At 46.1% G+C, this 227,579-nt stretch overlaps 4 protein-coding genes across 6 annotated transcripts; 1 reads left to right on the plus strand and 3 right to left on the minus strand.

The window, feature by feature from the left end:
* Positions 1-69,286: 69,286 nt before the first annotated feature.
* PTEN (phosphatase and tensin homolog) lies at positions 69,287-121,610 on the minus strand. Its single transcript, XM_068416668.1, has 9 exons — positions 121,451-121,610; positions 105,202-105,286; positions 99,802-99,846; positions 94,235-94,278; positions 90,663-90,901; positions 84,612-84,753; positions 82,163-82,329; positions 73,867-74,091; positions 69,287-72,884 (listed from the first exon to the last, which is right to left on the minus strand). Exons 1-9 carry the CDS (start codon positions 121,527-121,529, stop codon positions 72,699-72,701), a joined length of 1,212 nt encoding a protein of 403 aa, XP_068272769.1. The 5' UTR covers positions 121,530-121,610; the 3' UTR covers positions 69,287-72,698.
* A 6,137-nt stretch (positions 121,611-127,747) lies between these two features.
* ATAD1 (ATPase family AAA domain containing 1) lies at positions 127,748-147,412 on the plus strand. 3 transcript variants are annotated; one of them, XM_068416701.1, is made up of 11 exons: positions 127,748-127,832; positions 129,881-130,105; positions 130,226-130,401; positions 132,100-132,198; positions 132,479-132,599; positions 134,215-134,415; positions 136,176-136,282; positions 139,985-140,074; positions 141,734-141,784; positions 145,189-145,325; positions 146,153-147,412. In XM_068416701.1, the coding sequence occupies exons 3-11, from the start codon at positions 130,240-130,242 to the stop codon at positions 146,271-146,273; spliced, it is 1,089 nt and encodes a 362-aa protein (XP_068272802.1). In that variant the 5' UTR covers positions 127,748-127,832; positions 129,881-130,105; positions 130,226-130,239; the 3' UTR covers positions 146,274-147,412. The 3 variants fall into 3 exon arrangements, with proteins under 3 accessions (XP_068272802.1, XP_068272803.1, XP_068272804.1); XM_068416702.1 differs by having other exon boundaries at positions 129,947-130,105; XM_068416703.1 differs by lacking the exon at positions 129,881-130,105 and having other exon boundaries at positions 127,754-127,832.
* Positions 147,413-152,151: 4,739 nt separating this feature from the next.
* On the minus strand, positions 152,152-184,112 carry PAPSS2 (3'-phosphoadenosine 5'-phosphosulfate synthase 2). The gene is made up of 13 exons (XM_068416500.1): positions 184,092-184,112; positions 166,861-166,966; positions 164,196-164,431; positions 163,326-163,464; positions 162,956-163,074; positions 162,745-162,858; positions 161,212-161,323; positions 159,184-159,204; positions 157,590-157,795; positions 156,185-156,320; positions 154,649-154,917; positions 153,409-153,638; positions 152,152-152,408 (listed from the first exon to the last, which is right to left on the minus strand). The coding sequence occupies exons 1-13, from the start codon at positions 184,110-184,112 to the stop codon at positions 152,267-152,269; spliced, it is 1,851 nt and encodes a 616-aa protein (XP_068272601.1). The 3' UTR covers positions 152,152-152,266.
* An 18,688-nt stretch (positions 184,113-202,800) lies between these two features.
* MINPP1 (multiple inositol-polyphosphate phosphatase 1) lies at positions 202,801-227,030 on the minus strand. The gene is made up of 5 exons (XM_068416673.1): positions 226,451-227,030; positions 225,998-226,186; positions 224,963-225,060; positions 224,303-224,436; positions 202,801-205,043 (listed from the first exon to the last, which is right to left on the minus strand). Exons 1-5 carry the CDS (start codon positions 227,028-227,030, stop codon positions 204,644-204,646), a joined length of 1,401 nt encoding a protein of 466 aa, XP_068272774.1. The 3' UTR covers positions 202,801-204,643.
* Between the last annotated feature and the right edge of the window lie 549 nt (positions 227,031-227,579).

Raw genomic sequence — 227,579 nt, forward strand, 5'->3', positions numbered from 1 at the left:
TTTTAACTCACAGTTGTGTTAACTTCCACCCAGTGAACACCACTTTGCAGGACTAGCCCATGGCATCTAGTGCAGTCACTGCTTATACAATGTATTCAGCTGCATGAGATGCATTTTTGCTGATCTCCGAGCATGTAACTGCACCTTTAGGTCTCTAACAGCAATCCTTTCTTGTTAGTTACTGTCCCACCATCAGCTGCGTGTTTCACCAGGAAAAAATTATCTATTATTGGCCAAATAGCAGACTAGGTGTTGGCAGGAAGGCTTAGTAGACACAACGACACCTTGACATCTCCTGCTAACAGAAGCATCGTGAGAGCTGTGGCTCAGCCAGGTGTGATCCACCCAACATTTGCCTTGTTGGCACCATGCAAGGCAGCTTTCACAACACAACTGTCACGTGGCCCTCAATCAAATGCATTTGAGAAAGCCAAGCGTGCTGTACTGAGCTGTCAGACCCCATACTCTGTCACCCCTTCCCCTCACAGACCGCCCTTGGTGATCTTCACAGCCCTTTCTTCCTTCTTCTAAGACGTGCCTACTCTGAGCACCATGTGCATCCACGTGCTGCTCTTGCAGAGGTGTTTTTGGAGGCAGTACCAACTGATATCTTGGACATGGGCAAGGAGGTGTGTGGTGCTTTCCCGCCCAGCAGGCAGGACGTGCGGCACAGTGTCCGTGTCATTGCCACCATGTCATGGGTACTAAGGTGGATTCATCATATCCCATGCCATGACAAATTTTGGAGGAAGCCCTGGCAGAGATGGACTTGAAGTCATGGCATACCCCCTCCTTCTGACGGGTGTCCCTCTGGCATGGGGTTAGGGCCCTGTGGGCGAGGATCTGACCCTGCTGGCTCTCTACCCACTCCTGGCATCTGACCCTGCTTGCAGATCCCTGAGATGGAGTAGAAGTGCTGTGAAGTGGATAAAAGCCTTTTAGAAACCAAGTGTCACAGGAAGCCACAGGGCTCTGCTGGGACCCCATCAGAGCCACAAAGCCTGACTCCAAAAACGTGCTATCAATGACATGCTCGAAGAGCTCTCATTACCCCCCGTTTTACATCTGCAGCCCCAAAAAGGACAGATCTGCTTGTTCTGTGTCCCAGGGGCTTCAGAGACCTCTCGCTTCCCAAGGCAAGGAAGGTGTTGGGAGTAGACGCTCATCACATGAGTGGCGGTCCCTTGGGGGAATACGTTCAGCTCTAGGCTAAACTAGCCCTCAGTGAGCTCCGGGGTGAGAAGCTGTGGCTGTATATGGTAGCCTAAGACCATATGCACCTTCCCAGCTGAAGGGCAGGACTCTTCTGTGTCCGGTGGGCATGTCCCCATGTCATGCTGGCTGCGGGGGGGCAAGCCCTTCCCAATCCCTCCATCCACACCAGGGCTGCATCTGCCCCAGTGCCTGCACGGAACATGCTGTGGCTGTTAGTTGGAATAACTGTCCCACATCTATAAAATCATCTGCACACCTCTTGGTGCAGTTAGTGAAGTTTGTAGGAAATTAGCCCATTTCTAAACAGAGCTAGGAAGAGAAGACAGGCACCCAACTCCTCGGCTCACATCAATTCACAAACCGCATGTCTCCAAGGATATGGGCAAACATATGAAAATAAATTAAGAGGTTATTTTAGGTTTGGGTGGGTTTTTTTTTAATTTTTAAAAGGCAGCTGCAGATGGGAGGTGCTGCCCAGCTGAAAACACATGGTGGGTTTCCATAGCACTGAGCTGTAAAACATCCCTGCAGCCAAAGCCACTGGAGCAAGACTCGGTCTCCCTGAGGCCAGGATTTGCCAGATATCTTGCTGCCATTGGGTTGTGCCAGCATGGTCATGTTTGGGTCTTCTAGAAGGCAAGTGTGGCTGAGAAGAAAGGTGTGGAGGTCTCTGCTCCCAGCAGGACCGACACCACAGCTACAGCAGGTTGCTCAGGGCCGTTTCTGGGCAAGTTGGGGCATCCACATCCTCCACCATGACCGCGCTTCTCGATGGAGAGGCAACGTTGTGCTGGTGCTGCATCAGCTTAAAAGCAGACGTCGCTGAGCAGCGGCACCAACGTGGCGTGCAACACCAACAGATGAGTTTGTCTTTGAAATAATGCAAAGAAGAGGAACCTGACCTCCGCGCCGCCCAAATCGTGCAGTCGTGTCTGGGTCACGGCTCCCAACCTCAGCTGCAGACAGAGCCCTGGCACCGAAGGGCTTTGCGAGTGCCTGGGCAAACGCAGCATTTGCTCGGCTGCTCCGTGCTGCAAAATCCAACATAACAAACTCCAAAAGGCTGGTGACGTGCCATTAGGAGGCTGGTGCTGGGATCAGGAGCCCAAGCGCCCTCGGGGGGGGAACGAGGGCACCCTGTGAGCGCCTTGAGCCGCTGTGCAGAGATTTCCCTGGGGCCAGAGACAGTTTTGCCTCTAATCCAGCCTCTGGCTCGGATGTGCTGTCCGTAAGCCGCTTTGCACGGCAGAGCTGATGCCCTGAAATCCTGGAGCCTTCTGCTGCCGCTCCGCCTGCCTCACCGCACCGCCTCACTATTAGCCTCCTTAGGGTTTTTGCTTAATTCTCACATTCAGGTGGCACCTTCGAGATCAGCCGGTGGTGTCACCGCCGCGGTGCTGCGAAGCACGGCCAGCGCTTGCAGCTGCTGTAGAAGCAGCAGCCCCGCAGATCAGTGAAACAGCGCTTGCTAAGGAAGAGTGAGAGTGACTGGCTTTCTTTTCGGGAAGAACAGAGCAAAGTTTCTCCTCTGGAGGTAAATGAATGGAAACAGGTGAGAAATAACCCTGGGAGAGCTATTGCTGAACTGCAAGTGGAGAGATTTAGTGCTGAGCAAAAGAGGGTGCAGGGCAGATTACTGTCATCTTGGAGGTCACAGAATCACAGAATCCCAGAATCAATCAGGTTGGAAGAGACCTCTGGGATCACTGAGTCCAACCATTGCCCTGACACCACCATGTCAACTAGACCATGGCACTAAATGCCATGTCATGGTGCTGAAACCCATGGAGATCCTTGAAAAGCCTCGTGATCCTTGTCATTCCCCAAGTTTCATCCCATAACAGCTGAGCATCTGTATAACCTGGTGCTTTGGGCATCATCCCAGTGGGGGAAAAAAAAGCAGGTCCTTGTGCACCACACTGTGCATTGCTGTCACCCTAGTTGTGGATGCCCCCTCTCTGGCAGTGTTCAAGGCCAGGTTGGATGGGGCTTGTAGCAACCTGGTCTAGTGGAAGGTGTCCCTGCCTGTGACAGGGGGGTTGGAACTAGATGAGCTTTAAGGTTCCTTCCAACCCAAACCATTCTGTGGTTCTATGATTCTCCCCAATTGCTCAAAAAATCTGGGGAAGGGGTTTTAATGCAAGGGGGCTTAATGCAAGAGGGTTTAATGCAAGCCGTGGCCACATGGGTGAGCAGAAAGCCACTGCTTTGCCCCAGCCAAGCCCTGACACGCCTGCACGGGCCCCGGCTGTGGGAAAAAGAGCCCGTTCCCCGCCGCCCCTGCCGCCTGACCGCTCAGCCGGTCACGAGGATGCTGCGGTAAACCACAGCTCAGCTTGAAATTATCTTTTCGGCACAGGGTTCCTGTCGAGCCGAATGGCACCTCCTCCCTCACCTGTGCCGGTGCCGAAACATCCTTCCTTTCTCAGCACTATCAGCTGCTCAGATCTCTCCTCCAGGATGATCACACACATCAAGATCTTTAAAGCGAAGCACACCCTGCTGCAAGGACCGAGGACTCGTTCCAGGGCATGGAAGCCATGCACCATGCACAGATTTGGCCTTTTTCAGCCTAGACTGGGGGGGGCGGGTGGAAAGTGGCCAGTAAGGCACCACTCAGCGCTGGAATATAGGTCAGCCTCTGTCCCAGCAGCTGCTTTCCTTGCCCAGAGCAGAGGGAAAGGGGCTGAGCTGGCAGGGGAGGAGGGGCTCAGCCACCTCTTCAGCGCACAGAAAATCCCAGCTCAGCACCTCAGAGCTTAGTGAAACGCAGCCGGCGCTTCGCTCGCAGCCGCCGAGCGGTGAGCGTGCATGTGGCCGTCCCCCATCGCAGGAGAGATGGAGCCTCGGAAACGCTCTGACACAAAGAGATTCTTGTTCTCAAGCTGCTCACAAACGCGTTATAGCGATAGCCATCAGCTGTGCCTGATTATTGCACTCTATAGGGAGATGCTGGAGCAATTCTGGTCCAAAACCCGGACTTATCAGCACCCTGCACCCTGGTCATTTTGGATCTGCTGCCCCCCTTAGCACACCTGCACAGCACAAATCCCACTCTCCTTTTATTTAAAAGGCAGTTTTGGAGACCGGCTTGGGAACGTGAGCCACAAACACAGCGGGATTGGAGCAAGTATAAATAAAACCCTTAACATGTCACAGTCCAGCATTTAAGCCAGTCCCCTGACCCTTGCCAAAGGATTTCTGAGCAGGACGCAACAGCTCTGTGTTAGGGAGAAAACTGGGTTTTCCACCCAAAACGTGGCTGGAGATGGTTTCTGGCTGCTTTGCCAGATAAAAGAGCTTGTTACATTTGCACGCCCAGGACCGTGTGCTGGGAACGGGAAGCGAAACAGCAAGCGAAAGAGACCCATCTGCTCCTCTGCTGCTCTGCAAGGGGGAGATGACCCCCTTTGCGTGGCAGATGCTTGTGAGGAGGCTACAAGGGATTGTTTACAGGTCAGCTCCCACCCCTGAGGACCATGTGCTCTGATTCCTGATGTGTCCCCACTAAGGCAATGGACACAGGTGACATCCACTTACACCCTCCCTGAGTATCCACCACGCTGATTTGAAGCAGACCAACCTGACACCATCCTGGCAGAGACACACCAATGCAACCATCATCCCAGGTCTTTTCTGGCATCAGTGAGAGCACTTCAAGAGGGTTATCCCCCCTTCTCCCTCCAAACCACCCAGAGCCACACCAGGACCAGGAATGCTCCCTCCCAGGGACAGGGGAGCAAGGCAGCTCCCCACAGCGAAGGAAATGCACCCCTAAGAGGACCCAGTTCTGCATTTGCATAGCTGTGGGATCATTTTCCCACCACTGGTTGCAACTGGCACATCCAATGTGCCCTGGAGGACTCTGATGGGCTGGGCAGGCTCAGAGTCCACGGGCTGATCTTCTCCCGTGGAGAGGCTACGCAGCTCTCACTGGAGCAAAGGCTTTTCCCCTGCTGCCCTTGAGGAAGAGATCCGTGGACTTTCATGGCCTGCTGATGCAAGAAAAAGGAGCAGGCAAGCTTCCCAGATGTGGTGAAAGGCAGCAAGTTTCAATATGTGCAGGACATTTGGTGAGCGGAGCCATTCCAAAGAAAGATGCAGTTTCAGGCCACAGCAATGAGAAAGAAGGAAGCTGCAGAGAAGACCCTGACACTTCATCTTCTCTGCTCATGGGTAGCAGGAAGGGTTGTGCACGAGGTGTTGCTGGACCCAGCAGCAGCGCTTACCTTGCAGACCTTCTCAGTGAGAGCTGGCTGGCATCACTGCACGCGGGGAGCACCACGGAGCTCGGAAAGGGGCCATGGAAAAGGCACACTGCTCCGTGCATGTGTTTCAGATGTGTCGGCTTCCTCCAACACCCCTCCAGTACTGTTGAAATACCACCTTGGAGACCAAGAGCCCGTGGCACAAGCCCTCAGACCACTCTGATGAGAAGATTAGAGGTCAGTCTGCTCCAAACTCAGTGCTGCTGGGTAGGCAGAGGCTGCTAACCGCTAGCTAGCTCAAAGCAAGGCTGCATTGGTTTCAATCTGCTCACCAAGGGTGGCCTGTTCCTTGCCAGCCAGGCTCCTCTTGCAAACAAGGATGTGGCATACCAGCGACTTGCAGAAACTGTTGGAAAATGTGGCAAAGAACTGTGAGCACGAACAAGAAGCTGGACTGATGCCTCCTGTGGCTAGTTGGCAAGGAGAGGGTCTAGAAGTTCATTGTGTCTGAGATCATTTCAGGATGGGAATGGGAAACAAGGATGAGATGAGTTTAGAGGTGGTGTATGGTGGAATCTTCCAGGGCCCCAGGATGGTGTGTGGGGGCCAGGGCGTATGAAGAGAGGCTGGGGGAGCTGGGCTTGCTCAGCTGGAGACAAGGAGCTGAAGGGGGATCCAACAGCATCTCCCCCTGCCCAAAGGGGTCCTGAAGGTGCCAGGGCCAGACCCTGCTCAGAGGGGCACAGCGAGAGCCCCAGAGGCACTGGCACAAGCTGCAGCACAGGAAACCCCGTCCGGCCCCAAGGGAACAGCCTGTCCCCATGCAAGCGGGGCATCCCTGGGACTGCCTTGCTCACAGTTTCTTGGCCACCTGAGTTGACTTCACCCAGAGAAGAAGATATTTGGCAGGGTGGGGGGGTTAACTCTCTCCCCATAGAGGTCACTGCATGGAGCGCATTTGTGAGAACAAAGGAAAACCCTAGTAGTTGATGTACTCCCTTGTCCTGTTCACTGAGAAATCTGGACCAGGCAGCAGATTTCCACCAAACCCCTTCACACCTGTGCATCTTTGCAGACCCATGGGATAAAAGCTACAGCTGGTCTTTAACAAACCCCCATTATTCTGATCTGGGATGGGTGTTTCTTTAGGTGTGAAATGCTCCTGAGTTTTTCCATCGGTGCTAAACTTGCAGGTGGGACTCATGCTGAGTGAGTTGCTTAGCTCCAGAGAGAGGAATTTGGTCAGGCAGGGAGAATTGCAGGAATAATTCATGCACCAGCGAAGTGGCCAAGCGATGCGTGGTCGTGTACAGGAGGGGACGTGATTTGCCCTTGCTGTTGCTGACATTGCATTACCACGGCTGGAGAGCAAGGTGAAAGTAGATGGGGCTCGTCCTGCAAAGCCTATGGAGATGGGTGCATGCCCCAGGGAAACACCAGGAGCTGAACCTCCCTCTTCCCAGTCACCGGCTGTTGCTGGAGCATGGCTGCAGGAAAAACAGAGACACAGGCTTCGTTATGGCAAATACTACAAATTACAAGGGTCAGGGTCAGCTTTTGGGCAGAATCTGGTCATGCTGAATTAGAGGGAACTACACCAGGCTAAGATCAACATTGCAGTGAGAGATTGCATTCATCTCTTCCTCTGAACAAATTCTGTTTGCATGGGCAAAGATCCACCAGTTAAAGTGGTTTAGCTGGCAGTTGTAGGAATGCACTTTTGTTTGGTCAAATCTACCTAAAACTACCTAGGTGAAGTTTTCTTGTGGGATTTGTCTTCTCCTTTTGCCCTTCTTGCGTGCAAGTATTATCTTTTAATTTGGTCAGTAAGAAAATGGTCTATTTCTGTATGGATAATTTAAAAAAAAAAATAGATGATCTGTTGCTTTTGATTGTCCCTGGAGGTCATAACTGTAGATGAAAAATGCTGAGCCATATTCACTGATGCAATGGTACACACAGAGGACTTCATGTGGGGGTGCTCCACCTGGCCTTAGTCCAACTAGTCATTTTTGAAGGAATATGATATTCAACTCTTAAACTAGTGAGAAAAACAGAGACAGGACACTGTATGGCAGATTTTCTGCATGCATCTGTGAGCACAGGCGTTTAACTCAAGGGTGTTAAAGAAATCCCTGCTTCCAGGGAGCAACCAGAGGGTTAATTTTGGCTCTCTCTCACTCACTTAGTTTATTCTTTGAATAATGAAATTAGTTGTTCCATAGTCTTTTGAAGGGCTGAGCTTAGCCTTCTTGCAGAACAATACACGCTGTGCTCTCGATGTGAGTGCACTTATGGTGAACTTTGAGCTACACATCTGCTGTAAAGAACTAACCCTTATTCCCAGTTGACTGTTGCTAGCAAAAGATTCAGGCTCCATCTACGCCTCAGCATAGCTTTGTTTGCTGCATGTAAGCCTGAAATGCAGAGTAGATGGGTAGAAACTACTTGCAAACCTCGTTAAAACGCACTGGCACGCTTAGCGCTTTCACTGGGTGAATGAGAGCTGGAGATGAGCCCTGGCGAAAGTGAGCATGTGACTAATCTGCAGCCCACTACCAGCAAAGCCCCTGAAATCTGTACGTTAACTTCCCAGCGGTGCTGGGAGGCTGCGTGAGGAATTTCCTCGGGATGCTTTTGGTTGGTGTTTCCGAACCGAGACACGTGCTCTGGGCTGATTGTAGGTGATTTATGGCAAAGCTGGTCCTGCAGGCTTCCCTTGGGATGCCAGACCTGCATGTCTTCTTAACACTCTGCACTGCTGGGGATGAAGGATGCCCAGGATGGGGTGGAGGAGGCGGGGGAGGGTATTTTCACCTCCCCACAGTAACGTCTCCAAACGGCAACAGAAGAGTGAGCACACAGAATCACAGAATCACAGAATCAACTAGGTTGGAAGACACCTCTGGGATCATCGAGTCCAACCTTTGACCTAACACCACTGTGTCAACTAGACCATGGCACTAAGTGCCACATCTAGCCTAGGAAAGCCTGTAGGAATTTCATTGTGTTGCAAAGAGCTGCAGAAGGGAAATTTGGGGTCTAATCCCACTGCATGTGATTTTTTCCTAATCTCACTCTTAGATCGAGGATCACAGCACGAAACCCTTTGCAGAGAGCAGTGTGATGAAAAGAACCTCCCTAACACTCTCTCTAAGGATGCCATTATTGTAAAATTTAACCCACCCTTACACACTGCTGAGGTGCTGGACCGCTAATTACATCAATCGCTTTGTCTCCCCTGTGCTCAGGCTGCGGTTTGGAGGGCTGCTCAGAGCACCCCAACCCACGGCACGGGTCCTGCCCCACTGGGTGCTGGTGGGGTGGGTGCTGGAGTCCCTGCAGACTCTCACAACCCACAGCCGTGTGTGGGATGGCCTGCCCAGACCCAGAGGTGATGGAGGAGAGGAGGCTCTCCCCTTTAATTTCTTTTATTACAGCCGTTCGCCTAATCCCTACCCGGTAGCAGTCACGTTGACAGATGGCTGCTGAAGTAAAACCATGGGAGCAGTGTCACCTTTCGGGCACAGCTGAGGCTTCAGATGCTGCATTTCTTCCCTTCATTGGTGGTTAAACAAAAAGGAAAAGACATTGACAGCAGGGAAAGGCACAACATGGTATTCGGATGCGTTAGCCAACGCGTAAGGTGGGCAGCGTGGCTGCAGGGGTAGTCCCCCATGCAGTAAGGGCACCCTGCGGGATGGGAGCCGGTCTCCTAAGCAGTGGAAAGGAGCTGTGTTTGGGGGGGAAAGTTGTATTTCCAGTAGTTTCTCTGTGCCCAAAGTCTCTTATATCTTTATAAACCAGAAAAGGTAGGACAAAGGTGTAGGAAGGAGATTGAAACAGCAAAAGCAGAAGGTGATTTGCGTGGCGGCATCTCACTGGAGACCCTAGTTCCCAAACAGACATGTCATTTGTTAATTATTGTAGGCAGCATTGGTGGCATCGTTTAAAACCACCACCGGACTTGTACACCTGGTGGCAAAGCCAGAGGAGTGGCACATTGTGGGTGTCACAGTGCCATAGGAGGGTATGCACAGCACAGCCCGTGCAACTTGTCCTCACACCAATTGGTGTAGCGGTTTTTGGCTTGTACATACATTCAGGATCTCACTTGTGCTCCTTCTGGAGAAATAAAATACCACCCAGTCTGGCAGTCTAGGGTAAGAAGACCATCTGAAAATACACCAGAAAAGTAATTGTCATCAAGCAAGCAGATCTCAAGTGGATGCTTCTGCTGGGCGATTCATGTAGACAGCGCATGTAGGCATGGACAGAAGCGTGTACAGCAAAAAATCCTTTAACATAGTGATATCACACATGCCAGTTTAAAAAAAAAATCTTTATTCCAGACATCTTGGCTGGCGGTGTGTGCGGAGCGGAGCTTTCCTTTTGGAAGCTGGATGCATTATACTCTTCATGTTGTTCATCAGTGGATGAAACTGAACCCCCCTGCTCCAGCCCAGAGGTCTCTCAGGAGGTGTATGTGCAACAACCACAAAGCTGCCATTAATAAATGCAGTGTGCTATTATTGTTACTATTATAATTATCATTACTACTACTACTAGTAATAATAGTAGTGGAGTAATTGCTATTAATAATAGCATCATGGCCAGTGGGTCAGTGTGGTTGACTCTACAGATGGATGTCCCACAGACAGCAAACAGCTAACATTGGTGTGTGCTCTGATGGGTTTTCAGTTTATGTGCACACCTTTAGCATCACCAGGGAGATGTGTTTGTTTGGGATGATTCATCTCACCTGGAGTAGCCCAGCTCATAGCCCAGTAGGCTTCTACCCTATGAAGCTTCACAAGAAGATGTGCCTGGTGCTGCCCTGGGGCAGGGCAGCCCAGTCCATGGTCAGAGCAGGCACTGGAAAGGCCCCAAGGTGATGGTGGAGCCACATCCTGGGCTGTGTGAGAGGGTGGTGGGGACCCTGCCAAGGCCCTATAGAGGCTGCCTGCAGCACCCAACCCAGGAAGGACCTGAGGTGAAGTGAACCCCTCCTTGATGACTTTGCTTATCTAAACCCACCCCAGAGAAACAAGAAGGGTTGAAACCTTCCGTGCCCTGCTGAACAAGGCTCCTGCTGGCCCATACACCTGTCAGGTTACTTGTGTTGCACAGGTCCTTCCTTTGGAGCAGCATGGTTGCGCTTGTGTGGGATCTATCTGCAGGCTTAACCAAAATCTTTTCCACTGACGATGCACTGCCAAGTAAAATGTTTACAACCACAAAGAAGGGAGCATCTTCAATAGCTGGGGTAATAGAAAGCCTTCCAGTGACCTCAGTAGTCTGGAGTTAGTTCTTCAAAAAGAGCCAGTTCTGAGTAGCACTCAGAAGTGTCACCCATGTCCTCCAGCCACTAGAAGATCTGTGGCTTTTGCTTTGGTTTTAGACAAGGTCAGATGTTTATTTCTGTAAACTCCTTGGAAGACAATTTTATTTGCTATCTTCTCCCTCTTGACTTGCAGTTCCCAACATACTGCTCTGAGCTGATGGCCAAACACTGCTCTACCTATGAAACATGTCACTTTGCTGCTCTCTGACCTCAAATCCACCAGCTGATGTGCATACAGCAGATGCATAGCCACAGTGACTTGGCCACCTGGGGTGGTCCAACTCTCAGAGTTTACCTAAATGTGAATTTTGCCTTGAATGGTACTTCTCTGACCCAAGCCAGTTACTGTCAGCATAACAAGTGCTGTATAAATTAGCTGTCAGGGGAGTGTGTTGAAAATACAGAGTTAGCATGCTAAGATAAGCTAAGATGTTTCAAATCAAGCAGGACTATTAGATCATATGATTTCTCACACCATCTCATGAAGTTTAACATGAAAACAGACAAATTCTGCTTCTTTTTCCTCCTCTTTTGCTTTTAAGGTGCTGTTGGCTGTGGATCAGGCAGGCATTTTGTCCAACATAGAGATTATCTCATCAGTAATGGTTTTCTCCTCACAAGCGTCATTTTTGACCTTTGTCCTCTCAGTTGCTCTTCTTGATGCTGGTGGCACCTCCATCCACATCAACATCCATCAACATCTGCGGTGGGAAGTGTGCACAAAATGAGGTCTTCTTTCCAAAACCCATCCGTGACCACGTACTTCTTATCCAAGGACCTAAATCTGACTTTGTTGAGTGGAAGTCCCAGTGAAGAGAGCAGAAACATAGGGTTTGCAGCATGCTGCCAGAAGGAACTATCAGTTCACTCCTCTGAAATCATGGACCATTATATTTCCCCCAGATATTGCAAGATGAGCAGCTTGTGTTCATCCCAGAGAGGCTACCAGGCTTGACCCGAGGATGTCAAGAAATGGAAGAACTAGGACTTCATTCAGTTGTCTGCTTCAGTGCTTGATTCACTCCTGTGTCTTTTTCTGATGTGGCTGTCTGCAGCTTGAACCACCAGGACCTGACAGGCCTTTTTGCACTGCCCTCAAGAGCCCACTGGTATGCAATAATTCCCTCTTCAATGCACGGCAAGGAAAACCACTCCATAATCTTCTTTTGAGAAGCAAAATAGGCCAACTGTCTTGATCCTTTCCTTTTCAGCCTGGATCATTACAGAGGTGCTGGACACGGTAGCAGGGTCCTGTAATCACCTGGGCATGCATGAGAGTGTGCACCCTCTGCTCTGAAGAACTCGGCTCCATGCACAACATCAGGAGCTGCGGTACGTGTCCACAAGGGGAAAGACCTGAATGTGAAGGTCAGGATCTGAAGGGGGTCCAGGATCCGAGCTGCTCCAGTTTAAGCAAAGCGACTGAGCGGATCTTTTTCTCTAGTGGAAAAACCACTGGAGATTGCTGCCATGGAAAAGCGGAATTATCGCCAAACACGGAAATGTTTCCTGATCTGTTTACTAATATTTGGTGCTCCTTTCTGGACGGTGTTCAAACTGAAATCCAACCACACGCGTCAGCAGCTTCCTGCCCTCCTCCCCACCCTCTGCTCCTGCACCCGGGGGAAAATCAGGGATGGGAAGAGCTGGTGAGAGGCAAAGAGGGAATAGGGTTGCTATTTCCATCTTGCAGAAGGGGTCCTAGAGATGCCGGGGCCGGACTCTGCTCGGAGGGGCACAGCAAGAGCACCAGAGGCATTTCTCCATGTGCAGCAGTCCCTGGTGCTCTCATGGGTGCAAGGGCAAGCAGCGGCTGGGTCATGGCAGAAGGGCATGGAAGGGCTTTCCTTGCCCAGCCCCTCGGGCCACCTAAGCCTGTGCTGGGCTGGTTCTTAATGGAAAAGAAATAGGATATTACAATTGTCTCATTATTACGGGGATGTTTACAGCTGTCCAGCCTGTGGGGGAGGGATGGGAGAGCCAGCCAGTTTGCAGCTACCAAAAGGTCAGCACGGCGCACGCGGCTACCGTAACCCTTCGACTATATCAGACATTGAATTGTCTACTTAATTCATCATCCCCAGTTCAGGTTTAAGAACATTAAACTGAGACGTGCATATTATTCTTTGCTAATAGCAGTTATTATACTAAAAACAGGGCTTTTTTGCGCAGTCTTCAAAGACATTTATTTTTGTTGCAGGTTCTTTGGTGTTTGAGGTTTCTTTGGACTAGTTGTGAATTATTAACGTTACACTATCTGGTTATAAAGCAATGGGATCCAGGGTTTTACTTCCCTGCTCTGCATGAAATCAGAGAACTGTGTTTTAAGGAGAGAAGAGTTGGGTGGGAGTGGGAGGAGAAAAGTTCCCAACACGGAGAGGGAGAAAGCCCAAAGAAAGAGGTAACGCTATCCAAACAGGCTAAAAGCCAATTAAAACCCACCCAAGGCGTTTCCTGAAACGCCAGGCAAACCTCAGCCACAGATCGCTGAGTTTTGCCACTGCCCTTCCCGGTTTTGAGTCATGGTGAAGGCTGCTCCTCTTGGTTTGAGCAGCTCTCCTTCTGGGAGGTGCCCAAGGCAGAGGCACCACAGGTTATACCCATTCAATGCTGAAAATGAAAGGTATTAATAACTACAAGCAGCTGTGGTCTTCCACCATGACAAACCTTGGCTTTCCTCATTTTTTCCTCTACAGAGGCATGACTGCACTTCTTCTCCTGATCTTCCTTCAAATGCCCCTCCATGAGTCTGGGAATGCCTGGGACATGCCAGACTCACCCAAACCAGACGGCAGGTGGGTTTTGGGGAAGATGCGTGCTCTCAGGAAGCATTTATTTATCTAGCAGCACCCTCAAACTTGTGGATCACCCAACTCTTTGCTAAGGGCTTTCGGAAATGCCGGCAAACTCTTGAGCACACATTTAAAGATGGGTTTGGAGAGAAGAGCCTGGCTCAGGGGTGTCACAGCCAACACCCATGTCGCCTGAATTTCAAGCCTCCTTGTACAGCCTTAGGGGGATAGATTAGACACCCCTGGAGAGCTCTACCCAGCCATGAAAAGATCTCTCTCACTCTCCTGCCAGTGAATATAGTGGGGCAAATTTTCCATGGAAGACCTACCTAGCAGAGCCCAGGCTCATTGTTTTTGCACAGATCTGGAGATATTTCACTTTATCAACTATTTTACAGTAGCCTGTAGGAATGGAAGAGAAGATTTTAGCTACTGGTTAAGCACAGGGGACAAATAAAAAATCTCAGGAGCTTGACAAGAAAGGTTAGAATGATGGTAAACAAAGCAGGACAAGTAGGTGTCCCGAGATTTATTCCTGAGAAACCTCTGCATCAAAATGCAAAACAACCAGAAGCACCGACTGCTGCTCTTCATCCAGTGTGGCTGTATTTGATTGCACCATCCAGAAGAAAACACATCTCCAACAAAACCATCAAGGTGAGATGAATTCTGCCCAGTCTCAGCTCAGGCATGATTAAATACCCACCACCAGCACCTCAAAACACACAGCCGGGCTTGTTGGCTCTGACCATGGGGAGGCTGAGGGGGGAGTCTAAGAGCAGCCCCCAGCCACAGCATGGGCAGGGATGGAGGAGAAGCACCCCAATGAAGAGCATCCACCCCACAGCCACCTGGGCACACTGCTTGAGCCTGGTGCTTGGACTAGAGACCCACCCAGGTCCCCTCCACCAAGAGAGAAATAGATGATTGTCAGATAATCTGAGTTTGCACATGGGCTTTCTCTAAAAATAAACCAATTTGAAAAAAAAAGTATTTGTCTTTCCCCATGAGCAAGATGGGGAAGTTAATAGCAGAGCCAAATAGGACGCCAGTCTCCAGTTACATAAAACTTGTGACTTTCTGAACACACTCTTGGCCTAAATTAGGCAGAAAAGACAAAACTGCTGATTTGCTTTGCTTGGTTTAATTCTTTAATTTTTCTTTTTCTTTTTTAGAGTAGAAATCCTGTGATATTTCCTTTCTGAAACCCCAAGGCACGGTGTGAAATATGCACCGCAGGATCCCTCGAGGCATTTGCCTGCAGCGGTGGGTACCTTGACTGCCCACCCTGGCAAAGTCAAGACCTCGTTTCCCAGCCGCTGTCCTAGCTCGTTCCATGGCCTCTCTGATCATTGATTCCCCCATTTTTGCTCCAAAACTGGGGAGCAGAATCCCTCTTACCCGCTGGGATCCAAGGGGGTGGAGGGGATTTGGGGGTGTCTAGTGGAAACCCGCGTGCCAGGCTGTCTGGGAAACCACCCGTCGCTCCAGCACAAGATCCGTAGAGATGTTTTCTCTGAAAATTATTTCAAGTTCATCTGATTGCAATTTTTTTTTTTTTTTTTCATTGAAAAAGCTTCCACTGGAAAATTTCTGATCAGTCCTAAATAACACCCTGAAACCAAACTGTAGTAACACTGTGTCTGCTTGACCCGAAGGGAGAAAAGCAACCAGGGCATCCAGCCCCTGCCCTGTGACTTGCATCCCATGCTGTGAACTGCCTCTGGAAGTGATCTTGTTGAGTCATTTTTGGGGGTATCTTTATGTTGCTTCTGCTTTGTTGTTTGGGGTTTTCCTTTCTCAGTACCAATGATACTTCAGCAAATGCTTCCAGCTTAAACCAGGGCTTGTGTTGGACCAAAATGCTGTTTTGCATGTCAGAAATAGGTTCTTGCAGCCTGTAAAGGCAGCTGAAAAGAAAATTGTGGAATAAACTCAAGGGGGCATCAACTCAGGAAGAGGTGCACGTGCAGCTGGGCAACGAACCAGCCTCAACAGTGACTCTATAAAGCTAATATTGATTACTCATCTCAAAAAGAAAAAGAGCAGGGAGGGCTTGCTCTTCTGATGCTGTGAGTGGAAATTAACAGCTTTGACTCAACCAAAACAAGGGCTTTTTTTCAGACAGCTCACAGAGATCACAGGGCATCTCTGACCATATTTGGGACACAGTCTTTGAGTGCCACAGCCCAGGCAGGTGGTGTATCAGATGCAAGAGCATCCCTCATTTCAACCAAGGGAGAGGTGGATCCCACTGGAGGTGACCATCAGGAGAAGCCTGCACCATTGTACACTGAAGATCTCCCTACCAGGAGATCTGTGTGAAGCCACTTGGATGAGGTGCTTTTGGAGAGGCTACTCTGTGGTCGGTGCAAGGACCCAGCTTGCTTCTTGTTCATTGCACTTCAATTTGTTACCAATATACCTCCTTTTAGGACCATAGAATCATAGAATGGGTTGGAAGGGACCTTAAAGGCCATCTAGTTCCAACCCCCCCGCCACGGACAGGGACACCTTCCACTAGACCAGGTTGCTCCAAGCCCCATCCAGCCTGGCCTTGAGCAGTGCCAGGGAGGGGCAGCCACAGCTTCTCTGGGCAACCTGGGCCAGGGTCTCACCACCCTCACAGCAAAGAATTTCTTCCTCATATCTCATCGCAATCTCCCGTCTGTCAGTTTAAAACTGCTCCCCCTCGTCCTATCACTCCACACCCTTGTAAAAAGTCTCTCTCCAGCTTTCCTGTAGCCCCATCAGGTACTGGAAGGTGCTAGAAGGTCTCCCCGGAGCCTTATTTTCTCCAGGCTGAACAGCCCCAACTCTCTCAGCCTGTCTCCATAGCAGAGGGGCTCCAGCCCTCTGAGCATCTTTGTGGCCTTCTCTGGGCTCGCTCCAACAGTTCCATGTGTTTCTTCTGTTGGGGGCCCAAGAGCTGAACGCAGCACTGCAGGGGGGGTCTCAGGAGAGCGGAGCAGAGGGGCAGAATCCCCTCCCTCATCCTGCTGGCCACGCTGCTGGGGATGCAGCCCAGGACACGGTTGGCTTTCTGGGCTGTGAGCGCACATTGCCGGCTCATGGTGAGCTTCTCATCACCCCCAAGTCCTTCTCCTCAAGGCTGCTCTCAATCCATTCTCTGCCCAGCCTGTGTTTGTGCTTGGGATTGCCCCGACCCACGTACAGGACCTTGCACTTGGCCTTGAACCTGTTAGTCTAGAGGATGAGGATTCATAGGGACTGGGCTCTCCATGGATGGTGTTGGCAGACAAGTTCTGAGCTTCCAAACTCCACCTTCAGCAAATCTTTTTTCTCATTCCAGCATTAAACGGGGATGTTTATTGTAGGAAAACTGTGAAGTATTGCAAACATTGCTGTCTTGGGATGGCAGAAAATTAAACAAGTCCCACGGCACAGATTCAAACTGTAAACTGGGAAGTGCCGCCTGAGATCAAAAGTGGACCACCACAACTGGCCGACACAAGGATGGTGGCTTGCTCAGTGTTTTAACAAGCGCTTTGAACTTACCTGCTGAAGGACCTGAACTTAGAGCTGGAGTTTCTTCAGCACAACCTCGAGAGACAGCTCTCTCCCCTGTAAGACTTCCCATTAAAACTGAAAGCTGGCTTTGCAGAGGGCACTGTCTTTGTCTTGTAGGTATAGTTACCACTCTTGTGTAGACACCAGTAATTTGGGCTTTCATCTTGCAAATGTACAGACATGTGCAGTTTAGGTAAGTTTTTGAATTATAGCAGACATGCAAGTCTCAAGAATCCAGACCTCGGGGTTTTCTGTTTTATTTTTTAAAATTTAAATTTAAAATATTTACTTGATTAAGTCAAGAGTTAACCTTCAGTCATGCCAAGTGCTTTCTAGTTTGGAAGGATACTTTACATGTATAAGCACACTGTGATTTGCCCCTCCTAACAAGGCATTCATAGACTCACTGTGATCTGGCAAGACATCCTTCTGTAAGACTTGGCTTGTTGCACAGATCTGCATTATAATCATCGTTCAGCTACTATGACCAAAACACTGAGCTGGGGTTGGTGGGAGGGTTTGGTGAGTTGCATAAATGCACAGCAAACACAGCCAGTTCAAGTGGGAGGCCAAGGACCCGCTCCGAGATCCCAGTTGAGCCCCTCCATGAAATTGAAATGGCATAAGAGGCACCAAAACAGGGATCCTCCAGAATGGAGCTGTTTTGAAAGCTCTACAGTTAGAGAGGCATTAGCTTTGGTCATTAGCTAGGATGTGTCCTCAGTGCATCTACCAGTGCTACCTTGCCCTAAGAGTTTGTGGGTGACAAACATGCCTCAGAAACATGAAAAGCTGCGGGGGGCTGGCCAAGTTTTCAGATTAAGATACCCAACTACGTAAGTACCTGCAAGGTACCTTCACAGACTTCCCAGAAACTTCACTACACACTTACACTCCTAAAAGGAGCTGCTGGCTCCAGGGCTCATCTGAAAACCTGACCTGAAGGGCAGTCAGGAGGGTAGACGCCTGTCTCAAACTCACTTTAGCTCAAGTCTATACCACTGGGCAGATCCATGCTAATCAAACCCATCTCTGCCTGCAAGATGAGCAAAGAGCAGCATTTTGCAAGGGTGAATCATTGCTCCACTGGCATCAGCACTTTTAGTGCAGCTGCCAGTTTTGGTGGCTTTAGGTCTCTGGTTTTATAACTTAAAGCTCGCTGTGTGCATCTCGTGTTCTTGTTTATTCCTGGCTGAAATCAGCATTGAGTCGCTACACAAATTGTTTACTTCGCTGTTGTCAATAGAAACTAAAGGTCAAATAATCAGCTTTGAGCCTGTGGATATAACTCAGTATCTGTTTATATTTTTGCTGATGAGTATTAATAACAATATTTGTTTGGCCAAGGAGGCTCCATGGAGCAAACAAAGGTGGTCATGTAGTTGAAAAGTGGAGAAAAATAAGCCAAGCCTCCCCCCAGTAGCAAACACAGGGACTAGGAAGCTGTCACCAGTGGTCCTACATGGGACAAAGCCAGGACTCTTGGAGACTCCCATGATTCCTTGCAAGAGGCACTCTTCCTTCTCACTGCCCACCAAGAGATGGCTCCAATGCTGAGAGGAGCAACCTGTAGTGAAGATGAGCCTCACACTGCCTTGGAGAGTTCTGTCCGAATCTGACCAGGAGGCACCATCCATGAAGATGCTCTGAAGAGCAGCTGTGATGTCCATGCTGTGACCTAGAAGCTGTGCCCCATGGTAGCCCAGAGATGGCAGGTGCGGGGGGTGGGGGCAGCAGATTTGTTCCACCCACCCTTAAGCCTCACATTCATTGCTGGTGAAGCACAAGTCAATTGGAGGAAACCTGGACGTGCCTGCTTTGCTGTCACCACAATTCCCTACTTCAGGAGAGAAGCACCAGTCTGGTGCACTCATGCAATACACCTTGAGGCTCAGCCTGCACCCCTGGAAGCAGAATTTGGCTTGGCAGGGAAGCCTCGAGCGGCTTCATAGTCACAGTCACCTTGTAATCCATCTACACTGACCCAGATGCCGCTGTGTATTTTCTACTACAGCTCCCAACCCTGCAAGGCCGAGGCATCTATTGCAACAGGATCCCCACTATAGTCTCTCCTGTGAACGCCTCCAGCTTCTGCTGAAGCATTTCGTGGGCAAAGTTTTACATCTTTAGAAAAATGTCTATGCACAACAAATGTGCATTGAGCTTGTGTTGGAAACGGAAGATCACACAAAACTAGCACTAATTAGAATGGTTCTAGGTATCTCAAGATTGTAAAAGTCATAGCTTTTACATAGGTACATAGGGAAAAGACAAACTAAAAACACACTGAGGAAAAAATTTCTGTGCAATTAGAGGAATTTAAACTCAGTGGTTTTCCACTATTTCACCCCACTGGAACTGTACCTCATCAGTGAGGTTGCAATGCTGAACTTTGGCTGCTCAGGCACAGTGGAGAGCTGGATCTCAGCTCTCTGTTTCAAGGTTTCCTAGCCTTGCAGAGCTGAACAGACATCTCTGTGTATGCTCTGAGTGTAAGATCTCTTAGAGAGGTGTTTCTAATACCTCTGCAGCAAGGCAGTGAGAAGTTTCTAGCTGCAAGCATTCACACCATTGGGGCAACAGCAGTCCACTGCCTCCAGGACAGGACTATCGCTTTTTCCCACCTCCCACCAACAAATACATGTCCTTCTCATTCACTACCCCTCTTCCTTGGGGAAGAAGTCAAGGTAGGGGAGGAAAAGGTATCTACAGAGTTGAAAGAGGATTGCACTTGTTAGAAGTTTGAGCCTTGTCACTCTATCTTGCCCCATCTCTGCCAGACCATGCCCCATGCCCTAAAGATTCTGCACCAAAGCCTCTTCCTTCCTTGTATGAGTTGGATTAGAAAAGAGAGGCTCTGGTATTATGGAAAAGTCTTTGTGATGCTTGGGTAATGACTAAGAGCTCTGTATCATCAATAATTAAAGCCCACTTTACAGTGAAGCACTGAGATTTTGTTGAGTCTTCATTAGTATCAGCCATGAGCAAACCAGTATGTCTAAAACAAGGACTCGCATAAAACTGGAATGAAACTTGTATCAAGTTGGGGAAAAAAAAAAGAGTGGCAAAGTCTCATTTTTAAGTATCTGTTCAGTACCTCTTGTGGGTTCAAAGGGGGCAAAGCTGCAAGACACTTCAATAGCGTTACATGACTTCCGATTCGTTAGCATGGAGCTGTGAGCAATTCTGAAACCCTCACCTCTGAAGTGGTGCCAAATGGCAACAAGTGAATCACCCAGAAGACTGAGACCCTTTTCTGCTGGCAAAATAAGCTGCGAAGACATTGCGAATTGCACACATTTCTTTGCTTATTCAGCATTTTGGTGCAAGCAGCTTTTATCTTCTTAACATCGCTTACCAACTCAGTTCATGAATGATTGGATTGTGAGATATCCTGTAGTTCCTTTACTCAGAAACCTAATAGCACAAGTTTTCTGAAACAGAATTCGTTTTTACACTTTCACACAAGTTTTGGGTTTTTTTTTTCCATCCTTCAATCTCTGAACTCTGGGCTTCATCATTAAATGTTTAGTTTGAATCAGGATGTAAAGCAGAAATCACTCATGCATGATGCCTTGCTCATTACATCCGCCTTCACAAGGGAACGTCTCTTTGATTTCCTGTGTCAGAAGAACATGAAAATGCCTGTATTGGCGCAAATCCGCTAAGCCCAGGATCCTGTCTTGAACTCTGGCCAAAAACCTGGGGAAGGGTGTAAGAATAAGAAAAACATGCAGGGAAATTTCACCTGGGTGCTCTCACAGCTTCTGGTACTTTGCTTGCTCAGGGATTTTATGAAATAGGTCATTTTGGAAGCGATCAGTGCACTTGAATGAATTCCTTATTCATGAACTTGTTCATCTTCCTTTTAAACTCACAAAACCTCCTCACATCCCCAAAACCATGCACCAGGGGACCCTGCAGGGGAAGCGTATCCTGAGGGCAACATCCTTCTCTTGTCCAACCTGAACCTACCTCCAGCTGAAGTCAGTGCCATCTGACACACTCTGATTTTTTATAGAAGAAGTCATGTACAACCAGAGAGACCTGGCTTATACAGTCCCTCCTACAGAAGCCATTCCAGATCTTTCATTCTCCCTGAAGTTTTCTCAGCTCTGCTGTATCCCTTCTGAGATGGGAAGACTAAAACTGCACCTAGCATCCAAGACACAGGAGCATGGTGGATTTGTGCTGCAGCATTGTGAAGCTCTCTTTTCCTTTCCTGGTAACTCGCTATGGCCTTTTGGCTTTTTTGATGCTCCTGAGAAATGGACTGGTGCTTTCATGGGACTATCCATCAAAACGTTGGGATCTCATTCTGGAGTGCTCATCATCAGCCAGAGCTGATCATCTCATATGTGGCATTTGGGTTATTTTCCCTCTGTGCATTACTTTTTGCACCCAGTTAGTGAATCTTCATCGCTGTCCCTCAGCTTTACCATTCTGCAAAACGGAGCATTATCAGCAAAATTCCTATTTTCCAGGTTCCTAATGAATGTGTGAAAAGCCTGGATTTTAGTAATGGGATGTTTCCCATACTACAGCTTATGCTGGTGCCTCTGGGGCTCTCGCTGTGCCCCTCTGAGCAGGGTCTGGCCCCAAATACCAAATCTCTCTAGAAATACCTACATCTTCACTGAGCTACATCCTCACTGACACCAGGGCCTCCTGGTGTCCCCAGGCACGGCATGTTCTTTCCACACCCTGGGGGTGGAAATGGGGATGGGGGGCACCTCCAGCTGTCTTTCGAACATTGCCTAAGTCCTGAGGAATGAGCCTGGAGCTCCAAAAATCTGCAACGACAAGGAAATAATTTGGTTTGCCTTTTCACAGAGGCAGCGAGCCAGGATTTTACCCTAGTTAATGAGCTAAAATGCAAATAAGGTAAATATCCTTATTTGTGTGGGATTCCTTCTATTTTACATCAGGGGCAGTTTGGTTTCCATCCCTCAGACAGCTATAAACCTGTTAAGACTAAAATAACTGAGGCAGCATCAAACCAGGGAGATTAAGCCAGTATTTTATAGCTAGTGTGCTGAAGAGGATATGTCCTCGTATCCAATATTGGACAGTGAGACATTTGTGGTAGCGTCTCTGGGTTTAACCACTCTATTATTGTGCTTTTCTGGAAGCACGCCTGGGAAGATGCTGAAGTTCAGCAAATGGGAACTGAAATCCTAGTACTTTTTAATTTATTAGCTGCTGCTCCATGCTCAAGAAAAGGCATTTTTGCAGAAAGCCTTTTTGAAAACCCAAGAAAAAGCAAATGCAACACAGGAAAAACCTGTTCAGCATGAGCTCTGCTCAAAATTTTTGAGGTCCCAGGAGGTCCTGACATCTCCAGTGGCTTCATCATGGATTCACCTGCCTCCTCTGGCAGAACAGCCGTCAGCTGTGTGCGCCAGCCTGGGATGCCCTCTTCCCTTTGGTGGGTCTCCCATCCATTTTGTGACATCCTCTTTCCCCAGCCATAAAGTCTTGCCTTCAGTCCCAGCTGCCCTGCTGCAGGGGATTGGACAGCTGGAGGAAGAGGAAGGATTCAGCACGGCTGCCCCTACTTCAAAGGGCTGTTACAGGGATTTCTTGATTAACCTTACACCCCACTTAAAAAAATGTAAAACAATGTGAAAGTGCCAAGGCTGTTCCCTGTTGAGGGACAGCTGGTTTGCATAAGATGTTGTTTCTTTTTCATGTATGGACATACGGGTTGCGTTAACATTTTGGCACGTGGCAAGAAGTGGATGAACACTTCTTTCTACTGCCAACGTTGAGGATCGTTTCTGTGGATCTGCTGGCTTGGATGGGGACTAGTCATAGGTTTAATAGGGCAACCTTGGAGGCCTTGGGCCGCTGCGCTTCATGGATGTGAATTTTGCACTGCCTTGATGCTATGGGAGCACCCACCCAGGGACCACTGGCTTGCCTGGGAATTTAGCTATGGGGATGTGCTAGGAGGGAAGCCCCAGGAGGGAGGGAGGGATGCGTTTGGAAATGGGCACAAGGCTGCAGCAGGACCTGACTGTTCTTCAGCCTGCAGATTGGACCTCCTCATCAGGACAGTTTAATTACTTTTTTTCCAAATAATGTCACTTACCCTGATGCTTATGTTATTTATAAGTGAGCTCTAATTCAATGTTTCAATGATTCCTACAGTGGACACCACTCTATGAAATGATTTAGGGAGGAGAGAGCATGCTCTGAAACATCGGCCTAAATAAATCTGCAAAGTTACATACATATATATATATATAGGTTTTTTTTTAGTCGCAGAAGCTATTTTATCTGTCCAGAAATTCTGATCTTGTGGTAGTGTCACAACCATACCACAGCTCAAGGTATAGAAGCTTCATGCAGGGACCAATACTAGGTAAAATAAATTTAGAAAATGCATACAAGAATACTCTTTTTAAATTTAAAAATGTAATTAAATTCACATTTAGAAAAGAAAAAAGAAGGATGTCTTCTTATTTGCCTCTGGACTTTCGAGGCTCTGTGGTTTGACCTGGTCCAAGTCTTTTGCAGCCAGCAGGAACAGATATTCCTTAAGCAGGATCCTAAAGGCTTTTATGTTTTACCAATTTTGTCACCTTATCAAACAACAAAGCGTTTGTAAGTTGCAATTTACAAGGAAGATGTTTCCAAGATGTCTGAAGGTGGGAAGGATCAAGGGGAGTTTAGTGTTCCTGTATCTCCCAACACTTGTTAATGCTCTTGTCTTCTGCTGTTTCAAATACTGTTATTTTGAAAAAAAAAAAATACCAAAACACACACACACAAAGAAAGCCCTCCAAAACCAAAACCTTTCCCTGTCTCTATGATCCAACACCCCAGCTGTTGCCATGCCATTGTCCTTAAGGACTACACTATCGCACAGCCTGGCCGTGTGCATGGGTGGGTGGATGCTGCTGCCCAGGAGGTAGGAGCTGACCCCTACCCACATGGAGCTCACCTTGCCTGCCTACCTGAAAAAAAAACAAAACCCAGTGCTGTGCCTAAGGGTGAAGGAAGAACAATATAGGAGTTGGAAAACTCTTCCCCTGTGCTGGAGCAACTCTGTCCTATGCCATCTTTCACTTGGGCTGGTTTCCACCCAGGTCTCCATGGATAGAAGCTGCAGCAAAAGTCCTCACTGCAATACACCTTCTGTGAGCAGTAAGAATTTAGTCTGTAGCCCCAACCTGCATGTCCTTCTATTTATCTCTTGAGAAAAGTTTCTAGAAGAATTGCAAAGGAGTGTAAATAAAGTGAAAGTTATCTTTGAAGAAATGTTCAGAAGAAGGAATAGTCGTCTTCTTCAGCCTGCTCACTGAAACATTTCATGGGGAGTACAACAGAAGATGTGAATTTCACAAAGTAGAGAACAGAATTTGCTGAAGAACAAACTGATTGAGGAACAGAAAGGACCAAAACTGATATTAGCTTACCTAAGACTAAACAGAAAACCTCCCTTTGTGTCAGTAATGCATCTCCCAAAGCTTGTATAGAAGCCATATCGTAATAAAAAAAAACTGTTAAGCCAGTAACTTAAGAAGATTTCTGTGTCAATCTACACCTAGGAAGTTTATAACTATGCATCTCATATTTCCACTCCATCTCACCGTGTCATAGGAATGGATGCATTCATACCTGCATGATGTTTTCACACAAGCACTACAGGTTTTGGGGAACTCACCCAGGAAATTTCTCACCATATTGCCTTATATCAAGTGAGTTTTAATGGGAGCAGCAGGATTTGAGGACCTCTGAGAAACTCGTGTCTACAGGATTTTTCTGAGGACAAGAGAAGTTGGCCTCAATTATAAGACATCAACACCATTATCTTTCAGACCAAGAGTCATCCTTTCATGGGAATTGGTGATTGCTCCCGTGACCTCTGTCAGTCTCACAGGAATGAGATGAAGAAGACAGTGCGCATTGCCCAGTTGCCCAGAACCCCTCAGGCTTGCGTGGTCCTGCCACTCACCAGCCATCAAGGTAAGAAAGTGGCAAGATCTTGTATCCAAGATAGTTACAGCCTATTGCCATCATCTCCAGGACACCCATGAGACTGCAGGCAAGCCAGATGGGAACATGAACAGTCAGCTGGTCAAGAGCCAGCGATGACACTGATGATGGGCATATCTGGTGCCCAGGTGGAAATCAGTCCCGCAGACTCAGGAGCACAAAACAGTCTCTCATGCACAAGCTGCACCCCAAGGACCACAGGGACAAGAAGAACTTGCAAATATTGAGTATGACCTGCAGCGCTACCACTGTGAAAAGGAGGCAAGACATCTTTCGCAAAGAGCCGTAGAGGCAAACGAAGAAGAAAGGGTTAGAGACATTGCTTCCCTCTGTGGCGTTACAGGAGATGCTGATTTTACGCACCCTGTCCTGAATGCCCCTTGAAGAACAGAGGATTTTGTCCACCCATGATCCAAACAAACATGGATGATGCCGCTTTTGCAGTAAGCAGATATCTGCATCTCCTTGGGAAGTCAAACCACATCTATAGGAACTGACAAAGGTGGGCAGCCCTCAGGAATGAGGGCAAAATCCTTGCCACCAAAGCCAGGCACCAAAACCAGGTGAAAAAAACCATAAAGGCAGTAACATACTTCACTCCCAGACTTTGGTGCCCCACCAAGTAGCCTCACCAGTGTCAGAAGCAGAGGTGGGGAAGGTGAATGTCCTATTCCAACCCACCAATAAAAATCAGGAGGGCAGTGCTGAGATAGTGCTGGAGAAGCTTGCCAAAGCTAACTCCACCATAACCCAGTGCTCACACAGAAACCCTAGGCCAACAGGTGCAGAAGCTGCCATCTCCCAGAACTTTGCCACAGGTTTGGACAGACAGACAGGCACCAGAGAGGACGTCTTTGTAGTTAAAAAAAACAGCCTGTGGTGAGACTCTATGAGAGGTCCTGGACATACTGACTTTACAGCACCCTTCAAAGACAAATGTACCAATGCTCCAAGGTACAGCCACACCAGAAGTTTCCTGAAGGGCTCCGAGGCCACATGGTCACAACCTGCTCCAGGGTAGGAGGAGACCTTCACCAGCTGCTTGAGCAAGGAAATCCAAAGCTCGGGTCTCACACTTCATCCAAAATTTGGAGAAGAGGTAGCAGCAGGATCTCTCAAGTCCTCTGCAAGGCAGTAGCCAAGACTGGGTCAGAAGTAGATACATCATGCATGAGAAGAGCATAAAGTCTTTGGGGAGGGCAGAAGAGGGAGCTCAGCGGAGAAAGGCACTACTCAGCATGGAGGACCATGTGGCAGAGCATCCTGACTCAACAAGGGAGGAGAAGACATGCAACCATGGAGATGGCTTTGTTGTCTTCACTACACCCAGTAAGCAGGAGGAGAGGAGCTGACTGCAGCCATTACAAATGGAGCAAAGGAAAAGATCCCAGCCTTGCCTGGCTGTGTGCAAGGACGCCCTGGTGAGATCACCCACGAGGCTTCTCTTTGGCAAGACTTCCTTGCTCTTTAAGTGTGATGGACGGGGGCTGCTGTGAACTTTTGTAATACAAAGCCTGAACAACATTTCAATCTTTATGCTATTTAGCATGGCCCTTATTGCATAATAAACTAGAGATGGGCATAAATGCATGACCAATGCATGTCAATGAGGCAGGGGGATACAGAAAAGTTTCTGGTGCAGATGCTCAGCTGCTATGCATTGATGTAAAAACATTGACTCCCGTTGCGCCCTGAAGATTCGCACAGAGCGGTGCTTAGGCCTCCTACACGCAACCGCTTGTTTTTTATTCTTTCAGCAAGATTTTTTTTGCACAAAATGAAAACAGAATTGGACCCACAACATTTAAATATCAATGACAGGAGTTCAGACGTTACCTCCATGCAAAGAAACATTCCTTAAGGCTTGTTTTAATGTCAATGATCCCCCTGGCAGGTAGATGTTCCCTCCACTGCAGCCCAGAGGAAGGCACTCATTTAGAAATTAATAGTTTTGCTTCTATTGTGCCACTATCCCACCATTATATTCTTGCATTTCATCGGCTGAGGGCTCTGCGTCACACCTCGGGTTGCCTGCAGTGCTTTGCAGGTTGTGGTTTGTTCTGTTCCTGCACTAATGGGGCTGAAAAGAGCAGAACCACCCCATAGCTGCCTCTTTCTCTCTGTGAAAACTATTTCTTTAATCAGAGTGATTATCAAAATTGAGGTCATGACACAGGTATGTTTGAGAAACTATTTTGTGTGATCGGAGGTGGGGAAAAGACAAATCAGGGCTTGCTAGATCAGCAAGCTGTGACCTTGCCTCCAAGGTGAGCGGGCCGCAGAAGGAAACTAGGTCTATCGCACAACGTTAAGCAGAAGACTGCTCCATTTAGGCAAGAGAAATGACTATGTAAAACTAAAATAATGAGTAATGGAAACTAAACTTAAGGTTTTTGGGTTCCCACGCTTCATAAAATACATAAGCGGGGGTAACAGTTTGCGAGAATGAAGAAACGCTTTCCATCACCTCCTACTTATCGTGGAGGATTTTTAATATCAATTATTAACACACACCTTGAAGTCAGCAGGCTCAGGTCCAGTTTCTCCAGAAGCCTGCAGAGACTGGTGGAGGTCTCCACCCGGCTGACAGCTGCCTCCCAACTGCCCCGCTGGCGCTGCAGAAGCTGATGCCATTTTGCAGCCTGACACCATCAGTGGTGGGTTTTTTTTATAATTTAGAGATGGCTCTTACAGATTGGACCTCTCACCGGTTTACTCTGCAGTCCATACATCTGATGTCAGTACCTGTTTTCTTCCCCTGTGTTTTCTTGAGCTGATGATAAACAGGGCTCTGCCTCATTAAAACAAGAACCCCCTTTGCTTATGGCCACGTAGTCTTCCTGACAGGGATTATTGGCCTCCCTATATTCCCTTTAGATGTGGTATCTGTGCTTCAAGACATGCAAAGGATCAGGACAGGCACTGTTGTGTTGGTGAGACAGGGCCCACATACAGTTTCTATTAGAACATTTCTAAAGAAAAAAATTCCTTTTGGATGTTTCCAGAGTAGAAACCAGACCTATCTCTACCGAAAACAGGATAATATTCAACACATCACCAACTCAGCTAAGCAATGTGAAAAAAAATTAATGGATATTTTGAAATGGACCATTGAAATGGGCAAATGGACCACTTCCAACACTGAAGGGAATAGGATAGTCTCTGTAGACAAACCCAGACCATCCACCTTTACACCAAACAGCAGAAGAAATGCAACATGGGTAAAAGAGCAGTGACATCTCGCTGTTAGTGTATGCATCAAGAAGAGGGCAAAAATGACAGAGAAGATGGGAACTGGTCATGGGTCTTGCTGGTTGGGCTGATGCACCTTGCTCTGCAACGATGGAGGAGTATAAAACAGGAGGCTGATCATCTCACAGCATAATGTATCTGTATCCATAGTGATCACACCAAAGTCACACAGATACCTTGGACCTGACCCGTAAGTAGATTTGCTGAGAGATGGTGAAGGTTGGCAGCCCCCCAGTCACAGGATTAAGACAACCCTGATTTGTGCCATAAATCTCTTTCCCTGAGTGCAGCTGGGCCTTTCCTTTGGAAAACAAAAATGCCCTCCTTTTAGCTGATGGCAATGGCATCTCCAGTTGTAGCTTAAATCCAGTTTTGCAGGCAAAGTCTCAGTGCTTCCAGCAAGACAAATTACTTAGGCATGTACCTCCAGGATCTTCTCCCACCCTGAGCTGGAAGAGAGAGTTAATACAGATCCACCAACAAGGGTCATCCTTTCCTCCCTGTGCTTTTGCTTCTCTCCTGTCACCAAAATGACACGTTTTCCTGTGATTTCTAGAGCAGGAGAAATGTGAGATGACATATATGGACCTGAACACGCGTCCACATGCCTGATGCAGTGAGCTTCACTCCAGCCAGCAGAGCTGATGTTAACGTTGACGACACACTTCCAGCTGTTGGTCTGTTTTTATTCTTCTATCAGTCACTTCTAATAAAAAGCTGAGCCTTTTTCCTCTCTTACAGAATCTGTGAATGCCTCATATGGTCAAGAAACTGAGATTCTTCATAACCATAAACACTATGTATAATTTTTGCTTCTTATAACTCTGTCCAGATGCTGGTATGCATGGACTCTGTGTGCCCGTGGAAATTAGGCACCGTCCTCTTTCCAGCCTCTCCAAGAACCTCAGCACTTCGACTCACAATGAATAAAAAAATGGAAAGAATGTAAAGCAATTGCATACAGCTCATAGTATTTTATTTGTCCTGGATCTAGAGAAAGGGAAACAGAGCTTTGATAATGAAAACAATAGAGGTCTAATAATGATGCTGAAGTGTTATTTTTCCTTGAAAAACATGGAGATCTTTCTGGTCCTCCTTCTCCTTTCTCCAAGCGTTTGGTCCAAGCAACAGTTGTCTCATGTGGGAGGAGCCCCAAAAGCCAAAGAAGTGGAGGTAGAAATAAAAGCCAAAGATAAAGTCTTCTTTGGAAACAAAATAAGTCTTTCTCTAGATTTCAGCTCTCAATATTTTGCAAGAGCTAAAACCACAAGAGGCAGGTTGGTTTCAGCAAGGGTGTGTCCACAAATAGCCCAAATGCACACATCTCTGAAAGTATAGATATTCCCATCGGCACCTCTCCATTGCTGTCACGAAGCAGTGAGCCCACCCTGCACACACAGAAAGGGTCTCAAAGTTTAGCCCTAGCAGACAGCTTGTGCTCTCTTGGCACAACTCTGGCATCCAACCCTTTCCTGCAAGCTAGGGCTACCTTCAAAACTGACATCACACCTACAGTGAGGAAGAGCTCCAGATGCAAACCCTCATCCCCGAGGGTTTCAGCACATACAGCTGAACTCCAAGGGGATTGCCTGATTTATTGTGATTACCCAACCCATATGATAAGTATCCATTGGATGAAGGACAGACAGGAGGGTCTATCTGGTCTTCCCCCGAGTTCAGGCACGATTGCCTATGGTGATATTGAGTCAAACTTACAGCCATGCTCTGAGGAACCTTTAGGAAGGTAGAAAGCATCAGTTTTCATGCACTGAAGTCGAAGCACACAAGTAGAGGAGGAGGAGGAGGAATCCTTATTGGGGAAAGATGGCTGGAGGAAGGCAAGGAGATGTTTTTTCCCGAACAAAAAGAATCTTCTTGTGTCTCTATCAAGTTCTTCCCACTACCCCTCCACCAAACCTTTCTACAAACTGGATGTTCAGCAGGATAAACAAGTAGCAAATGCAGTTAATGGGGAAGAAGACTGAGATTGATACTCAGAGAACCAAAACCCAGCTGGTTCACTTCTGCCAGGGAAAGCAAGCAGAGGTTGCTGTGTTTGGGATGTGAATTTTTCAGTAGTTGAGTTCTTTAGCTTTTGCCTTTTTCAGAGCACCATGTGAAATGCTTCCACCATGCTCTCTTGACACAACTCTGGCATCCAACCCTTTCCTGCAACCTAGGGCTACCTTCAGAACTGACATCACAACTGATTTAAGATCCAGTACTCATGATGGTACTGGCAATTTTTCCTCCCAGCCTAGAGCACTTTGTGTCAGAATCCCACACCGTGCTCACTTTGACTCAAGGCCACCTCCAATCCTTTCTCCTGTACCTCAGCATTTGCTACCCAGAAATCTGGAGATACTAGTGTGAAGGCCCCAGGAACATGAGAGCATATGGAAATGTCTCACAGGCATCCAAATGACTTGGACATCTGCCGGGAAGTGAAAAAGCAAGTTACAATAGTAGTCCTCAAACTGACAGTCTCTTCCTCTCTTTAATACCATCTCAGGCTTACTTACACAGAGTAAACACTGACCAAGGAGCTCTCTGGGACTAAATCTGTAGTCAAATGAAAGGAACTAGCCTGCCTGAACTGATAACATAGGACACCATGCTGCCAAAGAAACAGAAGTCAATGGCCACTCGGCTGAAGCACAGGTCAGCATCTTCTCTGTTCTTCAAAAGAGGGAAAAGAAATTTTGAGACCTCAATGTAAGCTACAAACCACACACTGGGCATGGCATGGGGACAGAAATGGGGGCCTGAAAAATTGTATCAGCCTCACTGCCTTGGATAGATCCTTGAATGTCAAGCTGTGGTTCCCAAGTTTGATGAGGGCCTGGGAGAGCTCATACTCAACTGTTGCTTCTGTTTGGGGTGTTTTGGTTTTATTTTTAACCTCTTGGTCAGGAAGGAGGCAGTATCTGGAGTCCAGCCAAGCGTATGTACACGACTCCTTCAAACCAGCTTAGAACTTGAGAAGGAAAACAGGTGAACACCAGTTCTCCATTCAGGGAGCCCCAAAGAAAGGAGAGGGGCCAGGGCTGGTCAGAGGTAAGTGAAGCACGTGTAAGGATATGCTTCTGCAGGATACGCTTTAAACGGAAAAAAAGAAAAGCAGACAAGTCCAGCAGCAATCATCAACTGCAACTCATGAAGCACAGCAGCTAACGTTGTGTCTGTTAGGCAGAGCAAAGGGAGCGATCAAAAGGGGTTTCCGAGAACCACAAATCAGAAGACAAGCACGACTTAGCCAGTTTCAAAACACAGTGTCTTTCTTCATAACACGATTGGCTGAAACACCACCTAGACAGGCAGAAACCGCAATTATCTGGAAGTGCTTGAAATCTTACTTGTGATAAACGGTAAATTTGAGAGACAACACAGAGTTTCTGTGCAGCTAACCACATTTAGCGTGGCTGGCAAACACCAAAGCTCAGGCATGCACAAATGAGATGCCAACCTGCGAGCTCATCACAGCTGGTGCATGGGGCATTGCTGAAACGGCATAGAGAGATTTGCATGACTATAACCAGAAGCCTACCCTGCCCACAGGATGAAAAAGATTTCACCTCCTGAGCTGCAGGCAGCACGTGGGCTCCACTGCAGGAAGGGGAAATTCTCCTTTCCTTCCAAGAAAAAAAGCAAGCAAGCAAATGCACGTACATCTCATGGATGTCTTCTTGCTGGTAGGCCTGGAGCTAGTAAGTGGTGACATAATGAAATGTGTATCTTGATTAGTCCTGTATTGATTCTGTGGAGCAGAAACGGAGGTGGCAGAAAGATTGCTGAAGATAATCTTCTACCAAACTGCCAAGGGCTTGGAGAACCTGACACAAAAGTTGATGAGAGGGAGCTGGGATTGTTGGGTATGGCCACAGGGAGTCTGGGGAGGTCTGAGGATAGTGCCCAACCACGGCATAGGCAGGAACAGAGAAGAGGCACCCAGAGAGGGGAGCAGGTCCTCAGGGAGGTGGCGGGGGGGATCCTCATTCCCCTTGTATGAACTTTGCTGCATGCACTGACAAGCTAAAAAAGCTAAACTGAATTTTGATTTTTGTTTCACAGCCCAATGCTTTGAAACAAAGCAGGAGTAATGTCCTTATGTTTCACGAGAGTAGTACTGTTGAGCTGAAAAAACTCTCTGATAAGCTTTTCTCAACAGCAGAGGGTATTTTCCCACATTCAGCTTTTCCACAGTTTCTATGGTCTTTTATACTCACAACATTCATATCAAGATTCTGCCCTGTTTTTCTCGAGTCTTCTGTATGTTCATTCTCGAGCATGCTTACAATGAGAAACCTGACATTAAAAGTGAACTTGAAGAACTCTACCTCTGCGTGCTCTCACTGGTTGGATATTCAGCACCCACTGTAAAACACAGCCTCCTCTCTTGGTCCTATGTACCTGGAAGGACTGTCCACACTGGTGTGCTAAGGGACCAACATGGGACCTAGCATAAGTACATACATTTTGTGTCTTAACATAACGGTATCTAGACTAACTTCTTCCCAGCTACTCAAAAATTACATGCACAGGTATTCAGAAAACGTAAGCAAAACATGACATGATTTGCAACCACCACTGTTGTCTCCTTCTGCCAGGTAGGGACCCAGATTCTCTAACTACGGTGCCCTTTTGCTTCATGCAAAGATCATGATGGACTGCAAGTCACATCTGTTGTATCACTAGGTTGTCACCTGTGAGTCTAGACTAGAACTAGTCTTAATGCCAAACACAACCTCAATGGAAAAACATGTACTAGAAAAGGGGGATGCCAGGTTGGGAAAAAGGAAGAATCATAGAATCGTTTTGGTTGGAAAGGACCTTTAAGAGCATCGAGTCCAACCGTTAATCCAGCACTGCCAAGCCCACCACTAACCCATGTCCCTCAGCACCACATCTACACGGCTTTTAAATCCCTCCAGGGATGGGGACTCCACCACTGCCCTGGGCAGCCTGTTCCAATGTTTGACAACCCTTTCAGTGAAGAAATTTTTCCTGATATCCAATCTAAACCTCCCTTGGCACAACTTGAGGCCATTTTCTCTTGTTCTATCTTTTGTTACCTGGGAGAAGAGACCAACACCCACCTCGCTACACCCTCCTTTCAGGTAGTTGTAAAGAGCAATAAGGTGTCCCCTCTGAAGCGCATATGATCCTCACCAACAGGTAAGTGTGCTTTTCCTCTACTAGTACTGCCTGAGGTCAAAACAAGGGTGGGCTTTGCTCTCTTGCAGAGAGTGACTCCCTTGGGAAAAAACAGATGTTGTGTGGTCTTTATTCCAGACATCCCAAACCACGAGCTGCTGATCCTTTGTTACAGGTGTAACTCATATTGGCATAAATCCCTAGTGTAGGTATGCTACTAATTCATCAGCTCCAGCAATCTTCCCAAGCATTAGCACGCTGCTGATAGGAAATTTTGGATCAAAAAGTCCAAATCTAGAACTTAAATGAAGGTTGAAAAAAAAAAAGTCTCTGTGGATACAATACAAGCTAGTGCACAAGGGGAGTTTGGCACTGCCACGGAGTTACTCAGCTCTTAACATTTGCGTTCATTCATCAAGCTGTGTCTGCTAATGAAAACTTCTGGCTCCATCCCTTACTTTCAGGCACCAAACTTCCAAATATTTGATAACACAGACATCTGAAAGGCAGTACTTGTGGTCTGCTTTTCCCTCCCATTCCTTTTCTTTTTTTTTTTAAACAAGAATTCTCTAAATAAATAAGCTGCGTTTATCTTTGAGGAACCCCATCCACTACCAAAAGGGCAAAAAAAAGGTTGATGGTCAGGAAAGCACCCAGTGCTTTTTCTCTGTGACCTCCATCTAAGACCTGAAGACAAGCCCCTCCTGCTCTTCGGTATTCTCACCTCTGGTCACAAGATCAGCTTGCAGAGTCACTGCCCATGTCTCTGAAGCAAATTCGGACAGCTGAAAGATCTGTGCAGCAAGACTGTGGTAACAGAGACTTCCCAGTAAAGTCAACATGCATTTTTCTTGCCGATTTCAGCCAATTTGGGATGTCTCCCAAAACCTTTCCTCTGAGCATGCTAATTTAAGGGGCACCTCTTGCTCGGTTTAGGAAGCAAGTGTTGTGATGGAGCACTGGGTCCATTTTGCAAAAGAAAAATGTTGTCCCTGGCACATTTATGTTTTTGCCACTGATAGTAGATGCCATTGCAGAAAAGAAACACAAGGTATGGGGTGACCAAGAAGAAGGAACCTGGCTCTGGTATCCAAAGAGAAAGTGATTCCCCAGAGAGAGGGAATCCAGAAAGGCTGGTTGTGCATTTTGCACTCTGGCATTTTTGGGGGGAAAAGCACAAAAGGCTGTAGGTTTAACCAACACAGGACCACAACAGGACAGGCAATGAAGCCGACTCGAGGATGCCTACAGACACAAGGGCCATGCTGTTCTCTACTGAGTCAGGAGTCCAGGAGGAACAAATCATTTTCACATCCACTAAGTCAGAGTTTGACTTCCAAGGAGATCCAAGGGGAGAGATCTTGAAGGAAGTTCTTCAAAGCAGCTCTCCTCCCAGCCCTGCCAAGTGTGAGATCTGGGCATGGGGGATCAATCCTCTATCCTGTTTTTCCTGCACACTATCCCAGCCTCCACCTCCAACAGCTCCTCTGAGTTTTCTCCACATCTGGGCATATTTCTATTCATCTGCCACCCTTCTCACTGAAGAAGGGCTTCCCAGGAAGATGCAGAAGAACAAAACAATCACTGCAGCTCAAACTTGTATCCTTATCATGCCTGCAACAGCAGTCACTAACAGGTACTTATTACTGAAGAACAGTGCCAGCACGTAGCTATGCATCCCCAGAAAGCTCTACCAGGCTCCAGCAGTTTGGAGCTCAGGTCCTTCACTGAATTAGAGGTGGTATCAATATAATTAGTGGTTTTCCATGCAGACTGTTCTTCCATGAATGTTTTCGCAGCAGATCTGACTTCTGTGGTTGCATCCTTTCTCTTTTTGAGCCCGTGGGAACCATCAGCACCTTTGGCATCTTCTGGGGGAGAGCTCCACGGATTTACTGCAAGCACCACCTCTGTGGGTGATGCCCAAGGTTGGACACAGTATCCAGACATGACCTGTCTGGCACTTAATAGAGGAGATAACAACATCCTTTGATCTCCTGCCCCTGCTGAACCTAAGGTAGCCCAGGATGTGGTTTGCCTGCTTTGCTGTAAGAGCACACCTTGGGTCATACTCAACACCGCATCTGCTGTAACCCCTAGGTCCTTTCCAGGAGAGCCGCTCAGCCAGCTGGTTTCCAGCCTGGATCTATGCAATGGGGTTTTCCCACCCCCAATGCAGGACTTTGCACGTCTCGCTGCTGAGCTTCAGGAAGTTTCTGTTGGCCGAATCCCCAAGCTTCTCAAGGTCCCTCTGGACCAACGCTCTGCTCTTCAGCACGTCAGCCACTCCCCCTAGTTCTGCATTGTCCGCAAAGCTGCTGAGGGTGCACTCTGTCCAAGGGCATGCGTGGGAGGTAGGGGAAAAAGGCACAGGGAATGAGGAAGGGCCAGGGAATGTTCAACAGAAATCTTTTACAGTAGAAAAATGAGAAGTCTGGGTAATGTTCCCCAATGCATCTGAAAGGGAAGGAAGCAGCATCAGGCATTGCAAACTGAGCAGATGAAAGCAGAGGGGATGCACAGACAGGTCCAGAGCACCATGAAGGCTTGTAACGAGGGCTTAGTGGTCCCACTGGGCACCCCCCCATCACCGGTACATCCAAGCAAATCTACCAACTCTGCAATGCACCAACACACTCACCCCAGAGCATGAGGCTGTGCATCTGAATCATCCCTCCTGCCATTTCTTAAGGGATTCAAGGGGGGAAACTTTCACACTGGTCTTTGAGTCTCAGTAGTTTACACGTGTGGTTCTGCCAGGTGGCATGCAACGGTGCTATACTGGAGTGGTGTCTGCGGTACGCTGTGTACAAGGCTGTCAGCAGCCATAATCAGACACAGTGTACTCAAGAAAAGCTTCTGAACATCAGCCAAGCAGGATTTATTCCAAGCTCCTCATGCACCGCTTGTAACCCTTCAATATACGTTGCTGCTAGGAAAAGTAGCGCGCTCTCTCTCTCTGAACCAAAAATAGAAAGGATTAACACATATTTTTATCCCCCAAAGGAAACACAAGACCATTTTACCTTTGGAAAATGGGCTGTAGTCACTGGCTGCTTCCTAGGGGATTACACGGCATGCCTTGCCCAGTTTCAAGAAGTCCTTACAAGTTTGGGTTTTTTTAGGGATCCCCACGTTAGCAGCAGCAGTTGTAATGGGAATCCAAGCACTCTGTGAGTTTCCTAAACCTGCAGAGCCAGCATAACAATCCTACCCCCAGTGCTTTCAGGAGGTAACTCTTTTTCAGAAAAGGTAATGCTTGGGATGCTTCCCATTTGGCTCAGGCACTCCAGGGCTCCTGAAATATGGGCTACTAGCAATGCAGTAGTGCAATGACTGGAGATCATGGCCAAGACCCTAGTGATGCAGCTGGCACAACGCATCAGACCCTGATGGGGCAGTGTGGCCCCTGCTCCCAAGGTGGTTTCCAGGGCTCATTTCCTTGCGTCTTCACCCATGCTTTTTACGCCACTCCAGGATGGCAGCTCCCAAGGTTAGGGTGAGGTTGGGAGCCTGATCAAAGTTTGATGGCAGAAGTGACCTTTGCCACCAGGAGTGAGGTTGCGAGTCCAACAGCAAAACCAAACTGCTCAGGAGACTTTTCAGCACATATCGGGCCAAATTAACCACATGTGGAGAGACTTAAGGATTGTGAATGTGGGCACCATTCGGGCAGAGAAACTCGGGCTTGCCAAATCTCTCTGGAAAGCATTGTGGCCATACACAAGTATCTGCACCAAGCAAGCTTGCACCCACATTTTACGTCTCACGTCCACAGTTGTACCAACAGAAGATACAACTTGTAATTCCCAGAAGCAGAAAATACTCAAAAAAAGAAGCTCTAACCAGTAGTCCTCAGAGGTCCCAATGGCTTGGATGTCCTTTAAATATGAAGAAGAGAGGGTCTGGGGTCTTTGCTTTGGGTTGGGTTTAGGTTTTGTGGGTTTTTTTTTTGCTGTTTTTATGCTTGCCTGTAGATCTTGCATAATCAAAAATAGAACTGTAAATTCATCAGCTGCTTTGGTCTGTGCAAGTAGTTCACTCGGCTCTGTTCACAGCTCAACCTCATCCTGCAGTGAAACTCACATGCTTTGGTTTGTTACGCCAGCATAGTCTAATTCCAGAGATCACAAAAATAATATTCCAAGTTTAATCCCAAAGAAAGGATTACTGGGGATCAAATCCATTATTTCACATTAAATCCCTTCTATGTCTTTTTTTTTTTTCCCATCAGTGATCAAAGCAATTGGATTTCAGCTCTAAAACGCTGCTGCTATACAGCAGAAGAGATCCTTGCTCAAGGCACAGGGCTCAACGTTTACTTTCATTTTTTGCACAGTATCAAAGGAGATTTATTTTTTCCCCCTTGCCAAAAATAAAGTCTGGTCTAGATTCTCAGCTGCAGCTGAGAACACTGGGAGAGAAAGTAGCTGCGGTTCATTTTTGCAGCTTCCTAATCTTGTAGGATAGTTTCTAGTGCTCTCAGTTGTCTGCATCCCGCCACGACTGTTTCTTCATTTGAGAATCTGAACCGAAGAGCCAAGCTCTGGCTTCAGCAAGGGAAGATTCAGAGGCCACCAAAGGGTTGTTTTTTTTTTTAACTCTAAATACAAGGCCAGACTCAGCTCACCAATTCCAGCTTTTTTCTTCATTCATATTTCCACAGTTTGCTGTATGAAGCTAAGCAGATATGAGAGCCTTTAGCATTGCACTGTCCAGGGATGGGACATTGCAGCTCTAATCCCTCGCATGTATGGTTTTTCCATACAACATGGATAGAGTCACCAACCACGGAGTCCTAGACCTGCTGGCCTTGTTGGAGGGAACAACGATGCTAACATGGACAGAGGCAGCCACCTGCTCCCCCCCTGTATCACATCTTATGGAAGACACAAACAGAAACAAAACTGGTATCAGCCTTGACAGCATGCTACGTATAAATAGTACGAACCAGACTGGGCAAAACAGATTGTGCATCATCATTACTGTGAAGTCAGGCTCTTTATGGTTCCTCTGTTAACCAGACCATATTTTTAGTCTTAATCTCAATCTGCTTGAATTAGCTTTGCTAAAGCGAACAGAATGATACAGGTCAGATCAATTATTATGAAAAATTCAATTACGATAGTGCCATATGTGGCACTATAAAAAGAACTCAGCTGTACATATGGCTGATGAAAGCAACAGCAGTTAATGGCACAAATGTCCACGACATTGTGATGTCCTTTAGTCCTTCAGTGCTTTCTACATGGGCCACGTTGAGAGGAGGGAAAGTGCCTACATTTGTCCTTTTTGAAAAACTGCACCAGCTTTCAGATGTCCATCTCCACCACCCTCCAAAAAAACAAGGATCATCTCCTCATGGAAGCTGCATGGAGCATTGAGAGTTTCTTTCAGGAGGTGGCATTGATCTTGAGTGTGTCATGAAAATTTCCACCAAAACTTTAAAAATCAGATTTGCCCATCATTTCTTAAAACAAAAGAGCTGCCTTGTTTGCCTACAGATGCTTGTGACTATGAGGCTCTAAATCCTTATGCCTGAGCAGTCCTTTAATCATGAGCGACAGAGCACCTTGCATGGGCTAAGGCCAATGTGCAGGTTAAGTCAAATACGCATCATCAAGTGCAGGGCTGGGACTTGAACATCTGAGCACACAACCTAAGAGGAATGTTGCATGCGCTGGAGATTCATCCCTTTTCCCAGGAATGGGGACAAATTTCTGCTCATCTCAGGAGCAGCATTGAAGCAAAGCCTGCTGAGTAATGCACAAATCCTGAAAAATCCAACAAAATTAAAATCTTCCCACTCCATGCTTTGGTGTCACAGGAACCAGGCCTCTCAAGAAAACTAGGAAGAGGAGGAAGACTCTACAGTGCCCTGGTAAAGAGGAGAGCTGGCCAAGCTTGTGCCACCAGCCTCCTGGCTCCCCTTGTACTTTCATCACTTAGAGCAGTGATTTCCAAAGTGGGATGCGCAAGATGATCCATTGGGTTCCAGGAATAAATATTAGAATTTCAGTAGCACATTTATATAATTTATAAATAACTATATACACATGCATTGGAGGTGTGTGCTCAAAAATTTTTTGCAGATAGGGGTGCACGATCAAAAAAGTTTGGAGACCACTGACCCAGAGGAATCCCCACTCCCAGCAGCAGTTTTAGCCCAAAAAAAATCTGGAAAAGCCGCTGCTACAGCAGGGCCCACCCCCACCCCACAAAGCTGAGGGAAAGGAAGGTGAGGGAGAGACTGTCCAACACCCCCAGCATGGGAGTGGAAGCACAACTGGCACTCATCACAACAGTAAAACCAGCTATGCAAAGTGCTGTCCTGGTTACAGAGGAAACCAGCCAGGGAAACAACACCAAAATAAAACCCCAAACCCAAGAGAAAAATGCATTTTCTTCACCCTCCATTCTCCATGGAGATGGTTTTGGTGCTAGTCATGGCAGGAGGATGTAAGCTGCTCCTAGGGAGAAATACCGTGTCCTGGCATTCCCTTTCAGCCTGTAATGAAATAGGAAGGAAGTGACCAGGACTAGAACATGAAGCAAAAGCCTCTGAGAAGTTGCCACCAACTCAATATAAAAAAAAAAAAGCCTTCAGTGGATTGATCAGTGTTCAAAAATACATGCAAAGGATGCTCTTCCACGTCAAACTGCACTGGCACGCTCCTTCTGCACAGGTTTCCAGATGGTCGGTCTTTTTAGCCCTTCCTTTCTTTTAAGCAGACAGCCTGAGGCACAGCAGGACCATATCATCGCTTTATTTTAGAGAAGAGAAAATAAAAGTTCTTCTAGCAAAAAGAAATTATTTTTCTAAAAATAAACCCCCCCAAATTTCTCAGATTTCCTTTTCTTCTTCTTATTCTTCCTCGCACAAACAGATACTTTTCAGAGAGCAGAGCTCAGCAGAGATTTAAAGGAGCCTCATGATGGTTGATAGGCCCTGTATTGCAGTCACTGATTCACAGATTAATTGTTTTTTCAAGTCTAAATCATGCACTCCATGCCGGACAACATCAAGTGCAACAGAACAGAGCCTATACATTATAAATCTATTTCTTAAACAGTTTTCAAGATTTTCAAAAAGGAACCCGTTAAAATGATTTCACACTCTCTTTCACTAAAAAAAATACTAGTTTGTTGAGGTCTGCTATGGAACTAATTGACTTCAGGAGGCAAACCTTAAATCTTGGTAATTATGTACTGCTTAAGTGTGATACTAGAGCAGGTCTTATTACCAAGGGAAAAACCTGGCCTTGCATGTCCAGGGGTTTCAGGGTTGTGAATTGAACAAGTTGCTTTTCCTGACACCATATTCTGAAAACGGAGGGGAAAATAATCAAGAAGATCATGCACATTCAGTAGGAATCAAAATGCTTTTTACCATTTATCTTTTCCTCTTTCAAAAAGTTGCTTGACAGGACATCTGCAGAAGGGAGGGAAGGATCTCCCAAAGATGCCACGCTCCAGATCCTGGCCACGACCATGGTGTGGCTCTCTCGTGTGTTCCAAGGCACATCTCCCACCAAAAAATACATGGCTTAAGCAAATACTCAGCAAGTTCTTATGCTCACACGATTAAAGAAGCTGTTGGTTTAGGAACCCAGCAGCAGGCATGTTCACATCTGATCGTCCCTTGTGCTTGGCCCTTCATTGAGAGCTCACCCCTGGAAGATGCTAAAGGGAGCAATCTGAGTCAATCAGAAACACAAAGCCACTCAGTCTCAAAAAAAAACACTTGGATTTGAGTCAATAGAAGTTTGGAAAATTATTTTAGGCTAAATTCTTCCTCAGGACATGATCTCCAAGGGTGAAAGCTTGGCCCCACCGAGGCCAAGAGCAGAACTCCTGCAGACCTCAGCAGGACCTGGCTCCCACCCAAAGCAAACTGTTCAAGTCTCAGTCAAGCTCTTCAGCTGCAGACGTTCATTTCTATTATTTTTGTAGCCTTTTGTCTCACCAAAGGGATCCTTCCGCAGTGGCTATCCAAGAGCTGTTGACAAGAGGGAAGAAATTTAATTTGCAATTGAAAAAGAAGTCTGTAATTTTTTTTTTCAATTGAAAACAGTATGTCTGTGACATGGTCTCCAAGCGTGTCAGTGTCTATCTGGCCAGTGGAGGAGCCCCACATAGCTCAAACCCTTCGGGGACTGCGATTATGCTTTGTTCTATTTCTGCATAGCACCTAACCCTACAGGACCCTGCATCTGCAACGGGAGCCTTCCAGGGACCATGGTAAAAGCAATTATAAATACAAGCATTTTGATTTTAGCCTTGTTGACTTCCCTTTTGCCAGCATTGTTTGTCATTCCCAGCGGACCAAAGGCATTTTTTCCTCTTGAGGAAGAGCGCTGTGACAATGATGTTGAAGCACTCTCCAGTTTTACATTTGGAACAACAATAACAAGTAAAACATGAACTGTCAGTTTTACAACAAGTTTTGTAACTTCTGATGATTTGTTTTAAAGCCTCTGCTCCTGAAAACCAGTAGTTACACCAATCTCAATTCTTGCTGTCAGAAGGAAACTTCTAGTCCACATGGCCACAGGGTACGGCTCAAAAACACGACCCTGAGTGTGTCAAAAAGCTGGAAAACTAAGAACAGCCTACGCTGGACTAGTTTTGTTCTTTGAGACCTCCATGAGCCAGCCAGGCCATCACGTGGCTGACAGTGATGAACACCCATTGCATACCAGCTCCATGGCACCCAACCACAAGAGCAGAAGTGACCACAGTGCCTGTCAGAAGAAAGGTTGGGACAAATTCACTCAAGAAACCAGTGACACCAATAACCATAACCAACGTCTATTCCCTTTGCTCCTTGTGTTAACATGTCAAGAAATTTTGCCCCAAGAAGATTTTCCTCCCTGAATGCCACAGGTTCAGACCTCAACTCTCTACCGATACCCAGAAATTTTCACCATATGCTTGCAATTATGAAATCTTTCTCAGCAACAAGAAACACAATACACTTCGAAGGAAAGAAAATAAACTAGGTCTTCCTTCTACCTTCATCTACTCTCCACACGCTCTGACATTTTTATGCAACTGGAACAGGGACGCGCCCTTCTCTTTTCTATATGCCAAGTTGGTTGGCTGCCATGTTATTAGAGCCCACAAATCTCTGGCTTCATCCAAGGAAGGAAGTCAGGCTCCAGCAAAGGCAAGCTGCATTGAACTTGCTCGAACATGCATATTTCAAGCGCTGTCTTCTCTCACAGCCCAAAGAACGTTGCAACACCATCCAGATAGAGCCTTAGTGTAACATGCCAAAGCTGTTGCTTACATTAAGGTTAGGTCCAAGCCACTAAAGGCAGATGTGAATTTTAGACCTCAAGAAATGCAGGGCTACTTGAACGTCTGGCATCTCCAAAGCTTTTGCCCCAGGACACAGGGAAAACTTGAGCTTTTGTGTAATTTTCTTTGCTCACGTTTTTCAAATGGACACATGGGATTGCCCATCAACAGCTTAGTATTGCTGACATCAAGTTAAAGTAATTCCACCAGTGTCATCTTAAGCCTTTGTCTCGGCTGTTGTAGCACCCATGTGATTACAACCACACTTATATGTCTGGGCTGGTGACAAGTAGTAAGGGCTGAAAATTGTGTTTGATACCAAATGTGCATCATGTTGGCATTTCTTGAATCAATCCACCCTTTCCAATTGCACCAGAGGATGAGGATGGGCAAGCTGCACTTCTGAAACAAGATGGAAATCATACTAACTACTACGGGAAACACAGCCAGCTCTTCTGGAGCTCTTCTGGTCCTTCAAAAGAGATATGGACAACAGAGGACAGGGCAAGCTTGAAGGTAGGGCTCCCATAAACCTAAATAAGTTCCTGCAGAAGCAGCTGTAGGATGGCCTGGATGCACAAGCTTACTTCTAGTTTTGGAGGAGTTTTCACAGCAGTTTGGCACATTAAATAAAGTCTTTGGCTGCATTCAAACACACATCAGGAAATGTCCTGTTTGCTGGACTTGGCTTTCACAAGTTGAGAAGAACTCCTGAGAATATTTTGCTGTAAGGCTAAGCTTTGCCAGAGGGAGAACTTTACAGGCAAATGACTTCTACATCACCCTCGAAGAACCAGTCCACAAAGTCATGTATGATTTCTCCTTCCTCTCTCTCTTCACCTCAGATCAACCCCTTGTAAGAAGTCTTAAGTATTGCAGTCATTTGTGAGTCATTCGTGGCACCTACACCACGCATGTAGCCACCTGAAGCAAGCACCACCGGAGCCAAGCGTTATGCCGCAGGAGGGACACAGTGTTCCCTCAGCTGCACGTCTCGCTCCCTCGGCAGCTGCCGTAAAGGCTGCTCTTTCTGCTACGGACACCAGAGGAAGTTGAAAAAAAACTTCTATCAAACAAAAAGAGAAGGATGGGGGGGGAAAAGTTAAAAATTAATAAATGCATCAAATAAATATGAAGGTTCTGTAGTGCTGATTAGCTCAAAACTGATTTCCCCTGGGACCAAAGCCCAGCTTCTAACACCACCCAAACACATCCAGACCAAATTCTTAAAATCCCTGTTCTTCACCCAAAAGGAAAATGGGCAGCTCCCCCTGATTTCTAAGTAGCATGCTTTCCTTTCTAGCTAGTTAGGTCCTTTGCATTTTAAACATCTTCTTCAAGTTAGTGGCAGTTCTGAAGCAGGTGATGTCTGTGGTGTACCAAACCCAGATGCCCTAATGCACGCTTGCACAGGACCACAAAATGAGCTGGGGAAATGATGACAACGTCAAAATGCTAGATAGCATCAGCAAGAGTTGGGATTTCTTTGGAGGGAGCAGTCTTTTTCTCCCCCCCCTCAAAAAAATGCTGAAAGTACAAGAACTAGGAGAACACATAGGTTATTTATGAATCCCATGGTGAGAAGGACAAGGCCAGTTCATAAATCTCCACACTAGCCAGGAGACCAGCCTACTTGCAGGAATAAGGGCCCAGAAGACCTGTGTGATTACAGCATGGCCACAGGCTAACAAACTCTCACACCAAAGAGCTCACTGAATTCTTGTAAGAAGTCCCACCACGCTGGAAACAATACTTGCCTCTTCTTAGCAAGCCTACAATTTCAGGTTCTTTTGAGGATTTTTCAGAACAAAATGTTGTTCCTGGAAAAATTTAGATTTATTAAAACTGAAGCTTTTCATAGAAGGAATGTAAGAATAAGCAGCAGCCTGGTGCTTAGAAGCCTTCTGGGAGGACACAAGGACTTAAATTCCTGCTATAATTCAGCTCATGGACTGGAACCTAGATTTTTCCACCTTCGGTTTACTATCTGATCTGGCATATAACTCTGTCCTCTGCTTCCCAGCCTGAGATTTCCCCCTTCTTGAGGCTTGTGGTTACATCTAAGTTACTGAGCTTGGCAAGGTAACATGACCTGGTGGTTGAGACATTCCCTTTGGGGGATTTGCACGTAGTGAGGGCTCTGACCACCATCACCAACCACAGAGCAGAAGTTCCCAAACTCTTTTCACTGGTGGTCCTACTTCCAGTTTCACTTCCAAGCTTGTGACCCTGCTTCCGCAATCCCTTAGGCTCTGCTGTCATATGCAAAGCACCATTGACCCCACCAGGCTCTGAATCTTCTGCTTGGGAAACCATTTACACCAAATTGTTTTCTCACTGGTCGTCTTTCTGTTTTGGGGCACGTTTGTCCCTGGTGATGGAGAAGCTTTACCCACCACTAGTAATTCATTCTCACCCAAACCAGGTTATAAATTCTGTTTCTGATTCCACCGCTGAACCTTTGTGTTGTTTCTCATTGTGGCATTTACTCATCGTGCACCAAACACAGCATTGCACCCTGAACGTCCTAAGTGAAGGTCTGACAAGCTCTTATTTCCACATTTTTGGCCAGGGCTTAAGTTTTGTTTCAGAGCTGTTCTGTTTTGTGGTTTCAGATGAGGTCTTCAGCTTTCTACATATGCAGGCAACACTCGCGCTTTTCTCTAAGCAAAGTACGGATACTGGACCATGTATGATGTATTATTGCAAATTTAGGACCACAATTTGTCACAATTCAGTGTTTAGGGGTCATTCCAGAACATCACACGGTTTTCTAAAGATGAGGCAATGACAGTGACCGTATGGTAGATACAAACCTGCTTGCAGCATTGCAGGATTTTGTTATAGCAGCTTTGCTTGTTAAAAAGGAGGACTCTCACAAGTCATTGCTTCTCTTTGAGGAAAGCTATATCTGCACAACTGTTAAGCACAGAAGCCAGTAAAGTCCGTGTAACTCTCTCATCACTGCACACGTTTCAACACCTTGCTAGATCACAATCTTAACCCATCTCACCTCATATCTTTATATGCATCTATTCCTTTGAGATTGCAATGAATTGCGTGCTCTAAATAACACTTCAGATATGTATGTTTGAGCTGGAAATAATTTTGCTCTTACAGTGTGCAAGAACTGTAACTGTCTCAGGATGAGTTAGGTCCGCAGTGGAGCATCTGCTCTGCTCCCTGGATTAGAGAGGATTCAGTAGGAAACGACACTGTCAGCCTTGTACCAGATGGCGACAGCATCATTCAAATAGCCTGCCCCTCTCTCTCTCCATACACTGCTCAGGACAATGCAACATCAGGTCTCCATAAGAAGAACAATTGATGCTCCCCATGCTAACTCTGGAGCAGAGGTTGTCCTGCCTGGTGGTCCCCTGCAGCTCCCACAGTGTGTTCATACTGGCCTAGACAACAGTGCATTTCTTCTTTCCCTAAACCCATAGGCAAATAATATCTTCCCCTAAAATTTGCTAATCCCACTTGGACAGGCAACAGCAAATTCCAGCCTGGGAGCCCCGAGATGGACTTGGGCAACCTCCCCACCAGCAGGAGTGTGCTCCTGCCAAAGGACCAGGGCAGCCATGGCATTTTCTAGCCAAGCAGCGAAGGGGGACAAAGATCCCCCTTGGTCTCTGGTTGACCTATGAAGACTGGCTGAGAGAGTTGGGGCTGTTCAGCCTGGAGAAGAGAAGGCTCCAGGGAGACCTTCTAGCAGCCTTCCAGTGCCTGAAGGGGCTACAGGAAAGCTGGAGAGGGACTTTTTACAAGGGCATGGAGTGATGGGGCGAGGGGGAACAGTTTTAAACTGAAAGAGGGGAGATTGAGATGAGATATGAGGAAGAAATTCTTTGCTGTGCGGGTGGTGAGACACTGGCCCAGGTTGCCCAGAGAAGCTGTGGCTGCCCCCTCCCTGGCAGTGTTCAAGGCCAGGTTGGATGGGGCTTGGAGCAACCTGGTCTAGTGGAAGGTGTCCCTGCCTGTGGCAGGGGCGTTGGAACTAGATGGTCTTTAAGGTCCCTTCCAACCCAAACCCTTCTGTGATTCTGTGACCTGTGCCAGGACTCTGAGGTCTGCATCCACCTTTTCCCCTTCTCCATGGACAGCTCGAGGTCTCCAGGTGAGCACCTGCTCAACCGGGTACTGTGGTTCTGTGGTTGTTCTCCCTCTTCACCAAGAGGTGAAAGCAGAGCCCCCTTACCCTCCAGCATACGGGGCTTGCTCTAAAAAAACCCACATATATTAGCTCAAAATCAGGGTCTCCCCACTTATACGCAATTACAAGTAATGTTTGCCTCAAGTCAAAATGTTCAGACAAGACTCTTCATGTCCTGATGTCTGCATAGGCAATGCTGAGGGTTTTCCCTTAGTGCTGGGGTACCTGATACTCCAACAAATCAAAAAATAAGCAGTTCAGCACCATTGGTTCAGTCATCATCTCCCAAGACCCAGGAGCTCGGCTGGTTGCATGGGGGAGATCACTTGTGCAAGTGCATAACTCAGCCCTGTTACAGAACCCTTCTTTACTTGCACCCACCAAATAATGAAACCCTCATACTGAAATTATGAGGTAGAGGGCAGGATTATTCTTTCTAATATGGCATGCAATAAGTGGTCCTGAAATGAGCACTTGGCTCCCACAGGTATTTCTCTGTGGTATTTAGACAATGCTGATCACCCAGATGAAACAAGTGAATTTAAGAATCAAAACCAGAGCAGACCTGGCTCTTATCTGTGCAGCTTGGCTTCTTGTCGTCGCTTCACATTTTCACTCAAAGTGCTTTGTTTGCCCACCACTCCCCCAGAAAACAGCCAATTCCCACGCTACACAGAGCTGTTTTTTCAGTGCTTTTATCACCTGTCGAAGGAAGAGAGTGGGTCTGTTTTACTCAGCCTAGGAATTAAGAGCACGCTATTGCTATAGATCTGCACGCACGGCGGAGGTTGCAAAGCACAATTTAAAAAAAAAAACAACAAAAAAAAACCCTAGAAGCCGAAGTTACCACTGAACATTCAAGTTGCAAAAGTTTCAGTTATGCAAGCACACATTTCCTGGGTGTGAACATCTGACACGCAGTAAATTAGGTGGAGAAGGAAGTTAATAAATGAGCACAACCAGCACATTTGGAAAGTAGGTGGATTTGAAACTTTCTAAATAAAATCAGTCATTCAAACCTCCATGCTTTGAGTCAGCCTGTGCGCAGCATCTCGACTTTGCAGCTGGGTGCAAATGCTTGCAATCACCTCTGGAAGACGTACCCCCGCAAAAAAAAAAGCATGTACAGGTTCCCTGGATTTTGTGGAAGAGAAATATGTATTGCAGGGAGGATTTCCTTACACCTATTTCAACACACTGTGCCTGTTACCTTAAAAAGGAAAAAAAAAAACCAACCATTTACTCTTCTCTTGAAAGAAAACCCTGGGCTACTTTCCCCACCTCAGCCTCCACAGGGCCCTACACCAGATGTGCTCCAGTTTGCATATGTCTCTCCTGTACTGGGGATACCAAACTGTTCCCAGTATCCAGATGCAGATCCCCAGCGCCAAGAGAGAATTATGCCTTCCCCAGACCAGCTGCATGCTGCTTTCAGTGCTGCTTCTGAACCAGCCCACCACCCCTTGGGACCCCAGGTCCCCTCCAGCATCGCTCTCCTTCCACCAGCTCCCTATCCCTTTTTTCCATGCAATACCTCCCATACAGATCCCATGCCTCAAATTTGTTGTATCAGCATATTCCACCCTTGCTGTCTCTCCTCTGCGCTATCCAGATCATCACAGTGTGTCTTTATGAAGTGGCATCAGTTTTTCCTCTAAAGACAAACTCTTTTTGGAAGCATCTCATTTGGTTTTAGACCTGCAAGCCTCCTGGAGAGCAAGACCAGTCTGCATCCTCAGTATCAAAATCAGACGAGAGGGCTGAGTTGCTCTAGATTTTAGCAAGAAAGGAAATAATTCTGCAGCCAGTCTGTGATTTAGTACAAATTTTCTGCATATTTTGTTTTTTTTCTGTATGCTTGCTGCTTTTCATTGCTTTTCATCCCCTATCACAACTACATTTGAAAGGCAAACCCTTACCTTCCTCCAAATTCCCTCTGTGAGAAAATTCTTCAGAAGTCTATTGAATCAAGTAGCAAACCACACTGATGTTTTGAGTGTCTCAATTTGGTCCCTGTTGTCAAATCCAGAAAAAAACCCCCACAGATCTCCACGGCCAAACTCACTCGAGAAAAACTGAAAACAAACCAAGTAATAGGAAGTCCACATCCAAAAATAACCACATGTCCATCATTAGTGGTTTGGTTGCTCTTAGGGAATCACAGTTCAACAAGGTCATACACTGTCAGTCTATGAGCAAGATTTAATTTTTCAAAGGGAAACCAAATTCAAGCAAGACTTCAGACTCCTCATGGAATATAAAACACAAATTTAAGCGTTGACAGTTGTGCTTCTTGGTCTATTACCTGGGCGCATTAAGCACTGCATAGGAAATAGTGACCTTCCTTGTGTGAGTCTTCCCTAGGACAGGTCCCCAGGTGGTAGAGGATCTCCATCCTCAGAGATGCCCTGACTCACCTGGACACGGCCCCCAGCAACCTGCTGTAGCTGCAGTGTTGGCCCTAGGGACCTCCAAGGGTGCCTCCCTACTCAAGATTTTCCATCATTAAACTTTATCCAGGCTGATGTCATGGCAGATCCTGCTTTTTTTTTTTCTCAGAACAGTCATCAAAGTCTTGGTCTACCCAAAAATGTCTGTTCAGTGTCCATTTAAAGTTGATGTGTGAGTGGGACTTTGGCCTAAACAACCACCGTTTGGAAGTTCAGCTGAGGCCATCCATCCCACGATAGGGGCTTTTATTCTTTTAATTCCCCATCATCAGTGCTGACTTACAGTCCCAGAAGCAATGACCCAGCACACTGCTGCTGTCTACAACACCCCTCCCTCCATAGGTGGCGGAGGCGGCTGGTCACCAGGGTTTGCCATGTGAGATGTTTCTCAAGGGGTTTTCAGCAGCCGAGGTGGTACCTGTAGGCAACAGAGAGCTGAAACCCCTGCTTTAGTCCCCGCCGTGCTACAACCTCAGCCCGCGACGCCGAGGCCACTAGCAGATGTTGGATCTTGTCATGCCTGCTTTTTTTTTTTCTTTTTACTTTAAGAATAGCATCTGGTTGGCTTGATCCCAAGGCTGTTATTCAGCTCTGAAGCCGGCCTCAGCCATGGCAGCAGACAAACCAAGCAGCTTCGGCAGGATTTACCCAAATTCTGTGTTACTTGGCTTTTCCGAGCACTATCTTAATTTTATTCCCGTGCAACCTCTTATTTACACGACCACTTTTTTTTATTATTGGTCCTTCCAAATAACCCTTTGCCAGAGCAAGGTAAAAAAGAAGCAGCAACAACAACTACTGCTGTGAGGACACGGGAATAAGTTGTGCATCGGGACGGGGAGCCTGAGCAGCAGCCGAGGACCCACGGCTGTTGTGCAATGCAGAGCTGGATGCGGCCTGGCCAACCCCGGTGCCGTGACCAAATGGCACTTCTGCCACAGGACTGGGGCCAGCACTGGAAAAAGCTCATCAGCACGAAAGTTCATAAAAACATGAAAACGACGCTGGCAAGGCTTCTCCCCTGCAGAGCAGCACAGAAGTGTAACACAAAATCCACCAAAACTCTTCGTTCTTTTTTTTTAATAAAAAAATACCACATGGCCAAGAATCAGCCCAGGCTAGGCCCTCGCTGTGGGAATCACACCTTCCAATTATTTTCAATTAGAAGGATGTCCAGACTCACCAGCAAGTTTTAATCCCATTAATGTGTTCCATGTACATGTTTAGATGTCTCCCATTCAGTCTGTCTTGCAGGACAGACATAATGCCTTTATGGGAGCCAAAGGTATCTCATCTGTGTGAGATTCAATGTTCAAAACTTGTCATTCATGAGCAGAAAAGGCTGGACTAGGCATTTCCCATGATTGACCACCAAGTGATTTTAATTACGTTATTCCCCCCTCTCTGCTGCCAGTGCTTAGGTCATCCTGCATCTTATCAATGGCTTGAGTTGTCTTCCTGCAGCCTCTCTGCCCATCTCAATAGTGGGTTTGGGTAGGTCTCAGCAGCTCTCAGAGCTCCTCAGGCTTCTTCAAAGCCATCAGGAGCTACTTATCCAAAAGCCAAAGGTGTTATCATGGCTGTTTTTCATTCAAATAGTGACATGGGAGGGCATTAGTGTTCGCCTGCTATGCCTCTCCCCCACTAGCACAGGGTCCCGAGGGAGATTTTTTTTTCTGACTTTAAGAACCTCTAACACCTTCCTGGTCAATTTATCCCAATGTAATTTATCTTCTAAGGTCTAACCCCAACCATTTCACCTCATCCACCATGAACCAACTCTACGCACCTGAAGGCTCAGGTCTCCTGATGGCGACGTTGGCAGCAGGAAGAGGAGACGGTGCCATTTATCTTTTCCTTTTAATCCCACTGGCCCAAAATTTCTTCTCATCTGCTTTTACCTCCTTACCAGTTTTGAATAAGTCCTAACATCTTGTTGACATCCATGGCTCTCTGTTTGCTCCTTCCATCTCTTGCAGACTGTTTCAAGGCTTAGTTTGGTTTCCATTTTGAATGGAAGTCAAGCTTGTCTTGACTTCCCCTCTAGGCCAATCAACGTGGCTTTTTCACCAGCGCAGCCTTCCTCACCAGGTTAAGGGCTTTGGAGCATCTGGTCAAACATCCTTGAGCAAGTCCCCATAAACTGGGACCAAATAGCAGCTAATTCCTACACCGATGGCCAGTTTCATTTTGTGTTGAGCTGATGTTTAATAGATTTCATTTGCACCGGGAGACTTTCCGAGGTGGAATTACTGTCTATAACATTTAGCAATTCCAAGAATATTTTATAATTCTGACAGCCTGCATTACCCTCAAGCCTGCCATGGTAAACACGCTCTTCCCTTTCCCTCAATTGCAGATGGCGATTTAGGCAGTCAAGGTTTTGTGTTTGTTCTCTAGTGTGAGCCAAACGCTATTATTCCCCCCCCTTTTTTTTTTCCTGGAAGGACATTGACCTGCAGGCATTCAAGAAGATTTTTCCCCTCCCTCTCCACACTTTCGGCAGCGTGGTGACAGACATTTGCAAAACGAAGGATCCTGGAGGCCAAGTGCCTTTCTGAGCAGGTCTTAAAAATCAGCTGTCTGACATCCTAGGAAAGAAAATCCACCTGATTTCAGTAATGCCATTTGCAAGCAGAAGCTAGCAGCATTGGTACCAAGTAACTTCACAGCTGGCATGGCATTGGGTAAAGGTTGGACTAGAGACACACAGATGGCTCTTCTGACATAAATTATTCTCTGATCCTAAGCCACATCCTCTCTCCCCCACTAGACACTTCACCAGATTATTCCTTCATGTTCTCAGGTGCTTTGGTTTGCCTCCATGTCATGATGCTGTGCTACACGGAGGCATGGCTTCCTCTTGGTCTCCTATTTCGGAAATAGTCTAATGCAGCCATGTTCTGCATTAAACCAACCAAACATGTCCATTCAACAGGAGAGGAGCCGATGTCCCACAAACCCAGGCTCTCCCAGATACATCACTTCCCACAGGAGTGGTTCCCTTCTCTCATGGGCTCCATCTTCCTCATGGGACAGTGCATCCTCACCTACACATTCATCTTGTAGCAATGGACAACGTGCCGACATCTTGGTAGTGTTGGCACTCGAGGACGGGGAACTACAAGATGCTGATGGAGGAGCTGCTGCATCACTCCCACCCCATCAGTCTCACACAGGGCTGAGGTGCAGATGACGAGAAGAGCGTTGCTGCTTTAAGGAGAGACAGGAGTTGACAGCCCCGAGCAGGAGAGAGGTAAACCTCAGCCAGGGCTGCTCGTGGGCAATGTCCATGGAGCCGCACCCCTCCAGCCCTCGCAGGGAGCGAGCCAAGGCTCCTTGCTAATTTGAAAGACATTTGAATACAACTGGTTTTCTAGAGATTTAAAGGGTCACAGATCTGGGACACTGGGTGAAAAAATATTTTTAAGAGATCATTTATGTTAAAAAAACCCACAGTTACACTTTAACATCTCTTTCTTTCCAGAAAGACAAGTGAGTGTTTCACAAACTGTAACAGACGTTAGTTTTCCATGGCAGGAGAAACCAGTGAAGATTCCTACAAAATACAAATAGCACAACAAATAGAATTAATAATTAATAGTAATAAATAGCAAGTTCAAAGATTGCAGAAGCAGCAGGGATGACTTTTACCAGGTGATCAGCTACAAGGTATTTCATCTTCTTGCTCTTTCCCCCCCCCATACCCTGGAGTGTGTTGGCTGGAGCCCATCCAGCTGGAGTCATCCGTAGCAGGCTCCATTGACTCTTGCAAGAAAAGCATTGGTTTTCACCCTGAAAAGAAGCATCTGTTCCAAGAGTAGCCCTCTGTCAGACAGCGCAGAAAGATATCACATTCCTCCCAAAAAACCTTGCCTAATCATCCATTTGGTTATTGCATCTACCCAAATAGACAGCTCACAAGCACTTCATTTCCAAAATGCAATTAACACCAGCCCCACACCCTGTTTTCAGCATGCTTTAAATTAGGTGCAAGTACTTACGGCTTCAGGAGTAACTGCGGTCTGCATCCAGCAATCAGATGGGGAGATCTTCCAGGGGGCTTTGCCCACCAATGAGATAGTTCCAGGGAAGCGAAAGTCACTGCTAAGTGACTTTTAGTGCTACGGCTGCTGAAGGAAAATAGGGTGAAAGTAAGGAGAGAATGGGGTTTAGGAACCAGAGATGGAGGGGCATTAAGTAAGTTACAGTCAAATGGGAAGCAGTTGAAAGGCAACTCCAACTTGAGAGTGAGCAGAAGAGTTTCCAAGGTGCCTAACGGCAACGAGTCCGTGCTATTTACATGCCCATGCACGCCCACGCCGATGCTTCGAGACGACAATCCCATTCAGTGTGAGCTTTCAGGCTGGGGAAGGAAATTGCTGTTAACCAAAGGTGCGGGCTGGAGGCCAGGAGAGGAGAGTCACTAATGGGCAAAGCAGATGTTGCTCGAGTCATCGCAGAAGGCAGGCGGGCCCAGGGCCAAGGGTTAGTAGAAGTGATGCTGATCCAAGCACAGAAAGCAGAGATGCTCGGGAGGTGCAACGGGGCTTCGGCGGGGCTCATCCTCCAGCTTTGCCATGGGATGCACCTCCAGAAGAAACACGCCGACGCTGCTCGTCCTCCCCAGGGATGAACGCATGCTTCAGTCCTGTGCATTGCTAATTCTGCAAAGCCAGATCCTCCCGCTGCTGTTAATTGGACTAACTTCAGCAGAGCCCCGCAGCTTCGCAGCCTCCGCTGACCTGCCCCTACATTAGCAGCTCAGCACTGGCTGGACATTTTCCTAAAAGCTCACACAAAGCCAAAAGAGGAGGAGCAAAGAGGAATGAAAAAGCCCAGATATCTCCCCCCCTCCCATGATTAAGCTAGTCCTTGCTTTCAGTCCTACTGTGTGACCAGTATATGTGTTTCCCCCCATTTTAGGTACACATACGTTAAGCTAAAAGAGGTAGGTTGCAGGCATGCAAGCTGGAAAACCCCCCTCCTTTTTCTTAGTTTTATTTATTTTACTCCCCACAGTCACCAAAATAATGTTTACAGACGTTGACCTTGCTTAAGATCAACCCAACGTGGGCAGAATACGACTGAGGGAACCATGGGTAAAAGCAGTGCTGGAGCTTCACTTGGGCTGGAGCCGCTCTGCAAGTCTGAACTCCCAGACCAGGGCACGATGCTACCTCTGAGCAATCGCTCTTCTAGGAAAAGGTGCAGCCCTTTCCATTAAGTTTATGACAAAGACTGTCACGCTGCCCAGAAGGATGCAGTCATAGCGAGAAGACGTCTTGTAGGGCAGAAGGGCTGACCCGGGACTTTTCATCTAAGGTGGCTTCTCCATCCTTAATGCTGCATTATCATTTCACCTTAAAACCATGGGAGGGGAAGAAGAACAATGGAGAGGTGATAGGAGGATTTGCACATGCACATCAAATACTATACGTGGTTCCTCTACTGGATGCCCCCTCCCTGGCAGTGTTCAAGGCCAGGTTAGATGGGGCTTGGAGCAACCTGGTCTAGTGGAAGGTGTCCCTTCCCATGGCAGAGGGGCTGGAACTAGATGGTCTTTAAGGTCCCTTCCAACCCAAACCATTCTATGGTTCTATGATTCTTCCTTCTCCTGTGACATTGAGATGGGCTTCAAGGAATAAGACAAAGAGTAGGACTTGATGTGTAGCGTGCAACTCCGAAGCATCACTCATTCAATCAAAATTATAATAAACATAACAAAAATCAAGGCATAAGATTAGTTTAAAGATCAGTCAAAAGACAAGAAAGAAGGATAAAAGTTACAGCTGCAGCAGGGAAAAACTTCAAAGAGTCAATTTTTTTCCATGACAAAGCACATTGCCCAAATCCAACCACTCATCATCATGGTAAAAGATTTCAGTTCATGTTTGCCAGCAAGTACGAGGGTTTTCCTCCAAGAGAGTGGACCAAAAGGGTCAAATGCTTTGCTTTTTGGGCTATGTAGAGGTTCTTCACCAAGAAGACACAGCTCAAACTTCTTCACTGCAATGATTTCATTTTAAAATATCCAGGGAAGTCATTTAAATGCAAACAAGCCATGGAAAATGTTAGCCTGCTGGAGAACTTGGGAGAAAGACAACTGAAAACAGAAGTGAGAAACAGGGAAATTTTAGACTGTGGCTACAACACCACAGCAGCGAGGGTTTTTTTTTAAATTATTATTATTACTTAAAAAAAAATACAAAAAGCAGCAGTCCAATGAGGTTTGGCCATTTTGTTTTCCCAAGTCCCTGCGCAAGCGAGTTTGAGCTCTTAGGAAAGAACACAACTGGCCGCAGCCGTGACACGCAGAGGCATTTTGGTAGGGGCAAGGCAGACTCTCAGGAGCACGCACTAAACCACGCTAGCCCTTACTGTTTGAGCTGCCTCCGAAGCAGCTGTTAAAACACGCTGTAAGATATCAAAGCGGCTCTAATTAACTTCCTGCTTTAGTACTACTTCAAAGTCTTTCGGAGAGATCTCAAACCAGAGTTTTTGCAGGGCAGTTTCTAAAGGAAAGCAGTTTGGGGCTCATTCATCGCCCACTCCAAACACATTTGAGATTCTCTTGTTGCTGGTTTTGTTTAAAAAGGAGGTAAAAAAGGCTACATCCATAAAACGCTCCTAACACACGGCATCACCTATCACAGGAGAAGGAACCAGAAAAAAAGTGAAGTCAATCAAATCCTTCTCTAAGCCGTCACCTAGAAGCGGACGAGCCAGTCCAGTCCTTCCTAGCAACGTTACCTTTGGTGTCTAACTCCGTTTTACCTGAAAAGGTTAAAGCTGTGTAAGCGCACACACAATTTGGGGTTTGCAATGTGAATGGGCTTGTTGAGTCTGGCCATGGGGACGCGGGCAGCATCTGCAAGCAGCTTCCAACGGCGGCATGGGCAGCAATGGAGGGGATGGATGGGGCCAAACCCTTCCTGGAAGCAACAGGTGATATGAGGGGCTGCAGCCCCAGATCACCATCCACAGGTTTAGGTTGGACATGAGGAAATGCTTCTTCACCCAGAGAACATCACACACGGAGCTGCGCACAACCAACCTTTTAATCCATCACTCACAATAAGAACAAACTGTTGACCATCTGGAAGCACACAACACCCCTCTGCTACTTCAGAGCGGGTCACCCCTCCTGGTGAAACCCCACAGGCTGACTGAGAGGGCATGAGGAGCCCCACCACCAGCCAACAACACCACCAGGAACTGCACTGATGGCTGGAGCCTTGAGCTGCCACCCCAAAATGGCTTCTTTCCATATTAGCCCCATTGCTGACCCTTTGCTCATCCAGGGCTTCCTCAAGCTCCTGAATGATGCTGGGTTTTGATCCACCATGTATCTCGGGGGTTTTTTTCAGTCTTGAGACTCTATGTTTATTTACACATTTGTTTTGATCTTTTTCTGGTCAGAGAGACATTTTCCCACATATCCAAGTCTGCGTCCACTCCAACACGCCGGGGTCTCCACAATCATCCACTTAACGACACATTTTCTTAGCTTTAAATCGCAAGTAGAACATTAATAGCTTCCTCATGTATCTGCCTAAAACTTCTTTGCAAAGCCTCGCTCCATCCCCATTACACACTATTAAGACCTACACACACACGAACCCCTGCCATGCTTTGTTTAAAACGGTTTTTTGGGGGTTTTTTGGGGTTTTTTTTGGTTTTGTTTTTTTTTTCCCAGGAAAAAAAAAAAGTTATTACGGCCAAAAATAGAACATTTTTCCGCTCTGAAGAACAAGCAGCATTCCTGGGAATTCAGACAAATAGCATTGGTCAGAAGACATCTAACAGACACCCGCACAGTCTGCGACATCCCAAAGCTGCTCCGACCTCCTCTGTTGCGGGAAAGCGTTCCATATTCCTCTTCCACCCACTACACAGAATAAAATCCGAAGCGACGAGCCTGTTTCTGCATCTTGCTCCATGAGAAAGTGTTGCTGCTCTCCAGAGGGACTTTTAATTTTTTTTTTTTTTTTTTTTTTGAAAGAGGAAATGTCTCCTCAATAAAATCTGATGCCGTTTAGGGCACAAGCCTTATCCTACCATCACTATGCACAATAATCAACACTGATATTTTTAGCAAAGTCTACAGTTTTGATTTCCTATTAGAAAATATGCAGTATTTCACATGACTGTAGGCATAAAAGTTACATATAGTAGTGACTATATACATAATAGTAAACAAAATTATATATAATCGTGAAACCATGTTCGACTGAAGAAAAGTTTGCGTAGAGGAGAAATTCAGGGAGATGTTCAGGGAGCCCGATACCTAATTTGATCATTGTAGGTCCCTCCAACTGAAAATATTCTATTCTAATTAGTCACAAATCACCAAATTTTAATTTCACCAGGAGATGATCTCATTTTAATTGAATCTGTTTAGCAACATGGGTTTTGGTTACACCAAGGCAAATGAGGAGCTCCATTTTCAGAGACATCTGGAGTATTTTGGGAGCCTTCAGGCTCTTCTGAGAGTGACAGGAAGGATGAATCCCGAGTTTCATTGACCTTCAGCTATGCTTAAATCCCTGATCGCCTTGAAGCAGACTTGGATGCTCTGAAATTTTACTGGTGACTTCATTAATCAAATACAGGTCAGAAAACCCGCTCCAGCAGCACATAGCACGCTGACAATTAAATGATTTGCATCTGAAGCGAAAACACTCAGGTCCCTCAACAGAGCATCGTGAACAAATAGTGCAAATAACGTGTCTTTGAGAAAGCAAAAGCTTTCTTGACAGTTGGGTGGGCAAATGAACACAACTCTCTAACCTAGGCCAGGCAAGGCATATTTGAGGGGTCCCTGATGCCCACTTTCAATCGCTGCCACGTCCCCAGAGAGCGAGCAGATATGGCAAACCAGCACCCTTTAACGTGAGACCTCGATGCCGGTTAAGCAGAGGTGCATGGATAAGCCCCTGTGATTTCAAGCAGCATCAGCTCCCTCCTTGCTGCTCTGTTCAATTTGATTCCTGGATCAGAGAGCAGCCCTGAGGAGAAGGACTTGGGGGTGATGGTCGACAAGAAGCTCACCATGAGCCGGCAATGTGCGCTTGCAGCCCAGAAAGCCACCCGTGTCCTGGGCTGCATCCCCAGCAGCGTGGCCAGCAGGGCGAGGGAGGGGATTCTGCCCCTCTGCTCCGCTCTCGTGAGACCCCCCCCGCAGTGCTGCGTCCAGCTCTGGGGCCCCAACATAAGAAGGACATGGAGCTGTTGGAGTGAGTCCAGAGGAGGCCACGAAGATGCTCAGAGGGCTGGAGCACCTCTGCTGTGGAGACAGGCTGAGAGAGTTGGGGCTGTTCAGCCTGAAGAGAAGGCTCCGCGGAGACCTTCTAGCACCTTCCAGTGCCTGAAGGGCTACAGGAAAGTGTGAGAGGGACTTTTTACAAGGGCATGGAGTGACAGGATGAGGGGGAACAGTTTTAAACTGACAGAGGGGAGATTGAGATGAGATATGAGGAAGAAATTCTTTGCTGTGCGGGTGGTGAGACACTGGCCCAGGTTGCCCAGAGAAGCTGTGGCTGCCCCCTCCCTGGCAGTGTTCAAGGCCAGGTTGGATGGGGCTTGGAGCAACCTGGTCTAGTGGAAGGTGTCCCTGCCCGTGGCAGGGGGATTGGAACTAGATGGTCTTTAAGGTCCCTTCCGACCCAAACCATTCTGTGATTCTATGATCATCTCATACCAAATCACCTTCCAGCTCTTTGGCCATGGAGATGCTGCTCTGCCTGCCTGTACATCCTGGCCCCTCCCTCATGTGAACAATATTTCAAACAAAAAGGTGAAAATACCCTTTTGATCCATTTACAGGGGGGAAAAAAATTCCTATTCTATTAAACGGACTTGTGGGCAGATTTGACAGCACAGCCTGGAAGTTCATTGCTATTAAATTGAACAGGTGAGAAACCTTTCCAGCCCACGATGGTTTTTTTGGTGGAAAAAAAAAATCCCCACCTTGGCAACACCTTTTCATGGGAAAACATCCATCGGAATGGGTGATTCGCCGTGCAAGCAGTGGGGCCCACAACAGCGAGTCGTGGGGAGAGGAGGGCAGGAGTAGAGGAAGAGCTCTGCAGCAGTCAGAGCAGTGCACCAGGCTACAGAGGAAAAACATCAGGTTTCACTCTTGATTACACCCAACCCAAGACCAAGAGGTTGAACCCAAGGCACCAGCATCCCCACATCGTTGCACACAGGATGCTCCATCCATAGCATCCACGAGAGGATGCCAAAACTTCTCATGTTTTCTTTGATTGTCCCAATATAGAAAAAGGCTGGGAATTTTTAACCCTCTAATTTTTCATGGGAGTGGAAACCCATCAGCATCTCAGCCCTACGAGCACCTCTGACAGCCTGGAGGAGGAAGATACCACCTAGATAAGGTGGTAACCATCTCATGCTGTTTTGACCCATAGCCAACCCCTGACGGAGCTGCAAGAAAGGTATTTCCATCTGTGGGGCATACAAGGGTTAGCTTATTCCACATTTAATTCAAAAAGCCAAAAGATCCCTGTGCAACAACGGGCAAAGCCCAAACACGCACCACGTCCAGTGCAAAGCTGATGGGTTCTAGACTTTGCCATTCCCTGCACTTCTGGTCAGTGCCAGGGATGTGCTGGCAAAGACACTTGCCTGTCAGATGGAAAAAAAAATCAGTTCAGGCCCCTTATTTAGGATCTAACTCAATAAAATAATAATAATTATGCGTTACCAGGAATCCAGCTGTATCGGAAAAGAAGGAAGAGTTGCAAGAAGGAAGACAAGAAAGTCAAGACAAAACCACCCCTTTGGGAACATGCACCCTGTGACGGGAGATCAGCACCAAGAAGGCCAAACCCTGTGCTGAACAGCCACATCCACGGAGGAGAGCGCCAGGCTGTTGGCATTTACTATGGCTTTACGCTTCGCTAAGCATCAGCATGGGGTTTACCCTGGTTGAGGTCCACAGGTGCTGGGTACGGCCTCAAGCTTTGGAAGAGGCTCCCGCGATAAAAGCCAGATGTCTGCCACCTCCAGGCTGAAATGGTCCAATATCAGCACATTTTGCACTGGAAAAAATTCTTTAAAAAGATACTATAGCTCAACCTGAGGATATGGCTCCAAGGGAGGGAGCCTGAGGAGGTCAGATCACAGGATTACGGTTTTTTCCAACCCTAAAGAGAGAAGTATCAACGTAAGGAAAGCAAGAGCAGCAGCTACTGCATATATGGCCCAAAGCTGCTCTACTTTTATTTATTTCTGCAATGAAGGAGGGAGAAAAGCTAAAAGAAAACAGACTTTCTGAGATTGCAGCTGTTCTGCAGCAGCCCTGCAACCCGCGCCGAGCACCGTGGGTCCGACGCACTGCGCAGCGCAACAGAAATCAGAGCGGGGACCACATCAGCTCGCGGTGAAAGACCACAGATGAGATAAAAAAAAAAAAATCAACTTTCGGCAGCAAATGGAACAAAAAAACCAAGCTGCAGCCCTGGCGGGACCGAAGAAAAAAGGAAAAAAGAGAAAATAGGTGAGGACTGACTCTCACGTGAGATAAAAAAAGCATTATTAGGCATAAGCACTGCTGAACCTGCTCATTAATTCAAAATGCTTATTCAAGAGCAACCATCTCCCAATTAAACTACTTAATGGGCTTCAATTAAAAAAAAAAAAGAAACACGTGCTTGAGAAACTGCTGACTTCAATCTTAGGATTTTAAATTCAACATGCAGACCAGCTAGAAAAAAGGATTTTAGCACCAATACCGCATCGCCTGCGTTGATAGGCACATGCAACGGCCCGTGGATCTATGGCAACTGCACACGCAGGACTTCTGCCATGTAGACCCCCCAGGGAAAAGAATCTGTGCCCGTCTCCCCACCAAACTGTCACTACTCCACCACTAATTACATCCCCCCCCAAGTCACAAAGAGGATGACCCAAAACTGCATAGTCTCCTGGGAAATGCAAACTCTGCACAGGTCCAGTAGTCACAGCTGCACGTTAAGTGACAAGGTGAAATACAGTCGCTGTGCAAATCACTCCTAAAAGGATGCTTTTGCCATGGCATAAAACTTTGGAGAGGTCTTTCTTCCTGGAAGTAAGTGAAGTTCGGGCTAGAAGTCTTCAGCCTGGAGAAGAGATGTCTTTGCCAGAGATCTACAAAATGCAAGTGGCACAGAAAGAAGGAGGAAGGACTGGCCTTCCACTGTCTCTTCCAACACAATGGCTAGGACTGATCAACTGAAGTTAAGGAGATGTTTCCTCACTTCACCCATAGGACCTGTGAAACCCCTTGCTCAAAGATGCAGTGGATGCAAAGAGTTTATACATCAGTTTGAGGGGAAGCTGGACCTGTGCTTTGAAGATGAATGTATCGAAGGTTGCTAAACAGACAAACCACTTTAGGCTCAGGAAGTCCCTGGCCACCAACTGTTTTTGGTTATGGGCCAGTCTCATATGTGCATACCCTGTTCTTACTCATCCCTGAACAGTCACCTCCAGCCACAGAGGCAGGACACCCATTTCAATAAGCCAGAAACGCAAACGGTTGTATGGTTACACAGATGTACATTCAAAACTGTCATTCTTATATTTTAAGGCTTTACAGGAAGATGTGAGCTAAAAAAAAAAAACCAAAACCCCAACCATCCAAAGCAAGTAGTTGGCAATGGGCTTTTCAATTCTTGTATTTCAGGTTTTCCTTCAGATACTCAAGATATGTGGACATTCAGCATCCTTTATCTCCCTTCCACCTCCTTGTCCAGACATCTCACCTTGCCTCTCCCTCTCCTCTTGCCTTCCCATTCTCCCTGCAGTTAAGCCAAGCTTGCTTTGTCTGAAGGACTTCAACTTTTTGGAACAGAAAAGTCAGAAGGCATTAATCAAACACGCTATTGTGCAACTATTTCCACCATCGAGTTGCATCTGGTCCCTAAGGTCTCTTAATTCTTCATTAAGAAAGTGCTCCATGTGGAAAGAGGCGAGACACGAATGGGACAGCACTTCACAAGCTTCGCTGCACATGAATATGCATGATTTGAAAGAAATCACTCCAGCCCGACAAACAGATGTGCAAACGAGCCGAACACCAATGGTTTTGTCAAAAGGAAGCGACAAGTAGCAGCGGGCCCACTTCTGCCATGAGTCATCTTACCAGCAGCGTTATGGAGAGAAATCACACAAAGCTGCAGGTATCAAGTGAGAACGGAGCATCAAATTGAAAGCACTGGAGAAGGAGCCGACCCGTTGACTACCGACTTCTGGGTCTGAAACCGTGCAAGACCAAACCAGCTCCTACGCAACTGCTGCAGGAAGTGGGTTGATTTATAAAAAGTGGGCTGACTTATAAAAGTATTCAGCTCTAGACACGCACCAGATGAAGTCGGTATACCGTTTCATCCAAAAAAAAGGTCATGAACTTCGTTAGAAAAATGCACTCTTCAAAAGGCAGACGAGCATTGAAGCGAGAACACAAGGTTGCTGCCACTGACACATCATAACCACACCTTCAACATCTTAACACTAAGAGGTGATTCAATTTTTGGAAAATACTTCTTGACCAACTCATGCTGCAGCATCTAGATGAAGGTGCAGTTACTGGTACAGGGTCCCAAACTGCTCTCAGAAGACTGTCTTATGCTTAATAGATCCCAAACTAATTTCATTTCCGAGCCATGTTGCTTTACACAGCCCCTCTCTGGCCAACAAAAGTGGCTCCAGGGCACATCCACCTCCTTGCACCACATCTTCCCACCTCCTCAGCAAGACCCAGCTGTGAGCACCAAATGAAATGACCACCGCAGGCAGTGTGTACGCACAACACTGCATCTACCCATCCATCTGCTGGTGTTGTGAAACCTGTCAAATCCTCAACAAATGAGTCCTACCTCCCCAGAGGAGCCTGAAGTCATGCTCTTGCCCTGCTCTGAGCTAAAGTAATCAAAATTTCCTACTCCGAAGTTTTTGATTTTGCCAAGAGGACAGGGATGAAGAGGGATGAGGGTGAGCGGGGAGGGAAAATCTCTGCAAAACACAACCTGAGCAAGCAGTCCCAGCTACGCTCATGATCACAGGTTGGGACCTTCACCAAAGATAAATTAATGCACAGGTCCTGACTTCTCGCTGTGCTGCAATCTTGCCGCCATGCACAGGAACAGCAGAGGAGCTGGGCAAATTAGCTGCAGAGAAGTTGATCATGTTGACAGTGGCAGGCATCCCCAATTTCAGTCCTTCAGAGCAAAGCAGTGAAGATCCGCTTGTCCCTGCTTCGTTAATGCAGCAACTGGGCACCACGGAGCAACGTTAACAGGCTGGCATAAAGTAATCCATACTTCCACCACCAGCATCAAATCACCTTCCAGATATCGGTCAAGAGATGCTCTGCCAAAGCTAAGATTTTTATCAAACAGTTGGGGGTTTATCCTATGTGAACATAAAAGTTTTCTCAGATCTTATCTTATTCCCCTACAATAAGATCTCCAGATCTTACTCTTGTGGAAGTTAAGTTTGCCAGATGGAGCTGCAGAGATGAAGAAGGCAAAGCTTGTTCCTTGCAGCATCTTCCTTCTTTGCTTCAGGTTGCTTCAGGGGAAGTAAGGGCATTCATTCCCTTGAGGGCTGCAGCACAGAGCCAACCAGAAAAGGACACATGGACTTCCCCCTGGGGTGCCATCTCTTCATCTGCTTCAAGGGAGGATGAGTCAAGAAGCTAGCAACCAGTTAACGGCCTCTGATGAGCAGAGAGACCTCATACGGACACAAAGTGGGAGACTATTCACTGAATTTAGGAAGAAAGCAGGAGTCAGAAGAACAGTTCACAGCACCTTCTCTCCTAGTCCCAAAGCTTGGTACCTCCAGCACAAAAAGCAGAAGTGAAGGAGAAGCACCCCAGAATAACGGCCACCCAAGGGTGCGGAGGAGCCTCCAAGTCCTGAAGAGATGTCGGGGTGCACTGGAAAGAGGATAAAACTCCCAATAAGGAGCACACAGTTCAAAAGGAGGCCTTTGAAGAAGAAATCAAAAGCCAAATGGTGAGAGGAAGCTAGCAGCACGTCACGGAATAACCAAGCAGCAAAATACTTTCCACTCGAGGAAACCAACCTGTATGGCACCAGGTGTCATCCCTCTCTGCTCATCAGGAAGAGGTGAGGACATCATCCTGGAGACACACTGCAAGAAACAGCTTTCCAGGTTCATAAAGCAAGGCACAAATATACAAGCTGTGAGCTTGGGTTCTTGTACAAAGCTTTTCCTCCCTTTCTACACAAAAGAGCGAAGTTGAGAGCCAAGAGGATGGACAACCCTCTGGGGTTAAAATAATCCCAACCTGGCAGAAGCACCTCCTTTCTCTCCTGCTTTTTATTATTACTCTATTTCTCAGTTCAGTGGTTCCCATCTGCTTCCAGCCCTTTTCTCTTCCAATGGGGCTGCAGTTTATCCAGGATGCCATCAGGCCCTCAGCCCTCTCCAACATGTCTCAGCTGCAAGTTGGTTTGCCCCAGCAGCCTGCCTGTAAGTCAGATCTGAGCAATACTGAACCTTCAGATGGTCAAAGAGTCATGAACCATAGCTACTTTACTGTATATCGGATTTCCAGAAGCCTTATGAAAAAGCCTTGTCCTTCCCAAGTGCTAATACTCAGAGGAGGGAAGTAACTCTCGTTTTCACTTGCGAGTGGATGTTATCAGTCTGCTTTCACTGCTGCGTGATCTTTGCACAGGCTCTTCACCATCCTCCCACTCAAATGCCAACATTTTCGTAAGCTGGTTGCAGTCTATAGCTCTCAGCCATCCTGTTTCCATAGTTTCAAACACCTTTAAAGCAAACGATCCCCAAGTCAACCTCTCAAATTCATCTCCCGCCTAAACTCAGCCCTCCAGATGCCTCTCAGACAGCTCTCATCAGCTGTTTTATACCATCTCCCTAGAACTTCAGCAGATCTGTCTAAACATGTGCCATCACCCCTTTTCTCACAAGTTCCATGCCTCCACCCACACGCTTTCTCTCTCCCATTACCAAATCCTGCTCTACATCAAAGACTTTGCCTTCTTATCCTCAAAACTCATTAATTTCCACTTAAAATGTTCATTCATGCACATATTTCCATTACAGAATCCTTCTCATTTTCTTCTGCCGTTTTCCTTCTATTGCACAAATGTTATGGAGGACAGGGCACCCCGATATCTGTCCAGCCTGCTCAAATTTCCTAATCCAGCACTTCCCACCTGCTTTCAGCCCCTTCATCTTCCAAACGCCACATAATCCCAATACTATTGCTAGTTTGTTGAAGACCAAAAAAAAAATAGAGCCTTAAGCAGCCTGAGTTATACAAAAGGTATTTTAAAGTACAAACTTCAGCCTCTAAAATATCATCTCTGATCCACTTAAAACTCTTACATGACCAGGCTCTGATGCAGGAAAATGATGCCCCATGAAGGCAAAGTGTCACCTGTTCTCACCACCTGGAGTTAGCTATAGGACACAAGGTAAGTAATGAAGCACAAGAGTCCTCAAAAAATAAAAATAAACCCCACTAAAACCATTTTCTACTTTGCCATAGTCAGTACAATCCATAAAGAAACATTTGCAGCTGGAAAACATAGCCCAGTGGTTAATTAACAAGGTTTTTTTTTTGCACAAGTTGCTCATCACAAGTCAAATGCAAGTGCTCATCGTTCCCATTAGGCTGAATAAACGCGTGCAGGTTCGTACAGCACACGAGCAACCCACCGAGGCAATCGCATTTGCTGAACTTGCACAACCCTGACATTTTCCAGAGCTATTCTTTTTAAGAAAAGCAACCTAAAAGCGTTTCTCCTTCAGACTAAAGCTTTGTATACAAAAAAGATGAAATAAGAAACGGGCAGAAAGAATTACCTGTCCTATATTGCAACAAAGATCCCAGTGGCTACAAAGTTCGAAGGCACAGAAGAAAAGCAGAAAATGTGAAGAAACGCACAGAAAATAATGAAACCGCATAAAAAAGCCCAACCAGAAAAAGTCTCAAAGCACAGGGAGCACAAGATACCAAAAAGGCAAAAAAAACGAAGGATGAGTTTTTATTCCAATAGATCCATCAGTTTAAAAGAAATGGATTTTCTCGTCTGCTTAGCACAAGATGCTTTCAATTGTATGAAAAAAAGGATGACAATTACCAAGAAGATGTAGAAAAAGGGAGGTTTGAGAAGATACCAGAGAACAAGGCTGAGAAGATACCAGAGAACAAGGCTGAGAAGAAACCAAAGCAGCTGAAGTAGCAATTTGTATTGCGTCTTTGAGAAGACGCCTTCCAAAAATCGAGCCACCTCGTTATTTGCCTTGCCCTCCCTTCGTATCAATAGTCTCAACCCGTAGGCCTGGTTTGTTGGGCTTTTTTTTTGGTCCACCCCTCGCGGGGGTCCGACTGCTCCCTGAACGCAGACACTGTCACCTCCCCATGGCAACGGGCCGGGGATCACAGCAGCGCGTCACCTTAGGGAATCTGGTTAGACTAATATAGAAACACGGTCACTAGCGGGTGTCATCACTCATTCCACAAACAAAATGCCAACCAACCGAAAAAAAAAAAAACAAAACAATCAAAAAAAGTGTTTTAAAAGAGTCTGCTACCAACATAATTCCTTTTTAAAAGAGCGTAATTTATAATTCTGGCTGTGGTTTTAAAAAAAGATGCAATTAATTCACAGAATCAACCAGGTTGGAAAAGACCTCTGGGATCATCAAGTCCAACCATTGCCCTGACACCACCATGCCAACTAGACCATGGCACTAAGTGCCATGTCCAGTCTTTTCTTAAACACCTCCAGAGATGGTGACTCCACCACCTCCCTGGGCAGCCCCTGCCAATGGCTAATGACCCTTGCTGAGAAGAAATGCTTCCTACCGTCCAACCTGAACCTCCCCTGGCGAAGCTTGAGGCTGTGTCCTCTTGTCCTAGCGCTAGTTGCCTGGGAGAAGAGGCCGACTCCCACTTCACTACAACCTCCCTTCAGGTAGTTGTAGACTGCAATAAGGTCACCTCTGAGCCTCCTCTTCTCCAGGCTAAACAACCCCAGCTCCCTCAGCCGTTCCTTGTAGGTCAGAGACTCACTCCATGGCTGTCTTAAAATCAATCACAATCACTCCATGGCTGTCTTAAAAAGAGACCCACATAAACCGAGTTGCTGTTTGCTGCCGATGTCCGAAGTAGCAAAAGCTCATCAGGGCACCAGTGCCAAAGCTTTCAGCAGGAGAGGACACGGAAACCACAGGTGCAGGGATGGAGCACACAGGAGCATCCCCCGTACAGGCACCCAGCACCATCCTGGGAAGTGCAACCATGACGTCGGTCACCAGAGCGCTCATATGCGCAACCATAAATGGAAAAAAATGAACATCTTTTATAGAAGCGGCTTGTAGCTGCTAAGGACTGGAGCACGGGACTTTTAGTCAACAGGACAGGAGTACAAGTCAAATACAATACTCTATCCACATTGCAGCAGAACTCTTCACCTGTCTTCAGACTAGAATCCCTTCGTATATATAGATCTATATATTTATAGAAGCTACTCAACAGATTGAACACTGTCCAGACTACTTTCCTTAAAGCTTCCCATCCTTGCTTTCTACACCTTCCCACTCCACTTTCATTTTCTGGATGAAAAAATAAGCTTACCCAAAAAAAGGAACATGTATTAACAGATCGGGTAGTACCTCCTGCTGTGTTATTAAAATGGCATAAAGCCCTTAACCATGTCATTCACCCGAAAGGGCCAGACACAGCTGGCAAACAGTCCACCCCCATAAAGCACCAGAACTATGTTCCAGTTCTCTTACCACTGAAGAGCAGAACAGGCCATACCCCCAAGCCTCTACTTGATATATACATTTTTTGGAAATGCTCAGCCAGATGTGATACAGCGCTGACGTTAACACCAGCGGGAAGGAAGGAGGAGTAACAGAAGTTACCTTAAGTAACCTGATTCAGCGTCCCCGAGACTCACGGGGTGCAGAACAGCACCCTGGGTCCTCAATATCACTAGAAACGCAGATGCTATCCACTGAGCTATTGGTCTCTCTTTCCTCAAAGGGTAAATAACACAAAATATTAGATATTAGGAAGAAATTCTTTCCTGTGAGGGTAGTGAGACCCTGGCCCAGGTTGCCCAGAGAAGCTGTGGCTGCCCCCTCCCTGGCAGTGTTCAAGGCCAGGTTGGATGGGGCTTGGAGCAACCTGGTCTAGTGGAAGGTGTTCCTGCCTGTGGCAGGGGGGTTGGAAGTAGATGGTCTTAAGGTCACTTCCAACCCAAACCATTCTGTGGTTCTATGATTCTGTGAAAAGGACAACACCACGTATGTTTTACGTAAAGTGCCGGTTTAAAGTCTAGTTTGAAAACAGATGAGCAGAAAGACTAGAAGAGACCACAAACTACGCACTCGACATAAGCGTTGAGCATATTTTTTTCCACTGGGGAAAAACACACCTCATTGCCAATTCAAAGCTACTTTAGGAAAAGACTTCTCAGGTTTGACTCGCATCTCATCTTGCTGGAGACACACCGGTCGACATTAAAAATAAGGTAATGCGTATTTTTGAAAGACTTCTCTTACTTCCAAGACTAAAAATGGTTTAGCTCCCCAGGAAAGCGTTCCTGCATCTCACCGTGACAGCATCATGGTAAAGGGTTTGATCTCCCTGCAAACAACCTGCACTTCCCATGCCTACAACTTGTTTAAAGCTTCTAACATAAAAGGTTTTTAAGCTGCAGTTCCCTTAAAATCCCTTGACGCACACGGAACATCCTTTGCGCTAATGATCAGGCTCAAAATTTCATGGCTTACAAGCAAAATATGTTAGCTGACCGCTTCCATACTCAAAATACTTCAATAAAACACCCACACAGTGACAAGAATGAGACTTTAATCAGTTTTAAGTGGAGTTTTAACACTAAGAGATAAAGGGTTGTTAAACACAATAACAAACGGACATCTGATTTGTATGAGGCATTATCCTGTACATGTCATACTTGGTTTTTGTGTATTCTCAGTGCATAGCATTACACACAGAGCCACTGTTGCACAGCACAATAGTATTTGAAGAGGCTGAATCAGAGTAAGGCTGCTTAACAGACTGATTTTTTTTCCTTTTAGTATCTATATATATATATGCTATATGAAAACAGACTGAAAATTTGAACCGGCAGAGAAAGGCAGCTCTGCCAAACGCTGCAGTTGGAGCCCCTTTTAGTGCACAGTTCCACCCCATCCATCTGCATGCATGACACTTTCTAACAGTATTTAAAAGGTAAACGAGGCACTTCGTGGCAACCACAGGCATCGTTAACATATTGCACACATTTGCTATGACTAAACATGGAACTTGCACACTAGCATCCTATTTTTTTTTTAATTTTTTTTTTTCTTTTTTTTTTTGGAAAGCTGAAACATTTGATGCTGCATGTAAACTCCACTTCAGTTTACAATGTGTGCCACAGAACGAATCCGGATGCTATTTATACAACTGCCCTTTTAACAGCTGTGGCCAATATTTTGAGTGGGGCTACCAATGACTAGGGGATGCTTCAAGGGCCTAACAGTAAGCTCTTACCAAAGTGATGCCTTCAAGTAGTTTCAGACATGTAAGCTGTTGCACATCCAAAAAGGTTGAAGCGTACAGTCCAGAAACTCAAGGAGAGATTACCTACAGAATGCAGTTCAAGCTAATTATGAATACTGTCATAAATAAAGTTTTAATAAGGACTCAAAAAACCTTTCAGTCATAGTAATTCTTGTCAACTTCTATGGGGGTGGTAACTGAAATAAAGTATAGGAGAGTATGTATAATATATATTTATATATATAATATATATATATAATGCCATTTTTCCATTTCCAATGACTACACCATAAAATGTAAGCAAGGCTTCTCAAAGACATCGAAACATTCAAAAAAAAAAAAATCAAAACCCTCATTCCAACCTTCACATTCCAAAGGAAAAATAACAGTGCAAAAGCCCATTGCGTCATGATTTCCAATCCGACCCTCAACGTTACATACCGGAACTGCACCGATCCAATTTTTATTATCCAAAGTGGGACATGCAGCAGTGTCGATCTCCGAGTACTTTTAAGAGCATGAACGTTTTTGTTTATTAGCCAACACAACTTTCAACTGTTAAAAAATGGACAAGGTGAAACATGGTTCGAAGGGTAAGAGTTAAACGTCACGTCCCCAGGTAACCACCTCCTGCTCGTCAACAACAGTGGGAATAATGAGCGCTGGAACCAGCAATCTTGATCCATTAAGCTATTAAAATCTAATTAAACCTCTAAGCCAGAAAATATTTATCAGCTTTGTTATAAGTTAGAAACATGAACCTGATGAGCAAAATTGACCAACAAATACAACAAAAAAAAAAAGCACTTTATACCTTCGTTTACCAATAATAATTACTGGAAGTCCTGCCTTGTCTCGTTCAAATTCTTACCATTAATGCTGTTGTACAGGGCCCTCACAGATTCCATACGCAGTTGTTATCTAGGTGAGAACACAGCTAATGAATTTCAATGTCAGCACCAATAACTTAATTAAAAGGCGGGGGGGGTGTGTATTACATCCTAAAAAAAGCTGTGGGGACAGGTATTCATGGCATACTTTAGAGAGAACAATTTTGTCAGCTACTTCACATTTGTATGCAACAGTAGTTGTACTCTTAAGTCATCTGCAGTCTGGGCCTGTTATATACCAGAAGTGAATCTCAAGCCCTACTCCTGGCTACATCCCTACGAACAAATAACACAACACTGCCAGTTTTGAAATCTAATTTGTTGGGTGGTTTGGTTGGTGGTGGGTTGGTTTTTTTTTTAATAGCAAACAATATACTTGGGACAAGCTCTGCTTTTTGAAAATACCCATCTTCATATACACAGTGTTGGGAATTTACTGCAACACTGGTTTCCTCTAGATCATGTGTAACGTCTGTTTTCAAAACATCGTAGGTACTGAGTATTCAAGTAAAATTCCCTAACAGTTAATGATATTTTTTTTTAAAAAAGTGTGCAAAACTGCAAAACTCATTGTAATAGAATGTGTAAGGTCAAAGGGGTGGAACAGCTGACAGAGGTTTGATTGAATAAATGCATCATGAATCTTCAAAACAAACACTAACCTGGAGAATCTCCAACTGAAATTTCCTGTGCACCATTACAAAGTATTTTTCTATTAATGAGAAACAAGCTTGCAAGGCAGCACATGAAGTATTCACAGCAGGAATATGATTGAAAAACTAATAACATAAATGTAAGATGTTGACTGATGTATGCACTAATAGCATCTGACTTTTAGCACTGGCCTTGATTACACAGGAGATGGAGCAGCCATTACAATTCAGAAAAAACACAATCAACCATTGTCAAATTTTGTAACAATTTGTTTCAAGCCCATATTTTAGTTGATAGCCTCCACATTTGTATGGTTAAGTCATTGTTGCTGTGTTTCCTTTCTGTGACCCCAATAATTTTTCTCCCTTCATTTGTGGGTCTTTAGGATGTTGCAAAGGTTCATTCCTGTACCCCTATACAGAATCACTCTCTCTAGCTGCCTTTTCTAGCACCATTACACTTAAAAAAAAAATAAAATGCACAAACAACAAGCAGTGACAGCGGCGACTCTTCAATTGTCCAGGATGAATTACGGTAGCATGCTAAAGAAAGGTGCATGTAAATAGCCGGATATGGTACACAGGCCAAGCTCCAGCGGACTATATTCCTTTCTGAGCATTACTTTCCATCCCCCATCCAAAATACATGCAATTAGAATGTAGTAAAACCTTCTAGAAACATCTCTTAGCCAACTGCAGACTTTTCTGTTGCCACACAAGTGCAAAAAAAGGGGCAGGATGTGAACCTGTATATTTTTCGAAACTTCGTTTGGTGACAGAACACAAAAGGAAAAATTCCTACGTATACACATTAGGTCTGTCTCCACTTTTATAAAACTGGAATAAAATGGGAAAGTGCCATGTTTATAGTTCCTAATTGAAGTTTTAATGTCCTTTTGACACAAAAAGGTATATACATATCAGAATTACGTAACCTTTTTTTTTTTCCCCAACTGGACAAGTGTCAAACCCTGTAGATTTATAGGGCAAAACGAGATTGGTCAGGAAAGAATTGTTCCTATAATTGGTAATCTGACACTATGTCCTTTTGCCATTTAAAAAGGTCCTTTTTTCAGTTTATTCAAGTTTGTCACTCTTCGTGGTTGGTTTTTTTTTTTCTGTGGTTTTTTTTTTTTATCTCCGATAAAAAAAATATTCAGACTTTTGTAATCTGTGTATGCTGATCTTCATCAAAAGGTTCATTCTCTGGATCAGAGTCAGTGGTGTCAGAGTATCTATAATGATCAGGTTCATTGTCACTAACATCTGGTGTTACAGAAGTTGAACTGCTAGCCTCTGGATTTGATGGCTCTTCTACTGTTTTTGTGAAAAATAGCTTCACCTGGGAAAGGAAAAAACAACATTTAAAAAGGGAACCTGGACTTTAACCGAGCACAGGTAACAAGGCAATTTTTAACAGCGTGGCTACAACCGAATCACACGAGTGCTCCTCTCTCTGCTCTGGAAAGAAGGAAATAAAGAGCGAGCTCTTCTGAGGTTAGCCAGCCTCTCACTGCCACCCCTGACAAAATAAAGAACTGGCCAAAAAGCAGGTCTTTCAAGCCCAGCTGAAGGAGTTCTGCATATCTGCACCAACCACTGGTACTCCCGAGTTACAGCAGCAGGACACACCACTGCGGCAGGCCATGCCACACTAAGCTTTTCGACCGTTCTACCTTCTAGACCTCTGCAAGCACAAAAAAACATTGTAATTAAGAGTGTGGAGGAATGAACAAAACACTCTAACTGTTGACCTGTTTGTCTGTGTGTGCGCGTGTGTTAAAAGTTTGATCCAAGCAACATTCCAACAAGCAACTATGACCATTACCTTCAAACGAGCACTGCTGGGGTCTAACTGATATTTTATGAGCAAGTTAGAAAATGCTTTAAAATGCCTTTTTCATTTTTAAAAACAGTGCTGGCAATGGCTCATATTCCTCAAAGCTAAACTCACAGGTTAAGGTATTCCCATGAAGCACACACCTCTGCAAATCAACTCGGGAATTACCGTGTAAAGCTCAGAGCTCATGGCAATGCAGCTGGTACGGGAAAGATGCTACCTGGGTCTCCTACTACTCGTCTCTAATGGCTTTGATAAATACCTGAAACAACCCAAAGCCTTTATTCCCAGTCTCCCAACATCTACCGACTTCCCAAAAAGCACATGAACTTACAAAGCTGGAAGCTTTGCGGAGTGGTGGCAATACCAACACATTAATTCAATTTCTACAGCAGTTTCAAACGGTTCCTCCATGAGGCAAGACAGACAAATCAGACAACGTCATGCAGCTTTTCAGCTTTGTTTACACATAATATATACTGACCTTGAAGTTTGGAGAGAAATATCTGTTGGCTTTGTCTTTATTTGCTTTGTCTAGATCATTTTTTGTTAAGGTAAGGATTAAATATTCCTTATCATTATCTGAGCGCTCTGTACTGAAAATACCATCAAGTTCCTGATCTGCAACTAGACTTCCATTTTCTACTTTGTCTGAATTTTCATCCAGTCCTATGAAGAATGTATTTACCCAAAAGTGAAACATTTTGTCCTGGGGGAGGAAGAACACAAAGAACAAGCTTGCTTTAGTATTCACTAGTGGCACATTAATTAGACTGTAATATCAGACAAAACTTGTTTGGACAGCAGTACGTCATCGGTTACGTTGCATGCAAAGCCATTTTCACCAATTCTTCTAGACAATACGCAAAACTCTGCAGTAATCAAACTCAATTTTAACCAATTAAGCTTTCAGAAGTCACTCCTTATCAAAAGTTGTGTTTTAAAACAAGCTATCACACCTACAAAACAAAGCAGATGACCACAAACCAAACAAGTGTTAAACTTGTAATCACAAGGCATAAAGAGATTTTTTTTTTTTGCTCATACCTTGGCCAAGCAGTAGCCAAACCCCACAGACAACCTGTGCAAACCAGCTTAGGCCAGTAATATTTATCAATAGAGAACATTCTCCCCCATAGGATGTTCTCCCCTCCCCCGTAACAGAACGCTTTGCTTTATTTTTACACAGAAATAGCTGCAATTGAGCAAAACCACCCTACAAACACAGGACTGTGTCAAAGTGGATTCATTACTGCTTTACAGAGATGGTTTCTACCAGACAGATGTTTGCTGACCAGTACTATGAGGAAATCAGGCTCAAAGTGTCTGCTCTCCTTCTACTCAACAGGAAGATTTTAATGAGAAGATGAGCCATTGACAGTTTAAGTACATTCAACTTAAGCAGAACTTGACAGATGACCATCAACAGCTGGAAAGGTACAAGTTAGATTATCCACTATAACCTGTACGAGGAGGCAAAATATAAATGTATCAGTGATTTAAAAAGGTCGCTGGAGAACTAGCTGATACAAGCCAGTACATTACATGCTCATCATTACAACTAGCAGGGTCATGACGAGTGTCTATCTCCAGATGTGCTACTGAATAAGCAGCAATGTTTTGCTCTTGCCTAGACAATCTCTGAAGATGACACGCCCAGGAATTTCACCTTTAAGCTCTCGGCGAAATAGCTCCGTAGGATGCACTGAATGCTCTTGTGTTGGTCCTCCATCACTTGCCATACTTTTATCAGTCAAGGGTTGACGTTTCCAAGATCAACTACCAGTAGTAGGTCGGTCCTGACCAGCACATTAAGCACCTCTCATCTGAAACTCTGAGCTACATTTACTTCCTCTTTACAAATGAAACCTTCTGTTTTACTCTGATTTGGAGTTTTTAGACAAAAGATCCAAAATGCAAACGGCTAATCTTCCCACAATAGTATTTCTGTTAAAGCTGCAGGGATGACAAAGCTAGCACATACCAGAATCTAACATGCCTTGGTATTACACAGGACCAGAACACAAACCAACTCCTTCTGAGCTGATTTACATATTTTGGTTTACCAGAGAGATCTAATTCCAATTTCTTATTGGAAAACCCAGGTCCTGCCCCATCTTCCTAGCTATTTACCTCTGTTGGTAGGTGAGGGAGTGGAATCAGAGGTGGAACAGAAGTGGTTCTAGTGTGTATCATCTGAGCATGCCTCCCTGCTGAGGGCAATATGGCACCAGCAAAATATCACAACATTTTCCTGGGCCATCAAGAAGGGGGCAGGGAAGAGGTGGACTACTGCTTAACTTATATTCTTCTTCCTCACAAATGAATGAAAACATGTAAGCACACAAATAGTGGGAATTCATAAGCGTCTGATGAAACAACTTCTACCTGCCTTCTCTACCAAAGCTCAGTAGACCCAGTTTCAGTATTTGAGGTAAAGCATACAAAACCACTTCCAGCTTCTGTGCGTTTCTCTCAGCACCTGAGAGACCCCCAACCTGTAAGGAAGTGCAAGGGCAAAGTTAAATAATTCAGTCAGAAATACTTCTGGTAGTTAAGCAGTTAGTCACTTCAATGCATGCCTCTCCAGTACCTTTGGGAATCAAGTTAATCTTCCAGATTAACATGCTGTAAATTATAGTTGTCTTGGGAGACTAACAGATGTTTGCCACTGCCACCAAGTGCCTTCAAGCCATCACATCTATGAAAAAGCCTTGTTGGAGTCCATCCATGCAAGGCAGCAGTTGGTAGGTTCTTGCCAGGCCCAGCCTGCTCATACACTTAGCACCCTCTTCTTCTTCTTTACTAACACCACCTCAGAAAGAGTCTTAAAAATGCCCACCCCAGGGTCTGAAAGTAGAGGATGAACATCCTTGGCAAGAGCATTTGTTCTTCTGTAATGCTCCAACGGGTCATCAGCCTGCCAGCTGATGTCTCATGAAGAAAGTGGCAGTAGGGAAAATCCCCATGAAGACGTCTTCAGGATAACCTGGCCCAGGCTCCTCCTATGCCCAGATGATGAGTCCCTCAAAAGATAGGTAGTCCTCCAAGTAGATGAGATGGCTACTCCTGCTCAAACTAAGAGACTAATTCAGGTCAAAACAGAAACAACCAATGGCATCACCTTTCCAGCTACAGAACAGGAGGGATTTGGAGTCCAGGTGCCATCTGCAATAAACAGCGGGAAAAGACAAGCCTGAGCTGAGGTTTCCAGCACCCCACAGCTCTGCAAGCAGATGGATATACCACCTGCAGTCTCACCACTGGTGAAGAGGCCATCCTTCCAGAAAGGATTTAGAGAAGAAAGTGCATTTCTACACCGTGACCACAGTTGAGGGAGATCCCACCTCTTGTAGTTGGGGTGATGGTACTACTGTGTTTTATCCTTCCTCAGGACCACAATGCAGAAGTAGCAATGCACTTTGGTGCTGGTCCTCAGTGCCACCCATGACACCTCCAGTGAGGTCAGCAGAGGAGAGGACAAAGCTGATGAACACGCTGCAGCAGATGGATGGAAAATGGCTTATACCAATAGTGCTGAAGCAGCTTTGGAGGAAAGCAGTGCCAAAGCAAACAAGGCCGCTGGATGTAAACCAATGCCAGCAGAAGGCATGGTCTTGTCATGCCTCACCTTAAACTTCATCAGGTGGAGCAGAACCAGGAAGGATTTACTTGGCACTTAAGGGCCTGCCTGAACAAGCAGCTGCAGGGACTCGGCTTTACTGATACAGTCTGGAGAAGACAAGACAGATGACAAACTTCTCACTAGACATCTTTTAATCTCTTTTCCTTGGGATAAATTTGCAGAGGTCTTCAGGGACTCTAACTAAACAATACAACTTGGCTGAGCTGGTCATTTATCCTTTTATCTCCCTCCAGCTTTTTAAAGCATCAAGTTATTTTCCTTCCTTTCCCACTACACTAACTTAATTAGCTTAATAAACTAAGTTCACGGGTACTGGGACATGGCACGGCCACTCAAATTGAGGGAAGACTTGGTCACGTTTTTTGGAATTAGTTCTTAAGGCTGATAACTGTGCCACTGCTTTCACTGAAAAACAAAACTCATTATTCAAAGGGAGGATTCAGCCAGCTTCAGCTAAAGCGCCAAGCTCCAAGATACTGCATGGGAGACAACAAAGAAAGTTGATGTAATATGGGCCAAAGACGGGAATTCTAAAAATCAAGGCATGAACTGAACTTGGGCTTTATATAGCAGATCAGAATACCAGATCAAGTGCTCACAGGAACACAATTTAATGAATAGGCTTCTAAAAATGAGTATTAGCTAGAGGCTTTTTTTTGAATGTGTTTTGCTTCACTTCCAGTTACATCACAGGCATCTGCCTTAAAAAAAAAAATAAATTGCAGATGTATTTCTTCCCGTAACCAAACCTGTATCATAAAATCTACAGCGCAGTATCAGACACTTGAGACAGAAGCTGATTTAATCACACTATTTTGACATACAATACTTATCCCTACCTTGTGCAGTTTTTCAGTTCTCAGACTGACAGAAAAATATACCTCACTCTAGAGTCATTATCTGCCTCTGACTGCAGTCTGAGATCCAAATCCAAGATCATTTAAGCCATCAGCTAGGAGTTCTCGTATCCTCCTGAGAGTTTAATTTTGCCGAGAGATCTACAGGCACCTATAATCTCTTTGCAGCACCACCTAAGGGTTTTGGAGATGGTATCTAGCAATCAGAAGATGAAGATCATGTTTCAGCCTGTTCACGCTGGCCTCACAACCTTCCCGTAGTCATGGCTGATGGAACTTCTTGTACCATTTTCAGATCAACAGCTAAAGTCTTCTGACATTTTCAGAGTTCATTCTTCAGTGTTTGCTCAATAGCCATGACCCAAAGTCCTCTTGAACTGTGTAGCAGAACTTCTCATCTATACAGACTCAAGAGATGAAACAGCATACCCAACAGCTCAAACAATGCTGTTAGCCCTGCCTACGCTAGAGTCTGGGTACAAAACAGAAGTGACTCTTACAAAAAAAACCCCGCACCAACGTTTCCCTCTCATCTATACTGGAAGGACTCCTGAAAAAGGTCTCCTTTACCCCCAGGCTCTGCAGGCAGGAAGATTACAAGATCTTCTGTATTATTTTTAAACAGACTCTCATTGAACCAAGTGATATAAGGATACTCTGAAATACTTTAAAATTATCATGTCAACATTAATAACTGGAAGAAAAAGGTTTCACACAGATACATGGAAGCAAACATAGACAGACTATCAGCAGCAGTCTGAGATGGAACAATAGCCAAGCTACAACTCAGAGAAACAAAAAAAAAAAACCAAATTACTAACTTCTATCCTTCAGAAATTCATACATAATAACTGCACTCAAGCCTCAAGCCATTTTGTTCTCACATGGGCATGCATTTCAATCTTGAAAGGAAGTAGCTACATCATACTGAAGAAATGGTCCAAGAATGAAGTAAACAGCTTTATTAGACAAGAAAAGACCAAAAGTTGTGGACTTACTAACTGATGCCAGGTGGCACAAATTATGGAAGAGTTGAAGCAGGGTAACTTTTTCAAAGCGGTCACCCTCTTACCAACATCTTCTCACCAGCACCAATAATCCTTTGGCTGAGGTCAGCTCTCGCTAGCCACTGAATTTGCTTAAATTAAGTTTTGCCATTAAAAAAAAACAGGAGACTTGACTGCTTTAAATTTCACAGAGACACTGCAACGCTAGATGCTTAAAGTCACTTGGTCATTCAAGTTTGTTTTGTTTCATTCACAGTAATTTTATCCAAGAAGAGCTTGATCAAAGTTGAGGAGGAGCGTCCATACTAGAGAGCTCTGCAGATAATGCTATTGTTCTTCAGAGGATTAAGAAATTTGAAAGCAAATACAGGTGAGTGAACCTGGAGCACTTCAGCTGAGATCAGTGGTATCAAACACCAAACCAGACCCAGCAGGAGGACACAGAAATTTCCTTTATCTCCGGAGATGAGACACAGCCTTTCTCCAGCCTGAGGCCCAGAATGGATCGAGAATTACACTTTTAATTAATGTTATTAGTTTTTTGATTAGGTTTCTTATGGAAAGTTAAAATGCAGACTGGTAGATATGTGATGCCTTTAAGTGTGTGCAAGAAAACTTGTTTAGCAGCTACCTATGAATCTGCTAATAGAAAACCTTAGAAAAGAGCAAGAACTGGTGATGGGCAACAGACCTGTAAAATTCCAGCTTTCATAAACACGCGTGAATAAACCAGAAAGATAAGACCCTGTTACTCCTAATTATGCTGTTCCTCATTAATTAGGTGATCACGGCATAGAGGTGATCCTCTCCAAAATGTGACAAGTCTCCACAGTGCAAGGCCCTCTCTTTTGAGGTTTGGAATAAAAACAGTGCAGTCAGTTTATCTAGAAATGGAACAGCCACAGATGTGAAACACTTGTACAGAGAAATGTGTTCAACTCCGTGCCAAGGTATGTTTTCTGCCACAAATATTCACCTTTGCCCTATTCCCATCTTAGTCACTTCATGTAACAAGCTGTCAAAAGGACCATGTGGAAAGATCTCCTCTAGTGCCAAAGCACACGTCAGAGGTGGAATATTTCACTAATTCTCAACATGAAGACCTCAGCAATGGTTTCATAAAACAGACTAACACGCTTACATCAAAGAGGATCCACAGAGCCTGTCCCAAATGCCCTGAATTTGTGTCTGCGTTCGCAGTAGAGCTAACAGAGGTGGCCTTATCACAACTGTGTAACGCCATATACCTGATTTCTTTTGGCCTTCATTCTTACACAAGGTTGAGGGAAATTAGATGCTAGATTCAACAGATCTTTGAGGCAGATTATCAAGGTGGTTTCTTTACAAAAAGACTTCTGTCTGGTGAAGGGACAGTTTCTATCTCTCAGAAAAGCTTGCAGGCATGGAAAGAAGAGCTTTCACATCTCAGCATTTCTTGGCCCCAGCAGTCCAAAAACAGTGAGAAAAGGAGCACCTCTGCACTATCTGTAATCCACAGGATCTGAATAATTAGGGTATTTGATAAGGATAGACAAAAAGGAAAAAAAAAAACATCAACCAGCTACTCAGAAACTACAAAGAGATTCTTAAGAAATGAAACCATGGCTGATATGACACTCTGAAATGAAACCACAGCATAGTAACACACTCGCTGCGTTTCTGCAGACAATTCTACATACTCCTGAAGACCCAATTTATACTACAGAAATTGTATGTGATTACAAGGAGGCTCTAGTTCATGCTGTCACTGGACCTCAGTGCTCTATATAGAGATAAAACAAACACAGGAGTTCATTCCTGGTGCTACAGAGCCAAGATCCAGCACCTGAGCTCAGGCAGGGAAAGCACAGCACAACGCTTCCTACAAAGTCCATGCGCAATCCATGTGTTACTGAGGACAGTAAAGAAACCACAAAAACAAAAGTTAAGATAGGAGAGAGACCGGATAAAACAGGACCTTGCCTCAGATGTTTGGGTTTTGTTTCATCTCCTCCCTCATGCCTAGCCCACAGTACTTATCTGGGTGCTCCTTTAAAAGTCCTTTCTCAAAACCAGCTCCCGTGCATTGCAGTCTTAAATCTCAATAATTTTAATGTTGACTTAAAGTAGAATTTCTACTTTTTAAATGCTTTGTTTTACAGTTCTCTGTATTGCACATAGCCGCACTGACCAACTAAAACATCTCACTGAACAGGCAGAAGAAAATATTCCCATTAAGAAAGTGTTTAAAAACCTTTGCAGACATCAGCACGTAGCAAACAGAACACGACATTTCCAGTTAGTGACATTACACCATTAGTTAACAATACCTTGTAACTGAACAAGCCCACAAAATAGTGTGCATCTGTATTTACACACACATCTAGCACATACAACCTGCATCCACAGTTATAAGAGACTGTGTTATCTCATCACTTATGTTTGTCTCCCAATCCACTCTAATATTTTCTTATTTTTATGCTTTGTATGTACACAGGATTCACTCAATGAACACTCTTAAGTTTTATAACATCCATTAAATAGTGAACAACTATTCCTAAAGAATTTTAAGTAGTAAATACAAAGGTAGCCTTTAATCACCATTTTCTCATCCTAACCTTTCACTTTGGTAGACACAAACTAGCTTCACAAGCACCAGAATTAATGAAACCCAGCGATGAGGCATTCATCTTTAAGAACTCGCTGACTTTGGTGTCAAAATAAGTTCTAGATTAATTTTTTCCACTATTGAGACACTGATAAAATTCTCAGTTCTGAGTGAATTCTCTAATGTCAAGGCATTGCAGCTGGGAACCGAGAGATGGCTGAATAGATTGCAGAGATACTTTTACAAAGTGCGTAGGAACTCAATTACCTCAGAAATTCAAGTGAATTTGACAGATGGATAGAAATCAGCCAACAGCACACAGACAGTATCTTCTGTGCCTGCTTAAACCTTAGGAAAATTTAGTGAAGAAAACAGCTGGCGTTAACTTGCTCAGTATGCAAGTCTATTTTTAGAATGAGAATGTTTCTTCCTCAATTAGATTACTCACTCCTACTCAAACGACTGCAATACATATCCAGTATAATTTTTATCCAACCTTTGTACTTCATCTCACTAACTCTCAAAATACCCAGCTTTCATTTTGTGGTAGATTCTCTCCTTGGGAAAAACTGAACATCAAAGAATTCAATACTGTGATTACACATCACTGAAGAATAACCAACATCCCAGCCCTGCACCAGGATTGGCTCGACAACATTTTCTGGAAAAGCAAGAAAACCAACCTTTTTCAACATCTTGTTCTGTTTGTGGAAAAATTCCACTTTGATATCACCGCATACCGGCAAAGGTTGAGGGAATTCAAAGTACATATACTTGTCTTCACGTCTTGAGGGTCCTGAAGGGGAGGTGAATATCTTTACCTTTAGCTGGTACACCACAAACTGAGGATCTGCGTGGCAAAACAGAGCGTCACTTCGTGAGAAATGCCTTAAAGTGTCAAAAAGCACAATATTAGTATCAGAATCACAATCACGAGCTACAATATTTTGAAAGTTAAATAAACAGATATTAAAAGTTAAGCACTGCAGGGCATCAAACTTCACTAGATGTTACTGGAAACAACCGAAGATTTCTGTCCTTTGTAGCAATACTCTCAGGCAACGAGACGATTCCTAGAAAGATGCTGTTTCTTTTTAATATAGTAAGAAATGACTATGTGAAGTGACAACTTCTTGACTTTTCCTTGCATGTTGCCTCTCATCTCTGTATTATATGGGTGTAACTGAGGGGTTTTATTCTCTCTCATCTCTTCTTCGCATTGCAGAGTGGGCGGTCATGTCAGCACAAATCGATTTCTACTCTTACACAAATAACTGTTACACAAACAAAAACAAGGACAAAAAATTTAACATTAATACACAAAACCAACCAGCACCGACAGACTATACAGACACAGATTGTAAGTCTGTCCTGTAAATCACTATCACCAAAAAAGTGCCAGCCACAGCATAACTTTCCAAATTACATCTGCAGCAGTAACAGCTGAAGCTATGATGGGTTTTTTTTGGTGCAGCCTAAGCAGATTTTCTTTGGAAATTGCCAGGCACCAGCATGAAAGCCAGAAAATATTAAATGAAACTTATTGCAAGAAGTCTTTCTGCATTTGCTCCCAACTTCTCTGTTAGTATCAGATGCAGACTGCTCTCCAGTCAACACAGATTGAACCATACCCTGTCAGAGTGCGTAGCCACCCTGAAACCACCCCTGCAGAGCTGTGGAAGTCCCTACAGAGCATACCCACACTATCTTGCCTAGCTGTAAGACTGCTACTTATCTCCCTTAAATCCTCAGAGCTGTGAAACCCTGTCATCCCTTCGTTTTGCCTGAGAGGCAGGACTCCGCTCGGTCAGTGACTTTAAAACAGAAGGAAGATAACAAGGAAGTCAGATTTAAAGTTATCATATGTTGGTAAAATTACTACCATTGCAGCAGATAAAGACTAAAGCAATAACACAGACCATTGGTTTCACATTCTGAAAAATCACTGAACTCCACAGAAATGTAAAATATTGGGGCACACAAAGATGCTGACAGTTGATAGTCGCTGTCTTCTCAGGTGCTTAGCAAATCTTTTCTTTATCCCAACATCCTACTGTGAAAATTTCATGCTAACAGCCTGGTAGGGACAAACAAGTTAATGCTCACGCGAGCCATTCATACTTGCCGCTTGATTTCGCAACTATAGCACAGTTTATCCAAAAACATTAAATAAGTGGTAATTGCAGAAACCTGTAACCTCCACACCTCTACCCTAGAGGCAGAGGTTTTTTGGCAGAGGCTCCTCCCTTCCTCCTCCTCCTCCTTTGTAAATACAGCTAGCCTGACAAGTTGCTTGATTGTTTCCTATGTACGTTACATGCTCAGGTACTGTCTTACAACAATATTAATAGTGCAATTTTAATCAAAGCCACAGGAGGCACTGGAACTAATTACACATGGCAGTAATCCCCATAGCGAAGCCACTAGGAAAGACTTTTTCCACTAACAAAAAATGAACACACAACACTAGGCAGTTACTGCCCTGTAACACAGCCCACAGAAGGACAGAAGTGAATTCCTATTTATACTTCAAAGTTTCAAGGAATCTGCTGTTCCTTACCAACACACTATGTATCAGCAAACCAGATTAATCATTTACAGGTGTATTAATACTTCATAAGCCTCCATATAAAGGAAAGATTATTCTAGAATTAATTAGGTATTTACCCAGTTGAACTGATTTTTTTTTTTGAAAACATCATGGGAAGAATGATGTTGCTGCATTTGAAGCCAACACACCATTAAGCAAACGTCTCAGCAATTCATGTTTCCCAAGAGTTGCTATATTAAAAAAAAAAAGGCTTTTTATAGAAGGAGCAAATATCCAAATATATATATACGGCATCACTTATCTTTAAACCATTAAATACTTCCCAGTTTAAAACTGTAGTGAAACAATCATATGAGTCCTTCACAGAGCTCAACTTCCTACACCTAGGAGGATGCTAGCAGACAGACCACACTAACCCAGCAGATTCTGGAACGTGAAGTGTTTAAGTATGATCTTCTCCATCAAGATGCTCTTCACGTCACGTAACAGAACGGCAACCGTCACGTAACCAAAACAAGCTCAAAGGCCGGCGCGTTTCCTCACGAGGGCTAACGGAGGTTAACGGGGTGCTGGGTACTTACTGCAAGTTCCGCCGCTGAACATGGGAATTGTTTCAAACATCATCTTGTGAAACAGCAGTGCCACTGGTCTGTAATCCAGGTGATTCTTTAACAGGTAGCTATAGTAGTACACGTAGCGTCTCTGACTGGGAATTGTCACTCCCTAAACAGAGGGAAAACCAACGTTAAAAAACATAGAATCACAGAATCACAGAATCAACCAGGTTGGAAGAGCCCTCTGGGATCATCGAGTCCAACCATTGCCCTGACACCACCATGGCAACTAGACCCTGGCACTAAGTGCCACGTCCAGTCTTTTCTTAAACCCCTCCAGAGATGGTGACTCCACCACCTCCCTGGGCAGCCCCTTCCAAGGGCTAATGACACTTTCTGAAAAGAAATTCTTCCTAATGTCCAACCTGAACCTCCCCTGGCAAAGCTTGAGGCTGTGTCCTCTTGTCCTATCACTAGTTGCCTGGGAGAAGAGGCCGACTCCCACTCCACTACAACCTCCCTCAGGTAGTTGTAGACTGCAATAAGGTCACCTCTGAGCCTCCTCTTCTCCAGGCTAAACACCCCCAGCTCCCAAGACCATTTATTAGCATCACTAACAGAGCTCCTGCCCACCACCTCAGAATATAACTAAAGGTAAATAAACCACAAATGAAAAGGTGGTTTCATACCACGAATGATAAGCTAAAGCATCTGGAATAAACCATCGTGATTTATGCTGAGCGTACCTCTGCAGCAGCTACGCCGGAGACCGGCACACAGAGTAAAGCATCCAAGCTGGCTGTACCTCGATAGCTACACTGCACAGACACCCAACCACGTGGGGTTTTAGTACAGTAAGTCGTGACGACCCTCAGCAATTTCTGCATCGTGGATCATCCTGGGCACGTTAAGGACTGGCAAAGACATCACCCACCCGCAAACCATTCCCACCGACAGCCTCTGTACACGTTCCCCTTTTCCCTAGACACGTGTCCACGTCTCTGTACTCGTCCTGCAGAGCGGTTAAGAGGAAGCTGTTTGCACACATTATCTAACACCAGGCGATTAATTACCGCCCAGTCCCCAGCACAGAACAAGCAGGACGCTGCTCTTCCAGATACTTTAGTACTTATCTCCCAACATCCACCTCAAGCAAGGAGGCAAAGAGTGCAGATTTCTCCGTATCTTAAATACAAACACTTCGGTGACCCTGAGGGTGTAAACGATGATTTCATGCTGCTGCTTTTTTTTTGGGGTGGGGAGCGTCAGACATTAAGCCTTGAACACATGAATTTTAAGCACCAATACAGGAATTACATTTTGACAGCAGTTTAAGTCAGAAGATTCTGATTTTGTTTGCTAATATCACTGTACTCAAGACTGACACTACCTTCTCTTACAAAATGCCCTTCTGAAATGTTTTCACAAAAATCAAAAGTGGAAGGTTTCATTAATATACGCCCAATAGCCCAAACTGTTAAATGAAGGACTCCCCAGTTGAATTACAACTCTGAAGTAAACACTTGCTTTGAGAACATTCACCCAAAGAACATTTTTATTACTAATTTTAAAACAACTTCAAATAAGGGAATAGTTTTAAAGCTCTTATAGCTAATATTTTCAAGCAAAAGCAATAAAGATGAAAAATAATTTAATTCCCTAGAAAATGCATTACATGGTTTATAACAACCCATACTATATACTTACAACAGCATCAGTAAGTAAACTTTCATATTAAAACTAAATGTGAAATTGCAATAAACTGGAGATAACAAAAGGTTTTCATATACAATTCTATGAGCATTTTGGTCAGAAAACCTAGAACACAGTATTTCTATAAACTGTTACTTCTAATACCTGCTTCACCTTACAACAGCCATAAGCTAAGAGTGGCTAGAGTACTTTTAATTTAGTAAGCATCTATTCTGCACACAGGAAAATATTCACTTCCTGCCATTATTTAAAAAAAAAAACGTTCATAATTATGTCTCCTTACAACTTCAGCTGTTTCTAAATCACACAAAAGACTTTTCCCTTGTACAATGAGCTTCTTGAGTAGCTTTCTACACTGACCATGTTCTTGGTCCAGATGGCATCTCAGGAGTTATCAGACCCACTTCTTAAGGGAGCTTTAAAGTTTGCTTCCCTCACGACTGAGAAAACCCCAGCCTCGGAGCAAACCATCAGTAATTTGCCCATGCTGCCAACCAGAAGCAAGCCATGCAGGTAAGGAAAATGCATCCTTCTCTGCTCATAGCTTCTCCATGCCGTAAAGGATGTGCCCCACGGAGAAACCCCAGGACAACCAGGGCTGGGACCAGAACGAAGGGAACACAGCCACTTTCACGGCTATATAAAGCAATAGTTGATCTCAAAGCAAAACCAGTTCTCAGCCAAGAGGGCAGCTTCATCCCTCAAGCCAGATTTGTACTCCCCAGAGACACAGCCTTTATCCTGAGATCCTAAGAACCAGTCACACTGAAGCAGAACAGAAAGTTCTCCATTTTCCAAAAGTCTGATTTCAAAGCAGAACACTTCCATAACAAGCTAATATCCCAAGAGATGCAATCAATCCCTGCTTTCACCCAAGAAGAATAAAGAACAGGGAAGGAGATCAAGTATTTTCTCCTCAAGAAGCCTACATTTCCCGTCTATCACCATCATCATTTTTTAAATGGACATTAGATAAGCTTCTCCAGTCCCTATGCCACAATTTCACAGGGCACTGCCGAGCGGTGTAGACATCACAAGAATTGTCAGGTGCTGCTCCTGGTTCTCCTCTCAATGTAGCACGGGGAGTATTATGAACAACAAACATTTTTGGAAGTAATATTAGAATCATAGAATAGAATCATAGAACCGTTTTGGTTGGAAAGGACCTTTAAGATCATCGAGTCCAACCATTAACCTAAAACTACCAAGTCCACCACTAAAACATATCCCTAAGCACCATGACCATATCCCTAAGCACCACATATTCCCGCATTCACTTTAACACGTGCCCTACTGTGAGAGTAAAGCTAAAGCTGCAGCCTCAGACTAGGCTTACGGCATTGGGTTTAGCAGAGGTTGTCACCTGAGTACATCAAACAAACAGGCATCACAACTGGTCAGCTCTGACACATCAGACACTGGTTATCCACCGTGCTCAAAGAGTCATTCTGAGACTTCCTCGCACAAAATAATTGGTTTCCATTTCCTGTTCAGTTACACCACTATTAGGAGCCATTCCTAAAAATACAACAGTATCACGGTCAAAGAATGCTCCTGAATGGATCATCTCCAGCTCAAGCACTTGAATAGTTGTTCCCAACTGATACCTATCCGTTGAGTAGACTATGCTTCCTTCCAAGTCTAATCCTCACCCTAAAACCCTTCAAGGAAGAAGCAAGAATAAATAAAGACCTTCTCCAGCTGTAGGAAGGTAAGTTGTCAGTCTTCATCACAGTAGTATTTCAGTGTCTATCTTAAGGAAAAAACAGGTGATAAGCTAACCATTTCAAACAGTGGAAGCAGCAGCTTTTTTAGAAGACTTTTTTGGGGGTTTACTTCTCCCTCAGCTCTGAAAACAGGATGGACAATTACAGTTCTTTATCCAATTTTAGAAAATAGTTTGCTTCCCTTGGTCAGCACTGTTCTACCACACTGGTGGTGACTGATAGACACAACCATTTAGCCAGCACTTTCTAATAATCTTCATCATTCCCTTCTTCTGAAAAAGGATCCTCCCACTATGATGAGCTACAGAAGTCAAAAGAGGCAGCTTCTAGAAAAACAAACAAACAAAAAAACCCCACAGTTTTTGGTCAGAGACAGACTTTGAGACTCAGTTCTGCAACGTCTTACTCCCCACTACCTTTCCCAGGATGACAGTACATTAACAGACTACGTAGGAACTGTCACAGCCTCACCTACAACAACTCTCATTTGATGTCGCAAAGGCCTCTGTGAAGCTTCTCCCAGCAGGCACTTGGGAAAAGCTTGCTACAGAAGTACTCGAGGTTGTTCTCTTGACCAATTACTCATACTTCCCTTTGCAATTAGACTCACACTTCCTGCTGGCACGGACTAAACCCCCTCGAGAATCATTCTGCCATGCGCATGAATGGCAACAGCGATTTTAGCGATACTATTCTGAGTAGCTTTATACAAACTGCATACCTCGTGCTTGCTTTAAACAAAGAAAATTTGGTACCTAATTAAAGCCAGTTTTCCTTCATCATGCATATGCTGGTCCAGCAACAAATAATAAAAAAGAAAAATGCATTTGCTTGTCCCTAGGTGCAAAGAGCTCTTTTGATGTCTCATTTACTTTGAGTTCAGGAAGTCAGTTACATAAAGGTGTGGTGAAGTGTCAAATCAGAGAGCAGCACTTGACATATAACACTGAAATATGGGCCGCAAGGGAAGAAAAAGCTCCCAGGACCTGCACTGGAATACCTGTTTATAAACACTACTTCAAGGATTATGGGAATCACAGGCTGCCCACTGTCCACATAGATAACCACGCTCAAGTGGAGCTAGGGGAAAAAAGAAAAATCAGCTCTTCCCAGCAGAGACATCGAAACCAAAACAAAGTTGCTGGTTACAGACAATATTTACAGTGAAGCTAAACAAGGCTCTCACTATTCCTGTTTACTAAGTTCTCTGTTACCTCAAACATGACAGAGGTCCAGTGGGGTACTGAGGAACACCTGACTGACCTTACCCTTACACAGAAATACTACCCTTTGCTTTACAAAAGTAAGGTACAACATGCTTCACTGTGTATTTGTTAGGTTTTGTAGTTTTCATGGTATTTTACCTGGCTCTTTAGATAATCTTTATCAGCATGACTAATCTACACTGTTTATTCATCACACAGCTCATTCCTATGCACTATCATGCACCCTTACCAAAAGCCACAATGTTTTGAGGGGAAACCTTGACGCTGTCGCCACTCTACTATTACACCACAACTATCTTCTCAGCAGTACATGGAGTAACAGCTCCGTCTTGTAAAGAGAGCGAAATAAGTTATTTGCTCCTTCCAATGAATTAACAGACAAATTCTAAAATTCCTTCTGTGACACTTCTGCTCTCAAGAGCCTTCAAACATGAAGCTCTGCTTATTAGAGGTCTACACACTGTGAAATTAATACTTTATGCAAATATTAGAGGAACACAGAGAGCTCTGTACTTGAGTAGGCTGAAACTGGCCTGCTGGGATGATCCCCCTGGGCTGCTCTACCAACATACACAAGGAAATGATGGAAGATGAGCAGGGAAGCTTGCTGAAGTGACCTTGCAAGGCACACCTTATTATATTTGGAGAAGATTTCAAACATGGAGGTTAAATTCCCATTAACGAGGCATAACCATGCCAACATACAGTTACTGCTAAGTCTGTCTGTACCACAGACAAGGTCTTAACAGAAAGCTCTTGTAGCTGTGAACATCATTTCTCTGAAATGACATCCTCCCATTTCTCCTCAGGAGAAGTACAAGAAACTAAATGGAGGCACCTCATAAGCAGGCTCTGAGGCAGCCAATGTCTGGTCTTAACTACCCTTTTATTGAAAAGGGGCATCCAACAACAGACTCTTCGAGTATACTCTTCCAGTAGGGATATTCAACTGTAACACACACTGTAATGACTACACATCTCCAAACACCACCACAAAGTTAAGAGAACCTGAGGAGATGAACAACTCATCCATTCAGGCAAAACGAGCTAGAATAATCCTCTTATTTGGGCTGAAAATGCTGAACGAGAAAGTTCACTCATCAACCGCCCATTTGATGCAACACACAGCAGAATGCTATTTAAAAGGCTATTTAAAATAAACTGTCCAGATCTTCTTGAACAGGAGATGGAAAAAACAGACTGTTTTAGTGTTGTGACTAATTGCTATTGCTGCTTAGCAAAGCTTTTTCATTTAGAACTGCACTGATCCAATAATGTTACAGCTAAATCAAACCAGATATATCACAACTGATGGAAAGTATTTCCCAAAGGGCTGGACTATTCAAATTGACCTCAAGCAGGAGAAGCATAAAGATATAGGTAGGAGAACAGAAGAATAGAAAATAGCTCACCTTCTTGTCTCTGGTCCTTACTTCTCCATAGAAATCTAGGGCTTCTTGAGCCTTTAAAAACTTGCCTCGATGCAACAAATATGCACATATCATTACACCAGTTCGTCCCTTTCCAGCTTTACAGTGGATTGCTGCAACATGATTGTCATCTTCACTTAGCCATTGGTCAAGATCTTCACAAAAAGGTTTGATAAGCTCTAGCTGTGGTGGGTTATGGTCTTCAAAAGGGTACTGTGCAACTGCAATGAGAAGTAATAATTTATCAAAATCTCAAAAGGAAATTACAGCAAGACAGGTCACCTTTGTGACAAGCGTGCAAAAAATTAACTTTCTAAATAAAATCCCCTGTCTTACTTATAGATATGTATATTTTATTCCAATATTATTCAGCAATGTACTGCATATTATATGCACTGCAGACACTTCTCTAGTAATACACAAGCAAGCATCCTGCTACATGAAGAGACTATTTCACACCGCTACTGCAATGAGTGGCACAGACTCTTACATCACGAATTTTGTGCATTGGCACAAAGAATAACCTTGTGAAAACCCATAACTCTAGCAATAATTAGACTACCTGCTGGGAGAAAACAGGGCCAGACCTCAGTCACTGATCAGACAATAGGAATTTTGCTGAAAAATTCTGAGCACAGTTGGGTCTATGTTGGGAACACACTCTCAGAATTTGCTCAAAGAGGTTTTGAAACAAAAAACTGCAATTTCCATATTAAAAAAATGGTAATTGAAAAAGAAATCTCACATAAGGCACTTGCAATACTTATGGGTTTTAAAGTCAACCCACTGAACAAAGACCTTCTTCTTCTTATATGGATATATACACACACACAAACACTTTTTCTCATCTAGAGATGGAAAGAATTTCAAGCGAGCATGCAGGAAATGAAAGAAAACTCGAGAGCAAAAAATAAGCAATAGTAGAGACAAGTACTGAAACATCTAAGACCTCAGGTAAGATGGACAGGCAATGCCATGCTGACAGGCAGAATTACACAGGGCTGTACTAGTTTCGTCAGAAGAACAGCACTTTATATAAAGTCCACCCCAATTCCTGATCAACAGACTTGGAATCTTATAAATACAACTCTGGTTCACTTAAAAATTCTCAGCTAGAAACACCATTTCCTTTTCTGGTCTAAAAATGAATACATTTCATTTTTTGGCAAGTGTTTGTATTCATTTTGTAAGTACTACTCTCTTGTCACACATGCAAGGCTCCTTTTGATGAATCCCCAAGGACTTAAAGAGCAGAACTGAGGGATGAAGTTATGGAACTGCTGAATTACTGCAGCACAAATCTGAAGCATTTCGGAGGGATCCGCAAGGACATTTTATTCACTTGCAGTACAGTCCACTCACTTCATCTTCCAGAAGACCAAAGAGAGGGAAGCCCCATAAAGTGAATAATCTTTGCTAAAGAAGCAGCAAAGGTTGGCAAACGTGAACACACAGTAATAAATTCTTCCACATGGATGATCCAAAGACTCCCCAAATGATCATTTTATGTGAACTTACAGAGACGTCACTTTTTGAAGCAGATGTAAATGAAAGGAGGATTTTATTTAGAAACGCCTAAGAAGCGAAGCTGTTAGGAGGTGCTGCGAATTTGTCCGTACAACTTTGAGCCTATCTTAACTACATCCAATAATGTTCCCGTGAAAAGGAGAGACAAAGTTGTCCTGAAAGATCCCAAGTAATAACAGCATGCTGAAGATGGTCTCCAAGATTTGGGATCAAAGGCAAACCTTGCGGTATTTTCTTCAAAGATGGAATGAGAAACAGATGAAATGGGTGCCCTGTGATGGTGCAGAGGGATTAAGAATCAGAAAGCAACCTTAGGAAACATTAAGCTGCACAATCTTGAGCAGGTCCTTGAGAAGGTGCAGGTCCTCCATGGATTTTGGTTCCTAACATTGGAGCACACAGCATGGACAATGGTTCTGACTACTCTCTCCAAGCTCCTAGATGTTCCAAGAAAAATCTCATAGCACATAAAGGAGCGGAAAAAAAAAAAAAAGGAAAGCCTGTGGCAAAGCAGAAGGCAATTTCCAGCATGGAAGTGCTTCAGAAAGTGCAAAAACCCTAGACAGAAATCTAGCGTCCAAAGAAGAGGAAGAACTTTCAACACTTGATTTTGAATTTGACGCAAGAGCATCCACGTTGAATAATGAACTACTTATGGTGTTTCATGCTAAGTGTTTCATGTAAGTTCCCTTTTAAATTAATTCACTTCCTCTGCTAAGGGAAGTCCTGAGTCACCAATCTGGCTATCTAAGGTAACCAATTTGGGGATGAAAAGAAAAAAATGCAACATGTAGCTCCCTACAACAGTGCTGCCTTACACAGAGGACCTGTGAAAGGTGCTGTCACAAACAACATTTCGGGCTGGGATTGATAGTGAAGGAATCTGAGCACTCTCATAATAAAGAGGAATAAATTAAAGCAAGTGTATGTTCTGGACACATTAGAAGCACATCCTTTTCGTTTATGCCTTTTCTCCTCTTACCCAAAGTATCGCTCAAGCAGATCTTAAAATACCTTTTTTCTGGCCTGTATGTATTGAGCGAGGTTTCAGGACACTGTCATTCAACAATGTAAGAGCAAATCAGAAGCAAAGATGACTTAAGCATGACAATTTCAGTCCTTCTATATGCAGACACTAAAGCAGCCAATTACATTTTGGTCAGGTTCTAAACACGCTCTTTGCAACTAGGAAGATGGTTTAAAGTAATAATAATAAATAAAAGAGAAGTTGAGCCCTTGCTGTGATGGAGTATTAGCCACTAAGGCCCAAATTTATTCATCTCCTACAATTACATACACACAAGTACTCCTTATCTACCCAGCCACTCTGAAGCATTGCATGAAGAGGAACTACAAGCTCTACTACTGTGAGCAGAGGAACATCTCTGTGCAAAGAATAAAGGTAAATCTGTATTTATTTACTACCTGGGGCATTAACACTGACAAAACAGGTACATCACTTTCTCTCACCAAGGGTCTGATCAAAGTAGCCACTAAAAGTTTCCCCACTGGTTCTGGTAGCTCTGCAAAGTGTCTAAGAGCCAACTCATCTCAAAGAGGCATCCCATGGAATTGAAACTTTTTTTTTTTAAAGCAACTGAAGGTTTGTTCCAGATCTTCAAAAAGTTCTTTTATATGAATAGTGACAGTGGCTTAAAAGTTCTCCATTTTTATTCTAAGTGATGCTTCTGCATAAGAACCACACTTCTCTAAGCTTCACATCTAAATTTTACAGTAAGTTTGCACACTGAATGGAACAGAAACTTCTATATAACCCATTCTGCAAAAATTTTTGCAACAGTAGCCTTTTGATTGCCTTACTAGATCTTGATCGGGTTTACTGTTGGAAACATACTTTTTTGAAAGCATCAAGAATATAGCAAGTTTCTCCAATGACTCAAAGCAATCTGACATCATTCCTCGTGCCCAAATCTCCTCCATTACTATTCATCAGCTCCTCCTTTAGACCTTCATTCAGAAACACTGAAGTTTAAAGAGAAGGACACATGCTAACAACACAAACGTACCTCTGCAGTTAAATTTGGCGGTGTCATAATGTCTTTCAGCACATCTAAAAAAGAAAAATAGACAAAGAGTTCAAGGCAAGTCTCTGAGGTACTCCCAACATCTATCACACCTTGGAACATACAGATCAACATATGGGAAAATCATGTACACCCATCACCTTTATGATTTAAAACTACAGCTAGAGGTTACACACAGAAAAAAACATTTTGTTGCAGATGTATAAAGTTGCTCACTAAAATATCAGTTATTTTACCAAAAAACAATTACTTACCCTATGGTAACTGAACTCCATCAGTACGTTTTAGTCAGTGTGACTCTCAGTGGAGACATTCACACGAGTAACGCAATACGCTATTACTTTTTAACACGGCAGTATTAACAGCCCCAGCTGCTCAAGCAGCTTTATGCTCCCACACAAACACATAAAGAGTAGACAGCTATGACCTTCGCCCAACTGACTCTGAACTCAAAACACATGTCAAGATGCCTCAACGACAACGTGGGTGCTAGGGGTGATGGGGATCACAAGGACATTTCAAGGACCCTCAGCTAGCACAACCTAAGCAAGCATTCTTCCTCCAACTACAAGACCACCACAGGCAATTGAAAGCACCACTGAATATGATAATGGAGATCACTTGTATCAAGCAAGACTGTGATACTGCTTCTCCAACTTGGCATTTGTTCTTGAAATTAGGTGAACTCCAAAAAAAGGAGTCAGCCAGTTTTCCCCTCACAGACCCTGGGAAATGGCATGTTTCTGAAGACTCTGGAGTTGCATCAATGTCTATCTCACCACTCTAAGAGATACACTCTAGCTAGCCAGTAGCGCAGTAAACCACACTTGCAAGATGACTTGCCTAGGGACAAACATCAGTAACCAGATACAGTCCAATCAGTAGGGCTCTAACACAGCCAAAATGTCATGCTGGAAGGGAACAAGCTAGATCAGATGTTGGGGGTAAGGGGAAAGGCGGCAAGAAGTGGATGTTCTCTGTAATTTTACTTGGACTTGGCTCTCTGCAGGCAAAATGACACGCCCCTACGCTATGCAAATGAAAATGCAGTTCAGAAAGGAAAATGAGAACAATCCTGCCTCAAAACAACAGGACTCCAGGTTGAAATACAATGATTAGGAGTCACTTCAGTAGACAAAACACATGTAGATCTTTGGTTCTCATTATAACCTGTGCTCTTCACAGAGTTCAAGTACCCACACCAGTTTCAGGACTGATATGAACTTCTCTTTCCTGAATAGGTATGTTATGACTGCAGCCTTTGGAGCCATATGGAGCTTACTTGACACTTTCAGACACGCAAACTTTTAGGCTCCTACTTGTATGACCGTTGCATGTATCTGGAGTCTCACATGTGCTGCATTGAGCTTTGTCCGTGAGACTTGCACACCAGGGACAGAGGCAGGTCTGCTGGGGTTGCACATGCACTCAGTGCTTCCCTTTCTCTGAATTCCAGAGCCTTCTCGACTCTAGCCTCTGCTGGGGAAAAGTCTGGCAGTTTTTACAGCTCTGATCACATTGCTGAACACGTTCTCTGGGTCAGAAGTGATACAGTGCAGGTTAAGCTGGCAGATGGGACCCAAAAAAACATTATCCGCACTCAAGCCTTTGAGAAGAAAGGTTAGACACAGTATGTACAACCATGATGGAATCATCATGCCTGGAGCAGCCACCAGCCACACTGGGCAAAGCCTGTTACAAGCTAGTCAGCATCTGGGCTTTGGAATTTGAGCCTACTGGGAAGCAAAGTAGTTAACACTTTGGCATCTTATCCAAGAAAGTTTCCTTCTTCCTTTTAGAGAAGCACCCAGTTCAAAGGGGTAGTAAGAGATGAAAGTCTTCAAAACATAAAAAAAAATCCAGATATGGGCAAAAAAGCCTTCAAATTTTGAAGTTTGAGAAAGTATCAAGTAGAATACCACAAGGGATAAAAAATAGTTGTGTTGATACCAAGGATAGAAACTGAGCAGAGAACATAGCCATGTCACTCTTTATGCCCTCTTATGGGAGCTGTACACAACAAATGCAGAGCTCCAGACATGGCTGCACAAAATACACTCCCGTTTCATTACATGAAACACGTGTATCTGCAGCAGAGATCCCATCGACACACACTTTGGGGGCTGCTTCCATTGCTTAGCATTTCAAATCATAGAATCATTTTGGTTGGAAAGGGCCTTTAAGATCATCAAGTCCAACCCCACCACTAACCCATGTCCCTCAGCACCACATCTACATGGCTTTTAAATCCCTCCAGGGATGGGGACTCCACCACTGCCCTGGGCAGCCTGTTCCAGTGCTTGACAACCCTTTCCGTGAAGAAATTGTCCCTGATCTCCAACCTAAACCTCCCCTGGCACAACTTGAGGCCGTTTCCTCTCGTCCTATCGCTTGTTACCTGGGAGAAGAGACCGACCCCACCTCGCTACACCCTCCTTTCAGGCAGTTGTAGAGAGCGATAAGGTCTCCCCTCAGCCTCCTTTTATCCAGGCTAAACACCCCCAGGTCCCTCAGCCGCTCCTCATCACACTTGTGCTCCAGACCCTTCACCAGCTCTGTTGCCCTTCTCTGGACTCGCTCCAGCACCTCAAGGTCTTGCTTGTAGTGAGGGGCCCAGAACTGAACACAGGATTCGAGGTGCGGCCTCACCAGTGCCGAGTACAGGGGGACAATCCCTGCCCTGGTCCTGCTGGCCACACTAGTGCTGGTAAAAGCCAGGATGCTGGTGGCCTTCTTGGCCACCTGGGCACACTGCTGGCTCATATTCAGTCGGCCATCGACCAACACCCCCAGTTCCTTTTCCACAAATGTACACAGAGGTACAGAAAGTGTGCACATAAAATCTACACTGTTCATTACAGCTCCTTCCTTTAACTACCTTGAAGTTAAAAGAAATATACTGGAGAAGATGGAGATTATTACAACAGGGGAGGTAACAATTCAGCAGTATGTGAAGTCACGAGATGAAAGGGGAAGAACACATTAAAATACAGAAGAATACTGAAAAAAACAGCAAAGGGTTAAAGGAACACGAGAAAACCAACCCAAACAAGAAACAAAATGAAACTGATTGCTCAGACATTCACTGGGAAGTTAGAATACAAGATGTGAGGATGAGGCATAACTGACATCATTTAAGCATCAGTTCAGAAAAATCTCTCTAAATGCTTTTAAAAAAAACTGCTCAGTACACACCTTATCATCAACTTCATATATCAGCTACCTTAAGGGAACTCAAACCCCATGACAGCGCTTGAAATAATTCCGAATATAATCACACAACTCCTCTGAACTCCCACCTCCTCCTTTTAAACACAGATAATAGGTTGATTATTTACAGAGGATCAGCTTAACCTAAAGAGAGGCTGTTCTCCGAAATACCCGAAGGCTGCAATTTCTTCCCATCTCATGATCAAACAACGCAACGATTCACCTAATGGCATTTATGCACTTAACATGTGCATAAATTTTGCCCGCATAAAGACATAACCTGGCCTCTCTAGCCAGAGATACCCAGTTTAAAAGCTGTGCAGGAATCACTTCAATCTTCATTTGCAGCTGACCCATGTTTTGGGGAGGAAGAAAACCTTTAAAAGGACGTTTTCTCCTGCAAAAGTTTTCACCTGAGGGCGAATGTAGTCATTTTAGGAAGTTTCACTTGCGATTGTTTTGAAGTGAGCAACAAGGAAAATCGATGGGGGGTTCTTGCACCGAAAACTGCAAAGTTAAAATTTGTCTATGAAGAACTTGAAGACAAAAACCTTTGGCACACCTGGACAAGTTCTTTCCACAGCTGAAAACACACGTATCAGCAACGTAAATGTCAAAAGCGTTTGTCTCATCACAGCTCTTCTCACTTAAAAACTTTAAAGTTGTTCCTGTGCAGGTTGGGGGATTGTTTTTTGCTTTTTTTTTCTGAAGTAAAAGGAGGTTGCTAGCGTAAAGTGGAAACTTTCCAAGCACCACCTTCCTGAGGAGTTACTTGCTAAGATGCACAGAAGTCTTACTAAACTCTCACTTTCTGACCAAGCCTAGAAGTTTACATACAGCAGCTTGTTGTTTTTACCTGTCGCCTCTCAAGCCAATTCAAAACAACCAGCTCAGTACCAGGCAGCTCAGCAAACCCTGATCTCGTAAGTGATACCAGAGCCACACTCACACAAGCTGACAGCTGAACTCAGCCCAAAGAAGCGGGAGGAAATTAAGTTCGATCTGTCCTCTTCTGTTTTGCTCCTCAAACCAAGCAGAAGCTATCAGGAGGCTTCTGGGGGGTCTAATAAAGCCACAGTAGTTAGATTTTTACACGATACAGATCTCTAGTGCTGAGCTCCAGAAGACTTCAAAGGAAGTTATCTAGAAAGTTACCTCTTTAGAGAGCTGCACCTACATGCAGAAGGAGCTATCAGCTATTCTAGGAAGCACTGTCCTTTCCACCCACAAGTGCCACCAAGACAGCATTTATTAAAAGGCCAACATTCTGGACAGCTTCTACGCTGGAGAAAATAATTTTCTTACTAAACTGTATGATAGGTGTCAAATTAGTTTATTTTAATGCATATTTTGTTTACGTATCTTTGTCTCTCCCATCCTACCCCAGGCTTTACAGACACCTTCAATAACCAATTTCTCAGCTTCTAGTATCACTGCAGTCCAACATCAGGAAACAGAGTGGCTTGATGCATAATCCTTTAACTAATTTAGAGGCATATTTAAATACTTATTTTTAATGACTGGCAGATTACAACGTAATGCATTGCCTGGATTTCCATACTACAGTCATTCTTTCATTAATTGCAAATATTTAAAACACACTCATTTAAAAAAAATAAAGCCTTAACAGCTCAGAGAATCAATAACTCTTCAACTTAGATTTCTGGGAAAAAATGAGGAATAGGAAAACCATGACCTACTTTTCAACATCAAGTGACATCACCAAATCATTTCTATAAATGAAATTAGCCTAAGCTAACATATAAAGATGATCAAGGATCAACAACAAAAAATCCCTTCTGTTACAAGAACAGCTTTCTGCATAACTACATTTTCAGAGGAAAACATTACACTTACAAAAGTGAGAAGCCAATTGTTGCGATAACTTTTTTAAGTAATAAACAGGGACAGTCAAGAAGAGTGAGTAAGCAAACAGAGCCTGGGTACCAATACAGTTCAATCAAAAAAAATTTAAAAAAAATAGGAAAAACCCAGGAAAATATTCGTTTGGCAATTTCTTCACTGCAGACATTAATACATTAACAGAAAGCCTGCTGTGAATTACTTTTCACTTTTTAATCACATGGTACAAGCTCCAGATGGGCTAGATGCCAAGTCATTTAAAAGCGTTCAAGTAATATGAATACACACCAGCATTTCATTTAACCTCACTCAGCTCCACTAAACGAAGTAACAGTGCTCTCAATCAGGCTTAATTGTTTTAAGAAATGTGCAAAACATCTCCAGCTCTGCTTCAGTACAGCAACAAGCCACTTTCACTCCTAAGCTATTTTTAGAACTCATTACTTTGGAAAATACATCTATAAGAGCATACTTACAGATTGTATATCTTGTAATGGTTTTTATGCTTTGAATCCAAAAACCTTAAGCAGGAAAGAAAAAAACAAAGAGGCATGTATTAATATACATTGCAATAATGTTGACCTTAATTTGCAGCATCATTAAAGCCCCATCCAGCCTGTGCAGTTCTGCATTCCAAGTCCCAGCTGGCCCCGCAGTGCCTCAAATCGAGGAGGCAGCATGTCGCAAACCTCACTCCTACAAACAATCCAGTAGGATGAATAAGAGCACTTACGCAACCGAGGAGACCGAGATCTGGCCTGCAGCTGAAATATTTATTGTACGGACCAATTTGTGCTGATTTCTAAGATACCTGCGCATCAATACATTAAGCTGAGGGAGGGTTGTTTATTTTTAAAGCAGAAAGCATTGATTATACAAGGTATCCGAAAACACTTATTTCCAATTTAATCATCTAGGCAAAATATTTGCCACGGTGGTATTTCCAATGGAAAAAAAAGCAGTTAAAATAACTTCTGCGTTCCAGTTACAACAGCTAGAATAATTTATTTTAATACCAGCTTTTTCAAATGGCCATTATTTGCCACTGAAGCCTGAGGACAGTGCCCCATGATATTCTGGGTTCAGAAAGGATGAGGAAGACCACTATATTTTTTCACACTCATTTTCATTCTGGCTTTGTTAACAAAAACTTCCCATACGAGCCTCGGAGAGCCAAACTGCAAACATGATTCATCAAAATTGCCGTGATTATATATGATGTGTCACCTGGCAATGTTCAAGAAGAAATAACATACAAATGTTTACACTTAACATCATCAACAGTGTGTATCTGCACATCAGCCAGAAGGAATTTAATTAGCCATGACAGAACATGCTGTTCAAATTGAAAAGAAACACTAGCTGCTAAAATCCTGGAAAGCTCAAGCAAAAACAAGCTCTGGTTATCAGTCATAATATTCCCGAAGAACCTAGAAGAACTCTGTGGTTAAACCGATGCGTTAAAATAAGAACAGATGTGAACGCTCCTCGTGCGGCGTTGAGTACGAGATTCCAATTTCATCGGCAAAAATATTTCGTTGACTCCCACGGGTGCCCCCGTTGGCAGACTTGGAGAGATGAAGGAAGATGGTGGACATGGCGATTTGTTTCGGGAGATGTTCCCGCTTGTTTAAAACACACCGGAGAGCAAGGAGAGCTGACTCCGCTTCTGCCAGTAATGTCCACAAAGCTGGGTTTAAGCTTTCACGCAAGTATTTTTCTAAGGATAAAATTCCATCCAAAACCTCTCAAAGCTTCAGTCACAGGAGACAGCCAGCAGTCCAGGTCGTCCTTCTCATACAGTATTAGCATTAAATTTGTCAGGATAAAGACCAGAAAAAGCCCACTGGTGTATCCTGGCTCAATACCAAGTGCTTCGGAGCACAAACACATGGAATTTCTGCATAAAAAGCTCTTGGAAAAAAAATTCACAGTAAAAAGACGACAGGAACAGACGAGGACCTGCTGACTGCAACATGCAGAACGCTGCACGATCACGTTTTATGCATTATTCTCCTTTAAAAATAGGGTGCAACAAACATAACACTGCTTTAGCATCCAGTGTCCTACAGCCACTTAATTTACATCTCTCCGTATCTTAATCTGGCTGATTACACTTTTCGGTGGTCACTGCTCCTGTTGATCAAAGTGTTTATGGACAACTTAGTAATTCACAGAATCAGTCAGGTTGGAAGAGCCCTCTGGGATCATCGAGTCCAACCATTGCCCTGACACCACCATGGCAACTAGACCATGGCACTAAGTGCCATGTCCAGGCTTTTCTTAAACCCCTCCAGAGACGGGGACTCCACCACCTCCCTGGGCAGCCCCTTCCAATGGCTAATAACCCTTGCTCAGAAGAAATGCTTCCTAATGTCCAACCTGAACCTCCCCTGGCAAAGCTTGAGGCTGTGTCCTCTTGTCCTATCGCTGGTTGCCTAGGAGAAGAGGCCAACTCCCACTTCACTACAACCCCCCTTCAGGTAGTTGTAGACTGCACTAAGGTCACCTTGGAGCCTCTTCTCCAGGCTAAACACCCCCAGCTCCCTCAGCCGTTCCTCGGAGGTCAGACCCTCCAGACCCTTCACCAGCTTGGTCGCCCTCCTCTGCACTCGCTCCAACACCTCAACATCTCTCTTGAAGTGTGGGGCCCAGAACTGGACACAGGATTCAAGGTGCGGCCTCACCAGTGCCGAGTACAGAGTAATTATATAGTCATTCCCTTTCAAAAGTCTAATTTACACATATCTACATGCTTAACCAATAAAATACATTTTCCTTCCTACAGAAGCAACTGAAACCGATGCTGTGAATGGAACAGGGCCTTCAAAGACTACTGCCTGTTAATATTTATTTGGATTATTCCCATGGCATTTATTCCAAGTCCAACCATTGCCCCTATCCTACAATTTCCAAAGGTGGAGTCCATCAGGGACCACGTATTTCCCACAGCAGATGCGATGCCCACATTAACTTAATAAAAAGGTGGCTCTGACTGCAGGCAAATAAAGATGGGTAGATAGTTTGCGTTTGTGGGACACCCCTTAACTGTCCCAAAAAGACAGCAAAAGCTTTTTCTGGTGTGCAACGATATGATTAGAAAACACAACTTCACACCTCTGTTAATAATTCTAGCAGAGACAGACACTCTGCAAGAGTATTTACAGATTGCTATGCTGAACCTCACTGATGGGACCAGCTCTGGAAAAATGACTTCTCCTCGCTACAAGGTCGCTTCTGCAAGCCTGGTCCAATCCAGTGTAGCCAGCCGGTCTAGGGAAGTGATCGTCCCTCTGTACTCGGCACTGGTGAGGCCGCACCTTGAATCCTGTGTCCAGTTCTGGGCCCCGCACTTCAAGAAAGATGTTGAGGTGTTGGAGCGAGTCCAGAGGAGGGCGACCAAGCTGGTGGAGGGTCTGACCTCCGAGGAACAGTTGAGGGAGCTGGGGTTGTTTAGCCTGGAGAAGAGGAGGCTCAGAGGTGACCTTAGTGCAGTCTACAACTACCTGAAGGGAGGTTGTAGTGAAGTGGGAGTCGGCCTCTTCTCCCAGACAACTAGTGATAGGACAAGAGGACACAGCCTCAAGCTTTGCCAGGGGAGGTTCAGGTTGGACATTAGGAAGCATTTCTTCTCAGCAAGGGTCATTAGCCATTGGAAGGGGCTGCCCAGGGAGGTGGTGGAGTCACCATCTCTGGAGGTCTTTAAGAAAAGACTGGACATGGCACTTAGTGCCATGGTCTAGTTGACAGGGTGGTGTCAGGGCAACAGTTGGACTCGATGATCCCAGAGGGCTCTTCCAACCTGGTTGATTCTGTGATTCTGTAATCCAGCCTCTGACATTTGCAGTACTATTCGTGGATAGCGAGCTTTGTCACAACGGTTAAACATGCAAAAACGAAACCCCCTCGAACTCATCTGAAGCTAGACTGCAGCTGTGCAGGGAAGTCGCTGACTCCAGACAAGTGATTCTCAGTTGAGGGTTTACAATTCCTCCCAGTGTGGGAACCGAGGAGCTGTCTCGACTCATTTCTGTACAAACCTGGCTGCAAACGATTACCGGTGAAATTCAAGCGGCGCTAATTCTGCCTGCCAATGATAATGAGAAACTTTCTGTGGCATCTCAAACGTGGGAGCAGCACCTTCTTGCCCAGATACACCTACTCCTAACTTCACTGCATAACCATGCCCAGACATCAAGTCTCTTGGAGAGCTGCTGAACTTAGAACTCAAATGCCCAAGATCTCAAAAGCATCACGCACGACTTAAAGAATATCAGAACAAAGAATCCTAAAAACACTGACATTTGGCAGCTTCTGCCAAGTATTTAGTTTTTAATGCAACCTCTCACACTACATTCTCCAGGGAGGGTGTTGACTAAACAAATTACAACACTCCTAAAACACTAGGTACACCTTCCACAGTTGTATAGAACCATAGAATGGTTTGGGTTGGAAGGGACCTTAAAGACCATCTAGTTCCAACCCCCCTACCACGGGCAGGGACATCTTCCACCAGACCAGGTTTCTCCAAGCCCCATCCAACCTGGCCTTGAACACTGCCAGGGAGGGGGCAGCCACAGCTGCTCTGGGCAACCTGGGCCAGGGTCTCACCACCTGCACAGCAAAGAATTTCCTCCTCATATCTCATCTAAATCTCCCCTCTTTCAGTTTAAAACCGTTCCCCCTCGTCCTGTCACTCCATGCCCTTGTAAAAAGTCCCTCTCCAGCTTTCCTGTAGCCCCTTCAGGCACTGGAAGGTGCTAGAAGGTCTCCCTGGAGCCTTCTCTTCTCCAGGCTGAACAGCCCCAGCTCTCTCAGCCTGTCTCCAGAGCAGAGGGGCTCCAGCCCTCTGAGCATCTTCGTGGCCTCCTCTGGACTCGCTCCAACAGCTCCATGTCCTTCTTCTGTTGGGGGCCCCAGAGCTGGACGCAGCACTGCAGGGGGGGGTCTCACGAGAGCGGAGCAGAGGGGCAGAATCCCCTCCCTCGCCCTGCTGGCCACGCTGCTGGGGATGCAGCCCAGGACACGGTTGGCTTTCTGGGCTGCAAGCACACACTGCCGGCTCATGGTGAGCTTCTCGTCAACCATCACCCCCAAGTCCTTCTCCTCAGGGCTGCTCTCAATCCATTCTCTGCCAAGCCTGTGTGTTTGTGCTTGGGATTGCCCTGACCCACGTGCAGGACCTTGCACTTGGCCTTGCTGAACTTCACGCGGTTTTCACAGGCCCAGCTCTCAAGCCTGTCCAGGTCCCTCTGGATGGCATCCCTTCCCTAGTATGCAGCAGCTCAGAGTGGATAACTTTATTTGGTGTTAAAAATGACAACCTCTAGGGTTTTTTACAAAATGTGCTACAAAGCATGAGTAATAACAAATTTTAGCTGATTTTTCTTCTCATCCACAGTTATTGAACAGAGCCAGATGTAAAAGCCTTTATCTAAAGTCACCTCTATTTACTACTTTAAATCAAAATTAACTTATCGAGTACTTCATTTATCGATTGAAGAAAGGGTATGGGTAAACATATTCTGAAATGCCACCAACTATCTAAGGAAACTCTCAATGGCATGGACTGACATCTTTCTAAAAGCAAAGAACCTCCTTTTACTCCAACACAATTTACTGAAGCCAGTTTTTCACACTAAAAAGCAGATTACATGCATCTGAGATCAACCCCGCGCAGCAGCCTGGCCTAAAATTGTTGAAAATACCATTTTCATCATTTCCAGCGTTTTTCAGGAAAGCTAATAAGACAACATCTATGAGATGTAAAAATCTTGCCATTTCTACGAGTCAGAACACAGAACATAAATGAGCGAAAAAAAAGGATACTTAACATTTACAAGAATAAGTTAAGGAAAAGAAAAATAAAGCCTTACCTTACTACATCATCAATGTTGTTCCGATATACTCCTTCAAGCCTTTCCGCAGGAAAACCCATAGCAATTATGTTTGGATAAATATCTGAATATGCAAGTTATGGAAACATTGGTAAAGCACGTGAAGTTTCTACAATAGCATTCAATGGACATTAATCAAATGTTTAACGGTATCAAAGTCAGAACAACAACTCCAACCAACTCCCATATGCAAAGGAATTCAGCTTTAGATATGCAGTAACAAAGGATCTTTTCCAAAAAAAAGCTCAGCAAAAGGTTGAGGGGGGGAAAAAATCAGGAGGGAAACTGTTGAAAACAGTACTTTGACCACAGCCACTACAACAGAAATCTCCTTGCGTCTCAAACAGATAAGTTATTAGAAGTTTATGCTACTGGGCAGCTGACGGTTAACATTCATTAGGAAGACAATCCACCAAGAGTCAAGTAACCTACTTCATCACACATCATCTCACTAGAATCACACAGGTGCTACATACTGGTCTTTCTCTACGGTTTGAGTGACATATTAAATCCAATGGGAAACTATTAAAATAGTCTCGCGTGACTAAATTGCAAGATGTTCCGAATTAAAACCCGTGCTCAAGTCCCCAGCGATCCCAAAATAGGTATACCACAAAATACAGCAAAACAAAGAAAAAAAGGGCATTTCAGGCATGCAAGCCCTAGCTAGACTACATAAACACTGATTTTTTTATCACTTTCTATGATTTCTACAGAACAGCCCACTACAGCAGCTGCTAAGGTAGCTCTGAATGACTAAATGCAAGATACTGCAACAGATGAGAATGTGCAGATCTGAAAAGGATTAGATATCTTGTTTATTAAAAAAAAAAAAAAACAATTCCCCACTTCTGGAAAAATATTCTCGTTTCTTATTCTGAACTACCTGTAATTCACTTGCCAAAAGCAACCTGAGATAAAGAACCTAGGAAAAGTATCTCTTAGCAGAAACAAGTTAGCACTAAGGAAAAAAGGCCAAATAAGAAAATTTTAAGTGTACAGCTAGAGCCGATGCAGGAAAGAATTCACAAGAAATTGCTAGAAAATTACTGGTGTTTGTTTTCCCGTTGGTATAATGATATATGGATTTTATTTTTTTTTTAATAGAACTCAAGAAAGGACTCTCAAGTTTTAAACGTTATTAGAAGTGGCCATGTAGTGAAGAAGCTTCGCTGAAAGGCGAAACAGAAATGAAAGTAGCAGCTCGAAAACAGACCGTACCCTACCGCATTAACATACTCCTCCTCAAACTAATTTTAGAAGGAGTAAGAACAAAGCACGATATGTTTGAAGTTGGCCCTGCTTTAAAGAAGGGGGCTAAAACGGGTGATTTCCAGAGGTCCCTTGCACCTAAATTATCCCACAATTCTAAGAATCGTTTTTATTTTTATCATTAAAACACAACAAAGCTCCAAAGAGTAATCATCAGAACGGAAGACACTGCAGCAGCTTCCAAGGTATTAAAATTCCAGTTACTTGTACACAAAAAGCCCAAAGTAGGATACAAACTACTTTACTCCGTCCTTGCAGAACTCCTACAAGCCTACGTACTCGGAGGGAAGCAGCACGGCCCAAGTTCTGCCTTTACACAGTTAACTCGAAGACTTAAGAAAAACATTAAGAACTGAATACACGGAAATAATGTTTTCTACTCTCAAAAAAAGAATTGGCATTTACTATGTTGTAATCCAAGTATTAATAGACATTGGTCTGCTCGCACTATTCAAAGGATGATTTATGCAGACAATGAGAAAAATAGAAAAGCTTTTGAGAAATCCAAATAAATATCTGTAGCTGCTTTAAACACAGACACTGAAAGGGGTTCACGTCTGGTTTCTGTACTTGCCCAAACCCTAAAAAAAAGCTTATCTTGAAAAAAACAGTAAGTTGCTTAACTTTCAGCGCTTGTGATAACTTCAGATACTATCAAATCACATAAATCTGAAACTTTGAACTTCACTCTGAACGTATTTTACTCCGCAAGCAGTCCGCACCTCTTTGTTAAATTAACAAATGTAATTAGCAATGTGTTTACTATTTTATCAGTCACTACTTGCCATAAGCAGAAGAAACTCGTTATAAATCACGCTCACCCGCTCTATGCCTACTAACAGTGAATTACCTGACTTTCAGCTATCGTACCCCATCACTCCCTCCTCATTCCTGATTTCATCCTGATTTCTACCTCCTCCCAGTTCCAGCATTTATACCCAGAAGCACCTCCTTGTGCGTCCTGCTCTGAGCAGCAGGGCTATATAAATTACCACAGCAAAATAATGCAGTATATTAGCCTGCTTTCCACAGCACCCCTCCGTAGAAGACAGGCATTCACGCTAGCAACAGCGGGAAAATAAATTCATTTTGACAGACCGCATCAAAACAAAACTCAGTTTCAACTATAGCATCACCCATGAGACAGATGCCCAAACTTCACCAAATTACCATGGAACTTGCTCAAATTTCTATTCGCAATTGTGAGCTTTACCACACATTTTTTCCACGCGTTTCAGCCTGAAGTTTATGTTCAGATGCTTTTCTTCTGCTGTTGGCTTTTCCCCTCCGAGACGCTAAGAAACAAGATACTTTCCAGGATTCCCAGCTGGTGCAAGATGGAAGCGAAGCAGACAGACACCCCAAGCAAAGGGAACAGAACATCTTAACAGCAGCGTTTCCAGTTCGCAGGCTCCCAGACTTGTCCAAAGCCTCAAAACACGCAGGCAGAGAGAGATAAAAAGTTCCAAAATAGCCGGGACGGTCTCACGCTTTTGGAAAGCGCGATCCCCTTCTGGCTCCCACACCAAGGGCGATGCACGAGCGGTACCCGCACAGCTCACATGCATTTCTGCTTGTGAATTCACAGCAATTCACAGCAATTTCACAGCAGCAAGGCAGCAGAATTGGATGCTCAAGCTTAACCGTGCATCGTTACAGATGCATTTTTAAACCCAGAGCTGGTAGTGCAAAAGGTGTTCCATAATATGCCAGTAAGCAAAGAAAATGGGAAAAAGACTTCAAATGGGGACGGGGGAAGAGTACGAATCAATTTACTGATGCTGATTCAATGAAAGTGTTGTATGCTCTGGGGTTTTGCAACCTGAGAGCACAAACACTGAAGTGTTGCTGAAAAACAAATATCCAACAGCGAGCCTGGCAGAAGGGGCTGTTTTTAGAAAAAAAAAAATGATCGTTTTTTAAACAGGCAAGCCAATTTCTCCCTCAGCTAAATATAAGCGTCCTTAAGTACCTTCCTTATTATCTCAAAGCATTAGACTGGAATGCAATTCACACGCCGCTGCTGACTCACTCTTCTGTCTGCAGCAGCTCTGGCGTTAAAGGACACCGGCCGCGGCGAGCGAACGACACCCTTCCACAGCCCGCGCGCGAGGCTGCGGGCTTCGCAAGCCAGCGACGACTATGACAAACGCATTCGTGTTGCTGGCGAGGACCATTTTATCTCTATAATACACGCGTCCCACAAGCAGGCTGAGGAAGCACGTTGCTTTGAGACTCTTGCGTTGGTTCGAGCAGCTGAAGAACGCCTTTTGCTTTAAGGAGCAACGTAAGATGGAAGAACGGAGTGGAAGCGCTGGGGCTGTTCGCACAGATGATCTAAATCTTTGTGCAGAAATAGCAGTTTCATCACTTAATGGAAAAAACTGCCATAAAAACCAAGCTCTTCCACCCTTTCCTCTCCTGCGAAAAGATGCGCCGAGACCTGCAGCAAGTGAAGGGGATGGTTGTTACTGCATCGGTTTTTCCTGATGCTGGGGAACGGAGGAGTCGTGCTCAGGGACAGCCGACGATCGCTGCACGGAAGGGTACGGAGCCGAGCCAGTTACGGGAGCAACCTCCACTGAGCATCGTCGTCAGCAAGTGCTCCTATCACAGCCACGCTCAACAGTTCAGACACGGCTGTTCACACCTCAGTTAATTTAACATTGATTTCCAAAGCTGAAATTTAAGATATTCGCTACCAAGACGAGGTTTCTTACAACGGAGCCTGGAAGCTGGGCTTACATTCAAAGCAAGAATTCTGAGTCATCATGAAATTGGTAACGATACTAATAATTTTAGAAATTTGGAAGAACTGACGATTTAAAACATGCAACAAGTTCATTATCAATTCCAAGCTTTTTTTTGGGGGGAGGGGGGCAAATGAAAATGGAAAAAGCCTCAGCCATTTATTGAGGCAGTTCTATAACACATGCAAAACATAATTAACCAAACTGTCGTAACTACCAAAATCTGAAATGGGCTTTCTAAAAAACATAAAATAAACCCTGTCACATTTTGCCAAAGTAGCTCTTTCCTAAGAAACCCATTCCCAGAAATGGTTTCAACAGTTTTTAAAGCACTCATTCCTTTCTCAATCACAAAAACGTGGAGGCTGGGATTTTAGTTAGCGATCATAACAAAAAAATACATGAGTGTTTTGCTTTTGCGTATCACGAGTCTAAAATGCCATCCTCTACTCAAGTTCATACTTCTTACTAACTACAAAACTTCAGCTTTCAAATGAACGACGACAACACTACACTATACTCACAGAACCTTAAAATAAAAGCACCCAATAATTTGCTAAGTTACAGAATCACAGAATCAACCAGGTTGGAAGAGCCCTCAGGGATCATTGAGTCCAACCATTGCCCTGACACCACCATGTCAACTAGACCAGGGCACTAAGTGCCATGTCCAGTCTTTTCTTAAACCCCTCCAGAGATGGTGACTCCACCACCTCCCTGGGCAGCCCCTTCCAATGGCTAATAACCCTTTCTGAAAAGAAATTCTTCCTAATGTCCAACCTGAACCTCCCACTTCAGAAACACCTTTGCTCTAATGCTGTTCGTAGATTTAACAAAACACTGCTCCTAAAGCCTGAAATCATTCCCACATGCTGAAGATGATAGTCTTTCCAGTTGCTGCGAAAAATCCTGTAGCATTATGCAAATCAGCAGTTATAATCACTTTCAAAAATAGCTGTCTATACACTCACATTATGCCAAGAGCAAATTAAAGAATATGCAGTATACACTTTAAATGCTACATACATATAGATATAAAAGCAAATTACTCGTGTTGGTCCTATAACCGATTCTGCTCACAAATTCAGCCTTCTTCCTCGTAATGGAAGGTGGCCAAAAAAGCATACCGAAATATTTACCAACTCTTAAGTTCTTAAACAGCCACAAGAAAAGTTGCAAAAACAGACAGCTATAGCCTTTCCTGCAATGATAAACATCCTCAATTAATATCTACAACGTGAGTCATTAGAATTTCTAAGTGATTTTATCAAGTCCTATTTCAAAGTATTTAATCCCTTATCCTCGCTCCGCTCATGAAGGCAGCTATAACAGAAAAAAACAGAAAGCAAATGACCTAATCCTCCTCTTTTCTAAGCATGCTAGAGCATGCAGTGCTTGAGAATTTACACATAGCTTTACTTTGTAAACCCAACACTGACGACAGATTTTTTAAATCAAAATGCAAATAAAAAACGACTTGAAAACTATTAGCCCTTTACAATCAGGAAGACCTACCAGGCATTAGACTTCATCTTACTTTGAAAAGGAAATTTAAAACAAGCTGAGTGCTCCTGAAGCTGTGAATGATGGTGGCTGTTCCAAGTCATGCTCGGGAGCTAAAAATTTACTGCAAAACCTGACACCTGCAAATAAAAGGACAACAGTCCATTCTTCCCAACCCTCAGTTTCCAAATATGAATCTTATTTAACAAAGAACAGATTTAAATTGGTGAATCGATGGCCTGAAAAAAGCTTCACAACTGCCAGGAATGCAAATTTTCCCTTCCAGTTGATGCAAGCAAGGCATGTACTTGCTTTAATCCGCTCCTCATTTGCGCGCAAGCTGCTGTCAGTTCTGCTCCACCGTGCATCGCCCGTCACCCTCCCGGCTGCGGAGAGCCACGGCGCAAAGGAAACCAGCCTCCAGCACGGGGTGGCCAAGCTGTCAACTGCTCAGTCCCGTTTGATAGCGACGCCGAAGAGCAGAGGAACAACGTGACTCTGAAGTCGCTGAAAGTTGCTTTGTTGTCTCAATTTGTCTGCGATTTTCAGGAACTCTGACTTCGGGAACCGCGCAACGTGGTCTAGCGGCGCATCTGGCCCTACCAGCTACGAAATATTAGCGTGCTAACCTCGAGCCTTTTAACTCCACCTTAAACAAGTCCATATAGCAACGGCAGGAAAAAAAAAAAAAAAAGAACTGTTCTTGCTGTTCCAACAGCTTGACAGCCTGAAGCTACAAGGGGAGTGTTACAAGAAGTGTCCACACTCCATCCTCGAACAGATTTAAGAGTCCTGACAAATGGCCAAGCTCTTATTAGTGCCATTTTCTTGACAGCATCCCTACAAATAAAGACAGACATAGGAAAATCTACCCAGCCAAATCCAGAAAAGTTTCCTAGCGTATATACTGTTCAGCCTGTACACATGCATACCTTTTTTTTAATAGGCAGCATTTCCATTAGTCAGTATGAAATGCAAAATAAATTTACTATTTTTCTCTGAGTCTGGATAATCAGGAAGTATAGAGGAAATGAACAGGAAGAAAGTTCTTCAGAGCAAAGGAGGATTCCTTGTAGCCAGCCAGCTGCACTTGCCAACTCTACCATCTGTGCCTTAAAGAACAAGAAAAGAGACCAACTCAGATGTGGCTGAGAAACATTTTATGATTTAGAAGAAATGCATTTAACTCCTTAATGCTCAATATTTCAACTACAACCCTTTCTTTCTTCTTTTTTTTTAAAAAATTTTTTAATCTTTCAGCTTGTAATTTAAATGAAGCAACCTAGACAAGAAACAACAAAACTGCAGCTCCTTCGTATCTGGGAGGCCAACCTGTCCAGATGAGGTCATGGGGCTGACAACAGGTCTGGAGGGGAACTCAAATTCCCGCAGCGTGAAGTAAATCAGAAGATGCTTGAAGATGATACTGCCAGGTTGTCTCGGGAACCAGTTACGTCCTCAACTCACTTCCATCCCATAGCAGGGCTTTTGGACCTGCTTATTGGATTGCATTTGGGAAGTATTCCCAGAGCAAGTGTCTCTCCCTTCATCTGCGAGGTGTATGAAATGTGTCCTGGAGCTCTCAGCCATATGGAGGCTTTGCTGAACAGCTAATAGGGTCAAGAAGATTGGAAAAGACCCACACATAATCTACATAATAAGCAGGCACCATTTTTTTTTTGCAAAGCACGGCATCAACCTCATAAACCTCTCAGCATAAATACAAAAAATGGTAACAGAGAAGCATGAAAGATGATGTCTACTCTACAGAAGAGCTTGTTCTGACAAAGGCTGAGAAAAAGATGCCTTAAACTTTCCATTTCAACGTGATTTGGAATCACAAATAAAGATAGGAAAGCATGCAGATAGTAAAGGAAACATGAGCTTGCTGTGAAGAGCTGCAAATCCCTCTAAATTGGCTGATGACATTACATGACACAAAAAAAAAAGCCAAGAGCAAACAGAAGCATAAAAAATGATGCAACAGCACACTATATTATTAATAAAAATCTTGATAGAAAGAACTTTTCAGATAAGGAGTCAAAGACTGGGCCTCAACTCCTTACTCAACTTCAAGTCCAGGTCTACAGCCCTGAACAAAACCCTACAATCCCAACAAGTTTCTAGAAGTGAGAACATGCATAGGTCCAGTTAAGAAGGCTTCTTGTTTCTGCTCACACTTTGGAAGAATCACAGAATCACAGACTGGTTGGGGTTGGAAGGGACCTCTGGAGATCATCCAGCCCAACCCCCTGCCAAAGCAGGGTCACCCAGAGCATGTTGCACAGGGTCACATTCAGGCAACTTTTAAATATCTCCAGAGAAGGAGACTCCACAGCCTCCCTGTGCAGCCTGTGCCAGCGCTCTGGCACCACATCTTACCATACCTACCCTGGCATTCCAACCAGCTGCAGCAACACACAGCAGCCCGAGGCCAAGAGCTGCGCCAGTGGCAAAGGACAACTGTACGTGCGATGCTGAGCAGTTGTCCTCAAGGCAACACGTCTGCTGAGTGGATCTTCTCAGTAGGAGACAATGTATACCAGAAGCTTGACTGTCGCATCTCAGTTTGGGATTTTTGAAGTGACAAATTTCCCTATTTTAACCCACGAACCAAATTCAACACGAACTCTTTCAATGCAGATACGGGACCTCCCTGGTACATGTTCTCAGCACACTACCACACTTTGCAGGATCCCCTTTAAAGAAGCACCGATGTGTACTTAAGCATATCCTAACCTCAAACACCCACAGAAAAAAAAAATACACAAGAATTTTATTCAGTAAAAAGAAGTCAGCGCAGAGAGTCCCTACTTTGATATTTACTGACAGGAAGTGAAAAATGGCTCAGTCTCAACTTCTTGCAAGTCTGAAAGGACATCCAAAACTTTCAGAGACAAGGGAATTTAAAATAGCTATCGGGCTAGAGGACAAATACATCACACTAAAAAGCTTTATATAACATAAGCTACAAAAACTAGGACTTGTATGAATTTATCAAACCTTAATTTGGGGGTAGGGGGTGGTGATCCAAGAGAAGATAAAGGCAAGCAGCAAAACGAGATGTAAGGCCATCCTAATAAACCGTTTCTCAACCAACGAGCCCCAAGTAGATAATATTAATTTCATTCTAATGAGATCTAGCGTTTTCCTCCTCTAAATGTTAGTACAAAACAAAGGACATTACTTCTCCAACTCACCCCCACAAGAAATTAAAGAACAGAAAATACACAACTACTCCAATGCAACGAATTAAGCAGAGGCCTCTAAGAAAATTAATCATGCAATTAAAAGCTATTACACTACAGCTCCACAAAGGCAGAATTAAGTTTATAAAGACATTTCTTAAGCACTTCACTAAAAAAAACCCCTGGATATTAAGCCGTTTTTATGCACTGCTGCACGTCGGGGCTGTGAAGCTGGGACTTCACCTTTGAAGGGAACAATGACAGCTCTTGCAATAGTCATCATCCCAAACACAGTTGAATTTAATTTTTTTAGCTGCACAGTCAATTACCATTTGAATCACAGAGCTCACTACTTCAGCTACGTTGCCTAAAAATCATTATGAAGATAATCTAGATTTATGCAGCCTGATACACGGCCTAACTGCACGATTATTTACTTCCATTCTACAAAACTTCTTTTTTTCAGGGCCTCATCAGCGAGACGGTAAACGAGGCAGATTGTGACAGGAGCAGAGAGGATGCTAGCTTGAATTAGAAACTGGAACAAGGATTTGTTTACATCTGAAACATCAATCTGGGACTAAGATATATTCAAGAACTAACAGCAATCTCTGAACCCAAAGTAGAGTCAACCATCCACAAAGCATTCGTGTTTCAGAAGAGATCCTGCTCTGCAGGGCCACTTACGAATGTTCCCGTATTTTCAAATAAATTCCCTTCTCACAGTCCAGAGATCACCATCCCAATAAGTCAAACAAATGCACAAACGTGCCCAGCTTTAATCCCAAAAATCCTTCACAGAAGTGCGAAATCAAAGGAGCCCACAGCTACCCTAGTATTTGAGATGAGGCATACCCAGCAATCACTATATATATATATATATATAATATATATATAATATCCTCAACTCCAGGCTATATCCCATTTACCCCCCTGAAAAAGCTATGCAATAATTAACCTTCAATATCCACCCTACGTTAGGCACAGTAAATGAATACAAATCACGTGTAGCTCCGAGTTCCAGATTACTTGCTGGGTACTCGAACTCAAAAGGAGGTGGGCTTTAAAAGGGAGTTAGTTGTGACTAATGACTGCAACTTTGGTCTGTAATGTAATTAAGGGATTTGACAGCTCAACTGCCTATTCCCTCCCTCTTCTTCCCGTTTGTCAGAACACAACTACTGTCCCTTATAGCATTTTACAAGAACCATTTTCTTGTTTAAACACGTTGTAAGTGAAGACTCTAGGCTAAGATACCAGGGTATAATTTGTCAGCTTATGCAGTATTAATGTGGCAACAACACTAATCCATTAAAAATATAATTTCATTTAAGAAACTATTCAGAGATTCACAACCAGCAAAAGCAACTCGGCAGACAGAAACTTTATATATAAAATTTCAACTTTGTAGTTACTACCTTCTGAAGTTTAGTTGTGGCATGGCTTTACGTGTTCTAGCACAAGGGTTTTTACCATATTGTGTTAATAAAACACATTCAGTCATATTATTAGTGAACAAATTATATCAACTGCTTCAACAACAAAGAGGATTGAGGTGTCCAAATAATTCTACAAGGAAGAGAACAGAAAATACATTCATCTCTCCTTCTGAAGAAAGTTAGAAAATTCTGTACTCGTCTACATGGTGTTCTAACACGTCATTTAGCAAATATCAGCTTCCTCTACAGCAGTCGTCATACTTCAAAACCTTTTGGTAATAGAAAAAAAGTTCTTAAATGAGATGTGTTAAGTGTAGCACTGGATAGCACAGGGAAAACACATTTTTGTCCCAAAGAAACCTCCTGATCACCAGCCTGGCAGCCATCAAGAGCCAATTAATCCTTCCGCATGTATTATACCGCGGCAATGGCCATTGCAAGCGTTGCATAAGCTCCACGCTCAAGGCCATACCCTTTCCCTAAATACACCGTAACTGTCTCCTGAAGTCGGTGGAAGTCACATGTAATTATCTTGAGGGCAGAAAGGCCTTCCTGACCAGCACAAGTTCCTAGAAAGATGCGCTTTCAAAATTTATCAACCTTCTTCAAGCCTCAAGTTGGACCCAATGTTGACGCATGGCCAACTAATCAGACCAAGAGCTAAACGAAGAGCTTACCGCGTAGGATTTTGAGAAGTTCTCAAACCACTGACCAGCCTCAACAAAGATGATTTCTCAAGGGCCTCAAGTATCAACACTTCATCAGTCTGATTGTAAGAGATAATGAAGATGAACTTGGATTTTTCTTTAAAAAAGAAACGTTCAAAACCAGCACCAGTCCTAGCAAAGCTTGCGCTTTATTCAGCACTACCCTCTTAATATTTAACGGCAAAGCTCTGGATGTTCTGAAAATCACACACGCTTAACTAAGCTCACAGATTTCAATGAAGATTAGCTTCAGTTGGGTTTTTTCTAAAAGGTCACCGTATAAGACAACTTTATAAGGTCTCTGCGTTAGCTGTACTCGTTCCTTTCCCCACCTTGAGAAGAACATACAGCCATCGCTCCAACACCAGAGCTACAAGAAACTAAGGACCAGCCTGCAGCTTCTGTCGATTTAAAAGTGTGCACAGGCAGTTATTTTTTAACTTCGTGTTTAGCTTGTGCAAACAGTCTCCAGCAACGCTGCACATTGATTACAAACTTCTGATGATGCAAGATCAAGTAGTTCATTAGGAAGCCAGCACTACAAGCGCAAAGGGACGAGCTGTCATTTGTCAAGCGTCTTTTTAAGTCCCTTTCGGAGCAACTGCAGTCAAAAAGCAGGGCAGAAAGGGGCTGGGGTTACTTTGAATGGATGCAGCGAGGGTTGCACAACGGAGCGCTGGCTCGATGGTGGGGGGGTTCATGCATAGGCTTCAGCTGTCAAACAACACTACCCACAAATACACACATACTATGGCAATATGTCAAAGGTGGGGTTTAAGATTGTGAGGAAAAGTAAGTGATCCAGCACGTCTCTAACCCCAGAAGAGAAAATGCATGGACACGCTTGCTTCTATCACCACCTTGCTTTCTCTCAAACACCTTTATCCTTGGTAAGTGCAGAAAGACCAAATTTCCCAGGATCAAACACATCCCACAGCAAGCAGGTAACTGAATCAAACTCTGAGAAGTCCCCAGCCAGCACCGTTTTACTGCTGTTTATTCAGACTTCTTAGGTGAATTCAGAGCAAAACTGGCACTAACCTTGTCCAAAACCCAAGATGGTCCCAGGCTCCAGAAGCAAAACGAGTCTGTCGGGCTCTTAACACTGCTCAGTAACATGGTTTACTCCGGAACAAAGAAATACTTTTCCACCAATAAAATGCGTTGCCAGTTGGTTTCTTGTCGTTTCTTCTAACCCCTTACCAGCCCTTCCTGCGCTTGCATGCAAGAAAAACCTGTCACAAAACCTCTAACAAACTTCAATTTTAAAATGAAACCAAATATCTTAAAAGAATGACGTTTCCAACTCGGGCTCTATTTTTAAATGCAGTATGTACCTCACGCCACTAATTCATTTTTTTCCTGGAAGCTGAGCCATTTTGAGTGAAGTCACATAATTTAAAATTTCATTAAAAATGCAAAGAGCTTTAGGACTGCAAACAGCATAAAGGACTATGATATCTTAAGAAGCTTCCAATAGCAATTTCAGCGTTCTCTGCCTTTCATTACATGAGACAAACTACATGTGAGACTTGTAAATACACTGCACCCAACATCTAATCTGTACTGAATATTGCAGCAGTTCATACGACTATGTAGGTCACGAGCTCCACACGCTTCAATTAAGCATCAGGGTAGGCATGCTCTACCCTATGCTCAGCCTAGATGGCCATTTTCATGCCTAACACAAGGCCTGGAAACACAAGACAAAGTTTAACCGAAGCTATAATGGGCACAAGAAGCAGATTTTTCCCACTTTAGTCTCAAATAGTTAAGCCACTTGCTAAACCCAGTTACACACGGACCTCTTAAGACACAGGCAATTGATGCAATGTGCAAGAGTTGCACGCAAGCATGCTCTCTTCACTGCTCCCTGCAGCAACATGGGCAACAACCAAGCTGCACAATTTCAGAAATACCAAAGATTATAATGCCTCAGAAAATATACTGGTTATTGCATCACAAAGAAATGCAGCCATCTTAGAAAAAAGCCATTAATTCAAACTCTCCTTCTCGTGCATTTGCGCCAAAAGGTATCCAGTATTACAGGAATAAAATAGAAACCCAAATAAATCAGGAATAAATACAATATCCGAAATAAAGTATTAAAAAGTTGGTTTAATGTCATCACCTTTAAAACCCTTTCCTCTTCTAATTTCAAAATATTTTTCCAAGAGGTGCATAAAAAGACTGTTCAGAGAGAAAAGAACATTTGATTAGATGAAAAATCTCAATATGTTTTTTTAATACACTTGTTTCATAATTACCACATAGGATATCACATTGTGTACGTAAAGCTACTGATTTTGAGAAGTCACTATTTCCCTTTCCTAAAATGCTACATTATCCACACCAGAATTCTTAACCAACTCACCAAGAACTAAGAGTCCCAAGCATGATGTACTGTAACCATACACACATCAGTGCCAGTTTTAAAAAGGGTTTGACACAGCCCAACAGAGAAATAAAGAGGTCCTTGAAGGGGATTTTGGCACTCCAGCGCCTAACCCAGCCTGTCTTTTGGCACTCAGGTGTTTCCTGCAATGCCTCAGGAGCATCAGCCACGCCATAATACAAAGACTTTGCAAGTCTTTGTCCACCTGGGACACCGAGACACAAACCCTCCCTCAAAGATGGGTAGAAGAAAAGACAGACCACAGAATAGAGGCTGGAGAGCAGGCACCGCACCTGGATTCACTGTAGACTCATTTTATTCTCCACCTCCCAAAGCCCAGGGAGTAACCAGCAGCTACTGAGTATTTTGGAGCCACCACCACCGAGCTACCCATACAGAAATATTTACTGCAGGAGGAATTCACACCTCCATCTCCCATATCCCGGCTAAATGCCCAAATCCCTGGGCTATCCAACTCATGTCAGTCTTTCTCTTTCAGCCTGACAGAAGCAGCTACCCTGAAATAACCTGTACCAGAGGACACTCCTACAGATATGGGTGCACCGGGAAGCAAAGCTGACCAACAGCACAAAGGCAGACGGCAGCTTGTTTCGGTCTCAAAATTTGAAGCTCCAGCACACGGTGAGAAGTGCCTTTGAGAACTTAAACCCCAGTCCTCCCACCACGCACCACATGCCTTCCCCAACAGTTCACTTAGGTTCAAGTTTTCCTTCTTCATCTAACATCACACAGTTGGAGAGCTAACTCTCAGCTCGGTCCTCCGTCTATAGGTGTAAGACATAAATAGGTTATTTTCCAGCTACCACGTATGATGAGCAACAATTCCATCAAAGCCCTGCAAAAAGTACATCTCCAAGAAGCCCGCACGAAGCGATAAAAAATTAAACTTTCACTTCTGCAGCAACGTCAGCCTTCAAGCAAAGCCATTACACTGTACAGGCAGCAGGCTTCATTCATTAATTATCTGTTCAAAATGTGCAGCTATAAAAAAAGACTGACTATAAGCTTCTTTCAAAGATATTTTTGCAATCATGGAAAAAACCCACCTTTTCTATAAATTTCATTACAGAATTGCAGCCAGCTACTCCTTTGTGAAAAACTAGCCTAAGCCCAGGGTTCAGTGGCCTACTTCTAATGCAAAATTCGACGAATAAAACTAACGAGACAAAAAAGTAAAAAAATTAGCAATAAACTCCACTTGGCAAATCATTAGCAACCTCGACAAGAAAATCCAGCTTCAACATTCACCAGTTTTCTTGCCGGGAGCAGATGACTAGTTAAACAGATCTGTTTGGGTCAAAAAAAATCTCTTCCCTACCAACAGCACATCCAGGCAAAGATATCTGAAACACCAAACTTTTCAACTGTGGAGCCAAAACCTCATCGTTTTAACTCTTTTCATAACTCCAGAAGTTCCCAGCAAACCCATCAGTCGAAGAATCAAAAAACTACCTCAGACTTCTGTCAAGTCAGCAGTAAGAGCTGCGCTGGCCTATGTCAGCGTTACAGCTGCCCTCGGCGTAGGCCAACGAAACAACCAAGTGCAAACGGGTAAAACTATATTTTATAGTTTATAGCAAGCCTAAAACTATATTTTATCAGTACCACTGAACGCAGCAATTACGTACCAGAGGTGCTGCTTTTTTAATTAAAAGCTCAGCAGCCACCTGCTAAAGTCAAGAACCTTTCAGGCTGTTTTAAAGCCACCAAAATTTTAGGCCAAGGCTCCGCGCTCGTTACAGCCGTTCTCAGTTTTGATCCTGCCCGAGAACTGGATTTATTCGTAGCACTTGCTATGACACGAGTGTAATTGCTCCAAAACCCAACACATTTCACCCTGATTCTGTTGCAGAACAGAAAGTACTTTCTCTATAGGGATAAGTCTAGCTCTGAATATTACTGTCAATATTCATTTTTCTTAGGACACTTCCAACTTTTAAGCGAGGTTCTTGCTACAAAACCTCTCAGACACAGTTAAGGATCTTTCTCCACCATGGAGAAAGACCATGCCCACTGCACAGCCCCTACATACCATTAACTCTGCAAAGCATTCAAAGCTAAACATCTGCCTGGCCGCCGCTACAGCACATCTGTTCAAAAGGCCACCAAGACTATACGCTAGAATGCTTCTCTATGGTTCGACTCATTAGTCTTAATTGCATACTAATTACGTAGTCCAGAATTACACTCCTCACAATCCTCCTCGACGAGATCCAACGCGCTCTCGTTTGTAACACATCCTCGTGCTCGCTGTATCCGAGACGATGCCAAAGCGCAATTCACACATCGCGTGAGGAAAAAGAGGCGTTTTTTAATTTGGAAGCAGCGATTGACACCTCTTGTCATCGAGAACCTCTCGCTACATCGTACGGGAACCCAGCACAAGCTCTGCCTTACTGAACGTATGAAAACCAGGGCAGAGGACACCAGCTTCGCCGCTCCTGCCGCGCAGACTGAAGCAACCCGAGTAAAGCAAGAGGCCTGCCACCATTATATATGCAAGATGAGTTATTAAAACAACAACAAAAAAAAAGGTGCTGTGGACGTGAGTCACGGCGGGACAGGCGTTATTTGCTACGTGAGCCAAAAAAATCAACACAGCCAGAGAGATAAGCGGCAGACCCGCGTTGCTCCGGAGCAGGCAGGGGGGACAGCACCTCGGCGACACGGGGGTGGCAGCAGGCGGGGCGGCCGCAGTCGCCAAGGAGCGCTAACGTTAATCCTCGCCATCGCGGAGCTCCCCGTTAATCCGCCCGGCTGCCGGGCCCCGGGCTCGGCGGCCGCTCGGACAAAAGGAGGCGGCGGGGGAGGGTGCGGCGGCCCGGGCGAGCCCCGGCGGCCTCCCGGCGGAGCGGCACCGGGGAAGCGCATTAGGTAACCGCCGCGCAGGTCTGATGCAATAGCTGTACGTGCAGCGCCCGGTGCCGGGCCCCCGGCCCCGCCGGGAGGATACAGGTCAGGTCCAGGTCGAAGCCATCCTCCTGGTATCGCCTTTTGTTCCTGCTGACGATCTCTTTGATGATGGCGGTCATGTCTGGCAGCCGGGGGCCGCTCCGGGACAGCGAACAGGGGCCGGGCGGCGGCGGAGGGGCGCGGGGCCGGGAGGTGGCGGCGGGCCGGCGGCCGCCGGGCGGCCCCGGGAGCGGGGCCTGCTGCACCGGCGGCTCAGCCCCAGGCGGGCCCGCCTCCCCCCGCGGCGGCGGCGGCGGCTCCCGGCGGCGGCGGCTGCCCCCTCCTCCTCCTCCTCCTGCCGCCGCTGCGCCGAGCGGGGCGGGAGCAGCAGCGGCGGCGGCGGCCGAGCAGGGAGGGTCCGGAGCCGGGCCGAGTCCCTGAGGGTGCCGCCGCCGCCGCCGTCTTTGAGGCGAACGAGGCGGAGGCGGAGAGAGCAGCTCTCCGGCGCTCCGGGCCCCAGCAATGGTGACAGCGGCGCGGGGCGCCCCCCCGGCCCGGCCCCGCTCCGCCCCGCTCCGCTCCCCGCCCGGGGCGGCGGCGGCGGCAGCGGTAGCGGCGGCGGGCCCGGAGCCGCGCGGTAGGGCCGCACCACCGGGCGGGCGCTCCGCGGCGCGGCGGCGGCAGCAGCGGCGGCGGCTCCTCAGGGCGTGCGGGCCGGCGGCGCGGCCTGGCTCATCCCCCCCGGCCTGCTCCGCGCCCAGCAGCGCCGCGCCAGCGCTAGACTCCCATCATGGCTGCAGCTTCCGAGAGGGGAGGTGGCACCGCCGCCCCGCCCCCTCCGCCGCCTTCCGCCGCCACGGAAAAGTAGTCCCCGCAAGAACCGCCGTCCCGCCTCCCCTCCCCGCCGCCTCCCCTCGCCCCCCACCCGTCGTCCCGCCCGCCCCTCGCCGCGCCGCTCCGCGCCGCCCCGCTCCCGCCGTCTCGCGGGGGCGAGGAGGCGGCGGAGCGGAGGGATACGGGCGGCGCGGTAAGACGCCGCCGCCGCCGCGCCGAGCGGCGGTGCTGCGACAGGTCACGTGGGCGGCCCGCTGCGCTCGCGGCCCCTCCCCCGCGGGCGGAAGTGGCCGGGCCGGGCCCTGAGGAGCGGAGCGCGGCCGCGTCCCGCCTCCCCCCGCCGCCCCCCGCGGGCTCGGACCGCCCGAGCCCCGAGGGGTGGCGGGAGCTGGGCCCCTTCCTGCCCTGTGCGCTCCCGCGGCCTAGCCGGCGCTCGGGGCCCGCCGCGGGCGGCAGGACGGGGCTCCCCCCCCCCCCCCCCCACCATTCCCCAGTAGGTGCCACAGCGGCTGCGCCCGCCCGGCGAGGCGCCTGGGCCGGGGGGGGCGCTGCGCTTGTGGCCGGGTAACGGACACGGTGCGGCCCCCGAGTCCTGCGGGGGGGGCAGCCCGTTACCAGGGGCCTCGACCTACCCCCCCCGCCCCCTCTGCCGCTCCCGGGCCGCCGTTGTGAGGTTTAGCGTAAGGCTGAGGGACCCGGGCTGGCCGGGAGCCGCTGCCCGCCCTCCCTCCGCCCGCCGCGGTACGTGAGCGCCTACCGCCCCCTGCAGCCGCCCGGGCCCCGGGGGAAGCGGGGGGGTGCGGGGTGCGGGCCGCCCGCTGCCCTCGGGGCCGCCGAGCGCGGGACTGGGGAGGTGGGATGCCTCCCTGGGTCACGCCGGTCGTGGCCATGCTGCTTTCGTGGAGCTTTCTGACCCTCTCCTTCCCCCGCTGATCACAGTTACCCTGGAAAAGCGCTGCCTCTGAATCTCCTAATCGGCCTTTAAATGTCTTTAAAACTTCAGCAAATAAATCCGGTTGCACAAGGTTCTTCACACCGTGCTGAAAACTGCTGTAAGTCTTTGGGAAGTGCTGGTGTTCATGATTTGCAGGAAAATTACAGGTAAAATCAGGTAGCCTGTCGCAGCTTGAGCTGCTGAATATTTGCCCAGGGAGGTGGTGGAGTCACCATCTCTGGAGGGGTTTAAGAAAAGCCTGGACATGGCACTTAGTGCCCTGGTCTGGTTGCCATGGTGGTGTCAGGGCAATGGTTGGACTCGATGATCCCAGAGGGCTCTTCCAACCTGGTTGATTCTGTGATTCTGTGAACGGTGGCTGAAGTCTCAGTTATCCGTTTCCATCTTTCTCATAGTTTGGTGTGGCATGTGTGGTGGGGTTTTTTGGTGTAATACTTCCTTTTGTGTGCAGACAGGTGAAATATTACGCTATTGAGGCAATACCAAACAAAATTTTAAGGCAGCTTGGAATGTATGAATTGTGTAAAGCGTCAGGAACGGAATCTGCTGGAGCTCAGTATCTGCCCCAGCTGCTAAGGGATCGGGAGACAGCTTTCCAAATAATACATGTGAAAAAACAGGGTTATTAGGTAAATAAATTCGTAATTTATGGACCCCTTCCTCAAAAATACTGTCTTCATTCTCTTGTTGGACAGTAAGTAATGTGAGGGATATCCCACGGAGGTCAAAGGTAACATACCTTTGAAGGAAGACTATGTAAAGGGAGTGGAAGGCAGTTGTTTGTTTTATAAAGGGGTGATGGAGATCTCCAAAAATCCACAAGGAACAGAAATGAGGAAAATGAAACCACTTCCTGTACAGCTAGAAAAGATACACCATGGAAAGGACCAGCCTGAAGGAAGAGGAGAACCCACGCACCCGTTTTTTCCCTTCTCTCCATGAAAAGCAGATTACATAAACCAGGCAGGTATCAGAATTGTTTTGGTTGGAAAGGACCTTTAAGAGCATCGAGTCCAACCGTTAACCCAGCACTGCCAAGGCCACCACTAACCCACGTCCCTCAGCACCACATCTACACGGCTTTTGAATCCCTCCAGGGATGGGGACTCCACCACTGCCCTGGGCAGCCTGTTCCAATGCTTGACAACCCTTTTGGGGAAGAAATTGTTCCTGATCTCCAATCTAAACCTCCCCCTGGTGCAACTTGAGGCCGTTTCCTCTCATCCTATCATTTGTTACCTGGGAGAAGAGACCGACCCCCACCTCACTACACCCTCCTTTCAGGCAGTTGTAGAAAGCGAGAAGGTCTCCCCTCAGCCTCCTTTTCTCCAGACTAAACACCCCCAGGTCCCTCAGCCGCTCCTCATCACACTTGTGCTCCAGACCCTTCACCAGCTTCGTTGCCCTTCTCTGGACTCGCTCCAGCACCTCGATGTCTTGTCGTGAGGGGCCTAAAACTGCACCCAGGATTCGAGGTGCAGCCTCACCAGTGCTGAGTACAGGGGGATGATCCCTGCCCTGGTCCTGCTGGCCACACTAGTGCTGATACAAGCCAGGATGCTGGTGTTAAACTGGGACATATGGTGGAGGGATTTCCTGGGTTGCTGCAGCCTTCAGCCTTTGCAAATGCTATATTGTATAATTCCTTTCATAAATGTATCAAGTATCATCTTAAGATCTTTTGCCACCATTATTCCCACTGGGAAGCTGTTCCCAGAACCTTCTTCTGATTTTCATGCTAAATATATTTGTGACTGGTTTGTATCCATTTATTCTTGTGCCAGCATTGGCCTTGAATAGCTCCCACTCCATGGCATTTACCCTTTTTACCCTTTGTGTGCTTACAGGCAGAAATGTCCCTCTCACCCATCGTCTGACTGCGCTAAGCTAGCTGAGCTCCCCTAGCTTTCCACTCTCCCTCATCTCAGCAGCGACTTTCTGCTCCAGTTTCATTATTATTTATTTCTCTTTGATATAGATGACCAGAATGGCATGTGGTGTTCCCAAGGGTATCTTGCCAGTGCCAAGGACAATGGTATTAATCCCTTCCAGACTCTGCTGAGAACATTGCTCCCAAGACCTCTTAGGGCCTTGTTTTCGTGATCGTGTTGGCAACTCATAATTATTTTGGGATCAACTCAATGTGTGTGTGCAGTGAGATCATACTGTTCCTTTCCCAAACTTCAAATGTTTGTAATGATCCATGAAACCTCCTCTTAGGTGCTGGGCTCGGAGGTTATCCATAGACAAATACACGTGGCTAGCAGATCAAGACCATCTTTGAAAACATTTCTGGAAGGCCTCTACATCCTAAGACTGCCCCTCTCTTTCTAACATCCGACTGTATATCTTCATAGCCCCTCTGCTATGGAGACAGGCTGAGAGAGTTGGGGCTGTTCAGCCTGGAGAAGAGAAGGCTCTGGGGAGACCTTCTAGCACCTTCCAGTACCTGAAGGGGCTACAGGAAAGCGGGAGAGGGGCTTTTGACAAGAGCATGGAGTGACAGGACAAGGGGGAACGGTTTTAAACTGACAGAGGGGAGACTGAGACGAGATATGAGGAAGAAATTCTTTGCTGTGAGGGTGGTGAGACCCTGGCCCAGGTTGCCCAGAGAAGCTGTGGCTGCCCCCTCCCTGGCAGTGTTCAAGGCCAGGTTGGATGGGGCTTGGAGCAGCCTGGTCTAGTGGAAGGTGTCCCTTTTGTAAGTACTTTTCGGCAGAGGATTTCTTTCAAAGGTTACCACCACAGCTGTCAAACAGCAGTGACAAAATGTAGGTTTCGAGCTTTTCTTACTTGTGCGTGTGTTTGCGTTTCTCCTTAATTGCAGCCAAATAGATTCTTTTTTTTAAGAGTGGGAGAAAAAAACTGACGGGTCCTAAATATTTTCCTACAGGATCGGTAATTCGAATGCAGTAGCGTTTTCCTAGTGCATGAAACGCAGACAGTGAAATGATTGATTATCCTTTTTCTGTTCAAAAGGGGTGATTGCAGGAACGAGTATAAGCCTCAAATTAATAGTAAAAGCCGTCGGCATCACTGATTATATCTAATTCATTTTTCAAACATCACAGGGCAACTGTTCACATATTCTACATAGATTGAAAAAAAATTTATCTAGAAAATTATAATATTTACTGTCAAAGACTGGAGGAGCAGCAGCAAAGGAAGGGCTTCTGTAAATCTATAGGTGCATTTGGACATTGATACATTTGTTTTCTGATTAAAAACACTTTTTATTTGGAAGAGCTATAGCACACAGAACAATAAAAGGGAAGTACTGATTCGTCAATACTGATGAAGAAGCAAAATTGGTTCAAAACATTTTAATTTTGGGGGGTTTTGGCGTATATTAATCTAATAAATGGAACTGAACCGAAAGTGATGGAACAGCACTTTGGTAAAATCACAGTCACTTTGAGAACGTGAGTATTTTTTTTGCACATGGATTTAAGGATGAAAACACCACGCATGACCACTGCGATGATGGATGGATGCTGGTGGGGTGGATGACATCCCACTCGGGTCACCGGAGAGCGTGCCTGCGTTTGGGCACGAGCCAGGTCAGCCGCAGGCAGGAAATTCGGCGCTGCGTTCTCTACCCGAGGTGGTGTTGGAACAGGTACGGTGTAGAAATCCCAGAGCAGAGGCAGGGGATCCGCTCCGCACATCCTGGGCCGCAAATAGCCACCAGAAACTTCGTAGACTCCACGGTGGGCGAAGCGTCTCCTGCGTTCGTGTGCAAGGGATGAAGTTTAAAAATGACCCGTAATAAACCCAGTGGTGTATAAAAAGCTAACTGCTCTTGGCAGACAAATGATGCCCAGCGAGCAGGCTGAATTTTGTTAGGAAGCCCCCGGACAGTGTATGAATTACAGGTAAGACTAAAACAAGAGTGGTGAGGCTCTCCCTCAGGGGCAAAGCTGGGGCTGAAAGGCTCTAAAAATTCAGTGGCGTTGACACGAGAGCAGAAGGGTTGAAGAGAAGTTGCCAAAACTTTGGATTATTTACACTTATTACAGGGATTTTAACCTTTTCCTGGACATTTTTCTGTTACTATATACTAGTGAAGTTACTGTTATTATATATTCTGTTACTATATATTAGTGAAGTTACTGTTTTCATGACGAGTTGAAATTGGAAAACTGTTACCTCAGAATCTCTTAGTAAACTACTGAAGAATTCTTAAATTTCGATTATTTCGATCTGGCAGATCCCTGCAGCCCCCCAAATCCGCCCAATTCCGCGTTTTCCCAAACTCGAGCCATTAACCTCCGAAATGTCGCTGCTCCCGAGAGCGGACGGAGCGTGTTTATGCAGAGGCGGGGGCCGGGGCAGGCTGGACACCGCGCAGGGGCAGGCCCTGTGCCGGCGGGGAGCGGCCTGGGGAGCCGGGGCTCCGTCCTGGGCGGGCTGAGGGGAGGGCCGTGCCGTGCCGTGCCGTGCCGTGCCGTGCCGTGCCGTGCCGTGCCGTGCCGGCGGGCGGAACCTTGGTGCGGGGCGGCGGGAGCCAGTCGGAGGGGGAAGAGCGGGACGCGTCGCCGCCGCCGCCGAGCCCGGGCCCGCGCTGCCGCAACCGCCGCCGCCGCCTTCCTCCGCCCGTGCGGCCGCCGCGCCGCCACCCGCCGGCTGCGTGTCCGACAGACCGGCCCGAGGGGTGAGTGACCCGGTGGGACAGCGAGTGGCCGCCCGCCGCCGCTTCCCGCCGCCGCGCTGGCACCTGCCGGGCGGCGGGAAGGTCACGGGCGGCGGGTCCGGCCCGGCCCGGCCCTCCCCGGTGTCCGCCTACGCCTCGCCGCGCCGCCATGGCCGGGCCCCCCGCGTCCTCAGCGGGGCCGGGGGCTCGCCGAGGCCTGCTCCTGCCCTCGCCGGGGACCGGCGGGCGGGCGCGGAGGTCAAGCGGGGCTCGGCAGGGCGGCCCTGCCCCTTCCCTCCTGTGGGCTCCGGCCCCGCCACACCGCCGGGGAGGCGGCGGGGCTCGGCGCCCTGGCCGGGAACCGGCCGCGCCGCGATCGGGGGAGTTGCGTGAGGGTAAAGCCGAGTCCTTGAACGGGGAAGCGGCTGCGGTTGCCCGAGGGCTCGGGGAGAGGCGAGGGCTGCCCGGCAGTGACTGGGCTTTGCCTCTGGCCGCGCTGTGGGAGCGGAGCCGGCACCGCTTCTCCTTTTGGTTTCTCTTTAGTGTCAGAGCTGAACCGACCGCCGTACCGACCTACGGCTTGCTGCTCGATCAGCTGCCTCGTTATCTTACCGATCTGTCTGGAAAATAAATGCTAAAATTCAGGCAGGGTCAGCAGAGCTTCGTTTAGGAAGGTGTTTAATGTCTCTCCTGTTTAAATGTCTCTCCTGTTAAAGGTTTTTCTTACAGTTGGTGTTCAGGGCAAGGATGGCATAAGAAGTGGGTTTTTTTCGTTGGGTTTTGGGGCTTTTTTGGAAGCTTTTTTTCATGTTCACTGAATATGTAGCGCTTTTATTTTAATAAATCGGTTTTAAGAGAACATGCAGGATCTGCTAGCTCTGTATTACTTGCTTAGATGCCTGAGCAAAGAATCATAGAACCGTTTTGGCTGGAAAAGACCTTTAAGGTCATCAAGTCCAACTGTTAACCCAGCACTGCCAAGGCCACCACTAACCCATGTCCCTCAGCACCACATCTACACGGCTTTTAAATCCCCCCAGGGATGGGGACTCCACCACTGCCCTGGGCAGCCTGTTCCAGCGCTTGACAACCCTTTCGGTGAAGAAATTGTCCCTGATCTCCAACCTAAACCTCCCCTGGCACAACTTGAGGCCTATCACTGGGAGAAGAGCTGGCAGATTTAATTTGATTTCCAAGCAGATACGCATAGCAACAGTCTTGCTTTTTAAATTTCTAAACGGAAAATGAAGAGTTAAAAAAAAAACAAAACTCTTTTAGTGGTCCGCACTGGAATATAATAGCGAGCCATTGACGTCTGTTGGTAAGCATGTCGTGGCACTTCTCCTCGTTCCAGTCTGCCGAATCCTTGTCAACAGAATCTCTGGTATGGCATCGCCTTGAGCTGAACACGGGCTCGACATAACGCGACCGCTAGCCAAGCGAGGGGGGATTCAAGGATATCTTGGCTTTTCCCTGGCTGACAGCTCAGTTTGGAGAGCAGCCAGGGAGCACTGGAAGCTGCCAAAGGAATTGCCACTGATTTTGCCCTTGCAGTGGGAATATTGGGCTGTGAACGAGGAGAGCCTTGGGGATTCTCAAGTGGAAACCCCACCAGCTGAGGAGAAAGTAGATCGGGGAAAGAGGACCCTGATTTTATAAGTCCTTTTTCAGTGTTTTAGGAAGGGGTTTTGTCCTCTGCAGCGCTCTCCCTTGACTTGAAGGTGCTGTACTTTCTGGGTTTGGCTCGTACAGCAGCCAGCCTTTTCCCTTGATAGCTGTGTGCCACATCCAGCATTTTCAGTTTTCCAGGGATATTAATAACTCAAAATGTATTGTGCTAGGTGCCGGCTCCAGCTCTTAACCTCATTTTATTCAAACACAAGGCGTCGATCGCTCCTTAATGTGGCAATTAAACTTCCTCTTAGGGAAAAGAACTCCCTGATTAAATAACGTAGTTATCTTTGTCTCCATGACTTAGCGTTCTTGGGTCAGTAACAGTCACAGAATGTCAGTCTTAATAGGAATGTCAACTTGGCACTGAAGTAAAGTGATCTTTATTACTTTATTAGGGTGTTGTACAGCCGAAAGGAATGCAGATTTCTTGAGGGAAGAGTGAAATAAGGACCTTTTTGCAGGTAATCAGGAAGTAAGGCCTCAAATTGCTGCTGCCGTTTCTTCTCTGGTTGCTGAAAGTGGAAGTGAAACCATCGTTACACTCAGCGCTGCGTGTTTTAACCTTACACGGTTTTATACGTTGGGGTCGTGCTGTTGAGATAATTCATTACAACTTCCTGGTAAGCTTTATGCCCACTGTGTGCATGGGAAATAATTTTTATAAAATAGTATTTAAATATGAGACAGATGTTTTCTCAGCTTTAATTTTCTGTCCCTCCCTGTGCTTTTTTTACATTTAGTGCTGAGAGGCAAAATGGTCCACGCCGAAACATTTTCACGTCCCCTGAGCCGGAATGAAGTGGTCGGATTAATTTTTCGTTTAACCATATTTGGTGCTGTAACATATTTTACCATTAAATGGATGGTTGATGCCATTGATCCGACCAGAAAGCAGAAAGTAGAAGCTCAGAAACAGGTAGGATTTTATTCATAAATATTTCTGTGAAATGCTGTCTTATTCATTACCGTTCATACAGAGAAACTTGCTGACTGAAGACTGGACTTGTAATAACCAGCGAAGTAATTGACAAAAGCATATGGAATAATCAAAAAAACCTAGAATTATTTTTTAGTAAATGTCAGGATCTAGGCTGTTAGCGTTTTGAGTGCTTACATTTTATAACAAGTTGAGATTTCTAGCTTGAAGTGGTGGAAAAACTGTTGAACTGGAGCGTGGTGTTGTCTCTAATTATCTGCGAGTGCCGTTTCTGCTTCTGACAACTTCGCTAAGCAGCAGTCGCGTTAAATAACGCTCTCATCAGTCTCTTGGTTGCTTTTTAAAACCTTGAGCAGAAATAACTTAGTTCTCTGGTGCTTTTTGGCAGCTTAATGGCAGAGGCAGGGACCGTAGTTACTCGTGACAAAGAGGAACACTGCTGTCCCAGTGCCTGTTTCAGAATAGCTTGTGCTTTGTCCCCGTCCCTGTGTTCTCCCTCCATCTCCAGTAACAGTCAAAATGCCCTGGAAAGGGGAGAGAAAAAGTGAAAAGCCTCATTCTTTATGTTGAACTAGAACGATTCATGGAGTTAATGCTCTGGGGAATGATACAGGTGCATTTCAGAACCAAAAGTTGTATGTTTCCTTTGGAAAGTATTGAAGGAAATGTTGCAACCTTTTTTTTTGTTTTTTTCTCTAGCTGACACAAATTTCGCAGATTCAAACAGCAGTTTTGAGCAACCTAGTTCTGTTTCGGATGGTTTTCCTTTTTTAATGAAGCCTTTAGTAAAAAAATTGGCCCCGCTTTAAAAATCAGCTTTCACAATCTGTGCTGGTGCCAGCAATTATATAAGAGGTTGCAATATCCCCAAAATATGTCAGGCTTAACCGCAAGTTTGAGTGTAAAGAGAAACTGAATTGTGAAAGCGTGGTAACACAACAAATGACTTTTCCTTTTAAATTGGGAAAAAGGAAACATTGAATACATAGGGGGAAAAAAAAAAAAGACTGGCTTCTGTGAATTATCTTTTTTTTTTCTGAAAAATATATCGATCTCTCCTTGATACCGTGCTGTGGAGGTTGCAGGGGGGACTTGCTTTTTACAATAACACAATTATATCACCCATTGAAGTGTGTGTGTATTATTTGCAGGGTTGTAAGTGAAGATAATTAAGCACATGAAAGAACTCTAGAGTTTTCTATTTAATAAGAAGTTTCAGGCTTTTCAGCTGAATCCTGTACAAAGTTTGTAAGGACTAATGGGCTTTGAGTGTAACGTACCTGTGTCAGCTTTGGAAAGTGCTGTATAGATGATGGAAATTATTTTGTACCGAGGTTACTTGTGTGTCTGCAAACCTGTTCTGAACAGCAAACTCCGTGTTTTAATGTTGATTTCGGTTGCTTTTCAGGTCATAATGTACGACTTGTGGATTTGGGGGTGGGAGGGCTGGTGTGACGCTTATTTGATGGGAACTGAGATATATGACTTGGTTTCACTCAGGTGACAGCAAGTCATTAGGAAATAGCAGAACCTTCTACTTCAGAAAGATTTAAGCTCTTTTCAAATGTGACTTACGGAGAAGCTTTTCATACTCCAAGTAGCAGTTCTTTAAAAACTAATTTTTGAGTTAATATTCAGTTTCTTTCTCTGATTTTCTTGGCGTTTTATTTCCCCCAGGCTGAAAAACTAATGAAGCAAATTGGAGTGAAAAATGTCAAGCTTACTGAATATGAAATGAGTATTGCTGCACATCTCGTAGACCCACTTAGCATGCATGTAAGAAGCTGTTTTCCGTGTTACTCTGATGAAAGCACTTCAGACGTGGAAGATCTTAATTTTGGCTTTGGATGACATGATTTGTCATATATACGTATCTATGGAAATACATAGAAAATATTTCTGTAACTGAAAACTAAAATTGCATCATTGAGAGCAGAGGTTTTTTTAATCACTTGTCTTTTTTATTTTTGAGGCCTTGTACTACTTTTAAGCTTGTGAGTGTTTTTTGTTGGCAGGGACTATGATGATCATTTCTAATACTGTTTTTCCATGTCAGGTAACCTGGAGTGACATTGCAGGCTTAGATGATGTTATTACAGATTTGAAAGACACTGTCATTTTGCCTATCAAGAAGAAATATTTGTTTGAGAATTCCAGGCTCTTACAGCCACCAAAAGGTAGGAAGGAAATGTTATAGATTTATATGTTAGTATTAAAAAAAAAAAATAAAATAAAAAAAAAGAAAAAAAGTTACAGTTACCCAGAAAGGAGAGAGGAAGTGGGTTGCCTGTCCAAAGTGCAAACATTAGGACTGAGGCCAGGGAAAACCCTCAAGTTTTTTCTCTTCTCTTGTGAAATCAAGTGCTAGTGAATAAATTTCATCTTAATCATGAATTGATAATTGCTTTTCAGGTATTGATGTTACATTTTGGTGCACTAATCTAAGTAGCCTGCATTTTTAACTGCCTAAATTGTCAATTTTTGTCTTCTTATACCATCTTGTCCTTTGGCAGAGGTAAGCTAGAACTCTGCTGTACAGCTTTGTATACTTGCTTACTATTTCTACAGTATCATCATAAACGTGAGACATCAATGTAAGCTCATCTTGCAGACATCTCTCCATTCTAGTCCTGGAAGTTCCAATCATTCAAAGAGACAAAGATCCCATTTTTATTCTGGAGATCCCTTGATTTTCTCTGGGGTTGAGTTGCACAGTATTGAGGCAGTAAGGAAACTCGACGGGTGACAAGTTAACTTTCCAACAGTAAAACAGAAGTTGGACTCCCTCTGCAGAATGCTTACAGCCATATTTGCTGTATGTTACTGCAGACAAGGAGAATTTGAACCTAAAATGTTGGACAAAATGCCAAAGTTTATCTTTACTGCTCTGATCCCTGGAATATTTTCTTCTGAAAACTATTAATTACTGCCTGATCTGTGACCATCTCGGTTTCGTGTCCTACGTGATGGAAAATGAAGCACATCTCTAACTGGTTTAGTTTTTCCAGGCTGCTTTCTGTTGAGGTCACAAATTGAAACTGTCTGGAAAATGACTTTAATGTCATGATCTAATAAGCTGAAGGAAAAAATTATTTTTTATTTATGTTTTTAAAGCAGACTTTCCATATAGGGCCAGCTCCCCAGTTTTATTAGTGGCTTGTGCTGTGTTAATGGGAAGTCGTTGCTTCAGAGTAATTCTGTTTGTGGTCGTCAGTCACATAAACAGAAGAAAAACCTTAGTAATTTTCTGTGTTTCAGGCTTGTTTGACTTAATTTTTTTTTCTTTAAATTGTTTTCTTTACAACTATGTTAGGAAAACACTTCTGTGAATTCTTTCACGCTGACAAGTTTAAAAATAACATGAGATGTCATTTTTAATTAGGGGTAATTTGTTTAAAATGTTTGTGGGCTTTTTTATTTTCCTCCTGTCTGTGCTAAGTTTTATTAGCAAGGGTGAAACTGGCCATGAACAAGACTTGTCAAATGTTTACAGGAAATAAATAGGGTTTTAGTTTTATGTAACCTTTATAGTCACAGTAATAGAACAGTCATCTTTCACACAAATGTCTCCTTTCAATTTCACCACACCTGTTTTTAGATATTCTTAGCTTTGATTTTATAATAAGGATATCTTAAACAACTCTGTATTTGATTTGATGGAACACTGTGTAACCTTGTTTCTTATCTTCTAAAACTTGGATAAAATACAAGCCTGGCCACTATCAGGTCTGTTACACTGAAGCATGTTTTCTGTACAGCAACCAGAGAGCATTAACACCGTTACTGTTTCAGGAGTGCTTCTGTACGGCCCTCCTGGTTGTGGCAAAACGCTGATCGCCAAAGCTACAGCAAAGGAAGCAGGTTGTCGATTTATTAATCTCCAGCCTTCAACGCTGACTGACAAATGGTATGGAGAGTCTCAAAAACTGGCTGCTGCCGTCTTCTCCCTTGCTATAAAGCTCCAGCCGTCCATCATTTTTATTGACGAAATAGGTAAAAAGCTGTCTGTCTTTGTAAGTAACTATAGCAGAGTGATGTTAAACTGTGGGTTCCAGTGGCTGGGTATATTGATCTGCTGTCACCTGTTCCTTAAAAAGAGTGATAATGGAACAAGGTTTAGCAATATAAATAGTACTGTAGAGTAATGGTGGCAAATTAGGAAAAACAGTGTATTTCGTCCTCGTGTTAGTGGAGGAAATTACGAGTAGAACAATAATTCACAGAATCAATCAATCAGGTTGGAAGAGACCTCTGGGATCATCAAGTCCAACCATTGCCCTGACACTACCATGTCAACTAGACCATGGCACTAAGTGCCATGTCCAGTCTTTTCTGAAACCCCTCCAGAGATGGTGACTCCACCACCTCCCTGGGCAGCCCCTTCCAATGGCTAATGACCCTTGCTGAGAAGAAATGCTTCCTAATGTCCAACCTGAACCTCCCCTGGCCAAGCTTGAGGCTGTGTCCTCTTGTCCTATCGCTGGTTGCCCGGGAGAAGAGGCCGACTTGAGCTAAGGTGGTTCATGAGGAAAGCTTTTCTTCTGTCAAGGGAACTGCTTATTCAGGAAACCCATCACCAAATACACTTCAACGCTTCTGTCATGAGAGCATATAATGGAAAATAAAATACAGGTTAAGGAGAGCTCAGGAGTAATAGGTTAATAAGGCTGAAGAAGTAGGAGGGAAAGTTCAGCTAGGAAGACAGCAAAGGGGCCAGGTGTTCAGTGCATTTGGACTTGTCACATCAGTGTGTAAGTCCCTGTGAACTTGATCATTGTCTCATAGCAGTGGCACTTTGTAGAGCGAGTTGTACAGTTTGCAGAAACAGAGCCTGACAAAGCCTTTACCCTTTCCACAGTTCAGGTTTATGGAGGGGCTCTGTTCTTAAGATGCATTTTATCCTTTTATATAGGTGTGAAAAACGTGTTTTTCTAGCTGTTGGAAATTCTTTAGGCAACCACTAGCAGAGTTAGAGCTCTGCATAACAAAGCGTACAACCTACTTTATGTCAGTCCCGCAGTTTGCCGCTCTCCTGTGCTTTGGTGTCTTCTAGCTTGCCAGGCTCTGAATGGTTTAATCTCTGCATGAGAAATTAAGGTGAAAGTTACACTTTCCATGAACTCAGGAAAATGAATCACAGAATCACAGAATCAACCAGGTTGGAAGAGCCCTCTGGGATCATCGAGTCCAACCGTTGCCCCGACACCACCATGTCAACTAGACCAGGGCACTAAGTGCCATGTCCAGTCTTTTCTTAAACCCCTCCAGAGATGGTGACTCCACCACCTCCCTGGGCAGCCCCTTCCAATGGCTAATGACCCTTGCTGAGAAGAAATGCTTCCTAATGTCCAACCTGAACCTCCCCTGGCGAAGCTTGAGGCTGTGTCCTCTTGTCCTATCGCTAGTTGCCCGGGAGAAGAGGCCGACTCCCACTGCACTACATCCTCCCTTCAGGTAGTTGTAGACTACCTGAACTACCTACTACTACTGAAAATTTGGAGCACAAGATTTGGGACAACCTCGTGTGATATGTACATAGTCGTGTAATGTAATTTAAGAGGTGCTTAAAAATGTGGTGAGATTCCACTTTCCTATTCTTCATCATAAGAAATGTTTTTCATTTGTTGACAATGTTTATTAAAAAAAATACTTATAAGATAGAGAATAGCACAGGTCCGCACATGAGAAATCAAACAGCAAAGTTTCTGTGGCAGGATTGAAAGTAAACTGCTTTACTGCATCCTTCAATACAGATTCCTTCTTACGAAGTCGGTCAAGTTCTGACCACGAAGCTACAGCCATGATGAAAGCTCAGTTCATGAGTCTGTGGGATGGACTGGACACCGATTATAACTGCCAAGTAAGTACAAAGGATGCTGAGAAAAGTAACGTGATTCTTCCCTCTCAGTTGTTGTGCGTTGAGCCATTTGGGAGAGCAGCAGATTGCACGTAGTAATTGCCAAAAGAATTTCTTTATCTGTCAGTGTTGGTGATTACCAGTATATTATGGGAATGAGATGATTTATATTAATAGATCATTTTTCTTCTTGAAAAGACTGGTTTTGTAGGTATTTCGGTTTTAAGTAAGAGGTGTTATTTTCAGAAGCATCTTAAGTCTCCATAATGTAGGTGTATGGTTTGAACTGCCAAAATTGGGAATTTTAAACTGTTTTGAAAAACATTTTGTCAACGATACTTTCTTCATGTGAAGTGAATCTTTGATTTCAGGAAAGGTCTTGAAAGATCTGAGTATTCAGCCCAGTTGCAAGTTGGTTGGTTTGTTTCCAGAAAAGCATTAAGCAAGCACTAGACTCTGGAGTTAATCTGAAAGGGTAGGGAAGTTGATGTTATCAAAAGACAAATTCTGTTAAATGGAGCCCTGCTTCCATCCCGTTATTCCTGTATGCTTCTGTCCCCTTCCCATAATCCCAACAGAAGTATTGTATTTTGGAGAGAAAAATAACACAAAAGCTGCTGATGCTTTAAAAACAAACAAAAAACATTTATGAAACAAATGACTTGAATGTAGCATAGATGAAAACCTGCTTGGTATGTTTCTGAACTGTCACCTGGGGCAATCTTTTTAAAGCCTTTGAAAAGGATGTTTATTCTCCAATTTTAAAATTTTGAGCCTTTTTAATCTGTATTTTTCTGTGAAAGGTTCCAATGTTCTGACCTCTGTTAGTTCTTTCTTTGTAAAATCTGCTTTTCCTCCTCTCTCAAGCTTGTGCTGAAGTTTTCTTTTCAGTTGATATTTTTTAAAAACTAATTAGAACACAATGAATATATATACTGAGGGGCTTTAAAGCTGAGTGTTTGCTTACCATTAATAAGAGGCCAATAGTATGAGCACTTAACTGGAAGCTAATATGAGCTTGCAAGAACACGTTTCTGCCAGTGTTTGAATGTATTACCTTTTCTTTCCCCCCATATACTCACAACTTGAAGCAAGTCAGGTTGTTCCTCCCCTGCAGTAAGACCATACGTGGTTGTACCCATCTCTCAAGTTCAGCGTGCAGAGCCCCAACAAGTCACTCTTGTCCCTTACTCGTAGGGAGCCACCCACGTGAAATGCAATGCAAACAACTGGCTGGAGACACCGCAGGGGTTGATTTGGGTTTCTGGGGAGTTTTTCAGCAGGAGAGTTTTGTTTCCATACCGTGTTTCAGGCTCCTCCCCGAGATGTCATTGCAATTCAGGAAGTGTTTTTTAAGCAGCGGTTTTGACATTTGCATTGTCTCAGTTTCTGACAGCCAACTCGCCGGGCTCTTTTGTTAATTACAAATGTTTACTTGGGAGCTTTGGGTTGCTTGTCTGATTCTTGCCAAACAAATTTCCTTTGAATAAGGATTAAATTTGGCCTTTGTTATGGTAGCAAAAATTCCAAACGCTAGGAGGAAACTGTAAATAAGCGTTGTGATGAATGTTGTTTGTTCCTGTGTTGATTGCACCTGAAAAGCATGTTCAGCTTCGGGCTAAACCTGCTAAGGATAAAGTCTTGAGTCCGGCAGGAACCTGGGGCACAGTGCCTGGAAAAAAAACGCTTTGGGTCCAACGCTGGGCCCTGATGCAGACCCTGGGGAAGCACAGCATGAGCACGCTGCTGCTCAGCCAAACACGAGCGTGTGTTTGGCACGCAGGCAAGAGCAAAGCGCTTGCGTGCGTAACGCTTTCTAGAAGGTGAAGATTGCCGGAGCCCTGGCAAAAAAAATGTGCCTTTTGGCTTTTTTCTGTGGGTAGCAATTTGCCACCCTATAATTAAGCCTCTAGGTGGCAGGGTGACTCTGCTCCGGGACGTGCAACCCAGCCTGGCCAGGGGCTGCTGGAGCTGCCAGGGCTGGCTGCGGAACAGTGACCCCGGACAAAAGACCAGAAGCATGTCAGGAAACTGTATTGATAGGAGATTAATTTCCCTGACATTTTTCACTTTCATGACTGGGTATTTACAATGTACATAACTTAGAGTAACAAATGAGAAAACAAGGCTGATGTGAATGGGAAGTAAATTTGTTCTTAAACTAACAACTGGAATGCGGTCAAATGAGGTAAATACTCTCTTGGATTGAACTTGGCTTATACACAGCTGATGCACTGCTGTTACAGTACACCGGTGCTTATAGGTTCTTACTGACTTTTAATGCTTTTTTTAAGGCTAAAAAAAATAAACAGCACTTTAGTGCATGCAAAAGCTGCCATGTTAAAGAAAATTGGCAGAGTCCAGGTCTCTGGGTTTGCTGACTCTTTATTGAGCAACTCAGAGTTCCACCACTGCAGTGAATGGTACCTGGCTCAAATTCACTGTCAGTTTATATAGAAACTAATAAGTAGTTACAGCACAAACTTCTCACGAGCTTCTTTTAAAAATCCACTAACTATTTCAATTCCTCTTTCTTCCTTCGTCAAGAGTCCAAAAAAGTCCTTTCTTTTCCATTGCTCAGCTGATCTTTATCGTCTGGTTCCACTCTGGCTCCAGTCAACACCCCATCCTTGATGTTCTTGTTGTGATCAGCGTCCCGTCTTGATCTGGGTTGACCAGAGTCTGGTTTCCACTGCCAGCATCTCCTAAAATAGCTAAAGTCTATTTAGAATCTTATTTCTATTAATACTGTATCTTATATTTCTTTTAAGGTAAAGAAAAGGTTAACCATACATCCTTTTTACTAAAGGCATCAGAAAGTAATACTTCTAGGCCTACTCCTGCTTAGCTACTCATTAAGCTTTGATTCATGATTGGTTCAGATTATACAAAGGTTCATCTTCTGTACACACAGATGTTTTTACCTTTGAATTTTAAGAAGGCTTCAGGATGTTCTGTTAATTACATACTACAATGTAGGCCTAAGCTGAGTGGTTTTCTACCTCTATAGTCTCATGCTCTTTTGATAAATGCATATTTTCCAGACAATTATCTTTTGTTATATCTAAACTTCTAAGAAACTGCTGATTAACTTGACTGGGTTTTAAGCCAGCCCTGGAGGGGGCTCTACAAGGGCTCAATGAGCAGCATTATGGTTGCGATGTGGTTCTCAGACTTTCTGAGCACCTGTGAAATTGTTTCCTTATTAATTTTGATCTAGGCCTAAATTCTTTTGATCTAAACATAAAGCAAAGCAAATCATGTGTCTTCTTCTACAGCCAGTTTGGTCATCCCAGTGAACTGATTGCCTTTCTTTTTTCAACACAGCACAAAAATGCCCCATTTTTTAATACCTTATCAAAACATTTCAAATTTCGTCCAGACCACCAGGAACTAAAGAAACATCGCCAAGACTTATAAGCAGAAGTTTCGGGTTACTGCTTAGGGTTTGAACTTTCAAACTGGGCTCAGAAGGCTTCAGACTAATGTAAAAAGCTCCACCCAGATGGCACTTTGTGGTACCGATGCTCATTTAAGCTGCCTGCTTAAATTTCCTGTACTAAGAAACCTTATGTAACTTCTTTAAATATCGATGTTCTTGATAAAGTGTGGAAGAGTCACGTGTTTGGTTTTGAAACTCCAATCCGGCGATGTTTTCAAAAGCTGGTTTCAGGCTGACTAGTTTTTTTCTGTTGGTGTGTACAGGTGATAGTGATGGGAGCCACCAATCGTCCTCAGGATCTCGACTCTGCAATCATGAGAAGAATGCCGACCCGCTTTCACATCAACCAACCTGTAAGTCCTGCCAGGTTCTCCTGAACAGTGTGCCTAGGCTGAGCTACAGGCAGGTGCCTCGCCAGCCAGGAAACGCACATCTCTGCTTTTTTCAAAGAAATACTGTATTATTTTGATCTGGTTTTAGTTTTTTAGAAGCACGTATATGATTTTGCTTTTTAAGGTGAAGTTTCTCACAGAAGTCTTTATCCCTTGGGTCTTTCAGCTGAAACAAGGTCATGTGCTCTGAGAGCTTCCCACCCTTTTTCTTCATCTATAATAATGGAGTGGCTTAAACGCTGCACTCAGGAAAGAGCTTAGTTTTAACTTGCAAACAGCCACACAAAGAACAAAAACGACTGCACACGCTTGCTTACAGGGGAGAGTGGCACCCAGGTCAGATAGCGTCAAGAAGCAGGTACATACTGACTACCATTTATACCTTCTGGATACACTGTTTAGTTTTCAAGGAGAGAAGAGGGTATGAAATCTGCAAACCAAAGTCTACATTCTGCTCAAGCCTTTCCACAGTCAGGCACAGCAAACAATCTGGAAAACTTTTTATTCTGCTTATGACTTATGCCAAACAGGCAGTAAATAAGGTCTTTATCAATTATGCCAGCCCTCAAGGTTACCCTTACTATGAATTTTGCTGTTGCCATCCTTTTCAAAGTGTTTAGTCGCCTTCAAACACTCAGCGATATCACAAGACATTTTTGTATCAATATTCTAAAGAGTTCAGTTGTGGTTGAGTGTATTCCCTCCTGGCTACAGAAATACCCATCGTTATTCATTTCTTGCAGAAACTTAGAGACAAAACTGGAGGAGGAAAACTCTTACTGATTGTGCAAGAGAGGAGTCATGTTCCCAGACCCATCTTGTTTGAACTGGCTTTCACTCCTTGTGGGCGGATACTTTTCGAAACAAAGCGTTTATAACCTAGTAACTGCTTTTGTGCGATGCCTGCTCAGAGGGTTTCATAAACCTTCCTCATCTTCAAGTTTTCCTTGAATTCGTAAGGTGTAAGGATGTGTATTTTTGTACTTTATTGTGTCTTTCTATCAAGAACCGTCGTTAGAAGGATGAATTATCTGCAGGTAATGCTGCCTCAGGGTATTACAGGGGTTGGCTCCCTCTGCCAGCACCAGAATTACAACAGGAGGTGTCATTTAGGGCACAAAGTATTTTTTGAGACAGAGTATCAACTGTTCAGCTGCCAGAGTATCCATGGGGTAGTTTTTTCCCTTTCTTAACAATGAAAGTGAATTGAGGACAAGTTTGGTTTGGGGAGACACAAAAACCACTCTGTTTGCCACCTGTGTTTTACCTGGCTAGTAAGGATATGCTCAGGACTTGACTGTTTCATTCAGTAACCTCCTTGCAGTATGTGATTTATATTGCTTAAAATTTCCCAAGCGTCATCTGTAGAATTAAATTTATTATTTTGTTTTTTAAGCAGAACAGTTTATCCTCTTCATCTGATTTAGCAAAGTATTGAAAGCACTGATGTCATTTTGCTGAGTGATTTGCCATCAGATAGGTTTCCTTAGCGTGTATCACCTCTCTCGTGTCAGCTTGCGTCACTCAACTATGACTGAAAGCCCACGCGGTGCAAAACTGAGGTAGATGTTACATCTGCTTATTTTTGTACTCTAGTGACTTTAATCTCTTTTGTTTAAGGCTCTGAAACAGAGAGAAGCAATCTTGAAGCTGATTTTGAAAAATGAAAATGTAAGTAGACTTCTTTTAATGGTTAATTTGCTGTATTACTGTTGTCATGAGTGCAAGCTCTGGAGTTGTAGAAAACATGTTTTCTAACTGACTGTCTTGGAGTAAGGTAGAGATTATCTGCCAAGGTATTTCTGATTATAACTTAGGAATCTTTTGTGGTTTTCGGTGTGGCATTAAATTAAAACAGTAGAGTTGCCTCCTGGTTTAAGCATGAGCCTCAGTCAGAGCAGCAGTCTTGGATTTTGTGGTGAATCACCATCTCCAAGGAAAATTAGTTAATTTCTCTCTCTCCATTTTCTTGTTATATAACAAGATCATATATTTATCGCTCTAAAGATGCTGAAGGTGAATCATGTTTGGAAATCACTTTGATCAGTGAAAGAAATTCCAAGACATCGTGAAGCACGAAGAAGAGAGACTGAATTTTTCTAACTCTGTACAGTCTATTGGCTCAAGTCAAGAAAGGAGGAGTGACATTTTTTGACAGTGCTGCATTTTGCACTTTGATCCCTGGTTCATATTTCCTTTAGAGGAAAACTACTACAGACATTGTTAGTGATATTGTATGGTGTACGTGTTGCTACCTGCATTCCAAGATGAGGGGAAGGAGAAGCGGTGAGCACATCTGGTGGTGTCTGTTGGCAGGATACAGGACCTGTGTCATTGGAGGTTCCTGCCAAATTTAGTCTGCAGCACTAATTGTCTCAAAGTTAATGTTGCAAAGCATCTCTTGGTTGAGATCTATCCTGATAAATATCACTCGTTAGTAAAACCAACTTAATGTTTTTTAAGAGGCCTAGAAATCACAGCTCGTCATTGCAAATAGCTGAGATATTGGGGAGGCTGCTTTGCGAATGGTCATTTTGAATTGTTTGTATCAGATGAGAATAGAGGTTGGCTTTATTGCAAAATATTAGACATAGATGCGAAAACAGACCTGATAGGAAATGCCAGAGGAGTTGTGGAGGAAGAGCTGACCTATTTGCAGAAGATCTCGAACTAGAACATCTCTTGCAAGTGGTGATTTCAAACTCAAATCTCTTTTCAAGAGCTGTTAGGGAGACGGACCAAATAACAGACCTTTATACAGGCTCCCTGAATGTCTGCACCACCCAGTCCTGGCACGCAAGTGGACTCTGGCTCCTTTGCCTCAGCAGCTGGGTCTGGGACTTGCAGCACCTTGGCCTTAAGGCCTTCAGCAGAAGCCTAAATTGACTTCTGAGCATGGACCTGAAAGAATGCAAGGTGTATCGAGCATCTGGCAGTGAATCACAGCCACACAAATAACATTTTTCAGGGGAAAAAAAATATATCAGCCTGTATTGGTTATCCAAGAGGAGGAGGAAGAATTGGATCACAGAATCACAGAATCAACCAGGTTGGAAGAGCCCTCTGGGATCATCGAGTCCAACCGTTGCCCTGATACCACCCTGTCAACTAGACCATGGCACTAAGTGCCATGTCCAGTCTTTTCTTAAACCCCTCCAGAGATGGTGACTCCACCACCTCCCTGGGCAGCCCCTTCCAATGGCTAATGACCCTTGCTGAGAAGAAATGCTTCCTAATGTCCAACCTGAACCTCCCCTGGCAAAGCTTGAGGCTGTGTCCTCTTGTCCTATCGCTAGTTGTCTGGGAGAAGAGGCCGACTCCCACTTCACTACAACCTCCTTTCAGGTAGACTGCAATAAGGTCACCTCTGAGCCTCCTCTTCTCCAGGCTAAACAACCCCAGCTCCCTCAGCCGTTCCTCGTAGGTCAGACCCTCCAGACCTTTCACCAGCTTGGATCTCTCAAGCCCAGCTTGTTTTCAACCAGGGCGACAAACTTCCTGGCAGTCTTTCACATGACAGGTGTAGTCCTGCTCTCCCTTTTCCTTGCCTGTCTTAAAATCTTATTGTTTCTTTCTCACTCGAAGGGAAATCCTTGTTAGCACCTCTACCCAACATACCCATTTCCTATGTATCCTTAGCCAGCTGCGCTGCTCCCTTCAGTTCTCGGTGGCCTTCAGCCCCACGCTGAGCAAATACATTGCAGATCCTCAGCTGACTTCAGTATTTGTGTGCAGGATCACGCTTTAAACCAAAGCACTTCAAGACAGCCAGGCTGAAGTGTTTGTAGGAGGCACTTTGGTGCAAGCCAACTTCTTTTACCTTAATTTCCACGCCTGGGGAGCCAGACAGCTCGCTCCAGACCCAGAGCAGAGCGCTGCGTGCTGAGTCATAGGTCAGGGAGCTGGCGCTCAAGTACAAGCTCAAGACTGGAGCCAACAGGATGGTATCACTGTAACCCTTGTCCTTCCAGAAAAGCAGGAGGGACAGTGGGGAATTGGAAGGGTGCTCAGTGGGTGTGAGAGCGTTCTTGGGTTATCCTTGGGTTGAAGAGGTAACTGGAAGCAGCAAAGATGACACCTGGGGCTTTGCCTTCCTCACCACAGAGTAGTTTCCCTCTTAGAAGAATTCATCCCATAATTTCAGCCTTTTATTAGGCTAGTCTGGCTTTAACTTTCTGAAAAGGAAATACTGATGCCTTGGAAAATGTGCTGGAAGGGGCTGTTATCAGGGGTTCTGTAAACAGACTGAACAAAGATGGGGCCTTGGCTGGGAAGAGTTCAGTCTGATCCAGGGCACGGGGTTAGACACGTCCTTTTGCCTCAGAGTTCCCCGTTTCGTGGCCGTGAAAAGTAGGAGCAGTTGTTCAAGAACTCGGCAGACTGGGTTGCTGAGATGGCGAACAACTGCTTTTGAAGTTCTTACTCTGCGCTGAAAAGTGGCAGCACCACCAGGTAAACGTGACAGGAACTTTTTCCAGCCTTGCTGTGTGACTGGTCAGAAGTGCTTATGAAAACAAATGCACTCTTCCAAATAACGGGTTAAAAAAGGGCTGTGGCTGTGAAAGGAGACCCGTTGGGGAGCGTTCATTGTCTCCAGAGAAAAAGGTGCACGTAGGGTCTGATCGAGCCCTTTACTGCAAAAAGCAGGAAACTTGTGTGGGCATGTGGGAAACTGGGTCGTTATTTCTGTCATCCAGTTTTTGCCATCCAGGAGCCTTCCAGAACCACACAGGAGCTGTGTCAGTGACAGAGTAATATACCAATATGATGGTTCTGTTTCAGTTGCATGTTCTACTGACAGAGGGGAGATTGAGATGAGATATGAGGAAGAAATTCTTTGCTGTGAGGGTGGTGAGACCCTGGCCCAGGTTGCCCAGAGAAGCTGTGGCTGCCCCCTCCCTGGCAGTGTTCAAGGCCAGGTTGGATGGGGCTTGGAGCAACCTGGTCTGGTGGAAGGTGTCCCTGCCCGTGGCAGATCTTAGGGCAGGTAAAAAAATACTTAGAGGTGACTGTTTCTTGTCTTTGTTGAACAAAGTAAATGACTTTTCATGCTCTTACCTTTTGTTTTTGGACAGGTGGACAGGAGGGTAGATCTCCTCGAAGTTGCTAAAGAGACTGACGGCTTCTCAGGCAGTGATCTGAAAGAAATGTGCCGGGATGCAGCACTCCTCTGCGTCAGGGAGTACGTGAATTCTGCCTGTGAAGAAGAGACGTATGTGTCTTTGTTCTGTCTGATAGAACAGCAATTGTGAGTGCTCCTGGTGCTACACGCTGTCCAGTTGTTAGTTTGTATCTTCTGATTTGAATTGCAACTTTATAGAGGTTTAGAAAACCTTGCTATAACCCTGTCCTTGCACTGGTGAGGCCACACCTCGAATCCTGGGGTCAGGTTTGGGCCCCTCACTACAAGAAAGACCTTGAGGTGCTGGAGCGAGTCCAGAGAAGGGCAACGGAGCTGGTGAAGGGTCTGGAGCACAAGTGTGATGAGGAGCGGCTGAGGGACCTGGGGGTGTTTAGCCTGGAGAAAAGGAGGCTGAGGGGAGACCTTCTCACTGTCTACAACTGCCTGAAAGGAGGGTGTAGTGAGGTGAGGTCGGTCTCTTCTCCCAGGTAACAAGTGACAGGATGAGAGGAAACGGCCTCAGGTTGTGCCAGGGGAGGTTTGGATTGGAGATCAGGAACAATTTCTTCCCTGAAGGGGTTGTCAAGCACTGGAACAGGCTGCCCAGGGCAGTGGTGGAGTCCCCATCCCTGGGGGGATTTAAAAGCCGTGTAGATGTGGTGCTGAGGGACATGGGTTAGTGGTGGCCTTGGCAGTGCTGGGTTAACGGTTGGACTTGATGCTTTTAAAGGTCCTTTCCAACCAAAATGGTTCCATGATTTTGTGATTCTATGATTCACAGACAGCAGGAGTTCTCTTTTTCTTGACAAATTGCCACTATACAACCAAAAACCCATGTCCCTCAGCACTTCTCAGTGTCTGAACAGCTGTTACACAGCACCTGAACCATCATCTTGCTTTTTTTTTTTCTTTTAAAGCCATGACGAAGACGAAATTCGGCCTGTGCAGCAACAAGATCTCCACAGGGCGATCGAGAAGATGAGGAGATCGAAGGATGCCACACTGCAGAACGTTTTGATGCACGTTAGTTTAGATTAAGACAGAAGAGCGCGTGTGCAGTTTCTGCTGTGATGTAGTTTGACTTCTGTAATCAGTTAGCAAAAACAACGTCGGGGGGTGGGGTGGGAGTGGGGATGCTCCTTGAATAAGGGAGTTCTGTTTCTGGAATTGTTTTTATACAAAACATCCTGTTCTTGAAATTCCACCACGCGCAACTACAAGTGCAACAACAGATCATGAAGTGGAACAATTACAGCCCAGACCAAGAGCGACCGCCTGTGTCTTGTCCCATAATCGATGCTAACGCTGCGGAGCCTTAAAGCAGGTCCTGCCGCGGCGCGGGGGCTCGGGGGGCACCGCTGGGGAGGGGAGATGGTCCCTCGCCGGTTCGTGTATATATGTACGAGCGTGTGTCTATGTATTAAATGTATATATCCACGCATTTTTTTTTATATATAGACATAATCTGTAGATAACTTGAGTATGGAAAATCTTTTCTACTTAACTGAATCAAACCAAATCGGGAGGTGTATGGATGAAGGACGCATCGATACTCAATTCACATTTACTTCTTCCTTTTAGCAGCCAATACGAAGACAGAAATTCAGCTTCTAGAATAACTTGCAGGCAAAATTTGAAATGTTACTGATTTTTTCCCTTCACGTGACCACTTGAAATCTGGTGCCATTTAGTAAAGATAGTAAACTACTGTAAAAACGTTTGAATGCTTTTCATTTTGTATGAATTCTGCTTGTTGAGGCTTTTTAAATGAACGCTGGGTTTGTTTTTATTTTTTCCCTCGATGTGAGTAATTAGAGTAGAATCTTACCTGGACTTTCATAAAGCCCCACTTGCTATAATCTCTCTGAAATCATGGCTTTCTGATCTACTACACATTGTAATGAAGCCTTGCTGCTATTGAACCCCCTGTTTAACCCAGGGAAGACCCTCTGCTGCACCGCAGCATTGAGGTGTCGCACGCACAGCTCTGAGGCGCGGGGGGACGTTTTGTGGTGTCGTGCTCTTGTCACCTGCAAAATTGAGGAGAAAGAGAGCGGGGTTTAGGATATAAACATGATTTAGCAATGTTCTGCTGTACTTGCTGGTGAGAGTTTTCGGCAATTCATGTAACATTGTGTAGTGATAAAGGCAAAGGGTTAAAAATGTCAGTGGCAAAAGTGTTTTGGTGAAGTTATTGTCAGTGGGTTTTCAATAACTTGATTTTTCTGATTATAATGTTATGAATTGTGTGCTAATCCGACACAAACGTGTCATCAGAATTGTTCAAGCCCCCGGGGTGGCACGCTGTGTGACAGCTCTGCTAGCTGTCGAGGGAAGGGAAGCATTGCAAGCCAGGTAACCATGTAAAACGCACCGCAAAGTAAAATAAAGAGAGCTGGAGCCAGCCGTCGTACAGCGTGAGGTGCCGATGACCCACTGGCCTCACTGGTGTCCTTTTGTCTGGCACACTGGTCGTGTAACGCACCAGCTGCGGTAGGTCGTACTTTGACCCAAGTTATCTCCTCGGGTAACAAATGTGGGTTTTTTTTTAATAATAACTTTGCTTTTTTGATACAGGGGGGAAAAAGTGTGGTAAACATATTGCTCCAACACAGGACGTGGGAGATCAGGCACACTGGGAAATGGTGGGCTATGGAAATGTAAAAAGTCTGGGATAGGGAATGCTTATCCCGTGAGTCACGTTAGGGACAGGGCAGAAAGCCATGATGTGCGGCAGTGCTAGCGCTGGGAGAGCCCCAGTTCAAGGACTAGCCTTAAGCTTAAACACACACATCGTGCTGCCGACTGGGAGCTGGTTTCTCAGGAGGTTTAAATCACGCTTGTGCCATGTGAAGTTCTCCAGCTATCTGGTTTCTTTTCAGCGCCTGCTCTGACTCTGGAGTAGTCCCAGCCCTGCTCAGTAGTTGTTACACCTGAGAAGTGCCAGGCGGGCGCAATAACGCAGCTTGTCCTGCGCCACCTTCCTTTTTTCAGGGTGCTTCCTACTTGGTGATGATCTTGTGCAGGCACCTGATGTCTTAACTGGTTTTAATAGAGCAATGGTAAAGCGTGTCCTCAAGCCAGTTTAAACGTCAGACTGAGCGCAGGGGAACAGGAATGAACCCTCGGCAGTTTGCAGGTGCCGGCGGCACCCTCTAGGCACCAGCTGAGCCCTGATCTCCTCTTTGTGGTTCTCCAAACCCCTGGCTGCCTGCTGCCTGGGTCCTGCCTTCACCTCATGCCTGTAAGGCACCACTGCAGGCTATCAGAAGAGGTGTGGGGGGTTATTTGTAATTGCCCCTGAGGACAGTTCCCCCAGCTGGAGTGTAATTTCAGAGAATCACAGACTGGTTTGGGTTGGAAGGGACCTTAAAGATCATCTAGTTCCAACCCCCCTGCCATGGGCAGGGACACCTTCCACCAGACCAGGTTGCTCCAAGCCCCATCCAACCTGGCCTTGAACACTGCCAGGGAGGGGGCAGCCACAGCTTCTCTGGGCAACCTGGGCCAGGGTCTCACCACCCTCACAGCAAAGAATTTCTTCCTCATATCTCATCTCAGTCTCCCCTCTGTCAGTTTAAAACTGTTCCCCCTTGTCCTGTCACTCCATGCCCTTGTCAAAAGTCCCTCTCCAGCTTTCCTGTAGCCCGTTCAGGTACTGGAAGGTGCTAGAAGGTCTCCCTGGAGCCTTCTCTTCTCCAGGCTGAACAGCCCCAGCTCTCTCAGCCTGTCTCCAGAGCAGAGGGGCTCCAGCCGTCTGAGCATCTTCGTGGCCTCCTCTGGACTCAACTCTAACAGCTCCAGGTCCTTCTTATACTGGGGCCCCAGAGCTGGACGCAGCACTGCAGGGGGAATCTCACAAGAGCGGAGCAGAGGGGCAGAATCCCCTCCCTCGCCCTGCTGGCCACGCTGCTGGGGATGCAGCCCAGGACACAGTTGGCTTTCTGGGCTACCAGCGCCCATTGCTGGCTCATGGTGAGCTTCTTGTCAACCATCCCCCCCAAGTCCTTCTCCTCAGGGCTGCTCTCAATCCATTCTCCTCCCAGCCTGTATTTGTGCTTATTGGTGGAATTCCACCCTTCCAAGGAGTTTTTCCGTACGCACCCACTCCTGCTGCCGCTTTGGAGCCCTTGTCAAAGCACAGACCCCCCTGGCAGCCTGCTGGGAACAGCACGTTTTATCGTGCAGGACTGTGGCCGCTTTAATTCCATGTCTCCAGGGGTTTGGTCCAGGCTCTCACCACATGATCCTGCCTCTCCTCAGAACGGGGACAATCCCAACCCCTCTCCTGTGGCTCTCGGGGCAGTTGCTCAAACCCAGAGTCGTTTCCCAGGCATTGCTGAGGCTGAGCCAGTCTCCAGTACCGAGCTCTGAGTTGTAACACCAAGTTTCATGTGAGCAACGGGTCTTTCTGGGGGTTTAAAGGTCGAATCCTCTGGCAGGAAGAGGCACAGACAGTCCCAGCAGGCAAATAATGTGTTCAGGACGTGTTCAGCCGTAGCAGTCACTGATAGCGTGTACAGCACAGACCGTACCTAAAGTGTCCCCAGGCTGTAAAGCAGCTAATCCTGCAAGCCCTGCCTGAGGCGCTGGGCTCCTGCGGCTCCAGACCTCTCACAGCCCCACATGAACCACACGGTTGGAATTTTCCCCCCCCAAAAAATTACAAAGTGAGAGTTAGTTACACGTATAAATATTTATTTGTACTAAAAGTGAGTGTTTTGTAGCAGAGTATCAAGTTCAGAATATATTAAATCATGAGATGCATCAGTTGAGGTACAAATTCCAGTCTCATGTCTTTAATAAATACACTATAAAAAAAACCAACTAGTCCACATATAGTCTATTTTAATCAGAGGTAATCAGTACACTACGCTATTGTAAAAGGTTAATACAACATTTGTGTTTTGCTGTAACCATTTGGATTTACTGCGGATGGGTTTTTTTTAACCGTTTGATTATTTTAAGATACTACTAAAATGACAACTATTGCAATCATAAATGGGAGTATTGCTTTTTTTCTCTTCCAGGTCCCTGCCAGAGGGCCTGAGGGTAAAAGGCACCGGTGCTAATGTGCTTTCAGCTACCGACACGGGCGTTGCAGCATTTTCCTTGAGGTATAATACAGCTTTGGGCTCTTGGAATAGTTAAAAAAAAAATTTACAAGAAAAACCAACCCAAAACAGCTGACAAATGAAAAAAAAAAAACACCTTTTTGCAAGAGTGTTCCCGAGCACATCTGTAGTCTCAGCCCCCTCTCCCATGGCCACAGCAAAACAGGTTTGAGCTCACTCCCCTACGTTACGCGTGGAAGCGGGATTGTTTTTACTGAGCGTGGATCCACTGGTCATTAAAACTGAAGGACAAGAAGAGGAGAAAGCTATTTCCATTTCATCTGAAACACATTCTGACCGCTCCTGGGGCGCCTGCTAAAAAAGGACGAGTACAAAAATCATCGATTCAGGTTGTTGCAATAATTAACTAACGCGCAGCCGTCTTCCCCTCACTAGAAACCTCACACCGGAGGAGGGAGCTTCTCGCTGCCGGCACAGCGGCTCCTCAGCCGCCTCCCAGACATGCCCTGGTGCCAGAGGGATGTGCTCGGGGTGAGACGCAGACATGGCTGGGTAAAGCTCTGGTGTCGAGACAGGCAGGAACTTTCCACGAGGCAGAGCTGGGAGCAGCACCAGCCACGCTCGGCCCCATCACCCCCCCGCACAGCAGCACCCCACGCAGCTCGGGGGGACCCGAGGACTTCTCTGCCATCTTCTGGCCGTGCCCCAGCCAGGGCCAGCATCACCACCCCGCAGATACAAAGCAAAATGCGGTCACCTGCACCCCCGCGGGGCTGCGGGTAGGCGTGAGGGCAAGCGCTTGAGCCAGCTCTCGCCCCCCTCCCTGGCAGTGTTCAAGGCCAGGTTGGATGGGGCTTGGAGCAACCTGGTCTGGTGGAAGGTGTCCCTGCCCGTGGGCAGGGGGGTTGGAACTGGATGATCTTTAAGGTCTCTTCCAACCCAAACCAGTCTGTGATTCTATGATTTACCGGGTGCAGCCGCTCGGAGCGGCCTCACAGTGTGATTTTGCTGTTTTGCCTTTAATTCACCTTTCGGATGGCAGGAGCGCGGGCAGAGGAGGGGGGATCCAATCCTGCCAGCTGGGAGGATGCCCATGATCGCACATAAACAGCATCCCCAGTTTTTGCTTGCTGCCCTGGGTTTTCTCCGAGAGCTCCCGGGCTTTCCAGTGCCTCCCAGGACAGCCTCCCTCGTCCGTGGGCCCGCCAGGCTGTGAGCGCAGCGATGGCCACGGCAGAGTCCCCCTGGAAAGCTGAACTGGGAGCACCGGTAACGCTCAGCCCAGGTTTTGTTTTGACTGCAGAGGTCAAGCAGGAGGAAGGAAGGAAGAACAGTGAGCAACCAACTCGGCGGCAACGAACTGGTGCTGGTCAAGGCTGATTAAAAAAAAATCCTTTTTTTTTTAAAAAAAAGTGTTAAAAAAATCCTGCTGTTTGTTAGCAAAAATTGTCTAAGGCACAACCTGGAGGGCAGGGACTGGATCCGAGCAGCCAGTGCCCGTTTCCCTCTCCCGTCCCAGCAGCAGCGACCGCTCCTGCCTCTTCGGGCAGCGCTGGGCGAGGGGTAGCGGAAAGGCACTTCTTCATTTCTGCTCCACGCAGGGGACAGACACGTTTCTATCCTGGTGCTGAGGTCCCAGCTCTGCTGGTGCGTGGCCCTGGCAGCACCGAAACGATCCAGCTGGCCCGTCTGGAGGCCGTGCCGGGCTCCCCGCAGCCGCGCTCAGCTGGGAACGAAGGGCCCGCTGCCCTTCCCTTCCAGCTCCACGGGGAGCTTCGAGGGGAGAAGGACCAGGCTCAAAGTATTTCTGATTAGTAAAAAAAAAACACTCTGACCCAGGTAGGAAAATCCTGCGGTCAGAGCACTGGAAATGCCAAGTAACTGATCGGTGTCGTAGGGAATCAATCAATCATCGCTCACTCTTAATACAAGGGTTTCTAGGGAGCAGGAGTAGCGTTAATTCTTTTTTTCCAGCGACTGGTAGTACTCGGTGAGGACCTTCCAAGCTTTGGGAGCCATGAAGCCGTCCGGTGGGTTTTCACCTTCCCGAGCAAGCTTCCTCATGCGCGTTCCCGAGATGAAGTCAAAGTCGTCGTGCCTGTGCAAAACAGAGACGGGCTGAGATCGGCAGAACCGGCCCAAGCCGTCCCCAGCGCAGCTCTTCTGCCGTGCCAAGCGCGTGGTCAGACACCTCCCAGCACCCATCTGCAGCTTCACCATCGGCAGCAATGGGGTTCCTCTTCCAAGAGGAGCCGAGGTTGTGAGCAGCGCGCTTCTCCAGCTGTGAGAGGCTGTATTTCTACTGCCACTCAGCCCCCAAACTGTGTTTCTTACCCTCCCTGGTAGCTACAAAGGTGCATCTTTAGTTTCGTGCAACTCATCCCTGACCTGCTGTCAGCTCTTGGAGGGGAAGCGGGTGGCTGCCCCTCTACACAGCCCTTTGTGAGGCCACATCTGGAGTACTGTGTGCAGTTCTGGGCCCCCCAGTTCAAGAAAGATAAGGAACTACTGGAGAGAGTCCAGCGGAGGGCTACAGAGATGGTCAGAGGACTGGAGCATCTCTCTCATGAGGACAGGCTGAGGGAGCTGGGTCTGTTCAGCTTGGAGAAGAGCAGACTGAGGGGGGATCTTATCAACACTTACAAATACCTTAGGGGGGGTGTCAAGGGGAGGGGGCCAGACCCTTCTCAGTGGTGCCCAGTGACAGGACAAGGGGCAACGGGCACAAACTGAAACATGGGAAGTTCCATCTGAATATGAGGAGGAACTTCTTTCCTTCGAGGGTGCCAGAGCACTGGGACAGGCTGCCCAGGGAGGGTGGGGAGTCTCCTTCTCTGGAGATATTCAAACCCGCCTGGACACGACCCTGTGCAACGTGCTCTGGGTGACCCTGCTTTGGCAGGGGGTTGGGCTGGATGATCTCCAGAGGTCCCTTCCAACCCTTAACCATTCTGTGATTCTGGCTGTCACAGGCTCTTCCCCCATTGCTCTCCTCAAGAGGAACACCAGCCGCTTTTCCCTCTGCCCTGGCAAGCTGCAAGCCAGACACGATCGCAAACGGAGGCTGAAGAAACAGCGATGCTGCTGCCCGCATTTACCTTTTCGGGTCATAAAAATCCATGGCCCTTTTCAGTTTATTGTAAGCAGCCACCCGGAAGGGGATGATTTCCACCGAGGTCAGGCCCGGCGCCATGCTGAGGACCTTCCCTCCCTGCGTGGGCTCGTAGAGGTCTTTCTTGGTCTCGGGGTGAGGCATGCCTGCAGGGTCACGCCCCACGATGTAGAAATTGGCGCCGGCGATCATGCGAGCTCGGCAATGCCACTGCACCTGCGGAGGAGAGACGCGAGGAGCACGGGCTGAAGGCTGAGCAGCAACCGAGCCGCTCGCCCTGGGCTGCAAAAGAGATCCTGGCGATCCACGCGCAGGAAGGAAGGAAGGAAGGAGACGCGTCAGCAGCCCTGCCACAGTTTCTCACAGCGATCAGGCCGCTCAGAATCACCTTCCGCTGCTCTGACCTGATGCAACATCACAGTTCTCCTCAGGACGTGTGAGGGAAACACTGGGGATGGGGACTGGTCTTGTTCCGATTTGGCAGCAAATGGAGGCAGCGGTTTGCTTTTCCAACAGGCAAAGACAGTGCCCACCAGCCCTCGAGCCCCGCACGGGCAAAGGCTGCCCACGCATCCCTCTCCTTCCTCCTTCAGGGGAGGTTCAGCATCTACCGCTTTCATTCCACCGATTCAGGGACAGAGGAGAAAACAAACGAGTGCCCCTGCCCGACAGAGAAAAAGGTCACAGCGATAAAGTCTGTTTCTAGCCCCCTTCTCCCCAGCTCTCCACGCAGCTTCTGAAAGCACAGGAGCCAGGCAACTAGCGATAGGACAAGAGGACACAGCCTCAAGCTTGGCCAGGGGAGGTTCAGGTTGGACATTAGGAAGCATTTCTTCTCAGCAAGGGTCATTAGCCATTGGAAGGGGCTGCCCAGGGAGGTGGTGGAGTCACCATCTCTGGAGGTGTTGAAGAAAAGACTGGACATGGCACTTAGTGCCATGGTCTAGTTGCCATGGTGGTGTCAGGGCAATGGTTGGACTCGATGATCCCAGAGGGCTCTTCCAACCTCATTGATTCTGTGATTCTGTGAGCCCACGGAGACGAGCTCTGCTGGGAGAGGGCTGCTGCGGCAAGCTGCAGGCGAGCCATGGAGGCAGTTAATAGTGAGACAACGGCTACCGACTCCCTCCCCCGTGGCTTTCTGGAGCTGCGTGGGCACTGGCAGCCGGCATCCCCACGGACAGGCTTCACGCCTTGTCGTGGTGAGCAGTCGATGGCTACGTTACCTCCGTGGGGCCAGCGTAGAGCATGGGAGAGGGGAAGATGGCAACGATGGTCGACTTGGGGTCCAGGACTTGTTCCTCCAGCACCGCTGCGTGCTGCTTCATCCGCCACTCCAGCGGGACGTCGTCATCTTTGGTCCATCCTCCCAGGGGGTGCAGGAGAAGCACGGGGTTCTTGTAACCCCTCTCCAAAAGCTGGCGCCGCGTGTCCTGCATGAGCAGGGCGTGCCCGTTGTGGACGGGGTTGCGCAGCTGAAATGCAAAGACAGCATCTAAAAGGGAAAGATTCAGAGGGTCACGGCCCTGCGCTGACCGTCGGACCCTGCAGCTCCATGTACACACTGTGCATTTCGACACAGCCGTAAAATATGTCCAGAGGAGGCCACGGAGATGGTCAGAGGGCTGGAGCACCTCTGCTATGGAGACAGGCTGCGAGAGTTGGGGCTGTTCAGCCTGGAGAAGGGAAGGCTCCAGGGAGACCTTCTAGCACCTTCCAGTACCTGAAGGGGCTACAGGAAAGCTGGACAGGGACTTTTTACAAGGGCATGGAGTGACAGGATGAGGGGGAACGGTTTTAAACTGACAGAGGGGAGATTGAGATGAGATATGAGGAAGAAATTCTTTGCTGTGAGGGTGGTGAGACCCTGGCCCAGGTTGCCCAGAGGAGCTGTGGCTGCCCCCTCCCTGGCAGTGTTCAAGGCCAGGCTGGATGGGGCTTGGAGCAATCTGGTCTGGTGGAAGGTGTCCCTGGCCATGGCAGGGGATTTGGAACTAGATGGTCTTTAAGCTCCCTTCCAACCCAAACCACTCCATGATTCTATGATTCTAAGATGTGTGTCCTATCTTCACATGAGCAAGGCCTTAAACACCTCACATGAGTGTTTCATACACGTACAGTGCCTCTTCATCGCTCTGCCAAGTTTATTTTAACTGCACGTCCTTCCTTCAGGGTTGATTTCAGTCCTATCAGCTCCCCTACAATGTTTTTACATGCCACTGGACACCACCACTGAGTCCCCTGACTTCTTAGGTCTTCTTAGACCTGCCACCTCTCCAAGCTCGATGGCATCTTCAGGAAGGCTAAAGCTCTCTCCCCAAAATGATGGTACGTGTCTGATGCCTGCCAGCCTGCTGGGACAGACACCTGGGAGAAGATACCTGACCTGTCACCCCATGTGTGAAGGCCGAGCATGTCAGCATAGGGCTTTCTATGCCCACGGTGTGGAAAGAGAGGTTCTGACCTGCCAGGGAGGACACAAGCAGGACGCTCAATGCTTTCCAGTCCGGTGCTCGGAGAAGCCCATTGAGGAGAAGCCCATCACAAGCACCATCCTTAACCAAGGAGACCCTGTGCCACTTTTTGTGCCTTGTGTCCCTCTTACTGCTCGCCCCACCCAAACAGTCCCATTTTGGGAGCATACAGAAGCAATTTGGCAAGTGCTGTGAGCTTGAGAGCAAGTAATCACAGATCACACCAGTCTCCCAGTGCCAGGTAGGGCAAGAAGAGCCCTGTCACCGGTGCTAAGCCAGGGCACTCACCAGCATTCATTTCTCTGAACTTCTGCTTGAGAGTGAGCGGTGTCAGGCGGTACTGGTCCAGCCCATCGTTCCATTTGATCTTCTCCAGCACGAGGAGGTCTCCCCCAACCAGCCAGTCTCCGCTCTCCATCACCATCTGTGAATTAGGCACACGTGCATTATGGAGGGGATGGCAAAGTGTTAGGCTTGACTCCACTTGTAGGGTGATCTTCCCTTCTCGTTCAGCACATTGTAGGCGGAAAACATTCTTACAGTGACCACATGAACATCATGAGCAGCTGAACCCTGTAAAGCGAGGCTTCACTTTACAGTGATGCCATATGATGAGACACAGCCTGAAGCTTCGCCAGGGGAGGGTCAGGTTGGACATCATTAGGAAGCATTTCTTCTCAGAAAGGGTCATTAGCCATTGGAAGGGGCTGCCCAGGGAGGTGGTGGAGTCACCATCTCTGGAGGGGTTTAAGAAAAGACTGGACATGACACTTAGTGCCCTGGTCTAGTTGACATGGTGGTGTCAGGGCAACGGTTGGACTCGATGATCCCAGAGGGCTCTTCCAACCTGATTGATTCTGTGATTCTGTGATCACTCACCAAGACCCTACCGCTGCACCCAGCTGGGTGCTGGACTCCTCTCTGGCACCTGGGGGTCTACAAGTTATGGCACAAGATCCTTCTCCACCTCACTCTTTGCTCTTTCCTCCTGGGAATACGCAGGAGGAATAAGCCTGTTGCAAGGTGAGCAACTGCTGCTGGATAATTAAAAGAGTTATTTGAAGGTGGGGAAAAGAATTAACACGGCTTTAGCCTTTTTAAGCAGGCAGCTCAAGTCACTCGGTGGAACCTGGAGCTCTCCCTTTCTAAGGGATGATGTTCTTTGTACTGCCAGAGAGTAAGTGGGAAGAGATAAGCCGTAAAAATATAACACCCTTGTTGGCTGCCTGTACAAAACAGCCAAATGGAGGAGTAAAACGTAGCTAAAAGGAGCACAAGTCTGCGATCTGCAGCATTAGCATTTGGTGGCATCACTGAGATCGTCACACCCCAAGCGCAGGAAAACTTTGGGGGATAAGTTAGTGGTCGTGCTAAAAACACGTGGATGTAGGCACACCGGTGAAGGGGAGTGAGCGAAAGGAGCAGCTCCTCAGCAGCACGGTCATTTTCCCTCTCACCTTGCGCTCGTTATCTCATGCTCTTGCTAAGCAGCAAGCGCAGCATTAACTTGCCAGCCTAAAAATTCGGTCCTGCCTGCTTGGGACACCATGGTTCCCAGCGAGGAGTTGGGCTTGGAGAGCAGACAGGACACCCATGACCCTCAAAACCTTGGCAAGGTTCGGTTCTCCAGCCCCTGCCCACATTTCCCATCCTGGCCAGGTTTCCCCGAGCAGCAAGGGGACAAACCACCCACCTTGACGTGCGGGTGCTTCGCGCAGGTGGTGCCCCAGATGCGGGCGCAGCGCTCCTCCTTCCTGTGCTCGAAGTACTCGGGGCTCTTCAGGACGGCCACCCTCCGCCCCGCGTAGCTGAGCGCCAGCGCCTCCCAGCCCTGCAGCCGCTCCTTGTCCTCCGTGGAGATCGGCAGCACGATGGGGATGCTCAGGTTGACAACGCCGTCTGGCAAGAGAGGGGGAGCATTTTAATGTCCTCCAGCACTGGAGTAAACAGAGGTTTTCAGAGGCTCTCCCTTTGGAGAGACAAACTGTCCAGGACTAGCTTGGGGATTCACCATTAGTCATGTAAATTTATTCATTGCCCCATTTTTTTCAGCACCGCTAATAAATAGCGATGTCGGCAGAATATGAAAGCTCCTTATCTTTGGGCTAAAGATGTCTCAAAGACACCTGGAGCATCTCATTATGTTCTGCACTCTCCATTTCCCTGTAAAGATCAGTTCTTCTCCAGTTAGCTTGTTGTGAAGCCTCTTTGAAAAATTTAAACGTACTTGGAAAATGCAACCCCGGATATAACTCCCACCTCCTCGGCCAGGAGGACAACCTCTATTGATGGCTCCAGCTTGGTGTTCTCCAGGGCACCTCATTCCCTGCACACCTCCTGAGCTGCCTCTTCCAACAGGGAAAACACCATCACGCTTTGCTTTGTTTGTTTTTTTTTCTGGATATCTCTATACTGTTACTCCTCCTCCTTTATATCTCTGCAGAGTCCATTTTTCATCTATTTTCTGGGTGTACACAGCGAGTCTACATTTGCAACGCCGTTTCTAATTTCAGTGTTGTCCCTAAATACCTCGAAGTCATGTTGGTTTTATCCCCACTCTGCCAATTTCCCAGTCCTCCACTAAGGTCCTCCCATTTCTCCTTGGATATCCCGGTATTATAGAAGAATCAGTCTCTCCCATGCGTTTCCATTCACAAACAAGAACAAACAAATCACTGATTCAATTTGTTCTGATCTGCCTGAAATCATCAGGGACCCTTGAGAGTCTTAATTTGAGGATTTTGACTATGATGTCGATTTTTTTTTTAAATCTTTATTAAAATGTTTGCATTTACTTTTAATTTACGACGAGGTATCATTCGTCCGCCAGACAGCAATTTTCAAGCACCTCAATGAATAATCATAACTATAGTCACACGGGATCCAATCAATATCAACTTCATACATTTAAATCACATCAACCAGTGATCGATCAATAAAGTCAGCATGGAAAAAGCTGAATTATGAAACCAACAAATGATGTTGAAGCTGAAGATCTCCAAGCTCCATTTCCAAATGCAAGATGTAGAGTTAAAGAAAAAAAAAAAATCACTCCAGTGAAGGTAATTACAAAGTTACACGACTGGGATTTTTGTGACAATCTGTCAGTAGGACACGGGGTGTGTCATGACACTTCATAACCGGCTGAATCATAAAACAGGCCGTGGTTGTGTTTAGTCTTAATAATTTTCTTTTTTTTTAATGTAAATCTCAAAAAAATGATTTTATAGCAAAAAAATCTAAATGGAAGTAATTTCTGTACAACCTCAGAACAGTTATATACATACCAGCTAGAGAGTGATTCCTTCCTGGGAGGACACAAACACAGTTAAGATCATTAACACTCACGGGCACCAGTTGCAGTAGCCATTTCAAAAACCAAAGCCACTCATTTAAAACCCGTTGCAAGCACCGCCTCACCGCAGGCAGGGTGCCTGCCGGCACTGCCGTGGTCCTCCACATCCTCCAAGTTACCCGTCCAACACAGGTTGTCGATGCGGAGAGCTGGAGGCTCTGCAGCTCTCCTGCTGCCCTATGATGTGCAGATCCACCTTTCTTCCTGGTGGCCATCATGCCCCTACACAAAGCACCTCATCCACCCAACTGTTAGTAGTATCAAGGTGGGATTTACTGCTCAAAGTCTGAGGGAGAGGAGCACTAACTTGTATGAGTTCACCAAAACGGATCGCAGCCCTTCTAGGCGCAGCTGGAGCTGCCAAAAACATCACCTGCACCCCAGAACAGAAGGGCTGGACCAACGACTCCGGCAAGACCAGCCTCAAACCTCTCTTTGGCAACACCACACCCCAGCCTCGGCACCATGAGATGGAAACACTCCACCATTTCCTAAAGCTCATCCAAGCAAACCGGGGATGTTCTTCCTGCACAGATGTCACCCTGCAGGCCTGACCATGCAGATGTTGAGTTTGGAGACCTCTGTGGAGACAAGGTAGACCACGGACTGATGTTGATGCCCTCTACTGCAAAGATCTTGCTCTGGAGACTTCATCCCCCTCCAAAAGCAGGTGTCCTGGGCTTTGTCCCTGACCCTGCAGAGCTCTACAAATCCTGAACATATGCCCGCTGACCCCGGAGGAGGTCTGCTCTGTGGTGCTGAAAGGTTTGCGGGGGGCACCCCAAAAACAAGTGCTCGCTGAGATGAGCCTCTGGCACAAAGTGCGGAGCTCTGGAGCAATGCAGTCATTACAGGGCACCTCTGCGACCTCGTCAGGAACAACAGGCAGCTCAAAGACCACATATTGGGGTCTGATAACAAGGACGTGCTTTTGAACACTGTTTGCACACTAGGTGGGAGGTAAAAGGCTACGACATGTCTGGAAGCAGAAGCCCCCACACAGGACACTCCTCCAGTCTAAAGCGAGCACTCCTGAGCTTTGCATCTGCTGCACGGTGCCCAAATCCTAATCACAGCTGCAAGTCACTGCCCTGCGTGACCACGGGATCCTCTAGAAGGAAGGCAAGACTCAAAGGGACTCACTCGCCAAGATCCCAAATCCCCGAGGCCAGAGATCACTACCAGGTCTACAAAACCCACAGTGAGGGCCCTGCGTGCATGTGAAGTCACAGCGACGGCATCTACAGCTGAGACACGGGACAGAAATATCTGCTGCCCTGGTCTCAGCTGTAGATGATCAGTGCCTGAATACTCTCTGCCTTTTCCAGGGATTGAAAGGAGGGTGTAGAGAGGCAGGTGTTCGTCTCTTCCCCCAAGTAATAAGTGATAGGATGAGAGGAAACAGCCTCAAGTTGTGCCAGGGGAGGTTTAGACTGGAGATCAGGGACAATTTCTTCCCCGAAAGGGTTGTCAAGCGCTGGAACAGGCTGCCCAGGGCAGTGGTGGAGTCCCCATCCCTGGAGGGATTTAAAAGCCGTGTAGATGTGGTGCTGAGGGACATGGGTTAGTGGTGGGCTTGGCAGTGCTGGGTTAACAGTTGGACTGGATGATCTTAGAGGTCCTTTCCAACCAAAACCATTCTATGTTTCTATGACCTCTAACATGTTGCTAATGAACAGCTAAATCTGATTTATTTCAAGTTACAGTAATGGATAAGCAGGAAAACAGGGGAAAAAAAAGTGGAATCAAGCTCTGCTCCTGTTTCCAAGGAACAGCTGCCTTCTCCTCCCACCTCAAATTCACCCTGGCAGCCTCCCTGCTTACTTGGCTTTGAGTTCGCATCTTTATTTACCCTTTACGAGCCCTCGCCTCTAACACACGAGGAAAGGAGGAGAACAACACGGCCGAGTGTTAAGCTTTCCCGTGAGACGTAAGCATGGCAAAGCGTGGGGATTCGTACCGTTCAGCAGTGTGCCAAAGTGGATCACTTGCAAGTACTCCGCCTCGCGCATGAAGCCGGTCAGAGGAGTGGCCCAGCCTTCGCTCAGCACCTGCACCCACTGCAGATCCAGCTGCAAAACAAACCCAGACGGCACTCCTGTCACCAGGGTCACGCTCAGAGGTTGCTTTTCCTTCCCTTCTGCCGCAACGGGGCTCTCATTTGCTTTGCTTCAAACACAGGACATTCATAAACGGCCCCTCTACACGGCCCTGGTGAGGCCACATCTGGAGTACTGTGTGCAGTTCTGGGCCCCCCAGTTCAAGAAAGATAAGGAACTACTGGAGAGAGTCCAGCGAAGGGCTACAAGGATGACCAGAGGGCTGGAGCATCTCTCTTATGAGGAGAGGCTGAGGGAGCTGGGTCTGTTCAGCCTGGAGAAGAGCAGACTGAGGGGGGATCTCATCAACACTTACAGATACCTTAGGGGTGGGTGTCAAGTGGATGGGACCAGACTCTTCTCAGTGGTGCCCAGTGTCAGGACAAGGGGCAATGGGCACAAGCTGAAACATGGGAAGTTCCATCTGAATATGAGGAGGAACTTCTTTACTTTGAGGGTGCCAGAGCACTGGAACTGGCTGCGCAGGGTGGGTGGGGAGTCTCCTTCTGTGGAGATATTCAAAACCCGCCTGGATGCGACCCTGTGCAACGTGCTCTGGGTGACCCTGCTGGACAGAGTCCAGAGGAGGGCGACCAAGCTGGGGAAGGGTCTGGAGGGTCTGACCTATGAGGAACGGCTGAGGGAGCTGGGGGTGTTTAGCCTGGAGAAGAGGAGGCTCAGAGGCGACCTTAGTGCAGTCTACAACTACCTGAAGGGAGGTTGTAGTGGAGTGGGAGTCGGCCTCTTCTCCCAGGCAACTAGCGATAGGACAAGAGGACACAGCCTCAAACTTCGCCAGGGGAGGTTCGGGTTGGACATTAGGAAGCATTTCTTCTCAGAAAGGGGCATTAGCCATTGGAAGGGGCTGCCCAGGGAGGTGGTGGAGTCACCATCTCTGGAGGGGTTTAAGAAAAGACTGGACATGGCACTTAGTGCCATGGTCTAGTTGCCATGGTGGTGTGAGGGCAATGGTTGGACTTGATGATCCCAGAGGTCTCTTCCAACCTGATTGATTCTGTGATCTCCAGAGGCCCCTTCCAACCCTTAACCATTCTGTGTAAAGCGGGGGGGAAGGCATGGGGTGGTTGGTTTGGGGCTTTTTGGTTTTTTTTTTTAAGCCAGACTCGTGTACTTCGATAGCACAAGTGCTTGCGAGGCTGTACTAACACAACAAAGGAGACTGATGGCCCTGGTTTACTACAGCACAGGGTGGAGACACGGCAGAAAATGGCTGAGGATCAGGACCGCACTTCAGCTCGCCATAAACCACAGCCGCAAAAGGACAGAGCCATCAGAGGAACAGTCCCCTCTAGCAACATCATCATCAAAGCTTCTACCCTTCGGACAGCTAAACAGTGACCGAATCCCAGCACAGCGTCCGTGCACGATGATACCTTAGTGATCTCTACGGATGGCAGCATCTCTGCTTCAGCTCGGACACTATTGAGTTTATTTTCAGGTACAAACAGCTCCAGAACATCCTTAATCGAGCCGTGGGGGACGATGTTCTGAAAGAGACAGACAGCAATTGTAAATAATTGTAAATGCACACCAAAACGCCAGCGTCCTAAAGCAGGTTTAGAAGCTGTCATAAAAATGACCTACTTGTGTTCGGAGGAGCTCCACGAGCTGCTGAATACATTCAGACACCGACGCGACATTCGTTTTCAACACTAGTTCAGGAGATTCGGGCTTCTCATACTCTGAGTCAATCCCCGTGAATCCTACGGACAATTAAACCCAAACCAAATTTATTTAATGTAATACTTGGTGCCCTAGAGCCAACAACGCTGTGCAAACAAACCAGCGAGCGTTCAACCATAGCGACGCTTGTGACAGCAAGATGAGGGAAACAGGATACTCTCGTGTACTACAAAGAGCCTTTAGTAACCCACCTCGACGTGCAGACCGGCAACGACGAGCTACCCAACGCTTCAGAAAGCAAAAGGCAAAAGAGGAGCTCGCTCTTCCATACCTTTGATCTCTCCAGCTCTTGCCTTTTTGTACAGACCCTTCACATCTCTGCTTTCACAAATATTTAGGGGAGCATCCACGAAGATTTCAAAGAAAGGAAGGCCAGCTGCCTCATGAATTTTCCGTGCATTTTGACGATCCTGTTCGAAGAAAAGACAGGAAAATCACGTGTCCAAATCGCAGCAAGCACCTTCCTACTACGTGACATGCCCTGGAATTTGAGACAGGTAAATTCATCCCTCGTATAGATTTATTAAATTTACACTAATTCGAATAAGGAGTTTTCATCTCCCCACTTTTTTTTTTTTAAAGATACTTAAAAAAAAAATCTACAACTTTGATCTGTTTTCAGCTTTTTCCACCTGAAAAATCAAGAAGATCTCTTCGTTCAGCAGGACAGCAGAATTATAGCGTGTGAATTATCTGCCCTGTGTCAAAAAAAGGAACTGCTTGCATCGGCTTGATAACAGCAGCTACTTGGTATTCTCAGGAAGCATAAAAACACAATCAATACTTCTTCAGACAGAACAGTGATAGCACTATGACAGGCTATTGTTTCTATGCATCTTTTCTGCCTCCTAACAAGTTAATAGTAGGAGCCTCTGTAGGGAGATTTTAAACTTCTCTTAGCTTCTAATCAATTTGTAACACTGAAAATATTCAAAGAGGTCACGTGAAACTGCCCTCCAGAAATTCGTACCGATTCTGTGTAGTTCTGTGTATCATCGGTGGTGTTTTATGAAAGAATAGAGAAGTTAAAAGGAGCGTCTGATGGCATATATAGGAAGTCCTCTACGTAAATCTCTCTTCCCTAAGAACAATCACGAGATCAAGGCTGCCCAGAAAGGAGCAGAACGTGCAGCGAGTTTACCTTTGCAAAAGGAGAAATGAAACTAGTTATGCAGACGAGCCCGGCGTCAGCAAACAGCCTGGCCACCTCCGCGATGCGGCGGATGTTCTCCTCGCGGTCCCCAGCCGAGAAACCCAGGTTTTTATTCAAGCCGTGCCGAACGTTATCACCATCCAGGGAATAGCAGGGGATGCCATGAGAGACCAAGTACTCTTCCAGAGCAAAGCCAATGGTTGTCTTGCCAGCTCCAGAAAGGCCTGTTGGAGACAGAAAAGTGAGGTTCAGGTTTGAGGGCAAAAGAGTGAAAATGACAGTGTAACGTAATACCTCCTGGGACACTGGCATTAAAACTCCTTCTGTCTGATGTTGCTTTAGGAAGGAATGAGGTAGGGAAGTTGGATTCATCTTTTTAGCATGCAGTTACCACCACAGAGCCCTGGCCAACCCTTCTCATTGAACGGGTGGCATTAATGCCATGAGAAAAGCTGCTATATCCCAACATCTGGCGGGGTTTGACCCAGCAGTATTGCAAAAGTTCCTCTTGCTGGGCCATGGTGGGACAAACAGGTACCATTAAGTAGAGGAAGCTTGAAAGGATGCTGTTGCCTGTAAGCCTCTCAGCATCTTCCTCTTCCTCCCCCTGTCCCCGCCACGAACAGCGAACTGCTCTCGCAGACTGAGCCCAAGGAGAGGTTCTTGCCGCAACTGTGAGGTGGGACAGGCACCAGCAGCAGCAACTGCCCCTCTGCATCCACAGACTTGTCCTTCTGCAGGAAAAGCACCCACAGGTCTGTGCAAGCAGGAGCAGGATGGTTGTGTCGACAAGCAGTGCATCTTCAGCTGCCCACATCTCCTGAAGTCATCAACCAGAAAGACAACAATCCAAAATGAGGTGGCTGCTTCCCATCCCAGCTCCATCTACTTGCACAAAAAGCACTTGCTACTGACTGTGTCAGAAAGTGGCAAGTGCACCTGGAGCACTGTACTCCTCCTTTCCCTTGAGTGGGGATCCATGTGTTGAAAACTCCTTGAGACAGAAGAGGACCTTGACTCAGGAGAGATAACACCTCCGAACACCATACCTGTCTCGGGAAACACTTAGCCTTGGAGAATCTCCTCTGAAGATAAGCATCATCTGCTCACCTGTATTTATACCCTTTGCGTGACACCTACTACAGAGACAAGACTCTGGGCAAGGTGGACTTTTGGTCTGATGCAGAACAGCCATGTTTGTGCTGGAGAGGAAACCTGGCCAGGCAGAGATGAATCCTGCTGGCTGTGCCTTCGGTTTCTGTCGTACAACAGACTAACTGATAGCTCTCCAGAGCTGGGAATGTAGGGCATCCAAATGCTCTTCCATTTAATCCATACAGTCCATGCAATGAAATGTCCTTCCATACAGTCTCTTAAAATTAAATCAACAGGAAGTTGGGAGACTACTGTCTATTTCAAAGAATAATCATCAGCCAGAGAAGCTCAAACCTTTCAGACACAAGATCTTTGAGTGACATTTGAAAAAGAAGGAAATCGTCTTGGACAGGTTTTTTGGCTTCAGAAATTATATTGAAGCAGATTAGGCATTGGCCTTCATTTCGAAATGAAAGAGGAGAGCGAAACAGAACTGTGTTTTAATCCAACATCTAGCACATAAGCTGATATGAATGCAAATCAGAATGGCTTTACAAACCCTTCCAAGTACGTCTTTCAACATCTTCCGGCAGTCAAAAGAAAATACCAATATTTAACAAGCAAAGAAACAACTGGACAAGCAGTAAAAGATATAGAGTTGTGTAAATATTAGTAGAGAAAAATAAACGCAATTGTCGTTTCTAGCAGCCCCTAATCCCCAAACAATGAGTTTATCTTTCAAAGCAGAAGAGAAGGGCACCACATCGGAAGGCACGTGATATGAGAAACAACATTAAGAAACCCACAATGGCTGGGCAAGGAATCGCTTCCAGTGCGACTCGCTGTCTGAGAGTATTTATCATAGAATCATAGAATTGTTAAGGTTGGAAAAGACCTAAAAGATCATCAAGTCCAACCATCGATCCAATGCCACCGTGCCCGCTAAACCACGTCCTGAAGCGCCACATCTAGATGTTTTTTGAACCCCTCCAGAGATGGTGACTCCACCACCTCCCTGGGCAGCCCCTTCCAATGCCTAATGACTCCTTCAGTGAAGAAATTCTTCCTAAGATCCAGCCTGAACCTCTTCAGACAAGGTGACTGCCTTGTCTACTGCTCACGAGGTCACTTTAAACGCAGTAAACCCAGGTGTGCCAATAAACTTCCCACCGACCCGGAATGAAAACATCCGCACGCTGTTTTGGACAACCCTGGGCACGTTTCACTGGCAAGGACTGGCTGGATTTGAGCCAAGGCTTCCTCAGCCACACGCTTGGGAACAACAAGCGCGAACCTTAGGGCTTCTGACGTGTTCAAAGGAGCCCAATAACAGCTGTGAAATTCATAAAAACATTAGTTATGGGCAGCAGCTTCCAGGGAGAACATCTTGCTGCGCCAGCACCGCGTGGCAGTGTTTCCCACGTGTGTTTTGCAATTCCCTGTTCACAAGGAACGCTGACGTTTCCTGCAGATCCCAAATCCCCACCTCCGAGCCATACTCATGTACGCAAGCGGCTTTCACACGTGAAGCCACGCTTCCACGCCCAGACCAAAATACCTGTTAGCCAAACCGTGCAGCCTCGAAATCCACCCCTGGTACCGACGACTTGTCCTCTCTTACTCCTGCTGACGTGGTGGGCTTGGTAAACCACATTGGTTGATCCCTGATGGAAACAAAGCAAAACAAAACACTTTTGTTACCTCGTTGCTCTCCGTACACAAGAAAAATCTCAGCTGGGACTAATATAAGGGGAAAAAAACCACAAATTCATTAAAAATCTGCACGAGCCATCGCGGCAAATTTCGGCAATTTGGTACAAAAGGGAAAACGGCGAAGAAAACTTGGCATAAGATGGATTTCTGTCTGATTTTGGCCTTCTGGTGGCAATGTCCTTGCGCAGAGACACAGGCAGCACACTCCCTGCCTCTGGTGTTTTAAAATACAGGCAGACTCACCTATTATTTTCATTACACTTGCAAAATAAAAGCAATTTAAGGTGCTAATTTACTTGCTGTGTTTACCACGGCCGCTAATAATTGCAGGTGGGGGAAGAAACGGTGACAGAGTAGGGCTAAGGCGAGCGCGACCAGGACCCAGCCAAGGAAGATGGTGGGATGGGAGGCAGAGAAAACAACACCTAGGCCTGAATTTTGGTGCTTCCTAAGCGGCGCAGCCCCAGCCTCTCCTAAAACAGCCTGTCTGTGCCCTGCAGCTCCAGCAACGGTCCATCAACAAAGACTTTTTGCACATAAAATATCTCCAAGACCTTATTAATTGCAAGGATTACGTTTCCAAGCGAGGCAGCCAAAGGAGAAGTCCCAAGAGAGAGAGAGGACATAAATATTTTCTCCACAGCCGGATTCTTCACGGATGTAGGTTTATCCGTTTCATATCATGAGTACAAGAGCGGCTCTGGGCTTTCCCATGATTTACATCTCGCTGTATAAATATTTCTCCGTCTGAAGTCACAGCAAGGAAGTGATCATCTTTCATTTGTCCAAGAAAAAATTTTTACAAAGGAAAAAAAAGAGGAATGGGAGAGATAATAAAGTAAAAGGTAACTTTTAAATGTGTTAGCAAAATAACCTGATTTTTTTTTTCTCCTCTGCTTGCTGGGCCATTAACACTTTAACATGATTCAGCAAAGGCATAAGCATTCATTGGAGACTTGGTATTTTTAATGCAACAGAGGACTCTGCCCTGCACAGAAATCTGGGTGAAAATTATTCTGCAACAGAAGAGAAAAAATTCCCTCCTCTCCTCACCTGATTTTATTATTCTCTTTCACAGAGGCCAACATCTCAGCAGAGACCAATCTCCCACCATGGCGATTTATAACCATATTCAGAATTACGTGCCCATTTTCAACTCAATTTTAGCGAAAGGCTCCAAAATTAGCCTCTTTACCCCTGCAAATTTGCCACCTGCAATTGCTTGCGGGCACACTGAGCAACCCCACTCCAGAACATTCTGACGTACCAGTAAGAGTGGCTCTGTCCAAACTAATCATAATAATGGTCATAAACCTCGCCTCCAAGGTTAACTCTCAGCAAGCCTCAACGTCGGCGCCACAATTGTGAGATTGCACTGGGAGAAGCTCTGGGAGGGAGAAGCAATTGCTCCAGACCTGGCCCAAGGTGACCTCAGCAGGTGACCTGCTGTTCAATATCTTTATAGATGATCTAGACGTAGGGATTGAGTGCACCCTCAGCAAATTTGCAGATGACACCAAGCTGGGTGGGAGTGTCGATCTCCTGGAGGGTAGGAAGGACCTACAGAGGGATCTGGACAGGTTGGATAGATGGGCCGAGACCAACAGCATGAGGTTCAACAAGAACAAGTGCCAGGTCTTACACTTGGGCCACAACAACCCCATGCAGCGCTACAGGCAAAACAAAAACAAAACCCCAAAACCTCTCTAGACCTGACCCTGTAAAAGTGAGCGAGCCCAACACATCCTGGTGACTCAGAAAGTAAAAGACAAGCAGCTCAAGATTTGTTTTTTTGTGGGGTTTTTTTTTTTTATCTTTTTTTTTTGCAGGGGAGTGTGAAAAGTCTGTTTGAACATTTTGAGCTTGCAAAGGTGAGTCAGCACCACCGTGGTTTAATTTTCACCCGTCCCCAGGGGTTCAGGTTTCAGCAGCCTAAATGAGCATACGCAGAATCACAGAATGTTTAAGGGTTGGAAGGGACCTCTGGAGATCATCCAGTCCAACCCCCTGCCAAAGCAGGGTCACCCAGAGCATGGTGCACAGGGTCATGTCCAGGCGGGTTTTGAATATCTCCAGAGAAGGAGACTCCCCACCCTCCCTGGGCAGCCTGTGCCAGGGCTCTGGCACCCTCACAGTAAAGAAGTTCCTCCTCATATTCAGATGGAACTTCCCATATTTCAGCTTGTGCCCGTTGCCCCTTGTCCTGTTGCTGGGCACCACTGAGAAGAGTCTGGCCCCATCCTATTAACACCCACCCCTAAGGTATTTGTAAGTGTTGATAAAATCCCTTCTCAGTCTTCTCTTCTCCAAGCTGAACAGACCCAGCTCCCTCAGCCTCTCCTCATGAGAGAGATGCTCCAGTCCTCTGATCATCTTTGTAGCCCTCTGCTGGACTCTCTCCAGTAGTTCCTTGTCTTTCTTGAACTGGGGGACCCAGAACTGGACACAGTACTCCAGATGTGGCCTCACCAGGGCCGTGTAGAGGGGCAGGATAACCTCCCTTGACCTGTTGGCCACACTCTTCCTAATGCACCCCAGGATACCATTGGCCTTCCTGGCCACAAGGGCACATTGCTGGTTCATGGTGAACTTGTTGTCCACCAGAACACCCAGGTCCTTCTCTGCAGAGCTGCTCTCCAGTAGATCAGAAGACCCATCAGTCCCTTTTCCCAAGACGCACGGGTGTGTTTCTGCTGTTTACTCCTGGTTGAGCTCTGGCACCGCTCTGAAATTGTGTGTCACCTGGCCAAGGACCCTCAGCAAAGCATGAGTGCCCAAACTCACCTTCCCGACAGCTTGCCACCACTCAGCCCTGCAGCGAAACCTCCCCTGCTGCAGCGTAACACCTGCCCGGTGATCACAGAATCAACCAGGTTGGAAGAGACCTCCGGGATCATCGAGTCCAACCGTTGCCCTGACACCAGCACGGCAACTAGACCCTGGCACTAAGTGCCATGTCCAGTCTTTTCTTAAACACCTCCAGAGATGGTGACTCCACCACCTCCCTGGGCAGCCCCTTCCAATGGCTAATGACCCTTGCTGAGAAGAAATGCTTCCTAATGTCCAACCTGAACCTCCCCTGGCGAAACTTGAGGCTGTGTCCTCTTGTCCTATCGCAACTCAACAATCACACACTCCTCAAGCGTAGCACTCCAAAAGAACACACAGCAGGTATTTTGCAATTTGTTTGCAAACCACAACCGACAAGGCTGATACTTCTGGGTGAAGAAATGAACCTGCACGCTTCGTATCTCTCTTTCACACCCTGTACATCAGGAGGAACTCCAGCCACACGCTTGCTTTTGCCAAGTGTTGATCTGCTGGATCTGTCCTGCAGGAGATGAACCACGATAACGGCTGTGCCTCGGGAAGATGCAGGGACTAACACATTCCTATGTGGCTGACATAATGAGATTGTTATGTTAAGAGTATATGTTGCTGTGCCATAAATCTGCACCGTGAATGAATCTCAGGGCTTTTATTTCACACGCTTTCGGAGCTTGGGAAAGCATCACTGAGGGCATTTTTGCAATTCAGCAACACTGTCAGATCTCTCCAACCTGCCGGGGGCTCCAGATGGTACCAAATCCCTCTGATTTTTCTGCTATGTTAATAATCTCGCTGGTAAACTCTTCCTAACCCTGAGCAACTGCCTGCCACACGCTGACTCAAACACTTGTCACCAGCTACACCGAAAGTAAAAAAAGGCAGAGAGAAACGCGGCGGACGGCTGGGCTGGCAGCTTGCTTGGCCGGGAACGGGCTGTTCAGCAGGAAACACTGACTTCCCACCTCATCATCCACCAGCTGGGACGTGGCTTGGGAAGCCAGAGCTGAAGCACGAGCAAACGGAGCGAAGGCACCACCAAAAATTAGCATCAGTGGCCCGAGAGCAAACCCTGGAGAGATTTCATCTAGAAAGAGCATATACTGTTGGGAGGCAGAGATAAGCGGTGGGTGGGGTTTAATCAGATGCAGGGCTGTCCTGCTGGTTTTATTCTCATGGTTTTAACGGCCTCATCATAAACCAAACACATTTAAAAGAGAGAATCCAGTCACCATCGCAACACACGCCTGAATGTTGGGTCACACAGCGGGGACAAACTAGGGACACTGGTAAGCATTTCTTGCAATAGTCTAGAGCAAAGAAGTGAGGTTTGGGAGAGCAACTTCTTACCTATAATTCAGCCCCATACAAGGCAATAAATGACCCGGCAGCATCTCCAAAGAAGAGCTGTGCAGCCTCTGCCAGCCAGATGGTTAAGAAAGCCACTGCCACGCTTTCTCCTTTCCTTGGAGATCTGCTGTTTGGCCACGTCTGCATGATCTCAGTGCCCAGCCCACTCTGGCTTACCTCATCCAGGAAATGAGAAAATAATAAAGACATGGCTCCAAACCTTCTGCTGAGGCTGGAGCCGACCAAGAAGCCAAATGCTGGCTCTGCTTTTGGCCTTCCCTCCTACTGAACCTTTCCATGAGGTTGACAAACTGGGAGACACCGAGTTCTCAGGTGTCTTTAAGATCAGGCTTGACTGAGCCACCTGCCAAGTGTCTCCTGGCCTGGCTTCCAAAAGGAACAAGGCTTTTTGGCCACTACCCTGGTAGAGCAAGATGCTCCCCTGCTTTGTGAAAGCAGGCAGGAGGCAGAGGCAGGAGGCTTTTCCTTCATGCTCCTCCTGAATAAAGAGATGGGGCCTCTGAGGCAAGAGAGTCCACCATAGCACAGACGTGTTGGAAATCAGGAACCATCAGTGTCCTCTGCTCTGAGAGCTACCGCTGCTCAAATAATGGTGTCTCAAAAAGTAACCTCAGCTCTTCCTTAAGTATTTGGTGCTGAAAGGGAACAGCTGTGCTTGCCCACATGAATCAAAGGTTGTGTGTGATTGCCCACAGGAGAGGTATTATCAGGCACCATCTTCTCTCACCTGAGAGCTAACTGCATCATATATCTGGGGGACCTCTCCCAACCACGGCTCACATTTGTTAGGAGCAGAACCACTGCACAATTAATAGAAAACGCACTACAAGAACAACATTTAGGGTTGTCCCAACGAGTTACAGGGATGATTTGCCATCTTCCACTAGAAATTCAAGTATATATAAACTCTGGGCCTTAGGACACAAGGCAACATCTCTTCCTGCCCCCACCTACTCATTTCCTTAGCCAGCATCTCCACAGCTGCACAATGAATGGGACCAGGGCGAGAACTGAGTGCCACATGCCACAGAATGGAAATGAAGGAGGAGGGACAGGAGCTGAGTGGGACATTCAAGAGATCCCCTAAGCACGTACAACATCCTCAGGGCAACCCTGGCTCAGCCATCCACAGACAGCAGAGCTCTCCCATGTTGCAGGAGGAAAGATTTGTCATTAGAAAGTGGCGCTGGTCATTCCGAAGGCTGATAAGGTCTAAACCAACGTCCTTATCATGCCCTTAATTCCTCTCCGCCGCTGCGGGAGCACCTCTGCCTGCTGTAGCTGGCACAGGCAGGGGGCTGGAAGCGGTCCAAGAGCCACAGCTCGTGGCAGGCTGCAGCAATATCCCGCTTCGGAGAGGGACTTCCTCCTGAAAACACAGCACAGATCAGCCCAAGAACGATGCCAACAAACGCTCCCGTAGCACAGTTCTATTAAGGGCACGTTACTCACACGTCCGGCTCACTTAGCAGCAGGGCCAGCCTCGTACGAACATGGTTAGCATCCAACTGGCAGCACTCACGGCCCCAGGGAAACCCTGACCCAACAGCGAGGGTAGGGTCAGGACTCCTCCAGCTGCATTTTTATTTATAGGGCTATCGCACATCATTTGGAATATGATTCATTTTTTTCCAGTCAAGCATTTAATACACACCCTATTTTGGTACCACAGCCTGGACATCTCTCCAGGAGGGGAAAAAAAAAAATAGAGGTTTTCAAAATGTTTTCAGCTGATGATATTTGCACATGGTAAAATAGGCTTTTAAAATGGTAAAATGATCAAGCGAGCTTTCAAGTTGGAAATCAAACACTTGCTCAAGCCTCTGGAGACTGATCTTATTGTTTAAAATCCCCTCCCAAATCCTGCCATCTTCCTAAAAAATAAATGAAAAAAAAAAACCAAACACCTTTTGTCCTATCAGTTGAATTCAATGCATAAAAATTAATTTTATGGGACTTTTCCTTAAAAAATTATTTTCTTCTGCCAGGGCAATTCCCATGGCTGTTCAGGGAGCTGACATCACGGAGAAGATAGTGTCCATCACCAACACGGGGGAAAAACCTTCTGTAAAAGAGTCGTTTGCTGTAGAAAAGCAAAAGTATTATACTCAAAAGAAAAGGAGGAAGAGAGGGAAGAGGGGGGTTTTGCTTGTGGAAGAAAAGAGTTGATTATGATCATACATACCCCCTTGCCAGGGGAGGTTCAGGTTGGACATCAGGAAGCATTTCTTCTCAGCAAGGGTCATTAGCCATTGGAATGGGCTGCCCAGGGAGGTGGTGGAGTCACCATCTCTGGAGGTGTTTAAGAAAAGCCTGGACATGGCACTTAGTGCCATGGTCTAATTGCCATGGTGGTGTCAGGGCAATGGTTGGACTCGATGATCCCAGAGGGCTCTTCCAACCTGATTGATTCTGTGATTCTGTGATACTGAAGAACGATGGAGAAACCTTGGAGTCTCTGAAGTCATGATTTAGCTCTTGCAACCCTAAACCTATAGACTTTTCCCAAATTTGAGTTTGATTCCTTGAATGGACAAAATCAGTTCCACTCTTGCCCGGGGAAAAACTCCACCAAGATGGAGTTATGCTGGAAATTTTGCCCGTTTCACCTCCCAGGATCCTACCATCACGATGTGGAGCCTGGCTCACAGGTCCAGATGGGGAAGTGGGACTTTTCAAGCACTCGACGCATTACCGTACCACCCACTTCCCTGCTTCCTGTGCCGTCGTCCCCCCTCTTTCCTGCACGTGGGACTCTTCTCCTCTCCCACCACTCGTACGTGAGCAGAAATAACGTTCTGCTTTCTCTTTAGACTTCGCTGAGTAACACGGTGACGTGTCACCAAACACCCCACAGAGGTTTTGGGGCTGGGGTTGCCAGCATTCCCTTGCACCAGGCGCGACGCTGAACTGGGCTCCCTTTCTTCATTCAGCGCTCTGAATAAACCCACAGCAGACCTCACTCGTTCCTTGGCACCCTCCGCCTTTGACGCTTGTTCCTTTTGGCATCGCTACCTCGGCTCCTGTCCCCTGCCAGGAACGTAACACACAAGATCTTAAGGAGACCAGCAGAGACATCCCAGTTACCCGAAACAAGCAGCCTTTCAGCTTGGAGACAGACGGTTGGAGATGCCAAACAGCGCTAACACACGAGGTTCTCAAGGTGGTGTCAGTTAAAGTGTTTTTTTTTTTTTCTTAACCCGCAGGAATTTTTGAGCTCTTAGCAAGACCTTATTTTTGATCGCAGCTAAAATATTTTTCTCTTGGTATAAATTTGCGTATTTTGGGTTGCCACAATCAAGTTTTATACAAGCCTGGCAAAAAAAAAAAAACCACCACAACCCCAAACCAGGCTCAGTGTATGAGCTCATGTTCCAGTCGCCTTGCAAATCAGATGCTGATTTTTAGACCCGGTGACTTCAAACCAGCAGGCTGGGCGTTAAAATCTGCCTCTCTGAAGGCACCTACCTCCGAAGGCATGTTTCTTTATCTCTGAATTAGATGATGTCAGACCTCTAATTTGCTCGACACAGAAAAACTAGCGAGTCATCCTGCACTCCTACATTTTCAGGACGAATTTGCAAGGCCGGGACAGATGTTATAAAAAAAATCTTCCCGTCTTCATTCCAGAAATCACAAGGGACAGCTGCATGGGCAACAAATATTTGACAAACAAAGCATCTCATCAGCCACTGACAAAAATAACAATTTAAAGAAGAAATCATAGAATCATAGAATGGTTTGGGCTGGAAGGGACCTTAAAGATCATCCAGTTCCAACCCCCCTGCCACAGGCAGGGACACCTTCCACCAGACCAGCTCCAAGCCCCATCCAACCTGGCCTTGAACACTGCCAGGGAGGGGGCAGCCACAACATCCATCCATGGTTGCCCTATTTTTTTATATTCAGAGCAGTTCTGCTAAATTACCTCCCCTAAATGAACCCGTTTCAGCACTTTGGCTCATGCTCATTTTGCAAACAATAGGTTTGACATGGCAAAAGGAGAACTGCTTCGCTTTTACGCCTGGGGTCTGTTACAAGGCTGCTCTGGAGCATGCCAAGACTGTGGGACCACCGACAATGCAAAACCCGGTTGTCTTGCAAAAAGAGGGAACATAAATGATGTTCTCACTGCAGTACGGATAAGCTTTGGGATTGAACAGCCATAGAAAGCGATCAAGAGCCTCTATTTAACCTCTGAGAAAACCGAAGAGAAATACACGACCAGCAGATGGGTGACTAGTTAAAAAACACAGAGATGGTGACCTCCACCAACAAATCCAGCACCCAGTGGCGCACAGAGCCATGACCAACAGTCAGCAGAACTGCTTTGCATGGTGCCACGGCATCTGTGTGAGAAATGCTGCACCAAAACAGAGCAGCACACCACCGCTTTCCCACCAGGAAAAACTACCTGGTACACACAGCCATGCTTCTGTATCTTCTTTTGGAGAAAAATATCACGTTAAGGAAATGGTGAACTGAGTATCAGTCCCTCACATTCCAGGGACAAGAGGAAAGGAGGACAAGGGCACATATTTGGACTACACATTGACTTCAGTATCAAAAAAATGGCCAGGTAGGAATTGTATTTACATGTAATCATTTTTTTTTTCTTGAAAATGAGTTTTAGGAATTTATTTAATGGGTTGTGGCTCTCTGTGGTAAATAAGCCACTGTACATGTCCTGTCTCTTACTGTGGCAAGGCAGGCACCGATCCCTTAAAACAAGCAAGACGGACAGACAGGATCCCTGCACCAAATACCACGCGAAGAAAAACTTGCAGTACAACGTCGGGAGATTGGGAACTGAGGTACATTTTGTTCAGTTGTAAAGATACAACCAAAACCACAAGCTCTGTTGTTCAGAGATGCCACGTGGGACCGGCTTACCCAGAGGGTCCTCCAGTGAACGCCAGGAGCCAACGTGTCAGAGCAATATCCCGTTTCATCCAAACCATTCCCTTTGAGAGCTCCAGAAATCAGTTGAACAAACCAGGACCGTCATTAACTTGCCTTTAAAAGCTGAACTGGAGTGGTGGCACAAAACACAGCGAGTCACATTCAGAAGTTTCGTGCCCTTATTGACTCTGTTTGCAATAGGTTTTCAAACTTGGAGGCCAACATCTAACTATGGCTATGAGGAGGCAAGTGGGACACCAGCTCCATCTTCTGCTAAGTAAGAAAGCAGAATCTCCTTCCACCCCCCAAGCTAGCACAGGCTGAACTGAGCCCATCTCAGCTCTAAATGATATGGAGACAAGATACTTTAACATGCCCATCATATCCCTCTTGGGCAAGAAATCCTCTACCTTTTGAGAAGCTCTAGCAGTTTCATAAGCAGTGGGAGCTACAGAGGATCTGCATTTCAAGCAGCTTCATCAGGTTTTAAAATATAGACATTTCTGTCAAAGAACTAATCCTGTTGCGTCACTTCTCCTCTACAGGACATCGTGGCAGCCTGCTGAAAGAATAAAGCTGGACGCAAGCCCAGGCTGGTGAGGGCTCAGCGTCACGGCCACACGCAGCCTCTCCCTGCCTCATTCGGTGTCCAGGATGGACGTGCAGTCTTGAACTTGGTGTCTTGAACCCCAGGTGCTTGACTTTGCAACGGTCAATGGTCGCCAGCAGGTGACAGATCTCCCTCCACCTCAGTGATTTTCTTAAGGTTTGCAAAGTGCAAAAGCAGCAGCAGGAAGGACTGCAGGGAAACTCGGCCAGAACCACCACACAGGACACGGTTAAACAGGGGAACTCCGCTGGGCAGGCCAAAAGTTTACTTGGCTGGAAAAAATCATTAAGATGAATTCATGGAAGGAAAGTTCATCAAGAACTATCAGGAAGAAAGGCACGGCCTCTGGTATCTCAAGTCATAAATCAATGGAAGCTGGGACAATGCACCGTGGTGTCCCAGCCATAACTCTTCCCTGGCCCCCACTGTCGGCTGCTGCTGGAAACTACCGATGGGGCCAAACAGACCTTCCCCTCACTCAGTACCTCCTCAGTGCCCTCGGTATTTCTGTTGGCTGAAGGCAGGGTTGTTTTCACAGTCACACCACTGAACGGGCCACCCAACACAACAAGCTGCATGAGCCAAGCCCAAGTTGAGGACTCAAGTTCGGAGATGCCAACATGAAGGTTTCCTGCCCCATCTGCCTGTGCATCTGACCCACAGAAGCTGCAAGACAGGCTTTTAATTATGTGAGTGCACACGGGGTTACCTGTACCCTTGCCTAAGTCAGCACCAGGAACGTTGTACTCTTCTTGAACAAGCGGCTATTCAGCATTTCCCTCACCCCTCCCTAAACCAGGTGTAGGCACAGGTCTTAAGTCATTACACGCTACTCAAAAGCTGGTCAAAGGACAGTTACACATTTTCCTTGGGGACTATTGTCACTTGGTCCCTCAAAAGTTCATGCAGACTCCCAGTATCTCTCTGAGGGTGGCACCATCCACAATTTTACAGCCACAGAAGAGTAGCAGTGAGGCAAACAGCAGATGAAGACTTGAGCTCCTGCAATATTTCAGCCCTGTAAAAATGACACATTTGACAAGCAGCTCCCCTGGACTTCAGGCTACGCCTCCAAGAGCTCCACACTCCTCACATCCATCCCCACAGTCTTAGACCAGCTTTGCAAGGATGGGGGCAGATGCAATGAGCTGCCCCAGCCATGGCTGAGGTGACTCGTCCAGCATCGTGCCCAGGGTCCTTGGCAGAGGCAGGCACGCAACTCAGCCCCCTGCAGCAGCCACCTCCTCCAAAATGAGGAGGTTCTTCCCTCTTCCCACACCCGCTGGCATCACAAACAAATCATCTTCCCACCAGAAGGGTTGGGCAGGCCTGAAAAATGACCTCCCGACACACTTTTTTGCACCACAATGGAAAGCTTAAAAACGGTTTGATATCGAAGAAAACATGTTGTTCTGCCAGAGAGGCCACAAAGACCTCAAGGTCAGAAAGTCTTGGAAATGTCAAATGGTCATTTTCCAAAGATGCACAAAAAAGCTCATCTCAACAAACCCCAAAGAGCTGCATCTAAAGAGAAACCACGTTAAAAAAAAAAAAAAATAATGCAAACTGGCTTTTTTCTCTAGCTCTGCTCTCCAAACAGGCCAACACGGTTTGGCATCCACTCAGTAGATAAAACTTTCGACACACATAGTTGTAACCGAGCCAAGCTGTAAGCAAATGAAAAAGGACCGCTCAGCGAGGGACGGGAGGCAGCACTCGCAATGAGCTACCAGCCCTACAGGCAAAATCCTACCTTCCCAGCGTCCCATTTCGTGACGCACATCGTCGCCAAATGCCTTGACCAGGTTTTTTGCATCTCTCCTTTTGTTAATAATACACTCCGAGTAAATTTTCACTGAGGAATGATTAAGCTGTGAGACCATTAAGGAACTATTTCTCACTTCCTACAGCTGTGATTCAGAGCTAAATCAGAGATAACCATTAGTCACCCTGCCCACAATAACAGTAAATTAATAAACAGTAACCTGAATTACATGGCATTGCTCTTAATGGACTTTTTAGATACCAAAGTGTACGAGCACTGTGACCAAAGTACAAGTTCAAGGCAGGGTGTGTAGCATGAGGAGCACTAATACGAGCCCTGCACGCCACTTATCTTTTGTGGGCGCGTACAGCTGCAAGTTTATCTAAAACACCTGGTTTCAGATAAGGCGAGGTCTTGTCATTTTTAAAGGCTAAAGACACCCTCCAGGATCAACATCAGCCCAGTAAAAAAAAATAAAAAAATGCAAGTGTACCAGTGCTTCTCTTGAAAACCCTCCAGAAAAACAAAATCCCCGTGGCCTAAATCTAAGCTGCAGCTGCAGTGCACATGCCTGCATAGCATGGGGTTTTCAAAATGCTCTCAGAGCATTTCAAAATGTTCTCAGCAAGGGTCATTAGCCATTGGAAGGGGATGCCCAGGGAGGTGGTGGAGTCACCATCTCTGGAGGTGTTTAAGAAAAGACTGGACGTGGCACTTAGTGCCATGGTCTAGTTGACGTGGTGGTGTCAGGGCAATGGTTGGAGCCAGAGGTCTCTTCCAACCTGGTTGATTCCGTGATTCTGTCATCAGGCCTGACCTACCTGCCTCTTGCCTCGGAGAGGAGGGGTCTTCAAACAGGAACCATCCTGCCTCAGCAGAAAAACCCTTCCACTTTTCCACATGGCATGCCCTTCTACAGCCCTGGGAGATGCTTTGTCCATGCAGCCTTCTGGAAAACATACCCTGCTGCTCCTGCTGCCATGTCACTACCAGGGGACACCAGACAAGCCTTCCCACACTTGGGGAAGGTCCACCAAGGTCCTCAGCTTGTAGCTTCTGGGGATGGACTGCACCAAGCTGATTATTTCGTTCCCCATTCCCCGAGGGCTCAGCCTCCCAGAACCATGGAATCATATCATAGAATCACAGAATGGTTTGGGATGGGAGGGACCTTAAAGACCATCCAGTTCTAATCCCCTGCCATGGGCAGGGACACCTTCCACTAGACCAGGTTGCTCCAAGCCCCATCCAACCTGGCCTTAAACACTGCCAGAGGCATTCATATTTAGGTGCCTGCAACTTCTTCTGGCTTTTCTTCCCTGAAATGCCCTAAATTGAACATCCTTGCTCTGACAGAGCAGAGTATGGTTAATAAACACTGGTCTGGCACACCGGCAGCCCAATAAAAAAGTGCAAGTTAATGAAACAGCAAGGTGGGGGCAACAGACTGGAAAGGGAACTTTTGAATAGCAAAGGACTTCAAAAGAAATAGGGAGAAAAGGGGAGAGAGCTATAGGAAACAAGAGAAGTCAAAATAACAGCACATCGAGATAGTTAATCTGCTGACCCTTCTGTGGTCTTCGAAGAAAAGAGATATAAAGCATAAAAAGTGGTAGAAAATAAAACAAGAAATACTAAGCGTGCGACAAGCACCTGGCAAACGATCACCTTTTACTGTCACGGAGCACTGAGTTAGGCACCGTGTTTCACAACGCAAGTCACGGCTGTAAACCCCAGACTTTCAAATCGCTGGATAAAACATCAGAAACAGCGTCTTGCGTAATTCAGCCCAGACCAAGCCACGCCAGTTCCCTGAAATCAGGGCTCTGCGGCGCTGTCGCCTGCGCAAGTGTCACTGTGATGTGCTGCCCGGAGTCGCTCTGAACATAAACATCCTTAAAGGTGTTTTGGTCTCTATGTTCAAGGCAACAGTAAAGAATAAATGTGTGAGGAGATGAATGCATGGTTTGTTTTTTTAATAAACTTCTTCTTTTACATTGCTTTGCAATTAAACTGATGAAGCTGCACTGCCTGTGATATCACTCAGTCCATCTGAACTCTGCCCTGTGGCTGCTTTTTCAACGTGAGAATAGTTTTTAGGCAAAGAAACTAAGCCTCTTCCTACTTCCTCGGGGCTGTCATCTGATCTTGTGGGGTTTTCCTTCTCTTTAAATATTTTTTTTTTAAAAAATCTAAATTATTTTTACATGTTAATTTATCTTTAAATAAGACCATAGAATTTGTGACTGTGCACATAAGCAAAACCGAGCTATCAGAAGTTACAGCTTTGTGATCCACTGGGCTACTGAAACAGCATCCCAGTGAAAGCGTGGGATGCCACACGCCACACTGCTCACCTTCCTGGAGACACTGTTACAAGACCAGACAGATGACAAAGCTGTAACACCCTGAAAAAGGCGGTTTCGGGACTGGGCTTTCACTCTCCCCTAAGCACCTGTAAGGACATCCAGAGAGAAACTCCCTGAAAGCAGCCAGTGAGGATGATGTTTGCCCGCTGTCAGGGGCAGGGTTCTGGCAGCCGGCTCCAAACACCTCCATCTCATGAGACACGTTGAGCTGCACCTTCCACACACCCACGGGGACACGCAAGCCACGCAGCCAGGCACGCTGGCGAAGGGCCAGCCCTTCCAGGGCAGGGCCGTGCACGTGGGTTCGGGCCCCGTGGCAAGCTGCCTCCCCGGAGGGCACCGCACCACCTGCAACCTCCTGCTCGTTATGAAAACGCCGCTCGGCGAGGAGAGGTAACGAGCTGAGGAAATACCAGCGGCGCCGCAGGTGTACGGAGAACAAGGTGCTGTTTCGACGGGGCTAAAAGAACGGCTCGGCCCTGAATGCCGCGCTGTGCAAGAGCCCGCACAATAAACAAGGGCAGTCCCACAGCTCCACGCTACCCACTGCAATTAGTTGACGGTGTACTTACTCCCGAGAGCAGGATTTCGCCACTGGGGCACACAGGAGGCCTGTGTAAGGAACATTAAGTCTTTAAGGTCATCATTAAAGACTGTTCTTCTCCCCAGAAAGTCAGTCCTGAAACTGGTGAGAAATAAATGCTTTCTGTCAATGAGGTTTTTGAACAGAAGGACGCTGCCCGGCACGTAGAGGACTTCGTGCCCCTTGCAATGTCATGAGCAGAAATGAAGAGAGCTTTTCCATACTAACCAGCAACTCCTGCACACCAAGTCTTGGGGCTTCAGCAGAATTAAGGTGCCTCGTTCATTTTTAAGGACAACACGTTCAGAAGTAAAAACCTTTAAGTTTTCTTCATTGTACCTTACCTTCTGTTAATAAATGGGTGTGCAATCCTCAAAGCAGCCTCAAACTCCTGAGAGAGCACTCAGGCTGAATTTGGGTTTTAAATCCTGGCCTTACAACTATTCAATTTCCAAAACAAGGAGCACGTTCAAATAACACAGACAGTCTGTCTCGCAACAGCGAGCACTACTGCGCCTTTCAAAAGCTGACAGCTCACCAGCATCACCTGCAAAACCCATTTTTGACACATGCTCACACAGTGAACAATGCTGGAAACATCCAGCCTCACAAAACCTTGTCTGCTGGAGAAATATTAACACATCATCTGCACTGTGAAGAAGTGGTAAAACCTGAGATTTTATTAGTAATAAGGGTTTTTATGAGCAATAAGGATTCATGTTACCAGGAGAATGAAAAATGGGGATTAAGTTAAGGGGCAACAGAAGGACGAGCTGCTGTACTAATAGGGATGTCAGTAGGGCAAATTATTCTGTGCATCCCATCTTCCAATGGACCCACCTCGGCTGTTGCAGCTACAAAAGGTGTCACGAAAAATTCACCATGTTAAAACTCCTCTGAACTACAACATTTAGGCTGCTAGTTGCAGGAGAACATTGTGCTACTGCCTGCTCCTTCGTTAGGCCAAACCTCTGATGTGCTGCTGATGCCTCAACCCTCCTGAACTGCACCGTGCAACTGCACTGAGACTGGACGCCATCGCCCGCATGCGCATGCAAATAATTGTGCTCATCAAGGGACAAATAATTGTGCTATCAAGGCATAATGCCTTCTCCCATACCTTTGATATTGACTTGAGATGGTTGAACCTGAGGAGCTGCTGAGACCGTGTTAGGAGCGAGAACTTCATCTACGCTTTGTGCATCACACCTCCCTGGCAACAGACCGGGAGGATCACTGAAGGGATATCATCGCTGTTTCATCATAATTACCAAAAGCTCTTGTAATTAGTGAAATCGTGGCTTTTCTCATTCTATCACATACCTGGCAGATAAACACATGAAAATACGCCTACAACTGTCAATCAGATAGCATCTGTTTTGACAGTCACAGTACGAAGGTCAGCCACAATCTTGCTTATAAAGGTCATTTTTCCAGCCCAGAGCGAAGGTAAAGGAGAGGGATTATTCTGGAAGTTCAGTAATGCCTCCCTCCTGTCAGAGAAACAAACAAACCTCCCATACACAGCTCACGTCTTGCACCTCCCCTCCCTGAAATAATCCCTAAACCACAGGTTTCCACGTTTCCAAGAACACCCTGTCGCACAAGCATGCTTTGTTACGCGTGGTTTTGGTTGCATTCCTATTCGGACAGATTACCAGTGTGTTCAAAATCCATCTGAAAAATTTATGATGAGGTAAAAAAAAAATAAAACCAACCAGCAAAAAGTAGCCTGAGAGAGTCATGTCAAGATTTCTTACGGTTCTGATTTAAAACCTGGGAAATGCATGTGAAGCTAGAGGGACCCAGACCCCACATCCCAAATCCAAGAAGTAAGGGAGGGCAGCTGACAAGCGGAAAACTATTTCTGGCTGTGACTGTGATTTGCAATTTTAATTTCTAACTGAATTATGCTCCGGCTATTATTTTTTACTTTTTTTTTTAAAAAACTGGCTCTGCAGCAACTCTGAAAGCTGGTAAGTGGTGGTGGAGGCTGTCTCACCAGCTTCTCCCCCCGGGGTGGGACCCGGGCAGAGGAACCCCGAAAAGCCGTGAGCAAGGCAGTGGCTCAGCCTTCTCTCTGCCTCAACCTTCGGCCTCGCCCGGGAGGCTGCGGGGTGGATCTGCTGGGAGGCTGCTCAGTGAGGATCAGCGTGGCGAGCGGCGAAGCCGGCAGCTTTCAGCACAGCCGTGCGGGACAGCATATTTGCCGAGGGATGCGGGACTAACCTGCGGGACAGCCAGGCCCTCGCCCAGGCGCTGGCAGGGCACGCGCCTCACCCACACATTCGCACTGACGTGGACCCGCTCACGGCAAGAGCGTTCATCCTCAGCACCCAGCACCGTAACGGGATGGTTTTCATGTCCTTCTGTGAGGTGATGGGTGCGTCCCAAGAGGAAAACTCTGGGTCTGGTCCCGGTGTTGAGCAGAAGGTGCCCGCCAGCCACCAACGCGACCCACGGGGCTCGACGCCCTGAGCCCACAGAGCCCGCGTATCCCTGGGAGCCCACGTCTACCCAGGAGCCCACGTCTACCCCAGCGCTGCCTGCCTCGGGGCGAGCCCCAAGGGTTTAGGGAGAGGGTTTCCTCAAGGAGCCGGACGCGCCTCGCAGCCCCCGCCCGCCCGGCGGCCCCGCGACGCGGCCCTACCGTCTGCTGCCGGCTCGACATGGTGACGGGCGGCGGGGCCGGGCCGGGCCCGGCCGGGGCTATAAGGGCTCCAGCGACACGTAGCGCGTCCCTGGCCCGGCCCCTCTCGCCTGCGCCCGCCTCCGCCACCGCCTCCTCCTCCGCCCCGGCCCGCAGCGAGGGCAGGCCGGCAGGGAGCGACGGCCCGGCCCGCCGAGGGGGCTCTGAGGGAGAGCGCCATGGCGGCGCGGGGCCCGGCTCCCCCGAAGGACGAGTCCCCAACGACAAACCCCACTCCCCCATCTAAAAATCCTAAGGGAATCAAAAATCCCCTCCAAGGCGGCTGCCTGAGGAGTTTGGGCTCAGCGATGGCAGCCCGCCTGCAGACACGGAGCCCAACCACCACCATCCAGGTAAAGACGGGTCCTGCTCCTGGCAAGGAACCACCCATGCGTTCAAGGAGAGAGAGGAGGAACAGGATCTCAAGCAAAACAAGTTGAAAAAACACCTCTGGAGGGTAATAATGATGTCTGAAAGCAAGCAGCACTGCAGGCTGGCCCCTGACCATCTGCCCAAAACGCCACGAAGGTCAGGAAGAAACACACAGGAGCTCAGCACGTGAGGGGAACAAGCCCATGCCTGACAGCTTTGCCCCAAATCCTCCGTTTTCCACCGCTGGAAAAGCTCAAATCCCAGAACATTGCTGAACTAGAGGACAGGCAACATCCCAGTGGAGGGAAACCACACCACCATCCTTGGGATGGCCCGTGAGCCAGCAATGAAGGAAGAAACATTCCCTGTGGGTGTGTAATTCTGCACATCGTGTTATTTCTGTGCACCTGGGGATGCACAGCCCGATCCAGCATGGCACTGTCCTCTGACCACTTCCTCCTGATCCCTACCCACCCACCCCTGAATCCAGCTCAGGGCTATGAGGACAGCTATACAAACAGTGCTGCCTCTCCTCTAGGAGGAGATAACTCACTTCTAATCATGCCCAGAAGAGCAAGAGCTCTCTCTACATCCAACATGAAGAGTCTGCTTTGGGCAGGGGAGTTGTGGGCATCTCCCGTTACCTGTTCATCACGCAATCTCCAGCAGCCATACATGTCCTTCACCATAAAAATACTCCTGTTTCATCTCTCATTTTAAAATGCTGGTGCCCTGAATGAAGCCCCTTGATAGACAGGAAAAAGATGGTGGGATTTTGCAAGGCTCCTTGAGATAAATGGGAGAAGGACCCTTGAAACAGAACATGGGAAACCTCAAGGGAGAGATGAAAGGAAAGACAGTGGAATAAATGGGGTTCCTCAAATGGGGACTTGCTAGAGAAGGAACAGGGCCCAGCATGGGGAAGGAGGAGCAGGGACAATGTGGAGGTGAAGGAATGGGGCTGAAAGGGGACAAGCAGCACCATGTTCAACCAACTCCTGAAGCCAGGCAGCTATTACAGTGCGATCAGGTATCAGGCGAACTAATCCCAGTGTAATTCCAGTTAAACCCAGGGTATTACATTTGGGATTAACTCGGCTAAATAATACCAGGGTCACTTTCTAGCATCTCTTATTTCGTGCCTTTCCTTAGATCGTTTTTTCGATTGTCCAGCTGCAGATTAAGTTCCTGCCATAAAAACACTATAGCACGGTTGGAAGAACAAGTAAACGAGCCCGAACACATTATCCACTGGAAAAGCACATCCTGGTACCAGGAACCCTCCTGCGACTGTTGCCTAGCCAGGACACAGGCTACACCTCACCTACTGGAGGACATCAGGAGAAGGACACGTTAAATGACTGAAAGTCTGGGGGTGCACAGCAAAATGGCATGAGCTGCTCAGCTTTCCCGCAACCATGGTGGCATCCAAGCATTATCCAAGGCTGCTTAGTCTGTTTAGCTGCTGCTCAGAAGTGACTTTATGCTGCGCCCGAATCACAGCACCCAGAGTCAGCATCTCATCTTTCATTTAAACACGGATTTGAGTAAATTTGTTAGTGTGAGAGCTTCAGAACTGATGAAATCAATGCTGACCTGGCAGGAAAAGCATGTAAAATCTCAGGGGATATACAGGTGATTACAGATCAACCATAGTTGTCATTGTATTAGTGGCTCTGCTCTACAGGAGCATAGAAGAGCCTGTTATCATCTCTGATGAGTTAATTATGCATCTTAATTTGTATTATTTTTAGGTGGGTTTTTTGTTTAGTTGGATAAAAACCATTTAATATTCTCCTTCTGCAGGACAAATTTTAAATTCACATCTTTAGACCCTTACCATGTCACCTTTCCTTTGTGTGTCTTCAATAAAGAAAAAATGTTGAAAACGTGCCCGACAGACCAAAGCCAAGAGGAGAAATACATTTACTGAAGAAAGAGGAGCAGCAAGAAGGGGTCTGTGTAAGAGAAAAGGCAGAAAAAGGGGCTTCTGTAACCATAGACCCCCATAAAACCATTCTGCCCTGATGTACAAGTAGTTCCAGTAAGGACATTTTGAAGGAAAAATTTCTTTCTCATTAAAAATAAGCAGTAGAAAGGTCAGTGGAAAGACAGAAAACTTGTGTTACTCCCTAACAGAAAAAATAGCATCGAGAACATGTAACACCTCCATGTTTCCCCTAGATATCTATCAGTGAGACAGAAAAGGAATCAACATCATCTACATTTGTTGCATCATTCTTCATTTCTTACTTCATCTAAGTTATCTCCCTTCTAGGAATTGACTGCTCATAACCTGCCTGAGAATTTCAGCAAATGAGAAACATTTTGCTTATAAAAGATTAAGGGTTTTTTTTCTCCTCTATTTTCCCAAGCACAATGCAGAAAATGGCATGAACTTCTGTAACACTAACTTCTAATAATTAAATATATATGGCTATTGCCTCGAGTTTTAATTTGTGTGGGCTTTTCGAGGAAGTAATTGATGAAACAGAATCAGAAATTAAGCAAAAAAAAAGAAAAAAAAATCTAGTTGCTTACCTCAAGAGACATGCAAATTAGAAACACTCAATTAATTTTCATTAAAGAACTTCTCGGGCTATTTAACGAGCTGTAAGAGCTTCAGCCTACCACAGCTGGGGAAAGCAGCAGCACCACAGCAGAGCAGGCAGAGGGTCAAAAATCTCTCCAGATGAAAAAAAAAAGAGCACTTGAGCAGCCTCCCCGCTTGGTAAAAAGCAGCTTCAGGAATGATTTGGCAACTTTTTGGGCCCTATTTATGCTAAAGCACTACAGGGAGTATTTTTATTTGCACGTATTCTCACTCTGCTTACAGGAACAGAGACTTTTGTTCCTCTCCTTACTGGGAGGGACAGAAGAAAGTCATGCCCTGGCTGTCTGCCCTTGTGCACACAGAACAGGGATTATTCAGCACTCCCTTGGAAAGTCTGTATCGCCCTGACACCCCGATCTCAAAGGGGCAATAAATCTCTAGACAAAAAGCTCTCTTACGAGCCCATTGTGCAACCTACTGTTACACTAACAGGACCCACAGAGAGCAAAATCTATATATAACTCCACCAAAGAGGACCGGTGAGCAGCTCCTTGTGAGGCATTTGCTACAACCACCTTCCCAATTCTTCAAAATCCACTGCAGCACCTTCTTAATCAAAATCCCCATCCCAGCATAACCCAAGAAATCACCCCAAAGCGCCAAGACTCACGTGAACACTTGCAAGCCAGACGTTTCCTCAATACCCACCTCAACATGCCTAGTGTAAGAAGTTCACCAACAACCAAGTGTCACTCGCAGCCCCCTGCCCACCTGCAAAGTGGTGGAGGTGGAAATTAAAACAGGCCACGTCCTTTTTGCTCATAGGATGGTATCAGCCCCAGAAGTACTGCAGCGTTTGGGCAAGTGTCACAGAAGGAGATGGGTGTCCCTTGCAGTGTTCTCCCACATGAAAGATACAAAGTGGGAGGTCACCATCCCTGATTTTGCACAGCCATGTACTCTTAAATCCATGCATGAATTCCCTTACCTTGCTGACTTCTAGCTGGAAAAGCATCGCCCAAATTAACGTCACGGCCTCAGGAGAAGGAGCCCAAAGACCAGTTGCAATGTTACTAGTGACACCATTCCCTCTGCGGCTCCCGCCTGCTCTGCGTCGTACGTTTGGCAAAGCAGGAGCAAAGGATGGAGGAAGCAGGAAGGATGGCCAAGCTTGAATCTGTGTGCCATGGAAACCAAGTTCTCCCCCATGCCAGATGATCCTCCCTGCACTCAAACTGCTCCACTACTCCACTGTCTCTGCTCTGTTTTATTTGCTTTCCTAGCATCAGGGAACCTGCAGATGAAGGCTTCAGCTTCAGTGCTTTCCTTAATTTTTCAAGTGATGGAGACAAAGTAATAATCTTCAGCATTGTTTCTTCTCAGCTTCTCCAGCTTTGTTCAGATGATGTTCTCCTACATGATCAGCAAAGCACCCGCACTTCCATGCTCCCCCAGTCCACAGCCACCACAGCATTACTCTGCAAGTTCACTCACCACCTGCAAGCAGTGAGGAAGACATCCTTCAGAGGACAAACAGCCTAAAGACAGCTCTCAGGAGGAAGCCCACAGGGGAAATCAGCGGAGAAACACCTAAGAAAGGCAGAGCCAGGCTCAGCAGCTTTTGGTCGTACGGGGTCGACCCAGGGGGAGGCTGTCACCCCAGTTAATGGAGCGTCCTTCAGTCACCAGGAGTCTAACAAATTCTGCTCATCAAACACCAAATGCATTAAGATCGGTACCTTTGAAAATTAAATGTTCCACAAATTAACACACGTAATACCTTTGGCATCAGCCCGCAGAGATACCAGCTCCGATACTGAACTGCCCCAACAAGCAGTTCCAGCTTATCTACCTCACCTTTCACCCATGGCTTTTCACAAATAGTTCTGAATCCCGCTTAGAAGTCAAGTATGGATCTGCAGCCCTAAAACCTCCCTCATGAAACATCAAATCAGAAAGTTTTATAAACTACAAAAGCAAAGCACAGCACAGTATGTTGGGAGCACCAGAGATACAGGCTGGTAGGGCACTACCTGCTGGCATAAGCAATTAGGCCCTTTAATGAGAGCAGGAAACATTATTTTTTCCTCTCCTTGTTCTATAACTCAAACACATGGGCTCATCCCTAACTTTCGGAAAGCTGTTGGAAATAAAGAGCTCCAGAAGTGACAACAGATCAGTGACAGAAACCTCCAGCGTTGGCAACACCCACTGCTGCTGGGGACTGCTACAGCCAGCCAGAAACTGTAAGTTCAAAACCAGTTTGCCAAGATTTCACAATGGGAGAAAGGAGCCCAAGCCAGGAACGAGCTTTGCACCGACCTGGCTCTTTGCATCTTTAAAGCACCATCCAGAAGTCAGGAAAACAAAACACTGCTCTCATTTTAGGATAAAGAGGGGAGTGAGAAGAGAAAAGAATATCATAGTAATTGGTGTCTTCTGATCACTGAGGCAGAAGATATATTAAACTTCAGCTTAAGCTCTCAAACATCATTGCATCCTTCCATAGCTCACCACCAGAGAGCAGGCCAAGGGTGAAGAGAGAGCTTTTAACAAGCTGCTGCCTTCACAACTATCTCCTCGTCTAAGGACAATTTAACAGCCACCTTTGTGCTCCACACAATTCACACTGTTGGCATGAGTCCAGAGGAGGCCACGAAGATGTTCAGAGGGCTGGAGCACCTCTGCTATGGAGACAGGCTGAGAGAGTTGGGGCTGCTCAGCCTGGAGAAGAGAAGGCTCTGGGGAGACCTTCTAGCACCTTCCAGTGCCTGAAGGGGCTACAGGAAAGCTGGAGAGGGGCTTTTTACAAGGGCATGGAGTGACAGGACGAGGGAAAATGGTTTTAAACTGAAAGAGGGGAGATTGAGATGAGATATGAGGAAGAAATTCTTGACTGTGAGGGTGGTGAGACAGTGGCCCAGGTTGCCCAGAGAAGCTGTGGCTGCCCCCTCCCTGGCAGTGTTCAAGGCCAGGTTGGATGGGGCTGGGAGCACCCTGGTCTGGTGGAAGGTATCCCTGCCCATGGCAGGGGGGTTGGAACTAGATGGTCTTTAAGGTCCCTTCCAACCCAAACCATTCTGTGATTCTGTGACTCTATGAAAGGCAGAGGGGACCTGCTGGAAACAACACCAGGCTTCACCATCACTGCAAGCGCTGAGCACCCACCCAGCCCCCTCTCCACCTACCCACTTCTCGTAGTGCTTCAGAGCTCGCTTTAAACAACCCAGATCTGGGATTGCCAGCTTGTGGTTTTTTAATCACTGTGCCTCAGTGACACAACCACTAATGCCCACCATCAGGCTCTTACTTTTCCTACACACCCTCCGGTCTGTAACTGACAGCTCTGAAGGTTCCCAGTGCAACTGGTCCAGCCTTTGGGATAGCATCCCCACACAGCAAGCCCATATGTAGCAAATCCTCATAGTCACTAGGGAAATGGTAATAGTGAAAAACATGCAATCACACAGCCACTTCCTTCACTCTCCTTTTTAGAGCGGGTACAAACATTTGCTCTGTCCAATGGATGATGCAACCAGGACAGCAAAGGATTTCACTCCAAGGAGCAGGTAATTCAAAGTGCATTACAAACCCAAGCCATCACAGACACGAGGCTCCAAACCATGATCCGGATGGCTCAACGTCCCAGTGCGGACACTGGACTCTACATGCAGCTTCATCTAGTGAGCTAGCATGGAGATGTTCAAGCAACGGCTGCTTTCACAGCAGAGAAGCTGGTGTTCATCTCCATGATGAACACATCTCCATGGACACACACATGCACACTGAGGTTTTGAAGATGCAATGCAGAGACGGTGCAGGTGGTGGAGCAAAAGCCACTGAGCAAATGCAGAATGAGAACTGAAAGGGCTTTTATTTGCCTGATGGCTGCTGGCACTGCCTCATCTTTAGGTTGGATCTCAGCAAGACAAGTATAAAATATATCCCTCCTGGGACCTGGACAACACTCTACAATGAAAGGAGTATTTGTCAGGAAAATGGCAGCAGAAATAGCCAGCGATTTCTGTCTGACTGACTTTCCACAGCTGGTCAGGGCAGCTTGTACATCCAAACACAGAGGAGCTCAGCCAAGGCAAGTCTTGGATGCTGCAGTTTGCTCACTCATAAAAGTGCGCCAATTTATTTGCACTCACCTTGAATGACGAATTAGCAACAATCGACTTTATAAATCTCTTTGGAAGGAAGGCAAGGGTTCATATCTTTTTGTGGTGTGTCATATTGCAGTAAAGATATTTATTTATTGTGTGTAATTTTCTGCTATAGATCCATTGCCTTTGCCCTACATGATTTCTTGTCCCTATCACAGACTTTGGCCCACATCCCTACCTTGTCCCCTTTACAATACTGGAATAAAGATCTCAGTTCCCGAAATTACCCCAAAGGTTCATTTTCACAGACTCATTTTCCCTACAGACTGCTGCAACCTGGGAAGTCAGGTGAGGAGATTAAAAGCCTCAAATGTCTTCTTCCAAAAGCAGGTTAGCACAGCAAAAGGCTTAAGGTAGCCAGCCTGGTATCTTTGTAGAGAAAACTGTCATGATCGAAGGAGAGTCAACAGAGGTTAAGGAAGGGCCAAGGAAACCCAGCCTTTCTAGGGCCAGGGAGTGTAACAGCTGGACAAGTCCAGGCAGGTACCAAAGTTGGCTCCTACCACAACATTCTGAAGTCCAACTTCATCCTAATCCCCTTGCAAAGAAACCAGCACTGCATGAGAGCAGCTCCTACCCACCACTCGCTCTGTCTCCAGACTCCAGGCAGTTACGAACACGGGCTCTCCAGCACCAAGCACATTTTCAGCCAGCACAGTGAACAACCCCACGGTATTCACTGGCTTTCTTGTTCACCTGTTTTCATCTGTCTTTACCCCTGTGCAAGGACGCATGATTTAGGATCTGCAATACACTACTGAATTTTAGCACTTTTTCTCCGTGCCATTTCCTAGTGTAATTTGTGTACCAGGCAAACTATCTAACCAAGACAGACATATGCTGCCACCAACTAAGATAAATGATCCTTCCTACAGGAAATCATTTTAAGGAAAAACTTTTGCAAGACTTCAGGTTTGGTGAAGTTTATCTCAAGTTTGTAATTTTGAGACTAATGTAGAGAAGTCTTTTTACCATTGTCTAGAAAAGCCATCCTTAATTATAGGTGATAAGCTTTAAAAAATCAGGGTGTCATTATTTACTAGTTGTGAAACGTGTTGGGTGCTTTATCCAAACACAGCAATTCTCTACATGATAAGTAGTGTCTTTGACAACACATATTGCATACAAGGAAATAGCAGAAAATAATGTTTCTTTCCTTCTTAGCTGTCTCCTTCAAGTCACTAAGAAAACATCCAAGCACAGGCTGCAAACTGTGTGCCAGGAGTCCCTTGGCAAAGGAACAGCAAGTGGTATCTCCTCCCATGAACCTCAAACATCAGCTGAATCACTGGAACAAAGGAGGAACAAGCAAAGAGCAATGAGAACAAGCACATCTTCAGCACTTACAACCCAGTGGAGTTGATCAACAACCACGTTACTCTTGGCAGTTGTCACAAGGGAGAAGAAACATACTGAACATCATCTTTTGTAGTGGCCGGGCCCAGCAGAACTGACATTCTACCAGGACATTTCATGAAGGGCCATAGGTATGTATCGACCCACGATTGTCCATTAGCTCTCCCCATGTCCTGGAAGGCAGATGAGACTAGCAGTTTGGTGGTTCACATCAGCTCAATTCCCTAAACAGAGCTATTTGGGTGGTGGAGGGCGCTGCATTTATGTCTTGGATGTCATTAGACTGAGCATGTACCTCCTCAAGGTGTGCTTCAGTGATCCCCTCTCCCTCCCTCACAGTCCACCTTTAAAAAGCCATTAAGAGTTAAAAGAATACAGTGCACTGAACCAAAGCAACAGCTATAAGGCATGTTCTGCTTGCTGAAAAGAAACCAAGAGACTTGACGGAACAGCAGCTTTCCTGCTCTGAAAGTTCAGTTCTATTCAGGCTTCAGCAGAGCACTTCACCTGGAGTGACACTGCTGACCCAGCCACTCAACCTCTGTTGTCAGTATAAAAAAGGGAGATGGAGAAAGAAGAGAATTTTGTTTATTTGTTCACCCTGGTTTGTTGCGACTATGTGACCTATATCACTTCCCTCATCTTTCCACCTGGGTTTCCACAGGCATCTGTGGAGACATTGGCTCAGACGTCAACCCATCTCCGTCCAAGGCAATGGGAAGTGGTGCAGACCACAGTGGACACTTCCATTCTCCTCCTACGCAAAGGCCACCCTCTGCTCAGCTTTTATGAAGCATCTACATCCATTTAGCCACTCTTCCATTATGCTTCCCTCACTTGAAGGACAACCTTCTTTCCCAGCCCTTCCAGTAACCTTCTCTCACCCCAAGTCCAACACCACGTGCAGCCACTGGACTCCCACTGCAAGCCAGCTGAGGTCTTTTTGTGCTGGCCTTGAGCTACTGTTTTATGTCATCATCAGAGAAAACTGAGTTTGGGGCACTGGGGGCACCTGGCAGCAAACAGGTAACCTGATCAGTCAGATTGAACTGCTTGGGAAGAACCTCAGGACACAAAAGAAAAGCCGCTTTCTCAAAACGAGTTAACAGCCCTTTAACTTTCAGCAGGATCAAATGTCAGTTGACATTCATGCTACAGCAAACTAAGCGGCCCCAATAACCATGAGACAGTTAAAAACAACCTGAAAGCTCTCCATTGTCATACAGGATGGAAACAATTTCTCATCTACCACGAAAGCTGTCTCCTCCTGTTTAGTTTTCTCATCTGAAGGCTGCACGTCAGAGCTTAAGAAGTAGGTCACATGAGCCTCTGCAGCTAATTTTGTCTTGCCTCATTCAGCTGGAAGCCAGCGGCTCAAAGCACCACCTCCAGATTGGCTTTTACACCCATCTCAAGCCCCATGCCCAAAGCTGGTTTGAATCAGCAGATGCAGCACCTTCTGGAAAAAAAACTAAAAAGGACTTTAATTTATCAAGAACCCATTTGATTTACCACCTCTTTCCTGTCTGACCAGGGACACAGGGCACACGGGCGCAGGACAGTCAGGTCATGTCACACTGGGAGTGACATTCACCGTCAGTTTTGCACAGTGAGGTTTTACAAGGAGAAAGCACAGAGGTGGAGAAAGAGGAGATCTGCTGCAGGGCAACGCAGGAGTATCCATCTCACCTGACCTCAGCCCCAGAAGGAGAAAGGCAAAGGAGGAACCTTCTGATATTAGCTGTTGAGGCAGTGGATAATCAAACCCTGGGGAGCTCAGCTGTAAACCCAAACATCCAGGCTAGTGGATTCGGGGCAGAGGCTGCATTCCCTACAGAGGAAAGACAAGAACAAGCCTATAATTCTGGGTTAGTGAAATGAAATCTGAACCCCAAAGGCTTTCCTGCAAAGCCAAGCCACAGCAGGACTTTGCATATGCTTCATGCTTGAGAGGCCTGGAAGCACAGGTCCCCAGGCGCTGGGTTTTATACAGCAGTACTGGATTGTAAGAGCAAGCAGACATGTAGGGAAATAGAGAAATACAGAATATAATTAATAACACTCTTTATATTATAAACCAATTTGTTATACACAAATCCACACACAAGAAATGACCTGTGACACCTGGTGAAAGTGTTCTGTGGCAGAAGATGGGAGCCAGAGCACAAAACCTCCCCAGTGCCATAGAAAACAGCCCTCAACCAACCAAATAAATATAAAAACCTCACCTGCATAATGATTAACCTTCCCAAGAGGGAAGGTCAGGGAAATTTCACTGCCAGCACGTGAGCCATTTGTAAGTCCTCATCTGGAAAAGTGAGTACAATTGTGGTCCTTTATGTTCCAAAGAACTGAAGTGAAACAAGAGCCAGTACACAGAAGAAATAAATCAGGGGAGGAGGAGAGTCAGGAGGAGAGATTAAGAGGGATCGACTTATCAGATCTGGCAAAGCAAAGAATGAAATGAGATGCAAGTGGCATCTCCAAAGGTACCAGGCAGGTCAATGAGCGTATGTTGAAGACAGAATTGGGACAGAAAGGCCAAATATAAAGTTATAGGCTGGAAATCAAAAGACAAAGGTTCTCAAATCTCTCTTTTGGCAGATATACCAGGAACTGGCAGTTTAGGGGTTCGGTTTGTGGTTTGTTTTTTTTTTTAAATCAATAGGTGGATACGGTTGTGAAAGACATCTGTAAATCGGTGGCTGCGGAGGACACGTGACAGCCGACGTTATCTCCTCCCCTGCAACATCAGGACGATTGCAGGGTGTCCCTTAGAACAGTGCTTTGTCCATCTAAGAGTCATCATTCACTTCTGTACGCTGAGCAGTAATGCTTCACATGCATTAAAATACACCTAATTAAAAGCATTTAAATAAATAAGCACAACAGAATGGTCAGAGAGGATAAGAGCCATCGCCCTGTGCTTTGGCCAGAACTATCTGGCCAAACTATCTCCTCTGTAAGAGCAGTGATTACAGATATGCTGCCTGACTTTTAATTTCCAGAAAAAATACCAGAACAATGATCAAACTCTTTCACAGAATCACAGAATGTTCGGGATTGGAAGGGACCTCAAAAGATCATCTAGTCCAATCCCCCTGCCGGAGCAGGATTGCCTAGACCATATCACACAGGAACGCGTCCAGGCGGGTTTTGAATGTCTCCAGAGAAGGAGACTCCACAACCTCTCTGGGCAGCCTGTGCCAGTTTCAGTTACCCTCACTGTAAAGAAGTTTTTCCTCATATTTATGTGGAACCACCTGTGTTCCAGCTTGCACCCATTGCCCCTTGTCCTGTCAAGGGATGTCACTGAGAAGAGCCTGGCTCCATCCTCGTGACACTTGCCCTTTACATATTTATAAACATTAATGAGGTCACCCCTCAGTCTCCTCTTCTCTAAGCTAAAGAGACCCAGCTCCCTCAGCCTCTCCTCATAAGGGAGATGTTCCACCCCCTTAATCATCTCTGTGGCTCTGTGCTGGACTCTCTCTAGCAGTTCCCTGTCCTTCTTGAACTGAGGGGCCCAGAACTGGACACAATATTCCAGATGCGGCCTCTTTGTAGGCACGAAGAAGCCAGTGCTGAGATGAGTAATAGCTTGCAAGAGCTGCCCAATGCCAATCACACTGCAAACAAGGCAGGTTTGCTCTACAGCACAAATGAAACCTGGGGATGCCACGTTACGACAAGGGCTAGAAAGGCCTTGGGGTGCTGTTTCAGATGTCACGGCTCGTGATGCCTACACCCATAAAAGGGAAAGAGAGCGCAGATACAGAACTTGGCAAACCAGACCTAGAGGATAGTTCACCCTCAAGCTGGAAAAAGGCATCCAGCAGAGTCCTACCAGGGTCAGATCTGAGTCCAGCACTGTTCAACACCTGTTCCATGCATGGGGAATGAGGGAAAAATTGGTGCTTACTGAATTTGCAGCTGGCACCACAGAGCAGATGCGCTGAACCATAGATGAGAATAACAAATGCCCTTGACAAACCATCAGCAGGATAGAGGATGCCACAGAGGGCAGGGGGATGGAGTAGAGGACCTCCCAAAACTCCTTTCTACCTTATTTTCCTATAACACCATGCTTTGAAGCCATGCAACTGATTGTTTATAAATAGTGCCTCTGCCATTCACCTCTCGTAAATTTATTCTAATAAACTAATTATTCATGAAAAATTACCATAATTAAAAATACCGGATATTGTAAATTCATAAACATCAGAATACAAAATTGTTCCAATTTTTATATAACCAAAATACTCAGAGAGCAGTAAATAGCCTCTAATAGCAAGAAGAAGGAATACATTATACATGGAGGACAGTGTTGTCTTTGAGAAACAACTGTAGAACATTGGTTGTGATGCTTTTAAACACTGTCAGGAGTGAGACGGAGGTACCAGTGAAGAGCTCCACACACATTGACCTGATGCTCAACCACCTATCAAGAAATGGGATGCTATTTCGTGGGGGGTGTTGAAAGAAAAATCTAGAAAACTTAACAAGAATCATCATTTTGCCCCTTTTCAAGTCAATGGTGCACCCTCACCTTGAATACTGTGTGCAAGACTGGACCAGTAAGTGTATTTATAGACATAGAATCACAGAATCAATCAGGTTGGAAGAGCCCTCTGGGATCACTGAGTCCAACCGTTGCCCTGACACCACCCTGTCAACTAGACCATGGCACTAAGTGCCATGTCCAGTCTTTTCTTCAACACCTCCAGAAATGGTGACTCCACCACCTCCCTGGGCAGCCCCTTCGAATGGCGAATGACCCTTTCTGAGAAGAAATGCTTCCTAATGTCCAACCTGAACCTCCCCTGGCAAAGCTTCAGGCTGTGTCCTCTTGTCCTATCGCTAATTGCCTGGGAGAAGAGGCCGACTCCCACTTCACTACAACCTCCCTTCAGGTAGTTGTAGACTGCAATAAGGTCACCTCTGTAAAACCAAGCCAAAAATAATTACTAGAAGAAGAACAGAATGATTTCAGCACAAGTAACAAATAAGCAAGATGGGCCTCTCCCACCTGGGGAAAAGAAAACACACGTCATAAGTAGCAAGGCAAATCTAAGGCTTTGGGCGCAAAAAGCAACAGGAGAGCTGCGTAGAAGAGAAATTCCTTAAGAGCTCTATATAAAGCTAAACACAAACCAACTTTCCTTCACTCCAAAAAAACCCCTGTAGCCACAAACAGCTGGTAATCAGGAGTGTATGGGGAAATATTTGCTCTATCCCTACGCGTTTGCTTAGGCACCACGTCCTACCAAAAGCCAGGAGGTCACCAGGCTAAAGGAGCTTCAGCCTGATCCAACCTGGCTCCTCTTTCTGGGGTGCATAGGATCAGGTGGGCACCTTCTCTTTCTGTAAGAGGTTCAGGATTTGTTATCACATTCAGTGAAGTGTTTTTCAGAGCTACAGGTCACTGGTGTGAAAAAGGCTGCAGAGCTTTTCTGACCCCTAAATAATAATAAAAATTAATTCAGCTAGCTCCTTCCATCCTAGTCCTTCAACAATAATCCCTTCCCTGAACACCACTCATTTGTTTTCGTTAATTAAACACAGTAAGAGGTGTGCTCAAACCTTTCAACAGAATGTCAGAAAAGCAATGCTTGCTTTAAACCCTTTTTCAAAGGAATTTAAAAAAAAAAAGATCCACCACCATAGAGACCACATGCTGTCAGCCTGAACCTCCCTGCATCCTCTGTCTTGATTTTAAGTAAAAAAATCTCTTTAAAATGAGTTGCAAGAAGAGCTGGAAATGCAGCTCTATATAGATTATATATATAATCTATATATAATCTTCATTTTCCACTTCTGGAAGCAAACAAGGGAGGGGAAACAGGCCGTACGGCCTTTACAAACATCTCCCTCTATCAGATCTGGAAGCAGAACCTAGCTCTGGCCTGGCATAGATTTCACAGTCAATGAAAACTCTCTTCAAAAACTCTATCAACATCAGAAACAAAGCAATTTAGGAATAGTTTTCTACTTACCAGACCACAAATCCTGAGAAATCGGGTAGAAAAACAGCACTCAAAAGCTGAACTGGATACACAGGAGTTGCTGAGTCTTCATGATGAAGATTAATGTGAAGGTGGCAGCATACCAAAGACAAAACGCACCCACACACCCATCAGTCAAAGCAACACAGAAAACAGACATGACTTTTAAAACAAAGAAACCCACTACACCGTGCACAAAAGCAAAGCGTGGCCTCACCATCACATGACGACATGGGTGACGAAAGTGTGGCTGGCCTCAAGACAATAAATTCATAGGAGGAGGAAGGGTGGGGAAGAAAAATCTCCCCAGAAATCTTAAACAAAGTTATGAGCTCTCCCTGGCTCACCTGCTCCTGGTGCCACGCTTTGGTGGGCTTTCCAACGTATCCTGTTTGCATTTGTATATAATTCTTCTTCTGATGGTCCACAAGTGACCACCTTTCGAAGACTGTGGAGGACACAAGACCTTCACTCCAGTCCAGTAAGGTCACTCCTTAGGATGGCCAGGTTTAGAAATGACTCGGACAATCCAGAGAAATAGTGACAGAATCACAGAATCAATCAGGTTGGAAGAGACCTCTGGGATCACTGAGTCCAACCGTTGCCCTGACACCACCATGGCAACTAAACCATGGCACTAAGTGCCATGTCCAGGCTTTTCTTAAACCCCTCCAGAGATGGTGACTCCACCACCTCCCTGGGTAGCCCCTTCCAATGGCTAATGACCCTTGCTGAGAAGAAATGCTTCCTAATGTCCAACCTGAACCTCCCCTGGCGAAGCTTCAGGCTGTGTCCTCTTGTCCTATCACTAGTTGCCTGGGAGACCACTACAACCTCCCTTCAGGTAGTTGTAGACTGCAATAAGGTCACCTCTGAGCCTCCTCTTCTCCAGGCTAAACAACCCCAGCTCCCTCAGCCATTCCTCGTAGGTCAGACCCTCCAGACCCTTCACCAGCTTGGTCGCCCTCCTCTGGACTCGCTCCAACACCTCAACATCTCTCTTGAAGTGCGGGGCCCAGAACTGGACACAGGATTCAAGGTGCGGCCTCACCAGTGCCGAGTACAGAGGGACGATCACTTCCCTACACCGGCTGGCTACACTATTCCTAATAGAGGCCAGGATGCCATTGGCCTTCTTGGCCACCTGGGCACACTGCTGGCTCATGTTTAGCCGGCTGTCCATCAGCACCCCCAGGGCTCTTTCCACCAGGCTGCTTTCTAACCACTCTTCCCCCAGCCTGTAGCGCTGCAGGGGGTTGTTGTGGCCCAAGTGTAAGACCCGGCACTTGTTCTTGTTGAACCTCAGGCCGTTGGTCTCGGCCCATCTATGTAACTTAATCAGGTAACCTAAAGCCCCCAAAAGGAAGAATTTAACAATTCAAAGATAAACCGTTATTTCTGCCATACCAGCAACTGCAAACTCACATCTGATAATACTAACTTCCTTTTGAAAAGTTAAGACAACTAACAAAATTACCCTTTAACCTATTATACATCTAAAAAAAGGGGGTAAGGGGGTGAGGATGGTGGTGGTCATGTTCTTCCCCTAGAAGGTTATACATGGTTTTGGTATCTTAATTTCAGAGACTCCTTTCACTCCTTTTCACAGAATCCCAGAATAGTTAAGGGTTGGAAGGGACCTCTGGAGATCATCCAGCCCAACCCCCTGCCAAAGCAGGGTCACCCAGAGCACGTTGCACAGGGTCGCATCCAGGCGGGTTTTGAATATCTCCACAGAAGGAGACTCCACAACCTATTTCCTATGACTACACAGTTTGAGGCGGGGGAGGTATTTGTTTTAAACTATTTGTTTTCTATTTCAAACTGTCTTACAAATATTTCTGCAAACGAAGAAACAGCCCTTGATCAAAGATGACGCCATTCCAGTCACAGCACAATTACCAAAGCGCTGTGTCCTCGGCACATGCGCACGCTGCAGGCAAAGCTTAATTTGTAGGTACAGGTAATCAGAGAATTAACAAACTAAGTAGCTAATGGATACTCAGTAACGAGGCTCTATTGCTAAATGCCTACAAGAAATGACAGGTTAGAAAGTATCGCATGATGCATGTTTCTAATTCTTTATCAAATCAACAGTATCAATCTCTTAATTGAGAGAGCGATAATGTTTAGAAAAATAATTCTGCAGCAGATTCTGGACTGCACAAAAACGTGTGTAACCCTCACGCCACTTCAAAACGCACGACGCTTCCAGATATTTTGCATACTATAGTGATATCTTCAAAGCCTTGTCGGGAAACTATCGCTCTTTTTAACACCACAGTAAATTTTGACTCACCTCAAAATGTGAGAACAAAAACCTTGTTAAGGCATTTTATATTAATCATCAAGCAATTTGATGACTTTAAATCAGACATGAATGGAGGTAATAGCAACCTACCAAATGTATTTTGAAGAACACAGCCACGATACTAAAGATCACGTCGTTATTACTGCTCATAAAGCGGAGATGAAGAAAGTGTGCAGTTTTATTTCACAGCACTAAAAATCCAAAACAAGTTCTCAAAATTCATCCAGTTAGTACCATATTATGACAAATTCGCATTGCATCCAGCCATTTGGCAGCTCCATGCTAACCAGAATTACAGCAGCAGCACTTACTAGGAGGGAAAAAATGAATTTGCCAGAAAGATTAGTTAAGCTTTAGACATTTAACAAAATAAAATACATTTCAAACGTATTTAAGGCAGCATCCAAGAACACTGTTGGTATTTTTCATCAATGAAAGCTTCCAGTTTGAGCAAGGCTGCAAACACAGTCCTCAACGGATGACTGAGATGAGGGGTTTTGTCCAGAGCCACATGCAGGAGGCAAAAGCATTATTTTTCTTGCAGGACTTTTTCAGGGTGTGGTAATCCGCCAGAGCATGACATATGGCAGCCTGTTCAAACACCGCTCACTGAGCTAGTGCCCAACTGTATGGAAATATTTTGATCCGTTTTACTTGTCCTTTTTAGTATATAAACAAATGTATATATTTACTAAATAAAAGGGTCATACTGAAGTCACCTCCCTAATGGTAAGAATCAGTCACATGAACATTTACGTGTCCAAACATTTCCATTGCTACAATTGTGCAAAGTTTCCACATTCGGCCTCTAATTCTGCCAACGGAGTGAGTCAGCGCATCCTTTAAATACTGATCAGAAACCAAACAGCACCTTTTCCGTTTCAGTTAATTGCTGACAGTCACTGAGGATAAAGCTTTAAGCTGGAGGTATGATCACAGAATCACAGAATCAATCAGGTTGGAAGAGCCCTCTGGGATCATTGAGTCCAACCATTGCCCTGACACCACCACGGCAACTAGACCAGGGCACTAAGTGCCATGTCCAGTCTTTTCTTAAACACCTCCAGAGATGGTGACTCCACCACCTCCCTGGGCAGCCCCTTCCAATGGCTAATGACCCTTGCTGAGAAGATGACCTGTACTCCAAGGCAAAATGAGAAACAGCCTCTGAAGAGTCATCCTTGAAGCCTTTTGCACAGAATTTAAGCATACAATTAACTTGGTAAAGCACAAGTAAATAAATGGTTCATGGCAGAAGGATTTTTTTTGGTTCCTCCACCTCATCTGGCACATGATCAAAAAAGCAGTCAAGTGCAACGTATTCCTCTTCTATAGGGAGGAAGGACGTATCTTTTAACAAACATGACGTCTTAAAAATCAGTCTCACTGAACTGACAAACAGAAATCCTCCATTCATCTCCAACAGTCAGGCTGTCATCCCTTCTGTTCAAACCATGAATCACCCCAGGATGACTGACTCAGAGAAAAAAAGTCTTTGTTCAAAGGTGGATTTTCTCACCCTTGTATCTGCTATTTACCAAACTTAACTGCCTTTAAACAAAGGTTCATTTCTTTGTAGCTTGCCTCAAATGTTGCAATAAAGTTTGTAACAGGCATCTGTCACAGTAATTATGATCAGTTGACTTAGTCTAAAGGTAGGATCACGTGAAAAAGGAGCCATGCAAAGCTGATACAGCAGTAAAAGTCATATGCTGGTGCAGACAATTATCCTGACCTATATTCCTACATTTGTTTCAGCATCCATACTCCTCCTTAACCATTTCACCAGCTTCAGAAAAAGATCTCCAGAGCTAACACAGTTAAGTATTTCACTGGGATGTTAATGCTGAAATACCCACCAGTTTTAATCAGTATCTTCAGCGATCAGAACCACGGTGTCCACAGAAATCGGTGCACTAACGAAACAGGGCCTTATGTCCCAGCGTAGGGAACAGCCCTTAACACAGTGCACAACAGTAAAAAGCAGGTTTTCAATTGCTCCTCAACTTACAGATATGCAAACCTTGAGTGCTTTTATACAAGCCATATTAAAAAAAGTGAGTGACAGAAGCCTAAGTTCTCATGAAAAATAAAATTATACACTAAGTTTAACGCCTCAACTTTGAGCCAGTTTGGCTTTCTATTTTTGGTTTTTCGCAGCAGTTAAGTTCCCCGTTCTGAAGGTGAGGCTACAAAAAGAAGTTACCCTGAAGCAAATGAGGGTATAAATGTTTACAGTGCACCGATACCCTGTGGTAATTGCTTCTGCCAACCTTTCGCCCCCTCCCCAGTAAACACAGCAAACTACGCCTCACTTTACAGGGTGAGCTCTGGAACATTCGTTATAGGGTGTGAGTACGCACTGCAAGAGCTCCCAGCACCATCATTCCACACCCTCATTTGCTTTGGGGCAACTTGTTTACGCAGCCATTCCCTTCTGGGCGACGAAGGAATTTTTATCTGACGCTCCATTTCAGACATTTCTGGACAATTATCTTCATTTTTGCCTTTTCTGCCGCACTGCAGAGCTCTGAAATACTTTCCAACTCTCAGGAGCAAGTGAACCTACTTTAGGTGCAGTTGCTTTAAAAGATCATCAGTACTCGTACACAATTAATTGCTTTAAAACCAGCTTCATTTCAAGAACAAGGTGGCACATCAAATGTACAAGGCCTACCTAAGTGACACCACGTTCGGTGCCTTAAAGCTAGCAGAAGTCAAGTCTCAGCCAGATACTTTTTACAGTCCAAAACCTGCCTAGATTTAGGGTTAGCAGCAATCCCATTTCAAGTAGGAGGCTGGACTGGAGACCTCCAGAGGTATCTTCCAACCAGAGCTGCTAGGAAAACTGTCAGCCCCTGGGCAGGACCAAGACATTCATAGCCATAGCAGAGCGTAACCTGAATGCCCCAGCCCAAACCTTTAACACAAGAAATTGATGGTGTCAAGTGAAAGGACACACCAGGTTACATAAAGAACAACTGCTGCATCTCCCAAAGCACCTTAAAGGAAGAGTGGCTGCTTCCCACTCCCTTTTTTAATTTTTTTAAACAACTTCTTTTTAAAGATAATTTACTTACCCTGAAGGCTAAGTTGCTATGCAGGGATGGAGTCGATGATGACTAAGAATTTTAACTCCTGGACCCTTTTCAGGCAGATAACGCACACAGGAACTCTGCAACTTCTCCTGCTTTAAATGCCCAAGGAAGAGATGTTTGCATGGTGCTGCCCAGGCAGAAGTTGGGCAGCTGTGGAGAAGGACTCTGTACCCTCTCCCTCCTAAAGGCCCAGGAAAAGGAGGGAAAAAAGCTCACAACTTTGAATTATTTCATGCCCGCCACAGGAAAACAGTAGCTAGCAAAACAGGCAGCACAATGCAATACTGAATCAGTCCAACCACCTTCAGCTCTGATAAAACAGAAGGTGCCTCACCTCTTAAATCCATCTACGGCACATTCATAAGAGGAATGACCAATGAAATTACTTATTCATACATATAAACATACAGGTACACTTCATCTTGCATCACGTATTTGCTACAAACGCTCAGCAACATCCCTGTTACAGCGTTTGTTTTTGTAATTCTGCTTATGTAATAAATAAACAGTGCATTGAGCTGAGACAACCCATCAAATCTGCAAGGTTAGAAAGTCAACGCAGCAGCAAATCATCCAAAGTGCTTGTTCACAACGTCTGTCGAACAGAACCGAGGTCATTTGGCAGAACACCCGCTCCGTTTCACTCCCTCAAAGTTCATCAACTGCAGTAACGTTAATTTTTGGTAATTCACACTCTTCTTTGAAGTGGCAGTTCTCCAGGATGTCCTTGTAATAGTCCTTGAGGTCCGTGTAAGTAGAGATGGTTTCATTCGAGTGATGAAACGACATGAGTTTTTCATTCAACAGCAGCTGCACTTGATACTCTTCTTTAGAGGTTTTCACTTGATCACAGTGGTAAAGCACAAACACCAGGTTGGCTGCGTAAGGCACAATCTGGCCACTGCGAAATTTCCGATGCGTTTGTTTGACGTAATTGTTTGCCTTGAGAGGCTCATCATCTTTGAAGAAACCCATAAGGGCGAGCAGTGGCTGAAGTGTCTCTGCATGTCCAACTTGTACAATCAAAGGCGAAGAAATGGGTTTTGAACTAAAAAGAAAAGAAAAAAGCGCAAAGGATGAGCAAGAGCCTGTGCTTTAAAACAAACATACCAACATATTGCACAGCTGTCGGCAGCGAAGGTGTAGAGAAGTAGACTTTGAACTTGTCTTACTCCAATGTCCGATAAAAACCTGTTTGGGAATTTCAGTATATTGCAGGCTTTTTTTCAATATATTACAAGCTTTTTTTTCCAATATATTACAGGTGGTTTTTTAAGGCATCCAAGCTTCCTAAATTTTGTCCCAATTTAAAGTATTGTGTCTTCCATAAAATGTAAGAAGTTGTACTAAATGTAGTTAGGCTACAGCTAGAGCCTAGTATAAATCACAGAATCACAGAATCAACCAGGTTGGAAGAGCCCTCTGGGATCATCGAGTCCAACCATTGCCCTGACACCACCATGGCAACTAGACCATGGCACTAAGTGCCACGTCCAGTCTTTTCTTAAACACCTCCAGATACGGTGACTCCACCACCTCCCTGGGCAGCCCCTTCTAATGGCTAATGACTCTTGCTGAGAAGAAATGCTTCCTAATGTCCAACCTGAACCTCCCCTGGAGCAGCTTGAGGCTGTGTCCTCTTGTCCCATCACTAGTTGCCTGGGAGAAGAGGCCGACTCCCACTTCACTACAACCTCCCTTCAGGTAGTTGTAGACTGCACTAAGGTCACCTCGGAGCCTCCTCTTCTCCAGGCTAAACACCCCCAGCTCCCTCAGCCGTTCCTCAGAGGTCAGACCCTCCAGACCCTTCACCAGCTTGGTCGCCCTCCTCTGGACTCGCTCCAACACCTCAACGTCTTTCTTGAAGTGCGGGGCCCAGAACTGGACACAGGATTCAAGGTGTGGCCTCACCAGTGCCGAGTACAGAGGGACGATCACTTCCCCAGACCGGCTGGCTACACTGTTCCTAATAGAGGCCAGGATGCCATTGGCCTTCTTGGCCACCTGGGCACACTGCTGGCTCACGTTTAGCCGGCTGTCCATCAGCACCCCCAGGTCTCTTTCCGCTGGGCCGCTTTCTAACCACTCTTCCCCCAGCCTGTAGAGCTGCAGGGGGTTGTTGTGGCCCAAGTGTAAGACCCGGCACTTGTTCTTGTTGAACCTCAGGCCGTTGGTCTCGGCCCATCTATCCAACCTGTCCAGATCCCTCTGTAGGGCCTTCCTACCCTCCAGCAGATCTACACTCCCACCCAGCTTGGTGTCATCTGCAAATATGGTAAACTAAAGCAAGAAACAGATTCACGGTGTGTGTCCATATACTCAGTACATCTCTCCGACTCCCTGTGTGAACCTACTCACTTGTGCCCTTCCCAAGTGCGGGACGATCCAGTGACCACGCTACAGTTAATATACTGGTTTGGGATTAAATGGAAGATTTTTAAATAGCATTGCCTCCTCCCATCAGGAATTTGAGAGAAGGGCAGCAAATCACCAAGTCAAGCCATTCCTTGGATGTGACGGAGTCCCCTTCCACTGTCAGCACACGGGAAGGCTCGAGGACATCGCAGTACCTCAGTATTGATTATTAAAACATACCCTTTTTCTTTAGCTATTCTAAATGCTTCAAATGACAGAGAATTTTTTAAAGTCTTTATTAAAAAGCTTCTCCCTCAATTAATCCAAGGTGCAGTGAAGAGAAGCCCCCACATTATCATCATTTTAGACCTGGAAAGTTTTAAAGTTTTCAGCATTAATTTTTCTAGATTTGAGGATCAAAAACCTTTTCCCACTGCTGTAATGAAGGATAACTGACAATTCAGTTTCAAGATGAAAATTAAGTCCGAGTATCACAGAATCAACCAGGTTGGAAGAGACCTCTGGGATCATCGAGTCCAACCATTGCCCTCATACCACCATGGCAACTAGACCATGGCACTAAGTGCTATGTCCAGGCTTTTCTTAAACACCTCCAGAGATGGTGACTCCACCACCTCCCTGGGCAGCCCCTTCCAATGGCTAATGACCCTTGCTGAGAAGAAATGCTTCCTAATGGCCAACCTGAACCTCCCCTGGTGAAGCTTGAGGCTGTGTCCTCTTGTCCTATCGCTGGTTGCCTGGGAGAAGAGGCCGACTCCCACTTCGCTACACCCTCCCTTCAGGGAGTTGTAGACTGCACTAAGGTCAGCTCTGAGCCTCCTCTTCTCCAGGCTAAACACCCCCAGCTCCCTCAGCCGTTCCTCGTAGGTCAGACCCAGAGTACAAACTTATTGGCACATTCAGAAACTCCAGTAAACCCCTACTACCCTCTGACCTAACTACAACCACATCATTGCCTGCACAAGCGGACAAATTACGGATTTAACACACAAACTGCTTCCCTCCCTGGCACACCATCACCGGTGCAGGATTTTAAGGAGTGTTTCTTGCCTACCTCTACTACCACCAATGCTTTTAACTGCGTATTGTGCTAGAACAAGAATCATAATTTGATAGCAAAATACTGCCAGTGTTTGGGTTTTTTTTTCCCTGTAATATGGTTTGGCTGTTTGGAAGGTACATCAGCATTTACCAAAGTTTGGTCTGAAGACAGCAATCCAGCCGTTGGAGGAAAACAGTTTTATTAGTCCAAATTAGAAGCAGGACTACTGCTATTACTAATTCTCGAGAATACCAACTTGTCCAAAAGAAGATTACACTCCCTCAGCACTCAGGACAGCAAATTAACCCACAGATTCAGCCCATGAACAAAGCCAGTTTGTGCAACAAAAGGTTACACACTGTTCAACCAAAGGAGAGATAAGAGCTGGCTCGCTGCATGAGGAAGCATCAGCCAAGATGAAAATCTGCCCCTTGCTCCAGAGAAGGATGATGGCTTTTTGGGACCATCTCCAAGTGGCACTCAGAAGCCCAGGTCACTTGTTGTAGCACGTGTAAATACACGTTTCGCTTCCACGAGACATGAGGTGATGTTTGGCAACACTCCAGCTGCCAGTAAAGTCCACCCACAGATAAGACACATCTCGATTGGCCTGAAAAGGAGGCGTTTCCTCCGCTCCAACCTGAAGTCTGAAGCAACTGAAAAATGGTTAACTGGGGGATTTGCCTGAAGATTTGAACTTTGATCAGAGAAGCAGCAATTCAGTGTGGGCACAGGATGGGCTCTGTGCTACCAGCTTGGTGGAGTCACGGTGTTTGCGCAGTCTGAAACACACCTTGCACCGTTCTGCTCCCTGGTGAGCCTGCAGCTCTTCTGTCTGTACTCCTTGGACACGTATGCACATACACACACGTATTCTCCCCTTAGGCAACACATCACTTAATGTCACAAACCTGTCTCTGTTTGCTGTTCAAGAGCAGCATTAAAACCACAGAAAGGTTCTGGATGGAGGATGCTACGTTTTTTTCCACCCATGCCTTTGCTGCACCAAGAGATGCACGTTCACTATAGCCCCTCTTCAAACTCCTCCAAAACCAGTGGTTCTGCCTACAATTCTCCCCTTGTTATTTACAACCCTCCCCTCTGATTCCCTCATTTTAAAACTGTAAAGCTTTTGGGTCCTTCAACCCCTTTTCTCTTCCCTTCCCTCTCCATTCTTTGTTCCCTCCTCTTACTCATTTGACTACTTCATTTACAACCTCCTCCTCTACACACACCTTCAGGGAAGTCTTTTTAGGTTTTAGGACACATTCACACCCCTCCTGCCAGTCAATAAATAGGAACAGCAACAAAAACCACATGCCTATAGAAGAAGATAGAAGACTATTCCTTTGACCTCCTGCAATTTCCAGCTCAGAGATCTCCTGGGCCAGATGTCATGTAGAAACCAGATCTCCTGGGCTTCTACATAATGTAGGACCTCTCAATTAATCTTCCCTTTGTCAAATCTCTCCTTAAATCCATACATTTCTAGCATGCACAACATTCTGTGCCAAGGAGTTGCACAGCTTCACACACTGCTCTTATTTTTTTTTCTATTTGTAGATGCTGTGTACCATTTAATCCCTTCTACTTAAAACTTTGCAGTAATATTCCTTCCAAGTTGAGAAATCCCACCTTAGTCATTCCAGTTTTTCCAAATGAGCTACATCCTTCTAGATCAAAGCATTAGAAATGCACAACACTCAACACAATAAGCTACATGGTAACCATGCTGTGCTCACATGTTCTCTTAATTCACAACATCTAACACCTTTTCTAGTCAGCTTACAGAAGTTCGAGATACTTCCAGACAACTACCGTGACCTCAAAACTCAACTCCTGAGCAATAAGTTATCCCAGATTCTACCTGACAGATAAGATCATTTTTACCATGGGCATTACTTCACAGATCTGCAATTTCCAAGCCCAGTTAGTCTCACAAGGTCCTTTTACAATCCTCCTAGTAGAAACAATTTATCTTACTTATCTGGAATAAAAGTGCTGCATTTGCAATGCCACTTAACTCCTCACCTCTTTTTCCCGGTCCTTTACAACTTGCTGAGCAGCCCAGATCCTTGCAGATCTATCTCTGCTGGTGACCTGCCTCTGCTAGGAAAATCGATCAGCAATTCCCACCCTCCATTTCTTGCATTCTTATTCATTTTTTTACCCATGTAAGAACCTGCCCCCTTAACCCCGGGCTACTTGATTTCTTTTGACAAGGAAACCTGTTGAAAGATGTTTGGATATCAATCAATCAGGTTGGAAGAGCCCTCTGGGACCATCGAGTCCAACCATTGCCCTGACACCACCGTGTCAACTAGACCATGGCTGATCCTTCACAAGAGCTCCAAGAGGTATGTTTTCCTCTCAAAGAGCTATGCTGACACTACTCTGGTACACCATATTCATCCAGGTGCTTATCAATGCTCGTCTCAATCATTATTTCCACCAGACTTGCCTGTAATTCTGATTCTTTCCTGGAGCTGCTTTTTTCATTTTTCCTTTATTTAATTATTTGGTTTTAAATCATCTCACCTGCCAGCCCCCACAAGCTTCTTGGCTGAAACCAACACACACTGGCTGTTACTTCAGCTATCTCATTCAAGTTCTTTTAGCACTCTTGGGAGAGCATCACCCAGCTCTAGCAACACAGCACATTTTCATTTCATCCCAGCTGCGCGCCCTTATACACACATCTGCTCCCAAATGCGGTGGTCTGTACTTTACAGTTTACTAAGCAAGGAAGCTAGTAATGTAAACATGCTGCTCAAGTCTCCAAAGCAAGTGTTACATAGTATGTAGGTATTATTCACTCCACAGGGAGTGGATTTCACACACACAGACACACACACACACCCCCAATGAAAAGGTTCAGTTCTGGGGCCGGTGCTGTTCAATAGCTTTATAGATGATCTAGACGTAGGGATTGAGTGCACCCTCAGCAAATTTGCAGATGACACCAAGCTGGGTGGGAGTGTTGATCTGCTGGAGGATAGGAAGACCCTACAGAGGGATCTGGACAGGTTAGATAGATGGGCAGAGACCAACGGCATGAGGTTCAACAAGAACAAGTGCCGGGTCTTACACTTGGGCCACAACAACCCCCCTGCAGCGCTACAGGCTGGGGGAAGAGTGGTTAGAAAGCGGCCCGGCGGAAAGAGACCTGGGGGTGCTGATCGACAGCCGGCTAAACATGAGCCAGCAGTGTGCCCAGGTGGCCAAGAAGGCCAATGGCATCCTGGCCTCTATTAGGAATAGTGTAGCCAGCCGGTGTAGGGAAGTGATCATCCCTCTGTACTCAGCACTGGTGAGGCCACACCTTGAATCCTGTGTCCAGTTCTGGGCCGCGCACTTCAAGAAAGATGCTGAGGTGTTGGAGCGAGTCCAGAGGAGGGCAACCAAGCTGGGGAAGGGTCTGGAGGGTCTGACCTCTGAGGAACGGCTGAGGGAGCTGGGGTTGTTTAACCTGGAGAAGAGGAGGCTCCGAGGTGACCTTAGTGCAGTCTACAACTACCTGAAGGGAGGTTGTAGTGGAGTGGGAGTCGGCCTCTTCTCCCAGGCAACTAGCGCTAGGACAAGAGGACACAGCCTCAAGCTTCGCCAGGGGAGGTTCAGGTTGGACATTAGGAAGCATTTCTTCTCAGCAAGGGTCATTAGCCATTGGAAGGGGCTGCCCAGGGAGGTGGTGGAGTCACCATCTCTGGAGGGGTTTAAGAAAAGCCTGGACATGGCACTTAGTGCCATGGTCTAGTTGCCATGGTGGTGTCAGGGCAGTGGTTGGACTCGATGATCCCAGAGGGCTCTTCCAACCTGATTGATTCTGTGATTCTGTGAAAAAAAAAGGTTTACGAGATGCTAAGAAAAAAAAAATAACATTCTGGCTGTCAGTGCTGGCTTTACAGCAAGGTTTGGCTTTAACTTCCAGCTGATGTTAGCACGAATTTTGAAATGGAAGTAAATCACAAAAAAAATATGGTTAACTTCTTAGTTAAAAAACCCAGCAAGACATACACTTCCAAAGCAGGAAACAAATTATAGCACATATACACAGAAGTTTTAAAGAACAACGGAAGAAAATCTCATGAAGACAAAAGAAGGGATAAACAAAGCGCTCATTCTCACTGTAACTTGAGTTTTCATTTCACCTGCTTTAGCCTCATGAAATGCTCATGTTAACAGGCCAAACCAGTTTGGGAGACAAAACAATGCTCTCCCACTCACAGCTATCCCACTGTAGTATTTTACCAAGGATTAAAACTGTTTTCTTATACAATACAACCCTGGATTTTCAAAAGCCTCTATCATGGTATACTTGGTTTCTCAGCAGCGCTGGGTATCTGTTTTCCAAGACTACTCAAGCACTCCCTGTTCAGTGTCTGCGGTCACGACTCCAGTTCAGATGTGGTTTCCTATCGTCTAATAACGACAATAAAAATCACCATCAAGGTTAAAACAGCAATAGTAATATTTTTAATTATGGGGAAATCAGGGAAGATTGCCTCTTCAGAGCATGTACACAGGCAAAGGTTACTGCTGCCCCTACATTTCTGATAAAGACAGGAGTGCAAAGCACAATCAACAAAATGCTGATAAATTCAAAACAGTAGCACAGGCTAATAAAATATTAAACAGAAGGCCTGAGGTTTCCACACTTAATCTTCTTTACGATCGATTAATGACTCGGGCATCACATGGAAGCATCAGACAAAGTTCTCAACATCGTACCCTGGCAACTGCTAATGATATTTCAATTGGAGAAGAGGAGGCTCAGAGGTGACCTTATTGAAGCCTACAACTACCTGAAGGGAGGTTGTAGTGAAGTGGGAGTCGGCCTCTTCTCCCAGGCAACCAGCGATAGGACAAGAGGACACAGCCTCAAGCTTCACCAGGGGAGGTTCAGGTTGGACATTAGGAAGCATTTCTTCTCAGAAATGGTCATTAGCCATTGGAAGGGGCTGCCCTGGGAGGTGGTGGAGTCACCATCTCTAGAGGGGTTTAAGAAAGCCTGGACATGGCACTTAGTGCCATGGTCTAGTTGACAGGGTGGTGTCAGGGCAATGGTTGGACTCGATCCCAGAGGGCTCTTCCAACCTGGTTGATTCTGTGAATTCACTTTCTTCCCCCCTTTTATTTAGTAGTAAACGACTTGGGAAAGCACATTGATGAGTAGAGAAAAAAAAATCCTTATTTTCAACTTTAAAGGGAGACAAAGAGACTGTGCATAAAACTTTGCCATAAAATATTAAGAGCTTGTCTGAAAGTGATCGCTGGCGATTGGTTTCATATTAATTTTATGGGGCACTTCCAAATGAGCAGAAGTGACTGTCACTAGGCAGAACACAAGCAGGGTTCATTGAGGAGATGTGTTGGCTTCAGCTGCTAAAGCACCCATGCTGTAACCCTTTAAGTAAATCTGACCACAGCAGAAAATGAAGAAGTTACTGAACAATTCATCAGCACAACCCCAAAAGCTAAGTCTCACCATGGAAAAAAAGGCAACGTGGACAAGCGTAGACGCGGGATTTATCATTCAGGCAAATTCTACTTCTCCTTCATCTTGGCAGACTCGGGTTTAACCCTGAACCTTCTCCATCAGCTCACCCATCCTCAACAGCAGATCATTCCTACTCTTCTGGGACTACTGATACATCACTTTAGACATGAAAGAAGTGACCCTTCTTTCAACCAAAGTTTAACTCCTAAGCACCAATGTGACTTCCAGCTAGAGACAACCCAAACCCCAGGAGATAGTGGGATAAGAAGAAGCATTTCCTACAGCAAAGCTGAACTGGCCAACCTTCAAACCTCAGGTAAAAATCCCTCCAACAACTTCAAAGAAGGTAAGTTTTAGCAACTGTTAAACAAGCTTAGACTACATTCTGTCCTTTTTCTCCCCAACACAGAAGCCAGGACAACGGACTCAAAAACCTCTATTTTCAGCTATGGGATGAATTCTCCATCCCTCCCTCTGTGGTTTATTTCTGGAAAAAAAACAGCTGGAACCCTAAATCTACACAAGGAAAGAGAAGAGATCAGGGGATGCAGTGGCAGTGGTGGGACTCAGAGGGCAGCAGAAATACTTAACAGTGGTGTTGCTCAAACTCAAAACCAGTGGGAAGAAGAAAAAAAAGTAAAAATCTGCCAGATAGTTTTAAGTCTTCATGTGCCAAAACTTCCACCTTAAACAGAGGACAGCTGTGCTCATTCTTTTCCAGAATCAGGACCAGCACAAGAAAACGCCACCACAAATTGAGATTGAGAGCAGCCCTGAGGAGAAGGACTTGGGGGTGATGGGTGATAAGAAGCTCACCATGAGCTGGCAACATGCGCTGGCAGCCCAGAAAGCCAACCGTGTCCTGGGCTGCATCCCCAGCAGCGTGGCCAGCAGGGCGAGGGAGGGGATTCTGCCCCTCTGCTCCGCTCTCGTGAGACCCCCCCTGCAGTGCTGCGTCCAGCTCTGGAGGCACCAACAGAAGAAGGACACGGAGCTGTTGGAGCGAGTCCAGAGGAGGCCACAAAGATGCTCAGAGGGCTGGAGCACCTCTGCTCTGGAGACAGGCTGAGAGAGTTGGGGCTGTTCAGCCTGGAGAAGAGAAGGCTCTGGGGAGACCTTCTAGCACCTTCCAGTACCTGAAGGGGCTACAGGAAAGCTGGAGAGGGACTTTTTACAAGGGCATGGAGTGATGGGACGAGGGGGAACAGTTTTAAACTGAAAGAGGGGAGACTGAGATGAGACATGAGGAAGAACTTCTTTACTGTGAGGGTGGTGAGACCCTGGCCCAGGTTGCCCAGAGCAGCTGTGCCTGCCCCCTCCCTGGCAGTGTTCAAGGTCAGGCTGGATGGGGCTTGGAGCAACCTGGTCTAGAGGAAGATGTCCCTGCCCGTAGCAGGGGTGTTGAAACTAGATGATCTTTAAGCTCCCTTCCAACCCAAACCAGTCTGTGATTCTAGGATTCTATGAAATACCAACAAGGCAAACATTTTCTTCTTTTCCAACAAGGACATAGATGAGCTCGCTCATGGCAAAGGCAAACTTGAAAAGCTGACAGGAGCATGCAAAACTCACTTAAGACCCTGATTAAAAGGCAACAGCTCTTATCTAGTCCCGCAAGAGTTAATCCCTCAAAGCTAACTAGGCTTCACTGCATTTCACTTCAGAGCTTCTACAGTGTCAAAGGGTCTTTTCCGAATGATCCCACCTCTCACTAGGATCTCGGAGATTAAATAGATTACTGCAGCAGCACCGTGCTGATGCTATACATTGAACCACGGTGACAAGCGAAAGCCAAATCAAGAGGGTCACGCCACTTGTCAAACCCTTCCTGCCCAAGGTGAATACTGGTTAGACCAGTTCATTTGTGTGTTAGTTGCCTAGGTATTGTTTTCCTTGGGTTTTTTAATTCCTTAGATAAAAGGGTATGACTCCACAAAAAGTTGCTGAGATATGTTTTCAGAGCAATCCTGAGCAAGCAAGTATTAGGTAATTAATGTGAGATTAAGCACGTTCTGGGAAGTCTGAAAGGTACAAGCAACGCTTCACATATCTAGTTCTACGCAGATGGATGAAAAGACACATTCCAGGGGAAATCCCTTGGAGTGCTCAGGTATCTGAAAGAAGTAGCAAACACACACACAGTTCAGAAATGCAGAGGCTGAATGTGCTACAAGGACCTGTGGAAGCTTTTATGTCTCCACCTGGTTTCCCCAAAGCACTCTTTAATCATGTCAGAAGCCCCATCTTTGACAGATGGAGCTACCAACCATACGATATCATACAAAGCTGCTGATCGAGACATTTACCGAAGTCAAGTCATAACTTTTTTGGTAAGTTATATATCACTACGGGATTAGCAGACGAGGTGACAAGCACCTAGCCCAGAAGCTTTCATCACAGGCTCTGCCAGTACCCCAAAGAGCCAGGGGACACGGTGGGGCATCGCTGAAGTGGCCCCATACAAAGCCACACGGGGCCACCCACACCTCCACGCTCTCTGAGAAAGGGACCCTCTGGGGAGCACAGTACCAACGCCTCTAACCTGGCTCTGCAAGAGCCACTTCACACCTCAAAGTAAGCCCACGTAGCATGCACCTGGCTACAAACTGCCCCACACTTCACACGTGTACATGTCACAGCCCTGGTTCTCCTTTGGAGCTGCTCTGCTACCGGGTGGGCGATCAAACACACTGGTTTACAACTCCCACTAAGGGACGCAGGACATCCTGAACCTGCTGATGCACCCACAGAATCACAGAATCAACCAGGCTGGAAGAGCCCTTTGGGATCATCAAGTCCAACCGTTGCCCTGACACCACCATGGCAACTAGACCATGGCACTAAGTGCCATGTCCAGGCTTTTCTTAAACCCCTCCAGAGATGGTGGCTCCACCACCTCCCTGGGCAGCCCCTTCCAATGGCTAATAACCCTTTCTGCCGAGAACCTGCACTGTGCAAGCTTGGGATCCCAGCAGCAGCCAAGAAGTTTTATTAAAAGAAATGACTGAAAAATGTGGATCTAAGCAAAAGGGTTTTCTTAATCCAATTATATAATTTCTACTGCATACGTGGAAGCTTTTTGCTCTGTTCCCTTTGTATGCACTATGAAAAGCTCATTTTGAACAGTTAATTGTTTTTACATTGAATTCATTATATTGAATTCTTTTGTACTGAGTCATAGTTTTGAAAGGAGCAATTAAGAGCACAGTAGTAAATGACTACAGAAAGGTTATCAATTGTGTTGTGAACTCACCTGCAAATAGGAAGGAAAATTACATGAAACAATAAAAGCTACCGATAAATTGGCAAATTAAGCTGTTTACCTTATGGCTTAGCCTGGTATAACTACAAAGATCACCTTCACTTGATCTTGAACTACATTCAAATAGGTCTTTTTTTTTTTTTAAATACCTTGAACCCGCTTACTCTCAGAGGAAACCACCAATTATTTTGCAATGTGTAAGTGCAGCTAGGTTAGTAGTTTCAATCATCAGCCACATACTTTAAATACTGAGATGGCTGCACAAATCATACCTCCCAATTTCCAGAGCCTTATGGTAATCCCTTCGGACAGTACAAGTAATAACAGGTATTTCATATTCTCTTTCACAAGGCACACTTGTTAAATATTTGAAGCTAGAAGAAAAAAAAAAGTATAAAACAGCTTTAATGAATAGCTGATATCCTTAAAGTGTGCCACAACCAATTTTCTAATCCACCCCTGCCCAAGCCTGTAGCTGTTAAGGTTTTTTTTATAAGATTAGCAACTTTGTATTGCATTAACTACAAAAATACACGGATTTCTCATCAACTCGCACAGTTCCTCTTGGCAGAGCAGCCCTCCCAGCTCACAGTGTAAGGCTCACCTGGGCATCTCACAGAAACCCAAAGCTGAAAAGCAATGCACATCTTTGTCCCTTCTATGTACGGTTTTCCTCCAGACCCATACCCTACGCTGCAGCAGCAGGGGCTTCCTCCTGCAACCGTAGTGTCTCCCCTTTCTCCTCCCACGTTCAGTGCGCCAAGTCTCACAATGAGGGGAGAAGCCAGTAAGCAATCGGGTTGAGCTGGCAGTCGCATGCAACACACAGACCAGATACGCCTCTTGAGGAGGGATGGGGGCCCGTCAAGCCTGAGGTCACTCCTACCATCAGCACCATGTTCACAGAATCACAGAATCAACCAGGTTAGAAGAGACCTCTGGGATCATTGAGTCCAACCATTGCCCTGACACCACCATGGCAACTAGACCATGGCACTAAGTGCCATGTCCAGGCTTTTCTTAAACACCTCCAGAGATGGTGACTCCACCACCTCCCTGGGCAGCCCCTTCCAATGGCTAATGACCCTTGCTGAGAAGAAATGCTTCCTAATGTCCAACCTGAACCTCCCCTGGCCAAGCTTGAGGCTGTGTTCTCTTGTCCTATCACTGGTTGCCCGGGAGAAGAGGCCGACTCCCACTTCACTACAACCTCCCTTCAGGTAGTTGTAGACTGCAATAAGGTCACCTCTGAGCCTCCTCTTCTCCAGGCTGAACACCCCCAGCTCCCTCAGCCGTTCCTCGGAGGTCAGACCCTCCAGACCCTTCACCAGCTTGGTCGCCCTCCTACCTCAACATCTCTCTTGAAGTGCGGGGCCCAGAACCATGTTAGGTGTGGGGAAAAAAAAAAAATAATCACAATAGGTTTTGGTCAGTAGCCGCAGCCCAGGTATGAGCCACAAAGAACTCAACGCTTCTTCTGAGCTAAGGTGATGCTCATTGATTGCTCCTCTACATCCTGATGTTGAAGCTTCTCTAAATACTGCAGCTTTGGGAAACCAGACACTTTCAAACTGTTTAAACAAATGCTGACTGGTAAGAGCAGCCTTTCGAGGGTTCTTCCATAGTAGCAAAACAGCAAGTGAACATGCACTTATGCATGGCTACCTGGCACTTTAGCAACATAATGAAGAGCAGGAATGCTTTCAGCAAGGCCTAGGCTCCAGTGGGGGGAAAACCCAACAGTTTAGTGAAGAGTATTTCCCTATTACCTTCTTTGCCACCTAGTTGCACAGCCTGACTCTGTATTTTTGTATCTGTAGCAGGAAGACTTGAGAAAAATTCCATTCCTTTGTCTTCACCAAAATAAAGTGATTTATGACTAAGACAATGGCACAAGTATGTCATTTCAGTACAAATCACCTCGTTTAATTTTATATTCAACTCAGAATCACAGAATCAATGAGGTTGGAAGAAACCTCTGGGATCATGGAGTCCAACCATTGTCCTGACACCACCATGGCAACTAGACCATGGCACTAAGTGCCATGTCCAGTCTTTTCTTAAACACCTCCAGAGACGGTGACTCCACCACCTCCCTGGGCAGCCCCTTCCAATGGCTAATGACCCTTGCTGAGAAGAAATGCTTCCTAATGTCCAACCTGAACCTCCCCTGGTGAAGCCTGGGCTGTGTCCTCTTGTCCTATCGCTGGTTGCCTGGGAGAAGAGGCCGACTCCCACTGCGCTACAACCTCCCTTCAGGTAGTTGTAGACTGCAATAAGGTCACCTCTGAGCCTCCTCTTCTCCAGGGGAAGAAAGAAGCTGATACAACTCTTGTGATACAATTTCGTTTTTGTAATTAAGAAAATTTCTATGGAAGAGAGAGTCCTGGCCCCCAACCTCTCCCTAGAAATGTGACCACAACAATACCTGACAAACTGGTATGAAGGTATGGAGGAATGTGGTCCTGAAAGGCCCACTGTGGCTGTGATAAGGTCTCAAGGAGTAGATGCTTTCTACCAAAGAATTAACCTTTGTTAGACATTTATACTTTATTGCTACTGAGGGTACAGAAGAATAGGGTCCATGCATGGGTGTGCTAACAGTAGGTCATCACTAATACAACTATCGATAAAGTCAGCGTCAGACCCACGTTCTTGAGCAGATATTCCAACACCTTTCCACCGGCTGTCTGGATAGGGACAGCTGACAAGAGCAATCATACAGTGAAAATCCCCTTCACAGCCTTCAAAATCATCTTGCTGTACAGCAAGACCCGCACAGAAGAGACCATTGCTAGTTTAAACCACGAATTCTACTGAAATTCATATGATGAAAGATCCTAAAAATGTCTGAAACTTTTGCACTGCAAATTGAAGGTGGGACTAATTAGCAATAGGTGTTTATTACCAACTTCATCATTTTCTAAAGGCTAGACTCATCAGCAGAAGATATTTTCCCCAGAAGAAAAGTGAGCTTTAACAAGGCAACTAAGTTTGGTGAGCAATCAGATTGCCAGGTCAAGAATCACTTCATGAAAGAAACAGGGTTACAACAAAAGCAAGGTTTCTCTTCTTAATTCAGCTGTAACTGGGCATGAAAACAGGACAAAGCTATTGAACAGAAATACTTAAAGCATGCTATAAAAATGCAGCGCTGTCAACACTGTCCTCCACTGCCAAGCCTGGAGCAGAACAGATAATCCAAATCCCTCAGCTTCTTGCTGGAACAGAAACGCTCCCCTTTCTACTTTGGGATAGCCCAATCTAAGCTTGGAGCAAAGATAATCCTCTGGAAGTAGATTTGTTGTTCTTAGATTTCTAAAGCAAACAGCCAGTTACAAATCAATGTTAAACATGGCTAAATTGAAACAACATCCCACTAAAAAGACATTTCATCATCACAAAGGTTCGTTTTCTGAGCAATGAACTGCTGCAACAGCATTTCACCTGTTTCCTTGAAGTTGCACAATACCATAAAAAGAGACACAGGCACATTTTTTTATTTGTATATGTATAATTTTTATTTGTATGGTTTCTTGTTTTCAGCCCTACTCTCAAACTGCCACGGGATCTGGGATAAGTCTCTCTCCCTAGATGAAAAGTTGCACCTCCGCTCTCCAGACCACCAGAGACACAAGCTGTTCCAATACATCGGCGGTGGCAGTTTTCCACATGTTAAAGGCACTGGGTTACCAGACTCAGTTTCTACTGGTCTCCAGTGCTCTAAGACTGCCACCTTACGTCGTGGGATGGAGCGACACACTCCTTTTGTGCAAGGCAACACACTTCAGAAGCTTTCCATTCCTAATTAGGATGATGCAGACTAAACAGCCTGCTCGCTCAGCTTTGAGCTTCACAAGAGTTTTAGGGTCCCGATCCTTTACACACACACCTAAACTCACTACCTGCTTCCCTCCGTGGTGGCAATTCCAATTCCAATCAAACTTCTGCAGCCAAAGCTGAAAGACAGGATGAAATTATCTCGGTCCTTTAGTGCTCTTCCCCAAGGAGCCTGCTCCACCTTGTAATTTGGTGACTACTGATCTAGTTCTCAATAAATCAGCAGTACAGATATAGATTTTGTCAACTATGGGGTTTTTTTATTTATTATTATTATTGTTATTAAACTTACAGGGATATCTTATACACAGTTAAGACACACAGCTGCTTTCTAACTAGTGCATGTAATATAAGGATTGAAAGGCTGTCACAGAGTAAATTACACTAAAAGCAAACAAACCTGATAGCTCTCCTTACACGACTCAAGCTACATTAAGAAGTTCTTTTTCAGATTTCAGAAAGACAGAGGGATCTTGGAGGGTCTGACCTACGAGGAACGGCTGAGGGAGCTGGGGTTGTTTAGCCTGGAGAAGAGGAGGCTTAGAGGTGACCTTAGTGCAGTCTACAACTACCTGAAGGGAGGTTGTAGTGGAGTGGGAGTCGGCCTCTTCTCCCAGGCAACTAGCGATAGGACAAGAGGACACAGCCTCAAGCTTCGCCAGGGGAGGTTCAGGTTGGACATCAGGAAGAATTGCTTTTCAGCAAGGGTCATTAGCCATTGGAAAGGGCTGCCCAGGGAGGTGGTGGAGTCACCATCTCTGGAGGGGTTTAAGAAAAGACTGGACATGGCACTTAGTGCCATGGTCTCGTTGCCATGGTGGTGTCAAGGCAATGGTTGGACTCGATGATCCCAGAGGTCTCTTCCAACCTGGTTGATTCTGTGATTCTGTGTGATCTTAGAGGTCTTGCTTGTCTGTTTTTCTGTTAACCTGCATTTCTTCCTGATCTTCTCATTCCCCGTTTTTACCTTCTCTGTTCGTAGAGACAGACACAGCACTTGACAGAGGCAATCACAGCAGTGTGCCTGTCAGTCTGTTCACAGTTGGGTGTTAATGACCTGTGCCCTGATGTATTTTTCATTTAGCTCTCTAGTAGGCTGAAGAAAGGATGCAATGAAGAAGTTTATTTAAGGGGTGATCTAGCTTAAGCACTGCTTTGACTCCAGCACTCCCAAAAGAGAGGTATCACCGACTCCCACACAAGCCTTAAATTTCCAGACACCAGAGAGGCTGACAGCACAAGTTCTTAAGCCAGCTTAGCTGAAGAGTGGTGGCTATCACAGCCTTCAGCCCGCCTTTCATTCACAGCAACTCCTTCCCAAAGCCAAGCTTACTTAATGTTTGCCACTGACAAGTTTTAACCCGCTCATGGCAAAACAAACAGAGGTGTCTCCTTTGTGCTGGCTGGTGCACGGCACAGGTAAGATTCAAGAAGGCCCCTGATCGCCGCTGCCACGCAACACAGGGAAGTCCTGTACGCTCCCATCCTCAGCTCTCATTTCCAAGCCCACGGCCCCCTTCCCTGGGCTCACATCATCATTAGAGCAGGACCAAGGCACCACTCTGGATCCAAGTGTTGGGAAAGCCTGCGTGCACACCTCAGAGGCACATTTTCAACGTGGTTACCTTCTCACATACTAAGCCGATACTCTGTTAAAAACAGACACGTCAGTCTGATTTTCCAGGTGAATCCCACAAGTGATTAAGATAAAGAGTACTTGTACTGTTTACCTAGTGATAACTCCACTTTAGATGAAAGAAACCATGTCATGTATTAAACATGACCTCAACATTCCTGCGTCACCCAGAGCTCCAGTGATGAACACAGGGTATCTCTGCATCCTGCACTAAAGGACAGAAAAAAAGCCAACCAAGCGTTTGAGAACTATGCATCAACTGACTTACTACACAGTTCTTCTACCACTGTTAATGTCCAACTTGGATCCTCAGTTAGCAAAGTTTTAAGGAGAAAAACTTCTTTGCTGTCTTCTCTGCTATAATCAACTTTATGGATCATTCTGCCAATCCAAAACGTTAATGCTACTTCTAATTTCAGTCTGCCAACTAAAAGGAAAAAAAAGTGTTTTCCAACAAGTTATCAAGTAAAAAAATACATACATACAGCCTCAAATATCTGGGTCATGCTTTTGTTTCTGAAATATAAAAGTCATTAGTATTATTCTGCAAGATCTACTTTTCCAGTACCTGAAGGGGGCTCCAGTACCTGAAGGGGCTACAGGAAAGTGGGAGAGGGGCTTTTTACAAGGGCATGGAGTGATAGGATGAGGGGAAATGGTTTTAAACTGACAGAGGGGAGATTGAGATGAGATATGAGGAAGAAATTCTTTGCTGTGAGGGTGGTGAGACCTTGGCCCAGGTTGCCCAGAGAAGCTGTGGCTGCCCCATCCCTGGCAGTGTTCAAGGCCAGGTTGGATGGGGCTTGGAGCAACCTGGTCTAGTGGAAGGTGTCCGTGCCTGTGGCAGAGGGGTTGGAACTGGATGGTCTTTAAGGTCCCTTCCAACCCAAACCATTCTATGACTCTATGATTCTATGACTTTAATATACTGAGTATAAAGTCCCAAGGATGCTAGGAATGCAGGAACATCCACCACATGTAGCTGATGTTTACATATCAACACCAAAGCTGAATTTGATAGTTATAAGTTAATAGAAACCAATTTATAAGTAAGTTTAAGTATTCAATGGCACAATATTTATACAATCTTACAATCATATTCTTGATTTTGTGTACTTCTATAAACATTTCCACACTTATCTGCTAAGGCATTAGTTCATGTGACATATCACTAAAGTATGAATTTATAGTTCCTCAGTTTGCCTGAGGAACGTGCACACAGGTTGTAAATTCATTCTCACACGAATTCACTGCATTTCAGCCTAAAGCAGCTCTCAGAAGAAACAGATTACCAGCACATAAAAGCAAATGCAGGTAACTGGGTGACACAAATGTCCCAACCTGTAACTGAAGCCTTTGTTTTCTCCGTGCCACAACAGATCCCAGTTTCATTCCCGTTTTACTTCTCCCCATCATACTGATTCACACAAGACAAGATCAACACCAAACAGATATTGAATCACGACTGCTGACTGATACCAGCTCACAGGGGTAAACAATACACAAAAATAGCACAGGCAGCTCATCTCCAGTTTTTCAGGAAGTACAGGGATGCTTTTATCCGTGACACTACAAAGGCAGTTTTGAGGCCTGTGCAACCCAGCTGATGGAGCACTGCTGCTATTGTTCTTCCACTGACACAAAATTACTGTTGTCAAATCACGGCAATAAAGGAAGACAAACCACTTGATCAGACCACCATCCTTTGAAGGCACCTGGTTGCTCTATCTTCAAGTCTACTAACAGTTACTTACAAGGCCTAATACCTTCCTACAGCTACAGTGCTGTTCCCAAACTACAGCTTTGCTGTAAAAGAATGACTGGAAACTAAATGTTCTTGGACTGGCTGAACCACTGACTTCGGATGCATGCAAGAAATCAAGGCATTTACAACGACTTCAGGACAGAAGTGTCTTTTTCCTGTTCTTACAGGGCACTGAGTATATCACCTAAAGTCTGCCCTTCCCTAGTTACAACAAAGCAGATTTGTTACAACATGGCTGGTTTGCTGCTACAGCCCCAGCCTCCTTCATCCTGCAACAGCCTGTTCTGGTCTAGAGTCACTAAGTGTTTGGCTTGATGTGGAGTAATTATTTTTCTGTAACTACATTTCAGAACCTTTAATCTGAACAGAAAGCTTTAATAACACAAGAGACTCAAATCAAACACACGCAGAAAGTAAGACTTCCATGCTGAGGTGCTTAAGTAACCAGCTCACAGAATGTGTCATGGGGATGCTTTCAGCCCACAGTCTTCCGTTTTCACCACAAATTATTTTTAACAAGGACATTTTAAAAAAAAAGCTCATTGTTTTAACTCAATGGCCTCTTCTCAAACTGTGCAGGAAGGGAACACCGTTATCACACACAACAGCTGGCTGTCCCTTGAAGGCCCGTGTGGATCAGTAAGTTAAAACATGGAAATACATTAGCTGGGCACAAGAGCATCAGTGGAAGAAAAAAAAAAATATATACTCTTTACAGTAATACTGCTCTACTAAAAATTTGATCCTCTCCATTAAAATTCTCCTAGCTCAAACTCTCCTAACATTGTTATGTTTGGAAGTAAAATACTTAACTTCTATCCACATTAAATCCAACTCAGGATTGCCCACAGATAGCTTGTAGCCAAAGCACAAAAGCTTTTTTATTTACCTTTTGCTCTCTTCCACCGCTTTGTCCAAATGCTGGAAGATATCCTGGAATAAAATGCAGCTGGAGCGGCTATTGATGTCATATCCATAGCCTCTCTTCCAGTATTGCTTCAGGTCATTCAGGTATTCCAGTACCTAAAGTTACAGAGTTCACAAGTTTTTATTATGGGACAGAGGGAATATAAAAAAACCCTCCACAACCTGGAGCAATGATGCTACCACATGCTACAGGAAATCAACTACTCTTTGACACACAAGAAAAAACAAAACATCAAGGTTTTAAAGGACCCAGAAGACCTCATTTGCTGTCCTCTGGAATCAAGGCATTTTATCATATGATTATAGGCAAAACAAAGCTGTCCGGAGCATTTCAGATACTACAGAAATAAAAGCACTATATGAATTAACTACAGAAGCAAAAAAACCCACATTTTAATCAGGAAAAATCAAGACTGCATGAGTATTTAAGTCTGACTGAAGAAGGGTATTTCAGTCTTGCTGCTTGATTAAGCCAGAGCTCTTTGGAGACCAAAGAATTGCTTCATTAGGTTGATGAGTAAGGGACACACAACTTACAACTTTTGACTGTGCAAGGAATTGCATCTGAACACTAAGACATCTTTTGAAGGCTTCTCAAATCTCTCTCCCATTTAGCTCCTACCTTGGCATCTTCTTCACTGAAGAGTGAACACCATGGGGAGGTCACATTTTTTATAGCCAACTCATACGAACAGGTGAGAAAAGCCACTTGAACAAGATCTGCAATAAATCCAGCACACAAGCAAAAGATAAACCACTGCTACACTTTCTCACAACTTGCCTCTAAAATGAAAAGTGATTACAATTTAGCAATGCAAACGATGTAGTCCAATAAATAATCGCCAGTCCAAAGGCCAAGCACCAAAACCAAGCAGCTTTCAACAGAATCATCACACAGAATCCACATTTCGGATTGCAAGGTTTTCACATTACATTGCTCTGAGAGGAAAACGAGAGCATTTCACATCAAATGCTGCACATCTGCTGACACACATGCTACAGGTGTCAACCGCCAGTGCGTCCTCATCACCACAAAGGACCGAAGAGTGGACACAAGGAAGGTGTGTATCTGTTCAACACAGACCACTCTGACTACCACAACCCATCCTCCACGTTAGTGGCCGAGTTTGAACAGCTGCAACTTTGCGACTGCGGCTTTAGGGACATGCTGGTAACGACAGCAACACCTATTTGGGGGGGGTGTCCCCCACCAGTTGACCACAGAGGGAAACCCAGCACTTCTGGACAAGTGAGGTTACAACACAGACATAGAGGTCCACCTTTTCCTGAGGATATTTGTGCGCTTGAGTTGTGATAGCTTTACAAAAGCTACATCTGCTCACACAAAGTAGAATTAAACGAGCAACAAGCTCATATCCCTCCAAACAAAGGTAAAGCTGATTTCATCTGTAGGAAAGATATTTTCAAACGTCTTTTTTCTTCTGACCACTGACTAACAAGCATTCATTACTGCAACATCAACACATTGGCAGCCTTATGCATTTAATTAGAGGCTGCGTCTCCGATTTACAGCATATTTTAAATCGGCATAACTACACACCGTCTCGGGACCTGCTCTCAGCCAGACTCGGAGCAGAAGCCGCCTGTAACCTGGCTTTTTTATTCTTTGCTTTTCTAAGCCTAAGGCATGCCTTACCTGCGTTCAGCTCCTCCACCGGCAAACACAAGGCACTCGCCACCTTCTCCAAGACCTTCCTCATCTCGGGCCCCTCTTTGAAGGCATTCACCTGGCACATCGCCGCGTCGTTCTCTTCCACCAAGGCTACAAACTTGGCGCAGTGATCGAAAAACCGCATCAAGGAATCGTTAACTTCAACCTCCACCTCTGAAAGACAACGCGGGCCTCAGGGACGCAGCCGGGGGAACCGCCGCCATCCCCAGGGGTGCTGGGGCCCTGCCACCCTTCCGGGGACTGTCCCCCTCACCACGGCGGTGGCCCTATAGAGGGGGATGTGAGGTGTAGGGCCCCCCCTTAGACGTGGCAGACATGGGGGTGGCCTCATGGTTTCCTTCGGGGACCGAGCACCGGGGGGGGGTCCCTCAGCCCCTCGCGGGGACCGAGCACCCGGGTGGGGGGGTCCGGGCTTACCGTGGCCGCCGAGACTGAGGGAAGGCCCGAGCCCGCGGCGGAAGGCGGCGCCGCTCTGCAGGCAGCGGTGCTTGGAGCTGCTGGCCAGCACCAGGCGCCGGCGGGCGGCGAAGAGGGCGGGGAAGCGGGCGGCCAAACGCCGGGCCAGGTGCTCCATGTCGCGCCGGCCCTGCGGCGCCAGCCGCCCGTCGAGGCTCTCCTCGTACCACATCTGCCAGGCGGCCAGGGCGGCGGCGGCGGGGCAGGCTGCGGCTGCTGCTGCCCCCGAGGCGGCCGGTCGACGGAGGAGGCGGGCGTGCAGCTCGCCCAGGCGGCGGATCTGCCCGGCCGTGGGGTAGCGGGTGCCGTGGCGGAGCAAAGCGCGGAGCTGCAGCGGAGCGCAGGCGGCGGGCAGCCGCGACCCGGCCGCCGTGGGACCCAGCGACAGCGGGTCCCGCACCAGGTGCGGGTTCACCTCCTCGTAGCGGGACTTCGTGCCGAAGTAACCGCTCAGCCCCGCGCTCGCCACCGCCAGCGGCAGCAGCAGGAGGATGGGGAAGGAGGAGGAGTAGACCGCGGCGGCTGCCCGGCACGGCGCCATGGCGGCAACTGCGCGGCTCCCGCAGGAAGAGGCGGAGCGGAGCCGCCTCCTCTCGCCTTCCCCTCGCCTCGGGGGCCGCGCCTCAGCCCGGGCAGCTCGTAGCCAGGCGAGGGGGCCGCCCCGGGCGAGGCGGTGGGGGAGGCGCGGGCACCGAGCCGGGCTACGAGGCCTCCGGCTCCCCTCAGGGCCGGCGCCTTCCCCCCCGCCTCGCCCGGGGCGGTGGCTCCCCTCAGTGCTGCACCCGTGTGGAAAAAAAACACCTTTTTGACCCATTTATGGCTCCTCACCACACTAAAGCCCCCGGTTCTCGTCCCCACCTTGTGCCTGCCTCGAGTGGGGCCCCCCCAGGCGAGGGGGCAGCCCCGGGTAAGGCAGGGGGGAGGCGGTGGCTCCCCTCAGCTTGGGCTGGCTCCCCTCAGGGCTTCACCCATGTGGGGAAAAAATGCCTTTTTGACCCATTTATTTGATTGATTTTTGTCCCTTAGGATGCTAAAGCATGAACCCTCGGTCCCTCCTTGCGCCTGCTTCGGTAGGGCTTGGCCTCCAACA

Source organism: Nyctibius grandis, chromosome 20, assembly GCF_013368605.1.
Source record: "Nyctibius grandis isolate bNycGra1 chromosome 20, bNycGra1.pri, whole genome shotgun sequence".
NCBI lineage: Eukaryota > Metazoa > Chordata > Aves > Nyctibiiformes > Nyctibiidae > Nyctibius > Nyctibius grandis.

Coding starts and splice junctions, on each gene's coding strand:
- PAPSS2 (XM_068416500.1), bottom strand. CDS start 184,112: ATGTCGAGCCGGCAGCAGACG. Junction 163,075..163,325: donor AAGAGCTGGAGAGATCAAAG/GTATGGAAGAGC, acceptor AATTGTCCGTAG/GATTCACGGGGATTGACTCA. Junction 159,205..161,211: donor CTTTGGCACACTGCTGAACG/GTACGAATCCCC, acceptor GTGTCCTCCCAG/GAAGGAATCACTCTCTAGCT.
- MINPP1 (XM_068416673.1), bottom strand. CDS start 227,030: ATGGCGCCGTGCCGGGCAGCCGCCGCGGTCTACTCCTCCTCCTTCCCC. Junction 225,061..225,997: donor GGTGGAGGAGCTGAACGCAG/GTAAGGCATGCC, acceptor GATTTATTGCAG/ATCTTGTTCAAGTGGCTTTT. Junction 205,044..224,302: donor GCGGTGGAAGAGAGCAAAAG/GTAAATAAAAAA, acceptor TTTTCTTTTTAG/TTCAAAACCCATTTCTTCGC.
- PTEN (XM_068416668.1), bottom strand. CDS start 121,529: ATGACCGCCATCATCAAAGAGATCGTCAGCAGGAACAAAAGGCGATAC. Junction 105,287..121,450: donor CTTCGACCTGGACCTGACCT/GTATCCTCCCGG, acceptor TTGCATATTCAG/ATATTTATCCAAACATAATT. Junction 72,885..73,866: donor ATTTCTCTCCAAACTTCAAG/GTCAGTATATAT, acceptor TTCCTTTCCCAG/GTGAAGCTATTTTTCACAAA.
- ATAD1 (XM_068416701.1), top strand. CDS start 130,240: ATGGTCCACGCCGAAACATTTTCACGTCCCCTGAGCCGGAATGAAGTG. Junction 132,199..132,478: donor TAGACCCACTTAGCATGCAT/GTAAGAAGCTGT, acceptor TTTCCATGTCAG/GTAACCTGGAGTGACATTGC. Junction 140,075..141,733: donor GCTTTCACATCAACCAACCT/GTAAGTCCTGCC, acceptor CTTTTGTTTAAG/GCTCTGAAACAGAGAGAAGC.